The following is a 257,391-nucleotide window of genomic DNA, read 5'->3' as shown; positions in this document are numbered from 1 at the left end:
AATAAAAACCCAGATTTTATGCAAAGCATGAGATATTTGGGCTCAAAAAAACCATCATATTTCCAGATGTATCACTAAAAGTAATTTTCATTTATTGGACACTGATGGTTGACATTAAGCTCTTGAAATATCATTAAAATATTTCTGCTCTAACCAGTTTGCACAGTCAAGTGACTTTTAAAAAATCATTTACAGCTAAGCTGCTGTTACGGAATTTATTATAAAGAACTCAGTTTTCTCTAGCAGTTTTTCTACTAGGAAACAGTAATCCTGGCTGCTAGCAGAGACCCCTCAGTTGCTTTAAGACATCAATCAGTTTTATACCTTGTTTCTATCAGGGAGCACTTTTTGCATAAACACGAAAAGATCCTACGAGGAATTGATGCTGTAATTTTTCACATAAATAAAGTTGTCTCCTAATGACCATCTGACAATGGGAGAGGAAGTTGGGGGAGATGGACAGATATACATAAACTAAACAAGATATTGTAAAAAATGAATCCAGAAATGTCTAAAAGTTTCATTACCTTCCTTCCCAGTTTCTGTCACTGTATCTGAGATAATCAAGTGTTGGTTCAATTTTTGCCTCTGATCTTAATTCTGTATTTGGGGCCAAGAAAAAATGAGAGCTTCTTCTCTCATCCCCATTGCTGATGCCTATAATTCCATGATCAGAGCAAATTTCCTTAGCCAGATGGCAAAGGGGGTTTATCCTGAATTGAGTGCTAATCTTGAAGTCTGGTAATAGCTACAGGAAACACTCTTGACAAGGATCATGAGGGCAATCTGATGGGTCCATTAGCAAACCTTTGGTGAAGGAGAGCAATTATAATTTCAGGTTTAGCCATGCGCAGATTGAGGGGCTACAAACATCCAGATAAGGTTAGCCTGAAGGTAGTTGGATATGCAGGCCCCAAACTCAATAGAGATATACATTTTTAAGATTTGTGTATAAAACTTAAACTCTCACCTCTGTCTACTTGTGTCCATAGCAGACATTGTGAACCAGTCATGTGCTTGCTCCTTCCGAGCCCACACATGGCCTTGGCACCCTTCTGAGTTCACCACTCCTCGTAGCTACCACCAATAGCTAGCTGTTGGAACAAGATATGAAAAAGTAATAGGATTAATCCAAGGTCAGCACTCAGTGGGCTAGTACGACAGGACAATAGCTCAGGAAGCTGTTTATGCTCACAAGTGCATTATTCAAGTGACTGGCCATGTTGTCTACGTTGGATAAAGAAAGAAAAAGTCATGGATGGACTTAAAAAAACTTCTTTTTTTCCCTTGTCAATCCCAAGAATTGAGGCCAACACAATGTCCTGTGTTTAACCAATTCTTACATCAGGCATACTTTTCTACCCCTAGGTTAAACACTGCTGAGACCAAACAAAAATAGCCTAACTTTTTGCTCTAGGGACCTCCTGCTCCTGGAAAATAAGATGGTGAGCCTATTAAACTGCTTGCATTTCAAGGCTAACTTCTCATCAAGTGAGTACTTCAAGACTCTCGCCTCACTGTGCCTTCCAAATGTAGTATGTCATAACCTCTGCCCATTCCAGCCAGTCCCTGCTTTTCAAGACTTGCCTTGAAATCCCAGCCAAGATTCTAAAAAATTCATAAATACCTTTGGAAGTAAATGAAGGTTACCCAGATGAGAACCGTGGCTGTTTATTCACAGCATGCTATAGCAAGATAGCTAAGCACTGATAGAAGGGCGGTAAAGCTTTATAGTTTAAAAAAATGGTCGGGGTGCAGGGGAGGCTTTGGGTATGCTCTGATGGGAAGCTGTTGTCATGGAGAAGCTGGGGGTGGGCCAACAAGAAGCAGGGCATCCTATGTGACTAGTTTGAAGAGCACATGTAGCTTTCCATGCTTGGTCCTGAGCCGGGGAGGTGGGGGGAGAGTTAGGGGAGCTGTCAGTCATTGACCAGTCCTGATCATTTGGGGCTGATTGCTGCAGAGGTTATGGTTTGGCTTCCTGGACTAGCTGCTGCAGAAGTGGTGAGTCAGAGTTCTATGGGTATATATGATCTAGCCATTGGCCATTCTTATGTTCAGTCTCTTCTACCAGACCCTGATTTTCCAAATTTGAGTCTCTATTAAGACTGCCCAGGAAGTGTCCATATTGCAGTAGAGCTAATAAATTTATCTTTTCTTGATCTACAGGTTTTCCTGGCAGTCTTCTGAAGAGTCAACAGGAACAGTTCATATACGTAATACTGTATGTTGGATGTCGTCATATCTATCTCCTGCTTTTTTCCCAATCTGAGATTCCTCCCAACAAGGAAGCGGGATTTTCCAATAAGATTGTAGCAACACATCTATGTCCAGTGTCCTCTGGAGAGGATCTGACTGTCCCACCTTGGGAGATTCTTGAATACCACAGGCTCCTAAGGCCTAACTTCCAGGATCCCAGCAGTCAGTCCTTCCTTTTTGGTGGAAAGGCATAAGGCACAGTCTTGCACGTCTAACACAAAAGTGATCCTTTGCTAGCAGTCTCCATGACAGGTAGATTGGGCTAAGGGAGAGGTGTCATAGGGGTGACCCTGTGAAAGTACTTAGAATAATCAAATCTGTAAATGCTAAAATTCCCTGGAATTCTTTGTTAGAAGAATAGCAGTGGGTTTTGCTGACAGAGCAAATTCACTCATTTTACTAAATATTGAACAAAAAGTGCATCCTAGAAGATGGAAAGACAATGATGAGCAAAACAAAACATAGCTGATGCCACGTTTCATTGAGCTTTCAGTCTAGTGAGAGACAAAGTCTTGATCAAATAATCTAGCACACAAATAGGCAATATGAGCGTGTTAACAGGAGAATCGAGGAGGTCTTAAATCCTGAGGTCTCAGGAATCTCAAGGGATTAAATATCAAAATGAGTTGGTCATATAATGTGCCCGAGCAGAAGGTATTCATAAGTAGACATTTAAAAACTCATCAAAAAAGCCTTCGTGGATCTCTGCTTCCAGCTAAGATGGAACCACGGGGATTGAATTTTCCATCCCACTGGAAACAACCCACAAATTGACAATATCTATATGAAACAATGATTTGCAAGATACTGAACACCTAACAACAAAGCACAGCAATCCCTGAGGGACAGGAAACATTAACCACAACATATTTACTTATTTGCCAGATTTCTCTCTATAGAGGATGGGGGTTATACATGTGGAAAGAAGGAAGAACAGAATGGACTCTGAGGCAACTGATTAGAATTTGAGGTGTTGGTAGAAACCCATTTTATTTTTTTTTATTATATAAACTCATTTTATAATTCAGATAGATATAGAGAAGGTACACATACATATGGTTGTATGTTTGTTTTTATATACAGACATAGATACAGATAAACATATCAATAGAGATGTAGACCTTGCCCCCTCCTTCTATTTGAGGGCCTAGAAGCAATCACTTGGATCACACGCAGCACACGTGTAGGGTGAGAACACTTAGCATCAGAGGTTGATTTCTAAATTCCATTCTGCACCAAAGCACCTGCGGCTCCTTAGTAAAATGACTGGTTCTCAGGCTACGGCACGGAAAGTACATGATGAACCTGGAACATCCTGCTGTGACAGAAAGTACACAGAGGCTCCAAGAATAATAGGGACATGTCAAAAGGACACAGGAGCCAGATTAAAGGGGCTGCCCCTGGCCTAATCTGCGACAATTTGAACTTTCAAATAAATAATTACAGTAAAACATTATAACCATAAAATCAAAATAAATAAGTAATAATATATAATTTATAATATTGTATATAAATAATATAATGATAAATAAAAATACGACAGTCTCAGTTCAAGCCCCAACTTTCCCACCTTGAACTTCAGCCAGCAGTTTAACTCCTCTGAGTTTTAATTCCTTCCTTAATAAAATGGTGCTGATAGCAATGCGTGCACTGCAGGATCACTGTAAGGATTAAATGAGGTAAGAGATCTGAAAAAAAAAAAAAAAGATCTGAGAAGCGCTCGAGGCCCAAAGCACCTAAGCAGGTGTTTACCCCTTCTGCCCGGGACTCCCGTCCAAGAAGGGTTCATAGTAGTGTGCAGAGAGCACCCAGCCGAGAGTGCATCGCTGCTGGAGGACCTGGCTAGCCAGCGCGTGTGCGCATGTGTGCACGTGTGGATGGTGGGACTGGGGTTGCTGTGCTCCAGGGGCAACCATAATAATGAAGAGCCCTGAAAGCTAAGAGTTATGAGTCGGTTAAGAATACACTCATTCAATAAATAAATAAATAAATAAATAAATAAATAAATAAATAAATAAATAAAAATAAAAATAAAAATAAAAATAAAAGAATATGCTCATTCAGTAAGTAACATGCAAGAGGTGCAACATGTGGCCAAGTCTATGAGCACGCCCGCGGCCGGCCGGCCAGGGGGCCAGCCTGGCCAACACATGCGGCCTCAGGCCTTCTCCTGCCGAGGCCAACACCTGCAGAGGTGACGAGTGTGCCCCTCCAGCGAATGACTTCTGTCACCGTCCTCTGTCCAATCAGTTCAGAAGGACGGCTCCTGTCCTGCAGCTGGCATCGCTTCCTTTCGCTCTAAGACACAGGACGAGTATGTACAAGCGAGAGCCTTTTCACTTATTATACTACTTGCTGGATGCTGACATTTATTTTAAAATTTAAGAAAGCAGAGACTGGACTAGGGGGAAGCTCCGTAAATGCTCCACGCAGCTTCCCTACTGGAGACCCCTGTCCGTGTTTCCCTGGAAGAGACGGTAAGGGCCCCGGCTGCGTGGGGAGGGCTGGACCCGCAGCCTGGGCGCCCCGCAGCCTGGGCGCCCGGGGTGCAGGGCTGGGAAACCTCATCGAGTGCCCCAAGCTCCACCGTGGCGGGCAGGGCACCTTCTCTCCCAGCTCCTCTCACTCTTCTCAACAATCTCCTCGCTGTCTCACGGGCCGAGCTCACTCCTTTCTCACCTTGTTCTTGCCCTTCCATCTCAAATGCCTTTTACTGCTTTTGCAATAAAACCCCTACCTCAATTTCATGGAGCTTCATAAGTTTTGATGAGATGAAGAAAAAGTGATTTGCCAGATTTCCAGGGGGACCTGCCAAGGGTTATTGCTGCTCTGTGGAAGAGTCTGTGGAAGAGAAGGACGATACCCCGTTTTCCAGAAAGTAGGCACCAGGAAGGGAGATGTGTGGGGCTTTTGCAAGTGGGACAGAGTGACAGTCAGGCACTATGACACCATCAAAGACTGGACTGTGCATCATGTCATCTCTCCCCGTGCACTTCCAAATCCCCAAGAATCCAGGTGCGACAGGCTACCTTGGCCTTGCTAACTTTGATGGCACTTGGCTTAAAGATCTTGGGTACTTGGGGCGGGGTGGGTCTTCTCTGCTACCGCCAGTTCCTGGGTTCCTACACTGCTTAATGATAGGCAGACATAACTCCAGCTATAAACATGGGGTGAATGTGGGGCTGTCCCTCTGGCCTTGTCTCACCTAGAGCCCCCACAATGTGTGATGGGGAGGGGGTGTGGAGAATGAAGAGGACCACCACATAATTAATAACTCCCAGAAAAAAATCCTAGGGCTTAGATGGTTGTATATGAAATTCCCTATTAAAGGATCAGGTAATTCTCAAGTAAGCTGGGAAAATGGGAAGTTGAAATTTCACATAATCAACTCCTCATCCTACCATATGGAAGTATTTTAAGACTTAGCCTTTTATTTTTAAAGATTTTATTTATTTATTCATGAGGGACGCAGAGAGAGAGGCAGAGACACAGGCAGAGGGAGAAGCAGGCTCCATACAGGGAGCCCGATGTGGGACTCAACCTGGATCCCAGGATCACACCCTGGGCCAAAGGCAGGCGCTCAACCCCTGAGCCACCCAGGTGTCCCAGGATTTAGCCTTTTAAATAACAGTGACCTCTGTGAATCTCTTCTTTACCTCCCTCTTTAGTACAACTCTTCCCCTGAAACTCCTGAGGAGGCGGAGGTTCAGTTCATAAAATCTTTGTTGTACCCAGCAAACACGGAGGCTTTGGCTTTCTGAGGGCAGTTTATTAAGTCTTTGGTTCAGCCACTGCAGGTTCTGCTAAAGCATAACTGTCAAATGGTTAAAAAAACAAAAACAAAACAAAACAAAAAAACCCACGAACTCTGATGCAAACATAAAATGAGTATGTGTCAAAGACCTTCTTCAACTCATTAGTTAATGAAAGTAACCAAAAGAGCACTTGAGAAGTGGGAATGTGTGTGTGTATGCGTGTGTGTACATGCACAATTTAAATATAGAAATATTAGGATAAGGAGCGCCTGGGTGGCTCAGTCAGTTAAATGTCTGCCTTTCACTCAGGTCATGATCCCAGGGTCCTGGGATGGAGCCCTGCTCTGGGCTCCCTGCTCAGCGGGGAGCCCGCTTCTCTCTTTCCTCCCACTTGTGCTATGTCAGGCACGATCTCTGTCTCTGTCTCTCAAATAAATAAATAAATAAATAAATAAATAAATAAAATCTTTTAGAAAACAAGAAATATTAGGATAAGATGGCTGGGCTCATAAAACACAAATTCAAGGGTTATTTTTTTCCACTGGACAGAAAATCATTCCTATTTCTACCAGACAAAAATCTATAAGGTAACATGGGACCTTAACCAGTAATAAATACTGAGTGTAAGTAAGTATATTTCCCAAGGTAATCTTTGGGTGGCTTTGCCCTTGTGTGGCACTGAAAGGATATGCTTGTCACACTTTGCTCTTACTCCTAAGTTTCAGCTAATTTTTGCACTATTTCTTGGGGCAAGATGTGCAGCAGTCCTGTGAGCCATAGCAATATGGGTGTTTGCATGCATTCTAGTCCTTTCACCAGAGAGAGTCGCAGCTGGCATCCTCAGCTTCTACCCAAGAAGTTATTACAACTCACCACGATGAGGCTACCTTTTCTCAGAAATAGTACATTTTTAGAACTAGGATTACATTCCGTTTGCATAAATCAGGGGGAGATAGGCCTCAAGAAATTTATGGTTGAACATGTTTTAAAAATTGTGATTCGGGAGGGACATAGGGGAAAACTGGTTACTTCACCAATTTACCTAGGTCATCCAAAGGATTAAGCAAATAAGCAAAGGCTTATTTTTATAAACCCAAATGAAAACCCTAATGATCTTAAAATGAAGCAACGTAAAGGAGAAAAAAAATAATTCACATTCTAAGGAGATACTGAAAAATATTGAAGTGCCAGATGGGTGCACAAAACATAATGAGGCCTAGATAAACCCAGAAATTAAAACATCAATTCCTGGAAAAATGGCAAGTTGACTAAACGATCTAAAAAGCTCTTCAAATAGATCATTGTACAGGGACCCAAGACTAGCTCAGACGCCAATGGAGTCACGTATCAGCTATTCCAGGTCTTTCTACAAGATCATCCATTCTATTTTTCTGAATAGATGAAATCCCTTTCTACAGGGCCTCCTGTTCCTCTCTTTTCCTTGCAAATTATGCAAAAACAAATTGAAAATAGAGCAGGGCAAAGCAGTGACAGCTTGTCCCTGGTCCTCTTGGCATCATCGGGGGCAGCTGGAAGGAGGGCTGGCAGCTGGAAACATCTGCTCGCTCACATGTCCACTGAGCGGCTGCTGGCTTCCTCACAGCGTGGTGGCTGGCTACCAAGGGGGCTGTCCCAAGGCAGAGCCAGATGGACGCCCTTGGCAACACCTTCCTTTTGGTAACTCAGCTTCAGGAGTCGTACAACATCACTTCGGCCGAAACCGTCCGGCTCAATGCGAACCACTGGATTCCACTATTTGATGGGAAGTATGTCAAAGAATTTGGGAATATGTTTTAAAACCACCACAGCAAACGATGCCTTGTTATGACCCTTTTTTCATTTAGTATACTATGGTGTGCAACAATGGTGGGACAGTGAGGGCTTAATCTGGAAACTCACGTTTTCCAGTTCGGGGAAATTTTATTGATTTGAAATTTTCTTACCCTCCTTTTCCTATCTTTTGTATGTTCTTTCTTTCCGGTATGCCTATTAGATTTGGGACCTCCTAAATCTATCGCGTAATTTTCATATCTCCTCTATCCAATTCTCCATCGTCTATGTCTCTCTTTGTTCCAGTTTCAGGGAAATTCCTTCAACGCATCTTCCAATCCTTTTTGCATATTTTAAAACTTCTGTTAACCTAGTTTTCATTTCTAAAACTCTTTACTGATTTTATGGTAGCCTGTTTTTGTTACCCAGACACAAGATCTCTCTAAGGATATTTATGAATTTAGCTTCTGATTATAAAAAATTCATGTATACACGAACTTAGAAGACTATGATGAATGCGCCCCCCCCCACACACCATGTACTCATCACCTCACTTCTCTGAAGAGCTGAAAGGTAAGCAGAAGCAACGGCTGTGGTGCTGAAGACAAGGACATGAACGTCTACACCCTGACGCTGGAGCTCACCTTTCTCCCAGCTCAGTTATCAGAAGCCTGGTAGACAGGCTACCCCCCTATTGGCTTCCTCGGGTTTCCAGAGCAGAGTAGCACAAATTGGGTGGCTTCAAACAACAGAAACATTTCTTCTCACAGCGCTACACAGTACAAGTCCAAAGTCAAGGTGGCCTTCTAGAGGGTCCCAAAGGAGAATCTGCTCTGTGCCTCTCTCCTGGCTTCTGGTCGCCTGCCCGCAATATTTTCCACTCCTTGGCTTATTGTGTCCCTCTAATCTCTGCCTACACCTGGCAACCCGCCCCTCTACCCCCCACCCCGTGTGCCTTCCATCTCCTCTGTCTTCCATAGAAGGACAGGACACCAGTCATTGGATTAAAGCCCACCCTAATCCAGTATGACTGGATTTATAAATAACTGCAAAAACCCTATTTCCAAATAAGGTCATATTCTGGGGCTCTATGGGCCAGGACTTTGACACATCTTTTTTTTTTTTTCCAGACAAAATCCAACCCATAACATTCCTTGTTGCGGGAGATCAGCTAATGGGCTTCACTGAACTCTTCCAGACCCCGTGTTTTTCCCAAGTCAAGCAGAACTGGCCCCATTCTTTTCAGCACCTCTCCCCTTAAAATCTAAGTCTTCTGGCAAACATGTTCAGCAGTACTCTATGACTACACGCACACATGTCAATACATTTCACCTGTGAGTACTCACTTAACAAAAAACACAAAACTTTAAGCATTTCCCAGTGTTCCTAATGCACACATGTCTTTAAAATCTGCCAATCAGGTTTAAGTCCATCTTACAGTGATTTAGGAAGGTAGTGACCTTCTGCTTTGTCTTTATAAATCAAAGCTGAAACCTGAAGGAAAACCTAGGGTATAGGATAACCTTTAAGTTATTTGGCAAATTATGTTTTTTGTTAAGTATTCCTCATTTTCTCACACAGGCCTATGGGCACACGTCTTCTTGTGGATCTCTTTAATTGTAGCCCTTTGTGCTCTAAGCCGGGAATCGCACATGTGTGCCTGAGCGCGTAGTGGCCTCACACAGATCCCACATCCCTTTTCCCATTTTATAATTAAATGCAGAACCACTGGGTGGGCAGGATCCTGAGCAAATAGCCTTTTGAACACGAGCCAAATTTCTACAACTATATTGTGAGCAGCCCTGTGTCTATTGGTAAGTACTGAGTGGCTAAGCTGCTTGACTATATTTCTTCTACAGATGTCACACCTTGTCACCAGCCACCCCCACCTCAGTAAGAACACCCTGCAGGCATTTGTTCCCCTTGAGTAAATGCCACTCTCCACAGAGCCCTTCTACAGGATAAAACATGCTTCTCACAAAGTCCATTCCTGAATCAATGAGGGGAGCATAAAAAGCATTCTTCTCAGAGGTAAATAGATGATCTAAAGTGTAGAGGATACAAAGTTCTGCATTTTTCCCCACTGGCTGCATCTTATCAAAGTGAAGATTCTTATTGCCAAATCATTAGCAACTGATCGTGCATTAGTTAATTTACTGGAGTGAAAAGAAAAAAAAAAGGAAGAACTAATAAGTGTTTTGGTCAAAAGACACAGGAGTCTTTCCATGCAGTGAATGTAGTAAAAAATAATAATAATAATAAATAAAGCCTAGAAAGACGTGTAATTTTCTGTATTTCTTCGTGCTTTGCCTGGGGCAACACAGCCCCTGTCTTTGAACAAGGTCGGGTGCATTGTGCATGCCCAGGGTTTGAAAAGCATTGAAAGATTCCTGGAGGGGGTGTATCCCCAGTAACAAATGGTTCTGTGGGGGAGGAAAAGGGACCCCACACAGGCTGCCCCTGCACTCCCCAAAGGGAGAGGCCTTGCAGGCTCTTAACTAGCTGGGGTGGGTTAACACCTGCTCCAAGAAAGAATGTACCCTCTCTCTGGTCACAGGTAGCTGACTTCCTGATGGGCAGGGCCGGAGGCTCTCCTCAAGGGGAGTTCTTCTCTTCACATATCACTGGAAAATGGATAGTAGACAACTGTACAATGTTTTCCATGTTGAAATGTCAGTAGGCACTAACTCTCAAAAAAAAAAAAACCCTAAAAATGTCAAATATATATGTATTTGTATATGGAATATAGCTATCCATTTTTGTATTTCAACACTACATCTGAGTATCTAAATATTTTTATTAAGCATCATAGTGTACTTGATGGAGTAATTAAGGAAATTTGAGATGGGTGGAGTAAATCAATCTGATACTGAGGCTCTGTGTGTGTGTGGCTACCAAAGAATGTATCATTTGGGGGATACTTTAATGATAAGTCATTGTCCCCGTCTTTAAGCAATTAGCCTATTATCTTGGAAAACAGGACATGCACACACAAAACGTTCCTAATAAATTAGTAAGTACCGACTTACATAACGTACCACAAGCATTAATAGAAGATGCAAATCCTCAGGCTCTGTCAAGGGGAGAAATAAATAAGAGTCAATCATGGTAGAGGATGTGGATCTTACTCCAGAGACTTGGGGTTGAAAGAAATGTCATTTATTTGCCATTTTGAAATGAATTAATTCAGACTTCTATAATGATCAAAAGGCAGGGAATTCACCTTTCTGCTCTGAACACACAGCAATGACAGATGAAATATTTAAAAGACAGGAAGAAAGAGACCCAGACAAAGAGAAAGGAAGGAATGAAACCAGGAAGACCCAATCAAGCTTTGGTACGAGACAGACTCTCCGGGCACCAGACACAAAAGGAAAATATAAGCTGTGTGTTATCTGGGCTCTGGAAGTAGGTCCGGGTGACTGGGAACTTGGTTCCTGTGGGACAAGGAGTCCTAAACGTGAATGAGACTTGGAGCAGAGCCAGGCTTCCTGTTTGATGCCAGAGGCAGACGGGCTCCTGCTCGACGGGGCCTGTGGCTTCAGATGAAGCCGTGCAGCGGGGAGACAAAGGGCAAGGCTAAGCGTTGCTGCCAGGGACCCAGCCGACCGCCTGTCACCCTCTGTAAACAGATCTGCCCCGAGGGACAGTACGTCCCAAGCTCAATGGTAAAGGCTGCCTCTGGTTTACGAGCAGGAGAGCTGGGCTGGGTAGAAACAGCCACCAAACTGTCAAGGAGGGAAAAGTTCGGAGGGGATACTTGAAATGAGCTTTCAAACCAAAATTCCAAAACACAGGAAAAAGCACTAATTGCTCAAAGGACAGCCAATAAACAAAAGACACGGAAGGAGCGATTCACTCCAACTGAAATTCATTTCAGAGAACAGTCTGAAAGGATGCCAACATCAATTTGTTGAGGTTGTTCAAAGAGGCATTTATGATCAAAGAAATACATATGGAACAGAAATAGGCAGAAACGAAACAAAAATGAAACAAATCACATCCTGAGTTCCTACTTTGGTAGAAGGGCTGGAAATCCAACCTCTGTCATAATTAGACTTCATCACCAACCTATGAAGCGGCGATACATCTTTAAGGCTTCTACAACATTACAAGACAGATGGAAGGTCTCCATCATCATTAGTCATCCTGGTCGCTGATAATACCCTCACTGTCCAGCCCCCGAGAGTTCCCCACGATACCCACCTACTTAAGTACAAGGGGAAAGAGACTGGAGCTGAGAGCCTTCTGTCTCCGGCGACCCTTCTAGCTTGCGTGCCCTCAGAAGTCATGCCACTGACTTGATTCGAACGCTGCCACAGATGAGGATACGGGACCTACCCCCTAGAACACTCCTATCACTTCAGTGTTTAAAATGTATAGGTTCTCTCAGGCTCTACCCAGAAATTTTGATTCCTTAGATTTGGCTCAGGGCTTAGAAATTACTGTTTCTAACAGCCTCCCTTGTGATTCAAATGCTCTCGGCCCAGAATCTGGTAAACCCTGATATTGTTTACAATTTTCATTTTTTCAAGAGACAAAACCAGGCAGGACCAGGGGGAATGATGCTTGCCCTGGTCATACAGGGCTGTTTTGTTAACAGAAAAAAAAACCCAGCTCTTTCTTCTGCTTAATTTGGGTTTAGTGCTCTCCTCCTTTTCTAGTTTCTTAGAAACTAAAGTCATTGATTTGAGATCTTTCTTCTTTTCTACTGTAGAGGGGTTACTGCTACAAATTTCTTCTCAAGTCCTACTTTGGTAATAATCTCACAAATTTTAATATGTTTTGTTTTCATTTTAATTCCAGATAAAATACTTTCTAATTTCCCTTTGGAATTCTTCTTTGACCCATGGGTAATGTAGAAATGTGTTATTATTTTCCAAATATTTGGAAATTGTCCAGCTATCATCCTGTTATTGATTTCTACTCTAATTCCTTTGTGGTCAGAGAACACACTGTATATGACTTGAATCCTTTTTAATTTATTGAGACTTGTTTTATAGCCCAGAATATGGTCTCTGTGCCCTTGAGAAGACTGTGTATTCTGTTGTAGATGAATGGAATGTTCTAATAAATGCCAGTCAAGTCAAGTGGATTGGGAGTGGTGTTCAAGTGTGCTTGCTGATTTTCTGCCCACTTGATCTATCAATTATTGAGAAAACGGTGGTAAAATCTGCAACCATAATTGTGGGTTTGTTTATTTCATCTTGCAGATCTGTCAGCTTTGGCTTCCTATATTTTGCAGCTCTGTTATTAGATGTATAAATGTCTACAATTGATATATTCTCTTGTTGAATTGACCCTTTTATCATTTTGAAATGGACTTTTTTTTAATCCTTGGTAATATTCTGTATTGTGATATCAACTTTGTCTAATATTAACACAGCCAATCCAGCTTTATTTTACTTCATATTAACATGCTGTATCTTTTTTCAACCTTTTACTTGTAACCTATTGTCTTTATACTTAAAATCATTTTCTTACAAATAGCATATAGTTGGGCCTTGCTTGTTTTATCCAATGTGATCATCTCTGCATTTAAAAAAAAGTGTTTAGCTTATTTTTATTCAAGGTGATGATTGATAATGCTACGTTTAAAATCTATCTTATTGTTTGTTTTCTATTGTCCTTTTTTCCTCTTTTTCTGCCTTCTTTTGGATTACTCTTTATGATCCCACTTTATTTCCCATGTTCATTTATTTATATATATGTTACATTTTTTAGGAAGTTTTTTTAGGGTTTACAGTATATGTCTTTAACTTTCAAATTCTACCTTGAATTGCTAGATTACCATTTCACATATGAGAAGCTTAAAAACAGCATAGTTTCAAATCTTCCTCTTCCAGGTTCTGTGCTCTTGCAGTTGCACATTGTGCTTCTGTATGCCTTTAAACCCCCACATTATATTATTAATACTCTGTTTAAACAATCAATTATTTAATAAAGGTATGTAAATAATTTTTTAAATGTTATATTCTTACTTATGTAGTACTCATTTCTGGTGCTCATCATTTCTTTGTGTAGATGCATATTTCTGCCCATCCTTTTCCTTCTATCAAAAAGACTTCCTATAATATTTTCTGTAGTACACAACTACTGCTGGTCTACTGTTGAGTTCTTTATACCTGCATATATCTGCCTTTATTTTTGGAAGACATTTTTGTTGTGTGCAGAATTCTAGGTGGGCAGTATTTTCTGTTAGTACTTTAAGGATATTTCTCCACTGTCTTCTCACTTGCATTGTTTCCTTTGAGAAATCTGTAGTCATCCTTATCCTTCTTCCTCTGTGTGTAATGTGTCTTTATTCCTGACTATTCTAATATTTTTACCACTGATTTTAAGCATCTTGACTATTATATGCTTTAGTTCTATTTGTTTCTTGTGATTTTGATTCTTTGAGCTCCTTGCATCTGTGGCTTTATAAGTTTTTGTGAAATTTGTAAAATTTTCAGCTATTATTCCTTCAAATATTTTTTGTCTCCTCTGTCCCTTCAGGAACTGTAATTCCACACACATTAGACTACTTAAAGTTTTCCCATAACACTCTTCATTAATTACCGAAGTTCTGTTGATTAGTTTAATTTCTTTTCTCCCTCCCCACCCCCCATATTTTATTTAGGATTGATTCTACTTCTGTCTTCAGGCTTCATTGTCCTTTTTTCTGTAATGTCTAATGTGCCATTAATCCTACCCCCATGTATTTTTTTACCTTGAACATTGTAGTTCTTCTCTAAGAGTTCAAATTGCATCCTTTTCATATCTTTCACTTCTCTACCAACAATCTTCAGTCTTTTCTCTGGCACTTGGAACATATGGAATATATTTATAATAATGTTCTTGTCTGCAAATTCTATAACGTGTGAGTCCTGGATTGGTTTTCATTATTTTTTTTTCTCATTATTCTTCTTTGCATGCCTGGTAATTTTTGATTAAGTACCAGAAGTTACAATTTTACTTTGTCTGGTGCTTGATATACATACACATGTGTGTACACACACACACATACATATATATATCATATATATGAGAATATACATATTTAAAATAAATATTCTTGGATTTTGTTCTGGGATTTTAGAAACAGTCTAATCCTATAAGGTATTGCTTTTAAGCTTTGTGAAGTAAGACCAGAGAAGTTAGCTTTACTAGTCTAGGGCTAGCTTTTCCCACTACTTAAGCAATACCTACTTGACTACCTGATGTTCAGTGAATCATGAGGTCATAGTGGTGAGAAGCACTATTCCCTGCCCTTTATGTTGCCTCTGACACTTTCAGATGGCTTTTTCCCAAGCCTCACATGTATGCACTGATCAGTATTCAGTTGAATATTGGAAGCAAATCTTCAAATCTCTTACAATTTTCTTTCTATAGCTATTTCCTGGCTTCCCTGACTCCCAGCTCTATTTTCTCAACTTAAGGAGATTTCCAGGTTCTATTGGGGCTCCCCCTCGCTGTACCACATCTGAAAACAAAGAAAGCAAACCCTACAATTTCCCTAGCTTATTGCCTAGAAAGAGTTTCCAGATCTTTTGAAGCAAGAATTTGGGGAAACTGTAGGATTCTCTTCATTTTGTTCCTCTTTCTCAGATATCACTGATCTTTGTTGCCTGATGTCCAACGTCTTGAAACAGCTTGCCTTGTATATTTTGTTCATGTATTTTGTTGTTTCAGATGAAATAAGTGCCCCCCTTTTATCCCATTTTGACCAGAAGCAGAAGTCTCCACAAAGACATTTCTAATATAAAGAATGGAATTTATGGGGTGCCTGGGTGGCTTAGTCCGTTAAGCATCTGACTCTTGGCTTTGGCTCAGATCATGATTTCAGGGTCGTGAGATGGAGCCCTGAATTGGGCTCTACACTCAGCATGGAATATGCTTGTCCCTCCTCTCCCTCTGCTCCTTCCCACACTATATATCTCTGTCTGTCTGTCTCTGTCACACACATAAATTTTTAAAATCTTTTTAAAATTTTAAAAATAAAGAATGGAATTTATATACATCAAAATATTACAAAATTATTAACCATTAAAGTAAGTAAGTAAACTGAAGTTTACAAAATACTTGTGTATGCCAAACCTTTTACTACACAAGGGAAATAATTGAGGCAAGAAGTGTAGTGAAGGTCATATACTTCCTTAGTGTGAGAAGTAAAACCAAATTCACTTTTCCTCAAGTATGTGCAGTGTTCTTGCAATATTCTGCTGGTTTGTTTGTTTGTTTGTTTGTTTGTTTGTTTTTTAAGGATTTGATTTATCTGAGCAAGAGAGAGAGAGCGTGTGTGTGCACAAGCAGGAGAAGGGGCAGAGGGACAAGCAGACTCCCTGCTGAGCACGCAGCCACTCATGGGACTCGATCCTGGGGCCCAGAGATCATGACTTAAGCTGAAGTCAGATGCTAAACTGACTGATGCATCCGGGTGCTTCTATATTTTGCTATTTCAAACTGCTCCAAACTGTCTATTAAAAAGGAGAAATACCATATTCTTATAAGATACACCTGATCAATTCATAATGCCTTTGAATTCAGAAGCCATAGAAAACAAACCACTGGTTCAATGTATTTGTATCATAAAAATTTTTTTAACCGCCTTATAGACCCTTCAGGGACAAAATTGTTCACATTCTTTCCACTGAGATAAAAATACTTTCGCAGTCCATCTGGAAAGGCAAAGGACTGTATCATGTTAAGTGATCAACTCTAACACTGGCCTAGGTCATCTCCTATTGTAAACTGTCTCTGTGAGGAGCAGGAGGACAAGTCGGTTCCCGCAGAAAGCATATATCTGACCACCAGCTGGCCATCTGGGCAGGTCCTTTAATCCATAAGCATCATAGGCACTATCTCTTGAAACCTTCAAGATTTCCAAGGGCTTGTGGAAATATTTGAGATGTGGAAAAAGAAATTGCTTTCAAATATAAAAAAAAAATCACAAAATTAAAACTAATGCTTTTATTTCTAAAAATGTAACATTGGAACCTGTGACTACAACTCAACTCTGTATTTCTGTCTGCATTTAATTAAATGTAGGGGGTCAGTTCATTTTAATATGTCTGATACAAGGTGAGTGGGAAATCCACAAGAGTGCTTGGGCCCAAAAGGGCTAAAAGTCTTTAAAATGCCCCAAATTCAGCTACTGAAATTCCAGAGAAGTATTCAGTGTTGCTAGTTACCTGTGCTTAGACATAGTGATAAATTCTACTACTACAAGTTTAGTTGGGGGTTTTCATTTTTCATTTCACCAAATGGGAATGTGGCTTAGTTAATTCCTAATTGGTTTGCATTTCTGTTAACGTTGTCTGTTAAGCTAGTTCTCAAACAGGATCAGAGAAATCCACATCCCAGCAGAAGTAGGTCTTTTTAAAATGATTTGCTGTTGAAGACTTGTAACAGATCTGAATTGCCCCCATGGCTTCTGATATGCAATAGCATTTATATTTCCTAATTTTTCTAGATAAAATTAAATTTTCCTTCACTACAGTTCATGAGAAGTTTGGTCACCAAGGCTTCAACACCACTCTTAGATCTGAGAAGTATTCTGGGCTTAAGTCATGCACAAATATGGAAGACAACCCAGTTGGGATGAAGGCATTCCCTTATTTCACAGGCCTTTACAGATACACAAAAAAACCAACAAACAAAAACTAGTACTGCTTATGGTCTCTCACACAAGCCTTCACGCCTTCACCAGGCTCAGCTAAGGGAACCTATGTTGGGCTCTCCCCTGCCCCACATCTATCCTGCTTGCCTCCTAGTTCCATAGGTACTGAGCCTTTCCCCTCTGAGTCTCTGCCATTTCCAGAACATTGCATTGCAGACACCTCATCCCTTCACCCAGTTTCAGGGAAGCCAACCACACCCAGGGTCAGGCTTCTTTCTTCTTCTACACACAGAGCACCAAGTCCCCATCTTGTTCTCTTTTATACAATACTGCCCATTCTATCAATGGACGCAGAGCAGTTTCTTGTAATGGGATCCAAAGAACACTGGTCGTGCCAGATAGCCCATCAAATAATCTGCATGTGCTTTAATAGTTTCAGATGAAAAAAGCATGTTCCCTTCCAGTTCACAAATTGGAAATGTGAGATCAATTATGATTTCTCCAGAAATACCATTAGGCCCTTTATAATAAACCCAAGTCTACCAAGAAGCTCCCAATAGCACTAGTACCAAAGAGGATACAAAGGGACATAAACTAAGAAAAGACTAGTATAAAAAGTAAGTCCTTGGTGGTCTGGTTGGTAGCGTTGAACATTAACTAATGAGCACTCTTCCAAAAAGCTAGAACGGCCTCCTAAAGTCACGTCACTCAGACTGCCATCTTTGTTTTCTTCGGTTTCCCCACTAACTAGAGTGAAAAACAGCTGAAGGTGACTCCTTGTTACTCACGTGGAAATGTTAACACACCTCAGGGCTTTGAGCCTGTGAGATAAAGAGCCCAGCTTTATGCAACTTAACATAGTCACACCGTTGATGGTAAATAACATCAAGTAATGGAGTCTACTCTTTAAAAAAGCCCCCTGTCATGAGTCATCGTGAATATAGTTAGACATCTTGGGAAAAGCTAGGAAAACTTCTAAGAGAAAGAAATGAGTTTACTAAGTGGGACAAAAGCTTAAAATCTGGTAGATGCTTGAATTAGCACCTTTTTTCCCACGGTAAACCTTCCCAGGAACACTCAAACTCAGCCTAACGCATTACAGATATATCGGTACATTCTTTATCGTCCAGATTTTAGAGTAACTAATAGGATATGACATCAAGAACCATGAACTCTCTCCAAGCAAAGCAGTACAACCAAGAACAGGATTGTTTAGGTGCTGCCAAAGAGCTGCGTCTTCAGTAGCTCTTAACAAAGTGGGTGCATGGTTGTCTCTGTGTTTTGCCCTTTTATTCTATACTATGCAATTAACACCTCATTCTACCCAACTCTGTTCTCTAGACTTGATTCTTTTACACTTTATTTTGTCAGCATAAAATACAGTTAATTATCACACTGTCTTCTCACTAATTACTATTTGAGATTATTTTGCTTCCACAACTAAATGTTAAACTTCTTGCAAACAAAAACTATTGAAACTTTTTGGCATCCCATCATAAGTAAAATAAACCGAACTACCTAACAGTTACACAATTACACAATCAATCATTAGTTGACTCTTAGTTTTAAAGCACGCATAAAAAAAAAAAAAAAAACTAACGACAGAACCAAAACTGGCTTATTTCCCACCTCACCCCCAAATTAGATATAGCCTCACAGGTACTGCAAGATAACAGATTATTTCTTATAAAATCTTTTTCTTTTTTCTTTTAAAAGTTCCTTTTGGAAAACACTGGTCAGGAAGTACAATAACCCAGACAGATGGTGACTTCATAGGAGACTGAAGCTAAAATGGACTTTCTCACAGGAATGAAATTGTCTTCATGCTAATCTGAGTTCTTCAGTTGGACTGATGAGGTTCAGAAGAACAGAACCATTTCTCAGGCCTGTTTGGGAGAGTTAAATTTGGGGCAGGTGGGAGACTACAGATACAAATGACATGACCCTGGTCACAGGTCCTCCTAAGACAGAAGCTTCATCACTCAGCCTGATGGAACCCTTCGTGTCTGTCACTACCTTCAAAGTCCCTGGTCCTATCTGCTCTGTTTCAGAGACAAGATCGCTGAATTGCAGATGACCCCAGTCGCCGAGTGAGTCTGTCGGGCTTGCTTCTCTTTGTCTTAGTGTCCTTTTGTGAACAACCTGTTTCCTTCCCTTCCCGTCCTGTCTGGCTTGCATCACTGACAAATTCCACTTTTCCTCTTTTGAGAAAGACATTCTTCCTCAGCCCTACCCATGTGCAAGAGCACATTCCACTTCAAGATGAGCTGGAATGCAGCCTTCATCATAAAACAATTGTAAGTGGTTGAGATAAAGCACCCAATAAAGCAGCTGGAAGTAGAAAAAGGCAGAAAGAATGTGTGCCTTCTTACGGAGCAATACTCCCCATCCATCAGCTGAAAAGGAAAATCTGGGACATGGCTTAAAGTTTTCATTAAAATGCAGTAGGGCGTCAGGAAGTCGGATTTGGACCAACAACAATGAGATATTTTTCTTACAGTTCCTTTCCTCTGAACAGCCTTCCTGTGGGCTTCAAAGTTCTCTCTCTGACCAAATTCAGTGAGGTTGCTTTTTCCTCTTCTCTTTGATTGAACCTGAGCTTTGGGAAGGGCAGTGAAGTAAGCCAAAATGAAATTGCCAAACTTATGGTTCTCCAGTAAATGAGATTTTCTCTAATGCTTACCAACTGTCACCAGGTCAGATGGATTTTTCCACTTGAGGTCCCTTGATGCATTAATTTCTCTGCTGTCTTACAGTATCCCTCTGAAAGCAACCCAGCAGCCATAAAAGCATAAAAAGAAAATGCATAGCATAACTGGTAGACAAAAGGACTGTAAGAAAGAAAAAGTGAGGAGAGGGAGCTAAGAAAGATCTTTAGAGAAGCCTGTCATTTGCTTGGTTTCCAATTCAGGGGGCAATTCACGCATCACTCCACTCACACCTACCACAAATGGCATCGCGTGCTAGGTCTCAGCCGGTAGAACTAGAAATCCTAAATGGTAGCTGCATATTCTCTTTTCTCGATTCATCTAATGTGGTGATTTAAAACATAAACAGACAAATAAACAAAACCTTTGTAAGGTAGTGAAACCACAATACGTAAAGCAGCTGACAGTGAAGTTGCACTGGCTGAGTTAGGGGTCTCGTCCATAGGGCTTCCTCTCTCCACCAGTAGCAGCTAGGACAAGTAAGTGTCCAAGCAGGTACAGGGCTGGACACATAGAAGTCACCACGCTAAAGGGTCTTAGTGGTCTGGCAAGTGGCAACACGGGATTTAATTTCTCTGGATACAGATGGCTAGCATCTGAGTCAGAGGCCAGGAAGACACTCTCTCTAATGTATTTATGTATGGCTTCTTACTCATTCTGGTTTCTTGGGCTAAAAAATTAGTGTCATTTTTAATAGATACCACGAGTCACCTACCATCTCACTGCCTTCATCGTCCTTCCTTCAGAAAACACGTCAACCGATGTGTATTGCATGCCCCTCACGTCCAAGACACAGTCCGATCATTAAAAATATATAAATAAGGGACACCTGGGTGGCTCAGTTGTTGAGTGTCTGCCTTCAGCCCAGGGTGTGATCCTGGAGTCCTGGAATCAAGTCCCGCATCAACCTTCCTGTATGGAGCCTGCTTCTCCCTCTGCCTATGTTTCTGCCTCTTTTTCTGTGTGTGTGTGTGTGTTTCTCATGAATAAACAAATAAAATCTTAAAATATATATATATATACAGATAGATATAAATAAGAAATAAGGAGGTAGTAGTAGCAGTAATAGCAAACACTTATATCTGGTTTACTAAGTGCCAGGCACTGCCCTAAGCTCTTTATATGTAGTAATATGTCATTCATTCATCTACACAACATCCTAGGAAAGATATGATCATTATTTTCATTATATATGAAGAAACTGAGGCACACAGAGGTTGAGTGATTCTCCCAAAGTCACATTATCCAGCAAATGGAAGAGCTGGGACTTGAACCCAGGCAGTCAGGCTCCTGCATTGGTGCTTTGGGCACGTTTGCTTTATGTGCAGTGTCTTTATAGATAATTAGGTGAACAGAAGTATACACATTCATCTTAATATCTGTGTTGAGAAAGAGATGTTTCTGCTCCCAGAGCTTCAAAGGTCTCCTTCTTTTTGGGACTTGATAAAGGAGTGTGGACAGTGTGAGAAGACTGTATCTTTCCCTCCCAAATCACTCACTGCGTACCTTTTCTTTGTTAGGTATTTTACATCATCCATGTCATTAATACAACTTTCTGAGTAGATTTTCTTTTCTTGAAGACAATTCCTTTAGATCAGTTTCAGGTTCACAGGAAACCTGAGGGGAAAGCACAGACATTTCCTATATACCCCCTACCTCACACAAGCAAAGCCTCTGGAGTACGCATTTTCAATTCAATGAAAGAACAGAGGGTTAGAGTAATTAATTAGTTGCTCACTGCTCTATAACTAGTAGGATCAGTTGTGACTCACACCCATCTCACTACCAAGACCATGTTCTAACACTTCCCCTGTGCCGCCAGTCTTGCTTGGGGGGTGGGCAAAGCAGCTCATTAATACCTCTGATTAGCGTTATTAATGCCATGAATCCCTTTATCCAACTTCCTTGTCTTGTACTGTTTATGTCCCCAGGTAATCCTTTTACACCCATGTGTGTATTTTGCAAAGCACGTCTATGGCCTTTCACTTAGGGACCATCGGTCATCGAAAGCCTGAAATGTAAAAGAAGGGCAGATGCTTCTCTCCCTGCATCACACGTCATGAGAAAGGTACGTGCAAGGTTGGAGACTGCGCACTCCAAGTCCCGCTGCTTGGTCCTAACCCCTGAGGCCTGGCCTGCGTGGAAGCATCCAAACATCTGAATATTTATGATCTCCTTCACTCCACAAAATGCACCACAGAGCTTTGGGGACTTGACTGAAGCCAACAGGAAATGACAAAGCCAGGTCACACCAGAAGGGCCGAGCCGGTTTTGAAACTGGGCAAGAATAATGAAGCTGCCTCAGTTTAAGCTGGTTTTCACTTCTTTCCCCTCAAAACAGCAAGCAAGAAGTGTAAATAACATACATGTGATTAAAAAACGAAGTGGGTGGTTCTTTCCATGATAGTCAGCAGTCGGGCTGGAATTGGCCACGCTCCAGGACCTGGCCCCACAGGCTGCGGTAACACAGCAGCTCCCTGTGCAGGGCTAATCCACGTGTACCTGCCATCCTGCTGCCATCTAAGAAACCTCTTGCAGCCCCAGTCCTACCTCTGAGTTCTCTCTCGCTGTGTCACTGGGCCCGTAGCAGGCCTGGGCATGGCTTACTGTGCCAACAAATAAAATCACCAAGTTACCTGTGTAGGCTTAAAAAGTCCCTTCCAGATGTCACTGGGTGTCTTTTCTGGGTTGGATGTGAGACCGTGGATAGACCATCAGGCTAAACAGCACTTCTCCCTAAAACTCTGGGTTCTAACTAACTGACTTTTCTGGACATAAAGCCACCTATTGGTTGATGTTGAATATGTTCAGTGACTTTCTTAATTACCTGAGAACTTGAAGATGTTTAAAACAGGTGCCCACTAATTTCCCTTGACTTTCAGGGGACCCTGGAGACTCATGTCAAAGAACTCGAATCCTATGTGCAATAGGCCTGAGACATCACAGACCCGTTGGGTGGGCTAAGCATCTTCAAAAAGGAAGAAAGCAACAGTAAATGAAAATCAAACCTTTGGGGAAAAATCCCCTTGAGGCAAGAAGTCGAGTGTGGCCAACTGAGCGAGAAGGGCTGACCCTTTGGTTCTGAGTGGGGGTTAACATCCTCATGGGCCCATCCAGCTAGAAGCCATCATGACCCCAGAAGGTCTGAGATCTTTGTGAAAGAGAGCGATGTAGAATGGAGAACTTGTCCCCAGGAGCCCCACAGCCCCGCCGTAGGGAGCCCTACTGGGAGATCCAGTCAGGCAAGGTCTTCCCTGGGGAGTGGCAGGGAAGAGAAGCCATGGTGTGGGTGAGTTAGACGGGTCCAGGCCGTGTGAACATGACCTGTGGGCAGCGGGAAAGCCAGCGGTGTCTGGAGCAGATGCGGCCTGGTCAGCAGGCAGGCCCGGCTCCTGTGGCTCATCCATGCGGTCAGCCCAGAGGGGAACTGGCAGCAGTGCCTGCGATGTCCAGGGGGCCAAGTGACTGCAGAAAGCTGGTGGGGTCCAAGCGGAAGTCGAGGGACTACAAGGCTGCAAGCGGTGGCCCTGGTGGCCTGTGGGACAAATCGCAGCCTCGACTCCTGCAGGAGGAGTGACTGTGTTCTGTGCCCTTAAACCGTAAGGAAGGAGTAAAGACCCAGCCAGGGACACTCAGGCGACACCTGTAGCATACTTAGAGGCCCCTACCCGGGGGCCCAGCAGGTCAAGGAGAAGGTCAGATGTCCTGCAGTGTGAGGCCAGGGACCTCGGGCACAGAGCTTCCAGCTAGTCCTGCAAATGAAACACACGCATCGTCATCGCTGAGCGAAGCCTGGACCCGGGGCTCAGGAGGCGGCCCTGGAAGGTGGGTCTGAGGGTTCCCGGCCTCTGTGTGTCTGTACGGCCGCCCGGGGCCTGGGCCTTGGCGCTCTGCCCGGTTCAGGACACAGAGCCGCGGTGCCCGGCGGCCTCAACCCCCCTCCCCTCCTCCTCACCCCCCCATTAGCGGGCAGCCCGCAGTGAGCTGGAGCGGGGCGTTGGGGGCCCGCGGCCCAGCAGGTGGCCGCCAGGGGCTGCCCGGGGCTTCAGGGCCTTCCCCTGCCCGCGGCCGTGCAAGCGCACAGATGGGGGTGCGCTCCGGGTGGGCGGGCTGGGCCGGGGCTGGGCCGCGCTGCGAGGTCCCTGGGCGGCGGCGCTTAGTCCCTGAGCCAAGGTGCGAGGTCCCTGGGCCAAGGTGCAAGGTCCCTGGGCCAAGGTGCGAGGTCCCTGAGCCGCGGCGCTTAGTCCCTGGGCCACAGCGCGACGCCCGGCTGGTTCCAGGCCCAGAAGCGACGGCACCGGCCCCAGGGCCGCAGCTGCCCCTCCCCTTCCCACCCAGACACCTGCCACGCCCGCCCCAATGCACCTTGTCACCTTTTTGGGCACCCGTGGGTCCCTCGGCCTCAAGAGCAACAGCCCCAGCGCGGAGTGTGAGGAGAGGAGAGCACCAGGGCCCAGCGCGTCCCAGATCCCCCCCCCCCCAGGCTCCCGGGCCATGGTGGGCCCTGCCCATGGGGAGCACGGTCACCCACCCGCTGATGGCGCTGCGGCCCCTGACTTTGGCTTCCCGGCCACCTCCTCAGGATCCCTGCGAATCTCACACAATTCATGGCTTTAGATTTCAGGCCCTGCTTCTCATGGAAATACAGAATAAAGCTTTCAGGTGACTTGCTTGAGAGGCAGCAGAATTACTGAGAGGCCCCGGAGTCACTCTCAGCTGGGAAGGCCCAGGAGGAAGCAGTATCCCCTCTCAGTGTAGGGTTGCACATGAGTCATGGGCGGTGGCTGACCCACAGCTACAAATGCTCATGGGCAGCCGGGTGGCTCAGAGGTTCAGCGCCTGCCTTGGGCCCAGGGCATGATCCTGGAGTCCAGGGATCGAGTCCCGCGTCGGGCTCCCTGCATGGAGCCTGCTTCTCCCTCTGCCTGTGTCTCCGCCTCTCTCTCTTTCTGTGTCTCTCATGAATAAATAAAATCTTAAAAAAAAAATACTCGTGATTCCTCACTTCATCTTTCCTATAAACAAGCACTGACTGAACCTGGGATCATGAGCCAGGTGAGAGGGACCGCAAGCCCAGGGAATAGCAGGTGTCCAGGCATTGCGCATTCCTTCTCCGACTCTGGCCTCCGTGCTCTCCGACACCAGGAGGATCAAATGGAAGAGAAGACAGTTCTTTGCTGTGGAGCATAGGGCCTTTAGCATGATAGGATGCTGTTGCTGGTGGACAAAAAGGATACAAAGAGACTAAAACTGAAATGAGCAGTTTAAAGAATAACCATGATTCTAACTCTAGGTTTCTTCTTATATTAAATACTGTTGAGGCTACCATTTGTTGAGTGATCTGTTCTCACAGCTAAATCCATCCCTGACAAACGCACAGGAGTCACAGAAAGCCCACACCTCTCATTTCTCAATTAGAGTCAGTGCGTTTTTTAAAAGATAATAGCATAGGCTCATATAATGGGCCAGTCCTTCTTTTTCCCAGAATGATCTTGACATGTTTCTTCATAGAAACTAATGTTGTTGCCTCAACGACACACGTTTGGCAGGAACAGTAAGTCCACTTCCAGCTTGGAGCCCAGGGTCATCATTAGAATCAGCTTTGAGAAGACCTTCTCCCTCCTAATCCCTACTCCCACTCTCAGACTCAACTGGCAAAACCCCAACACTCTAGAAACCCAACTATCCCCCTCTCGCTGGGGGCCACCCAGCTGCCCAATCCCGTAGAGTTGCCTTACATTAAGTTCATGGTTGGAAACCTCAAATGGGCCCTCAGCTCTGCCCAAAACCCTAACATTTCTTTAGGGCTTACTTTTCTACTCTCCGAGATGGTTTTCATGCCCTCTGCTCTCATCTCAAATGTCCTTTTCAACCTCTCCCTCCCTCTCATAATTTCCTCAGAAACTAGGACCTGTCACAGAGCAGTCCAGGTAGGCCTCCCTCCTGCCACACCTGAAGAAATAGCTTTTTTGTTTTTGGGGCTTTGGAGATTTTTTTTTTTGCCTTTTTTTTTTTTTTTCAGTTAAATGCAGATCCCCTTTTGCTCCACCCTTGCTACTCACAGTGGTATTTGGGCCAGCGGCAGCAGCAGCACCTGGGAAACTGTTAGAAATGCAGAGTCTCAGGCCCAGGCCTGCTGAACCAGACTCTCCCATTTGACAAACACCGCCCTCCCCCGCCCCCCAGGAGGTTTACGTGAATAAGGACACTAATATTTGAAAAGCACCACTCTCGACTTCTTAAGAACTCTGTTCCCTTTGTCGTTCTCATTCTCCCGGGTCTGCATTTGTTTTTCCCTACTGTACCCTACTGTACGAGAATAAGGACGACTGCCTATCAGAACAAACACGGCCTAGGACTTCCTATCTGAGAAAACCAAAACACCCTAAGGCCGGCATTCCTTCGCGATGACGGCTCCCTTTCCCTGCCCCCTTTACTGTGTTCCCAGGTTAGTACCCCCACCCCCCCCAGTGCTGTCTCCACTCCCATTCACTCACTGATCCACTCTGATCGGTCTCCTCTATTCCACCGAAATGGCTGTGGCTGAGGTCATCCATCACCTCCATGAGGCAAAACCCAGTGCCCACTTTTCTGACTGCTTTTCCCAGATCTCCCACAGCTGAGCACTCCTGCAGGGATTCTCACACTGGCCTTTTCCATCCTGCATTCTTCAGCTTTTCCTCCTTTCCTCTTCAGTGGCTTCTCCATAGTTGTGTTTTGGCCAACTCCTCTTCCTTCACCTCACCACTAAATATTGGGATTCCTAAGGCTTCATCCTGGGCCCCTTCTTGGCCATGTCCTCTGCTGATCTCATCCCATTGCATGGCTTTGAATGTCACCAAAATGCTGACGTTTCCCAAGTGTATATCTGTATACCTGGATTGCCGTGTGGCTCGTTCACCTGCTTATGTGATATCTATGTGGGGCTATCTTATGAGTATCTCAGAGCTGTCACATTTAAAACTGACCCCCTCCTCTCATCTTCTCCACCTCCTTCTTCTCCATCCAGTGGTGTAAGTCAGAGTCTTAGGAGTCATTCTCGATGCCTCTTTCCCTCATTCCCTATAATCAATAAAACTTACTCCTTTGGCTCCAAAATATATCTCAAATCAGTCTCCATCTCTACCTGTCTTAGCCCAAGCCACCATCATCGTCCACTTGAACCACCACAAAATCCTCTCAACTAATTTCCATTTGGCAGAAACCACACTCGTCTTCTAAAAGTATGAATCTGATGAAGTACCTGACCTGTGTAGAACTCTCAGATGGCTTCTCATAGCATTTAGGATAAAACTCAAGTATCTATAAAATGTCCACATGATGTGATTCCTGCCTACCTTTCTGCCGTTCTTCCTTTCTCCCTCTACACTCAGCTTCCCTTCACTTCCTTGAAAATGTTGTCTTTTGCACATCAGGGAACATACTGTTTTCTCTTCCTGGCTGCTTCTCATCCTTCAACGACCAGCTCCCACGTCTCTTCTTCAGAAGCCCTTCCTTGACCATCATATTTAAATACTCCCCTGCACACAGGCCCTTTACTGTCTCTTCATTGCACCCTGTTTATTTCATAGCACCCATGTGTGCATGTTGACTTACCTGCCTACCGACTATAAGCTCGACTATGAGCACAGAGATGGTACTAGCTTTATTTCCCAACATGAATCTGATACCTCACATGGTACCAGGTACAGAGCAGGTGCATAATAAACAAGCTCACCTGTCAAACTCTCTCTATCCTTCCAACAAAAAGGGACTTCTTAACATGTGTTTTCCCACCACTAACAATTTAAGCATAGCAAAATACAGTGACCTAGCAAAGACTTCTGAAATTGGAATAGACAGAAGTTTTAAAAGTTGCAAGAAATGTGCTGTTTCTCAAGGCGTAGAAGAGTGTTTTAATCTTTAGGGAAAGCAGTTTCCTTGATTTGAGAGAACTGTTAGAAGTGAGCCCTCTGCTTTAAAAAAACAAAACAAAACAAGTGCCAACCAAGTTTTCTTTGAGTAAACTTTGAAGTGATCATTTAGCTAAAGGCAGATGTTTTAGTCTGCATACCAAGCACTCCATGTGATCTGAACAATTGACTATAATCACAGGAGAACGTGTATTTATATTTTGCTCCCCCCTCTTGGGAAGGGTCGGAACCTGTGTTACCATGTAGACCCTATTTTGCACTTTCCCTTCTATTACCTCTTGTTCTTTGGAAGGCATGGTATATTTTTATATGTAAAAGCTCACTGGGACGTGAAGACTGTAGGAGTTAAAACAGCAGCAGCTGCTATTATCAAGAACTTACTACAAGTGAGTCAGGCACTGGGCTAAGAGCCTGATGTATACGGTCTCGGTTTATCTTTCTTTGTCTCCATTTTACATTTGAAGAAAATGACGCTCAGAGTGATTAAGTCATTTTTGAAATGTGATACAGCTACTAAGCAGCAGGGTTAGAATTTGAACTTAATTGTAGGCAGGGTTAAGGGGATGTGTCTTAACTAGGCTGCATTAAGGCTATGGCACATGTGAAGCAGTGATCTTCACCTCTTGCTGGGAGGAAAGCACTAGGGGAAGCAATTCCCAGGACTGGACTGGTGCCCTCCCACGTAAGGGGTCACTGTAGGCTGAAAGCACTGGGGTTGGTTAATGTGCTGAGTCATTAACCTGCTGGAGCCAGTGGGTAACGCCACACTCTTGTGGGTGAGGCAGGCTTTCCCTACATGGAGAGGGCATTTTCACTGTCAAGTATCTAGAAAATAGGTTGCTTCTGGAACAGGAACCAAGATTTGAGAGGTTTCTTAGATTAAAGAAACTAGAAAGTGCAATGCTCCCCTGGGCCTTGGCTCTGCGGGCTGGAGATGCGTGGAGAACTTGGAGTGGCCTGGCCTCTCCACATCGGGGCCGGTGAGCTGTAGGGACACCCACTCTAAATACAGCTGTTGAGTTATGCTCTGCTCACAGTTGTGGTGTCCAAATCATGAGAAGAAATTTCTCTCAGTTTGAGAAGAAATTTGTTAAAAAAAAAAAAAAAAAGAGTCAACAGGCCCCAAGTGAAGCGCTAAGCCATACATCAATAAAGCAAGACTTACTATCCAACCTAACTGCAGTCTCAGCCTCTCCCAGAAACGTAGCCTGGTCTCGAATTGCCTGGTCAGCACCCACCCAAGAGACGCCTTGTGTCCCCCAGAGGAAGGAGACTTGCCCTGAAACAGTCTGCTCTTTCCTTGCCCCTCCTCTGTTTCTACCTATGAAAGTTTTCCATGGCCCAGCTCCTTGAGGCTCCTCTCTATCTGCTAGGTGGGACGCTGCCAAATTCATGAATCATTGAATAAAGTAATTAGATCTTCAAATGTATTCAGTTGAATTTTTTTTTTTTAACACATGATAAAGAGAAGAGCAACTACCCGCCCCACCTCATAAGGCCAGATGGATGTTTCATTCAGTGACCCGAGGGAGACAGAGCCCTGGTGCTTTTAAAAAAAAAAGTGTCCAAAGCAGTGGTGTGACAGCAGGAGAAAGAACAGAGAATGCTAGGGGCCTCTTTGAGGGACCCATTTCTGAGCACTGGTAAGAGAACACCGCAGGACCCAATATAACAGCACATTGCGTCTTCACCTCCTGGATGACAAGAAGCCAGCCCCTCTCATCCATAATTTATTATTTAATATATGTGAAATTATATTTCTAGTCATAGGCTGGTCAGACCTTTTCTTGTTTAAGGTGGCATTCCTTGACTTATGACTGGCATTTTGTGTTTATATTTCAGCCAGAAATCATTCAGGTGTTGTGACAGGAGCTGTACTCCAACTACCTTAAGCAGAAAGGGAACTTACTGGCCCCTGTATCTGCAAAGAGGTGCCTAGGAGCCTGGAGCTCAGACATGTCTTAAGGACTCCATACAATCCTCTCCTGGCTTTGCTTTCCTCTCTGCTGGCTTCATTCTTAGGTAACCCTCCCCCCCTACCCCCCAGGTTGTAGCAAAGACAGTCCTTGCCAGTCCTACGTTTTACTCTCCTTACAGCTAGCAATCTCAAAGGGAGTATAAGAAAGGGCTGCTTTTCCAAAAGTTCTCAAAAAAATCCTAGAGAGGACTAATATTGGCTTGGCTTGGGTCACATGCCCACACCTGAATCAGTCAGGATTCAGGCTAAAGGGCTGGGATATTTGGGGCAGCTAGAGCTGGGTACCAGAGGAGATGAGGCCTTGGGGTTGAACAGCCCCAACACATAAGAGGAGGGCAGCTAGCTCCTGAGGAAAAGATACTAAACCGAAAAAAGTAATTTGTGTCCCTTTCAGTGAAAAACACACAATCACCTAATAATGTAACCAAAGGCCTTCACCAGTGGGAAATGGAGATGATACATAGATGGGCAGGCACAGGGAATATAACCAAATGACCAGGAACAAAGGAAAAATCCTAGGGGTAAAAAGAAGGAAAGGGATGACCAAAAAAAAAAAAAAAGGTGAAAATGTGTTGATTTCAAGGAGCCAAGCATGCAGTTGAAAATACACCATAAACAATATAGGTACCCGTGGTTTCCTGAAGGTACAGAAATGATTCCCAGAGGTGAGGCCCTGGAATATACAAACCAAGACAATCTCATCCCCTTCAGTCCTAAGGGAGAAATTAAGGCCATTCACAGACTGGAATTTGAGATACAAGAGGGAAGGTGGCCCTAAGAAATTCACAGGTTTTAGATTTGTCCTCTGTTATTTCCTGTAAATTAAATTTCTCTGCAGGGGACCCATATTTTAAAATAATCACAGAGTTCTGGCAAAGGGAAATAGGCCAACAGTGGCCCCTTTCTCTGAAGTAGGCCAACAATAGGATCCATATACGATCAAACTGATACGGTGTTTTGCATGAAATACCCAGCATGGCTAAGGACAAGACAAGTCAATCTGTATGTCGGACATGATCTTGAAACAGTCTGGAGAAAGCTACCAAAAGTTTTTGATCAGGTCCAACTGCTCCCTCTGCAAGTCTCTGGAATGACAGCCTGGCTATGAAATCCTGTTACACAGAAAAATATCTGGAATCAAGGCGGATTTCATAAACTGTAAACCATCTAGTGGCAAGTATATAAGTGTCTTTACTTCTGAATCCCTTTAAAATAGGAACAGGCACACAATACAGATAGTCAGGGGCCGTACAGAGAACAAGAGAAAGATTTCAGAATATATTATAACTGGGGGCACTGGGGTGGCTCAGTCGGTTAAGCGTCTGCCTTCAGCTCAGGTCATGATCTCAGGGTTCTGGGGTCCAGCCCCAAGTGGGGCTCCCTGCTCAGCGGGGAGTCTGCTTCTCCCTCTCTCTTTGCCCCTCCCCCTGTCCCTGCTCTCTCTCTCTCTAATAAATTAAAACCTTCAAAAAGAAGAATATGGTACAACGGACATCTTATTTTCACAAAGAAACGTGCACAACATCACATGGCAACATGTGCTGAATTCCCTAAGGCACGTGGTAGCCATGAGATTGTGTTGCACATGATCACTTGACAAAAGGCGGATCACATGGCTTTAGCTGAAGGAGCAACAGAAAGATGTATCTTATTTTCAAAATTTCCACTCGCCTCTTTTCCCTCACAATCCCCAGTACCTCGTCTACAGCCATCTTCATCTACACCATCCACAGCGCTGGGATGTTTCCCCGGCTGGCAGGTCTTCCAGCTGACGTGACATCTAGCCATGTGAAAAAGAGCAAAAGTCTAGAACAGGTGAGGAGCATCCATGGAGCTATGTGGGTGATGGAACAGAGAACATCAGTTGTTCTCCTGAGGGACAGGTGTCTTCCTGTCAATTGGCCTCTCAAGGAACTGATCAGTTCTATTACAAATCAGCAAAACAATTATTTCACTGAAACTTAAACACCAGCCATCATCCCTGTTACTTCCTTTTCTAGGCGCCACTCATCTTTCAACTTCCAGAGCTAGGATGCTATATCCCTTGGTTCTGAAAATAAAATACTAATAAATACCACACCTTGTAGATTCATTTTAATCAGCCCTGTCTTAAAATAGCTGTTTACTAATTTTGCATAATATAATTATATGCCCAAGCACTATATTTAAGAAACATTAAAGGTATTACTTATCTTGATGGGAGTTGGGAAATTCCAAATTTAGAAGGTCTACAACCCCTAGTGTTGTGAAAATAAGATTCTCCATGAGGACAGCAAATTGGACTGGGAATTAGATAACACAGCCCCCCTTCTAGTAAATACTATGATACATGAAGAACACAAAAGGCAGGCGCTCAGGAAGGCTTAGAATCTGGTTCCACGTTTCCTCTCTTGGTGAATCCAGCCCACAGAGACTGAATTTAGTATTAGGTTTCCGAAGCTCCTAGCTACGGGGGTTTGCAGAAAAAGCTTGCATGGGAAAGCAGGTTAATTACTTATCCACTTTCCAGTCTACTCCTTCTCCATCCTTCATTGTCTCCCACTCCTCCTGACTCCAGGTAGGAAATCTTGAGGTCACACTTGATTTTTCCCTCTCGTCTAGTGCACAGACTTGACAGGCTTGTGTCCGACCACTCGTATCCATTCCACGCAGCGTTTGCCCTAGTGAGATTCCATGTCCTGTCATACCTTTTCTGGCATATTACAAGGATCCTTTGTTTGGCCTTCCTCCCTCCAGTATGATTTTACTCCAGTCTTTGCTACTCATTGCTATCTAAATGGCTCCTAAAATGATGTGTGCTGTATTCCCACTACTCAAATCCCACCAATATACCTCATGCTCTTGTTACACGAATTCACATTTCCAGGCCATGTTCCTACTATGTCTTGAATGCCTCTTGAATCAAATACTCTATTTCAATGAAACCAATCTACTTCTCCCTTAATAGAGTAGATAAAGAACCTAACACAGAACTTGGCACATATGAGGGAGGATAGGAAATATTAGTTTAACCTATTTAGAATAAAATAAAGCTACTCTATTCCTTTAGACTTTTGCCCATGTCATCCCCCTATTTAATGATTTCCCTTTTCTTTGCCGTTTGTCAAAATCTGATCTTTCCTTTAGGAGGTCAAGTTCCAATCTCTTCCTTGAAGCCTTTTCTGTCCATCCCACTTTGGTCATTCCCTCCCTAAACTTCTACAGTAGTTGCCTGTCGGAAGCAATACTTGTCTTCTGTGGGAGAGAAAGCTGGAGTATTTATCCATCAACTCCCATCCATCATGGCTTGAGATCTGTCTCTAGGAGCATTGACTCTAGCATTTTGGCTTGCCCCATGCATGGACCAAGAATGTTTTCACCAAGGAAAACTCTCAGTAAAAACTAGCAGGTCTTGCAGTAGAAAGCTGCAGGATTGTAAGGGAATGTTGAATGCCTGGGGTTATGACAAGGAACGTCCTTTCATTGAGTCACAGTGCAGGACAGCAAGTAAGGGCTTCCCCAGTGAATCTCTTGTATTTCAGATACACTTCTCCCTGCCTTCTTGTTATAGCAGTAAACCCATCCTCTCAAGATGTGAGCATCAATAACTCTACTAACTCCTTTCTCTAAGGTTGGACTATTGGCGTGACTGGTATCATACCAGAATTGACCATTAATTCATGCAAATGATAGATACCATTACTAGAAATAAGGGTTTTGAGAGTCTCTGACTATATGTTGCTAAACGATGGAAGAGTTACCTATGTTGGAACCAGAGAACACTGAAAAGATATGGGGCTGAGAGCTCAAAATGTGAAACGAGGATGGTGCAAGCCTAGATCCTCACTTGGCAGGAGTAATGGTGGTCACCTCTTGACCAGGCTGGATAAAGCTTACTGACTGTGGATGTCCTGTACATGGTTAAGACTGAATACCTCAGACTCTGGAGAAAATACTATGGGTTCTGATATTTTTTTGGGTGAAGATAAAAAGCCAGGATCAGGGTTTTCCCTTGGGAAGAATAGACCATTTCTACTCTCAGTGGTTCTGGGAAGAGTCAGCTTTAGGACAAGATAAAGACTAAAGAGACAGGTTTTCAAGGAGCTAAAACTTTGAAAAGGAGATAAGAATATAAATAAACAATTATTAAAATAAACAATTATAAGTAAGAACAAGAGAACTGGGTTATCGTTATTTTCATTACAAGTTTAGTTGCCCAAACAGGTTTAGCCTGAAATCCTATGAATCAGTTTCACAAATGGGAAACAACCCATATCAAGGATCCACACAACAAGGAAGCAACCACTTTGTCCTGCAAAATAATTTCCAAAGTGATGGAAACCATGCCAGGAAGAAATGGACTAAGGCCTAGGAAACAAGAATGAGTAAAAGAACTCAAAACAGAAGCAGTGGTTGTATTGGGTTTATTCTTCTCAAAATCTTTGATAAGATCAACTCTAATCTACTGTCACATATTTATACTGATGCTGCTGGAGGCTTCCTAAAGTACTAAACAGTAAGTTACTACCTGACTAGCCTGGGCACTTTGGAGGGACATGTCTATGACTGGTGTCCCCTCAGTCATAACCTTCTTCTGCTTATGAGATCCAGTGGGAACCTCTATAGTCCCATCCCCAGAATGGTAAGTTTTCTCTCCACACCTCTTGAGGAACTTTATTTTGCAACATATTTTGATTTGCTGTATCCCAGGCCCATTGGTTTCCAAGGCAAATACATCTATGAAAGCTAGTTAGAAAACCCAACACTTCACCCCTAACCTACAGAGCATATGCTCTTAGGCCCAAAAGACACTCTTATTATTTTACTCCCACTAGACAGATCCTAACTATTGTCAAATCTGTTATTATAAAAAAAAAAGTATGTATATTGGTCTAATCCTTGTACCACATAAAAAGATACTAAACATCACACCTGAGAATTTGGTACCTTCTTTTTGCAAATGTGTCTCTTTTTCCCTTTGCTCACAATGCTGCTAAATGTTATCCTTTAGTCTGAAGTTAATGGATAAAGCCTCTACTTCATCTGCTCTCAGCAGCTGTGGCCATCATCTAAATGAATATATGAATTAAATTAATGTGCAATGAGTGCCTATGGTGTCCCAAACTATATTAAAAATGAGGAGTGATGGCCCCAAGGAATAAGGTCCTATTTTCTTTGAAGCTCAGAATCTGTGTAAGGAATAGATTAAAACCACCAAGTACATAGTTCACATATCAACTGTGAACCAGAAAGATGGATAACTCATAAGGGTACTTTACTTTAGTTCTGGGATTTATTTCTGTACGAACCTGCACAGGTGTGTATGAAATTCTGAGAATTTGTAAAACTTCAATCAAACTAACAAAACCACAAAACCGGGGGGGAAGCTCTGACTCTGCCAAGAAGGTGTTCAATTTCCTCTTGGCAGTCCATTCAAGACTCAAGACCACTGTAGCAGTCGGGGGCTCATGGAAAAGAGAAGGCACGCTCTGGGCAGATCCTGGAGAGTCTATAGTGAAAGGACTCTTTACAGATGCTTGGGTGTGATTAAGGAAACCTACAGGCAAAGTTGCGGATCCAAGGACAGCACCAGGGGAGGTCACTACCATCCTGAGACCTGATAGGAGGAGGGAGGGAACATGGTATTGGAGCCTGGGTTAGCTGAAAGAATGGAAGTGGGTCCACAGGGGAGAAGCAATCATCAGGGAGGGATGTAGCCCCAACAGAACCGCAGTGCAAAGTAGAGGGAGTGAGGAAGAAACACTCTAACCTCCCCCTCCTCCTGCCTTTTGATCTCTTGCATTGCTTCACGTTGGCCAAATCCAACCAGAAACCAGAGGTCAATGGAGCCCAGATGGTGTCACCTATAGGGGGTTAGGATAGAGGAGGATGGGAAATGGATTTAGGGAAGGACAAAAAGTGAATGATCAGCATAGTCACCATCTAGCTCCAGACCAAAAACTCTTCCTGGTCTAAGACAGTATGTCCCCAAATGTAGTCCAGATGGGGGCCGTATGTTGGGGGAGGGGTAGTCTGTGCGTAAATTCATTTGGGAAACACTGAATTAACACATTTAAAGAGGCTTCATTACTCCAGGAATTTTCAGAGCTGCAATATACTAAGGTCCATCATGTTTTTCAATAAATAATTATTGAGAGCTATGATGGGCCATGTACCAGGCTGGGTTTGGGGATACAGTGATGAACAGGACAGACATCTACCCTTGGGTTGCCTACAATCAAGTGGAGAGCAGACAATAAACAACAAATGAAAAGCTAACTAAGTGCAAAGTGTTTATAATGAAGTTCCCAAATGAGGATAAAATGTGCTACGTGTCACAAACAAAAGTATTTAGCTTCAGGAATCTTTGTTTCTAGAAATTTTTTAGGGAGTGAAAAGGCTTTCTTAGAGTCCACTCTAAATTCTTCTTGAATGTCACGTATTTTGATCTGAAATTTACATAATTAAATGCCTAATACCTAGTTTTTGATGACAGCTTTCACCCTGCTGGCCCTGGACAGTCAATCAGAGAATAAATCTGATATTTATGGAAAATGGGTAATGGGAAGATAACATGAAAAAGGAGAAGCAATATTTTAGTTGTCAAAACCATTGAACTCAACTTAGTATTTTTCTTGCAGGGTAGACTTTTCTTGGAATCTACCCTATAAGGTGAGATGGAACTAAAATGGCCATGGGTAGATGTTTTTGAGAGAGAAAAAAAACATACCAGGTTTTAAGGCGAAGTCTATAGTGGTTTGACAAACATGAGACAAAAAGCAGAAAGTCACTTTCAGGAAGAATTTATTCAAGAGACATTTACTTGACTTTCTGTTAGAGAAAAGAAGCTTTTCATTAAGAAAATGTGTGGCCCATTGTCATAGACACTGTTTGGTGCCCCCCTCGAAGGCTTCACTGAGTTGATACACGCCACCACAGCTGCCTTATGTGTTTGTTGCCTACTAAGGGCTTCTGGGTGTCCCTTTTCACAACTTCGCAAGCTCCTCCACCATGGGGTAATGGTTTACACCAGAGACATGAGGCCAAGGCTCAACTCTACCAGAGACCATATTCTGCCTGACTTTCCTCTCTTCACTTTCTTCCCAGTAAATTTATTTGAAGAGTACCTCCCTAGCTCTGACCCCCGGCCTCACTGTGACCCCCTGTCTTCATCAACCTTCAAAGGCGACTGAGAATCAGAAGGAATTTAGAAGAAATCACACAGCAAGAAAGACATCAGAAGTCTCTCTGCTATTCTCAAGTCACAATCTGAACGAAACGCAGCCACGTGATATTAACTACTGAACATTTGCGTTGCACAGAATGGTTTATAGTACACTATCATAAAATATTGTACTCATCTTCACAGTAACCCTGTGACCTGAGGAAAATATTGTGATCCCTGTTTTATAAATGAAGATACTGAAGTTCGGGGATATTTAGGGACTTGCTCAATGTCTAATAGTTATTAAGTTGCATGGTGAAGATTTGACAGAGTTGGGTTTTATTATTATTATTAATATTATTAGCACATTTGGAGCTCTTCTAGTTTATTGCCTGTTTTATCCACTTTATCATGTTTTGTCATTTCCTGAATTATTAGAGTTAATACCATGAGTTTATGGTTTAGTCATCATAAAATTATGTGATAAAATTTGTGTTTTAGAACACAGGACCTTCTAGGATCTCTACAAGGTACCAAACAAAACAGCCTGCATAATTAAACATTATCCAATTTCTATGAAGTTGATACATCAAGATTTTTATGTCTCTCCGCTTGTTCTAAATTTAACTTGTGGTTCTGCAAAATTAATGTCCATTGATTTCTCAGAAAACTGTGTATTTGCTACACAAAGGGTTTGGTTTTTGGAAAAACCCAACAGTACATCATTATTGATTATGTATTGTCTTTCCTTAAGAGCTGTTGAGAATGTGAATACTCTTCTAAATGGGTACTCAGACATAACACTTTATTTAACTCATTTCCCAAACCTAGCCTGTCTCCCAGCCAACTACAGAATAGTTTACTTTAGAAATATCAATATGTTTTTCTCAGCCAAAAAAAAAAAAATGTCAAACAAGAAAACATTGCCCTGAGGCTTAGCTTTTCTACTTGGAGCAAATATATGGTTTCAGCTTAGTGGGAGAGAATAGAAAGCATCTCTTCTCTGTGGCTTAAAAGAATATACCTTTCATTTGCCTTATCTCCTTGAGTTTGTGCAGTTAGAAGTGACAATAGGAATATTGATGAGCCAGAGAGGGAACACAGAGCTATTGACGGGCTCAGGCATATCTTGGAAATTATCATTCCAAATGCCTTATGCATTTATTTCTAACTCTTGTCATGCATGAAAGAGTCAAGCAAATTTCATGTAATTGCCATACTCTAAGGGTTCCGGGGGGAAATTACTGGTCCCGATTATTTACTTAAACACAAATAGGAAACTCAAGCAATCTCAGGGTCACTCTGAAGCAGCTCCAGACTTGGGTTACAACTTTTAAATTAATGAGAAAGAGCGAGCAGTAAGACCATCAGGGTGCACTGAGCAGTCTCCCCACAATTAAAGGTCCACTTGCAGCCAAATGACATTACCCCCTGCTCTGGGAAGGGAGACGGGTTAGCCATTCCAGCAAAACTCTAAACATCAAGGGGTTGCATGTTCTCCCCACACAGTTCCACGCCTACAAGAAGGCAGGGTTCCTTCAGTGTTGTCAATGAACTGGTTGTCACGGGCTGTCGTTTTAATTACTTTTTAATCCTCAATAATCATGTTATCAAAGGATTTAAATAATATCCCATGTCTGGCATGGGGCTGCAGGCACCACACACACGAGGTATCGATGCACAATTAGCTCTAATGAGCATAGAGAGCTTAACTCTGCAAGCTTCAAACAAACATAATTTGCAAGTCAATCAAAAGTCACTCAGAGTTGAAGATCTAACTGTTAGATTGTTGAAAGGTACAATCTCTTTGGAAGGTTATTACAATAACAAGATGAAGAAAGATTTGGAACAGAACAAGAAACACACATGGAGCCCCAGACGATGAAGCTTTACTACTGCCAATTGGACACAGGCAGCCAAGCAATGACTTAGCCTGCGGATGGACTGAGACCAGAGTCATTGTGCAGGCATTTCATGATGGCTGGGTTTGGGTCACTGTGTTGGCCACGTCTCTCCCCAGAGATGGGTCTTCAACACAGGAAACAGCTCTGCTTGGCAGCCTCCATAAAACTACTCTAGCTACTGACCCTTGCAAGATAGACACTCCGTGGAGCTGGTTTTTGTGAAAATCATACAAAAGTAAATAAAGAAGAGAATGGACTCAATATAGCAATAGTGGAGAAATAGTGGAGGAAAGTGAAAGAAAACAACAAAACCTTTTTGATATTTCCTTTCACGATATCTGATGAAATTAACTGGCCAAAATGAGGAGTGGGATTTTTTGCTTGTGTTACTTGTTTTGATTTTTTTTTAGCCTATCTGCATAATTGCTTCTGATTCCATCTGCCAGGTCTTGGTGGTGACAGACCAGACATCTGGGTCCCTTCTCAGGGTCCAGAGGGATCTCATTACAACCCAAGGCTGACATAGCAGCAGTTAGCTTGACCATAACCAAAGCCACACATCCCTCAGCTACTCTGGCTTACAGGGAGGGACAGCACCCTAGAAAGCCATACTAACAGGACATCTCCCACATGACATTTGAAAAGTGTAACTGCTCTGAGAAGTTGGACGATGTGGAAACTGAGGCAGAGCTGAAGAATTACTTGCCCCAAATCAGAGAACTGGATGGCACATCTTTGTCAGCAGAAGTGTTGGGATCAGCTACTCACAAAGATGCTCACTGTGTAAGCAAAGGGATTCTCACCGAACACCTGAAAAGGGCACCCGACGTGTGCGAGTCTCTCTCGAACTTACCAGCGCCTTCCTTTGTCATGGATTTCTATTTCAGACTTTGTATGAATACATTATCACACTGATTTAAAATGCTTAGAGAATTCTGGATAGGATACCGGGAAGATTTGCATTTTTAAAGTTTATCATTCTCAAGCATGAATGTTAAATCTATCTTCCCAGTACAACTCAGTCAGACTAACAGATAACACTAGGAGCCAAATACCCATATTGTTGGCAGACAACAGAAACATTTGTTTTTTCCGATATAACAAAATATTTTACATTCTCGCTCTCCAGTTATCCGGCATCATATTAGTTTTTTTTAATTTAAGAAATATTTAAAGTCTGTTCAAGTAAACTGTTAACTATGCAACGCTTGCCTACTTGCTGTAGGAGCACGCTCTTACGGCATCACCTCGGTCGGTTAAGCCATGTGTACTCGAGACCGTGCATGACATCCGTTCACGGTAAATTGCCTCAAGCTTGGTGTCTGTAACCACCTCCCTAGACAATAGGATCAGATGCCTCTAATTCCTTTCAAAATCTGAGGCTCTTTAAATCAAAGCTTTAAAGACTATACGAATTAAGCTACATGCAGAGAGAGGCATTTAAAGAAGTTGAAGATCTACCCTAATATTAGTTCACCTTTCCCGTTCTAAAGAAATCCATCATTTCCTTTTGTAGTTAAAAAAGAAAGAAAGAAAGAAAGAAAGAAAGAAAGAAAGAAAGAAAGAAAGAAAGAAATTACTCATTTCAGAAAAGTAAAGTTAGATGGTTTGTATTTGTCTTCGTGTTCTCAATGACTGATCGGCAGGTTGGTCGGTTTGTCCTCCTGAATGCCCCCTTTTGTTTTTTGAAATCAATTCATCTGTTCGAAATGCAATGCTTTATTTTCAATTATTCCAAGACCCAAGAGCATTAATTATCCCAGCAGCAAGTCAAACTAAAACACTGGTTACAGACATTTAAACTCTGACCCTAAGTAGTGGTTGCCCTTCAAGATGATTCATTTTATTTTTTCCCTCTAGAGGTCTAATCTTTCAACCCTTCCCAGACAACCTATAATTCTGCTCCTTTGCCCTCTCTACAATTACCCAAGTGCTGTCTGCCTTCAAGGGAGATTTACTGCTCCAATGGCAGAAGCAGTGAAGGTCAGCTGAAAACTTCGGGTCTATCTGCCCGGGGGACAGGGGATTCCTCAATAATTTCAGCCATCCCCGAAAATAATGACTGGTTTCGGGAACCTGATGACAGGCGAAACTACCACCGCATGGTAGCAGGGAAGTTTGTTTCTTCAATGAGAAGAAGGCGTCTGCGGGGTTCCTGTCCATCATGATAAGGAACCGGAGGCGGTGTAGACATGGCTGTGTAAGGGCATAAACCAGCCATTAGGAGCAATGACAACTGTGGGGTTTGCGGGGGCAGCGACATGTCATTGGGACCCCTGAGGGGGGCACAGCATTCGATTCTCACTCCCCATCTTTCGGGGGCTTTTCTCAGGGGCAGCAGTGCAGGCACCTGTGTTTTATCGCTCATGAAACCTCTTCAGACCTGGCTTCCTAACGTAGCTTAAAAGATTTATGAGATGATTTCAGTTAAGTTCTTTGGAGCTTTGGGCTCAAGCTAAGTTAATATCCATAAACTTTGTGAACCGAAATTGCCTCTGATTGTGAAAGTCGATCCTCCGTTGGCTGAGAGGGGCTTCCCTGGGCCTGCCCCCTACTTCCCACCTGCCTGTGGGTCAGCCGGGCAAAGGCCAGGAGACCAGAGCAGTCGGTGCGTGTGCCTGGGCCAAGGCAGCCACTGACAGCCATTCAGTCAATAGTCACTAGGTCCATTTACGATGAACTCCTTAGTATTTTCCAGATCTCTTCCCCTACTGAGCACACATTTAAATTCTCAAAATAAAACCTGCTGCAGATAGGACAGTGTACCTGTGGACAAATCCGCAGGCATTTCACTGCACAGTGCTCCTCTTAATCAATTTTCAGTCTCAAGTGGACAAAAAGTAGAAAGCAAAAACAAATCAATAGCATGGGGCAAGGTTCTGGAATATGAGAGTTGGGTTCCTCAGACTTGGCTTGATTTTTGCAGCCGGCATCATAAAAAGCATTATTTTAAACAGAGAACTGGAACTGCTTCAAATCCATACCATCTCCTTTCAGGTTTCAATTTCTGTAATTAGGATCTTTCAAAAAGCACCAAATGAGTACCCCAAACGCAGCACTGATGCATATTAAAGAGACATGGTTTCTACTCTCAAGGAACACGTAATTGGCCAATTTTCTATAAAGCAGTCTTCAGAAATCATTCTCCTCCATTCCTCAGCCCTCATTTGCCATTCTCAAAGGGTGATCTTGGCTTCCTCCCTCAATCTGTATGAAGTCAGAGATTCTCATCTCAGTCTTAAAATGTCTTCAAAGAATTGCTCCCTCTAAAATCTCTACAGTCTGCAGTGTTCCCTTTTATGGGTTTGTTCTTTAGTTTTCCACAAACTTCCATAGTCTTTTAATATTGTTCCTTTCTTCTTTTCTCTCAAACTGGATTCATGAGCAAATTAAATGATACAAACTATATATATATATAAGCTATATATATATATTCATAAGCTATATATATATTATAAGCTATATATATATTCTAAGCTATATATATATTCATAAGCTATATATATATTATAAGCTATATATATATTATAAGCTATATATATATATATGTGTGTGTGTATATATATATATATATTCATAAGCTATTTGGCCCTTGTCCTCATTTAAAGGTAAAATTCATTCAGTTTTAACAGCTAACTATTTTGTATCGTAGTGCTGGTATGTCTACACCCAGAAAACACCCAGGAAAAAAAGTTATTGGTTTTCTAAATACTAGGCCATTACCTCACTAATTGCTATTCTTGTTTGGAGCTACTTATGCAGGCTTGAAGGACATAATTTAGTCTAGCTTCCTTAAATACATTTCTGCCTCATTTTTCTTCCTTTATTCAAACTTGCTTTGTCCCTTTTCATCCTTCAGTTTGATTATTAATCACTTGTCCTTGTTTTCTACCAAACTTAGATTAAATTTCTTAATAAAAATCTCCCAAATACTAAATCAGCATTTCCTCTGCTGCAAAAGACACAATTATTCACATTGTGCTGAGGACTTGCCATCTATCCACAATAACATCTGTCTCCAAAAACAAAGGCGGACATATTACTTTGGTTGATTTTGATATTTTAGTTTTTGGCTTCCTCAGAGGCTCTGGATTTATTGCTCCATTACTGTGATTTGGTTCCTTCCTCATCTTTGTGTTGTTGACCCTTCCATGGACTCCGTGATACAATTACTTTCCTTCAGAAATGGAAATAAATCTGCTCAAACTTGGGATGGAATTATAATTTATTCCTTTGGCTGACTTCCTTGATTAGTTTCTCACTCTTCTTTAAGAGAAGAGGATGACTTTACACACTATCACTTTGTCCTTGCTTGTCTGCTAGAGTCAACACCCTAGGGCAATTGGGTAAGGGTCAAGAAGCACTGGTTACATATTTTTCCAACTCCCAATAAATTCTGCACCACTTCTCTGAGGTTGAATCAGTCTAGTCCTTGGCTAAGCAAATGGGCCTACCCTGAAGTATTTCAAGGAAGGAAACTAACATTTCCTGAGTGCCTTTCACGCAGCTGTCGTTATTACCACATTAACTTTGAGTGTTGCAAACAGTCTCATGAATTATGTACTATTATCCCTATTTTGCAATTAAGAAATCAATCATCTCACAGGTGAAGTGACTTTGCCCAAACTACATAGCTGCTAAACAGCAGAAGTGAAACTAATGCCCAAGCCAGCCTGACTTCAAAATAGCTCTTTTGTCTACAACACACCATCTCATTCTGTCTCTGAACAAATTCTACCTTTTCAAGAAAGAGAACATGACCTACCAACTCACTTTCTCTGCCAGTCAGAATAATAAAATAAAATTCACATTTTTTGTTAATGTCCTACCATATTTTATTCCCAGGCAAGTGGGGGCAAGCAAATCAATCCATGAGGGTTCGTGATAGACTTCATAAAATCATTTTCTTCATAAAAATCATTTTATATCTTTAATTCCTGAAGTTTATTTATGCCTCTATCCAAACCACCCCCTTATAATCTAGTATCACTCCTAACTAGCTCCCAAATCTAGTCAAAACAGATTTGACCACTTCTTGACCGCTGTTGACTTTGAGCGTACATTGCATGTTTCTGTCTACAAAATAGTCAGTAACCATAAGAATACAAAAAAAAAAAAAAACTTTTTACAATTTAAATGTATGGCTCTTCTAACATTAAATAATTGAACATGTATTTGAGAACATCTGGATTTTCAACTCCATGTCTCCATTTTTCTCCCAGCTGTTTAACATTGTGACCATGAATGCTGTCTGTCATCGTCTCTCATTTGTTCTTCCTTCAAAGAGTTCCTTGGTTTTGCCTCTGTCTATTCTCATAAACCTAGTCCACGGCTTTTCATTTTTTTGTTGCTCTAAAACCTTTCTAAATGCACCTTCTCTGTCTCCAATTCATCCGACACACCCTAACAGCCAGACTAATCTTTTTTAAAGCTTTGCTTTCATCCTTTAACCCCCTTGCACAAGCATTGCTGATAGTTCTATTCCATCAGATGTAAAATTCCTCAGTCTAACTGCCAGTTGTTCTGAAACTGAGCCCGGCTTCCATCAAAGACCTTTCTCACTATTCTCTAGCAAAAACCACCAAAGAAGGTCACTTCTTTCTTTGGTCTCTGCTGGAGCCTGTGCTGCCGAGCTGTGCCCACCTCTGGGTCCCACCTCCATGCTATGGTTATGGGGCTGCTGGGGCCTAGAGCCTTCTCCTGTCCCACTCACTTTTCATAACTGAATGTGTGGGTGATGGGATAGCCTGTTGATGGACACCCTGAACCTCAGGGCCAGATACCCAGTGACCTGAAGAAGGCCCAAGAAAAACCACGGGATAGGTGATGCCATAGGAACGGACAAGCCCAGGAGGGATGAGGAGTGGAAAGGGGGTGCGGGGGAGGAAGAGAAGGAACTGATGCAAAAGAGGTAAACCAATATTAGAATTGTTGGGACAAGGGTGAGAGAGAGAGAGACTAGAGCCTGGGGGAAATAAAGCATAAGCCTATTTCTGGGACTTTGAGAAGTAACTGGAGGTCATCAGAAGTCACTGAACCAACTGGAGAGATTTCTGTTCTCCTCACGTGAAAGTAGACTTCCAGTTGCTGAAGAGTGGCCTACCGATACCTGTGGGTGAAGTAACTCAGGCTGCAAAATTCAGAAAATGATACTATCACGACACTAAATAGAGCATCACAGCACCAAAGCTCCCAGGGTGGTTCGGCAGCTTTCAAGAAGACCAGACCATGAAACTAGCTCCTCTTGTCACAGTGGGCACATCTGCTCAATCTCACCATGCCCAGCATCTTTTTGTAACTTCAGGAGCTGTTTCTAGGCTTACATGCAACTCACCTCTACTTATGTGTATGTGTGCCAGGGGTAGTAATGGTGGGATCTTACCTAAAGGTAGCACAGCCAGGCTGGAACCATGTGTTGGGAATTTTTTACTCCTTTTTTCTTGAAACTCATGCATCTTTTCATTCAACTTGATGTGAGTCTAGAGATCTATGGGTGGAGATTAATCTTCCTATGGGCTGCAAAGTGCCAAGAGGATTTTCCTTTAGGAGTAGTTGGATGGTAGCAAGGCAATCCTAAAGTTGCTATTCATGTGATTATACAACATACCCTATGGTAGGGGAAGTTGGGGGTCAGAAGTTTGTCAGCAAATGCTAAATCTCAAGCAATAACTTTAACCTCTCTAGGTCTGGCCACATTCTTTTTTTTTTTTTTTTAATAAATCTATTTTTTATTGGTGTTCAATTTGCCAACATACAGAGTAACACCCAGTGCTCATCCCATCAAGTGCCCACCTCAGTGGCCGTCACCCAGTCACCCCCCGCCTCCCCCGGTCTGGCCACATTCCGGGGGCCAGGAGGTTTGAAGAGCCTCTTGACTTTGTGATCAGCATTGGGAATTCAGCACAAGTTTATTTTCAATGTGATGCTCCTGAGGAAACATATGGGCATAGCCAAATTATTTAAGCTTTAAGTTGCTCAATTCTAAAATGCATGTACTTACAGTCACGGTCTGCCTTATAATATTCTTGTGAGGATTAAATAAGATAATTCATGCAAAGTCCTAAGCATATTGCTTGGCATCCAGTGACTGCTTTAATATTAGCAGCTATATATGGTTAACATATATAATAACTCCCTTTTTGGCAGCATTGTTTGGAAATGACAGTGTATTTTGCAAGTAACTGAAGCCTAATTCTGTATTAAAACTTTAAATTTTTTATTGTTTTTTTTTTATATTTTTTTAATTTTTTATTTATTTATGATAGTCACAGAGAGAGTGAGAGAGGCAGAGACACAGGCGGAGGAAGAAGCAGCCTCCATGCACCGGGAGCCCGATGTGGGATTCGATCCCGGGTCTCCAGGATCGCGCCCTGGGCCAAAGGCAGGCGCCAAACCTCTGCGCCACCCAGGGATCCCTTTTTTATTGTTTTTATTATAAATATTTTAAAAATGTACTCCATACATGTCTGTCTTCTTAATTCCCTAAAATGAGTTAAGTTTTGATCTAGGATAGAAGGGATGGACATTGTACTTGCACTTGAAGCTCTGGAATTTCAGTTGCTGTATGTTTTAGAAATTAGATCCCAAAAGGACTCTGATAAGAACTAAGCATCTAAAAATTAATATGATGTTTGTTTCAGTCTGAATCTTTGTTTTCATAGTCCTAAAATACCTTGCAAGCCCTGGAGGGAAGGAATTAATTTGTCCATTTAACAAATATCTACTGGGTGTCTACTATGGTCCAGAATTTCTTTAGATGCTGAATAAATAGCAGGACACAAAACAGACAAAATTCCTGTTCTTATAAAGTTCACATTCTGGTTTGAGCTAAATTCAGGCAATAAACAAACAAAATGACCTGTACATAAGATATTAAAAGGTGATTAGTGCTCGGGGAGATTATACTTTCAAGTATATAGTCAGGTGAGCTCTCACTGGTAAGGTGCCTTTGGATCAAAGACATGAAGGCACTGGTAGAAACCATGTAGAATTATTGGGAAAGAGCATTTGGGGCAGATGGAATAGCAGGTAGGCTGTGAGGTAGGGCGTTGGCGCCTCACCTGCCAACAAGGAAAAGCAGTAGGACCGGGACGATGTTGATGAGTAAGAGCAGAAGGGAGTGGTAGGAAATGAGACCACAAAGGGTTTGGAGGACAGGAAGGTTATTTTTAGGAAGGTACCTTATCTTCTGCACAAAGGGAAAGCCCTTAGGGTGTTTTGAGCAGATGAGTGATTTGACCTAAGTCTTCAAAATTTCTTAAAACTCCAACTCTTTGAACATAGACTCTAGGGGCCAAGGGTGGAAGCAGAGATCAGTATTGTCATGATGGTAGACACAGAAGTGGTCAGATTCTGGATGTATTTTGGAAGTAGACTTGCACACTTTGGAAGTGTTAAGTTGTGAGACAGAGTATCCATAATGACTCCAAGGTTTTTGGCCTACACGATTAAAAGAATGAAGTTATAATAAACTGAAATGGGGAAAGCTTATGTAGAACAGGTTTGAAGGGAATTCAATTTGGGGATATGTTGAGCTTGACATGTCTATTAGACAACAGATGGCAGTGTCAAGTAAGGCATTTGAATATCTGAGTTTAGAGTTCTGGAGAAAGATCTCAGAAACAGCTCCTCACATTAACAGTCAATTCTTACAAAGGCACCAAGATAACTCAATAGAGAAATTAAAATCTTTTCAATAAATGCTCCTGGAAGTAGCTTTCCATGTGGAAAAAAGTAAACCTGTATATCCCTATTACCATTCCTATACATTAATCTGAGATGCATCACACAACTAATTGTAAAAATTAAAACTAAAACCTTTCAGAAGAAACACAGCAGAATATCTACACCACCTTGAAGTAGGTAAAGATTTAGACTAGACATACATACAAAACAAAACAAAACAAGTTTGTTTTTACAAACAAAACACCTACGGCGGTGAAAAGAGACTGATCATTTAATCTTCATCAAAGTTTTAAAGTTCTGCTCCTAAAATAACCATTAAGAAAATTTAAAACAAGTCTCAGAATGGAAGAAAATACTTGTAATTGATAGTAGAGTGATAACCAATTGTTAAAAAGATTTTATTTATTTGAGAGAGAGAGAGAGATAGTGAGAGATAGTTGAGAGAGATAGAGAGAGAACACAAGTGGGGGCACAGGGAGAGGGAAAAGCAGATTCCCCACTGAGCAGGGAGCCTGATGCAGGGCAAACCTGATACAGGGTTCGATCCCAGGACCCCCAGATCATGACCTGAGCCAAAGGCAGGCACTTAACTGACTGAGCCAGCCAGGCACTGCCTCCTACCCCACACTGCCAATTTTTAAAATAGACCAAAGTCTTGAAGGATCACTTCATTAAAGACATGGAAATAACCAGTAAGCTCCTGAAAATGTCGTTAACATTATTAATCATCAGGAAAGTGCAATAAGACCCATGAGACACTACGTAGAATCCATTGGAATGGTTAAAATTAAATTAAATTTGATGATACCAAATACTGGGGAGGATGTGCAATAACATGAACTCGCACACATTCCCACCGAGAAATGAAGATGGTTCAACCACTATGAGAAATCATGATGGCAGTTTATTAATAATACATCTTCCTTCTGACCTAGAAATTCCATTCTCAGATATTTGCTCAAAAGAAATTAAAAATATATGTCCACAAAAAGACACGTGTAAAGATACCCATAGCAACCTGATTAACAATAGCCAAAATTTAGGAGCAACTCAAAATTGCACTAATGTGTGAATGGCTAAAATAATGGTGGTATATCCATACACCAAAATACTACTCAGTGATATAGAGGAACAAGTTGAACCTACAACCACCCAGATGCATATCAGAAACATTTTGCGAACTGAGAGAAGCTAGACTGCCCTCCCAAAAAGTACATACTATGACTACCCTTAAATGAATTATAAAAATTGCCAAAATTACTCTATGATGTTAGAGAATCAAAAGAATAGTTGCCTCTCTAGTGAGGTGGAGTTCACTGTGTATGATGAGGAAATTCTCTGAGGTGACAGAAATGTTCTATATCCTTTGGGGGTTGGTACGTGGCTACACCTGTTTGTCAAAACCCATCAAATTCTTCGCTTAAGATCTGTATGTTTCCCGGAACGAAAAATACCTTTTTATTTTAAAATAGAACTATAAAATTAGCCAGGGTGAGCCTCTTCCTCTTCCACAGGAGAAGAAAGTTCCCTATTCTCTCAGCACTGTCACAAGATTATCCTCAGAGCAATCAAAAAGTACGAAAGCTGAGTGTGAACTCCCCAAGCCCTTAATTGGGTGCTGCTACTTGTTCTTAGACTTTGCACCAGTCGGGGGAGAGGAGGGAAGAATTTTTAGAAACAGTAGAATGAGTTGTTATGGACACGGCATGGCTGAGTTATTTCTTCTAGGACTCCAGCTGTACTGATTGTACCCAAGGCTAAAATCACCTGGTTTAGGTAATTATAATTAATTATAATCTGTACAAAATTTGAATGTTCACACAAATAGTTTCCAAAGGGAAAAACACAGACTTGCCAAATCATTGATTCAAGCAATTTGTGAACTGATTTAAATATCAATTCCAGTTTATTTCTTTATATTTTGCACAGATCGTAAGTAGGGACTGAGCTCCATTACATAACATGCAGCTAGCAGAGCAGGATCTGAGTTTTCTCCATACTTCACCATGACCCAGTTCAGTCCAAGAGCCTGGCTCTGAGTCTATGAATATGTGAATATTTATTTCTTATAACTTGAGTTCTTTATGATTATCAATCACTTAGTGAAAGTCTCATAGGTTATTGAGATCTTGAAAGAATTTTGACTTAAGTCAAATAACTTTGAGTAGGTTTTCAAGCCAACTTTGCAGTGTTTTCTACCTCCCACCTCTGGTCAGGCTGATCACAGTCATTTCTTACCGTGCCTGTGCTTCCTTTGAGAGCTTTGAGGTTGCGCCTTATAATTTGCTAAGGGCCAGGAAACTAGAAACCGAGTCCAGTATTGCATGATTAATTAAAGTTCATACCCAATAATAATCAAAACTAATAGAATACTGATACAAAAATGTAGCAATGAAACATCACAGAAATCACTGAAGAAATGTGTAAGTATCAGAAATTAGGCTATTTCAAGTAAAAGAAAAGGGGTGAATTTTCACCAGATGGGTAGGTTAAAAGACTAAAAATTTGGGGAAAATGAGGAAGTCTCCCTATTCCACACCAAACACCAAAAGTAATTCCATTCAATTAAAGTTTTAAAAGTACAAAAAAGACACTATAAAAATAAGAGAAGAAATAGATGTAGGTATCAATATATTCTTGGAATGGGGGGGTACTTGCCTCATACTCAAGGCAGAAATCATAAAGAAAGAGAGTGATTTTACTACATAAAATGATGACAATTTTATATGTAAAGAACAAATAAAATTATAAAGCAATCAACAGAAAAATAGCTCTATATTTATGACAGCCAAAGGATTGATAGGCTTAGTATGTAAAGAGATCCTGCAAGGCAATTTAAAAATCACAAAAATGAAAAATGGACAAAGAACCTGCAAAAAAATTCATAAAGGGAATGTGTCTGCCAAGAGTAAAGTATTAGAGGGACTCTCCTAAAGGAGACATCCTGGACATAGACTTTCTGACTGCTACTTGAGTCATTTTATGGTCTTCCCAGCTTCCCTTCTTGCTTCTTGAATGGCTGACTTTGCCAGCTATATGCTCATGAATATAGAAGGATTTTCACTGATGGAGCCACATTTTCAGTGGGCTTCCATTAAGCCAAGACTACATTTACAAAACAAATAGCTTGGGCTAAGAATGCAGACTTATGCACATAGGATGGATCAAAGCTTCTTGGCTTTGGCCACCTGGAAACTGGTTTGGTATTCATTTACATAAATGTTCTAAGTTCCTGAGGTAAGCAGCCTCAGATATCAGGCACTGGCTCCCATCTCTCTGGTACAGGGATCACGTGTGGGTGCAGAGGTGGTTCATTGAAGTGGTCAAGAGGAGGACCTAGCCTATTCTGGAGTTACGGCTACCTCATTGGAAATCCTGGCTCCCAATTTACAATCTGAGTTCATAATTTCTCTGAGCCTTACTCTCCCAACTGTAAGACAGGGATAACAATAGTACCTGCCTTATAAAGCTGCTATGAATATTTAATGAGAGTATACCCATAAGAGCACTTAGTATGCGACTGATACTTAGGAACCGCTCAGTAATTGTTGGCTATTATCTCCATTATGGGCAAAAGACCCTAATTCCCTTCCCTCTAGATAAAAATGTGCAATGGCATTGAAGGATGACTTAGGTTTCCTTTATGTGGACATTCGTGTGGTACATTGGGAAAAGTATAGCGCTTGGCACTAGAGGATCTGGTCTGAGTCCCAACTCCACCCCTAACTAACATTAGAAACCACATGCACCCTCTGGGCCTATTTGTCCATCTGTTAAATAAAGTAGGTGAACTACTTATTGCTATAGCCCCTTCTGTCCAACACTCTGCCCTAGAGAAATGCAAAACAACAGATAATCAAGGTCTTTAAATATAGCTATAATCTACAGTAGGTAAACATGAAGGTCTTTGAGCTAGTAAGTCTTAGTTTATAAAGCCCAAAAGAAAGTATAGATTAATCTGCTAAGCAGCTGGACTCATATCAGTCTACTATAGCACTGATTATGTCAACATTAATCAGAAGCCCCAATTGGCAGTTAAGCATGTTTAATTTTTTTTAAAACTACTGAGTAAAAGGAGTTCATTTAGTGTACGACAAAGCATGGAGAGCTCCTTAATGATGAAGAGTTTGTGAACCACTAGCCTGGGTGCTTACTATCAATGAAGATATCCCAACTATTTACGGTTTCCTAGGAAAGCCAAAGTCAATGTTAATTTACTCTCCAGAGCAGACAGTGGTAATAATAACCAAGATATCCAATAGTGTTGGGCATTGGTAGTGAGCCACGAACTGTCCAAATCTTCTTATGTGGATTATCTCCTTTAGTCCTCACAACGATCCATTTACTTTGATTTTACAAGTAAGAGAACTGAAGCTTAAGAATGAGACCTATTGTCATCTGGAAGGATCAATCTGCAGAACCATGGCGTTCCAAGAACAAAGGAGTCTACAGAGATTAGTTTGAGAACGTTTGAAATTAAGCTTCTCCTTTTTTTCAGGCAAAGCACTGACAATGTGCAAGCCGTACGTATGAAGCATTTCCTTCCACTGAAGTTTCACCAAACATTTTGGAGGGGCAGCACTTGGTAAAACACATAGGTAACATAAGCTGGCATTTAGAAAAATTCACTGGATTACCCACTTAAGAATTACCACTGGAACATTTTTAGTTTACACTTGATGCCTCTTGCTATTTAGCACCCTCTAGGCTTGTAAATTCACATAATTAGTGTGAAAGCACACACACACACACACACACACACACACACACATACACACAAAACCATGAATTTTAGTATTAACTCAAGCAAAAGGTAATTATGGAAGTAAATCTACAACAGAAAAAAAATCATATAATGCTTTGCAATGTCCAAGAAAATGGCTTTTAGATTATCTGCTATTAGGAATTGGACCCTCAGCTGAGGCAAAGCATGAAAAACTGTGAGGCTGAATTGTTATTGAGCAATTATTTTCATCATTGACTTCAGGGTCTCCTTCCAGAGCCGTCCTTTGATCCTCATGTACAGCTGCAGAAAGTGAAAAAAAAGGACAAAAGTTAACATCGGCCACACTTAGGGCTTTGTCTTCTGGTCAGAGAGCCCAAGGTGGATTTCACAACCAGATGCCAGTTGTCCATCAGAGTCTCACCCCCATGGGTGTTGTCCTACTAATCTCCCCCCAAACACAGGGGTCACTTTGAAAGTACCTCAGACAAACTCCAAATTGCCCGAAATACTTGCTGTTTCTATGAAAATGACTTTCGAGTGAAAATGCTTCAGAAACATAAAAGTGAATCACCCCCTATCATGGCTTGCATCTAGCAGCAGGGCGAAGAGGAAATGAAATTCTTCTTCATTCTTTCTTACGAAATGAATTAGGACCTCACTCAATCTTCTCCACATTTTATGTAGAAATAGAGCACAACCCACTGCTTCTCTCCCTCTCTCAAAAAGGAAAAGGTAAAACACGAACTGGTCTAAAACTCAAAAGCTGGAGAGCAATTCAGAGACAGCTACATCCTGCCACAGGTATATTGTGAAGGTCTAGAAATTCAAGTTCCTAAGAGATCGGGTCTCTAGCAAATAAGATGTAACTTACTGCATATCCCACACGAACCATTGAGGCCTTCATAGTAACTGATGTTACCCTCCCTATGTCATTATCAATGTTCATCCAATCTTTTATGTTCATTTTTAATGAGGATGCCCAACCCCAAATGTCCCTCCTATTTCAAACTTTTTCACAGGCTGGCCTGAGAGTAACATGGAAGCCTCGTGTTTGACTAACTCCCGGGTGCTCAGCTTGAGCTCTATGAATAAATTATGACTCTGATCATTAAAATGTAATAAATGCTAGTACTTTGAAACCTTAACCTAAACAAGCCTGCTCTCTGATCTCGGGGGCAGACTTCAGCTGTTCTCCCAGCAGGGCCCCCTCTGCCAAAAGCCCAGGCCTCATAGAAACCCCGGGAACCTGCTAATGTGAAACATGCATAGCTAAACACACAGCCAGAGCCATTCCCCAGTGGGGAGCTCCAGGGGGCTCTCCATGCTGTCATCTGCAGGCTGCCAGAGCCATCCTACTCCCTCTCCTCCCCCCACGGAAAACAGTGTGAGAGGCAGGAGTCAGGCTTAGGTTGTAAAGAGGTTAAGTTTGCAGATGACTTTCCCTCAATTAAGTTTGACTCTTCAAAAACCTCCTTGCAGGAGAACAGAACAAGGTGGGTGCTCACACAGAGCATTCTTTAAGGGAAGGCTGTGCACCCAGAGCCCTGTCTGAAGCAGACAAGTAGAGGAGAAATAGTCCAAAGCAGAAGAAAACGAGAAGAAACCCATTGGCTTTCCTCTTCCCCAGCCAGTGTCTCCTATGAGCGAAACCTAGACAGAAGCCAACTGATTTGGGAACCTGGAAAGGTGCAGAGGGAAGGGAGGGGGAACCAGAGCCAAGCAGACCCAGGAGGGCAAGGTCTATCTGGGGAAGATGATACCTCTTCTCTGTTTCCTAGTGTTGCTGTGAAGCTCAAAAAAAAAAATTAAGACTAAAAAAATATATAGGCAAATACATGTCATAAGCTGTAAGATGTGGTTTAAAAAAAAAAAAAAAGGTATTTAGTGTAATTCCCACTTACATTCTTCGGTTTGTGTTGCCCTCGATTGTTTTTACATCACTTCTCCAAGTCAACCTGTCGTTTAGTAGTTCTATTAACTTAAGCGGCTTAGCACACAGCAAAGAATATAATAAACAACACCAATCCCATGCGAGTCATCTCCCAGCCTTTATTAATGTGCGCACAACCCTGTCCTGGAATCGGCTCTTGCGTACCACCTTATGTTCTGCTTTTTTCCTTAACATCAGACCCCATTCTCAGGCACTGACATGCCGTGTAAAATAGCTCGGCGACTGCGAACCACTAACACACTGTCGTTTGCAGCATCATTCCTAAACAGGCCCTGGCCTCACGATACTGACCGAGAAACAGAAGCCTCTAATGAACGGATGTGCCGGATGGGGCCTTATACAGGAGGGGCAGTTGACTCCGACGGACCCGGGAACAGAGGCCGGGTGGACACACTCGGGGGAGAGAATTCTGAGGCCAGACCCCGAGGAAGACAGGAATGCTGACTGTGGGCAATGGCAGTCCCGCAGAGAGAGACCTAAATGGTGCCCAGTTACTAACAGAGGAGCAAGGCTAAATTTATCACAGGAGAAAAGCTGAAAGAGTCGAGTAGGGAACTCAGAGTAGGAGACGGCACACAGAGTGGCTCACAATCTCAGCAGCGGTCTCTGAAACGTGGATCCGAGTTCTGATCCTGCCACCAGCTAGCGCCATTCACTTATCCTTGGGAAGGATGCTTAGCCGCCACAGGCCTCCCTTGTCCCATCCATAAGAGGAGATGACAGTAGGGTCTAACTCATAAGGTTGCTTGAGAAATCAAATGAGATAATACACATAGAGCACCTAGCAAGTGCTCGAAAATCACACCTCCAGCGTTAAATTCAAGAGTATGCTTCTGTACTTTAAACACACACCATGGTAAAGCTAAATGATGTCTCGGTGGGGGGCTCAAGGCACAGCAGCCGTGTGAGAGGCGGGCATCAGGGACTGGGGAGTGGGCACGTCAATTTTTTTGAAGGACATTGACTGTTTCTAAGGAGTCACATGTCGGTGGCCTTCAGTCAGTAGCAAGACGGCACCCGCACCTCCTACTCCAAACCCTGACTGACTCCTGGGTGCAAGGGAAAGTCGGTACTCCATCCAAAAGCCGACCTTCTAGCATTAGTAAAGCAGTAGAGTGGCCGTCCCTATTTCAAGTCTCAGGTGCTTGAAATTCATGTCTAATTAAATAGCAGGATCTGTTAGCGGTGGAAAATACTGAAGTCGACTTCCAGACATTACAAATTCTAGACAAATGGAAAATATTTCTGAAGCTGCTAATGAGCCGTAGGTTTATTCAAGTGTGAAAGCAAATCTTGTGGTCTGAGGAAGGCCAGTGGCATGAAAACAGCAGGAGCCCCACTGTCGCTAAATTCTAAGAGTGTGAAACTCCTCAACAGGCCTCACACCCGGCCGCTTCAAACTACGGGTTCCTCTTCTTGGCATTGACCCAAGAGCCACAGGTGGCTCCTTGTTTTATTGGGCAGAAAACTTACTTTCCAACAGAGAAACATCGAGGAGTCAATGGCAGGAAGGAAGCTTATGCAATTTTTCTGTTTCTCCAAAATTTGAATTTTACAGGCATAATTTGTGCCCCAGCAATTTAAACCCTAGGCGTATACTCAATGCAGTTATCCAGGTGTGCACCCAAAGCACGTACAAGATAGTAAGAGTAGTTTCATTTGTAAGAGCCTTTATGGAAACCTAAAAGTCCATAATTGAAATGGAAAAGTAATTTGTGGTATATTCATATAAAGGAATAATCATCAGCAATGAAAATGATTGAACTACCTCTGCACACAATATGAATGACTCTCACAAACAGAGTAAGTCAAGAAGCCAGATACCAAGGAATATATACATTATGATTGCTCTCATCACAAGCTCAAAAACTGACAAGCCTAATCCGTGATGATATTGGATATTATGAGAGTGATCACCTTGGTAGGGGACGGAGGGGGCAGTAATTGGAAAAGTGCCCAGTTGGGAAGGTTCTGTTTCTTGACCTGGGAGGTAGTTATATGAATGGGTTAACTTTGTGCGAATACATCAAACTGTCACTTTGATGTGTGCATTTTTCTATGTGCATATTGTACTTCAATTAAAAGATGTATTAAAAGTAGATTTTTACCAAATTGACGAATATGAAAAATGGAGAAAGACTGGATCAGGTTAATGGACAATTCAACCTATATTTCTTATAACAAAGTTAGGAGATAAGGGTTTGACTCACTAACTATGGTGTCATCAGTAAGTTATTAAACTTCCTCCTATTGTCCCAATAACCTGTTCTGAAGCTCTAATATAATGACCTTGTATTACGTCTTAAAGTTACATTATTTTTGTATGTCTGATTTAATAAGCTTCATTATTACTATGGACGACATTTCCTTCTATGTATTAAATGATGTCTTTTAAGCTTCAAATGGTATCCCATATATCCCTGTAAACTAAAATTTGGTCAATTATGTTCATTTTCATATTTCATAGCTCCATCAGTGTGTTTGGTATAGTCTCTCCACATTCATATTTTCAGAGTCAACAGTTCTAAGGTTTTCGTCTCTGTTGGTAGAAACTCGTATTTGGAGTGGCTTTTTACATGTGTCCTTCTGGCTTCCTGAGCATTTTAGTTGCACTCTTTGGCCCCGTTCAGCATTTATCATGTCTTCCCTAAGCTTTCAGTGCATAGTGGTTCAACAGGAGGTGGGTGCGTGAGCATCCTCTGCTCTATTATGCCCAGATTCCTGGGCCTTTTTAGCAGCTTTAAGGAATAAAACAACTGCCAACCTGACCGGCCTGTTAGCTCACCTTCCATAGGTGTTGTTGAGAAATGTATTATTTGTGTTTGCCACATTGAAGCTCGTCTACCTCATTTTGGAACACTTACAGAGCCTTCCATTAGCTTTCTAAAATAAATATGACTAGAGATTCTTGGAGTTTCTTGACTTTCCTTGCAAAGTTGACAACATCAGTGTGTATCCCTGCCTTCCAAATCATTACAAAATTCTTAAAAATGCTCAGGCCTGGCATTGACTTCTCCATGACCCCACATTTGGCCCTGCTGATCCGGCGATGTACTTCTATAATTCTTAGTTTACATTTCCTGGCATTAGTCTGGTTTCTTCTCCTTGATAACATAATTTCCAAAGTCCATAATAATGTATTTCTTAAAGATTTTGACGTGAAACTTAGTCTACGACCTTTGAAAATCCAATACACATATCCGATAGTTGACATTTATCCAAATGACAACAATGATAACCAACATTGGGAGCTTACTACATACCAAGGACCCTGTTAGGTGATCACATGCTTAGGTCTCATTCAATCCTTTGAAATATCCCAGAGGTACTAACACCATTCCAAGTTACACAACTTGGCTGAGGTCACCTGCCTCTCCCATGGCAGGAATTCGATATGCATTCCATTCAGGTGTGCTTGAGACTGTCCACACTCTGAACATATTACTACCCAACGTTAGCTTATTTAATTTCCTTAAATAATTAATCTAGATTCACCATGTTGTGTGAAATATGTATCTTAATTATCTTAAATTAAAATTAAAGCACCAAAGTGCATGTCAAAGCTAAATTTAACTTATTTTTCAATTGGGGGCCACCTTTACATTAATCTTCCACCATTATTATTGGTAATCAAGGTCTGAATGTAACAGTAGAAATTTAAAGAGAAGTTGGAAAATACACTTGGTTCAAAGTTTTGGTGCAAAGAAAAGAACAGAAAAGAATTCCCTTTTGTTTGACTTCACTGTTGCAAGGTAGCGTGATCCTGTTGCTCCGATGTTACTGCTTGTAAACAAATATGCAGGCAGACATATTAGGTATCATCAATTATGTTTTTATTTTTTCCTATTATCCTCTATTCTCAAGTAAGAGGGTAACAGGATTAGTGCGCCAGCCACATTTTTTTAATGTTAATAGTATCAACTATGCTTTAATTTTAAAGGACTATGATAAATACCCAGATAGATAGGACTCTGCAGCAATCTCAAGAAAGCAGTACTTAGAAAAAGTTAAGGGCCAAGGAGTCACTGAGAACATCATTCTAATGTATATGAGTACATATAAACAGAGTCTTCTGAATGGGAAACTTTGAACTTAACAGGTAGGGTAAGTCCAGGTCACGACGAAAGTGGCTTTGAAACAGGCTCAAATGAGGACAAGGAGATTCTAAAGGGCTTCATTTGAAGCGAGCTGCAAGAAGTCTGAAAGTGAAGAACTACTGTACAGAAGTGAACTGGCATGAATTTCATTTTAGAAGAAATATTTTGATCCTCAACATATTAGCTCTGTGACTGAATCGAGGAGAACCACTTGAAAATTAGTTACACATATATTCAAAAATGGAGATGAGCCAATACACACAGGCCAGGAAAAGGCTTGTTAGTGGAGTATGTTAATGCAAAAGCACTGAGGTCATGTAATACTCTGAAAACTTCACTCACCTTTGGGAATTGGGCAATGAAGAAAGAGGGCTGAAGGGACCTGAAAGACGTTCATTCATTTGGGGTATATGCCAATTTCCACCAAGGATGAACTATCCCATTGGAAGTGATAATAAAATATTCAGTAGAAATGAGCTTTTCCATGGAAGAAAAGAAAAAAATAATCCTAGATCTCCTTACTCAGTCTGCCTTGTTTGTCCTAACTGCAAAGGAAGAGGGAAGGTGGGGAGAGAGGGAGGGTGACAGCTCTTCCTTCTTTGCCCAAAAGACATTGTGATGTCTAGGATGAGGCCAAGAGTATGGTGTCTAACATACACCCACCACCGTCACAATTTGTCCTTTTACCCCACTATATTTTTCTTCACAGTGCCATCACTAGTAGAAACTGGCATATATCATATCTATTTGCTGGTTGTCATGTATCTTCTCCACTGTGACGTAAGCTCCACGCAGGCAGGGCTGTCGTCTTACTGCAGCTATACCTCCAGCTCCTAAAATGGTGCCTAGAACACTAGGCACTCAGTGTACATTTGTGGAATGACAAATGGGTAAATTGGTTGGTTCAATAATTAATTAGCTAGCTGGGGTATCGAGATATCTTGCTTTTTCAAAATGCTAATATCTGGGTTTTCTTTGCCACATCAGACATATCGCCATGGAGGTGGGGTGATGCTGACATTACTTCCCCGTGCCTACGCCCAATTTAGGACCACTGTCTTACACACACATACACACACACACACACATACACACACACACAATTTTGCTTATGCAAAGAAATTCAAGCTAAAAAGGGAAAATATATTCTGATAGCAAGTGAGAAGATCGGAACAGGCAATCAGAAGGAAAGATAACAAATAGCAAACATATACTCTCTGTGGTGATTAAAGAGATAAACCTAAAATAGTTCTGGGATAGCATTTTTTTTAAATCTTTGCCACTTGGATGTGAAGAGGCGATCCCCATCTTGGGGAGCACGCGGTGAAGTGAGCAGCTTACGTGCTGCTAGTGCGAGTCTCAAGTGCTCCCCGTTCCCTTCACTCCGTCTCCAGGCGGGAGCGGACAGCCCCTCTGCCACAGAGGCAGGGCCAAGGTGACCACAGCCCCCAGCAAAAGGTCGGAGATGGATTTGTTACCTGCTGCCCATCACTACAGATATTTAAGACGCTGAACTCATTCTGAGCAATCAGAGCCCTAGGAGCGACCCATCACAGCACTCTCCGGCCAACTGCAAGTGCAGCATCCTCTGTGGACTTCTGGAGAAGGAGAAACAAGGAGAACAGGGTCCTCCTTAAGAAGCAATCTAAGAAGGACGCAAAATAGAGTGGCCTGCAAGGAACCCAGGCTCACCAGCCAAAACTCCACGGAATCGCACCACCATCCAATGCAACGGAAGGGAGAGAGGTAGATGGGCATGGCCTGCACAACTACTGCCGGCCACAGCGCCAGAGACACTCCTCCGAGGGCCTCCTCCCCACATTTCTCCCTGGAAATCAGTAGCTTTGCTTTAAGGGTTATAATAGATGTTTACCTACACATATATTGGAGAAGAGCTGAACAGCTTGGTGTTTGGTATCAACACTAACACAATTTTTATACAGGTTTTTTTTTTTTACATTTTTAAATGGGCTGTGTGGGCACAGGTTAGTTAGACAATGAGTCAGTTTTCAACCCAAGCCGTATGGAATTGTGACTCAGTCGTTGTTTTCCTAAAGTGATTTTAAGTAAGTGAATGGAGATCTATTCTCTTTTCTTATGGTTTACAATGAATCAAGAGTAGTTTTCAGAGTTTCTCAACAAATATCTTCCTCTGAAATAGTGCACAAGGAATGTCATGTCAGTAAAGCAAATGATAAATTCTGTATATAGCTGTTTTGGTGATGCCAAAGTCAAATTACTGAGTCCCCAGATCGCATTTGGGGCATTTGGGGCAGGGGTGATGGTGGCTCAGTCATGTGAGAACCTTTGTCCTAGACATACTTCTCCTAATCTCCAGTGATCCCAAGAGGGGCCCACCAAAGGAGGGCGAGAGAAACAGTTCCTCCTTTTCAATTTCCATGGGACTGTTCTCTACCATTCTGTTCAATCGAACATAATTTCCAAAATTTCTGAGTGAGAATGGAGAAAATAATACTATATGTAACTCAGAAATCTTGTTCAAAATGATTCAAAATCTTTTTCGTGGAAAGGCTTCATCCTGTTCCTCCTTTCCTCCATATTCTCCTCTGCAAGTAACAGAATGTTTTTCTAATTGTCTTAAGTGAGAAAAACAAGCCTTCACTTCTACTGTCAAATCCAGAGGCACTGGAGTTCCGGCACAAGCTGTGGTTCTGGATCTGATTCTCTGAATCTGTCTTGGCTCTCATCCTCACAGTCATAAAATGCCTGCCTCACCTCCAAGCTTCACATCCTCACTCTATATCGCCGGAGGCAAGAGGAAAGTATAGCAGTGATTTCTCTCAGATTCAAAGATAGGCCATATAATTTATCACTTGAATTAGAATTTTTTTAAGTGAAAAAGGACCTATTAACAATTTTTCTAGGACCATATACACACTCCAGAAAAACTGAGATGTATGCTGGTCCTACTTAGTTAGAAACCAAAGCATTTCCTAGAAGTCCCAGCAGTTTGGAAGGGGCTCCCCTTTCCTGAGCACATTGCCACCACATAGACTTTCATTGTGTGAGCAAGGAAGAAGGCGGGTTAGCTGTTTTGTTTTTGTTTTTGTTTTATTATTTATTTATGATAGTCACACAGAGAGAGGCAGAGACATAGGCAGAGGGAGAAGCAGGCCCCATGTACCGGGAGCCTGATGTGGGACCCGATCCCGGGTCTCCAGGATTGCGCCCTGGGCCAAAGGCAGGCGCCAAACCGCTGCGCCACCCAGGGATCCCGGGTGACCTGTTGAGTAAGCAACAAAGTATACCTGCCATCAATGCGGGTATACGCCAATAAAACTGAATTTCTTCTTCATGTCTTGGAAATGAAGACGGTGGCCTGCTTTTCTGAGAACGCAGCTACAGGAGAAGGCAGAGCTGTGTTGGTGGTTACCATTCATCCTCCAGACTCACATCTTCACAAATCCCATTATGAGACACAAAACTCTCTGCTGTCCCACTAGAGTTAGTATTCCCAACTGGCACGGAGCAGTGACCCATACTTGGCACAAGGACTGAATTAGTTTTCAGTGAGTGGGCATTTCTTAGTCCAAAGCATAGGGACCCACATGCAGGTGAGGATCCTCACACCAAGACACATATTTCAGCCTAGTGTCAGGTTGACTGGCATTTATATTCTGAATATTGAGAATTCCAGAATAAATACCTTGACACTTTATTCCAGTTTCATCCTCCAAGTCATAACAATGAGATATTGCCTCTTATATAATCTCTAACCATTCCATTTTTTAAAAATCAGTTGATGTGCCTTTTACCAAAATGCCTCAAAGTCCTGAAAGGTTATTCAGAAGTTTGGCAAGCAGTCAAATAAATGCGCAATTAAAATCTTTGTCATCTTTTTTGATGGCGCCTGAAACATCTAAAAACAAAGTCAACATTCTGTTCCAAGACTTTTGTTTTTCATGGTGGGAACACATATGAAACCTGCCCTAAAAATTCTAAATGCTAGGGGCACTGACCTAGTTCAAGTTCAATATGTTCACAACTGAAAGAGAAATACTCACTGTCAGATTTTGACAATGATGGCTAAGGTCCAAAAACCAAAGCTTTGACATTCAGAATGAAAAAATTCTTTAAACTCTTATTACATTCCTTTATTAAATCTTCATTTCTATCTGAAATAATTGACAATGAGAAGTATGGATGAAGAGATATATTTTAGAGTTGCCTAAGTCTGATGGCTAGCTGAAGTCAGGAAGTTGAGCCCACAAAGACCAGTTGCTGGGGCAAATGGTCTGGTGGAGAATGGAGTAGGATGTGTGGGCTGCACATGCATGTGTCGGTGGGGGGAGGATGGTGGTCACTCAGGGAGAATTAGACCCAATCTCCATACCTCTGGGAGCATCCTTTCCCAAATCCCCCAGGATAGGAAATTAATCTATATGTCAACTGCTGAGCCCCTCTCCTTGCGAAATATTGAAAACCTCTAATTAAGTAGGAGGCAATGGAAATGAGACAAGAGTCTTGGGTTTTGGCATTATCCCGTTATTCTAAAGTGATGAGTTAGAGAGGTAACTCCCTTTCCATGGGTGTATAACATGCCCAGGAAAAGAGGGACCTAGCTGGTTTTAGACTTTGACTCCTGTGACCATTTATCCAGGGGGATTAGTCCTCTCATAAATCTGCTTCCCAAATGATAGTGTATATACTCTAATTAATCTAGTCTATTTAACCAAAGCTTTACTATTTCATTATTATTTTGGTCCATATTGCATTGCTCAGAAACAACAAAAAATCAACTCAACAGTTAAAAGCCATCCTATTCCTCATGATATGAAGAAAAAGGCAGCTGTACTTTTATAGTGATCCTCCTCATGGCTGATTGTTTTCCATGAGACCAAAAAAAAAAATTATCATAGGAAAAGATAGTAATTTGGAAAGTGCTTTCCAGGAAAAGTGATTTCTGGACTTAAATCATCGCCGACAAGGGGAAAAAAAAAAAAAAAAAAAACTGTGTACCTGCCAGACAAAGGGAGCTTCATTCTGTACATTACTGAGTAAACTCCTTACAGTCTCTTGCTAAGGCCTCAGAGAGAACCCTGTTATCACCTTCACCTGGGAAACCCTCACCAATTTCTGCTCTTTGCAGTTCCTCATGCTAAGATTGCACATCAAATGTGTCATCGCCGGAAAGGCACAGAAGTAAAAAGCCATCTCAGGATCCTGTCCAAACTTACTAAGGCGTTGACAGTCAAACAGATTTGCAGGTGAAATCTTTCCTCTTCTTCAGTAAAGGTCTCAAAAAGCCACAGGAACATGCCCCGTTTATCCAGCCTAATATTCTGCATTGCTTGGCAAACAGGCACATTACTTTAGCCCGAGGACAAATTTCATCAGACGATGGATGATTTGCTCAAGCTTCCCAGGCTGCAGTTAGCTCTACAGGGTTCTCGGTAAAGGCATGCCTGACTCAGGAAGGCAAAGGAGGAGGAAAGGATTAGAAGACAAAGCAATTCCAAGAAAGAGCTTTTTGTTCCCAAGCTGCCTCCACACCCTCATATCAAAAACTAAAATCCCTAAATAAGTTGTTCTCAGTACTCTGGTTCACTCTGCCCTCTCCTTAATCAAGTCTCTCCTACAAGATTAAAGACCAGACATTGATTGGGGTGTCTTGAGGGAACAATGCCACAATTTAAGAGCTTCATAGCTGAGGTGCCCTTCAAATGCAGAGTTCCTCTACTGCTGTGTGACTCTTCAATTCTAGAACTTGAGTTCTTCTTTTGCCTGTCCATTACATAGTGACATTAAAAAAAAAAAAAGTAGGGTTTTTAAAAATTAAATGAAAAATATGATACATACAAATAACATCATAAGACAAGAATAGCTATTCTTGGCTGTAGAACTCTAGGTAGCATTTACACTTTCTCTTATTTTTCAAATATTCTTAGAGTTCTTCAATAAGCATATTATTTGCATTAAAATGCACAGAAAACTAGGACACCTGGGTAGCTCAGTCGGTTGAGTGTCCAACTCTTGATTTTGGCTGAGGTCATGATCTCAGGGTCATGAGATTGAGTCCCACCATGGGCTCTGTGCTCAGTGGGGAGTCTGTTTGGGATTCTCTCCCTCTCTTTCAAATATATAAATAAATCTTTAAAAAAAATACACAGAAAACTAATAGTCACAATAATTATATTGTTGATATATTGCCTAAAATAAAGCTTCTAGAGTTTTCTTAATGCAAATTTTATGTAGTTCCCTTCAGGAGGTTAATTTTCTACTCAACTTCTTACTTCATTTTATTTCTTTAGATTTTCCAAATTAATTTTAAGTTGGGAAGAGTCATCTCCTTGGACCTCTTTAACAGAACTCTTAGACATTAGTTGAATACAGATCAATTATATATACAGTGTTGTGACATAAAGACATCTTCCAAGTATCTGTGTATTACTCCTTTACAGAGAAATGTCTTGAGAGTAAGAGAATTATTTGTCTACGCATTGTGTGCAGCTATAACCATGAGGGTTTAGGTGGAAAAATAATACAGGACCTATTCTCTTACCCGAAAGTTTTATTTATTCATTGTCTGTTCAAATGTTCCAAAACCTAATCATCTAAAGCCCCACAGTCCTGAATGATACAGCTTGGAAGAGATGTTCTAGATCTGCGAGATTCTGAGGGCAGAGTTTATCAACATTCTGCCTCTTCCAAAATATAACTTTAATAGTGTTCCCATAGAATTCTTGATTTCTGAGGAAGGCTGCATACCAATGAGCCTGCCAGGTCAGTTAGCTACAAAATGTACTTCCAGGTAAATCATTTAACCATGCCTCTCAGTGCATTCCAAGAGCCTCCTTTAAATACAATTTCCACACTGAATTGAGATTATTTACATATGTCTATCCCTTGGGACATGAGGGCTCCATGAGGGCAGAGCACTTGCTTCTTCCCATCCAGTCCTTATCAGAGTGCTTAGCACACAGTTGATATTTCTTAAATATTTGCTCAATGAGTCACTTCACAGTGTATTGATTATTTGAATTTCGAGATGAACAAAGCTATAACAAGAAAAGCCTTTTTTAAAAAGAACTGTTTGGCTCAGCGGTTTAGCACCTGCCTTTGGCCCAGGGCATGACCCCAGGATCCTGGGATCGAGTCCCACGTCAGGCTCCCTGCATACAGCCTGCTTCTCCCTCTGCCTGTGTCTCTGCCTCTCTCTCTCTCTCATGCATAAATAAATTTTAAAAATCTAAAAATAATAATAAATAAATAAATAAATAAATAAATAAATAAATAATAAAAAGAACTGTTTGATAGATACAGGTTAGCTATGGCATGACACTTCAATATCTCCCTCTACTCCAATCCTGCTCCCCAGCCTTCCTTTCACAGGTGTTGAACCCAAATTAATATCATGTACCCCAAAGCCTGTTTCAACATCTGCTCCTAGAAAATTCAACGCATGACTGCCTGGAACTAAAATATAAGACAAAGCAGACTTCAAGGCCAAACACTTTAATGGTTTCTGCAGACATGTCACATCTCCAAAAGGCCTTTTGTTGTCAGCCTCCTCCCTAAAGTAGGTTCCCTCAATCACTCACACCTACTCCACCCCTCTTCCTTCCCCTTAGGTGGCTTTAGTTTTCTTCCTCACAATTTCTCTTCCTGGATTGTTCACTTGCTTATTGTCTCTCCACACTAGAAGATAAATTCCATAAAGCAAAGACTATGACTTGTTCATTGCAGTACGCCCAGCACCTGAGAACATGCCTGGAATATAGTAGGCATTCAATAAATATTTATTGAATGAATAAACCATTGCTAGATTTATTATCTTAGAAACATAAAGGGAAAACCTAAAAGCCAGTTTCCATATATTGAAATTTTAATAAGAATTTCTTTCTATGGTTAAATTAAAAAAAAAATCATTGAATGTTCCAAATAGTCTCAGCAGTTAATTGGATTTAACAGTTATGACTATAAGCTTTTGTGCAATCATGGAAATAATTACTAATTCATAAATCCTGAACAAATAAAAATCTGAGGCAGACCTGAGAGGATCATCATCCACCTTCCCTTCTGTATTTTGGTTTAGTTTCTATGTAAACCCTATTGTGCTTTGTTTTGTTTTTAGAGAAAACTCCAAGAGTTTTTGTTTCAGGAAGGTCTCATTCTATTATAGGCTGGAAAGAGAGATCACGATAAAGAAGCAAAGCAATGGCCAAGAAGAGAAGGGTCGAACATTATTCATTGTAGACTCAGCCTCTTCATTAACTCACTTAAAAAGTATGTATTTAAAAGAATATGTTGGGGGGGTTCCTATGATCTGAGCATAATGCTGGACTCCTTACCTCATATGGAGTATATGCTAGTCAGGGAGACAGATAACAGACTGGCTAACAGGCCAGCAAGGCAAATTGTTAGCGATTGTGAAAAACCCTTTGAAGAAAAGAATTAGGGTACTACCTTTGATAAAGAATAAATGGGGGCAAGGTGGACCTAGTGTTAAAACAGGATGACCACTTTCCCTAAGGAAGTGTCATTTTAGACCAAGACCCAGAGAACAGAAAGGAACCATACATGCAATGGGTTGGTAGAGCAGATTCCATCTAGAAGGGAAAGAATAAGCAAAGATCATGAAGCCAGAATGAACCTGGTGGTTTGAGCAGAGCAGGGACCATTGTGAGACACTCACTTAGGTTACAGAATTAAAGGGGGATACCAAAAACCTCAGTAACCAAAATAAATAATATTTTAATGCAGTATTTTCAAAATCAAAATTAATGCAAAAAAAAAAACACCCCATGATGAACAAAATATCAGTATGTGAAATAAAGACAGGTTCAGTATTACTGACTTCTCCCTTTGCCTCAAGCTCCAATAGAGCTTGGCATAACACTGGTACTTACCCTATCTTTAAATTTTTGATATTCTGAAGAGTCATTCACCTCACACTAGTCCCAGGCCTGAGCGTGAGAAATGAAAGCAAGGCAGTGTGGCTAGAGTTTAGTGAGTGAGAAGGGAGGGAAGCAGGGGCCACAAGCTCCAGGCCCTTGCAGATGTATGGACTTTACTCTTGGAGGCAGGGGAAGTCAATGAAGTGGTTGAAGCAAAGGCACGTCGAGCTTCTGTTGGCATTTTAAAAGATCAGCTGCACTGTGGGTATAAGCGCAGCAGTGGAGTGACTCAGGAGGGGCTTCTAGCTAGGTGTGGTGGGAGTATATATTTAGAGACAGATACAAGGCTTCTTGGCAGAGCAGATTGGGGAGAACGAGGAACAAGACAGAGTCCATAATAATTCCCTCTCTCTGGCTCAAGCTGCGGAGATGGTGGCGGCACCATATACTGAGGTAGATAAGACTGAGGAAAGAGCAAAAGGAAGTGAATCAAGAATTCCAATTGGGTTCGTTCACATTTGAGGTGACACTGAGCCAAATACCTTGTCAGGTACACAACTGGAAGTGCAAGTTTAGATTTCAGAGGACAGAGCCACGCAGAGTTAGAAGTCTGAGACTTACACAACATGGCAATGACTGTTAGAGCTTTGGAAACAGACCAAACCATGGCGGAGAGTGTTTAGAAAAGCACTTTCAGTCTCAACCGCCCATTGGAGTTAATATCGTACCATTCCATGTCTCAGCTGTGATACTTCCCGCCTGACACTTCCCATCTCCCTCTCACGTGTGTAGAACTTTCTATCAGTATGATCCTGCTTGCCTGGCCCCACATCTAGTCATTGTGCATCCATCTTTCACTTCTTCATTCTTCATAAACTCTACCTTAAAATGCTATTATCTTTGCTTTGAAGAGTCAAATGTCCTTTAAGAAAATTAGAGGAGAAAATCGTATTCTTTTATATGTACACATTTATCATTTTGCATGCTTCTCATCTCTTTCCATACACCTGTTTCCAAATGGTTCCATTTCTCTTCAACCAGAAGCATTTAGTTGTACAATTGTACAGTTTACTGGCTACATATTCTCTCAGCTTTCATTTACCTGAGAATGTCTTCATTCCAGCCACATTTTTTTAAAGAAATATATTCACTAGATATAAGATACGGGATAAAAAAGTTTGGGTTGTGGGATGCTTGGATGGCTCAGTCAGTTGAGCATCCAACTCTTGGTTTCAGTTCAAGTCAGAATCTCAGAGTTCTGGGATTGAGTCCCATGTCAGACTCCACACTCAGTGGGGAGTCTGCTTCTTGCTCCCTCTTCCTCTGCCTCTCCCCCTGCTCACTCTCTCTCTCTCTCTCTCTCTCTCTCTCTGTATCTAAAATATATAAACAAATCCCTAAAAAAAAGAGAGAGAGAGAAGTTTGAGTTCTTCCTTTCCCCTCACCTTCAGAACTTTCAAGATGGCATTTCATAGTGTGTTGGTCTGCATTGTTTTTGATAGAGACCAAATGTCATTTATCTCATTTTCCTCTGGAATGTGACAGTTCTCACTGGCTGCTTTCAAGATTATCTCTTAATCTTTGGGTTTCAGCAGTTTGATCATGATATGGCTAAGTGTGGTTTTCTTTTATTTATCTGCTTAGAGATCATGGAGTTTCTTGAATATCTAAGTTGACGTTTTTCATCAAATTTGAGAGATTTAGACCATCATTTAAAAAATTCTTTCTGGGGATCTCTGGGTGGTTCAGTGGTTTAGTGCCCACCTTTGGCCCAGGATGCGATCCTGGAGTCCCGGGATCGAGTCCCACATCGGGCTCCCAGCATGGAGCCTGCTTCTCCCTCCTCCTGTGTCTCTGCCTCTCTCTCTCTTTCTCTCTCTCTATGTCTATCATAAATAAATAAATAAATCTTTAAAAAAAATTTTAAAAAATTCTTTCCTACCACATACTCTTCTCATTTTTGGACTCCAATTACACATATATTAGACCATTTGCTGTGCTCTATGGAGCCCCAAGGCTGTGTTCATTTGCTTCCATCTTTTTTCTGTGTTCTCCAGATTACCTGTCTTTAATCTCACTCTCTATTCTGCTATCTTCAATCTGATATTAATTCTACCCAATGATTTTTATTTAAGTTATTGTAATTCTTTAGTTCTAGATTTTCAGAAATTATATGATATAGAAGGAGAGATGGAAGGTGCAGAAGAGAAGGGAAATGGGATCTAGTAAAAAAGAGGTAAGATTTACTTTAGTATTTCCATAATGAAATAGAGTAAGAAGACAAGACAGGTGCAGATGAAGATTGACTTAGATTCAGAACTCCGTTCAATAGCTTCTGATTTCTCAGTGAAATACGAAGCATGTTGTCAATTGGAAAGGAAGGCAGAAGCTTGAGATAGAAGATAGTAATGAATTCCTATCTTCAAAAGTAAAAAGTTTTCTTTATTAGGCACATGAGCACAGCTTGCTATATGAAGATCATTTTCATGATTTTTTCACAATATTGAGCTACACAAATGGAGAGAATTGAAAGTTTTGCAGTCAGGTGTGATGGAGCTAGAGTGTGGCAACAAGCTTAAGTGCACTGGATACCCACATTAGGGATAAATTAATAAATGGATAGAAAGCAAAGTGAAGACACAAAAGAACTGATCGCTTGTGAGAAAGTGTTAGGATCACTGAAGTGAAAATCATGATGGGTTTAAAAACCAGTGGCAGTGAGGGTAGAGGTGCCAGGAAGGCATGGGAGCCATCAAAGGATGGGGTGTTTAAAACTGAGAATTTTAATTTGGTAGTTTCTAAGTGAATAGACATTTACGTTATGAACATGAGAGGAGTTTGTGATGGAATAAGTCAGGGAACTGAGATGTTAGGGTGTCAAGTGAATAACAGGGCTCGGGGAGGTGAGAAATTCTATGAGGCAAAAGGTAAATCAGGTATATGGAAAGGACGCTAGAGGGAGGAGAGAACCTGGATATACCAAGCAGTATGTAGAAGAGTCCAGGTGATGATGGATACTTGGAAAAGAAAAATGGGACTTCTGGAAAAATCTAATATAAATAGAGACAAAACATGATGGGACAGGTTTTGAAGGTCCCTGAGAAGCTGAGAACCCACTTCTAGAATTATGGACCTAAATATTTAGTTCCTTTCAGATAGAAAGCATTCTGGCAGCAAAATGATCTGTGAAAACTATGAGCAATTCTTCCCAAGGTCTCTGACACAGACCTGGGTAAGCCGATGATAAACTCTACTTCAATAGTGACATCTAATCTACCAATCTACTTTTTAAATTCATATCACCTATCTAACTTTGAGGTTCCCCAACTATCCCTAAACCAGGTCAACATAATAAATTTAAAAATGTATAGATGGAGATTTGTTTTTCAATTTAAAGGAGAACTTAGTCTTAGAACTATTTTTTATCAATTAACACGCACCTGGGTTTGTTCAGGAACAAAGCAGCAGCATGGACACAGAAGCCCTATCACTCAAGTATAGTCTGGAGAAACTTACTGTACTCTTCATATTTTGGATCAGTGAAGTGATATTGAAGAGGAATGTATATGTTAGAACTTGAATTCATATGTACTATGCAGCTCCTTAAGAAAGCAGCCCAGCCTCCTTCACACTTGCATGCTAAACAAGCAAACTACAATATGGATTTTTTAAAATCTCTTTATGATACAAAGGAAGAGCAATAAACTGATCATCTCATATACCTCTACCCAGAAGGATGCTTTAAAAGTGAAGCCAGTCACATTTATGATAAAACAGTTACTCATTCCATGTACTCCAAGTTTTTGACAATTTGTATTTTGATATCTTTATTTACCTATTTATTTTTTTGGTCTCCCCTGCCACTCTTTGAGCAGAATCTGTTGTTATAAAGACCAATAAAACCTTGTTTATGTCTTCAGTGCCTGACATATAGCATGTATTTAAAAAAGATTTATTGAGTGAATGGATGTAGGCAAGCAAAGAAGACAACTAATATCTGGTAAGGAAATTAAAGCTGTAACCTCTTAAATCCAAGATCTCTGATAGAATAATAGCTCGTCTCCTCCATCTGTTTGTCACAAAAAGTAAGAGTTAAAATAATGCCATGAGTAAGAAAAATGGTCAGATCCACTCTTAACACTAAGTTTTGAAGAGCACTGCCCTGAAAAAGAGTCTTAATGCTTCCAGGACAAAGAAAGTAAAGAGAATTTACTGACTCCTAAAAATATGCCAAGGAGTTGACTAGATCCAAATGTTATAAGAGTTTTTCCAGGACTTGTAGAAATATGGAGGCATTTGATAGTTGGTCTCTGTCTTGGCTTGGGCTGCTAGAACAAAATGCCACAGACTAGGTGGCTTATAAACCACAGACATTTATTTCTCACAGTTCTGGAGGTCACATTCTGGTAATGGCCCTCCAGACTGAAGCCTACCATTGTATCTTCATTGTACCCTCACATGGCAGAAAGAGTGTGAGAGAGTTTTCTGGGGCCCCTTTATAACTAATAACTAACATATCACCAATCCTCTTAGTTTATAACTAATTCTAACTAGTTAATTATAACTAGTCCCATTCATGAGGATTCCACCCTCATGACCAATCACCTCCCAAAGGCTCCACCTCCAAATACCATCACATCGGCCATTATGATTTCAACATATGAATCTGTGGGGGGGGGGTACGAGGTGGGGACATGTTCAGTCCATAACCGTCTCTAGTGACATTACACGGAGCATAGCATGACTTGGCGTATCAGAGATTCACTCTAGGGTGACAAAACAGAGTGTCGCAGTTGACACTAGCCGCACGATTGGGAGTTTCTGGTCCAGTCCTCTCCTCAGGGCTGCTAATTCATACGGGTGTGTGTACAAATGGCTTTTCCAGTTACTTTGATGGAAATCAGAAAGGAACAAATTGTATTTCAGTTCAAGGGGAAGGAGGAAGTTGGTATATGAACATTCACTGTTAAAGGAAAAAATGTTGTGAGTTGGCAATATATTCAACATACAGGAATCATTGTATCAGAGACAGTAAAGGACAAAATCCAGATTTTGCCTCCACGAGTGATCCAGCTAGGCTGCCCAAACGGTAGCAGTGGCAACATAACTCTTGTGCTCCCCCCCCCACACACACACACATACACGTCTGCGATCACCAAGTTCTTCCCTGCACAGGCCTCTGCAGCCCCAGCACTTTGCACTGATTTGTCTATTCCCTTTGTGGCCATAACAGTGTTTTCATACACATGAGTCCTGTTTTTCTCATTATCATAAAGATTTACAAAAGGAGGAGATGTACTTCCTCCTTTTCTTCTCTTTCCTCTGTGCCTCTGCCGTTCCTTTGACTTTCCAGGCTTCTTTCCAACTTTCTATGTAGTTTCCAAAGGGCTGGTCTTAATTCCTCAGTCTCTATTTACTACCATATCCTCCTCCTCACCCTGAACTTCCTGCTCCTCTCAGAATCAGAAGACTTTATTGGGTAAAGGGAAAAGCATTCCGCACAGAAGGAACAGCAAGAATGATCTTGGAGGAGGGTACGAGTTTACTTAACCCTATCTCTTCTTCAGTGTCTCCCTGTGAGAAAATGGTGGTTTTGTTTTAAAATGCTCTTCACCCTGGGGCAGAAAAAGTGCCAGGCCTTGGACTGAAAAGCAAAGCATCACACCTGATCTCAAGGAGGTGGGAAAAGAAGGGCTCATTCTAGATGTTACATGAAGCCAAGACTAGAAATCCCTTGAACCCATCTACCTGCCATGGCACCGTAGCAATGCCTGGGGAAACATGTCCTTAGAACCCCAAAGGGCTGGCAACTTTTGGAGCCCTGTTCTGGAGAGGCTTGGAACGACTTTAAATGAGCAAAACAATTGAAAGTAAAGACTTCAGATAGAGACGCAATAGAAGATGAAGATGAATAGATGATTGGTGGCCCCGGGTCACCAAAACTCTCTTCTTTAGCGGACAATTATCACCCCAGGGTGCCAGGTGCTGTGCATGTCTCCACATCACCGCAGTTTCGAGCAATGGCTGGCATGGCCCCAGGAGGCCTGATCATCCGTGGCCAACAGGGTAAAGGCAGCAACAACTGCCCCCAGACAGAAAGGGCTCTTAGCGTACTGAGCGGCCTTCCTGGACGTCTGTCAAAGAGAAGATTATATATGTAAGATGATCAAATCAGGCCTCAACCTGGGGCAGAGTGAATACTGCTGGCGTTCTTGGAGAGATCCCGGGAAGGAGAACCCGTGAGAGAGAAGAATGATGGTATTTGTGATAGACGGAATGAGACTCCACGGCATTTCGTATGGACTTTGAAAGTGATCAGCTGCCATTCCATGCCCTGAGCCGAAGCTGTGGCTGCCCTGTCCATAGCCTCTGGCCGGACCTAGATGTCACCTGCAGACAGTTCCTGCACCCAGCAGAGCTCTGGGCAGCTCTCTCTGGAAGGAGAAGGAGCATGTTCAGTCGGTGTGCAGGGCAGCCCAGAAGGCCTGGAGTTCACACCCACGAGTGACCTCAGCCAACAGTGTGAGAATTGCTGGAAAAATGCCTCCAGGTCGTCACTCCTCAAGGAGACCATCCCGAGGTGTGACCCACACCGCTTGTCATAAGTCCCAGGGACATTGCCTCCCAATTGCCCAAAAGGTCACCTGCTTATTCATGTTCTCCTGGATAGATCTGCCCTCTTCCCTGTCCTGCTTCCCCACTCCTTTCAGTGCTTCCTGAGACTAGTTCTTCTCTGGCAAGGGAAGGGCACCCACGCAAGTTCCTTTTTCAGGGTTTGCTTTTGGGAAAACAATTAAAACTTGGGGAAACAAAATTTGAAACAGTGTAAACTGTGAAGAGGGATCTATCTGTTTAATCTCTGTGTAGACCTGGCTCTCCACTAGACTCTGCTCTTTGGGGAAAGGAACTGTGTATTTCTGGCACCTTCCACATCCTCATACTTGTCAGGATCTTAAACATTTGCTGAATAAATGAATGAGATACTGGAAAATACCCATTTAAACTTGCACAAATTCAGGTTCTGATTCAAGAAGGTGATGTTGGGGGATCCCTGGGTGGCTCAGCGGATTAGTGCCGCCTTCAGCCCAGGGCCTGATCCTGGAGACCCGGGATCGAGTCCCACATCAGGCTCCCTGCATGGAGCCTGCTTCTCCCTCTGCCTGGGTCTCTGACTCTCTCTCTGTCTCTCTCTGTGTGTCTCATGAATAAATGAATAAAAAATCTTAAAAAAAAAAAACAAAAAAACAAGAAGGTGATGTTGGAAGCCTGACTCCATTCCTCCCACAGACACACACTGTGAGTCGATACCTACAGACGGAGGTTTCCTCTGGGAAAACAAAAAAACAAACAAAAAAAAAAACAACCAACCACTGAGAAGGGAGAAGAGGCTGGGATGCAATCCTGGTATGAACCCCGCTCCTGGCCCAGCACCTTGCAGTTGGAAGGGAACCCAAAACCGAGAGGTTCTCTTTGAGGAGCCAAGGGTTGCAGCCCCGGATGGGGCACCCCGGCCTTTAAGACTTGCATCAGAGCCACGAACCCGCGAGCCGTCCAGCTCTGAGGACCAGCAGGGCTCTCATCCGCAAAATCCACCCACCCGCAAGGCCCAGGAGGCCGCAGCCATCCGGGCAGCAGCTCCTACAGGGCCTGTGCGGGACGCGGCTGCCCCGGCCCGGCTCCGACCGGCCAGGCAGCCTGACTTAGGCCGGCAGAGGCTCCCCGGCTTATCCTAACGCGAGGCCCGAAAGGCAGACAGCTAGTCTCACTCACATACAGCAGCTGCCGGAACCCTCTGGAATCAGACACGGGCCGGCACCATCTTTCTCTCTTTATTCTTCTTTTTCTTTTTTTGTTTCTCTCCTTTTCTTTCCTCTCCTTTGAGTAGGTGCCACCTTCACCTTGTCCCTCTGCCAAGCTCCGGGACACCAGTATCTCCCAGGGAAGGAGCTTGCACACACCCGCGCCCCACGGGTGCAGCTGCGGCCGGGGGCAGCCCTAGGTCATCGGCTGTGGAGGCTGTGGAGGGGGCCTTCCCGGGTCCTGTGGGACGGTACCGACTGGCATCACCCACCAGGAAGCCTCACCCTTGTCTGGCACCGGGACCCTCGCACCTCGGCCTGGCTTGGCTCCCGAGGCCCGGGGCTCCCTTCCGGCTCCCACGGGACTCTCAGCGGTGGGGGCGGCAGGCGGCCAGGGCCGTGGCCTTCCCGGGAGCTGGTGCTCAGGGCTCGGGCCTGCACCCGTGGGCCGGGCCTCTCGCTGACCCGTGTCTAAGGGCCGACGGCCGTCCTTCCCGGAGATCTCGGGGTGGGGGGGGCTAGCTGCAGGCCCTCGGGCACGGCCCCCTCGTCGCCCTCCAGAGTGCCCGGATCTCATGGAGCGGAGCTCTTATATGCATCTGGTGCCCTGTTTTCTGCAGCAGCCACCTGGGGACAACCCTTTCTGGCCACTCTCCGGGGGCCAGCAGGTGACTTGGCTTCTGGGTCCCGAGAGGCTGCACCAGTCACCGCCTGTTCCTGGCAGCCTATCACCCCCAAGGCCCTGGGCGAAGACAGGAGAGTGAAACGCGCCTCCTGACTCTCTGTGAAAGAGGCCCACCTGCTTGTCCAGGGCCTTGGGCCTCGAGCGTGGCTCACATCTAAGGGCCTAATTCGCTGCTCTTTGGGAACTGAGGCCAGTGGACGTCACCTTTGCACGATCCTCTGCCTTGCTGCAGCTCACCACTATCTCCAAAAGAGAAGTTTACGCTCTCCTCCACGGCCCCGATTTCTGTGACCGCCACGCAAGGGGACACCTCCAGATCACCTGGCTCTGGCAGCCAAAGGGACGGATGCCTGCAGGCCCACAGGATTGTATACGTTTGCCTACTTTAAAAGCTGCTTCCTGAGGATCCGGCTTCTAACTAGCCTGAGTCTAGATGTTGAGATCCTCCCCTCCGGGACTGACGGGTCTCAGCAGGTCCTCAACGACTGGGAATGTGCTATTAAAAACAAAGTGGGCTGCCTGGACAATCACAAAAATCCAAGAGACAACCGAGAGCTGTGACAGGTACAACAGGAGACCATCCCTTCAAGACTTCAAGACTGGGAGACGTGGTTGTTCTCATCTACTGTGTGGAAACCAATGAAGAGCCAAGCAAAATGGAAAAAAAAAAAAAAAGGTTCCAAATGAAAAAACAAGATAAAACCTCAGGAAGAAAACTCAGTGAAACAAAGATAAGTAGTTTACCCGATAAAGAGTTCAAAGTAACGGTCCTAAAGATTCAGAACTTGGGAGAAGAAAGGGTAACCTATCATGCTTTCCTTCTGATACGCCCAATGCTCAGTTTATTGGGTAAAAAAGCAAACTGGTGGGATCCCTGGGTGGTGCAGCGGTTTGGCACCTGCCTTTGGCCCAGGGCGCGATCCTGGAGACCCGGGATCAAATCCCACATCGGGCTCCCGGTGCCTGGAGCTGCTTCTCCCTCTGCCTGTGTCTCTGCCTCTCTCTCTCTCTCTCTCTCTCTCTGTGTGACTATCATAAATCAAAAAAAAAAAAAAATTAAAAAAAAAAGTAAACTGGTGATAATTATTGTAGCCAATGAAAAGTGGTAGCTACTTTGACAAAAAGACATCCACGTAGTTTTTTGAGAAGCAAAGATGACCTCCGAGCCTAAGCCTACTGGGGTTCACCGAGGGGTTGTTCAACACACACGCGACCTCCTGGTGTCATACAAGGCAACACCAAAACCATGCATGCAGTGAAGGCATACACCATGGCTTAGGCAAACCGCCTTTTCATTTCAGACAAAAACATTCAGCAAAGCCCATGCTGGCTGGTGGAAGACACTCAGAGAGCACGCACTAGCTGGTAATACCTGGCAGCCGTCAGAGCGGAGACATGTCTCAGACCCCATGCTGAAAGCATAAATAGCTCCGAAGATAATTTCTATTGCTTCCTGCTCTCATAATATTTGCATCTTTCTCTTTGTACCACCCCTCCCCCCGCCATGAACATTTGTAATAGGTCAAAGAATGTACTGACATCAGTACACTCTTGGTTTTTCAGTCTTTACTATGTCTTATATAATTATTTTTAAATTATTTTTGAGGTCAATGGACCATAATCTGCCACAGGAGGTGGGGAGTCTCTTGAATGCAGTAGGCATGGAGGCCTGGGAAACAGACTATAAACCAAAGAGAAGAAAAGGAAGACTCCTTCTTTTCTCTGTGCCAGGTTCAAAGGGGTCCTCAAATAATTAAAGCATGAATACGCCCAGGGGAGTTCTGGAGGTTGAGATGTTGTGGGCCAGGTAGAGAATGGGAACTGGTCCATGAGCTGGCTGCTGGCACGGTGAAGCAAGCCAGGCGCGTGTCAGGACCCTGTGGTGTGACCCTGTGCAGCCACTTTGAGTATCAGTGGTCAGTTATCCTGTGTTGTACCTCTTCCCCGAGAACATCTTTCAATGAAGTTTTGCTCAAACCTGCCAGTATGGTCGTCACTCTGGAGGATGAAAGGAGAGGACTCATATAGGGGGGCCACGCCCTGCTCTCCAAGTCCTGAGGGGTATTGAGGGGATTGGTCAGTAGAGCAGGCTGCCTTGGGGGTGTGAGGGACAAAGGGGAGATAGAGAAGAACTTAGGGAACCAGTTCCTACAGAAAAGCACTTTGGGAGAATTTTTGGAAATAGCTAAAATCACTTTCATTGTTGGTCCCCAAGTCCCTCCAAGTGGGTGTGCTGGGCCTTTCACGGGTGTCTTTGGTTATATGCAGTCGCAGCTATTTGCTTTGATTGGTGATGTGCACACGCTACTCCTCAAGAGAAACCTCCAGTAGCAGGCCAGCTAGAGGTGACTGCTCCCTCTCTTGAGTGTCCATTGCAAATGTTGTCTAGACACTTCTCCTCTCCTATTTGGTGGGAAAGAACAAATATCATGTATTGATTATGGTGCTGGTTCATTACAATCACCAAGGTTAATGATTTGTCGATTTAAACTAGTATGTTGTGTTTGTGTTAATCATTATGGTCTAGGAGCAAATATTAAGGAATTTGAACTTTCAAACATCTACTTGAATTTCTCCTTGACCTTGGCATTTGAAAATGTAATTCATCAATCTATAAATTCTTTACTGCCATTTGGACCTCAACTAATGGGACTTTTGCCTTTTATTTAAATCTGTTAGGGTTAATCAGTGGGTGATAAATCCTAATTTTCTTGATCAATCTCTAGAGCCTCTTTTCTCTACCCCAACCAAAACAAAACCTACACATAGATTTTTGAAATGCATTGAAATTTGAATACTGAATGAGACAGCTTTTCTGAAATTTTGATCTTGGAATGCTTTTCTGAGAAAGCTCTTACACACTGATAGTCCAAATCTCTTAACCTTCAGAGAGCAAGAGAGACAACCCCTTAGCCAGCCATTGGCCTAATTCAGTTGAGTCCCAGGGCTGACATTATTTATTGAAACATAAGCAGTTGGTTGGATGAATGCCCAGGGGCCTTGGCGTGTAGGTACTTAAATAAATCAAATGATCCAGAAAACTGGTATTATATGAGACCTCCACTTGAACTGCCACTCCCCCCATACCCACTGGTAAATCCAAAAGACAGGGAGGACCCTCATCCATTATAAGGGACAGCAAGGCCAAGCAGAATGAGGGGAGAGGGCCAGCCAGGCATGTCCAGTGGTAAGTGACATGGAGACCTTGTAATAACATCATGGTAGGAGGAGAAGGAGGCCCTCCCACTGAAATGAGAAATGCTACTTAGGTTATTTCTGGTGCAAACTGAACTTCTAGAATGCAGGCTGCTCCTCAGCACCTTGCCCTGAAGCTTTACCGAAGCACACACCACAGGGTCAGGCCAAGGCAAGAACTTATGTTTCTAATCAGGTTTTGGTTTTCATGATTTCTATCATTTTTCTAAACACCCTTATCCCCTGTGGTTTGGTTTTCAAAAATCTGGTTATCTTGCAGCCAGATATTTCTCAGAAATTTTCTCCTAGGAGAACTAAATCCTACTTGAGTATAATAAAGAAATGCAACCCCACCATCTAAAAATTCAGGATACAGACAAAAAAGGCCTAGCTGAATATTGACCAAACAAAGCTGTCTTGTGTATTCCTTGCTTTAATATTCTTTCTTAAAGCAAACCTTATCAGTTTCGTTTTTGTTCTCTGTTAGTAAGACGCACCAGCAAGATCAACAGGAGATTGGAAATGCTGCATTACGATATTTGGATCATAAGTCTCCAAAAGTGGAACCACATCTCTCTCCCAATTTAGCATGGATACTTGGGGAGACCAATGGATTTTATAATCAATTATCACAATAGCAACGCCAGCAAACAGGCAGTGAGTTACAGCTTGAATACACTCAAGGTGGACTTTACCTCCATGAGATTTAATTAAATGCTTTACGTATAAATAAACTCACACGTTCTAATTCCCTATGGCAGTCAGAGTAACCCTGGGCTTGCAGCCTCCTGCTCTGCTGCATGACTAGGTGTTGATTTGAAAACTGAGAGCAACTAATAGAAGCATCTTTTAAAAAGGCCCAAAGGAAAAGCAAGCATTCTGGGCTGTCCCCTCCATCGTCTCCTTGTGTCTCTGTGGATTTTATCCTCCTATAAACACAGCCCCCACGGTGCAGAACTTCAGGACACAGACCGTTTCCCACACCACGTCAAAAATTTTAAGCCACTGAAAATTTGATAGCTGGCACGTCCTGGTCCTCTTCATTGAAATTCAATTATTGGTGGAATAAATTGGATGGTGGGAAATGTTGGGAGGTAAGAAGAGAGACCAAGAGAGAAAGAGGTCTCTGTATTGTCATGTTTAGCTTTAAAAAGAGCCTCCAAGGTGTGTCCTGGCATGTTATTGAGGGTCCTGACCAATCAGAGTACCTGGCCTACCCATCACCATGTACAAGGGCAACTGCCCTGCCTCGCCGCCTCACAGAGAGAGAGCACCAGGGAGCCGGCTCTCGCCCCTGTGAGCCACACTCCCCCAGCCTACCCTTGGGCCGCAGTTCCCTGGACTGGGGTAGCAAACCTCCAAAGGCCGAGGGCCTGTGTGGGAGCCTGGTGCAGAAATGACTTCCAAAGCACAGAAGTGCTAAGCAACTCAGATTGTGCAGCAGGTGTAAACGCGGAAAGGTCGTAAGGTTGAAAAGCGTTAACTCCAGAGAGCCAGAGTCATGAAGGATTCAAATGTCTGCGTAAGCAGAAGCTACACAACAGACAGGGTCAGAGAGCCAGTCCTTAGGAGGAGGGACAGAATGAGAAGACACGAGAAAGTGGCATAATTGCAAAGTCACATTGAAGGCAGCACAGAGGATCCACAGTCTCCTGCTTTCCAAGGGTCTTGAATCCTAGTGGGCCTCTAGTTCCTCAAAGAGACCTGGTCCAATCAGGTCTGTTAGGCCGGGAGGATTGTTCCCAACACCTTAGAGCTTTCATGTGAGCCCTTTCCCCACATAAAAGCTAAGATGCAGGTAAGTTAAGCTAATGCCCTTCTGGTGGGCATAGTAAGTCTCCTTATGTGACAGGCAGCAAGGGCAGCATAGGAACCCTTGAGATGAATTTACTTTTAACTGTCAAGTGCAATAGAACTGTTACCCATCAGCATCGTGAGATGGGGGGTGGGGATAATTAAAACCAGCTTTTCAAGTAAGCATCATTGCAAAGGTTACAAAACACTGCAGTACTGCCAAACTTGGTGAAATCAATTTCCATTTTGTTGCAGCCTGTGTCACGCAGAGATTGCTGAAACCAGCAAAATGAGGAGCATTAATAATTGGTATTAATAGTATAAATTAATTTGCTTATTTGCCCAAAAGAAAATTAGCCAAACAATTAATTATACGGAAGCCCCACACATTGCATAATATACAGCATACACTTCTATCGTTTTCGAAAATGAAAACAAGCACTTGAGGTTTGAGGAAATCCAACCAGTCAAGGAAAACTGAGAATCTCTTTGTCAATAAAATGGAACCAGTTTGATGGGGGCACAGAAAGCACATCTTAGAGACTTCACAACCACAGAGGATATAAAGAGATTATATAATTATATTATATATAGAATATAATTGAATGGCTTAAAATACAATGGAGATAACTCAGTCCATATTTGTTTGCAGCCCCTGCTGACTGCCAACACTTAAGAGCCGTAACTCAATCCCTCTGCAATGCCGAGGAGGAGGAGGAGGAGGAGGAGGAGGAGGAGGAAGTAATAAGCAAAATTGGAAAGCAAATGCCGGTAACTTGGAGTACTTTGTGAAAATTATCTCATGGATTCATTTCAATAGGTATTTATTGTTGGGCCAAGCCATGGTTTGCCTGCCACTGGCCCTATTACAGGAGTCAACGCTGGGTATGGTGGGAGGGGCAGGGAGTTGAGGACCTTCTCTGCTCATTTTTTGGGTCCTATCTCTTGCCACATGCCAGGCCACTCTGTTCCTGAAGGGCTAGTTAAAGCTCTGAGGACGGTTGGGCTCTAGGCTCCTTTCCCTATTCCTCCTCCCTTCTTGCCTGTTCATTTTTATTAAGGATTCTACGAGAGGTTGGTTTCTACCTGCTTCCAACAGAGGACAAATATATCGCAAGCTGGATACGATATCAGAGTCTTAGAAATTTATCATAAAAATCGAGCAGGACTTCAGTCTCTCCTGGAGCAATACCGGGGTGAGAGGAAGCGGATTCTCCAGCGGGGGCCGCAACAGCAGGGCCACTACCTACTCCTGCCTCATAAAGAGTTCACCTTCGTGCCTACTGACCGACCACCCAGCATCATCCACTCATCCTCAGTCACAGGGAAGCACAGGGGACTCATTCAACCGTCTGGTCCCCAGTGTGTGTAGGATGTTAGGGCCCCAGGGATCCAGGCCCTGACCGCTCCTCGAGCTAGATTCTGCAGACAGCTGCATGGCCACAGCTCCTCAGGTGTACGTCACCCATCAGGTGGGCCGTGACCGCCGCACGCAAGGTCCCCCCGAAGCCCAGTACACATTCCCAGAGCAAGTACGGAGAAGCTCCTCTGCACGTGGGGTTTTCTGTGCAAGACTCAGGTTGCGTTTCCCTTAGGGGCCGCAGGCTGCTCTCAGTGAAAGAGGTAGATGCTTATCGGGATTCTGCACGTGCGCCCCGAGAGCTGCACCCCACATTCCTCAGTGCCGTCCTTGCATCATTAGCATATGCGGGCCTCCACGCCTGACAAGGGACCCTAAACCACTTCAGGTAATTGCAGTTCTGGACCAATTGATGCTGAAATGGAGAAGGCGTGGCCTTGCCCCTTGCCTGCTCCAAAAGTAGATAAAATCTAGCGTTCTTGCTTTAAAAAAAAAAAAAAAAAATCAGTCAAGAAAGATCTGCCTCAAACTATTTGACTGTTTTCTCCCTAACCATGAACTCTTAGGTTTTTCCCAGGTTCTTTTGTTTGCAATGCGAGCTTCATTATCTTATTTAATCATGGATTATCTTTCCACTTAATTAAACCCACTTTTCACTTTGAAACTTTGTATTAAAAAGAAAAATACAGATGTCATGTAGAATTATTTTACTAATCTATTATATCAATCAAATAATTGCTCCCTGCCCCCAGGTAGTTAAAGAGGAGACTTTGTTGATCAAAACTTCTCGTGTCTTCCTCCAAATTCCAGGATTTTGAGAGCCAAGTAGGTATAAAAGACCCAGATCGTGAACGCTGCTGAAAAATCCCTTTCCAAAATCAGTGTCAGGCATTCGGATTTTTGATTAATTATGAGAAGACCCAGCAAAAGAAATGCGGGCTTACGTAAGGGAGGCGGGATGCTGCGCTCTCCCTTCACCTTTCCACTCAGGTGGAGCTCCCCGGCCCTGCTTGGGTCCCGCGTGGAAAGGCTTTCCTTGAGGTCCGATCACACCCCTGACAAAAAGGCCTCTTTGGTCCACCGGTTCCAGTTTAATTAGTTAAAATGGAGATAATTAATATTCAAGAGCATCTCTAACTCAAGATTGATGTCATCATGGCTCTTAAAATATTTATTTATTTATTTTGACTCTTAAAATATTTAGAAGTAACAAACGACTGCAGATCATTCTTCAGAGGGGACGTGACTCCCAGGAAACACCGTCTCCGTGATTGATTTCCACTTGGGTCCCAAGGGGTGGGGGCCCCCAGACCTGGCGAGGGTGCCCGAGTGGGACTGAGTCCGCCCGGCACCGACTGCCTCAAGCAACCTAAGAGCAGCATCAAAGAAAAACACACTCGAAGCTTCCCCCGCTGGGGGGTTCTCACCTCGGGCCTCCGCTCACCCCAGGAGCCGCGAGTCCCATCTGCTCAGGGCCGAGCCCCAGGCTTGGAGAACCGCGTGTTTCTGGAGGGTTCGGGGCTCCGGTGCTGGGAGCACAGTCCTCAGGTCCCGGGTGGTCCACGCACCTCAGGAGTCGGCGGCGGGCCCACTCCCCCACCATGTCCCTCCCTCCCCCGGGTGGGCAGAGCCTGTTCCGCGCCCCGACGCGGGGGAGGGAAGCGGGTCTCCTGGAAAGCGCAGCAGGTGTGCAAGCCCCCGCCCCCCCCCCGCGGATGCGCAGTGCACAGCAAGCGGCCTGGGGGGCAGGGGGGCAGGGGGCGCCCGGCTAGGTCCTGCAAGCCCTGGGGGGGTGTCCTGAGCCCCCCGGCGGCTCCAGACACAGGCGGCCCCGGAAGCCTCCCCCAACCTGTGGGCGGCCCCCCCCACGGCCCAACGGGGAGGGGCTGGGGGGAGGGGGGGACAGCAGGGGGGGCCGCTTCTCTGCGGGGGGCCTAGGGGGGCCGCCTTCTTTGCTGGGGAGTAGGGGGGCTAGCGGGGGGCCTTCTCTGCAGGGGGCTAGTGGGGGCCGCGCCTGCGCCCACAGCTGTGGGGGGTCCTCGAGGTGATGGTAAATGGGGCAGCCGCGGCCCAGCCAGCCCCTCGCCCCCCCCCCGGCCCCTCGGCCCCCCAGCACCCCCTTGCACCCTGGCCCCCCGCCCCCCCCTGCTCCGGCCCCCTTGGCCCCCTCGGCTCCTCCGGCCCCTTTAGCCCCTTTGGCCCTCTTGGCCCGTCCCCCCCCCCCCCCCCCCCCGGCCCTCTCGGGCCCCCCCCCCCCCCCCCCCCCGCCCTCCGTAGGAAGCCGCTGTCCCTCTGGGTGGATTAATCCCCCTTTCTCTTTTATAACAAACCTACATCCTCTTTCCTGCCGCTACTACTCCAGTTCCCATTGGAGATACATATATATCTTAGATTTTATTTATTCATGAGACACACAGAGGCAGAGGCAGAGGGAGAAGCAGGCTCCATGCAGGGAGCCTAATGTGGGACTCGATCCCAGGACCCCAGGGTCACGCCCTGACCTAAAGGCAGATGCTCAACCACTGAGCCACCAAGGTGCCCCTCACTGGATATTTTCTGTTTTAAAGATTTTTTTTTTCTTTCTTTCTTTTTTTTTATGAGAGAGAGAGAGAAATGAACAGCAGGAGGGGCAAAGATCTCAAGCAAACTCCTCACTGAGCAGGGAGCCCTACTCAGGGAGCCCTACTCAGGCTCTCATGACCCTGACAACAGGACCTGAGCTGAAATCAGGAGTTGGTGCTTAACCAACTGAGCCACCCAGGTGCCCCCTCATTGGATATTTTGATACCAAAGTATTTTTCATCTTCTTGCTCACTAGCAGCAAATCAGTCTGAGGTCTGGGACACTTGGCCACCATTCCAGAGCCCTGCAATGGACTAAAACATTCGTGTAATGGACTAATGCTGGGACTGATTTCTAGGATTCTAGTTTTTAAATTACATTGGAGACACCAGAGTCAATTTATAATGCATAGGGCTTTCATGTTAGAACTCAAAAGTGAGGTGTTAGCATCTGGGCTTTCTGATCACCAGTGTCACTCCCATCTCTGTTCTCTAGTTTAGTAATTCCCAAAGTGGCTGTGTATCAGAATCACACCGGAGTTTGTTAAAAAAAATAGATTTTCTCGGGGATCCCTTGGTGGCTCAGTGGTTTAGTGCCACCTTCAGCCCAGGGCGTGATCCTGGAGACCTGGGATCAAGTCCCTCGTTGGGCTTCCTGCATGGAGCCTGCTTCTCCCTCTGCCTGTGTCTCTGCCTCTCTGTCTCGCATGATTTTAAAAAAAAAAAAAAAAAAAAATTTCTCACTCAACTCTAACATAAAGAAAGTGACTTTCTTTCTTTCTTTCTTTCTTTCTTTCTTTCTTTCTTTCTTTCTTTCTTTCTTTCTTTCTTCTTTCTTTCTTTCTTTCTTTCTTTCTTTCTTTCTTTCTTTCTTTCTTTCTTTCTTCTTTCTCTTTCTTTTCTTTCTTTCTTTCTTTTTGGCAGGCTCCCTGAGTAAATCTCATGCAGCGACCAAGGACCCATTTACTGAAGACATTTGGGAAGCACTTCTATGGCCCCAGTGGTTCTTGAACCTGTATGTGCATCAGAAACACCTGGAGGTCTTATTAAACTACAGACTGAGGAGGAGGGGCAAGATGGCAGAAGAGTAGGGTCCCCAAGTCACCTGTCCCCACCAAATTACCTAGATAATTTTCAAATTATCCTGAAAACCTACAAATTCGGCCTGAGATTTAAAAAGGGAACAGCTGGAATGCTACAGTGAGAAGAGTTCGCACTTCTATCAAGGTAGGAAGATGGAAAAAAATAAACTACAGACTGAACCCTCAGAGTTTCTGATTCAGTGGGTCTGGGATGGAGTCTGAGAATGTGCATTTCTAACATGTTGCCAGGTGATGCTGATGCAGGCCTGGGGACCACACTTTAAGAAGCACGGTTCTAATCCAGGTTACTTGTGCATGTGTTTATTATTCATTAGCTTTTTTATTATGTAGCCAAAGACCAGGCTTCAGAGGAAGGAATTATCCTTGCAGATCAAGGGTAACACACCCGACTGAACATCATAATCACCCAGGAGCTTTTATTTTCTTTAACATTCAATTATTGGCATTAGGCTTATGCTTTACCCCAGATCTACTGAATCAACATCTCTAGGATGCCCTGGTCATTTGTGCTGTTTTGAAGTTACCCCGAAGGTTCTGAATACAAGAATTTGAAGACATTGCCTTAGATAAGCCAGACTTCTGAGTTATGAATAACTTATACTAAAACTTATCTGAAATTCAATTTTAATGGGGCATCCCACATTTTCAGCTGTACATCTGGCACCCCTACTCACTCAGCTGTATTTGTGAGTAGTTTATTTCCTATGTGTGCTCTGTCTTTTGCTCAGCACAGCCCTATTTCAAATGCTCAAGGGGGTGGTGGTGAGGAGTGAAATCTATGCAAACACCATGTGCAGGGTGAAGAGAAAATTAAGATGTTACCTCAGGGAAGACACACACACACACACACACACACACACACAACTTCATTCATCTAGATAGCAGAAACAAAATCAGAAAGGAAAAAAACTACTGTCTGCTAATGGTTTTTTACCAGACGATTCGTCAATTAAACAGTCAAAAGAAACCCTGGGGAATAAAAAGACACCAAAGATGCTATTAAAATGTTCCAAGTGAAGCCATATATAATTAATTTCAAACAAGCATAAGCTATGAAAACTCAAATACTTCAAGGTGCTGAGTGAAAGGAGGGATAAATCTACATCAAGCTTCAAAACTGTTGCTTCCAGGTGAGTCTAAGATTAAGCCAGAGACAGGGAGATAATGATGTCTGCTCCCTCCCTGTTTTATTGGAAGCTAAAGAACCTTAAGAAGAGATGCTTCCAGTGCAAGGACGAGAAGAAACAGACAGCCCAGCACCTGACATCAGCACATAACATCTAAGAAACTGAATCGAAAGAGTGAAACAAAATCAAAACAGAGAGGAAAAATTCACTGATGCAGAAGACAAAGAATATAAGTGAAGTTATTTGGCAAACTACCGCACGGCCTGTGTAACCACCATAAGCACCATGGTCCCTCCAAAACAAAGTTTCTCTTGTTGCTGTTTTATCATTTCATAGGTTAGGCATCAGCAAACTCTTACTGTAAAGAACAAGCAAACAAAATGTTTTAAACTTTGTAGGTCATACACTCTTGCATTTACTCATCTTGGCTGTTATGGCATGAAAGTGGCCATAGACACTTTGTAAATGAAGACATGACTGTGTTCCAATAAAACTTTATTCACAAAAATAGGTGGTTTGAATGCTTGTGTCCCTTCAAAATTCATATGTTGGAGCTTCAATTCCCAGTGTGATGGCATTTGGATGTGAGGTCTTTGGTAGTTCATTAGGTCATGAACGTGGAGTCCTCATGAATGGGGTTAGAGCCTGATAAGGGGGCTAAGAGAACAGTGTCTCTCTGCCCTATGTGAATACAAGTAGGTGGTGGTCTGCAAACCAGGAAAAGGGCCCTCACCGATCTCAGCCCCGAGAACTGTAAGGATTAAATGTTTTTAAGCCACACAATCAGTAGTGTATTTGTTACAGAAAACCAGCAGACTAAAAGTGGTAGGATATGTTTGGTTCATGGACCATAGTTTGCTGACCAGAGACAAGACCATGTGACAAGGACAGCATCATTAACAGATTCTACAGAGCACTCAGTGTTCTGATGGTGGATGCTCAGCTCAAAAAAACAAAAACAAAAACAAAAACAAAAACAAAAAAACAAAAAATCCATTAGCTCATCACCATATATACAAGGGCAGAGTGTTTAAGGTCACTGCAACTATAAAGGCAGGAAATCAGGATTCGAGAAACAGAAAGAAATTGCTGAGACTGTTACAAAAGGGAAAGACAAAGGGACCAAACACTTTAGCACATTTTTAGAGAAGTTCTCTTGGTGCCCTGACATCTAGAGAAAAGTTGACCCCAGAGGGAAGAGGCCCTGTTGCCAGTTTCTTTGAAGTTAAGCTGCTACTGAGGAGGGTGCATCATATGATGAGGTGTCCTCCTCCTGCATCAGGAAGGCTTCCTGACCTGCTCAGTTCACTAATTGACATTGAGCATCCTCAGACGCCTCCTTCCCCAAAAAGAAAAAAGCAAGGTCACTCTAGCATGGGATTTTATCATTTCAGCCAGAATGTATCACCCACGGTGCGTGGAAACATAACTTCAGTGACCTCCTTTATGACACTTTTATGAATAAATGTTTTATTCAAGGTTGCTAGGTCAGTCAAGAAACACACAAGCATTGCCTTCTACGTTGTATAATTTAAAAGCTTTATTTCCCCCCACATGAGCAGGTAAGTTTCCTATTCATTAAGCTGGAAGTTTCCTTCCCATAGTTAGTTCCCTTTAACTCGGACTAGGTCGTTGGTGGGGAGCTTGCTCTGTCCCAGGGGACCGGGGAGATTTCAGACACACACACTGAGCTGATCACACGCAGAGGCGAGGGTCTGACCCCGCAGCTGCTGAAAGAGTCCCGAGGTCAAGGTGTGCGTTCAGCTAGGGGCTTGGGCAGGCCGGGGCGCAGGGCCCCCCTCACCCCCGCACCTGCTGCAGGTGCCACCAGGTTCCTCCTCACAGAGGCGACACCACGCAGGCCCTCGGGCCTGGAAGCCACACGAGCCCCGCGCTTCCTTCCTTCCCACGTCCCCTCCTCAACCCTGTGGCTGGAGCAGGAGCGCCTCGGCCCAGCGAACGGCTGCTCCTGCCCCGGGGTCCGAACTCCAGGCTCCGGGCTCCGCTCCTCCGCCGAGGGCCAGGCGGGTCTCCGCACCCAGGGGCGGCGTCCATGCGGTCTGCGGAGGGGCCCTGGGGGACTCCGGGCGGCTCCGGGCGGCTCTGGGGGGCTCTGGGTAGCTCCGGGGGGTTCCGGGGTGCCCCAAGGGGCTCCAGGCAGCTCTGGGGGGCTCCGGGATGCTCCGGGGGGTCTCTGGGGGGCTCCGGGAGGCTCCGGGGGGTTCCGGGGTGCTCCAAGGGGCTCCGGGATGCTCCGGGGGGTCTCTGGGGGGCTCCGGGAGGCTCCGGGGGGTCTCTGGGGGGCTCCGGGAGGCTCCGGGGGGTTCCGGGGTGCTCCAAGGGGCTCCGGGATGCTCCGAGGGGTCTCCGGGGGGCTCCAGGCAGCTCCGGGGGGTTCCGGGGGGCTCTGGGGGCTCCAGGCGGCTCCGGGGGCCTCACAGGAGCAGCAGCACCGAGGCCCAGACGAGCGCGGGCAGGCCGGGCACCTGCAGGCGGGGCGCGGGGCCCCCCGACGTCCCCGGGGCGCGCGTCACGGCCAGGACGGCGTTGGAGTGGTTGGTGGGCAGCTCCACGTTACAGATCATCCCTTCGCAGCAAGACCTGCACTCCTGACACAGAGGGCGGGACGGGGTGAGTGATGGGGCCGGGTCCCCCGACGCCCGCTGCTCCGCGGGACTGCGGACCGGCCTGCCCCCCTCCCGACCCCCCAGCCCCTGGCCTCCTGGTACCCCGGACCCCGGACCCCCAACCCCACGTCCCTCCCGGCCCCCCGATCTTCCAACCCCCAAGCCTCCAGGCCTCCCGACCCCATCACCCAAACTCCCCTCCAGCCCCCCGGACCCCCGACTCCCCGAGCCCCCTGACCCCCCAGCCCAACCCCCAGACCCCCAGACCCCCGACTCCCCGAACCCCCTGACCCCCCAGCCCAAACCCCCAACCCCTGGCCCCGCGGGCAGGGGCGACTTGGCAACAGGCGGGAGGGAGGGGCCAAGGGGCAGAGGAAGGCCTCGGGATGCAGCCAAGGACCCCCAGCCATAAGGACACACACGGAACCGTGGGTCTGGGAAGCCTGGGGATGCCCCACTGGCTCCCGGGCCACTGCCGGGTCAGTGCCAGCCTGCAGGGCCTCGCTCCGGCCGCAGCCTCCATCCGCATCCCTGGAAGGTGGAGACCGGTGACCTCGCTGGCCACCCCTGGGGCCTCCCGGGTGGCTCTCCCCCGGCTGCTCAGGGTCTCGAAGGGGGAAAGACGATGGGCAGGACCCCACCCTGCAGCCCCGCTCCCACTGATGGGGCCCCACCCCCAGGCCAGGAGCTCCCAGCCACCCTCCCACAGGCCCCGGCTGAAGACCACTGCTGTGACAACCATGTTTTCTTGCAAATAAACGAAATCAACCCCTAAAAACCTCATGAAAGCAACACACTCCTCAAGCTTTTTTCAAACATTTCAGTATTCCAGGTATATGAAAGAGGAAAATTGCTCATTTAGAATGAGAAAATTAAGATCAGTTGAACTAAGAATCTGTCTACAGCTCATCAGACTAAACAGATTAATTCTTTCAGATTCTCACTTCCTCATGGAAGCAGCGGTGGGGGGCAAGACCAGGACTCCTCAGTAAAAAGGGTCCCCGGTGCCCTCTTCCCACCTCCCGGCTTCCCTGGGCTGTGTGCCCGCTGATGCCTGGCCTTAACCGAAATACTGAGCCCGGCTTTATAGTGCTTGTCATTGTCATAGGGATCGTTTGCTCTTGGGCTTCCAGACCAGGCTCCACGTGATCCCAAGCCCGAGGTCTAGGGTGGAGCTGTGTGGTCTGGGAGTTACCATTCGTCTTTAGTAGTAGTATTTTTTGTTGAAGCACAGAAAGTCTTCAACTTCTCTGTGGTCTCCATGGCATCACTGGCACAGAGTCTTTCCCCAAAGGGCAAATAAACATGTACACGACCCTGCTCATCCTTCCTGCCTTTCCATAGTGTGTAACTAACCTTAGGACAGTAACTTTATGCACACACACACACACACACACACACACTCCTTACTGTATGTTCAGAGTCTCGGCTGTGGTGGCAGCCAACAGAATGACATTCACTTCTGGAGGCACATTTTTTGGTGATAGATGTACTTCTTCCGTGACTGGTAAAGTGGTGAACTGTCAGGCAGTACTGTGTATCTAGGCAGGGGAAAAAGGCAGCTTCACATTTCACATCGCAAGAGAGACACCCAACAATCACTTCAGAGAGGACTCAGCCTCGGGACCATCCTTGGGTTTCTAAGCACGAAGTCTGGTGGCAGGCGTGGATACCGCCCTCGGGTGCCCTCTAAAGCTGACCTTAGGTCACATGAAAGTACCCGTATCTCTGTCTCTCTCCCTACGAGGCACAGGGTCTATGACTCCATGAAATTAAAGGTGTAAATGTGAAGTGCGGTGGGTTAGAACATCTCATGGTGTGTTATTTGGCATTTGGTTCGTATGGACGCAGAGGCAGGTGGTGGAATGGAATGCAAAGAGGTGCTCCAACGTATAGCATCACTTTCCCGACTTGCCCGGTTCTTACCCACGCTCTAATCCTCCCGGCCTGTGGGGCTTTTCCTGAGTATTCCTATTTTCCTCCTCTTTCTCGACTCTTCCCCTCTCCGACCCCTCCCTGCCATGCGGCGAGCTCATTTCTACAGTTCTCCTTACGGCTGTGAGCACTCATGGTTTACTACTTTTAAAGAACGACTTTTTTCAATATCCAAGGCCCTTCTGCTTCAGTTTTGCATCTTTTCGCTCGTCTCAGGCCAGTGCAATGCTCCTCAGTTCACAGGGAATGGACTATAGCTGCAATGTCATAAAATTTGGGGGGGGGGGCTTGACTAATACGGAGAACGCTTGGCTTCCCAGAACTGCCTCGTCCCCAGTGAGCCCATTAGAGCCTTCAAGCTCACTTCCTTCCAACTAAAATGATGTTAACATGTGTCTCGACATTTTGATAGGATTGTTGGAAGCTTCATATAATATTAACACGTCATACGGAGCGGGTGCCACCAGCCGGGCCCTCCAGCCTCTCTTCGCTCCCCGGTCCTCACAAGAAGCCTTAAGACAAGGCCTATCAGTATCATTTCACAGAGAGAAAGGCCAAGCACGGTTTCTTGGCCACAGCTACGTTGGGTAGAAGGTGGTGGAAGGCCGGGTTCTAACCTGGGCAGTTTTCTGGGGGTTGTGCTCTTCCCCAGAGCACTACCCTGCCTCTCAGTGCTTAGCATTGAACCCCGCGACGCTGTGGCACACCCCACAAGGGTAGCTGACTTCTGCCTTTGGAAGGAAAGGGAACCGCAACAATGTTTTGGGGAAAGCTCTTCACCTTCTACCTCAAACAAAGAGCTGAAAAATGGTAGCCGGGTGTGTTCATAGAAAATGTCACCGGTACTAAAGCAGCCCTAGAAAGTCAGAACAGAAGCCGGGGTAAATAAAACAAGAAATGTCATTCTTGTCATATCCTGTTACACAGGGAACTGCTCTCAACAACTCTGACAGACCATGGAGGGAAAGCCCGAAGGTGTCAATGAAACCTGAGGTGACAAGGAGCAATAGCTGTGGGCCTGTTCGCTCCAAGAGATGGTTGGCTCTCCCTCCTCTACATAATGGCCAATGGTTCGAAATTACACCCTCAGTCAGAACTCCAGATGGTTAGGATCTTTGGGGCTCGACTGGAGCAGTCCAGAATGTGCCACCATGCACCCTGGAATGTGGGTTATTCCATGGCAATCTTTTTAAGAGCCAGGTTTCCAGGGTGGATTGGAAGGACCCACCTGCCTCGCCCTTTCCATCTCTGACACTTCCTCGGTGGTAGAAAGCTACAGCCTTTCTCTTTTGTTCACATGTTTCGGCAGAGGTGAAATCCTAAAGCCCAGAAATATCCATATGTGTTCCCATTAAAAACGCCTTTGATTAATAATAAATGACAGTTTGGAGCATTATGCACAGACCCAGCAGCAACAGTGCTTTGGTTTGATTCAAAATAAGAGTCCGCGGAGATGAAGCACCGGAAATTGGACATGAGCGCCCCCAGTTAACTACTGTTTGAACCCTTACCACCCAGTTCTTCAGGGGTTTAAAGCAAATAGCTGAAGAGTGATACCCACCCTCTGAAATGGTAGAAAGTGCTGGTCAACCTTGACAACTCTGACATAACTAAGATACGCTCCTGTGCAGAATGTAGAAACCAATCTCCAAAGGCATAACACACACACGTGTACTCACAAGCACGTACATGACTTGAGGTCACTCTACAGAAATGTAGAGGAACGGCAGGAAAATATTATGATAATTAATGTTTTAAAAGAAACCATGACAAATACCGTTCAAGTAGATGTCACAACCATTTGTGCTCATTTACAGCCTAAGACCCTCAGGCCCCACAGAGGTCTGCAGTGTGTACTCTTCCTATTTATTGGTGCCACATACTGGCTTTATCTGGAAGAGGTAAGGCTATCTCATCACTTTGTATTATAGGATGCATAAATTTCCAAAAGAGTCAAAAGGTAATAGTAGACCAAAGCTGGTAATCCTGAACTCAGGAAGAGATGGTTGGTTTACTTTTAATTGGCCTTTTAGGTCTGAAAAACCTTAAAAACAAAACAAAACAAAAACAAAAAAGAGTACTTCCTAACAATCTGAAACAGCCTAATCTTCTTAAAGCAGTTTTAAGTCTTAAGTAGTTTTCTCCAATTCCAAATCCCCCATCAGCACCTCCTGTCTACTTTACCATCAAGTTTGTATATATTAAATCATTCAACTTCTTGTCCCTCTAGTCCCACCATCCTAGTCCCAGTTGCCATCTTCTGCCTGAAGATAATGAAAGACCCCACCTGGTGCCCCCTTCTACTCCTGTCCCCAACCACCCACTCTCCACGTAGCAGCAGAGCAGTATTTCAGAACACAGTGAGCATCCTATACTCCCCTAGTGCCCAACCCTCTACTGCCTTCCCATCACATTTATAATGAAATTTAAATTCTAACAGAGAAAGAAGATCCTGTGTGTCCTGGTCCTTAGTTCCATGAGATCCTTTCTCTATCTTCCACTAAGCCTCACTGGCCAGTCCTCTTCCTATTGAGTGAGAGGCCAAATCTTGCCACTTACACTTTGTATTCATGCTTCCCTCTTCCTGGCATGTTCTTTCTACAGATTTCCACGTGGCTGGCTTGTCTTGGTCAGTCAATCTTAGTTCCTCAGAGATTTCCCTGGCTACCTAATCAAAGGGATACATTCATTCCATCAGTAAATATTTACTGGGTGCTTAATATGGGTCAGGCACTGGATTAGGCACTAGGAATGTGTCAGCGAACTAAGCAAACTAAAAAGACACTCAAATGTTTGCCAGATGAATGAATGAGTTACCAAAGCATCAATGTATCTCAAGGATACAAAAGCCTTTCTTCCCTTTAGCTGGTATGACTTTTCTAGAGGTATCATCAAGCATTTCTGAAATTCTTAGAATGCCTTAGACAATACTGTGGTCTATTTGTTCTGTATTTATAGATAAGTACTATTTAAGGCATCTTCCCTGGAGGCACACATATCGACAAACTGGGGCTATGCCATCAGTTTCCAAACACTCAGAATAGTCTAATATCTGCACAGTCTCCTAAAAGAAATCTCTGATTTATGCAGACCCTCATCAGCCTGTGGATATGCTAATCCCATTATAGAAGACAGGTTATGCTCAGGGCCAGTTAATGAGATATGATCACAAGAGCCTCTTCCAAACTCAGCACACTTACTTTGTGGACACCATTTGTCTTCTGCCCATCGATTGCAGTTATAATTATCTCCCGCATTTTCACAGGTAAAACACTTGAAGCTGTTTGGAAATGGTGTAGCTTTAAAGAAAAATGCATAGGGAAACAGAAAGGTGAAAAAGGACAGAAATTTCAGACATCAAAGATGGCACAAAATTAGCAACTTGTGTTAGATCAAACAAAATTTACAAGCCACCCTCCTTAGAATTTCTGTTGCTAGGGAGCTGGACTGAACTGCCCGACTTCAGGGCGTATTCTTTATTCCCTTTCCTTTAAATACTTTGTCTGGGCTTACGTACCGTAGAGTAATGAAAATGATTCCACGAGCCACTTTGAAATACTGTTCCCTTATAATTGATAACTTGGGAATAAGTGGGAGTTGCAAGAACGGGCAAGGGTGGTGGCAGTATTGGAACCAATAACTTGGTATAGCAAGGCCCCTGAGAAGAACTAGAGTCATATTAACGTGAGCTTGGATTCTGCTCTCCTTGCTAAGTAGTTGTAGGATTTTTCACTTCTGAGAAATAACAATATTTAAGACAATGAAGATCCCCATGATGTGCAGAAGAACCGTGAAGGTTAGACAAGGTTGTTGGGGTGCCTGGGTGGCTCAGTTGGTTTAGGATCTGCGTTTGACTCAGGTCATGATCCCAGGGTCCTGGGATAGAGTCCATGTCAAGCTCCCTGTTCAGCGGGGAGCCTATTTCTCCCTCCACCCCTCCCCCTGCTCATGTTTTCTCTCTCTCTCTCATAAATAAATGAAAGTATTTTTAAAAATTAAAAATAAAAAGGATTACAATAAAAATATCTTATAGAGTCCTTGGCCCATTAAATCACACTAATTCCCATCCACATGCACTTCCATTACAGCCACATCTAACCTCAATCAAGCAGCCTCACTTGGTATATGTCAATTAGACCTCATTCAGGAATGTAACGTTTAATATAAGGATGATAGTAATCTCAGGCTCTTATGACTCAGCTAGAGTGTTACAAAAAGTAGGAATTATGACTGCTGGCAATCTGGATTGAAAGCAACTAGAACGGCCTTTTTGTCTTTATGCTTCTTTCCCCCTACCTTGTATCTTGTTATTTTAATGGGCAAGAAGTCAAAAGTATAATAAATGTGACATTTCTTTATAAGCCATGATATAAAGCCTTGTGTAAAACTTTTAATTCTTCCATTTTGGAGGGTAAAACGGATAAAGACCAAACCATCCTAGTAACCTGACCACACAGTGGTCATATATTCTTTTTTTTTTTCCATTGGTTAAAATGATGTATTTTTCTCATCATAAAATTGTATTAGGCTTAAAAAGTTGAAAATCTATAATTAGATTTACACTTTATGAAAACTGTGCCATGTCATTGGGCTATTAGTAAATAATCACCGATTTGGAAATGTACAATAAATGATAGTTCAAGGTGTGTGTGGTACACCTGTGTATATATACGTATGTGTGATATACATGTGTATTGACACGCACACACAATGTCCTAAATAATACTAAAAAAAAAGCACAATGTGAAGAACAGTAATAATACACGCTTCATTTAGAAGTAGTGTAGGGGCACCTGAGTGGGTCAGTCGGTTAAGCATCCGACTCTTGTTTTCAACTCAGGTCCTGATCTCAGGGTCATGGGATCAAGTCCTGCTTTGGGCTCCACACTGAGTGGAGTCAGCTTGAGATTCTCTCCTTCTCCCTCTCTCTCTGCCCCTCCCCCTGCCTGCACAAGGTCTCTCTCTAAAATAAATAAATAAATGTTAAAAAAAAAAAAAAAGAAAAGGTAGTATAGGGATCCCTGGGTGGCGCAGCGGTTTGGCGCCTGCCTTTGGCCCAGGGCGCGATCCTGGAGACCCGGGATCGAATCCCACATCGGGCTCCTGGTGCATGGAGCCTGCTTCTCCCTCTGCCTGTGTCTCTGCCTCTCTCTCTCTCTCTGTATGACTACATAAATAAATAATAAATAAATAAAAATTAAAAAAAAAAAAAGAAAAGGTAGTATAAACATAAACACAGTGGTTCCTAAACCCAGCTATGCGTCATCAATAGTATCAGGAAAGCTTTTTTTTTTTTTTTCTTTAAAGAAGAGGGGGTTGGGGAGAGAAAGAAAAAAAACTCATCTGCATCCCACACTTCTGACTACTGAATCTCTGCAGAAGGGACTGAGGAATATGTAGTCTTAAAGGCTTCCAGGTGTGGGAACCACAGGCATTCCTATTTCTAACAATTGCTAGCTATAACAACCTTTCTCTAATAAAGTACATCAGAGAAGTTGTACTTGTCCGAAGAGAAGGGAGATGATGCATGTATACAAGCACATATTTACATATGTATGTTTATAAGCACAGAGCCTACTTGAGATCCTCTTCTCCCTCTGCCCCTATTCCTGCTCGTGTGCTCTTGCTCTCTCTTAAATAAAATCTTTTTTTAAAAAAATACATTTATGTTATCCTATTAATAATATTAACTGATTTGCTTTTTTTATTCTATTTTTTATTTTCTATTCATGAGAGAGGCAGAGACATAGGCAGAGGGAGAAGCAGGCTCCCTGGGGGGAGCCTGATATGGGACTCGATCCTAGGACCCCGAGATCACGCCCTCAGCTGAGGACAGATGCTCAACCACTGAGCCCCCCAGGTGTTTTGCTTATTTTTAAATAATTAGTAGGAAAGTTTAGTGTTCTAACTGTGACTGTGTGTAATATTAGTGAAAATCCAAGTAGTATTTCCTTCCAAATTTCAAACAAACTAATCTGTTCCTAAGTTGTTAAGGACTATGTGAAAGAATTTATCATCTATGGAGAAACTTCCTACAGCTAATATCCTCTCCAACAAAGAGATCAACAAAGAACACTGAATTTTCTCTGCTATGCCATTCATAGGAACAGCGTTCAAGAGATTATTTTAAATAAGAACCCCTTTGAGACTTTGGCAGAAAGCCAAACCATTTTAAAGAAATGGAGAAAACTTCTGTCACCACGAATTACCCCTCCCCCCTCATGGAAGCAGTGAAGACTTTCTGGTTTATTCTAGGTATAAACCGAAGGTTCCAGAACATGCCAAGTTACCACCATAGGTGTTAAGAGGGACTCTGCATGGTCACCCTGACCCCACAGTCATAAGCTATGATGCAAACAGTACTTACGGTCAAGAGGCGGCCTCACGTTGTAGAAGTTGATGTTCTTGGCTAAAGCCCAGCTTTCTGACAAGATAAAGATGTGGACAACAGCTACAGCCAGAGCATGACGGAGGGGCAGCATTGTGACCTTGGCTGGCGGACAGCCCGAGATTCACATCTCTACAATGGACAGAGAGACGGGTCGCATTTATTTGCATTTTGCACGTCAGGAGGAGTAGGTTTTGCTTCCCTGTGGAAAGCCCGATTATTCAAATACATTCCCCCAGCTACTTGTTCCGAGCGCACCTGCACCTGCGAGCGAGCTGCCTTCTTCCCCCGCAGGTGAGAGTCGAGCCATGGCTGCCCTCTACTGTGCAGGCCCCTGCAGCTCCCGCAGCACGGAGCCAGCACCTGGAGGCCTTGCAGGCCCGGGGGGACAAGTGGCAGCATGGGCAGCGCTGCGCCCCGTCCCCTCACTGCCAGAGGCCGGCTGGGGAATCAGTGCTGAGTCACCCACTCTCTAAACCACCAGGCTTCATGGGCATGTCCACCTCTTTGTCGTTCCACTCCCTGAGTAAACACTTGCTTTTGAGAAACTCAACGTTCGCAACATTTTCAACACCTGGAAGCAACCTCAAGAGGCGGAGCGGTGGGAAGGACAGTGTGTGGAAGATCAATGAACTTGGGAAATCGAGTCTCTGCTGGATCCCAGAGCTCCAGAGACCTGGGGAAGAGAACTGAGTCACGGGCCGAATGCCAGGCCCACCTGTGTCTGTCACATGCGGTATAAGAATCTACCAGGAGGGTCTTGAGGAAACAGAATAACAGTTGCCTGAAAAGCTCAAAGCCAATGTCAGTCCTGGCCCACGGACACTACTCGCCGCTTTCAAAGACAAAGCGGGCGGTCTGATGCCCAACGAAACAACAGCCGTCCACAGAGCCCAGAGTAAGACGGCACATCCCAAGTCCCAGGGGCCCTACCCTCGAGAAGCAACCTGGTGGTAAGAAAATCAGAGATGCTAAGAACCTACAGTGTCAGCACAAACAGGCTCTCTCGGGTGAGGGAGAGGTGTAGGCAGCAGCAAAGGATGTAACTTGGAGTCCAAAGACTTTGGTTCAGATGTTGGCTCTGCTGTTTATTAGCTTCCTGACCTTGGGCAAGCTCTTTAAGCTCTATTAACCTCAATTTCCTCATCTGTAAAGTGGCTTAATAACACCCGTTCCGCCCACACGTTTGGGTCATTGTGAGCATCAAATACAGGCTCAGCTAGACTCCGAGGACTGTGCAGGTAACAGCACTTGTAGTACAAGTCTGTGAAAATGCTAGAATCTCAGAGTTCAATAATACTGCCTGAACTCATTTTCTTCCTGCTGAATCAGCTAGTCTCAGGAGGTTTAGAGAATTTTTCAGAGAAGAAAAGTTTGATCTCTGCACATATGAGCATAATCCTTCACATGGATATTTTGTTTGAAGCCAGGGTAATAATGCGTGGAATCTAGGGATTTTACCTCCTCCCCCTCTTGTGTTGTGCGTAGATGGGCATTATTAGCCAGACATGCAAAACCAACCTACGGAGAAGGAATGGGACACCAGACGAAGTATGGCCACGGCACCCCCATCCCTACAGGTGGCCCCTGCCACTGACAGAACTGAGTCTTTAAGGAGGTTCTTGGTATAAAGGGAAACCCGATAAGTTTCAAAAATCAATAGTGCTAAGCTTTATACACCGCATCTCAGCTCAGGACAGAACGAGACCTATTGTTTGTATATATTTTACATGAGACTTTATACACACACACACATACACACACACATATGTATACAAAATTTTGCCCTGGTTCATTTTAGAAACCAAAATTGACCTTTCAGAGTTATCAGATTTCTAAATCCTATTCTTATGCTCTTTCTGAAGAAACGGACATTTCTTACGGCTGTGTTATTCCTTCCAGACAAGTCATTATACTGGTGCAAATTCTGCTTCTCCCAGTCATTTCTCTGAATCGTACTGTTCCATGTTCACGGTGAATCTGGAGCCAAGGAATGAAGACCCCCGACTACACCAGGAGAGAATCTTTGAGCAGGGGAGACTAATTCCTCTTTCAAGAACCTCAGATTCACTGTGTTTCAATAGCAATCCACATTCCAGTATAATGGAGATGATGCCAAGGATTATAGGCCTCAGAATCATATTGTCTACATGGAGTCCCTTTTCTATCACTAAGCAAATATGGGACCTCAGGCAAGTTGCTTAAGCCTTCTAAGCCTCAGCTTGCCCATCTGTAGAAGAGGCATAACAACAGTCCCTACCTCAGGGTGCAGAAACATGGACTAAATGACGTCATGTGTATGACGCACTCAACCGAATGCTGGGCACATGGGCACTTTCTGTCTGGTAGTAAAGAGCACTGGCTCAGTATTTGAGCATATACCTGGAATACCGGCTGCAAGTTCCTTAACCTCCCAATACCACATCGATGAAACGGAAGTAATAATAATCACACTTACCTCATAAGTGGATTAAATTAGTTAATACATGTGAAGCACTATCTAATTAGCTATGTTTGCCTTTTTCTGCTCCTCACTAGATAAGTATTCACTGTGATGAACAAATTCCCAAACAGGGATCACAAGCCAGAACCCCTGGTTTTCCTCATGTAATCTCTATGAGACACAAGCCCATCCCTTCAGTATGTCGTTATTGACGTGCAACGCATAGAAAGACATTGTTATTACTGGATCTCCAACAAGGTCTTTGCTCTCATGAAGTGTGAATTTTGGAAGAAGATAGGCAGTATGGGAAAAATGTAATTTCAGATAGTCCTGATCCTCAGGTAAGAACATTTAAGAGATGTGCTTGAATTGGAGGAGCTACTTCACATACGTGGTGAACCCAGGATGAGAAGCAAGCATCTAAGCAAATAATCAAGAGAAAAGACACCCCAGGCCCAAGATGGGAAGAAGTGTGCCTTGCTGGGGAGCTCAGAAGGTGGCCAGCATGACTGGCGTGTTCTGGGGGCAGGGGAGGGAGGCGAGTAGACAGTCAGAGGTGGTAGGCCCAGGTTATAAAGGCGCTTAGGCTTTTTGATTTTGGATCTGACAAAATCAGGGAACTGTTTGGTTTCAGATGATCTAATTTTGAAAGAAATGCTTTGTCTCTGCAGAGGGTCACAAATCCCTAGCCTGATTTCTAACTCCCAGAATAAAAGGATGCCCATAATAGAGACTACAGAGGAATTGAGAATTCCCTTATCTGTGAATCACAAAGGTTTCTCTGAGTAAAAGAGCAAGCGGACAACAGACAACTTAAAAACAACTGAATGAATAGCAAACCCGAGGATGGGGTTTGTATTTTTGGTTTCCCCATTCTTCAAAACAGCACCATAGGGAATGTGACCTCATTGCCATCCTACAAATGAGGCTCAGAGACCATGTGTAAGGATCCTCCTCGCACACTGCCTGGCACACAGCGTCCCTAGGATGTTCCCACATGGCTTATCCTAGCCTGCTACACCTGAATAGTAGTGGGAAAGAAGCCGTAAGAATATTGTTTCCATATGGATTTGTGACTTTTCATTTCCACTTTTAACTAAAACAGCACAGCCTGATTCCATCAAAATTCTCCAGGGCTGCTGGGGTCTTACTCGTCGAATGAGGAAAACACTAAATAAAAATGCCTCCTATGTCCCAGAGCTCGCTTTATAATCTATTCGCCTACCCTGTTTTGCTCTAAGTACCCAGATCGGTCTCTATCTATCCTGCAGCGGACAGGTTTGTGTTAACACGACTGTTTTATCTTTCACAACCAAAAGACATTAGGATAATGAGAAAGCAAATGACTAACTACGGTATCTGAAAGTTGTTTTACATTCAGAATCATTTCGCGGAGACTCTGAACTGAAAATCATCGGCTGAGACTCTGCTGAGTAGGCTTTCGCTGCCGTCTTGGTTGCAGAACAAGGTTACTGCAGAGCTTGTATTTTGCTCTAGAAGGGGAAAATAGTATGAATCAGACTCCCCCATTCTGGTACTTTCTCCAGCACCATCGCATAGAGCAGAGCTCTTCGTGGGGGGAGGGGTGACCTGTAAGCTTCTTAGGGTTATTTGCAAAATTTTGTGTCTGTATGTATTTTACCCCTTTGCTGAGGATCTCAAAGGAATCTGAGCCCCACGTGCCTGCTGCATTCAGGATACAGCTGTTAGGGTTTGCTTTCCTTCGACTTGGATGTTTTATACTTGACACTAAGAAAATTCCATACATACATTAGGTATCTGGTACACACTCCTCAAATTCAAGGGTAGCTCAAAAACATTCCTCTCCAGACAGAGCACATTATCTTTATCCTTTTTTTTTCCCCAGATGGTAGGCCTGGTCAGAAATCCCTCACCTGTGGTGCTGGCCTTCCACTTGTTTTATGATCTCTTTGGAAAGTATGATAATTCTTGCTGCAGAAGGCAGCGTGCTTCTTTGCCAAAAGATAGCGGCACTTTCTACAGGGCACACCTGCAGGGATACCGCAGGGATGGGCAACTCTCAAGTCTTCCAGGGAATGGCAGGCTGCCAGGTTTACCAATTTTTTTTTCCAGAGTAGGTGCATTTATTTTTTAGATGCAAGTATACCAGCCCTCAAGACATATAAAATAGTCATAATTTCTGAAAATTACATCTGCCACAGAGGCACAATCTCCTTGATTCATATGCCTTCATCTTTGCATGCAGAGGCTCAGCATTTCACATGTTAAACGTACCAGGGAAGGGCTCTGGAAAGAGGAACCACTATCAATTCAAAAAAAGTTGTGTTTACTGAAATGAAACAAGGTGACGTCTCTTGTTTTACATCTTACAAAACCCACCGGAGACTTTGGGCTACTACTGCCCAGAATAAAGGACCGACAGGGCACTAGGTCCAGAAGCCTGACTGTGAGCAGGTCTGAGTAAGAACCATCACCCTGGCCCATGTGGCATTTCATGCTTCCACAGAAAACGTGCAAAGCTGACGGGGGCTTCAAGCCACAGCACATCCTTGACGTCATGAATGTCTTGGGGATAGGAAAACGACCTACTCTATTTTTAAATTCCCTAGGTCTGGGTTCAGTGCATGGTAAATGCCCAATAAATACCTTTTGGAATAGAACCGACATCTTAGCTCTGATCTATAAGGAACACCTTGCTTAGCAAGCAAGACGGAGACTGTGAGCGGTCAGGAGTTGGCTGCGTGTCCAAAGATACAGAAAGGGACTCATAAGGAGATTTGAAAAAGAAGAGACCAAACAGATGTGGCACACGCTGGTACTTCCTGCGCAGTTGATAGCAAGGAGTGAGCAAGCCAAGGCTAACTCTGACTGCCAATAAAACAAATGAAAAGGATAATTTAAAGGAGGCAGCTCGGCTGAGTCCAGCACGCCCATCAACACTCACATTCGCACCTTCCTGAAAGCATCACTTATCCCACCGTAAGACATTTTAATGACAAACTTTAATAGGCCTGGCTTCCCTTGTAAAAAGAGTAGAAGGCAAAGTGGAAATTCAAAATGAGTGCTGAGATTTTACTCAGGAGGAACAGACACAGTGAAAATGTTCCTCTCAAGAGGAGAAATTTGCCAGAAAACCTTACCACCTGCAACAAGGTTTACCTTACCTCCTTTTGGCCACGATGACCAATGGAGATACTCTGGATCCCATTACATTCAAGAACAGTGTCAGTGGGACTTACGCCCAGACACTGTGCTAGCTCCCTTCCTTGCAGGGGGACCGAAGACTCAACTGCTAACCTTGCCTGGCTATCGAGAGCCTGCTCCCCAGACTACAGCCCCTCCCTTCTCTAACAGGTATTCCATTTCTGGTACATGAAAAGTATTTTCCTCCTAAGTTCAACTATGAATTTCTTGGGGCCTCTGGGTGGCTCAGTTGGTTTAGTGTCTAACCTTCAGCTCAGATCATGATCTCAGGGTCCCGGGTTCGAGCCGTGCATCGGGCACCCTGCTTCTCCCTCTGCCCCTTGCTCGTGCTTGCTGGCTCAAAATCTTTTTAAAAATATTAATTTCTTTAAAGATATCTAGGGGCAGCCCGGGTGGCTCAGCAGTTTAGCGCCACCGTCAGCTCAAAGCGTGATCCTGGAGATCCGCGATCGAGTCCCATGTCAGTCTCCCTGCATGGAGCCTGCTTCTACCTCTGCCTGTGTCTGTCTCTCTCTCCTGTCTGTTCTCATGACTTAAAAAAAAAAAAAAAAAAATCTTAAAAAAAATAAATTAAATTTAAAAAAAAGATATCTAATCTACCTTCTCTATGTGCCTGGAGCAAATCACAGAGGGAATTTTACCTTATTCCCCATGTATTATCTTCATCTGAAAATACAAAATCTCCATGGACTTTATTCTTGAATAACAACATTCACCAGGGAAAAAATCGGGTCATTATTCAATCTCTCAGTATCAGCTTGTCCAAATCTTGAAAGTAGTAGGACTATAAGTCATGCATGTACACCAGGTACTCTGCTAAGCACTTAGAAAACAATACAGAAGAGACACAATCCCTATACGCACATATATTATTGGGGCCAAAAACTCAACATGAGAAGCGTCTGACAAGGGTTAAAACAATCATCTTAGAGAGGAGGAACAACAACAGACTTGAGATTCAGAAAGGGCACCCAGAATATAATTTTGGTTCTACGTTTTTTTCTGGGTCAGCATTTTTTAAAATTTAAATTCCAGTTAGTTAACCTACGGTGCAATATTAGTTTCAGGTGTACAGTGAATCGACACTTCCATACCACACCCGGCGCTCTTCACACCAAGCGTACGTCTTAATCCCCATCACCAATTCAATCCATCCGCCCAGCCATCTCCCTTCTTGCCGCCATCAGTATGTTCTCTATAGTTAAGAGTCTCTTTCTTTGTTTGCATCGTTTTCCCTCCTTTGTTCATTTGTCTCTTAAATGCCACATATGAGTGAAATCATGTGGTATTTGTCTTTCTCTGACTTATTTCACTTAGCATAGTACTCTCTAGCTCCATCCATATCATTGCAAAGGGCAAGATTGAGTTCTTTATGGCTGAGTAACATTCCATTGTATTTTTTTTTCCAGTGTTTATCTTTATCTGTTCATCAGCTGGATACTGGAGTTGTTTTCATAATTTTGCTATTGCAGATAATGACGTTATAAACATCAGTGTGCATGTATCCCTTCAAATGAGTAATTTTGTATCCTTTGGGCTAATGTCTAGTACTAGGATTGCTAGATCACAAGGTAGTGCTATTTTTAACTTTTTGAGGACCTTCATACTGTTTTCCAGGGTGGCTGCGCTAGTTTGCATTCCCACCAAGAGTACAAGAGGGCTCCCCTTTCTCCACATCCTGGCCAACACTTGTGTCTTGTGTTAACGGATTTTACCCATACTAACAGGTGTGAGGTGCTATCTCATTATAGTTTGGATTTGTATTTCCCTGATGAGTGATGTTGAGCATCTCTTCACGTGTCTGTTGGGCATCTCTATCTCTTCTTTGGAGAAAGGTCTATTCATGTCTTTGGACCATTTTTTAACTGGAGTATTCTTTTTTGTGGGTGTTGAGTCTTTTAAGTTTCTTATATTTTTGATACTACATATACTATATTTGGTATATTTATTTAGTATCCAAAATAAATATAGTATATTTTTGGATATACATGTCAGATATCTGACATGTCATTTGCAAATATCTTCTCCGATTCTGTAGGTTCCATTGTAATTTTATTGATTGTCTCCTTCGCTGTGCAGAAGCTTTCTATCTTGATGAAGTCCCAGTGGTTCATTTTTGCTTTTGTTTCCTTGCCTCCAGAAACATATCTAGAAAGAAGTTACTGCCTCTACTCTCTTCTAGGACTTTTATGGTTTCAGGTCTCACATTTAGATTTTTGCATCCAGTTTGAATTTATTTTTGTGTATGGTGTAAGAAAGTGGTCCAGTTTCATTCTTCTGCATGTAGCTGTCCAGTTTTCCCAACACCATTTGTTGAAGAGACTTTTTCCCATTGGATGTTCTTTCCTGCTTTGTTGAGTAATTGGCCATATAGTTGTGGGTTCAATTTCTGGGTTTTCTATTCTGTTCCATTGATCTAGGTGTCTGTTTTTGCACCAATACCATACTGTTTTGATTACTACAGTTTTGTAATAAAACTTAACATCCAGAATTATGATGCCTCCACAGTTTTGCTTTCCTTTTTCAAGGTTGCTTTGGCTGTTTGAGGTCTTTTGTGGTTCCACAGAAACTTTAAGATTGTTTCTTCTGTTTCTGAAAAATGGACTAGTATTCTGATAGGGATTGCACTAAGTGTGTTAGGTAGTGTAGACAATTTAACAATTTTTGCTCTTCCAATCCTTGAGCATGGAATGTCTTCATTTCTTTGTGCCATGTTCAATTTCTTATGAAAACTATAAATTCTGGTTCTACATTTACTAACCAGGTAACCACAAAGTTAAGAAATACTGTCCTATTTGTCAATAAGATAAGTAAGGCTCAGAGCCATGTAGGTAAATTTATTAAGCTGCTGTGTGAATTGGGTATAATTACATAGGTAAATCACCTTTTACTTAGATGGTGTTGAAGAAATGTTAGATACCTACCTTCCCTCCTCATTTCTTCAGATATCATTAGCAGGAGAACAGAAATCAGATCAAGGGATATAACTGTCCAACTCCATGCCATACTAGCTGGACCAAATCTGGTAAACAGTACTGAGTTCTATGCACTAATTTCTAAAGGGTATTCAGGAATTATCTTTCTTGCAACCAAATGAAAAGTTGGAATGCATGACTGCCAAGGTTCCTTCCACCTCTAATATTTTATTATTTTTATGGAAGGGTATTAATGAAGAATTCCAGTTATGCCATAAAAAGCTATAAATGTAACGCAGTATTCCCATATTTCAGATTCCTGCTATAATGTTTAAAAGGGTAAGAACAAAAAAAAAAAAAAGGGTAAGAACTTTTTAAAAATCTCCTCAACATGGGATCAAAGATTCACAGAAATGATTATCTCATTTCTAAGCAGAAGGCTGCACATTTTGCAGTGCTAAGATAGTTTTTTCTTCTCTGTGCCACCTGATAAAAATAATTCTAAAACAGTGCTAATATTAAAGTAATGTTGTTATGCAAATGACAAATCTAAATCTAATCATTAGTTAATACAGGGCAATAAGTGTGCAATTTGGGTGGAAAACTACTCTAATCAATTTTTTTAAAGATTTTATTTATTTATTCATAAGAGACACAGAGAGAGAGAGAAAGGCAGAGACACAGGCAGAGGGAGAAGTAGGTTCCATGCAGGAAGCCTAATGTGGGACTGGATCCTGGGTCTCCAAGATCATGCCCTGGCCTGAAGGTGGTGCTAAACCACTGAGCCATCCAGAGATCCCCCCTCTAATTTATTTATTTTATTTTATTTTATTTTATTTTATTTTATTTTATTTTATTTTATTTATTTTATTTATTTTATTTTATTTTATTTTATTATTTTATTTTTTAAGATTTTATTTATTTATTCATGACAGAGAGAGAGGCAGGGAGAGAGAAGCAGGCTCCATGCAGGGAGCCTGACATGGGACTCCATCCCCGGTCTCCAGGATCACACACTGGGCTGAAGGCAGCGCCAAACCGCTGGGCCACTGGGGCTGCCCTCTAATCAATTTTAAAGACAACTTTCTAAATGTGATTCAAATTTTATGAAAAAAAAATTAACAACTCTTTCCAAGTAATAGCTTTTCTACTTCATCTTTGTCAAAAACATGAGTTTACATCTTTTTTGAAAAGGCTTTGATGATACTGGAGGAGATGGTTAAGAACTCCATATGAACAAGATTAAAAAGCTTAGATGATTAGAAATTGGAAACTGTGCTCCTTCTAAAAAGAATCAACATTGGTTTGCCATGTGTTATTGAACTATTTGGACAAATGGTGGGAACCTAATAAATAAATATATGTCGACTGATTAAATTTGAGAGTGTCCTTCACATAAGTGAAGTAATTTTTGCCCAGTTTTTATCCTAAATGATTTTTAGGAGGCTTATGCCAAGTTACTTATGCATTAAGGCTCTCAAAATAGAGTAAGAACCTTATTAGATGAGAGGAAAGATCTTAACCACTACACTTTCATGCATGGTGTTCCTCTACTGCGTGTCACCTTTCACTTGTACTTCTTAGGAGCGAAGGGACACACATGGGACACATATTCTCATTACATGATAAAAGGAAACTCTGATACTTAATTCTCAAATTAATGGGCCCTATGTCTTGTCATACAGAGAGCACCAAACAACTTATGGATAATGCCTGAAATTTGTTTCAAAGAGCTCCAGATGCGTCCTTCAATAGGCCATTTCTTAAAAAAAAAAGCAAAGGGCATAATATTAAAAGGTAATTCTATAGAGATATTTCTGCTGTCGGGGAGGCAAATGAGAGAGATTATTTTCTTCTCCATGGGCGAAGGGAGTCTTTAAATTTGAGAGAAAGATACAAGTGGACGGAAGTTCTGCAAAGAGAGCTGCAGGCACACAGGTGTTTGGTACTGCTAACGAGCAATTCCATTGGCAGAACTGCAGAGACATAAACCAAGCAGCCACATAGGCTGGGCGCGGAAGGCTTTGTTTTTATGTTCCATAGTCTTGCTTGCTTTAGTGAACCCATTTCTTTTAATAACCAATCAAAGCTTTCATAATAGAAATCTAGGCTGAAATGTCCAACAGCTGGCTAAGAATCCATTATTCTACATTTGGAGGAATGTTTCATGCCAAGCATGCATTCTCATATGGCATATACAACTCAACCGAGAAAACTTAGCTTTCAGGGTCAGTGTATAGATGATGGCCAGGACCTCTGACTTCATTTGGTCTCAAGTGACATAGGAAAAGGACCATAAAAATAAAGTGTTCACAGAGATGTGTTTTCTCGTTTGACTCTCTCTGCATGTATTCTAACATGAGAGAATGTCTACACTAAAGCAGAAATCTCAGGCAATAAATTTGGATATCTATGCATGAATATATGCACACCCACATACATGTACATAGGCGCATATACACATACGTGGATATATTTAATTGAATGACTTCTTTAAGTGCTAACTACATGCCAGGTTGTAAAAGTGTCCCTAGAACTCTATATGAGAGACTGTATTACCAATCATGTCAGCTGTTTTCAGCACCCACAGGGTGATCTTTCAATTGAGAGAGCTTTAGGATGCAGAACTGTTGCTATGTATTTGGCCCATCATCTTTCTTCTGTGCTAGGGTCTTATGACACTGACCACTGTTTATAGGGCCCCCACTAGCTCAATTTCGTTCTTGATTCTACAGCTAAAAACGTATCGCACAAGTAAATAACATGTTCGTGGATATCATTCTGAAAACAGGAAGAGATTTTAGAAAACAACAATAAACTGCATGCTATGGCAAAAGAATATGGTGCTGACTTTTGCATAGTCACAAAATCCGGGACAGATTATTCAACGAACTCTCTGGAAGCTGACAAGCTTATAAAAGCAATCCTAATAAAATATTTCTGCATTCTGCATATATAACAAAGTTATAGCATGTCACTTGCTCTATAAATTGTCACTATTACCGCTTGGAGCAGAAGGAAATGTACATATATAAAGATATATATGTGCATGATTTCATATTCCCAGAGGAAACTGAAAAATTATGTGCATTAAATAGTGTTTTAATTGCAACATGAAAAACTGCATTTAAGCAATAGTTCATGATCCCACAAGGGTAAAGTCACATGTAAATGCTGTCTAGTATAACGGGGAAAGAATGGCCTTTGTAGACACTCCGGCCTGGGTGCAAATTCTGACCCCATCACTGGCTGGATCTACTATCTTGAAGCCAATCCCTCTAATCGTCTGAGACTCAGTTTCCCTATCAGTAAAACAGAGATATTAAATATCTGTTTTGCATAAAAGTAGAGAATAAATAAGTCCCTTACCCATTGCTATTGTTGTCAAATTATTAAATCAATTAGGAAGCTAAATGTAGAGATCTAGGGTTGGTTCCTCTATGGATTAGCTGCTGGCAAATATCATTAAGAGTATGTAACACTTATTCGATTTAAGACTGAAATCCAATAAACATTTTTTCAGCTCTCAAATTCCGTGATTGTCTGAGCATATATGAGCGAAGGATGTGAAATTCCTCTGAAGACCAATTTTAGGAAAAGTATTCTAGAATATATGTGGAAACAATTGGCCTAAGCTTAGCATTTTCATTAATCTGTTTTCTGATAAATCTATATTCTTTGCCTGTACTTACATAGTAGGCAGTTGTTCTTACCATGTTTGCTGTCAAAAGCATGAAGCTCTGTGCTCTCATGTGTCCTTACCTGTACTTGCCACTCCTCTTTAAAGGCCTACTTCCAATATTGCTCATCTTTCAACCTTACTGTGTCTGCTCCAGCCCATGGGTTAGCTCTACTCTGAAAAAAGCTTGGGGTTCTTTTGGGGACATAAGACTGTATCCTTCTTTGCTTAGCACTGAGCTGGGCACAGCAAGTTCTCGTCCTTGCTTGTAGAAGAGCTGAAAGTTTCTGAAGGTCTCACACAATTGCAGGCATTATCAGTAAAAATAAATTGGAAAAAAACACAACTTTTTCATCTTCTCTACCAGTAGCATTCCCATTTCAATTGTTTGTGTAGATTTTAGGTAAACCCTGTGGAAATTATGAGAACTCTCTTTTCAGCAACTGAAGGTCTACCCAACTATGAACTAGTGTATTCACGTGTTGTTCGACACATACGATGTCAAGCTTAAAAAAAGGCTACGATCACATCTTCCCGAGCTATCCTCGCAGGACAGAAGGGAAATGAACCCTGCCAGGCTTTCATCTTTTGCCCCTCCAGACCCACCCGCCATCCCCCTCCACCCTGTTCTGTGTCCTGCAAAGCCAAGCTACAAAGACCACTCTCACAGCTCTTTTTTTCTGCAGGCTTCCAATTGGGTTTGGCTAATAGCAGAAACTGGCAGGTTAGAGGATGGGAAGAAATTGAGACTAGGATACCTGTTCCCTTGATTCACATCCTGCCTGGCTGTTATCACACCTCTCAGCTCCTGTCTAGTACCTGATTCCACAGCTACCTTCTCCTGGGTTCTGATAGCCATTCTCTCTCCTTGCCCTTGTCCTGTAAGCCTGCAGAATAGAATTAACTCTTCTCTGTTACTACCTCTGCGGTCTGGTACTATCTCTTGCTGGTTTTCCTAAATCTAGCCATACCACTATGAACAGTGCTCTATTAATTCTCTCAAATCACACCAGTCTGAATATGCCCTTGAATATGCCATCTTCCTACCAGGTGCCTGCCAGGACCCTGGCTGAGCCTTGAATCTAGTCTTAAAATACCAGGAATCACTTTGGACCAAAGCATCAAGGCTTATTGTTATAGCAGACTTATCATAGAAACAGCTATAGTGAATAAACAGTCCCCCTTTACTAGCAAATATTACTATTGCCTTATGGTAAAGCAACAGTTGAATTTATGCTACAAACCATCTCAAGGTGAGAATGAAGACTATAGAAAGAAAATGAGATTACACAGAAGCTAAATCTAGAAGGTTATAATCTCGTACAAATATCACAAGCCCACCAAAACTCAGCTTTATCTGTTCCCACTGTCATTGAAGAGTATCATTAAGTAAGTAGAGAGATGGACAAATTCTTGAACTTCAATAAAAGAGCTGAGAAAACAGAACACATACTGTTATGGACATAGTACTAAAGCCCACTGAAGCTTTCGTATATTCGGGTTGCACCCTCTTACTGCAATAGAGTACCTATAAATATAAATATCTGCACAGAGATGTAAGTTTTCAAAAATATAATAAATCCACTGTAAACTGGAATCCCATATTAATGCAATGGTGCTTTGCCCTGTAGTCTGCTCTTCCTAAGATCTTATATTTTTAGAACCAACACTAGTTTGTATAGGGCAATAGGCTTCTCACTGAAGAAATGTTCTCGACCTGCCCCCTTTGGTTAGGTTTCTGGTTACTCATCTGCAATCCCAAACCTTCCTACTGGGATAATGTTTTTGGTAGCCTCATTTGCCCCAAATGCCCCGTACTTCACCTTCCAAGATTACTCATACCCACCTTTCTTAATTTTCTTTCCTCCTCCTCTTCCATTCCCTGCTACCCTCACTCAAGGACAACTGAAAGAGGGTGGAAAAAAAAAGTTCAGCTCAAAATGTACATTGAGATCTCATCCATATTCTGTACCAATTTCCAGACCATAAAACTCCTTACTGGCAGAGAAAGTGTTCTGTGATAATGCCTAAATAGTCCCTTTTACCTTGTACTTAAAATAAAGCACACCTGAGTGCAGGTTTTAAAACAGTGGCTTACAACGACAGAAGTCAAAAGAGGCCAAAAAAGGGAGTCTTCCTTTTAGCAGTTCCATCTTGTTAGTGGACCCAAAGGCCCCCTTCACTGAAAGCACCTAAGTGAGAAGACGTGCTTAAGGATGTGGTAAGAGTGGCATCTGTAAGATGAGGGAGTAAGGAAGCACTGATGACCCTATTTCATCCCTTCCAGTATGCCAGAAGGTGCAGCCCCCTGGAACTGACGCCCAGTCACACTACTGATGGCAAAGATGACAGACTTCTAGCCCAGAGTTGCGGTTCTGGGCTATCGTATCCACCGTAGGTAATAACCACTCACAGCAAGTACAGTGCCTGCCCTTCAGGCTTATCACTCCTGCGTAGCCCAATCCCCACCCCCTCCCAGCCCCCACCATGATTGCCCAGTATTTAAGCAGTTAATAAACTGCTTGAATAAATGCTTGAATCAGGTTGACTTTAACCCATTAATTCAGTTTGCAAGGTCCACTTCCTTAACTCTGAGACAGACTGATTTCTACTTCCCCTCAGCTGTCAGTGTTTGGGCAGCAGGTGGTTACCCTAGCTCATGGCTGTGTAGCCTCAAATTAGCAACTATACCCTATGACTCATCTTCAAAGAACTTTCCTGTCTGAAACTAGTTCATCTTCCCCACATGTCCTTGTGAGGTAAGTGCCCTGTGCTCATCTGCAGGTTATAAATGAGGAAATCGGAGATGAGAAGGTTACGGGCTGTGCCAAAGGTTATTAAGGGTGTCTGCTGGGGAATGAAGTCATAATGCAGTGATCCAGGCCTTTCCCCCATGCTTTGACCACCTTATTCTCTGGGCTTCTATGAAGGTATAAACAGAGTCTAGTAGATATGTGCTTTGACCACCTTAGCATTCTTTGGGCTTCTATGAAGGTGTAGACAGAGTCTAGTAGATATGTGCATTTCAAAGGGGGGAAATAATTATGATTTGGTCCTGCTAAATAAATACTTTGGATATCTTTCTGAGGAGAACTCATATTAGAAGTTATCTCACTCATATCATTTCCAGCAAAGATATCTTGTTAGATAGATTCAGTACTGTCTTCTAGAAAGAAAGCTTAGAAGATACATCTTCACTGCTCTTCCTGGGAAATGTATGAAGAGGCTCATCCTTGGACCCTCAGGGACACAAATCAGCACCCAGGCCACTTTGGTGTTCAGGTCACTGCCAGTCCAGGCCTGTGAAGTGTCCATAGCAGAATTACAGCATGGCACGGTCTCCTTTACACACTTCACCCAGGCTGTTGACGCTTCGCAACACATTTCTGGTCTCTGATCAGCTCCCCGGAGCGCGCATACAGCAGTATTTCAACCTTCTCTATTATTAGCCTTCCTGACTTTGCCAAAGAAAACCAGGATTGGCTAGTTACCAGGGCAAAGCTTCAACCATCAAAACCATGTCCTTTTTCCCTTCTGGGTTCCTCTTCCTCCTCCCACCTTTTAGATGAGGACCTGCCCTGAGTTTCATGCCCTTACGTAATTACTATTTACCTTGCTATAGTATGTAATTACCATTACTCTTCTTAGGGACTACATTCACTCTCACACATTCAACTCCCATGCCTTGTCAATTCCTAAATCAGGCCCATCCCTGACCTGAGGAGGCTGGACTACCAACTATAATTTTCTGCCATTTTTATATAGCATGAGTTGGAGTAGATGACTATTTCTCTTAGAGAATGACTCCTCCCAACAGACATTAAAAGATTGCTGCAATAATTAAAACATAGTTGCGGGGATCCCTGGGTGGCTCAGCGGTTTGGCGCCTGCCTTTGGCCCAGGGTGTGATCCTGGAGTCCTGGGTTCGAGTCCCATGTCGGGCTTCCTGGATGGAGCCTGCTTCTCCTGTGTCTGTGTCTCTGCCTGCCTCTCTCTCTCTCTCTTTCTCTCTCTCTGTCTCTTATGAATTAGTAAATAAAATCTTAAAAAAAAACAAAAAAACAAAACATAGTTGCACATGAGTAGACAAATGAAACAGAACAGAAAGTCCAGAAATAGACTCAAATACACATGGGAATTTGTTATATGGTAAAGGTGGCTCCTCAAACCAGTAAGATCAGATTTTACTCTAAGAAGTTGAATTGGGACAACTGGATAACCAGGGGGGAAAAAAGACTGGATACATACCTTATGCCACACACATAAAGCCATAAAAGTTCCACAAGAGAAAATTCTGAACACAGAACAGCATTAGATAATCATAAGGAATTACCGGGGTCATAGCATTTAGAGGTTACATTCTAAAAAGTCCTTATGTGTTATTGATATATACTGACATACTTAAAAAAATATTCCTAATTGATGAAGCTGGAGGATGGGTAGTTGAGGCTTATCATACTATTTTCTCTAATTTGTGTATGCTTAAAATTTCCCATAATAAAATGTTTTTTTTTAATACCAGAAGAAAATATGAGTGACTTCCTTGGATCAGGGGAAGGCCTTTCCAATTATTATTCAAAACCCAGAAGGCATATAATTAAAATGATAAATTCAATTACATTAAGCAATAAGTTCTACATGACCAAAAAATACCCTAAGAAACAGAAAACCTGGAAAAAATATCTTCAACTTATGTCATAGACAAAATAATGAAAATCTCACTAATATGGAAAGAGCTACTAGAAATCAATAAGAAAAGTAACCTAACATAAAAATAAGCAAAGAAAACTAGTAGATATTTCATAGGAAAACAAACAAAATAGTCTTGAAACACCAGGGGGAAAAAATAAGCATCTTTTCAAATACAAGCAGTGCAAACTAAAACTATACTTTATAACTTCAGATTTTGACTAGCCTGATAGGTAAAAATGTTTTCTAATGCTGTCTTTTAAGGAGACCATGGGAAATCAGTTGCTTTCATATACTGCTGGGAGAAAGGTGACTGCTTAGGAGCAACTTGGTAGCTATTAAAATATCAAGTGCATTTACCCTTAACCCAAAATCTCACTTCTTGGAATTTTTTCAATATACAGCCTGTACACATGAACAATGGCATACTGCCATGATGGTCATTGCAGCATTATAATAGCAAATGATTGGAAACAACCCATGTCCATCGGAAGTTGTGTGTATATATGCACACACACAAATATAATGCACATACACAATTAAATATAATATAGTCATTAAAAAAATGAGGATGTTCCCTATATATAGCCACCATGAAAAAAAGCTCTCGGGTACAAATACATATATGAATGGAGAAAGATACAGAGCTATGGATATAATTTAATTTTTTGTGAAGAGAAAATAGAATAAAAATTACTCTATATATTTACTTATATATGCATAAATACACTCAGCAACAATACACAGGAAATGAACAGAAGTGATGACCTATGGGTGAAGGAACAGGGTAAAAAAAATCACATAAAAGGACAGAAGAAGGAGGAAGATTTCTCAGAATGTATCTCATTTTACTGATTTATTGGCTTTTGACCCACATAAATAAAAATTTATTAAAACATACTTTTTAGAGAGGGAGGTGGGGGAGGGGCAGAGGGAGTGCAAGAGAGAGAGAATCTTAAGCAGCCTCCATGCCCAGCACAAAGGCCAACTCAGGGCTCTATTCACAACCCTGAGATCAGGACCAAATAGTAGATAATTACAAAATAGCATTTTTTATTTGGCTTTGAAATGAATCGTGTGGTGGTAGGCAACACAGTCATAGTGGTCTGCAAGACGAGCAGAGAACATAGATAAGGAAGAAAAGCCGAAGAGAAGCATTCTATCCATTTGAGTATCTTGTGATTGTTGACTATAAGCAAGATATCTTTTGCACTACAGGCCAATAGCGGCTAATGTTTTCATCTCCAAAGTCCATTTCTATTTTGCCTCGACCCTAGACCCCCAGATTCCACATTTAGAAGGAGTTATCTAAACTGTATGTAGAAGATAGTTATCCATTTTTAAGATTAAAAAAGTACAATTGCCATGAAAAGTGTCTGCCCCCCACAAGATAAATTACATTAACATGCTATACAATTTTGACAAATGTCAAAAAGAGTTTTTATACACTCATTAGCCCATGTTGTTTTGCTGCCCCTAAATGAACAATTTCTGTTAGGCTCTCTGAATCATTAGAAAGAGCTCATCTCCTGTGACTTCATTAGAGGTTCTAAGATTCTAGATTTTAGGCTTTCAAGTTGAAAAGAGGCAACAACCTGGGAAGCCCTCGCATCAAGGATTCATGGTAAGAGGGGTCTAGGACTCACTCCTGTAGGAAAGGAAGCGATGGCTCCTTGTGCCCTTCTAGCGAGGGGGAATTTCCTGCTATTTGGCTGAGTGACCAGCTATATATTTTGCCATACCTGGGCTATTTCTCAGGATTTTGGTGATTTTACATGTAATCAAGCGTCAAAAGTTAGTGCTAACATTGGGCAAGGCACTTCACATCCCGGTGCCTCAGTTTCCTCCTTGTAAAAAGGAGAGAACAATAATGACCTCAAGCGAGTAAATTAATACATCTCAAGCATTTAGAAGAGTGTCTGGAAGATAGTCTGAACTCAGTAAATATTAGCTACTTACATGTGGCATCTTAGAGATATCTTTAAAACTCGCTCTTCCTGGGATCCCTGGGTGGCGCAGCGGTTTGGCGCCTGCCTTTGGCCCAGGGCGCGATCCTGGAGACCCAGGATCGAATCCCACATCGGGCTCCCGGTGCATAGAGCCTGCTTCTCCCTCTGCCTGTGTCTCTGCCTCTCTCTCTCTCTGTGACTATCATAAATAAAAAATTTAAAAAAAAAATTAAAAAAAAATAAAAATAAAAATAAAACTCGCTCTTCCAAGCCAGGCTTCCAGGGCTACCTCCTGAGAAGTTCCAGAACACATCCTCTGTCACCGTTTTCCTTAGACTAATTAGCTATGGTACAAATGGAAATTACTCTCATAACTTCAACTTCACCAGTGTTGAATGATTTACATAATCCTGTAGCTAGGAGGTCCCACAACTGCATTCCTTTCTTTGGCAAATGTGTACACTTTCCTCCTAAGGCGGTATTTGCTCACGTCTTGTCTGAGAAATGACTCCAGGCTAGGGTTAGGTGGAGAAGGCCAACGCTTTCCCCACCCTCTGTGCAAGGGCCTAAAACACGAGGTGCAGAGGAAGACACTGCCCACAGACTAGGGCAGGACCAACGGGTCATGGCCCTGGGTGGGGCCTATTTACAAATGAGAGAGCTGTGATGCAGTTAGGACTTTCCCGTAACATCTAGCCCCGCTAAGCCTCTGTTCTCCATCACACACTCTCATCACAAGGGGATATTAAATTGCCGCGCTCTGGAGGTATTGGAGAAAAGTGTGTTTATAATCAGTAGTGACTCTCTCTCTCCTACAGGGTCTCCTGTTGACACAATCCAAACAGGAGAGCAAAGGAACTGGTAATCTGCTCCTTATACTTTATTCATTTAAAATGCACAGTAATTTAATATAATAAAATAATCCAATTTATGGACTCTAAATGAGCTAACTACTTTTATTCAGTTATTCAATCAATATTTATGGAGCACCTACCATGTGCCAGGCACCACTTGGTTCACAGCCATAGCTTCGGTCCCTAAAACAAAGCTCCTGCTCTCAGACATAGGACTTTCCAGTGACTTGCCGATGCTTTTCTCCATGTGTCCTGATGCAGGATAATTTCCTTTCCTAAGCTAACATTTACTGGACGCTTATGGGTGTCAGGCACCTAACATCATTAGTTCATGTAATTCTTACAACAACCCTGTGAGGAAGGTACAGTTATCAGCCCCACTTTATAGACAAGGAATGTGAAGTTTAATAAGAGGATAAGTAACTTGCCCAAGACTACAAAGTTAGCAAATCATGGATAGACTATAAATTAGGTTCCAATTTCAAACTTCTCCATTTTAATCCCTACACGATGGTGCCTTCAAAACTTCTTAAACAAAGCTTGCTATGATGGATTTCTAAAATAGTCTCTTCTGTGTTTTTCTTGTTTGGTTTGCTAAGTTGTTTTTTTGTTTTGTTTTGTCTTGTTTTGTTTTGCTTCTTCTGTACAATGCCTTTCTAACATCTAGAAAATGATCATTTAAAAGCAACTGTATCAAGTCATAGGACCATGGCAGAGGAGGCTAAGAAATAACAGCCAGTTGTACATAAATATTTAAATATATGCACTCCACTCCACTTAGTGCATTATTCAGATTCTGGGCTTACACGAAAAGGTTTCCAGAACTTACCAGCTGCTTCCTTTTGTGATCTCAATGATTCCCGCCCAGACAAGACTCAAAGGACCCATTTTCCAAATCAGCCTCCTCGTATTGACACCTGGTCATTGATGTCATTCTCCTCTCCTGCCAATCCTAAACTGATGAGGGAGGAGAATTTGAATTGTCTCTCCCTAATTGCTTCCTTTCCTTTTCCCCAAACCTTGCATTTTTTTTTCTTCCCGTAGAACTCCCTAAACCAAAAGCATAGTCTGGTGAAGTGAGTGTGATTAAGCAAATTAAGAACCGGCTCAGGGAGTCACTGTAATTGCTCTAATCAGGGATACTTTCCCTGGCCCTGCTGGAGGGAAGCCCGGCCAGCCTAGAACATTCACTCCTTGTCAGTCGGTGGTGTGTCAGCAGATGGGAATCACTGCTTCTATTTTTCCAGGTTAATGTGAGATTAAGTATGGGGCTTTGAACCCTAATTATTCTCCTCAATGATTTCTTTTAATTGGTCTACCAAAAAATGTTTGGCTAATCCCTGAATGCTCCCGAAGCCCATGCATCACATTCTTTGATGGGAAGAAGAATGTGTGTGCAAAGGGTGGGGAAGGGGGGGCAGTTCCTATCTCCCTCTCTCACCAAATTCAAGCTCCTTGAAGGCAGGAGTCATCTTTCATCTCCAGCAATGGCTCGGCATGGAGCAGGCGTCCAAATGTTTGCTGAATATTACGGAACGCAGATAGGAGATGTGAAAGCCACATTTTCTCTCAAGGAGCATTTTATGAGACGATGAATTCAATAAGAGAAAAACACTGCATAGGGTATGCACGTATTACAGGCTACACTGAAGCGAGAATGTAGAAAAGACAGGACCGGGGCTCAGTACATACTTTACAGCAAACATCATCTGATTTCTCACTGTTAACTCAAAATAGCTACAGGTTTAAGGCTATATGATAAAGAGGCGGACATACAAACTGACACCAAATCAGGAGCTTCCTTCAGGAAAAAGGCAATGGCAGGAATAATCAACATTCTCACAAGCTTGATTTGGCTATGAAATGCTTCGGAGAAAAATCCAGAACCTCAGAAATCTGATAGCTACATAAGGGCTACAAGACGGTTGTATATTTAAATCTTGCCACCCGCTTAGGCTGTTGCTTGACTTTCTGCAGTTTTTGGCAACGGCAGCTCACAAAGCAGAGTTGAGAGAGCTGTCACAAGAATTCCTTTGGGTCTGGGTTCACTGGGCCCTGCAGACAAATCTAAGAAAATCTGGCAACGTTCTGCTGCAGCACGGCCACCCAATGTCATCCTCATTTACTCGGCTTCCTTTCGCATGGGTCATTACATGGAGCACTGGATTAGAAGATGTTATGTTTTGACATCATCAACCCATATTGATTTTAGGAGTGTTTTCTTAGCTGAGAAAGTATTAAACTTTTATTTTTTTTTAAAGACTTTATTTTTTTATTCGTGAGAGACACACACAGAGAGAGACACACACACACAGAGAGAGAGAGAGAGAGAGAGGCAGAGACACAGGCAGAGGGAGAAGCAGGCTCCATGCAGGGAGCCTGATGTGGGACTCGATCCCCGGTCCCCAGGATCACACCCTGGGCTGCAGGCGGCACTAAACCGCTGCACCACCGGGGCTGCCCGGTATTAAACTTTTAAAATGGAAAATGTGTGTATACACACACACACACACACACACACACACACACACACACACACACACACCTCTTTTATTCATTTAAGAAGCATTCTTGAACACCTACTGTGCACCACATACGGGACCAGAAACAAAAGTTTAAGACATGGTCCATGCCCTAAAGCATTTTGGATACCGTGATGGAAGCAGCCCATGTACAAACAGCAAACGTGGGCTTGTTGCTATGGAAACAATGGATTACAGCGTGTTACTAATTCCTCCACCCTTACTTAAAAAAAGATTTGAAAGAGAGAGTGAGCATGTCTGAGTGGGGGAGGGGGGTGCAGAGGGCGAGGAAGAAACTCAAGCAGACGCCCCACTGAGTGTAGAGCCCAACTCAGGGCTCCACCTCACAATCCTGAGCTCACAACCTGGGCTGAAATCAAGAGTAGGGCCCTCAACCTACTGCACCAACTGGGGGCCCCCACCTTTACTTTTCTAAAATGCTAGTGATTCCTGTAGCTTGCCGTAGGTAGAGAAACATACTAATTGCACTGAGACCACGCAGGGAGGACCCCAGAAATAAGCAAATCTGGAACGAACAGATCTACACACATTTAGTTTGGCCAAGTAGAGGAAATGCCTCAGGAAACACTTTTTTTTTCTCAAAAAAAAGAAGAAAAAAAAAAAACCCCAGCACTTTGGCTGAGACTTTCCACAGATCTCCCCAGAATAAGTGGATGGGCGCAGATGAGCGCTTGGGCTCGTAGCACTGAGCGGGTATCGTGTTGAGGCTCTGTCTCCAGATCCAAAACTAGGAACTGGGCAGCCTGGTGCTTTGGGGATTTCCAACAAATTCATAGCTCCCACGTCCCCATTCTTGGTTCAGCAATTTCACCCACCAACAAGTTCGGTTCTCCCAGAAGCATACAGTCCACTAGATAAGTCAAGCTTGGAGGGGGAAAATCACGTTTTACTGATCACCAGCTTACCCCAAATTAAATCTCCAGTATAGTAAGATGATGTGCCTGGCCTGCCCCTGCTCCCCTCAGGGTTTATCACAGCACGCTCACCTTACCTTCCTGAAGGCATTCCACTTATCCAAGAAAGAAAAAAAAAGGTATCTTTCCCTATGACTCCGATAATCTTGACTTACATGAAGAAGTATCTGCCACCCACTCACCGAGACACGATGAGCACTCACGCTGACAATGAACATAACACAACAATTTATTTTCTGGGAATATATTGGACTAGGAAAACGTTGGATGCGACATGCTGTGAGCTGCTAAAAAACAGCACGTGAAGCCTGCCAAGGGCTCTTTGGCTATTTGGGACAGATGCAGCCTCCTTGGCGGATCCCGGTGTTCTGATAGCCCAGGTGGCAATCCTCACTCACTGGAACTTTCTTTCTATGCACTGTGAGCATCTGGAGTTTTTCAAAGGCTGTGCTGACCAAGGACTAATGGCCAGACTCATTACAACTGGTCCCAGAGATGCCTGGGGGGCTCAGCGGTTGAGCACCTGCCTTTGGCCCAGGGAGTGACCCTGGGTCCCAGGACCCAGTCCCACATCAGCCTCCCTGCATGGAGCCTGTTTCTCCCTCTGCCTGTGTCTCTCTGCCTCTCTTCTCTCTCTCTCTCTCTCTCTCTCTCTCTCTCTCTCTCTCTGTCTCTCATGAATAAATAAATTAAAAAAAAAAAAAAACTGGTCCCAGAAGAGACTTCTGCCTTGAGTCAATCTTCTAAGAGAGCATCCCACATGGAGAACATATTGACCTGCTGCTAAGGCCTTCCATATCCAAGCTAAATCCTTAGACTTTCCATCTTGTCTTGGGACAATGCCAGGATCCCAATGTCCTTCTGATAATTAAGTGACCTCTCCTGCCCACACACCAAAAATGGCTAGTTCTTGGAAAATATCAGAGATCAAAATTCCTTTAAGCAAATCCACGTGAACTACCTAATATGTGATAACTGCTGTAAAGCTGTATCGACGTCAAATTTTAAATTTAAGAAAGTTCTTTGACCCAAAGAACTGGCCAGAAGGGCCATCACGCATGAAAGGACTGCAGTGAGCACAGGGCCGAGTTGGATCAATAATTAAAACAAGTGCTAAAGGAATGCCACATACGCACTATTATGTAGAAACAAAACGTGAAAGATGAGTCTTTGATTAGATAAAGTGCATTCACATATAATTCCTTTTTTGATTCTGACAACTGCATGGTGAGATAGGCAAGGGAGATGTTACTTTACTAATGCCATTTTACAGATGTGGAAACTGGGACCCAAAGAGGCTTAGCCAAGGGCATCTTGCAAATAAGTTGGAAAATTCCAGGGAGTGGTCCTAGCACGGTCTCCGTGTTGTGTAATTTTGTTGCCACACCTGCCATGCCGCCTCCTTGCCAAGCACCAGGGGAGGGAGAAGAGGGAGCGTGGAAGGATGTGAAGGGTGAGCTATAGGGGTTACAGGTAGGCAACCAGAAGGATGATGGGTCTTTACAGGGAAAGGAAGAGAGACAGAGCAGGACCACAGCCTTGAAGGCAGAGCCTGGGGAGAGAATGAGTTACTGAAATGGAATATATACTAGAAGCAGTGGGGAATAGGGTTTGAGAGGAAAATAAATAATCATGGAACTTTCAGAAGATCGGTATCAGCAGCTGAGTTTTGGTCTTTCAGACAATGGGGCTATTTTTTGAAGGAGACAGACATGATAAATACAGAGGTAAGAGAGCTGATATGGTGTTTGTACAGTAGAGGGTTAGAGGGGTAGAAGGTGGGGGGCAAAGAATCTGGGTTTCTGGAATCCAGGAGAGGGAGGATAGCAAAGGGCTGGCACAGTTCTGAAATGTGGGGATGGGTGTGCTTTACAGAATTCATCACCCACATTCGTTTGCACATCATTGACCAACAGCAAAGCTAAAAATACTCTGGTCATAAGGAGCAAGGCATATAAAAGAGGAGGATGATTGGTGCTTTCAATTTTATAATGGATTAAGTCATTTTAGGTTGGTTGACTCAAAATTTGTAAAATTCGCTGTCTTCAGGATTGACGGAGGTAAAATTACCCGTGTTTCTAGGCCTTATATTAGCGCAACTTTCTGCATTCTGTTGATCAAGTGAGCTGGAGGCGGCCCACAGGCCTGTTGCAGTTCCAACACACGAAGGGGATTTGAGGAGGGTAGGGGCAACTCTGGGCCCCTCACCCACACTTAAATGAGAATAGGTCAGATTGTGTAAAATTGCTTTTATTAGGATAGATCACAACATTTCATGTGGGTAAAGGGTTCCATAGTTTAAAACATCTGAAAAGCCCCTGATCTAGTTAAATCTCAGCCCAAACAGAGGAAAAAGCAGAAACAGGCCCCAGCAGTGCCTTTTCCAAGGTCACAGGGCAAGGAAGACCACCTGATTGGGCATTTTTGCACAGCAATGGAAACAATCAATCAAATGAAAAGGCAACCTACCCACGGAATGGGAGAAAACATTTGCAAACCAATGTCTGCTAAGAGATTAATATCCAAAATATATAAGCAACTCATACAACTCAATAGCAAAACACCAAATACTCCAATTAAAAAATTGCATCATTGGGGGAATACCAATCAAAACTGTAATGAGGTATCACCTCACCCCTGTAAGAATAGGTTTCCTCAGAAAGCAAGAGATAACCATCATAGGATCGGATGTGGAGAAAAGGGAACCCCGTTCACTGTTGGTGGAATGTAAATTGGCTCAGCCACTACAGAACAGTATGGAGGTTCCTCAAAAATTAAAAATAGAACTCCCATATGATCCAGTAATCCTACTTCTGGGAATATATTCAAAAGAAATGAAATCATTATCTTGAAGAGATATTTGTACTCCCACATTTATTGCAGCATTGTTCACCACAGCCAAGATACAGAAACAACCAAAGTGCCCATCAATGGATGAATGAATTTTAAAAATGTGGTTTCCTGGAATATTTTTCACCCGTATTATTGCATGCTATAATTGCATGTTATTCAGCCATAAAAATAGAAATCCTGTTATTTGTGACATGAGTCCAAGTGGGGGTACTATGCTAAGTGAAATAAGCCAGAAACGGACAAGTCCTGTATGCAATCACTTAGATATGGAACCTAAAAAAGTCAAAATAATAGAATAAGAGAGTAGAATGGTGGTTGCCAGGGGTTGGGTCAAGTAGAGGAAATGGGGAGATGCTGGCCCAAGGGCACAGTCTTCCAGTTATAAGATTAATAACTTCTGGCACCGTAATGTAGAGCCTGGTGACCAGAGTTGATAATACTGAACTGCATATGTAAAATTTGCGAAGAGTAAATTTTGACTGTTTTTTGCAAAATAAATAAATAATAATAATAACAACAACCATGTGAGGTTACAATGGAGATGTTAACGGACAGGATGGTGGTCATCACCGCACAGCCAAACATCACACCCACATTGGGCACCTGAACACGAGTCTGTCAATTTCATACACAATTTGTCGATTTGACCTCAGTAGGGCTGGGGGTGTGGGGGGAGAACTGGGGCAACTGAAACCTCAGAAAACAAAATTTATTTCATGGCCTTTGACATCCAGGCTTCGCCCCGGCCCTCTACGGAGCCTGTGGCAGATCCAGTCCCCGATGCCCCCACGCGGGCCAGCACAGGTGGCAAAGGCGGCGATGGGGACACGCTGGGCCAGAGCGCTGGGAGGTGCACGCCAGGACCCTGCTGAGCCTCCCACCCACAAATGAAAATTAAGGCGCTTCTAATACGAAAAGGATCCAGTTGACACTTCCGGTCTGACTCATTCATATTTCAATGTGCACTTATTTCTCCTTTCCCTTTCTTTTAGTTGCCTTTGGAAGACTATCTAAAGCCAACCCCCACACCCCCCACCACCACCACCCAAAAAATCCACCTTAAGAAAAGAGATGCGTGTGCCCTAAGGAGATAAAGAAGTACTGCCGTTTGGAATTTCCACTGTTACGGAAGAATTATGACCCAGGAGCAGAGAATCGTTAAATCCGCTGGTTTCACTTGTACAACAGCACATAACATCGTACCCGCCACGGCACCGGCCGCTGAATCAGGAAGTTTAGAGGGAGAAGGCCCAGCAGAGCCCCTAGTAAATCTGTCTTTTTGTATTCTAATCATAAAAAGTATTCCCCTCACTTTCTCACACAGGGCCTAACGTCGCCTTCACTGTGTTTATCAAGACAGACAAAGTGTCTTCACCGAAGCTTGAGCATTTCTCTTCTTTGACAGCAAACGCTGATTAAATCTTCCCAGAGAAGGCGTAGGCAGACCAGAATCCACCTTCTCGCCAGGCACAGAGGGACAGACTTTACAATTATGGTATGTCCTCTCCTTATTCTCAAGAAAAACACACAAAAGGGATAGAATTTGGGGTGCCTGGGTGGCTCAGCTCGTTAAGCGTCCGACTCTTGATTTCGACTCAGGTCTTGATCTCAGGAGTGGGAGTTCAAGCCCTGCTTTGGGCTCCATGCTGGTGGAGCGCTGCCTACTTTAAAGAAAAAAATAAATAAATAAAGTGATAGGATTTTGTGCAAAATGTCTACTGAAGACATAGCTGTCTCCATTTTAACTTAGGGTTCAACTATTTCTTACCAGTTTTGTGAATTAACTGACCTAACTAAAAAAAACCCTAAAGTAACTAGACTATTGACTGTAAATTTAGGAAAACTGGAGTGAATGCAGACGGTATACAAACCAACAGGGCTAATCTGAGCTGCCCTCACAGGCCTGCTTCAGCGGGGAGGATCCCCGGGGGGCCGTGGCTTTGCTTGCTGTGACATCAGTGGTTAGAGACATTTCCAAAGGGGCCTGTAAGTCTTGAAGTAACAACAGCCCTCTGTGAGCTGATGAACTCCCCCATATTGAGAATGCCCACTTTAAAGAAAATAACAAATCAGAATGACCTTTCCAGGGCTCCACAACACTGCAAGCAGAAACACATCCCAGTTGGAAATCTGGGGGAGAAAACGATGCGTGTGGCATACATGCTGCTCTGGGCAATAGAGCCCGGTTGGTGTGGTTTTGTTTTGTTTTTTTGTTTTTTTAAATCACTACTGTCAGAAATGTGAAATCTCCTTAAAATATGGGATGCAGCTCTCTGTGCTTCATGAGCAATGCAACGTGGAAGCTCCAGGTCTTACGCTGCAACACGGTTACCAGCACTGTGGGCTTGCCAACAGGCCCTGAGGTGGCTGGACTTGTAAAATACCTCCCGGTGCCTTCGAAGGTCATCTGTGTAACTACAGAGCTTTCCAGTCCCCACTGAAGCCACATAATTATGCCAGGATAAGGTGATAGGCTCTCCAAACCCTGGTCTGGTGACTGGATGCACAAACCTCCCTTCCATATTCCTGAACAATGGCACTTCAGGGGCACCCGGGGGGCTCAGGGCGTGACCCAGGGGTCCTGGGATGGAGTCCCGCATTGGGCTCCCCGCAGGGAGCCTGCTTCTCCCTCTGCCCCCCCCTCATGAATAAATAAATAAAATCTAAAAACAAAACAAAACACAACAGCACTCGAGCATCGAGCATCGTTGTGGGAAGGGGAAGCGGGTCCCCTGCATGCGCTTCTCTGTCTTACCTGCCACCAGTCAGTGATTCTGGAATCGCTGAGCACAGCCAGATGCCCTTTCCTGGCCTCCCAACTTGGGTATTTACAAATCAGCTAATTGGGAAACCCCAATCTCCCGACCAGTGTATGGCCAGACAAGAACGAAAACGGACAGATGTACGCTTTTATTCTAGAGCTGGATAGGAAAAGTAATTTCCGTCCCACTGAGCTCCAAAGGGCTCCTTTCATCCCATCGGGGAAGGTGTGAAGCGCGCCTGGTGCAGACGGGCCTGGCCTCTGACAGGTTTATTGACCAGACCTTTCGGCCAGAGGAAGTGCGGGGAGGTACCTTTTGTTGAGAAAGAAGAATGTGCACCACCGACGGGCTTCCAGGACCTCATAAAAGAGTCATTTGGCTTAGAAGATCTTGTCTGCACCATAGTAGTATCAGGAGGGAAGCATTAAAGGCATCTCTCAAGTTTAAAGGAAAACAACATTTCAGAAGCAAGGGGAGTGGGCCTCCCATGTGAAGTGAGGGGAGATGCAGGGTCTGTAACTTTGACAGACTCCGTTCCACGGAGAGGGGTTGGCACCTGCACAGCTTCCGGACTTCCGCTGTTTGTCGTGGGCTGAAGAACGGGGCAATGTTTAGAGAGCAATGTTCGGTCTCATCTGAGCAGGGCAGGAGAGGGTAAAATGATAGGAAACGGAGTTAATTTTGCACGGACCTCTGGCTGACGGCGCTGGCAAGCTGCTGTCTTTATGCTGCTCTACAATTTCAATAAAGCTCCGACATTACCACGTGGCAATAAAGGGAGGAGCGCAAGCCCCTGTCTACGTGCTGCATCCTACGTTAAGAGGCTGTGCCGGAAGCCTCATTGCTTCCATTTAAATCTCTAGCCCCCCAGAAGAACACCAGTTATTCTCAAGGTGTAGTTGGTTCTGGATTTAACTGGAGTCTGGAAACCCTTTAACTGGATCTGGAGCTTAGGCTTCTTTATTTTATTTTATTTTTTAAGATTTTATTTGAGAGAGAGAAAGAGCACATGCGTGCACATGCACACAAGCAGGGGGAGCTGCAGAGGGAGAGGCAGTCTCCCTGCTGACCCTGGGATTGTGACCTGGGCTGAAGGCAGACGCCCAACCAACTGAGCCCCCCAACACCACCACCTGAGCTTAGGTTCTGGTCACCACTGGTAGAAACTGGTTAACTTGAGCAAGTTGCTGGACTTCTTAGAGTCTCAGTTTCCTCATGTGTACATCACGACAGCATCATCTAAATTTCACAGCTGCAGTGAGAAGGAAACGCCGAGAATTAAGGGAATGTTCCACAATGCCTGGCCTGTAGTAGGTGCTCGGTAAATGTCAGCTCCCTTACAGTTTTTTTCACTTTTGACTGTGGCAAAGAAGCTCTTGGAGGAAGGAGAGCGCTCCAGGCAGGGTCAGGAGTTGAGACCTTGGGAGCTTTCTCCCAGCCGCGGTGGCACACTGAGCTGAACCTCTCTATGCGTGTCCTCTAAACAGGCTCCGTGTTCCACCTGCTGGAGGCTCTCATTGCAGGGAAGGCACAACGAAGGGCCCGATGAGTGAGAGTCAGCGGGAGCATCAGTCACCTATCCCAGCCCCTCACGGGTCCCGCGGCAAGGCTTCCTGCTACTGACGACTCCCAAAACGTCCACCCTCTAAGCCAAGAAGCAGGGCATGAGCTGATCTATTGCCCTTGGTCATTCACATCCATTTATCATATAAAAAGCAACATGACAAAAAAAAAAGAGAGAGAGAGAGAGATGGGAAGAGGAGTAAGAGAAAGGAGGAAATGGCCAGATGGAACAACAGTTAAGGTACCCGATTACAACAAACATCTCTTTCCTGCCAGGACACCAAACACAGGAGCCCAGCCAGCTCTGCAAGTTGCTACCTTAGCCAGTTGGCTGCATGTTTGATGGAAACCGAGGTCCAACAACAGACAAACAAAATCTCTCTCCCACCAAATGGGGAGTGGCTGGAAATGCATGTGAAGAAAATCGCTGTCGTGGGGCCCCAGGTTTATTCTCTCCACGTGGCCTGGAATGCATTTATGCAGCTCACGTGCTTGGGGGCTGGGTCCCTCACTACCAATGCTGCCACTTCCACCTGCGATCTAAAAAATCAGGCCGTGGGATCCCTGGGTGGTTCAGCGGTTTGGCGCCTTCCTTTGGCCCAGGGCACGATCCTGGAGTCCCGGGTTCGAGTCCCACGTCGGGCTCCCGGTGCATGGAGCCTGCTTCTCCCTCCTCCTGTGCCTCTGCCTCTTTCTCTCTCTCTATCACAAATAAAAATAAATAAATAAATCTTTAAAAAAATAAAAAAATAAAAATCAGGCCGTGCTTTTGCTTCCTCGTCTCTCCACATGTAATCACTGAGACACCATTTCTCACGCTTCCAGAAAAATGCAAACACGGCTCAACGGATCCACTTCCAATCTTCCCATACAATTCAACTGAGGATGGAAGCAGCAAAGACACCTCAAAGCAGAGATGGCTGGATGTCGGAAGGCATGGGGGTAATGGCTGTGTGTACAGAGGAAAGTCTCTTTGTAGTAGAGGTACTGTTGGCTTAAAGCACAGGCTACCTTAAAGGTAGCACTTACAGCTACCCTAGTTGTAAAGTCTGTCACATATGCATCCTATATGACTGCATGTGACCTCCTTTAGGGTCATAATAGTATTCCTTTCCTCTTTAGAAGCCATGGGTTGGCCGTCATGCCACGATGTAGGTAACTATCAGACAGGTCCTGCCAACTGTCTCCGGTCATCTAATGAGCCCGAATGTCCCTTCAAAGCCAAAAATTGACATAGTTTGGAAGCCTGTAAGTCAAACAGTTAAGGTAAGGGCAAAAAAAATCAGTAGTTAATATGACCCAGTGCAAGCCACAGGTCTGGGAGTCAGAAGGTTATGGCAGGCAGAGGGACCTAGGTGCAGCAGGGGCTGGAATTGAAGCATCGGTCACTTCCCAATGGAGGCTTTATTCCTTTCTTTGAACGCTTTTCCATTCTTTGTAAAACTAATCATCAACTCCTTGAAGGATCCTCGAGGTAAAGACCTGAAGTCCCCTTCAATTCGCTGGTCCTTACTGGGGTTAATGGAGGAGGGATGAGAGGGGCAGGAGACGCATCCTGGACCAGTTGGTTGCACCGCTGAACTCAAGACCCTTATGTGCTGGGACCCCTGGGGGGCTCAGCAGGTGAGCATCTGCCTTTGGCTCACGGGGTCCTGAGATGGAGTCCCGCATCGGGCTCCCCACAGGGAGCCTGCTTCTCCCTCTGCCTGTGTCTCTGCCTCTCTCTCTGGGTCTCTCAGGAATAAATAAAAATCTTAAAAAAAAAAAAAAAAGACCCTTGTGTGCTGCATTAACTCAGACTAGAAACTGCTTCCCGGAGAAGAGCTCTGCCCTTTATGAATCCACACGCGGTCCGGGAGCTTTTGCGGCGCACGATGACTGGTCAGAGGGAGTACCTTGCTGCTGACACCTTAGTATCAGGAGCCATATGGAAAATGAGGCAGAAATGAGCAAAAGGGGAAAGAGTAGAGAAACTGAGCCCGCCAGCTATGCAGCAGGGAGCTGGGGTGCAGACCTGCGATTCAGAGTGGAGAGGGGCGATCCCAGGGCTGGGCTCTTATACAGATCATTGGGTTTTATTGTAGATCTGGGAAAGAAACCAACAGAGCAAATTTCAGTGGTAGGGAATTTTCTTCTTAAACCAGCACAGCCACTACTTCACCACCAATGGCTCTAATGTTCACATACTGCTCAATAGTGGAGAACAGCTCCGAAAAAAAATATTTTTGTTTTCAAAGCCTTTGCCTGCAATTCCTCTGTTACTGCAAACATGTGGCCTTTCTTGAGGCTTATTTCCCATCCCCTGGCCTCCACCCCCACCACCACGCACAACAAGAGGCTTGAGGATACAGACTCTCCGGGAAGAAAAGAAAAAAAAAAATCCAAGTTGGGGGAGAAGGAGGGGCAGCAGGGTAGTGGGGGGGGAAGCCTTCACATAAGAAATGAGAAAAACAGAATTCCTATCCTTGAGTTATAAAAACTGAAAGGTACAGGGAATTTTATGGACCCAGAAAGTGATGAAATGAAGAGAAAGACATCAAGTCTACCCAAAAGGTGATAAAATATTTTATTTGTTTTTTGGTTGTGAAAAAGAAAATAAATCATTAGGATGACTGTCAGAATGCCTCCAGGAGAAGGGAATTGAATAGGACTTGCCTATAAATGGTGTAGAGACTAATAAAGGAGTTGGGTTTTGTTTCCTTAGCATTGGTCTGGCGGAGCTTTCTGTTGCAACCCAGGAATCCGGGGCAGACGGTCCAAGCCCACTGGCCGCAGGGCACGCAGATGCATTATTGCCTCTCCGGGCTGGCCCTGTCCGAGATCCCCCAAGCAGCTGCTCCCCGCCTCTACCCGGATTCCCCCTGAACACGGGTGCTGTGGGACATGTTGTCAGATGTCAGGGCTTCAGGATCACGGTTTGCTTTATTTTCATGATTACTGACTACACTTCATATATACCTGCTGATAAAACAGGGTTGAGGCCGGCCAGAGGGGTTGGCCCTATTCCTCTTGGTCCTACAAATTCCAGACAAAGAAGGCAAGGTTCCTGTCCCAAACAGCTCAGTCTAAGGGGCCTTGGAATAATTCTGATATTGCTTAATGAGGCATTTCCAGAGCCCAAAAGACAGAGAACGGTGACAGAGTACCTGTTTTATAAAAGCGACTGTTGATTTTATTTAAACCCGGGCAGGACTAGTCAAGAATCTGTAAAAGAGGCAGGATTTTCAGCTACCTCACAAACTTGCATTCCGCATTTTGCCTTGAATATTTTCTCCCCCTTTTCTACATGTCAAGCGCTCCTATAAACATGTGATGGCTCAACTAAGTCTTAAACGTTAAGACTCAGAACTAAGTTTCTCTAAATTTGTACTGAATATCAGGAACTCAGAAATCAACTGAACCTTGGAATGAACTGGAACTAAACATACATGCCGGTCAATAGTCCTCTCCACAACTACCCATATATCCAAATTCGATGTGGGACAATTAAGGCTCATGATTGTCATCCGAATCGTATACAACAGGACCCAAGAACAGGACCGAGAACAGTAGGGCGGCACGGTAGGGGACTGCTAGTATCCGTAAAATGGAAAGGACTCCAGCAGCCTTGCATCTACGATGGCACACACCTTCTTAACCGTCAAGGAGCCCTCCCGACCATCACAAGGACAAGGCCCTAAAGTGGCTTTACTGAGATCGCCACTGACCACTCCGTGATCACTCCACAGCACCACTTAGAAGGAACAGGCAAAGGGTGCTCCCAAGTCACTACTCATTTGCTTGCTTATCTTTACGCTTTAGATCCACATGGGCAGGCTGGAGGTCTGCTAACTCACATGATCCTTCTACACTGACCATTATTATGATGGCCACTTTTGACCACATCAGACCATTCAAGGTCTCAAATAGACACACGGCTGAAAAGCTGGACCGATGGAGGATTTTTCCAGAATGCGACATGACTCCATGTCCAAGGTACGTTTATATAAACGGCTACCTTGGCCCTAGACTCACTGCCTGAAGATTCTTACTCATTTGGAACCAACATGAGCCAGCCTGGATGACTCAGGGGAATGGTAATGATGGGATGAGTAATCGTTCTCTTGAAGTCACTAGTTAGGATAAAAGCAGTTGTTCATTACCTGACGGGACAGGTTTCTCAGGCTGGCCAAAAACCCAACAAATAAATCAATGTCACTTTCCTCCCTAACATCTTAAAACTCTCTATTTAAAGTGTGCATCTCAGCTTCACAGTTCAAGGAAAGCTAACCACAGCATTATCCATTCGGCCTCTCCCTTCCTGAGGAGACAGGGGAGACGTGGCGGAGAGGACATCGGCCAAGAAAAATCCTATAGGAACACCACCTGGCTCTCTGCTCTGGGTCACTGTCTCGGTTGTTTTAGGAATATTTTATATAAAACTAATGCGACGCTTTATTCTAACAGAGGAAATACACACGCTGACACGCAAAAGCTTCGAACGTGGCAGTTGATTTTAAAGACTTGAAAATTGAAAATCTGTCCCTCTCAGAGTATAACCAACCCCAGGAGTAAGCCCATAAATGCATTAGGGATCCTCATTGCCTAATTAATCCGCATCTCTCCACTCTTTTCCAAGTTGCATTACCCTAATTTACTCTTTGGGGAGTGATATGTTAAAATACGGTTTACTTGTGACTCAGAGAGAAATAAGTCCTGGGGAGCGAATGCACGGAATAGTGAACATAGATGATAATATAGTATTATAATCAAACTTGCTAAAAGACTAAATCTTAATTTAATCCAACCACTGAAAGGAGACAGTAATTCTGCAACATCATAGAGATGCTAACTATGGCTACAACGGTCATCATATCACAATATATAAATACGTCAACATGTTGTATAGCTTCAATTTATACAACGTCATATGTCAAACATATTTCAACTAAAGATTTAAAGATATGATTTACTTCCAAATGAAATGCTACTAAAGAGATAAATCTCCCTCTGTGTCTCTGCCTCTCTCTCTCTTTCATGAATAAATAAAATCTTTAAAAAACAAAAAATGGGGCTCCTGGGTGGCTCAGTGGTTGAGTGTCTGCCTTTGGCTCAGGGTGTGACCCCGAGGTCTCGGGATCGAGTCCTGCATCGGGCTTCCTGCATGGAGCCTGCTTCTCCCTCTGCCTGTGTCTCTGCCTCTCTCTCTGTCTTTCATGAATAGATAAAATCTTTAAAAAAAAAAAAGATAAAAAATAAACTGATTTAACAGATGGCAAGTAACTATCTACATTATTCTCTCCTATTAGAGTTCCTTCGGATAGTAGCTGAATAGGCTTACACTAGGTGTGATTTTGGTGATAATCTGATCGGATGTATTGCTGAGGCTACAAAGCAGAGTTCTGGAACAAGGCTTGACCACACACCCGATCAAGGTACGCCTGAAGAGAACAGCAGAACACAAGCAAGGTACCTGTGATGACGTTCACGCTGTAGGTCACATCACTGTCCACGCACATCGACTCATCCTCCATCTGGTGGCACCACGCCGGGGGCTCATCAGATCTGCCACACTGAAGGTGGTTACACCTTTTTTTGCCCTTTTATTCCCCAGCAGGGACCCACATTTGGAGAAAGTGAGGAAACCTGGCTAATAAGTAGACAGGACTCGACATTCACAGGGTAAGTATGGAATGTGATCATGGTGAAAACAGGAGAATCGTGCATGGGCTTGCCATGTTTAGACATAGAGGAAGTTTTCGTGTCTATTCTAGAAAGACTTCTTGAAGGTGAAATTTCGAGAGCTGCTTAGGTTAAATTTGAAAAGCTGTGCTTTAGTTGGTTGGACAGCTAATAGCAGCCTTCCACCAAAGAGCCACAGAAGATGATAAGGAAGTTGCCAAAGCGCCTGGTGCTATGTGGGTTAGAAGCTGAGAAATGCATGTGCAGACTGGTAAACATGCATCCTAACCATTTAAAATGCCTTCTTCAGCTCAGGCTACCTTGCCAAGAGCCAGCCTAGAGCAAAGTCCTTCCTCTTCTTTTTTTTTTTTTTTAAACTCCCTTTCGGTGTTTATTATTAAACAATCATCTTCACTGGTAGGGAAAAAAAAAAGGAGGGGCTCACACAAACTTTCAGGCATTGTCTTCCTACAACATTGGTAGTAAAACCCATGAGAAAGGGGAACAATGACACCCAGCCACCCTAGGCTGAGTCAACATGCAGGTAACCAGCATGTCTGAAATGTCCTCTGCATGGGTAAGGTGACTCAACCTCCCCTTCAGGAAAAATAAGGACTTCTAAAAAAAAAAAAAAAAAAAAAAAAAAAAAAGGACTTCTGCCGGCGCTCAAGGCCCCCGTGGTAAACCAGTTTTCAACGTGCACTCTTATCCCGTACACCACTGGCGCAGAAGGCCCAGCTGCCTCTCGCCACCTCCTCCATCCCCCACACTCACCTCCTACGCCTGGGGCCCACCATGTCCCCCCAAATAGGCCATGTTAGCCAGAGTCAAAGGAAAACTAATGTCCATCGACCAAGCCTACAGAAAAACAAAGGTGCAGGGCTAGGGAGTCCCGGTTGGCCAAACAGGTGGGAGCTAAAGGGGCACTGGACAGATCCATCCCAGGAAGCAATTAAGTTTATAGCCAGGAAAGAGCAGCCCCAAAGGCCTTGGAAACAAAAGCAGCTTCCTCCCTGTGTCCGTTCTCTCATTCTGTCATAAAGGCTGGCTGGACTATTCAGTTGCAACCGCAGACAGTAAGGCACTGTTCAGAGAATGCCTGCTGCAGAGGCCTGCTGGTCCGGTTTTCATTTCTGTGCTAGGGGGTAAATGGTCCCAGCCCCGTTCAAATCAGAGAAAAAGCAAGCAAGTATCCAAAAAGGAAGAAGTACTCAATGCAGGACATGATTATAAACTCTTTGGGATCAGCTGAAGGAAAAGATTATAAAGGTAACAGTTTCCATTGATATGGGGAAAGCATCGCTAGGATTTCTTGACAATCTTGATGTGGCCTTTAGGGAAGTTCCTGGTATGGGAAGGTATGATGGAAGGGGAGGGCCGCCAGCAGCCTCCTCCCTGCCCCCATGTTCTGCTTTACCTAGGGGTGGGTGGGGGTGCCTGTGCCTGCTTAGAATGCCTATCCTCCAGCTCACATTCTTGCCAGAGACCGTATTAGGGTGAACATGCAGTTTCTCACCCGTGCAGAAGTTGTGGCAAACACCACTGAGTCAAGGGAATAGTCAGCGATGCTAACCCGAGTCAGAAGAGGAGGACGAGTACATCAGAAGGAGGTGGCTACTTGTGGAGCCAAGAGGCAACAATGAGATTGGATGCAGAGAAGATGCTAGATGGAAAGAAGGTGCTAGACGGAGGGAAGGTGCTAGACGGAGCGAAGATGCTAGATGGAGAGAGGATGCTAGATGGAGGGAAGGTGCTAGATGGAGAGAAGATGCTAGATGGAGGGAAGGTGCTAGAAGGAGAGAAGGTGCTAGATGGAGGGAAGGTGCTAGACGGAGAGAAGGTGCTAGATGGAGCGAAGATGCTAGACGGAGAGAGGATGTGAGATGGAGGGAAGGTGCTAGACGGAGAGAAGATGCTAGATGGAGGGAAGGTGCTAGACGGAGAGAAGGTGCTAGACAGAGAGAAGGTGCTAGACGGAGAGAGGGTGCGAGACGGAGGGAAGGTGCTAGACGGAGAGAAGGTGCTAGACGGAGGGAAGATTCTAGATGGAGAGAAGATGCTAGACAGAGAGAAGATTCTAGACAGAGGGAAGATTCTAGACAGAGGGAAGATGCTAGACGGAGAGAAGATGCTAGACAGAGAGAAGATTCTAGACAGAGAGAAGATTCTAGACAGAGGGAAGATGCTAGACAGAGGGAAGATGCTAGACGGAGGGAAGGTGCTAGACAGAGGGAAGGTGCTAGACGGAGGGAAGGTGCTAGACGGAGGGAAGGTGCTAGACGGAGGGAAGATGCTAGATGGAGAGAAGATGCTAGACAGAAGATTCTAGACAGAGGGAAGATTCTAGACAGAGGGAAGATGCTAGACGGAGAGAAGATGCTAGACGGAGAGAAGATGCTAGACGGAGAGAAGATGCTAGACAGAGGGAAGGTGCTAGACGGAGAGAAAATGCTAGATGGCTAGAATAACTGCTCCCAAGTCTTGGCCTGGGAGTCTCTCCCCAGTTCTAGTGGTAACTGGAAAGTCCTGGTCATACTAAGGAAGGGGCCATGGGCCACTTCATCTGTGGTGACAAGGGTAACCTTATAAATATTAGTGAAATGTGTCACTTTCCTTATGCCACCTAGGACCACCTGGAGATTGGACTGAATGTAGTTCCACAAACACTGGATAAAAGCATCTGTGAGCCTATCCTTTCCCTGGGGTCATCTTTAAATAATAAGCTAAAGAGATACATTCTTTCCTTTTGAGGTTAGGCCCTCTAATTGCTGAGAGCCAAGAACGAGAGACTATCTGAGGGGCTAGGGAAGACACTATTAAATATTCCCATTCTTCAAATGTCTCCCGAGAAGGTGACACCACGACCATAACCATTAGCAGACACCCACACGCACACATACACGCTCAGAGTTACTCTCTGCTCCATGGGATCGCGAGCGTCCTTACTCCCTCCAATTAGGGTCTCCTACAACATAACTGGACCCATTTTTGGCCACGTGGGTATACCCAGGAAGGCTGGGTCCCTCTCCAAATAGCCAACTCCCCTGCCTCTAGGAAAACTACGTGCTCCAAGAGAGAACTCTGCTAAGAGTCAGGAAGATTTCATTTCCATGAACCTGGGAAGCACTTGGGGTTAATGCAGACTCTGGAGCCAGCCTGCCCAGATGGAACCCCAGTTCTGCCCCTTGGTAGCTTTATGGCATTGGGGGGGGGATTATTTAACCTCTCTGTGCCTTGGTTTTCTGACCCATAAAATGGGGATAAAAACAGTACATATTCTATAAGACCATATGATGACCAAATGTGTTATGACATATAAAGGACTTACAATGAAAAAAAAAAAAAAAAAAAAAGGACTTACAATGGCGTTTGGCATTAGTAAGAATGATGTTAACATTTGCCGCTATCGTTGCTGTCGTTATTATTATATCACTGAGCACGTTACTCTCATACGGGCTGACGACACCATCCCTACTCCAAGAGGGTATAAGACAAAAATAACTGTCAGATAAACTAGTTTCTAATTGCTTTCATATCCAACTTAAGACCCTAGGATAAATTTTACATGGCCATGAATTCTTGATTTTCTCTACTATTCTATTTTTCAACTCCCTTGTAGGCACCAGCTGAGTATGGCGGCATGAGGGATCCCAGCAGGCAAGACTAGCAGACTCCCAAATTGCTGACCTGCAGAATCACGAGCAAATAAAATGGTTATTGTTTTAAGCCACTGAGCTTCTGGTGGTTTCTTATTATGCAATAGATAACTGATACAGAGCCCTGAACACATGAGGCTTTATTATCAACAGCATTTCCAACACAAACATTCGCAAGAAACCAGGCCACTTATCTGTCTGTCAACAGGCTTACCAACTACCACATGGTGCTGCCAAGCTCTCAATCCCACCCACCTAGGGCCACCAAGGCCACCACAGTCAGCATAATACCTTGGGAAAAGCGAAGGCTGATTAATGATCAAATCTGGGGAGACAGAGGCAAGCTTTCTGTGCCAAGTAAGTACCAAACTATGTCTCTGTGGAGAGGGATGGAATGGAAACACAGGATTTGGTTATTTTTTGTCCATAATACAATCCAGGGTGCAAAATGGAAGATCTGGCTTCCTTGTAAGTAGCTTTATACCATGCATCTTCAGTATTGCACAGTGAAGTAGGTAGACACCTTCAAGGTAGGAGCAAACCAACTCAAGGACCACATGAGTTGTTTTTTTTTTTTTAATCCTTTTACTGAGGAGGAAAAAAATATTTAATATTTTTGTTGTATAAGAAATAGCGCCTAAGGCAGGTACTTATACTCCTGACCTCAGTCCCACACACTCCCGTTTTAATAAAGCTATAGGACAGAGCAGAGTTGGAACTGAAAAGAAAGGCAGGGTAGAAGACACAACAGATAAACCAAAGGGAGCAGGGGGATGCAGAATGACAGCCACACATGTGCCACACACATTCTAGCCCCTGCAGCAAATCAGAATGATGCCAACCGAATCTGCACCGGCTGGTGACCCTGCCATGGACACAGGAGGAACGATGGATACTAACAGAGTGACAACAAAGACTGGGCCATGGCCACAGTTGGGCGATCCAGAGGGAAGAGGGGGAGTACCGGATTTTACTCCTTGTGTCACACGAGCTAGAAGAACCCTACCTCCCATTGTGGAGGCACACCTACGTCCCACCCATTTCCTTACCTTACCATACGGTAAGGGAGAGCTGGTCAGACCCAACCATGTAATCCCCATGGTCCAAGAAAGAAGGGAGCCCAGAACATCTTCATTTTTTCTGCTGGTCACACAAGAGAATGACATCCCAAGCTTTGATTTTGCTGTGACCTAAGCAAAAAAACTCTCTCTCGACCCACAACACAAAGGGGAAAAGTACCAAGTTCCATAGATCAGTGTTCTATCATGTGTAACATGTGGGAAGAACTGATAATTGACTCTGTAGGAAAATCACTCTGAACACATTAGGAGAAATTTCAGAAGCTGCTTAAGTTCCTGTCTATTAAAAGCAAAGCCACATTTTAATGGCTAAGTAATATTCCATTATATTTGTACACACACACAAAAACACACACACACCTTCTATATCCATTCATCTGCCGATGGACATCTGGGCTCTTTCCATAGTTCGGCTATTGTGGATATTGCTGCTATGAACATTGGGGTGCAGATGCCCCTTTGGGTCACTACCTTTGTATCTTTGGGGTAAATACCTAGTTGTGCAATTGCTGGAACTGGAGGGTATTATGCTGAGTGAAATAAGTCAATGAGAGAAAGACAATTATCATGTGGTTTCTCTCATATGTGGAATATAAGGAACAGTGCAGAGGATCATTGGGGAAGGGAGGGAAACCTGAATGGGAGGAAATCAGAGAGGGAGACAAACCATGAGAGATTCTTAACTCTAGGGAACTGAGGCCTGCTGGAGGGGAGGGGGGTGGAGGATGGGGTAACTGGGTGATGGGCATTAAGGAGGGCACGTGATGTGATGAGCACTGTGTGTTATATACAGCTGATGAATTACTGACCACAACATCTGAAACTAATGATGTTCTATATGTTGGCTAGTTGAATTTAAATTAAAAAAAAAAAGCAAAGCCACCACATCTAAATGAAAACAATCTTATTACTCTGATAAGTTGGATGACCCATAGTGCTAGGGGTGAAGACCAGTAGCATTCATCTGTATTTGTTTATTCCCTCCGTATTTGTTGAGCACATACTCTGTAGCATGTAGTTTTGTGGGGGTCTAGGTATGAGAGAGTTGGGGCAGGGGGAAAGCACAGAAATGAAGACAGCAAAAATGATATGAAAGTAGTTAAGGATAGCTCATGTTCCAAGGGCTTATAGGCCTGGTCATCTTGAAAAACAAAATTCCCTGCCTGAAGCAATTCAGAGTAACCCAGCTGAGGCCAACCCAAATTGCTGCATCAATTGAAACTCATCAGGATATAAGTCAAGAGAGTTCAGAAAACTCCTGATTTCATGGAACCATAGATCTCACTAGATGTAACTGGTCCACAGATAAAGATGCTAAAATGAGGTAATTTACTCAAGGACTCACAACTGGTTTTGGTGCAGAGCCAGATCTGGGTCGTCTGGGCTCCAGGCCAGCAGGACCTAGAGAGACCACCAACCTAGAGAGACCCCTCTCAAGATACAAGGTGTTTACAGTGTGAGGAGGCATAGCCACTCCACTGTTCCAACCACCTGGCAGTAGACCAATACCAGCTCCCCAAAGCAGCGGGCACAAACCCTGCACTTGGGGTGCCTGGGAGGCTCAGTCAGTTGGGCCTCCGACTCTTGATTTCAGCTCAGGTCATGATCTCAGGGTCATGGGATCGAGCCCTACATCAGGCTCCATGCTCAGGGGGAAGTCTGCTGGAGATTCTCACTCTCACTCTGTCCCCTCAACCCTCATACATGTTCTCTCTCACTCACTCTGAAATAAATAAACCTTTAAAAAAGAAAGAAAGAAAGAAAGAAATTGCACTTGTCACGTGGGAGCAACTCAATGATACAACTTCTTGTGGAATAAACTTAAGAGCCCTCTAATGAGTGCTCAAGCGGTCATTAACATAGGCTTATAAGACAGAGGCACAAGAAAATACTTGTTAGATTTAAATTTCATAACTTAAATATGTAGAAATTATGTGAACAAACTACACAAAGGTTAAAAATAGTAGCAAAACACACCAACATGGTCATGACTATAAAGATGGCTTTTAAAGAAAAAAAAAAAAAAAACACTGGTGAGTTTTATTCTTCATTCCTTCTGCTGTTCCTTATAGGCCAAATATTCTTTAACATTCTTGAACTCTTTATATATTGTTTACTGTTCTGGCTACCTCGATGCAGAAGAGACACAATGTCAATGGTGGCCAGAGGGCAAAGGGCATGTGAGCAGGGGCAAGGGGGACAGTCAAGTGGGGGTTCAGCCCTGAATAGCTGCACGTGGGTCAAAGCCTCAACGTGCTTGGCTCCTCCTCTGTGCTGCTCAGTCATATTCCTGATCTATGGAATCATAGATTGGGCTTCGCTATCCAACTTTGGGCAACTTACCGATTTTCTTTGAACTTCAGACTCCTCGGAGAGTGCCTAGGTGGCTTAGTCAGTTAAGCGTCAGACTCTTGATTTTGGTTCAGGTCCTGAACTCAGGGTCATGAGATTGGGCTCCACGCTCACTGGGGAGCCTGCTTGAGATTCTTTTCCTCTGCCCCCCTTTTGCACAAGTGTGCGCAAATATGTATACTCTCCTTCTCAAACAAGTAAGTCAATCCTTCAGCCTCAGTTTCCTCAACACTAAAAGGCAGATATTAATAGGACCTTTTTCACAGGAAGGCCACGCAGGTTGGAAATAATGCAAACAGAACGTTTAGTTTAGCGCCTGGCAGAAAGCAGAAGCCACCAAATGACAGCTGTCATGATGACAGTGATAGAGATGGCTAATATCACAGTTATTATATTTTATTGCCATTGTTATCATTATTATTATTATTATCAGCATTATGATGTTCCTAACACTGTGTTTAACACCGTAACTAAAAAGGCATGAAGTTTCCTTGCTTTGGAAGACGGCCCAGTGCTCTCCATGCGTCTCATTACTGGACCATCCCTTCTCTAATCTCCACACTCTCCGGGTTTATTAATATCTAGTAGACTTTTCAGATGAAGTAACAGCTTGCACACCACCCAATATGCCCAGAGGGAAATAGTGATAACATACAGATTCCTACTTGTTTTCTTGGGCCTAATTAAGAGAATACAATGTCATCCTTTTAAAAAGGGGCAAGCAGTAAACCACCTGAGTAGATACTCTACAGAATTCTGTTTTGTGCTTGAAACTTGTAATTATCTCCTACAAACATGGGTGCTAATAATTCTATCCGCTCTTTAGACAAGAAACAAGAAGATTTTTGGCTCCAAATCAGCTCACGATCTCAGACTACTTCCTGTGGAGGCTGCCTCCCTCAGCCCCGAGACGCAAGGTGGGAGGTCTGTTTGGGGGGGGGGGCTCCGAGCTGGTTGCTGATAGCCCCCACCAGGAGGAAGGCTCCTCAGCAGACCAGTCTCAGGTCCCTGGAGCCTCAAGAAGACATTCCCTGGCCTTGACTGCCTGACCAGAGAAAATCAGATCGCAGATTCAGTTTTTTCACTGAGAAAATAGAGACGGGTCCAACAACCGAACCTGGTCAACTTGCGTATTAAACGTCACACCTAAAACCGAAAAGGCAAGTGAATGAAGTAAAAAGCGGTCATGGGTAAAACATACAACTTTAAACATGCCCAAATAGATGCTACCGCCTCTTCTCTGTGGGGGTAACACTTTCATCTTATTTTGGATCAGGAAAAATGTTCTAATCCTCAACATTTAAATGTCCTATAATTACAAATGCTCGATAATTAGTGAATGCACTTCCTAAGTAAGAGTTAGCAATGGTTTTCATTTGATCTAGACACTTCTGAGCATCATTTCCTACCCCCCACTAATTCCTGCCCCCATTGCTGGGATAGTAACTCTGGAACATTCTCTTATAACTGACTAAAGTCATGCATTATGTGGGAAACAGAGGAGTCTTTCATCTACTAACCATTCCCTGGACATGGGCACCCCCTCTTTGGGTTCACCAGAAATATGACTTGAGCCAAAATCTGTCTACTAAATCCCAGGACTACAGGGAGCAGCACAGAGTTCAGGATGGGCTAGGACACCTGGCAAATGACTCAGGAAACTGGCAAAAGACAGTCCCAAGATGTTCCAGAGTCCACCTGGATCCCCCATCGCCTGACCTGCAGCTCCCAAACGAAAAGCCAAAGATTGTCCGTAATCGCTTCCATTCTTACCTCATGAGAGAGAGCGTGGCCTTCAGGCTCCTCTCTCCAACTGACCGTGAAGAGGTCTGCGCCCAAGCAAAGTAGCCAGCCTACCAAAGATAAAAAGATAAAGTAAGAACGGCTGCAGGGGATGAGTTACATTCTTCAACAACTGGAATGTTCTCTAGCAAACAGCAGGCCTCTGGATGTTTGGAGACCTTTCAGCCTACAACAGCAGCAATATAAAATCCCTGGAATCAAGTCAGGTGGGGCTGTTAAAGCTGCAGAGAGTGAGCTACCAGTTTATGAACACACACCTGGGGCCCATCTAATTGGGAATGGTAATCACTGGTGAAATCAGGGACCTCATCACACCCCCTGCAAGGTGCTGGCGGACCTCCGTATAACACTTACCTGTACCAGGGTGTGTTGGCGGGTCAGAGCATTCACACACTGAACGCGTCCGCACACAATGAAGACTCTATGCCGTGGAAATAAGCCCGCTCTGGAAGACAGCCCTACCAGCTGATGAAAGGATGACAACATGGAATTTGAACCGAGATGAGGCGGCGGGAGGGAAATGTAATCATCTTCTACACGCATTCAAAGCAGCAAATGTAGAAGACCACAATTATGGCCCATTTTAAGTAAATTCTATTGTGTATTTATGGCCCTAATCTGTGATGGTTAACTTTGGGCTTAATCAATTGACTGGGCTATGGCCCCCAGTTCTTTGGTCAAACACAAGTCTAGATGTTGTTGTAGAGGCATTTTTAGATGTGATTAACATTTAAATCAGGAGACTTTGAGTGGAGCAGATTACCCCCCAAAGCATGCATGTATGGGCCTCATCCGACCAGTTGAGGCCTCAAGAGAAAAGGTGAGGTTCCCTTAGGAAGAGGGATTTCTGCCTCAGTGCAGCCTTTGGACTCACGACTGTGACATCAACTCTTCCTGGATCTCCAGCCTGCTGGCCGGCCCTGTAAATCCTAGACTTGCCTGCTTCCATATCATGGGTGGTAATTCTTTATTTTTATTTTTATTTTTTATATTTTTTGGGGGGGTGGCAATTCTTTAAAATCAATTTTTATCTATTGATCAAAATCACTAGACACACACACACACTCCCTATTGGCCAGGATTCTCTGGAGAACCTTAATTCACCACCTAATGCCAAGAAAGAACGCATCAACTTACAAGGTGAGTATACAATGTGAAGAAGACAACACAGAAGAGAGGCTAGAGCACGAGGAAAAGTTAATCCACAGAACTGTATTTTGTAAGGTATTAAGCTATAGCCCGACATGACTCATAAATTAGGTTCTGAGCATCTTAGTGGCCAAAGCAATGAAGAGACACAATCACACTGACTCTAAGATAAAGTACAATGTACACGCTTCATGAGTGTTAGCCTTTTTCTTGTTATTAAGAAATTTCTCCCAAGGTATTAACCTTTCCTTCCTGGGGTAAATTCCCAAAGTGTTTCTTATCATTCACACTGAAGGGAGGGAGGGAAAGTAATTAATTAGAAGTACCTCTAAGTATAAGACTTAGTAGGGAGTCTCCTATCATGATTCTTACCACATCCCTCAAGGAGACATATGATACGAAAGCACAATTCAATAGAGTGATTTACCAAGGCCCAAAAGAAGCCCAATATATATTATTTCTCCCAATGAAAAGCTAGGTGGGAAGTGGGCTACACTGTCTAAGGCTGTAGTCCCTGGCAATGCCTGGAGTAAAGGTTTTTAATACTGCTGATTGGGGGCCGATCCACAGAAAAACTGCCCTTAAACAGGCTTATAAGTTCACGTAATACATTAAAAAAAAAAAAAAAAAGTTCACGTAATACATATCTAAGAACGGTAAGGTTTAATTTTCATATATTTGCATATGAAGAAGTCCTACATGCCCTTCCTGCATTGGAATCAATTTATTTATTTATTTTTTAAGATTTTATTTATTTATTCATGAGAGACGGAGAGAGAGAGAGAGAGGCAGAGACACAGGCAGAGGGAGAACCAGGCTCCATGCAGGAAGCCCGATGCGGGATTCGATCCCAGGTCTCCAGGATCAAGCCCTGGGCTGAAGGCCAGCGCTAAACCACTGAGCCACCCAGGGATCCCTGGAATCAATTTAAAAAACAATTTTTATTATGGTGAAATAGACATAAAATTTACTATTTTAACTTTTTTTGAAGTGTGCAGCTCAGTGACATTAAGTATATTCACAATGTCATGCAACCATTACCACCACCACCCATTTCCAGAACTTTCTCATCATCTCTAACACAATCTCAGTACCATTAAACGAGTCCCCACCGCGGCCAACGCCACAGCCTCTGATAACCACTATTCTACTTCCTGTCTCTATGAGTTTGCCTACTCGAGGTACCTCACAGAAGTGGAATTGTGTAATATTTGCTCATCTGGGCCTGCATCTAACTTATCATAACGTTTTCAAGGTCGTGCATGTTGTACCATGTCCCAGAACTCCACTTCTCTTTATGGCCAAATAATATTCCGGTGCTAGTCTATACCACACTAGGTTTGTCCTGGCACGACTTATTGTGTAATTAACTCAACAGCTACTGAATGTTTGCCATGTGTCGAGTCTGATTTTTTTAGATGTTGACTTTATTCTAAGGACAGTATGTAAGAGTCAGAAGCTCGATTCCACAAGCAGCCAATTAATTGTATAAATCCCCGTTTCAGAATCAGTAGCAGCAGCAAGCAAACAAAAGTCTGGCTTGTTCTTCCCTAAGGGTTAGGGAAATCTCCCCCCACGATCTTAATTAATGTTCTTCATGTTTCAAGCTGAAGTGGGGTTAGAACATCCCGGCTCTGGGGCCGGTGTGCTCCGTAAGGCTCCATATCACGGTGCCTACAGCTTACCAAGTGTCATTCTTGACCTCCAACCCAGCGATAATGAGCTTCTATCTAAACAGCTGATGTCAAGAAGCCAGAGGAACTGCAGTACTGTGAGGCTGCCTTCTATCCCTACAGATAAGATACTCGGTCAGAATCAGCTGGAAAAGCACATCTTTCCCCCTAACTAGCTTGCCGTCCATCAGCTTTTTATTTCTAGACACCTACACAAGGGAATAAGTCTTCTGTGCAGGCACACGGGTGCTAAGAAGCACACAGCGCCTTCCCAGCAACACAGTTTAATAGTTGAAAGAGAAAGCGAGAACCTGCACTCCACTCTGGTGTTCACCTTAGAGTGTATAAAAGGGCAGATGGCACGAGGTGGGGATGCCACCACACACCTGAGTTCACAAAAGTGGCCCAGTGTGAGTCATCAAAAGATGTCCGCAGGAAGTTGATGAAAAACCACCACTTCTGCACACTGACAAGGGAATTGCAAGCAAAAAATCAAGAGCCATAGAGGATTTGGGCCACTTTATTCAGCATAAACTTCTCAGCTGGGAGGATTTGCTGTCATCCCGGGTTGTTAACAATTGGCTGAGCTGAACTTCATTACCACTTTTGCGTCCAGTTAACTGGGAATATGTCATTCAACCAACAGAAATGGTTTTAGAAAAATATAGAGAATTTACCCTGGAGTTCCTCCTGTATGTTTTTTAATACTGACTTTAAAAGCAAGAGTTTTTTGTAGATAAAAACAAAATGAACACGGTTAAGATTGTTCCTATTAGTATATAGGTAAACAGTCCGTTGCCTCTAGAGACAGGAGACATTTCCATGGGTTGTAGGAGCTGGCCCCAAACAGGCTGGAAGTAGGATGAACACAAAGGATCTCAAATTAGCCTAATAAGGAAACCTCAGAATGAGGAGATGCTCAGTTCTCTTTCCCAAGCCATGACTCTCCCCCTCTTCTCAGGGCATCGGGAATAGGCATTTTGGGGGTGGATGAGGGGCATAGCTGGAATATGAAAGCTTCATCTGTGATAATCACTCTGATCCTCCAACTTGTGTTAAATTCATTCAAATCTTTCTCATGCGAGTGTGCACATACACACACACACACACATTCAGAAATGTCTTCCCATGGCATGGATCCATTTGTAAAGATAAGAACGCTGATAAAGTGGGGCGCCTGGGTGGTACAGTCACTGCAGTTTTCTTGGTTTCAGCTCAGGTCGTGATCTCAGGGTCCTGAGATCAAGCTCCGCGTCAGCCTTTGCGCTCAGCAGAGTCTGCTTGGGTTTCTTTCTCCCTCTCCTTATGCCCCTCCACACCCCTTCAAATCAATCAATCAATCTTCAGTAAAATAAAGAACCCTGATAAAGCTATCAGTGTTCATCAGAAGTTATAAAATTAAGCTTGAACCTGGTAGAGAATGCCAATTCCTTTCTATTCTGGGCTGAATAGATTGTATCCTCTTCCCTCCCCCACCCCAATTCATATGTTGAAGTTCTAACACCTCAAGAACCTCAGAATGTGACTATGTTTAGAGACGAGGCCTTTGAATGGGGTGATTAAATTAAAATGAGGTTTGTTTTGTTTTTGTTTTTAGGGTGGGCGCTAACCCGATATGAGTACCGTCCTTAGAAGAGGTAATTAGGACACAGACGTGTACAGTGGGAGGACCAGGTGAGGACACAGGGAGAAGACGGCCATCTGCAAGTCAAGGAGAGAGACCTCAGAAGAAACCAAACCTGTCCACACCTTGACCTCAGACTTCCAGGCTCCAGAACCGTGAAATGAGAGATTTCTGCTGCTGTGATACTTGTCATGGCACCCCTTCCCTTTTTCCTCCCTTGAATGCCTACACTTCCAGGGAGGAGACTGTACAGGCAAGGACCCCCTGTCTCCTACCTCTCAAGGGGCTCCCTGTCATTCATTTCCTTATCCCCAACCAGGATAATCAATAAACCCAAAGACAGTGACAAGTAGGAACACCTTCCAGACACCCTGAAGGCCCCTACTCTAAAACAGGGCACCAGGGCCTGTCTCAAGACTTTGGACCTCCAAGACTCAAAGAGCTTTCTCTGCCCCCTTCCCAAATGCTCTCTGCCAACCAGAAGTCACCCTACAAACAATCTTGGGGATACTGTTCCCAGACACGGAGTCTTCATTTCTCTTGCCTCAATACCCAAGGCTGGTTCAGATGCCTTAACCAACTTTAATCCCCTCTCTTCTTGAAAAGAAAAGGACAGGTTGGGGGCCAAAGAGCCTTGCACATTACAGAAACAAGCCCAGAGCAAGAGATTATGAAGGATAAGAGGACTCCCAGTTGCTTCAAGACTTGATTCACATGTAATTACTTTCTCCTTCACTGGAGAAATCCATACAGGAGAGCTGCCTGATGTTTTTGTTAGTGCTGGGAGCCACGAACACCGTAGTTTAATTCCTACTCTCCATAGATAATGTTTGGCCTATGGCATAGGTAGGCATTGGGTCTGGCTCCAGGTGCTATGGCTTGAAAGGGACTATACTGCACTGGGGTGGGGCGGCAGTCATACCAGATGGACTAGGTTAATGGTGATAAGTCACCAGTGACAGAGGAACCAAAAGGGATCACCTTGCCTGTCCTCAGGTCCCAGCCCCATTAGCCTTCTCAAGCTCTTCGGTCTTGCTCTGGCCACCTCCCCAATCCAATACAAGCTTGACATGACTTTGTCTGGAATGTCCAGAGACAAATGTGAGATCTCCTAGTAGAAGTAATGCCCCCGCACCAGCATTCCTGGGGTCAGCAGACAAGGCTCGTGGGTCCTCCCCAGACTACAGTGATGGGGTGGGGGATCCCATCCAGGGTGCATTCCAGCAGCAGGGCCACCAACACTCAGGCTAACACTCACATCTGCCAAATCCCAGCCCCGTGGAAGAAAAAGGAGAGCAGACTGATGCAATTAGCCAGGTGAATGGGAACTTGTCAAACCATTTAGATAAGACAGTACTTGAATTTATTCAGTTCCCGTTACCGGAGGGTGATTGTGCTTCCACCCCCTGCTGATTCTGTGGGCTGCATAGCACTTTGCTAGCAAGGAAATGAAAAAAGAAAGGATGATTTTTTCAGCCTACAAACTCCAAGGCTCTGCATGTTAAATCAGCAGGCACCATGCCTTCAACCAAGGGGTAACTTGACCTTAATGGAATCAAGGGACACATCCTGTTGAGTGACTTTGTCACAGAATCTCAAACTCAGTGATGAATTTTTTAAATTTAAGTATCCAATTAATAAAAAATAAATAAAGATTCCTCATCCAGTTCAATCTTCCTTATACCTCTTAACAATTGATTACACATTCACCTTGCTAATGGCTCTGTTTCAATTATTGAGCTGTGAGCACCTCAAGAGTCCATATGGAATCTTACTCATATTCTTTTCAGAGCCCAGCATAGCGTTGGACACAAAATAGAAACTTGGTTAAGGCTCAATTACTGATTGCTTCTTGCTTTTGAAATAGTTTTCCCTGTAAGGTAGCAAATCCACTCTCTCCCTGCCTCATGTAATCAAAAACACACCTCGCTCCTCTCCGTGACCCTTACCCCCCTCACCAAACTCACAACAGCAACAGGATCTTCACAATGAATATCCACAGTGGATTCAGTGGATCATACAAAACAACAAAGTTACAGAGAGGGGTTCAAGGTTGGTCCATTCTTGTCCTGTTTTAAAATCTGAGCATCTCTGTATGTTTCCCAGGGCTGTCAAAACACTACCACAAATTTAGTGACTAGCAACAGATGTTTATTCTCTGATAGTTCAGAAGGTCAGAAATCCAAAATCAAGGTGTCAGCAGGGTCGGTGTCTTCTGGAAGCTCAGAGAGAGCCTGTGTGTCCTCTTCCACATTCTAGTGGCTGCTGACACTCCTCGGTGTGGAGCTACATAACTGCTCGGTCTGCTCATGCCCTTTCCCCGGGTTTTTGGTCAAATCTCCCTCTCTCTTCTAAGGACACTTGGCTCTGGGGCCCACCCTGAAATCCAGCATGAGCTCATCCTAAGATCCTTCATTACATCTGCAAAGACCCTATTTCCAAGTAAGGGCACATTCACAGGCACTGGGGGTTAGGATTTAGATATATCTAGTTTGGGAGAGAGGATATTATTAAACTCACTAAATATCCAAAGTCAGAATACATCATCTGTACCAGAAAACCCCATCTTCTTCCCAGTGCTCTTCTTCATATTAACAGGCTCGTTTCCTACTCAGGACCCAGGATGAACTCTGAGTCATGTTCAAGGGCCTTCACCCACTTGCTCCAGAGCTTCAAGTTACAGCTCTGTAACTTGCAGTGAAGAAGTCCAATTCAATCAGTTCTATCCTACAAAAGTGCTTAATGCCTGTCTCCTCTTTCCCATGCCTGCTGCCTGACTACCTTGGCCCCAGCTTGAATCCCCAGTCTCCTTCCCAGCCTGCCAGCTTCCTTCCCTGACCATGCCACACGCTGCTGCTTTAAATAGAGCCCTATCATGCCACAACCTTGTCCCCAGGCTTTCAAATGAAGCCCAATCTCCATACAGCCTAGCATCCAGATCCACTAGAATGAGCCCCAAACCCTCGCCCAGTCTTATTTTCCACTGTTCCCTTGCACTTGGTCCAAGGTCTGGTCAAATTGTTGAGGGTTCTTAAGTAGATTCTCAAAGGCCTCCAAGACTTTCAAGTCCCTCTGCCTAGAAGTATTCATTAATTCAACAAGCTTCTATCTTGACCTATGATCCCCTTGACAATGGTCTTACACAGAACAGCCCAACACAAAAAACAACTCATCCATTAGTCTTTGACAAGTTTCATCAACCACACTGGATTCCTCTTTCTTTTAAAACTTAGAAGCCTGCCAGACAGATAAGGCATTCTCGTGCTCTCCACCCCTTAGTGACTTGAACACTTGTCACAAACCTCATGACCGAGTCTGCATGGAACTCTGTTCTACTCACGTACATCTTCCCCATAATCTAGCACAGAGTCTTGCATTATAACATGCACTCAGGAATATCTGATCAATAAAAGGTATATTGAGTAAATAAATAATACAGTCTCCACCTTCAAGCACTTATGTTTGGGGACAGGGGAGGATGTGATAAGCACAAAAGTGAGTAACAATAACTAATACAATACTGTAAGTATCACAGAAGTATAGGTGAAATTCTAGGGGAAATCCATAAATGGAAGTTTTGAAAAGGGTGAGTATTTCCTAGAAGAAGCAGAACTTAGGAGAGATCTTGAAGGAAACACAATATTTTGATGAGCAAAAGCAGTAAGCTAGGGAAGAGAATTAAGTACAGAAGAAGCAAAAATCTCAAAAAGAGCCAAGTGAAAGCAAATGGCATTTTCCAGCTTCCATGAAGAAAGAGTAGAGCTTTCTGGCCTACTGACTTGAGTGAATGGTGAGTAATGGAAAGCAAGCTAAAAATCTAGGCCAGCATCTCGAATGCTATGCTGAGGAATTTGAAATGGACTCTGTAGGAGATGGAAATCATGGAAGGCTTTCAAATAGGCGTGATGTGGTCACATCTGTACTTTCAGGTGGTACCCCAGAGCCGACACCTGGGTACATATCAGGATCATCTGCAGAGTTTCAAAATTGCTTAATACAGAAGGACAAGTACAAACAACAATATAACCCTTCCCATTCATAATAAAATCATGTTGATGTTTTGCCACGGTGGCTTTAGGATTTTTAAGAGAAATAAACCATCCCTACCCTTGAGCTCCACCTTGTTCCCTTCCCCAGAAGGGAACCTTCAGTGGATATCCTTCTAGTCTGTGTTTATACAAAGAAACATAGAGATATATGCATACATCTGTTTAAAAAAATCACATAGCATTGCTCTTTGTGCTAGAATCATAAATAATACATTCAGCAAATATTGCTCTAAATTTGCTTTACTCACTGAACTCATCCTGAAAAATTCAGATTCCGGCGTCTCAACCCAGAGCCAATGAATCACAATCACTGAGTAGAGGTATACAGAAATACGCCATTTTTAAAAACTCTCGGTTCATTTTGATGCCACTGGACCTGGACTAGGGCATTACAGGTGTAGAAGACCAAGTAGAGAGAAGATAAAGCAGAGGCAGGAAGAGCTGTAAGAATGATCCTTCAAGCAGGGGTGCTGCAGTCCTAAAGACAGGCAATGCAAATGGGAGCAAAAGACAGGGGACAGATTCTGAGGCCATGGAGACTTGCGATGACTTTGCAGCCAATTAGAATCTGAGGCCCTAAGGACTTTAAGTTGAATGAACACCCTTAACAAACATGGAAAGCACGGACAGGAGGGCTGGTTGTGGGAGAGAAGATGGATTTGGTTTTCAACGTGTGAATCTAGGTTTCTGCAGGATCTTCACGTAAGCATCTGCAACAGGCATTTATAGGAACTAGATTAAATCCCAGGGGAGGGCTGGGGATCACAACGCAGATCCAGGATGGCCTAGTGACAGGTCACAGCTGTGCACATGGACCTGGCTATGTTTATTTCGGAAGAGAGCTGTGGGCGAGTCCCTCGGGGATGCATATATATATATAGAATCTAGGAGAGATCACATAAGAGGAGCAAACTGATGAGATAAAGGAGTGGCCGGGATCAAGATAAAGGAGAAAGGCCACTGGGATCAAGAAGCCACAGAAAAGGTCAAGGGTCAAGAATCCACCGTGACCTGTGTGTGATAAAGAGAAGAACCGAGAGACACCCGAGACTGAGGAAGCAGGACCGGTCAAGGAGCAGCAGTGATTGTGGCAGGACAAGTCACCGGGTGACAGGGCTTGAAAAATACCAGAGCAGCAACATTAAGCTACTCTGTGTTGAAACTTGAAGCCAAAAAAGAAGAGCTGAGGGATAACTTATAGGGTTCAGAACAGGAGGTGTGTACAGAATGTGAGAAAGAAAACAGTGGTGAAGAAACTGGAAAGATAACAGTCTGTGGAATCCCTGAGAGGTTCGACACCTGAAGGCACCAGGTGACAAGAAGGCAGAGGTAGATCTTAGGTTCAAAGCAGAGATTATCTAAAAAGCACCTCCAGCGCCTCTCCTCATCCCTGTTCAGGCCAGGCATCTAACCCCACAGAGGACTAGGGCTCTGTGCTTTGGAAAAGTTTAACAAGAGGACTCTCTGGACCTCAAGGCAGTGGGATGAAGCGTAAAACTGAATGCAGGAGAATTAGCAACAGTCCACCCACTAAACGAGCTGCTCCTCTGACAGTAGCATCCAACTTTAGAAAGACCTACATTCTCCCTCCCTGTGTCCCTTCATACTCTACCCCCTCCTCCTCCCTTGGGAGACCAGACTCCTCTTCTCTGGGAAAGAGAAATACCCGTGTATACTCCCCATCCATCACCCACAGCAAACCTCCACCCACTGAATTTTCAGCCAAGATCACCAGGCCTTTAAGGAAAGCCTCCCAGGAAAAAGCGAAGCCAAACCAAACAGATAAGTAAATCACATGGAACTGAGAGACCCTACGTAAGATGAAGATTTTGTGACTATCTAGAACGGCCTGGAGAGGTATTAATTTGGCTGCATGGCTTTTTAAAATAATGACAGAAAAAAAAAGATCGCACAAAAATCTATATTTCTAACTTGTCTTGAAAAATCAAAAGGTCTGGCAATTCCAGACTCACGTAGAGCCTGGAGGTAAGAGCAAGAAAAAGACAGTGTGGGAAAGTGTGAGCCCAGACATTCTTTTGAAGAGACGGTTCAGAGGTCTTCCCAGATTCACTGGGGTCCATGACCCACAAAGAAGGTAAGAGCCTTGAAACAGCCCAGCCCCTCTTCCTTTCTCGTCACCTTCCTGGGAAGATGTAACAGTTTGGGGTGCACCTGAAAGCTTTCAGAAGGAACATCCACGATTCGCTGTGTCAAATCAACTCCTCACATGCAGCTGTCCAGTTCAAAGAGGAAAACTCAGAGCCCTCCAGGGGACGTGAGGATGGGGACCTCGCACACAGACGTCACCCCGTTGCTGCTGGTGCACCGACACTGCAGAGACTAATGGGTCACGAGGGGGTCTGCTCTTGAAGCCATCTGCAAATAACCTGAAGGAAAAACAGGAAGGATCAAAACGACTCCCAGCTCAAACCACAAGACTACTAGAATCGCGGACTTGATTAGAAAACACCCGCGTACACACGCATGTTGGCTCACACATATACAGCTGTGATCGGCCACGCTGCCGTACCCAGTCCCAAGGCTTGCTGCAGTCACCAGACCCTTTGTTCTGACTGGAGGTAATCACAATGCAGAAGGAAGCTCCTGCCAAATAAGAATTAATTTAAATTCCTCCCAAAGCTTTTCAAGAGACAGAAAGGCTGCCCTGTAGAGATACCTTCTCCTGGGAGAATGAGCTGGATTATTCTGTTTATGACGAGCCAGAGGTGACTGAGTCGTTGGACGCATAAAAGGCCTTTCTCCAATCGCTTCACCATGGGGTTTCTGCTCTATTTTGTTTTGAACGCGTGGAGTTTTTAGCCACACAATGTTCCCCAAAGCTCCTGGAAGCAGAATAGGTGTTGGGGGCCGGGGCACAAGCTTACAGTAAGGCTCAGATGGAATTTGGGTCCCTGCTCTGAAGAACCACTAAGAGCTGGGACTGGACATGCTCCTGTGTACAGTCCTGGCCCCAGACAGTGAGGGAGGAGCCCCTCACCTGACGGTCACCCAGGGTTGCCACTGCAGGGACGAGGCCCTGGGAAGACACCTGTACTCCAGATTCAGTTCTAGAACATTCCACGTGGTTACCCCTAGGTTTTTGCCCTACCTGATGATGCTGCTAGGAAATCTAAGATAACAATACTCTAGAAGAAAAGTTCTGCATCACTTTGAAAAATGTTCCTAGGGCCAGCAAGTAAGTAGGTATGAGGGTCTCCCAGAGCCACAGGCCCCCAAGCCTTGACTGCCTCTTCTCTGTTACTTGAGGGATTTTCCTGGAGTGGCTTTCCCTTCACATGTCCTTGGGGTGGTTAATATTTGGGATTTCTCAGGAACAGCTCCAAAAGCTGTAGTTCTTGGGGCCCCTGGGTGGCTCAGTCAGCTAAGCATCCGACTCTTGATTTCCGCTCAGGTCAGGATCTCAGGGTCGTGAGATCAAGTCCCATGTTGGGCTCTGCGCCAGGCTTGGAGCCTGCGTAGGATCCTCTCTCCCTCTGCCTCTCTCCCTCTCTAAAAACAAAAACCAAAGAGCAAAATCCACAGTTCTCATATGACAGTGTAAAGCTCAGAGGCTCTGCAGTATCCTAGGGTCCTCTTTCTGGGTCTTCCAAATTACCGCTAACATGACCGTAACGGTTCACTTCAATTCCTCCAACAAGTCTCCACTTGCTCTTCAGAGAAACGTGAAAACCCTGTCCCCCAGCCTGACCTGGCCTGGCCCCTTGATCTGATGTGATTTGCAAATCTCTTCTCCCATCTGTAGGTTGTCTTTTAGTTTTGTTGATTGTTTCTTTTGCTGTGCAGAAGCTTATCTTTTTTTTTTTTTTTTTTTGAAGATTGTGGATGACTTTTATCTTCTTTACATTTACCTGTATTTTCTAATTGTTCTACAGGCATTATCCATATAATCTTTTTTTAATAAATTAATTTTTTATTGGTGTTCAATTTACCAACATACAGAATAACACCCAGTCCTCATCCCGTCAAGTGCCCCCCTCAGTGCCCATCACCCATTCACCCCCACCCCCCGCCCTCCTCCCCTTCCACCACCCCTAGTTCGTTTCCCAGATTTAGGAGTCTTTTTCTTCTCCCTTCCCTTATATTCCCTTTCACTGTTATTTATATTCCCCAAATGAATGAGAACATACACTGTTTGTCCTTCTCCAATTGACTTACTTCACTCAGCATAATACCTTTCCAGTTCCATCCACGTTGAAGCAAATGGTGGGTATTTGTCGTTTCTAATGGCTGAGTAATATTCCATCGTATACATAGACCACACCTTCTTTATCCATTCATCTTTCTATGGACACCAAGGCTCCTTCCACAGTTTGGCTATTGTGGACATTGCTGCTAGAAACATCGGGGTGCAGGTGTCCCGGCGATTCACTGCATCTGTATCTTTGGGGTAAATCCCCAACAGTGCAATTGCTGGGTCGTAGGGCAGGTCTATTTTTAACTCTTTGAGGAACCTCCACACAGTTTTCCAGAGTGGCTGCACCAGTTCACATTCCCACCAGCAGTGTAAGAGGGTTCCCTTTTCTCCTCATCCTCTCCAACATTTGTTGTTTCCTGCCTTGTTAATTTTCCCCATTCTCACTGGTGTGAGGTGGGATCTCATTGTGGTTTTGATTTGTATTTCCCTGATGGCAAGTGATGCAGAGCATTTTCTCATGTGCATGTTGGCCATGTCCATGTCTTCCTCTGTGAGATTTCTCTTCATGTCTTTTGCCCATTTCATGATTGGATTGTTTGTTTCTTTGGTGTTGAGTTTAATAAGTTCTTTATAGATTTTGGAAACTAGCCCTTTATCTGATACGTCATTTGCAAATATCTTCTCCCATTCTGTAGGTTGTCTTTTAGTTTTGTTGACTGTATCCTTTGCTGTGCAAAAGCTTATCTTGATGAAGTCCCAATAGTTCATTTTTGCTTTGTTTCTTTTGCCTTCGTGGATGTATCTTGCAAGAAGTTACTGTGGCCAAGTTCAAAAAGGGTGTTGCCTGTGTTCTCCTCTAGGATTTTTTTTTTTTCCTCTAGGATTTTGATGGAATCTTGTCTCACATTGAGATCTTTCATCCATTTTGAGTTTATCTTTGTGTATGGTGAAAGAGAGTGGTCTAGTTTCATTCTTCTGCATGTGGATGTCCAATTTTCCCAGCACCATTTATTGAAGAGACTGTCTTTCTTCCAATGGATAGTCTTTCCTCCTTTATCGAATATTAGTTGACCATAAAGTTCAGGGTCCACTTCTGGGTTCTCTATTCTGTTCCATTGATCTATGTGTCTGTTTTTGTGCCAGGACCACACTGTCTCGATGACCACAGCTTTGTAGTTCAACCTGAAATCTGGCATTGTGATGCCCCCAGCTCTGGTTTTCTTTTTTAATATTCCCTGGCTATTCGGGGTCTTTTCTGATTCCACACAAATATTAAGATAATTTGTTCTAACTCTCTGAAGAAAGTCCATGGTTTTTGATAGGGATTGCATTGAATGTGTCAATTGCTCTGGGTAGCATGGACATTTTCACAATATTAATTCTGCCAATCCACGAGCATGGAATATTTTTCCATCTCTTTGTGTCTTCCTCAATTTCTTTCAGAGTGTTCTGTAGTCTTTAGGGTATAGATCCTTTACCTCTTTGGTTAGGTTTATTCCTAGGTATCTGATGCTTTTGGGTGCGATTGTAAATGGGATTAACTCCTTCATTTCTCTTCCTTCAGTCTCATTGTTAGTGTGTAGAAATGCCACTGACTTCTGGGCATTGATTTTGTCTCCTGCCACACTGCCGAATTGCTGTATGAGTTCTAGCAATCTTGGGGTGGAGGCTTTTGGGTTTTCTATGTACAGTATCACATCATCTATGAAGAGGGAGAGTTTGACTTCTTCTTTGCCAATTTGAATGCCTTTTATTTCTTTTCATTGCCTGATTGCTGAGGCTAGGACTTCTAGTACCTCTAGCCCCTCCTCCCCAACCACCCTCCTTGGTGCTCAGTGCTCTGCTCACTCTGGCCTTCTTCTTGACCATCCATTTCCCACATGCCATCCTGTCATGGGGCCTCTGGGCGTGGTGTCCCCCAGCCTACAGGGCTCGCCCAGCTCTCCTCTGGCCCTAAACTCTTACCCAGCATTTCTATTTCAGTTCACACGCCACTTGGCCTGGAAAGCCTTCTGGGGCCTCTCCCGTCATGTTGCCCTCCGTCTCGTGGAGGCTCTCGGAGCAGGCCACTCATCATTCGCAGTTCTACACTCGTGAGTGTGATCAAGTGATTGGTATCTGTCTCGGGCACTGGATGAAAGAGGAGACCGTGTCTGCTTGTTTTCAACCCTTGCACCCCTGGGCACAGGCTGGAGGTTTCAACATCAGCTGGGTGCGGAGAAGTGTGAACCTCGGCAGGACGGTCTTCTCGCCTCTCCACTCGCTTATTTTTACCTTCGGTCACAAGTTGCCTCTGTCCCTCATTCTACCTGCTGTTTACTCAGAGGCCTGCCTCCCCCACCGCTAGAAACAGCCTATGCACCTTTGCTGATGCCCTCAGTACCCCCAACATCTCTGTTTCGAGTGTCATCCTCCCTTTCACTGGGCACCCCTCTGCTTTCGGCCTAGACCAGCACACTGAGGAGAGCAGTACCCAGCTTCCTGAGGTCCCTGAGGGGTGGACAATGCCAACATCATGGCAAGCAGGGTTGGCGCCTCGTGGGACAGTCACAATGTGAAAAGGACATGGGGGTGAGGCCAGCAAGTAGATCCACCCTCCCTTCTCCCTGCCAGAGGCGGTTTGGAGGTGTCGCCCCTCCCGGCCACCCTCCTGGAGAGGTGCTGAGCTGAGTCCAGAGGCTACGGAGACACAGATACGGTTCTTCACACCTTGTGGAGAGGTGCACCCAAGCAGCACCTCTCCCCGTCTCCCTGGAACCCCTTGCACTCATACCCGGGGTTTGCATCTTCCAGAACAATTGTTTGTACCTTAGTTCTCTACATTGCTTTAGCAGCTGGGCTGAGATCCTCTGATCTCCCCTGTATCCCCTAAAACAGCAACTACACCCACAGCCCGGCCACATGGTACTCTGAGAGGAGCTGCTCACTCAGCATCAAGTGAGCCAACAAAGCTACTGGAACCTCGGCCTGAACACACAACAGACGGAGCTCACCATCCCTCTGCTTCATCCTGCGCTGGCCAGACCCACCAGCAGCGGCACTGATTTTCATTTTGACAAAGCCACTCTAAAACCGCCTGTCAAAATTGCTTGAAGGAGGGATCCCTTAAGAACCTGAGGACAGATTCGTGAGCCCTCTGCCCAGGTAAACGCACACGCATCAGTTTGTTTTCAGGCTAGGGGTTCAAAGAACCTCTGAAGCCCCATCCACAGGTTTCATGTTAAGAAACTCTGCTTCAGAGAAATGAAGAGAAACACAATCAACAGCGACAAGAGCAACTGAAGCCACATTTGATAAGCAGCAGATGAAAGAACAACTAAATCTTAAAAAAAAAAAAAATCAAGGAAGGATGATAGGGAAGCTGGTATATTTAAAGTAGAAGAGGTGTCAGATGTTTGTTCTTGCAGTTCCTCGTCTGGGGGAGCCTTCTCTGACTCCCCCAGTCGGATTTAGCTGTGTCTCTATAGCCTGTGGGGGTGCCGGGGGTGCTGCAATTCTAACCCATAAACACTGGGCTGTCATCTAAAGGGCCAGATGGGGATCGGCTTGGCCAGAAACACATACACACACACCGAGGCAGTGGCAGGAGACCCCATACCCATCCCTGTTTTTTCTTCACTTTATATAAATCATTTTCAGCTTGGGGCACCCAGGTGGCTCAGTCAATGAAGCATCAGACTCTTGGTTTCTGCTCAGGTCATGATCTCAGGGTCATGAGATCAAGTTCCGCATTGGGCTCTGCACTCAGCTTACAGTGTGCTGCTTGAGTTTCTCCCCTTTTGCCCCTCCCCTGACTCATGAGCCCACGCATGCGTGCACTCTCTAAAATAAATGGAGGGAAAGAGGGAAGGAGGGACAGAGGGATGGATGGATGGATGAGGGAGGGGGAAGAGAAGTAGGAAAGAAAGACTGATGGGTACCACAGGCCATAGTTGGCCATCCCCATCCCCTGCACCTGACTGCAGCCACTGATGAATCAGCCCCCCTCCCAAGGATTATGAGCTCCCCCATGGTGAAAGTCATGACTTAGTCCACCCAGAGGTCCCAGGTCTAATGGTGATGGGCACACAGTCCAAGTTTAATCCATGCGTATCAAATGAAAAGCAAAATCTGCTCATCTTTCAAGACTGAGCTCAGTCCTTACCCTCCAGGTGGAATGGATCTTGCCTCAGCTGGCCATGCCTGCTGACCACTCTTAGGCGCTCCTCATGTTGGTATTGTGGTTGCCCACCAGCCAAAGAGACCCAGAGAATTCACCTCTTGCCAATTCTCAGGTTGATTCCTCACTTCATGTGAGAAATAAAATAACCACTCGCTACGTGTTTCCATTAAGTAGCCTTTTTAAAAGTCCTATCTGAAGTGGGGATAGCTCCAAGAAAGCCGTTAAATATTTTCATGCAGCTGTTCACATCTAAGCATTTAATTAGTTATAATTGCAATTTTAAAAACAATTAAGCTCCATGGGTGTTATTTACTGCATCTCATGATGATTCTGTTTTTTAAGCTCCTCAAAAGAGAGTGGGATGGAGAGATATCTGGGTCTAGAAAGTACCAAGACTGAAAGGACAAGTTTTTGTCATGCACAGTTAATTTCCTTTGCCATTCTTTTGGGGTGAGAGTGGGGTGGTTTAAGAAAAATCATTTTGCAATTTCCGAAGACACATTTCTAAAATCATCAAATGTGACAACCAAAACTTGGTGCTGCAGACCTGTGGTTTTCACTGATGTCCTCAGCACAGGAAGACCAACAACAGCCATTTCCCATGCAACATCCTTGCCCCATGAAAAACTCATTGGCATTGATATTCCTAAAGGCAAACTGGAGCCAGAATTTACGTAACACTAGCCACGAAGTTGGGATGGAGAAACAAAGGGGAATTAAGGTATGTTCATGTTCTTGCTTTACCAGAAAGAAAGCTACCAATTAACTTAAACTAAATGGAAAATAAGTATAAGTGATTTTATGAATATTAAAAAAAAAAGATAGTCCATAAATGTAACATGGTGTATCCTAGATGGGATCCCGAGGCAGATAGAAGACATTAGGTAAAAACTAAGGAAACGTGAACAAATATGGACTTTAATTATCATGCATCATCACTGGTTCATTAATCTTGATAATGTACCACATTAATGTAGGATGGTAATACAGGCAGGAAGTGGGTATAGGGTGTGTGGGAGCGCTACTAGTTTTTTAATTTTTGTATAAATCTAGAATTATTCTGAAATAAAAAGTTTAGTAATTTTGAAAAACAGAGGTAGTCCCTAAAGAATACAATTAAGATACGTAGCTTATAATCCATCAAGTAGAGAGGGAAAGGGTAAACTTTGAGAATTTTAGTCCAAGAGAATGCAGGGAATTAGAATACCAATATGGGGTACCGACAGGCAGCACAGCACACAGCAAGTACAGAAGTGGCAAAAATAAGGATTGATGGAGAGAGACAAGTATCATGTGGTTTCTCTCATACGTTGAATATAAAAAATAGTGAAAGGGACCAGAAGGGAAGGGGGGGAAACTGAGTCAGGAAAAATTAGAGAGGAAGACAAACCATCAGAGACTTCTAACTCTGGAGAACAAACAAAGGGCTGCAGAAGGGGAGGTAGGCGGGGGAATGGGGTGACTGGGTGACCGGCACTGAGGGGGGCACTTGACGGGATGAGCACTGGGTGTTACACTAGATGTTGGCAGATTGAATTTAAATAAAAATTTTTAAAATGATCAAAAATAAAATAAAATAAAAAATAAGGACTGAATGCAAAGGATGCAGTATTTCTTATTTCCTTGATTAAATACTAGGCTGCTATGCTCCAACTCCCCTCGCACTCCTAACATTTTTCACTCCTATCCCAGGCAGCTTATTAGTGGTCTGTGATTAGGTCAGCCAATTAAGAAATATGAACTGGGTCTCAGGTAAAAGACCTGCAGAAAATGGCACGGGACCACATCTCCTAAAAAGCAAGGACGTTCTTCCGCTGGGCCTCTGCAGACCTAGCACAGGACCTGCAGACCCAAGGTGCTCCACAAACATTTGGAGAGATTAGCTAGGCCACGCCCTGGCTGGCAGTGCGCCCCCTGGGGGGCTCTTGTGAAGGCCAGTGCCCAGAGGGACACCAACAGATTCTAGTTTAACTGATCCTGAGTGGGGGCCAAAACATCAGGATTTTTTAAAAAGCTCCCAGGAGGCTGTAACGTGCAGCAGGGTTGAGCATACAGGATAAGCCTATAAGATGAACTAGAGCACAGCAAGCCCGGGTATTAAGAAATCAGTTAACTTTTTAGTACAATAGTACAGACGGGGGAATTTCAAATCATTACTATTTCTGCTTCCTCCAGCAGCTGTGATTCACCGTGCTCACCTCCAGCGACTGAGATGTACTGTCTGCCTTTAAGTGTGAAGCGCATAAGAAGGAGACACTGGTGTCACAGAACGTCCAAGGTCTGTTGGATGGTCAGGTAAGAAATGCTCCTTACAAATTCAGATAACATTTTTTTTGAAGATTTTATTTATTCATGAGTGACATATACAGAGAGAGGGAGAGAGAGAGAGAGGCAGAGACACAGACAGAAGGAAAAGCAGGCTCCCTGTAGGGAGCCTGATGTGGGACTCAATCCCAGGACCCTGGGATCATGCCCTGAGCCGAAGGCAGACACTCCACTGCTGAGCCACCCAGGCGTCCCAAATTCAGATAATATTTTAGTCCTCAAAGAGGAAAGATATATTCTTGGGGGGGGGAAAAAAAGCTTCCTAAAATGCAGTGACCCTCTCTCAAGAACTGTTAGTACAACTAGACAGTATTAGGAAGAACATAGAGGAACATAAGAGAACAACATCAACTAATAGAATCTGACATTTCTAGAACAGTCCATCCCAAAACACAACATCCATTCTTTTTCAATGCTCATGAAGCACAGACCGTGAGAGAACACGTCATGGACTATAAAACAAGCCTCTGCAAATGTATAAGACTTTCTATCAGCCAGAGCGTATTCTCCAACCACAATGGATCAAACCAGAAATCAGTAACAGAGAGATAACAGGCAAATCTCCAAATACTTGGAAACGAAGTAATACACTGTTAAGTGATCCACTGGTCAAAGGCAAGTCAAAGGAAATTTAAACTATAAACTATAGTTTATAATAGTTTATAAATATAGTTAAACTATATTTAACTGAAAGAAAATGAAAATACAATATATCAAAATATGTAGAACAGTTAAAGCAGTGCAGAGAGGACAATTTGTAGCACTAAATACAACAATTAGAAAAGAAATGTCTCCAATCACCCCAATCTCCCACATCAAGAACCTAGAAAAAGAGCAACATAAACCCAAAGCAAGCAGAAGGCAGGGAATAATAAACTAAAAGTAGAAATCACTCAGAGGGGATGCCCGGGTGGCTCAGTGCTTGAGCGTCTGCTCAGGGCGTGATCCCGGGTCCTGGGATCGAGTCCTGCATCTGGCTCACCGGAGGGAGCCTGCTTCTCCCTCTGCCTCTCCATCTCTGTGTCTCTCATGAATAAATAAATAAAATCTTAAAAAAAAAAAAAAGGAAGAAATCACTCAGAGATTCATTTCATGGGGGAGCATGAAGTGACCAGGAATCCAGGGATTGGAGCAACTGCAAACCAAGGAATGCCAACAAATGCCAGAAAACCATAAGATGCTATCGCCCAGGGAAGGATTCCTTCCACCCCATGGGCTCCGGAGGGAGCGTGGTTCTGCTGACTCCCTGATTTCAGACTTCTAGCCTCAGAACTGCAAGAGAATAAATTTCTAGGGTTTTGAGCCACCCAGTTGGTGGCACTTTGCTATAATAGTTCTAGAAAATAAAATGATCTTCTAATTAGGTAGACGGAGGGGGAAAAAATAAGAGAAAATCTGAGTAATCCAACAAAAGGCAGGAACTATTTTTTAAGTAGCAAAGGGGGAAAACGGTTTTACATGACAAACACAAAACAGCAAAAAAAAAAAAAAAAACTCAAATACATCAGGAATTCAAAAATTACGGACATCTGAAACATTAGAATACAAAGTGCTGAATGGCTTTACAAATCTGATTCAATTATAGTCTTCCAATAACACATCTAGAATAACAGAACAAAGTCACAGAAAATATATAAAAATGAAGAACATGAAAAAGATATACCAAAAACCACCTGAAAGGAGAAAAAGCTGGTGTAGCAATATTTTTTTTAAAAAAGATTTGTTTTTTGAGAGAGTGTGTGCAGACAGAGGGGCAGAGGGAGAGAAGCCGAGATGGAGCCAGAGGTGGGGCCTGCCCCAGGACCCTGGGGATCATGACCTGAGCCAAAATCGGGGGGGTCAGATGCTGTAGCAATATTAGTATCAGAGACGAAAAGGAACAAATGCATGCTTATAAGGCATCAAGAAGAAATAACTACAGTCTTCCTGAACAGCACAGCCTACAACAATATCCGGTGAAAGCTGACACGTGCGAGGACAAACGGAAAAATGCACAGAGCGGGAGACGTTCTCTTGTGAAAGTCGTAATCTGATGGCGTATGCAGAAAAAAACTACTAGGGTTACACATAATGGGAACTTAACTAGCAAGATTAATCTAAAAATGGGTTCAAAACCTTATTCCCAACAAATAGAATTCACTCTCCCTCCCCCCCCCCCCCACCCCAAGCACTTGGGAGCGTGTATAAAATTATCCATGTACTGGGTCTCCAAGAAGTCTCAACAGGTTTCAAAGAATCATGGTCAAACGACACCTGGCAAAAACGCAGGATTGTTTACCTCTGATTGAGATTTCACTCTAAGACACGCGCAAATAAAACTATCAGAGAATAGCATTCTTCACTTATATTGCAAACACCAAAGAAGGGGTAATACGAGGTGTCGCTTAGGATGCGAGAAAACACGTATTCTCAGCTGGAGGGGGGGGGGGCGCTGTAAATGGATTCAGTTTGGCAGTTTGTGTCCAAGTGGAAGAGCTCCGTCCCCCTCTGCCCACCAACTCACTCCTAGGAATCCTTCCCATAGATACACTTACAAACGTGCAAAGAGAAGACCCTGCGAGGATTTTCATCACAGTAGTGACCGTGACGCAAAAGATACAAAAACCATAATGGCCATCAACGTGGGAAGGATTCAACTGTGGTCTTGTCCGGTAATGAGCGTTGACAAGAGTGAGGCAAGGCTACACTTAGGCCGCGGAAGAGCTCCAGAATCTGCAAGCGTGCGACAGCCTATCTGGTCACGTGGTGGTGGTGCTGGTGGTTGTCTAAGAGAGGGGAAAGGAATTTGCTAGAAATGCCTTTGGAGGCATGGAGGAGGGTCAGCAGTGTATCCTCCAGACTGAGAAGGCCCTTTAAAACTGAAAAATCAGGGCGCCCGGGGGGCTCAGTGGTTGAGATCGGCCCAGGTTGGGATCCCAGGGTCTCGGGATCAAGTCCCGCATCGGGGTCCCTGCAGGGAGCCTGCTTCTTCCTTGGCCTGTGTCTCTGCCTCTCTCTCCCTCTGTGTCTCTCATGAATAAATAAATAAAATCTTTTAAAAAAAGAAAAAAGAAAAGAAAAAGAAAGAAAGAAAGAAGAAAAATGAGGCAGGCGTGTGCGTACCGTTTACGTGGAGTTGTATTCTGGGTTCCTCACGGACGGAGCAGGAGGGCAGGCAGGCAGGCGATGGAAGCAGTACTGTGCAGCTCTTCTCCTCACCGCAGCCCCCAAGGCTCATGGAGCGAGGGCAGGGTGCTGAGGACTCCCAGGGTAGCTCTCTGCAGTGGCACCATGGGCACCTCGGGGGAGAACAAGGTGAGCGTCAACGACGGAGTCCGTGGTGCCAGCCAGCACTCCTACCGTCTCCACATTCTAGAAACACCCCGTAGCACAATGCACAGCAGACCACGCAGCTGCTTCCTTCAGGCTTCTTCCCACTAGAGCATAGCAGCCGCATGTTTACCCTGTTCGCATCGTGCCATTTAACTAAACAGAAAGCCTTTAGTCACATTATTCATTTAAAACACAGAATCTAAATAAAATGCAGTCTCTAGTGATAAGCCTAATGAACTGCAGAAATTCCAGATTCCTTTGTGTGTTCCCTTCAAATTCCTTTTCTGATGAACTGTCAGGGCTGACATGTCTGTGCAGTTAAACCAGCAAACACGTTCGGCAAGGTTTCTAAGAGGTTCATTATCTGACCAGTATACGTAACGGTGCTCAAACACTGGCAGCAGAACCAGTAGAGACAGATGGAAGCTGCTTCCGTTCATGCAAACCAACTGGACGGATCCCAGCCACCTCTCTGATCCCCCTCTACCTACCTACTCCCAAAGGCCACATCGACGGCCTTCTGGCCCTGCCTCAGGACCTTTGCATGTGCTATCCTGCTCCCTGGAACGATCCCATCCCCTCCTACTCCCACCAGACGGTCACACGGCTTACTCCCTGGATGCACCCAGGTCTCTGCTCCAATGTCACCTATTCAGAAAGGCCTCTGCTGACCAGCTGAGCTACGACAGGGGGCCTTCCCAGACCTTCCCCATCTCCTGACCAGCTTTACTTCTTTTTTCCTTCACTTATGACGACCTGACACAATTTCACTACTCGTCTATTTGCTTCCCACGCTACAAGATAAGCCCCCATGAAAGCAGGGCTGACTAGTATCCAGCAATCCCTTGCAGAGCACACTAGGCACTAAATAAGCGTCGCAATTTAAATAAAATTTGCATATGGTAAGTCTACAGCATAGTTTCATATTTTGGCTGAACCCTATCTCGCGTAAATTTATTTTTTCCAACTGCAGCTTTCCCTCCTTTTCCACTTAGGCAACAACGATCAGAAACAGGGCAGACAGAGAAGACTTCTCTCTGGAGAAAGAGCAGTCTCCAGAACGGAGGACCAACTTGTGCCACGACGCTGGGTTCCGCTGAAGCTCCCCCGGTAACATGTTTGAAGCTCAGAATCGGCATTTGTTTCCTCGGCCGTCTAACCGTACAAGTTAGCGGAAACCTTCTCACGCGGTATGGGGAATAAAACCCCCAGTGCTAGGGAAGTAGTCTGAAAGCAGGAGGAGTTTAAAGAAGTTATTTGAGGGACACCCTGGTGGCTCAGGGGTTGGGCGTCTGCCTTGGGCTCAGGATGTGACCCTGGGATCCTGGGATCGAGTCCCGCACTGGGCTCCCTGCAGGGAGCCTGCTTCTCCCTCTGCCTGGGTCTCTGCCTCTCTCTCTCTCTCTCTCTGTGTCTCTCACAAATAAATACATACAATCTAATAAAAATCAAAAAAATAAAAGGGCTATCTTGAAGATCATTATTTAGTCTTTAGGAGAACCGAGGTGATTGGCAATGGAAGGACTCACATGTGAAATTCCTTAAATAAAAATTTATTCACTTAAAAAAAAACAACATACATTCGAATGAAAAGCCCGACAGCTCCTAACGTCAGGCAGACTGAAGTGAGACAGATCATCTTACCTGCTGTAAGAAAGAGGCAGCGTCATTGATACGGCGTGTGAACTGCACCCAAAAGGGTCGTATCAGGATCTAAAATATGTATTCCTCTGACCCAGCGATTCCACTCCCAGGAATCTATTATAGTGAAAAGTATTTGCTTGTAAAGTGCAAAGATGTATAGATAAAGAACGTAATGCAGCATGTACCGGCGTAGTGTGTGCAAGAAAAAAAAATGGAAAAAATCTGAATGTCTATTAATACAAAGTTGAGGGGCCCCTGGGTGGCTCAGCGGTTGGGCGTCTGCCTTCGGCCCAGGACATGACCCTGGGGTCCCGGGATCAAGTCCTGCGTTGGGCTCCCTGCAGGGACCCTGCTTCTCCCTCTATCTGGGTCTCTGCTTCTCTCTCTGGGTCTCTCACGAATAAATAAAATCTTTTTAACAATAAAGAAGTTATTTGAAACGAAGCGTATGGAAGGGACCTCGGCCCTCAGGGCGCAGCAGCGCGCCCAGTGCAGCCAGGCCTGGAGAGCCCGGACAGGCGACCTGCCCCCCGGAGGGCCGCTCCATCCCCCCAGGGCCTGCTCTCCCTTGGCCTGTGCACCTTTACCTCCTCTGGCCTTCAGCCCTCCGGGAAGGTGCAGCTCTCTAGGTCAGCACCCGAGGGACGACGGAAAGAAGCCTCTCCGCCCTCCCTGCAGCTTTGGGGGCGCTGCTCCCCTTTGCTTCTCTTCGGAGCCCCCCGGAAGCACCGGGCGGCCAGCTCACCCCGCACACCGCTCCCCAAGCTCTGACGCCAAGAGAAGATGCTGAGCCCCGCGGCAGGGAGCCAGGGGTTCAGCGTCCCCAGCACCCCCCCACCAAAGCCATGTAACCCGCAGGAGGACGAACACCCCAGAGCCCCCACAGCCCACGGTTCCCTGGGGCAGGTGATGTCATTGCACGAACGAGCACACGGTCTGGCACCAACTCCAGAACAGCTTCTGGGGCCCAGTTCCCGTCACAAAAGTAGCTGCCTACGATTAAAAGACTAAGATAAGAACTAGGGGAGCCCCCCACCCCCAGGCCTCTCCGTGGAGTCCGGGAACTCTGGGCCTAAGCTACTCCCCCGTCGAACCAGCACAAGACCTCTGTTTCTCTGCTTTCCACTGGGAAAGGAGAGGAGCCCCGAGCTGTCGCCCGGCTCCCGGCTCTGCGCACACTTGGGGCTCCCGTGGGCACCCTTTCCCTGGCACCGCGAGCCCTGTGAGCCCGGCCGTCAGCAGCTTCCCCCACAACGTCCCTTGGATCTTGAGAAGGTGCACGCGTGAGTCGGCGACAAGGACAGTTGTGCTGCGGCAAGTTGGGGGGCAAGTTGGGCTCCCCACCTAGTCCCAGCCGCCCCATTACGCTGCTTCACCTGTTACACTTTCAACTGAGCAGAAAATGAGAAAACGATTGCTGTTCAGGCTCGGGTGAGCCGGGCCTGCACGCTCACAGTGCACACCTAAGATCATCAGGCGCTCGGTGACGTCATTACAAGAGGGGGCAGGCACCGTGTCCCCCACCGAGGTGCCAGCTTGCGGCCGATGGTCCCCGTGGGACAGGTGGTGCAGGCAGGCTGGGTGCTGATCAAGCCACCAGGGCCTTCCCTCTGGGACCACGCAGCCTTTGTCTGCTCCTGGCAGGAACGTGGGCCGCCTTCGTCCCAGGGCTGCTCAGCGCCGAGGTAAGGGCTCAGGCTCCGCAGGACGAGCTGGGATCCCGCCCAGGGCAGGATCCGAGGCAGGGCCCCGGGGAGACCGAGCCGCATGGATGGGGGCTCCGTCGGGACCTGCTGAAGAAGAGGAGCGAGTGGCCGGGAGCGACGTGTGGCCCTGCCCTTGCTGGCCCCTGCCCTTGCTGGCCCCTGCCCTTGCTGGCCACCCAAGCAGAGCGAGCCGCCGGCTTAGTGTTTGCCTGTGGCTCGGAGGCAAGTTCTGGCATCGAGCCTCGAGGAACCTCCCCCACGAGCTCTGTGAGCCCCGGAGTCGCGGCTGCAAACCGGGCGAGGCCAGCGGGAGGCTGTTTGCATGGAGCAAAGACCCCGGACAGCGCCACCTCCCGGCCCACGGACCCCCTCCCTCCGGGCCAGGATGGAAGGATCGAGGCGGGCTGGCCAACAGCCCAGGCACGTCCCACGGCCCCCCGGCCCCCAGGCCCAACCCTCACTCCCGGGGCTCAGTCCCCCAGGCTCAGCAGCGTGTCCTCAGGGTCTGGTCCAGGGGGTGGGCCCCACCTGCTAAGCCCGCACGGGGACCCCACAGAGGGACAGCGGCCGGTAGGCCACAGGCGCGGGCCAGCCAACGGTGCGTGTGGCGGCCCAGGAGCCACTAGCTCCACAGAGTGAGGTCATCACAGCGCAGGGGGGCGCGGCGCCCACCGTCCTAGCTCCCAGCGGGACAACCAGAGCCTCAGATGCAGCACGACGCCTTCCGGTCCCTGGAACTTAATGCCACCATGAAAGAACAGAAAGCGAACGAACTGAATGCAAACCGCCCTTCTGAGCACCCTCCCACAGGGGATCGGGGCCATGTTTTCAGATGTGAAAGCTCCACAGTAAAAGTCATTTGAAACATGGGTCTGTGCCTTTGGAGAAAATGATCAGAGAGGCTTCGTGTAAGGTCGGGTGGGGCTCTGAAGCACGTCCACGCTCAAGAGCAGATCCAAGAAGCCCAACCGAAAGGGCTGTGGACGGACTGACGAGGACAACTGTGGTTTGAGCAAAAGTTCTTCTAAAAGGGCTCTCTTGGGGCAGCCGCGTGGCTCAGCAGTGGAGCATCTGCCTTCGGCCCAGGGCATGACCCCGGGGTCCTGGGATCGAGTCCCGCACTGGGCTCCCTGCAGGGAGCCTGCTTCTCCCTCTGCCTGGGTCTCTGCCTCTCTCTCTCTCTGTCTCTCATGAATAAATACATACAATCTAACAAAAATAAAAAAAATAAAAGGGGTGTCTTGAAGATCATTACTTAGTCTTTGGGAATACCAAGGTGATTGGCAATGGAAGGACTCACATGTGAAATTCCTTAAATAAAAATGTATTCACTTAAAAAAAATTACATACATTCGAATGAAAAGCCCGACAGCCCCTAATGTCAGGCAGACTGAAGTGAGACAGATCATCTTACCTGCTGTAAGAAAGAGGCAGCGTCATTGATACGGCGTGTGAACTGCACCCAAAAAGGTTGTATCAGGATCTAAAATATGTATTCCTCTGACCCAGTGATTCCACTCCCAGGAATCTATTATAGTGAAAAATATTTGCTTATAAAGTGCAAAGTTGTATAGATAAAGAACATAATGCAGCATGTACTGGCGTAGTGTGTGCAAGAAAAAAAATGGAAAAAATCTGAATGTCTATTAATACAAAGTTGAGGGGCCCCTGGGTGGGTCAGTGGTTGGGCGTCTGCCTTCGGCCCAGGGCGTGACCCCCAGGGTCCCGGGATCGAGTCCCGCATCGGGCTCCCTGCAGGGACCCTGCGTCTCCCTCTGCCTGGGCCTCTGCTTCTCTCTCTGGGTCTCTCATGAATAAATAAAATCTTTAAAAAAAAAAAAAAGCCAAGGTGACTAAATAAAGCATGGCACCAAGAACTCTAATGATTCTCACACTCCTTCATGCACAAGCATTTGTCAGGCGACTGTGATGGGAGATGTTACACAAAGTACAACAACATCCCAGGTCCTTTGAGTTTAGCTTCTACACATAATGTTTTTAAACATTAGCTTAAGGGGAAATTCCAAAACGGCTACATATTTTTGAAATACATATGTACATGTATGTGTAAGACACGTAGTTTTGTGTGCAGAGAATGCTAGATGGGCCCTTAACTGTCGCCCCCGTGCCATAGCTCTGAAGCTCCTACGGACTCAGAACAAATGGGAAGCCACTGGAGCACTTTTAAAATTAAAAAATCAATTTAAAAAATAAATAAAATTAAATTAAATTAAATTAAATTAAATTAAAAAATGACACCAGCCTGAGCTTTGGAACACACCAAGTGGATCTGATCCTGGCTTTGACAAAGTCCATGCTAACTCAATGGTCTTCAGAGTTGACGTAACCTGGTTAACGCAGTTTCCCCTTCTTGGACTTACAGAATCACCGTAAGGGTTCAGAGGAAAAGAAAGATGTCTCAGGCTCTTCTCAAGATGCCTGGGAAATAGTAGATGCTCAGTAGGCATCTTTCCCAGCCTTTCTCCTTGGAACACCTTGGGAGTCACAACACTTAACCACCCAACGTCTTTTCTACTAATTGGTTACCCAACTTAAAAGAAAATACCTCCTTTAAAAACATTTCAGTAAAAAAAAAATAAATTAAATAAATAAATAAAAAAAATTTCAGTAGATACTGTTGCTGGATCAAAGAAAGTTTCAGGTGTCTGTCCACTCTCTCACATCCAGACTAAAAGCAATCAGTCTTCTTTCCTCTGCAACAACACCTCCCTTCTTAGCATGAGCCCCTCTTCCCAGAAGCAACCGGCTAAAAAAATGAGTTGTTGTTGTTTAACTGAGCAGGTATCTATCAGCTCGTTCTCCCCTGTGCTCTGCCGGCCCCACTGGTGTCCAGGAAACAGGACTTTCCTCCCCAGGCCTGACCGCTCAGCCAGGCCACACGCGGGAGGCAAGGGGAGGCCCAAGGCCTGCGGCCAAGTTCTTCTAAAAGGGCTCTCTTGGGGCACCCGGGTGGCTCAGCAGTGGAGCACGTGGGAACGCGCTCCCAGGCGAGCCGCGTGGACTGTGGCAGCCTCCCAGCTGGCCTCTCCTGCACCTGTCCCCCTAACTCACACTCTGCTTGAGGCCCCAGCCTGCCAGCACCTTCGAATCTCCAGCAGTATCTGTTAGAGAGCTGCCATCGCGGAAACAAAACCCACCGGCACAGGGACGCTCTCACGTGGGCCCCCTGCACTGGGAACGTGGGGTTCTAGCAGGGACGCTGCTGAAACGCCCACGAAGACCCAGAGCCTGCAGGTGCCAGTCAGCCACCAGCCGACTTCCAGAAGCTTCCATCTAGTGCTTCCATCTAGTCCGGGGCCACAGTGACCCCGGAGTCCCAGGATCGAGTCCCACATTGGGCTTGGAGAACAGAAGGTAACGGAAGATGACATTTCTAGCGACTCACGGCCTTTCCAGCACGTTGCATCAGATAAATGCTTTCAGGAACTTAGCACCAAGCAAAGAATTGTACCTCCTGAGGTGATGCTGTCTGTAACCTTCCCTCCTATGAGAACCGTATAGTCTGCTTGTTTTTCTTTTTGCTTCGGTTGCCAGGAAGCTCAGAACCAGCTATGGGTCTTACTTCATTCACTCGTCTTTTCAATAAACATCTACAGAACCCATTGCATGTTAAGGATCACACAAAGGCCTGGGAATTCTGAGCTCGAGGACACAGGCCATTTTCCAGAATGCCTTGGACAGAGACTGAAGTTAACAAGTGGCCCTGAGTGCGGCAGAGACCCACGGGCAGACCCGCGGCGTAGCGAGAGCTCGGGGCAGCCAGGCGGCGGCGGGGGGCACGGCCAGGAGAAGGAAGCAAGAAAGGTGCCCCTTAGAAATGATGCATCAGCTCTGCTTCTTGGCAAGTTAGCTCTCATTTGATTTCTGATGTCTCTAAGTCTTTAAAATGCATTAAGCTTTCATAGAAATAGGTTGGAAAAATACATCTTTGTTCATTCATAAGCATGTTCAAATATGCACATGAAACAATATCCTTTTAACCTAGAGGAACCCTCATTATTTACACAACACAGCTTATATTGGCGTATTACAAGGGACGGCGGGGGCGGCGGGCGGGCGGGGGGTAGGATCAGGTGTAATGAGGAGTAATGGGCTTTGAAGAGTTGATTCTTGACTATTCCGTGAATATTTTCCAGGACTCCAAAATAACTTTGGTTTAAAAATAGGAAGGCATCCTCTTATTAATTTATCGTATTCTTGACACTGTCTGCCTCGCTACCGTTAACTCCGGGAGGCCAACCTCGAAGATCTTGATTCGATAGCTCTGGGCCGGTCGACAGTGATTGACGACAAGGATTAACTATATGGTTTCTAGATGAATCCTGGCTTACTTCCAGACTTGGCTAATGCTAACCCACTGCATTCCTTGCCTCCCCCTCTAGCAACATCTCCCTCTGCTGCAGCATACGCCGGGAGACGATGGGGTTGCTGGCACAAGTTCAAGTTATATCATTGATTCAAATCTATCCCCAAGCAAACCTGCTTTTATTCAGATGAACACTCTCCAGCGATCTGAATTGCAGGGGCAGTAAAACAATTGTACATTTATGTAGCATTCTCATCCCCAAAGGAATAGTTTTCCATGCCTACAAATACCTTAGAAGCAATAAAGAGTTTGGTGGGTTGGCGTCTCGTTTTTGTCTGTGGCTTTTTTAAAAAATCAGAATTCCATGTAATAGGAAGGTGATGAATTTGGTGCTTACCAACAACTGCTCTAATAAAGTATATTATATGCATAATTCTCACTTAATAGTAACTACTGCATAAACCTATGGTAAAAGTGATAATATTCAGCTTATAAATCAGAAGCAGCAAGGAAAAGAAGGTGTGCCTTCAGGCCAAGAGCTGCAGGGAGTTACTGACTATTTCCTTGGGTTTCCTCTGCCCAGAACATTCTCCAGCTAATATCCACAGGGCTTTCTCCCTCCCTTCCTTCGGCTCTTGCTCAAAAGTCCCCTTATCAGAAAGGCCTTTCTTGACCACATTTCTTTAAAATAGCAATCCCTGCATTCCTTAGTCCCCTTTTCTCTGCTTGCTTATTGCTTTTCATTTTTCCCCATTTATTTGTTTGTGCATAGCACTTACTACCACTGGAAACATGTCTGTTTTCCCTCTTCCCTGAATCTAACACATGCTCAGAGAGCAGGGGTTGGGTTTTATTCAATACTGTATCTCCAACACACCTGGCACCAAGTAGACATTCAATACATATTTGATGAGCGAATGATTTTTTTTTTTTGACACTTTCCACTCACTCACATTCCATCCAAGTATCTCAATAGTGAAACCAAGGCACAGAGAAGGTAGGGATTTTTCCAACGCCCTCTTCTCCATTATTCTAGCAAAGAACAGCGCTCTATGATAAAGTCAAAGCTGACCGAAACAAAGGCCCCAACAATTTGTTAATCCTGTAGCAGTACATCTAGAACTGTACCTTAAACAATTCAAAGTATTTTGACTTAGTGGCTCTGACGCTCTTGAAACATGACCACTCTGCATGGGTCCCAAAAATGTTCTCCAAGAGTTTCTCCAAAACAGGAGAAATCAACCACTATTAGCTAGTCACTGCCCTAAAATGAGACTGATTTATACAAACCATATTGACTCCCTGTCCAGCATCTAAGTTAAGGGGGGAGGGGGACACAAGACCAGTGATTATCCATGTACATGCATGAACCTCATTAAATGGACCACACAGCTCCAGTTTACTAAGGCTACTTAACACTTCAGAATGTCTCCAGCCAGAAAACATTCACCTTCCTGAATATGAGTCTATAAGCCCCCTTAAGTCTTAAGCATAGCTAAGAGCAAGCAAACCAGAGATGCCAAGAAATGAGAGGCTGTGAATCATTTAAATCACAGGAGATGGAGAACCTATTAAAAACAGAACCAGCAAATATGCAGTCAAGTGTCTGATCCATAATTGCTCTTAGTTCTGTTGCTACAAGGGCACATGTCATAGAAAAAATTTTAAGAATGAGTAAATAAATAAAAACTTCAATCCACCAAAGCTAAGGGGCTTTGGGCAGGCCATAATTCTAAGTCTCGGTATTGTGGCTTGACGTTTGCTACCAAAGTGTTCTACTCAACTGCCTGCCAAGGAGCAATGAAGCAGAGCCCCAGTAATTCTTTCAACAAGCGATGAGATGGGAAGGCTAATTTAATGGGGCAGGGCCAAGTGCACTTAACAAACTGCACATCTGTAAGATGGAAATACACCGTCCTCATCTTTAGCAGTAACTCTCCTCACTAAGTAGCTCTCAAAGACTTTTGAAGTCTTTCTCCTTCTTGGTGTGTAGCTGCCAATGAGTTTACTTCCTTCTGCAGGAGAGAGGCTGTCGAAACGTGGGGCTTTGCCCCAGACCCACTGGAGTGGCGGTGAAGTGAGAAATTCCACCTGCATCTGATCCCATCCCTGAAGAACATGTGGATTCTTGTTATCCATGTTAGTAACCTATATATGTTTTCTAAGTCCCTTTCTCCATGCCCAAATGGAAATCAAATCATGGAGTCACATGGAAGGGGAGTGCATTTCCACGTCACGGTTTTGGGTGGACGTCTGCACCAGGCCACCTGGGTTGCACAGAGAATGCTGCTTCTATTTGCCGTGCATGGGGAGAATCCAGCTCAGCCCTGGAAAGAGGAGTTTCCAAGACCTCAAAAAGATCAACTCCACTCTGCATGGCTAGCCTTTTGATATAATGAATCAAATGTGGGCGGCCCGGGGGGCTCAGTGGATTAGTGCTGCCTTCAGCCCAAGGCGTGATCCTGGTGACCCGGGATCGAGTTCCACGTTAGGCTCCCTGCGTGGAGCCTGCTTCTCCCTCTGCCTGTGTCTCTGCCTCTCTCTGTGTGTGTCTCTCATTAATAAATAAATACAAATCTTTAAAAAAATAATAATGAACCAAACTTTTGTCTGCCCAGTTTTAGGTGATTCTATGCAACACAGCGCTGACTTGCCTGCAATTACATTTCTAGAAAAGGCAGCCTAGCTGTATGGAAAGCACCCATGATGCACAGCTTTGTTCAGCCACTCACTGTGCAGCTCTGGCCACATCACTTCTTTCTTGGTCTCAGTTTTCCCAGCTCTAAAGAAAAAAAAAAAAGATATCTGAGACTGCTGTCTACCTTGAGATCCTCTGGTTCTGTGGGCTTTTCTGGGATGTCTCCCTCTTTGAAAGTAGTATTTTCATCATGCATTCATTTTGGCCTGTTTAGCCCTTATTCATCCCCAGAGACTTTACTAGTCAGATGTCCTTTGCCTCATGCTGGAGAATATTCTATGTGACTCTTCAGGTCACTTAAGAGACTGACTTAAGACACACACATACTTTCTTTGGGGAGCCTGCAGATAAGGGCCCTTTCTAGCCCTTGGCTTCTAAACTCATACAGAAGACTTGAAGCCTTGAAGTAATTAACAACCCTCCCCAAATGCTTTTCTCCCCCTTCTCTTTATTTTTCTCATATTTTCTCTCTTTTTCTTTTTTTCCTCCTTTCTCATCTTCTCTCACTTGGTCCTGCCAGCACAACCAAGGGGGTTATTTAGACCTACTGGTTACCCGTAGAAAAATAGGAAATTGCTGCTTATCTTCAATGAACAGAACCACAAGATTAGGACTGAAAAGCTATTTGAAGCACATTCATGTTGACAACATTAAGAAAGCTATACAACATAAAAGCATAGGAGATGAAATGAATTCAGGATTGCAAATTGAGATCAACAACTACCTTCATGTTAAAACATTCTAAGACGCTGCTTTGTGTCCAAAGTTCTTTGATTAAAAAGTCGACGATGAGAGTAAGATACAGACACCACAGTACCTAACCAATGTGCAGGCGGCATAATCCCAGGAATTAATGAAACTCCAGATCACAACTATTTAATATATTTTTGCTAAGCAGGAGTAGCTCGCGTGATGAGGATTTGTAGTTCAATCAAATTATCTTCTCTACATCCACTTGTGAGCATAATACTCACAACATCCATGTGATTAACCAAAGCAACCTAGTCCAGGAGGGATGCCAACGGCAGGCAGAAATGCGGCATATCTAAACAAATGAACGTGGAAAGGTGTCATTATAACTGAAGTTGTAGACATTTGGAATGCAAGTTTTTTAAAGTAAGTAGGAAACTTTAGGCAGGGAATGAGTCTTAAGGAGGTCCTTAGGCTCAGTAACCTTTCCCAGCCACACACCAGGTGCAAGAATGACTCAAACTTCGCACAGCATCCTCTTGTCCCCAAGTAGAAAGACTTGGTGGGATGAAGTTGATGCAAATTTTAAGTGGTAGTAGAAACAGGGAGAATGAACACAGTGGATGCTCCTTCTTTGCAGTCATGGAGAATCACTTAATCTGGCCCTGCTGTAACTCAGTGGGACCAGGACCACTTCCTCTTTCAGAGGCACAAACTTTTGGTTTCCCAGCATGCACCTTCAACTGTATCTCCAGGTGTAAAAGAGAATTTGCCAGGTACCTAAGATGGATGACTAACTTCTGTCCCTTCTTGATCAATCACTTTGTGGATGTCTGCCTAAATTAACACATATAGAATGGCTACGGGACACAAGCCAAACCACTCTGATGTTCAAATTAAAACACTTGACTTTTCCCCCTTCCCCTCCCCTTCAAAAGAGCATTTAATTTTTTTCCCCCTAGAACAATAGGATCATAATACATCTGGAAATTTGCCCTTTTGGCAGCAGGGGCTGGAGGACAGATCAACAGAGCGGCACAAATTCCGCCCTGAGCAAAAGCCTAAAGCTCCTAGCTGTGTCTGGGGTAAATCCAAAGCAGAGAAAGGCAAGGCTTAAGGTGTGGAAGGAGAACAGTTGCTGTTGGAACAGACCTCTCAAAAGCATTCAGAGAATAGGGGAATGTATTCACTATATTTGAGCACAAGGCCAAAGGCACCCAGGTTCCTGGACCAAAGGGGAGGGTGTGGGATGGAGCAGAAGTATAAATCTGGGGGAGTACGAAGAAATAAAAACAAAGACCCACTTTTTTGCACAAAAGAAGAGTACCAAGAAGGACTGGAACCATGGCAAAGGAAAGGGTGACACAATGTTTATGTTAAGCATGCCAACTCACCCTGTCAGGTACTTGTCTCCCTCCCTCCCTGGTACCACAACCCTGCTGGCAAGTCCTGAGCTGACATCCACTCAACAGTCAGAACACACAGAGCTCCTACCTAGTACCAGGCATAGAGTTAGCAATGAAGGACGCACGGAACCGCAAAAGACCCTGAATAGCCAAAGCAATCCTGAAAAAAAAAAAGCAAAACTGGAGGCATCACAATTCTGGACTTCAAGCCCTATTACAGAGCTGTAGTCATCAAGATAGCATGGTACTGGGACAAAAACAGACACACTGATCAACAGAACAGAATGGAGAACCCAGAAATGGACCCACAACTATATCATCAACTAATCTTCATCAAAGCAGGAAAGACTATCCAATAGGAGAAAGACAATCTTCAACAAATGGTGTTGGGAAGCCTGGACAGCTACATGCAGAAGAATGAAACTGGACCACTTTGTTACACCATACACAAAAACATATTGAAAATGGATGAGACACCTAAATGTGAGACAGGAATCCATTATAATCCTAGAGGAGAACACAGGCAGCAAGTTCTTTGACCTCGGCCACAGTAACTTCTTACTAGACACATCTCTAGAAACAAGGGAGACAAAAGCAAAAATGAACGATTGGGACCTCATTAAGATAAAAAGCTTCTGCACAGTGAAGGAAACAACAAAACTAAAAGACAACCTACAGAATGGGAGAAGATACTTGCAAATGACACATCTGATAAAGGGTTAGTATCCAAAATCTATAAAGAACTTAACAAACGTGATATCCAAAAAAAAACAAATAATCCAGTTAAGAAATGGGCGGAAGACATGAATAGACAATTTTCCAAAGACGACATCCAGATGGGCAAGAGGCACATGAAAGGATGCTCAACATCACTCATCATCAGGGAAATACAAATCAAACCATGATGAGCTATCGCCTCACACCTGTCAGAAATGCTGAAATTAACATCACAGGAAACAACAGATGTTGGTGAGGATGTAGAGAAAGGGGCGCCCTCTTGCACTGTTGCTGGGAACACAAACTGGTACAGCTACTCTGGGAAAACAGTATGGCGGTTCCTCAAAAAGTTAAAAATAGAGCTACCCTACGACCTGGCAATTGCCCTAGCAGGTATTTATCCAAAGGATACAAAAATACAGATTCAAAGGGGTACATGCACCCCGAGGTTTCAGCACCATTATCAGCAAGAGCCAAACTATGGAAAGAGCCCAAGTATCCACAGTATCCATCAACTGATGAATGGATCAAAAAGATGTGGATAAACACACATACACTGGAATAGTATTTAGCCATCAAAAAGAATGAACTTTTGCCATTTGCAATGTAGAGCTAGAGTGTATTATGCTCAGTGAAACCAGTCAGAAAAAGACAAATACCATATGATTTCACTCATACATGGAATTGAGGAAACAAAACAGGTGAACATATAAAAAGGGAAAAGGGGAAAAAAGAGAGAGGGAAGCAAACCATATGTTTTTTTTTTATGTTCAAGAAACATTTTTAAATTTAAATTCAATTAGCCAACATATAGCCATCATTAGTTACAGATGTAGAATTCAGTAATTCATCAGTTGCATGTAACACTCAGTGCTCATCACAGCACGTGCCCTCCTTAATACCCCTCACCCAGTTACCCCATTCCCCCATCCCCACAAGACACTTAATGATAGAGAAAAACTCAGGGTTGCTAGAGGGGAGGTGGTGAGGGAATGGGCTAAATGGGGGTAGGTATTAAGGAGGGAGGGCACTTGCTGGGACGAGCACTGGATGTTATGTTGTAAGTGATGAACCAATGAATTCTACTCCTGAAACCAATATTACATTATATCGTAACTAAAATTTAAATCAAAATTTAAAAGGAAAAATAAGATATGAAGTACACAAAAGAATCCTATGTGTTCTCTATTCTCCAACAAAAAGCTAGATAAGGTCCACTGGGGTCTCCTCTATTTCAGTACGAGCACCACCAGCTGTGGATGCTAACAGCATCATAGGAAAGGCCTGCGACTCTGTAAAGCCCTCAGCACTCCTCGCTCCTCCTTCCAAGGATAAGTTCCCCTCCTCAGTGGACAGCCTTGCTATTATACAACTAGAGTTGCATTCCCTTGACTGAAACGTAATCTCCAGTTGAAAACCAGGAAGAGGACACTCATGAAACTTCTTGGTGATTTATGCCTCTGTATGAAGGAGTTCACTGCATCCAGCCCAAAGGGAAGATTTTGAGATGGAGAATTTGAGAGTATGCAGAGGGCAGCCCAGGCCAGGCATTTGTCCTAATTCCCTCAGGCCACGCTCCTAAGAAATATCCAGCTGGCTGTATATTATTTGTTCTCAAGTTTGGTAAATCATTAATGCTCACAGCAATTCCATATGCAATAACTCTTAGATTGGTTTTCTTATGAGGGTCTTAGAAGTCTAGAGGAGATGGGGTTTTTTAGAACCTTCCTAAACGTACAGATTTGGGTCACTCTTGCTCTGCATGTCCCTGGTAGATAACCAGAAGAGGAGGACCTCCTTGTGTTTGAAGAACATCCCCCAAATGTGGAGTTCTAGGAAGCACGCAATGGACCCAGAGATCACGTATGCCCTTTGGTAGTCACCCAGTCGCATGACATTTCAATCGATCAGGAATTCTCTCTCACCAGAGAAGAGATTGTCCTGGCGAGTTCTCCCTTCCTCTCATTGGTGAGGTTAAGGTAGGCGGCCTATGTAGTTCTCCTCTGATTTTCTTCCAGTATACAACCAAAAGGATCAGAGCACCAGGCAAGATTAAAAATAAAGCAGTCTCTCAAGAGAAAATGAAAGGCCGGTGTTATGTTCTTCCTTGGCATGTCCTCAAGCCTCTGAGCAATGAACAGACACATAACCTTCTACAACCCATCTTGTGGCTATTTTGTCAATACAAATGGCTCTGTAATTGCCCTAAAAAATTAGGACTGGTTCTGAAATGTTACTTTTGAAGAGAGAAAATTCAGGACATGTTTCACATTCAAAGACCCTCTTACCACTATTCACTGAGAACAGAGAGTACCTTTCACATACATCCCTTTCAAAGGTCTCTATCCAGAGAAGGCAAAATGTTATTACCTGAACACCAAATAAAACCCAGTTCTATCTCCACTTTCCATCCTTGTGAGACTCTCCCATGTAATCACAGCAGCTGCTCATCAACAGTATGAAGGGAGATGCAGTACCAATGATTAGAACCAGGACAAGGAATCGGTTTCCAGAAAATATCCCTAAAGTCCATGATTGGAATCTGCACCTTAAACCAAACAACTCATTCTATTTAGACTGGCCTATCAGGGGATTTCAAATGCTATCTGAAGGCATAATTTTTGTGTCTGCAAAAACATCTTGCAAGAAAAAAAGAAAACCCTACATGCCACATCCAGAGCTCTGAAAAGCCAGAAAAACTTATCAAATGGTAGGTATAGTCAGGTATAAGAAGAAAAATGAGACACAAACCTAATTTTCAAGGAGCAAATGATGCCAGTGCCATACCCAAGTGGAAAGAGCAACTTGATAATGGGTAATGCTTTTTTTTTTCCTAAATAAAGAAATCAGTTGCATGACTGTTAGCTGAAAATATATCTTTTAAAGAAATTCAATACCTAAATAGGGGGTCCGATTTTTTTTTCTTAAAAAAAAGAAAAAGTCACTGACTTATGTAGTACTGTATTTTGAAGACACACGTCTGACCAGTGACCTCAGGGTTATCAGTAAAGACCACAAGGTAGTATGTGAAATGCCAGGTGAGGAGTGCACCATCATACCCATAAGCCAGAAGAGTGCCGGACTCAGTCTATAATCAGGCATGAGTCAGCTGCTACTGAGAGGAGACAAGGAACTGGGGCATCCTCTGACGAGATGGGTCCATTCTCGGAGAGGCCCTTTTGCTACACCAAGATCCTAGATAAACAGAACCAACCTGATAACCTATTTCTAACTACCAAAATGGTACAAAAAATATGTACTATATATGAAATATTTCATGGAATAAAATACGGAATTAAAAAGGAAGAAAAAGACTTTAGAAAAATGATTAGCAATAGCCACAAATTAGCCAAAGAGAATTTTTAGGAATAACATAAAATCATTTAAATTAAAAATTCAGGGACGCCTGGGTGGCTCAGTGGTTGAGGCTTGCCTTCTGTTCAGGGTGTGACCCCAGGGTCCTGGGATCGAGTCCCCATCGGGCTCCCTGCTGAGATCTTGCTTCTCTCTCTGCCTGTCTCTGCCTCTCTCTGTGTCTTTCATGAACAAATAAAATCTTTAAAAATAAATAAAAATAAAAATTCAATGGAGAGGTTAAACCTCATATTTACCACAGCTGAAGACAGAATCACTTGGAGTGATAAGAGTTCTGGAAAAAAGTGATTAGAGTGCAATAAAAAGAGACAGAAAGTATTAAAAGGATGTAAGAGGCGTGGAGCACATGGAATAAGAAAGTTGAAAACGGAAGTCCCGGGAGAGAACGGAGATTGGAGAACAGGCAGTTTTGAGACATAACGACCAAGGTCAATGAAAGACACCGATACAAAGAAAGAAAACGCTACAGGCCAAGCAAAACAAGAATTCCACATCTAGGTGCCCTGACGCCACAGCACGGGTACCAGAGACAGGGATAGAAGGGCCCCCACGAGGCAGATGGACAATCAGACCGATGGCTTTCACAAAGGCAACTGAAGTCAGAAAACAGAAGTGATCCGACCTTCCAAGTGTAAGGAGGAGGACTATTAACTAGGTCACAAAGAAGCCACAGGCCCAAAACGGTGTCACAGCAGCGGGTGCCCACACTGGGGCTCACACCTAACCTGACCGCAGTTTCAACCTCCCCCAGAGATGTAAGTCTTAACGGGTCGGCCAGGGATTTTCTGATCAGCACCGACGAGGAGATCCGTCAATGGACCCAGAAGAAGGGGAGGCCAGTCATTGTCCTCAGACCCCTGCAGCCCCCAGGCGCGGTGACCTCACCTGAACAATCCGGTCTGTCCTTTTGCTAACGGCTTGCTTGCCCCATCCTCCTTCCGCTTCGTACGATCCCTCAAGGGCACCCCTTTCCCTGCCAGATGGGATGCTGCCTGAATCATGAACCTATTAATAAAGCCAATTAGATCTCCCAAATTTACTCAGTTGAATTTTTCTTAACTAGAACACCCAGTGAAGCCATTATTTAAGGACGTATTTATTTCATTGTCCTTGTAAACAAAGACGGAGAGTTTATTACCATCACATTTCCCTAAAGAAATGCCTTAAAAGGATGTGCTTTAAAGATTTATTTATTTTAGGGGATCCCTGGGTGGCTCAGTGGTTAAGCACCTGCCTTTGGCCCAGGGCACGGTCCTGGAATCCCGGGATCAAGTCCCACGTCGGGCTCCCTGCATGGAGCCTGCTTCTCCCACTGGCTGTGTCTCTGCCTCTCTCTCTCTCTCTATGTCTATCATAAATAAATACAAATAAATCTTTTTAAAAAATAAAAATAAAGATTTATTTATTTTAAAGAAAGAGTGTGTGTGCAGGGCAGGGGGAGAGAGAAAGAGAGAGAGAGACTCCAGCAGACTCCCTGCTGAGTGCAGATTCCACAACCCTGAGGTCATGACCTCAGCCAAAACCAAGAGTCCACGCCCCAAGGATGTACTTTGGGAAGGAAGACAGTGAACCCAGAGGAATATCTGATATGCAAGAACTGACCAGCAGAAAAGACAGTAAACACATAGGTAATTTTATACAGATATTTTTACCAGTATCTGTAAAACAGTGCTAAAACTAAAGTGTATCTTATGGCGGTAAAAAATCATCAGAACTCATACATTAGGGATGCCTGGGTGGCTCAGTAGGTTAAGCGTCTGCCTTCAGTTCAGTCCTGGGATCCAGCCCCACAATAGGCTCCCTGCTCAGTGGGGAGCCTGCTTCTGCCCCTCCCTCTGCTGTGCTTGCTCTCTCTCAAATAAATAAATAAAGTCTTTAAAAAAAAATAAAACCCTAGAATATGAGATAACATTAATATAATTCATGAGAGTCGTTAAAGTGCTCCCATGTTGCTTAGAAAGGGGTTATGACCCTACTGAACCTCATTCACAAAGGGGGAAACTGGCAGCAGGGCCCTAACTGGCCCGGAGCACACCAGGCCTCCCCTTTCTCCGTCTCCCCTTACACCTGCCCCTCCCCAGTTTGTGATCCAGGTGGGAAGAGTTGGGGGGTGGGGAAGAACCAGCAGCTCTGACATGTTTCCTGACCGAAGGGGCTTCCAGGTCGGTCCCTAAGACACGAGAAACGGCTTTGAGCCAAGAAAAGGCCCAGAGGCAGATGAAAGGCGGTGTTTTTTGCAGCCAAATTTTCAGCTGTGTCTAGAAAGTAATCCACTTACTCCACTTGCAGACCAGACTAGGTGTGGCTTTGTTTGTGAAGGGCTTTGTTGGGGCTACACATTGTTTGACTTGGGCAAACAGGCGTGGGGATTAGGGATTTGTGAAGTCACTGCACCGACTGGTACGTGAGGATGTGTTTGAGCTCCTGGGTCTCACCAACAGAGAGAGTTTTGGGGTGGCAGGGAAGAGAGGACGCCACAGGTCTATGTTCACCTGGGAAAGTCCAATTTCCTCCTGGAATTTTTCTGCAAAGTGCAATCTGACCTCATCATCCCATATTAACTTACTTCTTGAGTAAATAAAAATCACAACCAAGGACCTCCTTCTTCAAAGGCTCCCCTTGTGACTTGGTTACTGAGTTTGGGTCTTAAGCGTTAGGGTTGGCCTCCAGGAAAATTATCCAAAGGAGCTTCTGGTGGCCAGTCCATCCCTTCTCATCATTCGGGTAGTGGGGTTGGTCAGGGGAGACGCCGGCGAGGAGCTGCACTGTCAGCTCTGAATCCTAACTTGTGGAACGCAGGCTCCTTTTTACATAACCCTAAAGCAAACAGTAAAAGGTCAACTGGCAAGGGGGAAACAGAGCCGCACATTTCAATGCCAGCTCCAAGTTATTTAAGACCTGTCATCGCTGAAGACCTCCATCAGAAGAATCCGTGAGCGGGGACAACAGCGAATGACCCCTCCGTTACTACAGCTTCGGAAGCGTTAGAAGTGATTCTGGTCTTGAGAGCTGCTAAGAAAAGAAAAGATGCTGTCTGGTTAGGAATCCCCGGCTACTCCCGCGGGCACAGCTGTCCACGGTACCCTCTGATGCCTCAGTTACATACCGTGTTTTATAGCTTCTGCCTAGAAAACAGACCCGTGCATTTAATACCAAACATGCCACTACCTGTTGTTTCTCCCCACATGCATGTAGCTGCCTTGAGTGTTAACATAAGTTACCTGCCTATGTGCATAGAGAAGACAATGCCCAGGAGAAAAATTGTCACTGATAATTATAAGGCAATTTCTCCCAGCCCCAGAGACGACTATGTATTGCTCTCCACCCCCCCACCCCCACCCCCAGAAGTATTGCATTCAAAATCCACAGAACACGGCGGGATGGGGTGGGGAGGCAATACGGTGAGAAATGAAGAGACCTCCTTCCATTTTTTTTTAAGATTTATTTTTTTGAGACAGAGGGAGGGGGCCACGAGGAGGAGCAGAGGGCGAGAAAGCTCTAGCGGACTCTCGGCTGAGCGTGAAGCCTATGTGGGGCTGGAGCTCACAACCCTGAGGTCATGACCTGTGCCGAAACCAGGAACCAGATGCTTAACCGACTGAGCCACCTGGGCGCCCCAGAGACATTCTTTAATATTTTCAAACGATGAAATTAATACTTCAGAAAATCAGTCCCCAAACATTTACCCGATTTCACCATGCTACTTGGTTATGGCAGAAATAGGAAGAATCAGCCTTGGATTCTGCAGAGAAGAGTCCCGAACAAGAAAATTATGGAGCAGATGAGCCACGGGGATCCTGTTGGCTGATTCCTAGGTCATATTTCCTAAATATGTGCTACTAAATCACCCAAAACCTCATGAATTCTTGATATGAAGATTCATAAAGTCGTTTTAGCACTAAAAGAGAGGTTTTAAAAAGATTCCTTCCTTCCTCCCTCCTTTAATCAGCTCACAGAGGGAGAAATTACCAGTCCGGTGTTGACTCCACTGTAATTGTCCAACTTGAATCATATGTAGACTTTTTTTTTAAAAGAAAAGTGAGTGGGGTGCCTGGGTGGCTCAGTCAGTCGACCGTCTGCTTCTCGGTTTTGGCTCAGGTTGTGATCTCATGGGATGGGGCCCCACATGGGGCTGCGAGCTCAGCAAGGAGTCTGCTTGGAAATTCTCCCCCCTCCCCCTCTCTAAAAATAAGTGAATAAGTCTTTTTTTTTAAAAAAAAAAAAGGGGGGGGAAAAGAAAGAAATGTTCCCTCAAATGACCAAATGTTAATTTTGCTTTTAGTGTGTTCCTTAGAAAACAAGAATATAAAACCAGGTACAAAATCTTTAGACGTATTACCCTGTATCTACGAACCAAGGCACATATATAAGCAAATACAACCAAACTGCAGAACCAACAGCATTGAATTATAACCACAATTGCCACGCTAGGTCACGTTCTGCTGCAGGCACGTGCTGCCCAGGGCCGACACGAACGCCACTGGTCACGGACGGTGGTGCCATGGGCCCTCCGAAGCTTGGCAAGCATGTGCTCCCGTGGTCTATGTGAAGACTGCATTCCCACCACCTCCCCTTCCAGAAGTGCTGCGAAAGCTTTCCTCCCCAACCTGCCCAGGGGGCACTTGGTCTTTAAATGTAAATGGCGCTTCACATCAGGTTAATCCCATGCTGGTTTTTCTTAGGCGCTCTCCACATTTAAACAAGATTCTACTTGACACTAATTTGAACACAGATCTCAATGTACATTGGAAATCACATCCCAGTTATTTAAAAAAAAAAAAAAAAAAGATGTATTTACTCATGAGAGACACAGAGAGGCTGAGACGCAGACAGACGGAGAAGCAGGCTCCCTACAGGGAGCCCTATGGGGGACTCCATCCCGGGACCCCGGGGTCACGCCCTGGGCTGAAGGCAGGTGCTCACCTGCTGGGCCCCCCAGGCGCCCCCCAGTGCTTAGTTATAAGACAGCTATCCAGTGATCCAGGATAGGCCTAGATAAAGTTTTTATTGCCAACCAAATGAAAGCAACGTCTTCAAATTCTTCCACAAGACTCACAAACCCCCGAGGTCACAAAAGCTGGGGGGTCCTCAGCTCCCCCTGGGGAACGCTGTCCGGGAGCAGGTGCCTACAGACCACCCTGTGCCCTTGGTGTGTCCTAAACCAGAGACACACTTGGGTCAACACCTGGAGGGGGGGGGGTTGGTGGTTGGAGGAGGGCTGGGAGGCCTGGTGGGAACAGCGTCAGCTGCAACCCGGGAGCCACCATGTAGGATTCACTGTCATCCCCGGGCTGAGCGCTCCCTCTGAGCCCCCGGCTCCCTCACAGTGGCCTAGTTTTCGTAATAAAGGAAATGCAGTACTGAGCGCATCTCCGAGACTCAAGTCCGGACAGATGTTAACTATCACCCCAAGCGGAGAGGCTACAAACGCCGCCCTGTAGCAGCCACTGAAACAAACTCCCATCACCACTGGGCTGGGTGGCTTGGGTGCGTGTGCATGTGCAAGTGTGTGCGTGTGCAAGCGCGACCTCGGGCTCCACCACTTGAGGTCCACTGTCTGCGCTGCGCTCACGGTCCCCAGGGGGGCCTCCGCAGACCGCTCCCCCAGGTGTCTGTGCTGGCCGGCCTGGGGTGGCTCTGGCAGCCCGGGGTGGGGCAGGCGAGGAAGGGGGGCCGGGAGGACACGCCGTGGGTGGAACCCACTGAGCCCCCTTCATCGGGGCCAACCAGGTGAGTCTGCGTCCCGTGGGGCCCTCACGGATACAATCACCAAATCCACCGGGCAGCTCAGTACCCCGCAAACCCCAGGTACAGAAGAAATGCTCAAAATCAACAACAAGGGGAAAAAAAAAATCATCTATCAGGGAGGCAAACCTGTGAAGATAATCACAGAAACAAAAGTGGCCTTGACCCTCTAGGACCAGTCATGGAGATTCAGCTAAAAAAATAATACCTCAGGAAACTAAAAAAGCAAGCCTTGTGAAAGAGTTTATTACATTAGCTCTAGCAGGGGAAATTCTGGAAACAACCTAGATGTCCTAAAGTAAGAAAATATTATGACATTATCTGCCTGAGGGACTAGGATGCCGCCATGAAATACTATTAAGACTTCACAGCAACAGCAAAGGAAAGAAAAAAAAAAAAGCTTAAATGAGAGGAGGATCAGAAGAGACTCTATACATACATTTGAACGTAAGTCTTTTAACTGAGCAACAGTAGGCTTGCACCCACACAGCAAGGACAACTCCACAAAACTAAATTCCAACTGGAGGACTCAAACTCTAAGGACTGTGCGTCTTTCTAAAACCTCCTTAGAAATAAAACACAGCGCGTATGATCCCGAGTCCTCGGGGCTACCGCCGGTGAAGCCCCCCGGACCAAGTGCCCCCCTCCCCTCCAACCCATAAGCCGCCTCCTGCCGGCGTGAGGCCTACCGAGCGGGAGACCTACCAACCCGCCTCCGCGAAACCCAAGCCAACTGCAGGGGTAGGTTCCTGGCTCTCTCCCGTCCACCCCACTGTCTACACGGACCACGTGCTGACTCTAGCTGGGGCAACTGAAAACGGAACCCTTTTCTTAGACAAATTTTGGGGGTGCCGTGCGGAGAGCGCTGTGTCAGAGACCGGGCACCTTGATTAGAAAGCGGTAAGACGAACGCTGTCACGTGGGGGCCTTCACTGGAGGTTTTAAAATACGTTTCATGCTCCTCCTCAAGGAGATCCTATCTAGCAGAGTGTTGACAGGTTGACAGCTATGACCTTCTTCCCATTCCTCCAACTCCTTCTAAATGAAATCAAGCCTCTGCTGCTGCTGCCGCTGTCTGCAGGCCCGCTGCCCAGGCCCGGTAGTGAGGGCCACAGACCACCCCACCCCCAACCCGCCCCCCAGGTCACTGCTAATGTGCTAGTGCCACCAACAAACACGTCAGGAGAGGGGCAACCCAAGAGAAGCACGCTGTCCCCGCGCCCGAGGCTGGTTTCCCTTAAACGGCATTGTCAGAAAGACCAGGTCTCGGTACTAAAGACAAACTCGACACCCGTCAGCATTGCAGCGGAGGGCTTAATACCGACAGAAAGCTCTTCACGCTTTAATCTTAAACCGATGATTTGATATCTCCCTAAATTATACATTTCAGCAGAGTTTCCTAATCTAGAACATTTATTTGTCTAGGATATATATTAACTTGAAATATTGCCATTCCTATTTCATAGCTGAGCGGACGATAATTTTCTTTAATTACGCATTAATTCCAATGTACTACCTGGCTAGGCAGTTCTTGTTTTAACGGGGTGAGGATTAATGGGCAGGTGTTCTGCTATACTCTGACTGAAGAAGAAATAGAGGAATTACACATGATTCATTTTCTCACTTCTCTGAGCTGAATACTATGAACAACACTGCCACCCTACATTCATAAAGCACTCTTCATCTTCAGAGGGCCTTCGTGTCCAGGATTACGTTTTCCTGAGCCTTTTACCTTTGACAGATTGTCCTGGAAAATGCACAGCGCTACAGTTTTTCGACTTTCATGCTCAAACATTTTATGTACCTATGTTTATATCAACAGGAGGCAGTAAGAGGTAGTAGAATAACCACGGCCTTTGGAGACCGACAAACTCGGCTTCAGATAGCAGCTCAACCACCTACTCCATGCCGTTGGGTGAATTACTATGATCACCAGTGTTGCCATACTTACTAAAAGGATAATATCCACTTCCAAGGCACCTGGGTGGCTCAGTCGGTTAAGCATCCAAGTCTTGATCTCGGCTCAGGGCATGATCTCAGGGTTGTGGGATCAAGCCTCCCATCAGGCTCCGCACTCAGTGTGTAGTCTGCTCGTCCCTCTCTCTCTGCTCCTCCTGGCCCCTTCAAATAAATGGAATCTTAAAAAAAAACCAAACCTACCTCCATCAACAACTGGTGGAAGGACTTAATACGATGTAACTTATAAAAAGGTCTGTTCTGTGTCTAGCACATAGCAAGTGATTTATAAAAGTTACTGCTATTATTAGCAGCTATTTTCCTCTTAGACATTGTCTGGCCCCTATGTGACTTATTTTCTTCAAAATATTTGAATTCAGAGAGGTATAGAGGAAGTAGAAAGTCAAGAACGACATTAGTCCCAGAAAGTATACTGGGAGACGTACATCGGTGTAATCTCGGACATCTTCTGCCCTGAGGGGCCTACTCCAGCAGTCTGCAAATACTCATCCATCTCTTTGCTACTTTAATAGCATGTAAAGTTAACAGTGCTTTGGATAAAACCCAATACTCATCAGTTGGCATTCCCGTATTTTAAGTTTAGAAGCTGTATCAAACCCAAGAAAACCTCTCAAATAAGGAATACCGTGTGGTTACTGTGGTAGCCAAGCTCCACAGTGGTCCCCCAAGGATCTCACATCCTGGTGGCCATGCCTTTAGTAGTATCCTTCCCTACCCCACAACACTCTGAAGTAGGACTGGTCTATGATGCCACCTATGAAATTAGGTGAATGTGATAATGTTTGACCTCTGAGGCTGGATCCTAGAAGACACCAGAGTTTCTGCCTTGGTCTCTTGGATCAATTGCTCTGGGGAAAATCAATAACCAGGTCATAAGGATACTCAAGCAGTCCCATAAAAAGGCCCATATAAAGAGGGACCAACTTGCCAGGTACGTGAGTTCCCTTGGACATAAATAATTCAGCCCCAGCCAAGTCTTCAAATGATGGCAGCTTTGGCCAACATGTGCATATCTCACGAGAAACACTGATCCAGAATTGCCCAGCCAAGCCACTTCTGATTTCCAGATCCACAGACACCATGAAAGATAATAAATGATTATGGGTGTTTCAATCAACTAAAATTTGAAGTTGCTATATAGCAATAAATTATTGTTATAGTAACAAGTGTAATTTATCAAGAATATGGATTGGAATGACACGATCCTTCACCATGTAACCACCAACCCAGAGAACAACTCCAGACCAATGATTTGGTCTTTAATATAGGAGCAATTTCATATTTTAAGTATCATCATATCACACATTAACTAATCCCTCAAATCCCACAATTCCAAAAACCATTTTAAAAATGGCGTATTTGATTATGTAGAAATGACAAATGTCTACATGGAAAAACTATAAAGTAAAAATCTAATGATGAGCGAGGAAAATTCTTAGCAATATATGATAGAGGGTTAATATCCTATATAAAAGAGACTGTATAAATCAATAAAAATAAGTCATCAATAATAAAACAAAAAGCAGATATGATGGAGAGATTCAAATAAAAGAGAAGAGCTCCAAAGACTGCACTCCAGGGCACTTCAGTATTTAGATATCAGGCACGAGAGGATTGAGCAAAGAATACCAAGGAGTGGTTGCTAGGACAGGAGGAAAACTAGAAGACGCTAGTGTCTAGGAAGCCAAGGATCAAAAAGAGTTTCAAGAAAGAGTGACGAACTGTGCCAAACCCTGCTTCTGAGGCAAGTGCGAGGAGAACTGAGTGTTGGCTTCTCCATTTTGCCACATGGAATCACTGGTAACGATCATATCATCCAATTGCTCTTCCTACTGCCCAGAAAGGTTTGTTGACTACCCATCAAATGCCAGGTGCATTGCTTCCTGGGCTTACCACCTCTCCCTTTATGTTGTAACTGCCACTAGGTACGACTGCCAATACAGTGCATCCTTTCAGGTTATATCCAAAAGGACAGTGGAGAGTCTTAGGGGTGGAAGGTTGGGCCGAGAGTCACGATAATCAGATTCAAGTCCATTAGGTGTCAGAATATGAAACACCAGTAAATCATGGGTAAATATTAGAAGGAGTCTAGAAGACTTCTGACCAATGATCCCTTGATACAGAGAGCTGCCTGGATTGGCTGGTTATGCTGCATGACAAGCAATCCCTCAGCATCCGTGATCTGACACCCTAGGTCTGTCTCTTGCTGCATTGAAGCCTGTGGTGGGTCCAGGCACCTCTCTGAAGTAATCGTCTTCCACGTATTGTCTTAGCATTCCAGGCAGCTCCAAAGGTGGAAACATAATCCCACAATCACCACAACAGGGAAAGAGCACGCCAAAGGGTCTTACACCAACTAATCAGTCTGGCCCGGAAGTGACTCGTGTCCAACCACAACCCACTGGCCACGAAGAGTCACAGGACCTGCCCAGCTGCAAGAGGGGCCAGGAAGAGAAACCCTCCTGTGAAGATGAACGAGGTGCAGGTGAGCATGTGAGTCTACCAGAGGCAAGATTCTACTTTTCAAAGGATCTGACATCTAATCATCCATTTGACCACAAAACTATTCCAATAAGGTAGACTGTTAGAATCTGGTTACAGATGTGAAACTGGGGTAACAAAGGTTTAAACAAGCTTATTGGTAGTAAAATCTGAATTGTCGTGGTCAGGATTGCCTCCCAGCTCCATGAGCTTTCTTTGCACAAGTCAGTGCTGCCATCAACTTGGAGGGAAAAAAAAATCATTAGGATCACTGTTATTTGTGGTCAAGTTATATGTAAAATACGCCACAGAACAGAATACTACATGATTCTCTAAGCACCTTATACAAAAAGAAAGCCCTTTCAAATAGCTGGGATCAGTCCCTTCAGACGTATTCTTGGCAATGGCTGGCTGATGTCTAGAAAGTCAAAAGTGCTTAGGATAGAAGACTTGGATTTTCCTGACAACACTTGAGGCTCCTTTCTCTTCATCTGTCACTAAAGATTAGCTCTCAGAGTCGCACTGTGTGAACCCCCTTTATGTTAAAGACGAACTTTAAGTTTTGACACTCCCTAGAGTTGTAATTTGCAGGCTGCTGACAGCCCAGCTCTTACAGAGACCCCACCTTTATGACTTCTGTGCTAAACCTTAAGGTACAATTTCCTTCTCTCAAATATGTGGGGTCTTGATAGGATTTCAGGATAGTAAGAAAGAGCTGCATTGAAGTTTTCCTTTGTCATTATTTAATTTAGCAGGACAATATGCTAACATTTTGCAAAAAAAATACATATCCAAACCCTGGATTCCTAGATCAAAATGAAATATCACTTGGCATTGAGATAAAAGCATTACTTATAATAAGACTTCTCCAAAGATTGTGCATTCAGAAAAAGAAAAAAATAGTTGAAAGAGTAATTAGCTATAAGCTCCAATTTTTTTTCTTTCAATCCGTAAATTCCATACTGTAATACCTAATTTAGAAGTTGGTATGTGAAGTTAGGTACTAAGCAGGAGACTCATATGATATCAATTCAATCCCTCGAAGCTCTTTTAACTGTTCTGTCCATGATTCTCCTCCTGCCCTTTGCTTTACTGGACTTTCAGAGGGGAAAAGGAAGCAATGGAATTCCCAAGGTTAAGGTTAATAGCATGTACCCAAATCCGATAGTAGTCAACCAACTGCTTTTCTGTTTGTTGGAAATTGAAGCACCTGGGTAGCTTGGTCGGTTGAGTAGCTGACCCTTGATTTCAGCTGGGATCATGGTCTCAGGATCATGAGATTGAGTACCGCCATCGGGCTCCATTCTCTCCCCCTGACCCTCCCCCTGCTTGTATGCTGTAAAATAAATAAATCAAAAATAAATCTTTAAAGAAAAATTTAAAAAATAATACTAATAACATTGGAGATAGGCAAGGATTCCAGTCTAACACCTTATGTACCAAAGCCACTGCCGAGAGTAAAGGTAACTTGGTCTTTTGAATAGGTAACCATATGGTTCACTCCAGGAAGCCGCCTCAATGCACTTTCTGTCCTAGTCAGAAAAAGCCTTCCCTGGAGATTATGGCAAAGGCTTTCCAATGCTTGTGTTATAATGGAAAGAGCATGAGGAGATTCGAATTTTATTTCCAGATCAATAACCAGCTATTCCCACAACTATTTAAAAAAAAAAAATCAAACCAGATATTATGGTGAGACTCAAATGGAATAGTACATATGAAAGCACTTTTCATTTAAATAAAGCCTTAGTAATTGCAATGTGTCATACTTAACATGGCTCCCTCTGGCCTATATTAAGAACCCACATTTACGCTGCCCATCTAGCCAGGACAGAAAATGCCACTGTCCCATCCCAAATGCTTTCTTTCTCCACTTTATCACAGAATTTCAATTTGGAAACTGACCTGGACGTCCTTTTAATCTTACTGTATTCCCCATATTAATATACAAATCTTCGAGCAAAACCATCCAAGAGCATCACTGTGAAAACTTTTGCAGGTTCCACATCCCTTAAGTAGGGGAACCTTATAATTTGTCTTCTGCACTGGGGCATTTCTGGAAGCAAGAGGAGACGTTATAAGTAATGACACCAGGACAACAGTTAATCCAGAGCTGTCCTTACAAGCAGTGCTCTTCACAAGCCATACAGAAGACCTCAACCCAGGCAGCAGATACAGGCCTTGGAGGTATCGATAAAGGAAATCACATTTTCATTAACCTATTTTTTGATGCATTCATTGGATTTTCTCCAGCTAACTTTTCAGATGGTCAGTACCAACTGAGCTTTCAGTCCTCCCCACCCCATATACCTTCTGCTTTTGTTCAACAACAGTGAGTCACCTGGGCAAGGGAAAAAAAAAATCACCTGATGTTTCTACTTAAACTACTTATTGACTTGTTGGTTGTTAAAAGCACAGAAACTATACTGAATAGGAGATAACCAAGAACCAAATGCTACTAACTGCTATCCCAATCTATTTTCACTACACTAGTGAAACTTTTAACTATACTAGAAATTCATGAATATTTTGTCCCTTTTAAAACATGAGACAATATGGAAACCTCAAAGGAATAACAGGCACATAACATACATTATTCCAGTTTCATATTAACCCTTGATGCTAGTATTTTTATTTATTACTTACAAATAAAGAAGCCAAGGCTAAGAGACATGAAGTGATTTGTATGGAAGCTCTTAGTACTTTGATTCCAAAGTTCATTCCATTTATACATTATTTTGAATATTTTATGCATTTTCTTCCTTTTCTCTGCATAGTTCTTTCCTGATTTAACATAACACCATGTATATCATATTCTATCTTTATATGTATATTCATGTATTGATATAAACCCTGTGAGGATTGCTTCTCAATAAGAGCACTACAAGCATAATGAAGAAGAAAAAACAATACACAATGTTTCCTCCATCTCCTCTATACCCAAGTCCACACAGTCTCTCTCAGAGGTAACCACAGGGAGCCCTTCTCTTGAGTCTCCTTTAAGACATCTAAGTATGGTGGGCATTTCCATCTGCTCTCACTCCCTTCCTGTGTTCCCCTTCACAACACGATTCCAAAGACCACCCATGCTCACTATGGCCAGCTCCTCTCCCCAGGCTCTCTGGAACTCACCCCAATCAGATTTTCATTCCTGCCACTTCCATAAGCCGGCACTTGTCAAGGTCACCAATGCCCTTCACCTTGCCAAGTCCCAAAGTCAATTCTAAGACCTTATTTTCTTAAATTCTGAATAGTGGCTGACATAGTACACTACATCCTCTACTCTTGAAACACTTCCTTCTCTTAGCTCCTAGGATGTCCCTCTCCAAGCTCTCATTCTGCCTCTTTACCTATTCCTTCTTGATCTCCTTTGATGGCTCTTCCTCATCTTCCCAACCTCTAAATGTAGAATAATCCAATCCTCAGCCTTCTTCCATTCTCCATCTATACTCATTCCCTAGGTGATCTCATTTAGGCCCATGCTTCACATGTCTTGTACATGTTAATGGCTCTCCAGCCCAGACTTCTCCCTTAAACTCTAGCCTTGTAATGTTTTACTGGACATTGTATAGGGAATCTTAAACTCAACATGTCAAACCTGAACTCGATTCTTTTCCCCAAGTCTTCTCCGTTCTACTAATGGCAACTTCTTTTCTTGTTGTGTATCCGGCGTGCAAGGAGAAGGGGCAAAAACTAAACAAAAGCACTGAGGAGCCATTCTTAATTTCATTCTTTCTCTTATCCTACATCTAAGCCCATCAACAAATCCTGCAGCTTCTAACTTCTAAAGGTATCCTGAGCCTATTTCCCCATTGCCTTCACCACTACCAACTGCTTTGGTCTGAATGATTATAACAGCTTTTAATCTGATCTTGTTACTGCCCTTCACCTACAGTCAATTCTCCACATGGCTACATAGCATACCTTCAAAAAGGTAAGGCAGGTCATACCATTACCTTTCTCAAAACCCCTAAATGATTCCTATCACCCTCAGAGCAAAACCCAAAGTTCTTATCACATGCAGCAAAGCCTTATATGATCTCCCACTGTCCTAGTGCTCTCTCTGCCCTCACCCCCCCCCCCCCGTTCCTTCCTTTACTTTCTACCAGCACCCCAACCATACCAACCTCTTTGATCTTCCTCAAAACAAGCCAAACCCATTCTCCTTGCTATTCATTCCATCTTAGCACTTATTCAAATATCTAGAATGTCTTTCCCCCAGAGAGCCACCTGGCACGATCCTTTACTTCATATGCTAATTTCTACTCAAATGTCATCTTTCCAAGGAATTACTCCCACGCATATTTCTGTACCCTATCCCACTCACTATCATGTTCACTCCCCTTACTCTGATTTTCTTCAAAGCACATATTGCTACCTGACATCTTATATAACTACTGCCCTGTAAGTCTCCAGCCACAGAATGCAGACTTGTTGAGAGCAAGGTTTTTTTTTTGCTATTCTATGTCTGATGTCTATCACATTATATGTATTCATAAAACAATAACTAAATAAATAAGGGAAACATCCATAATAAATGTATATTTTACATTAAAATGGAATATAATATGTAATATTCTACAGTTGCCATTTCCATTAGCCAGATTGTAAAACTTCATAATTCATGGGCATAGAATATAGTCCTCAGAAGGGCCCTCACTCAGTAGTGGAGAATACTTAACTCTAAACTAAATGCTACTATGGTCTGCCTAGCAAATATAAAAATTATAAAAAATGGTCAAACTTTCCAAAAAACCTAACTGCATCTTAGAACAAAGCTCAAGAATGTTTATAGGAATATTATAGGAATACAAAAATATCCAGCACCCAAGGCGGTAAAATTCACAATGTCCAGCAAATAAAGATTACCAGCCTAAGAAGCAGGAGGAAACAAAATCATTCAAAATCACCCAGAACAGACACAGATGTTAGAATTGACAGACAAGGACATTAAAGCTATCATAGCTGTAATCTATCTCTACTTAAGTTTTTTAAAAGAAAAAAATGTTTAAACCCCCAATCAAACTTCTACAAAAGAAATTGCAACCTCTGAGATGAAAAACACATTGAAGACAATTAATGGCTAAACATTCCAGAATAAAAGATCGGGAAACTTGACAACATAGCAATAAAAACTCCCCAAAATGAAACAAATTTAAAAAAATAGAGCATCAGTGAACTATAAAACAACTTTGTTACCTAAGATACATATAATTGGAGTTCCCTTAAAGATAAGAGCAGGAGAAATAAATGAGCTAAATGTTTTCCAAATTTGATTAAAACAATCATCTTACAGGTCTAAAACACTTAATGAACCCAGAGCATGAGAAACATAAATAAAACTATAGCAAGACACTAACTATCAAACTCCTCAAAAACAGTAGTAAAAAAGAAAATGCTAAAAACTGATCAGAGAAAAAAGACACATTATGTCCAGAGGAACAAAGATCAGGAGCACAGCAGATTTCTCACCAGGAACAATGTGAGTGAGAAGATGGCTCAACATCTTTAAAAATACTGAAAGGGGAAAAAAAAACCCCATCAGTCTAGAACTTTATACCTAGTAAAAAATATATTTCAAAAACAAAGGTGAAATAACTTTAGGACCTGCACTACAAAAACTTTCAAGTCTTTCAAACAAAAGAAAAAAAAGATACAAAGTGGAAAATGGATCTACAGAAAGGAATGAGAAATACCAAAAATCCTAAGTATACGGATAAACACAAGACTGTCTCTTATTATTTAAGTCTCCTTAATAAATCAAGGTCTGTTTAAACAAAAATCTTTTCTGTGTATTGTGGAATTTCCTACATATATAGAACTAAAATGTTATATAGATAGCTAAACTATAATATATAATATATATATAATATAGAATATATATAGTATATATAATATATATAATATATAACTAAAATGTTATATAGATTTCCTACATATATAGAACTAAAATGAAAAAATAGCATTAGAGGCTGGGGAGAGGAGTAGAAATAAAAGTATACTATTATAAAATTCTTATATTATGAGTGAAGTGAAATAATATCACTTTGATATCACTTTCAGGCAGACTAGGATAAGTTAAAGACATCAAATATAAGCTATAGCAATAATTACAAAAAATAAAGCTAATAAGCTTTAATAAGGTTTAAATTAGCTAATAAGATCAAATAAAAATCTTAAAAAAAAAAAAAAAAACTCAATTTAAAAGAAGCCTGAGAAACAGGAAAAGGGAACAAAGAACCCAGAGGACCAATTAGAAAACAAGCAGCAAGATGAAAGGCTTAAATTAAACTTCGCCATATCAGTAATCACATTCAGGGGCACCTGAATGGTTCAGTCGGTTAAGCATGTCTGACTCTTAAGCTCATCTCAGGTCCTGATCTCGGGGTCGTGAGTTTATGCCCTATGTTGGGTTCCATGCTGGGCATGAAGCCTATGTAATAAGTAATAATCACATTCACTACAAGCATTCTAATACCCCAAAAATGAAAGTCAAATGTTGTCAGTTGGATGAAAAAGATATACCCCAACCATATGCTACTTACAAGAAACATACTTTAGATATAAATAGATTAAAATTAAATTGATAGAAGATATACCATGCTAGTCAAAAAAAAAAAAAAAAAAAAAAACCTGGAGTGACAACACCAGACAGGGTACATTTCAGAGCAATATATTTTATATAGTTATGTTTCTAGGACTAAAAATAGCTATTTCATAAAGTGGTCATTAATCAAGAGGACAGAATAATCCCAAACATTTATGAATCTATTAACAGAGCTTCAAAATATATGAGAGAGAGAGAGAGAAAAAAACCTCCTTGAACTGCAAGGAGAATTAGACAAATCCATAATTATAACTGGAGATTTCAATACCCCTCTCTCAATAATTGATCAAACAAGTAGACAGAAAATAATTAAGAATTTACTATCAATTTGACTTAGTTAGCAATTATAGAATACCAATCAAAAGTAGAATAAACTGTCTTCACGTGCACATGGAACATTTAACAAGACAGAACATATTCTGGTCTATAAATCAAATCTGAGTAGATTAAAAATATTTCAAGTCATAGTTCTCTGACTACATAAAATTAAATTAGCAATAAAGATCTCTGGAAAATCCCCAGATTTTGGGTTTAGTTTGGGTTTAGTTTTGTAAACTAAAACATAAACCTAAACCATGAGTCAAAGAAAAGGTTAAAATAAGATTAGAGAGTATTCTGAATTCAATGAAAACAGAGTATGTGGTACTCTTAGAAAAAATTTATAGCACTAAATGCCTAAATGCTAAATGCTTCAGGAAAGCCTCAAATCAATGAACGTGGTTTCTATCTTAAACTAGAAACGAGAGAAAATAAGTTCCCAAAATAAGCATAAGAAAGGAAAAATGAGAGTAGTAATTAAGTAGAAGGCCAAAAAAGAAAATAAAACTAAAAGCTTAGTCTTTGAGAGCGATAATTTTATAACACTGTATGTAGATTAGGAAAACAAAAGAAAAAACACAAATTATAAACATCAAAAAGAGTTAACATCACAACATATTCAACAGATGTTAAAAGAATGAAAGAATACTATGAACTTTATAGTAATAACTTCAAAATCACAGATTAAATGAAAAAATCCTTGAAAGACACAACTACCAAAGCTTTCTCAAGAAATTGATAACCTTAATACCTCTGTATCTACTCAAGAACTTGGATTCATAGTTAAATCATTCCCACAAACAAAATACCCAGATACATTCACTGGTGAATCTACCAGACGTTAATGAAGAAAGAATACAAATTCCACACATGCCCTTCTAGAAAAATTAAAAAGAATAATGTAATAATAATACTTTCAACTCACTCTGTGAAACATCATTCTGATACCAAAAGCAGAAAGGACGTTACAAGAAAACTGCAAACCACTATCTCTTATGAATAGATGCAAAAATTCTAAACAAAATTTTTGCAAACTGAATTTAATATAGAAGATAACATATAATCCCATAGGTTTTATTGCAGGAATGCAAGCTTGGTATAAAATCATCAGAAAAATAAAAATGATATAATTTACTATATTAGAAGACTTTTTTAAGATTCTATTTATTTATTCATGAGAGACACACACAGAGAGAGAGAGAGAGGCAGAGACATAGAGGGAGAAGCAGGCTCCCTGCAGGGAGCCCAATGTGGGACTCAATCCGGGGACCCCGGGGTCACGCCCTGAGCCAATGGCAGACGCCCAACCACTGAGCCACCCAGGTGCCCCTATTAGGTGACTTTAAAAGTAAAACCATATGATTATCTCAAGAGACAGAAAAATCACTTGACAAAATACAACATCTCTTCCTAATAAAAGAAAGTAAAAAAGCACCCAGCATACTAGTAACAGAAGGAACTTCTTGAATCTGATAGGATATCCATAAGACACCTACAGTTAAAATCACACTCAACAGTAGAAGACTGCATACCTTCCTCTGTCATCAAGTACCAGGATGTCTCCTCTCACCTCTTCTATTCCACTCTACAGAAGCATCTAGCCAGTAGAGTAAGTCAATCTATGGAATAAAAGGCATCCAGACAGAAGTAAAAATATCTTAATGGAGGATATCATCACCATACATGTAGAAAATTTTTAAAAAATGCTCAATAAAACTACTAATAATTGACCTTAGTAAGGTTGCAGGATACCAGCTCAATATAAAAAAAGAATGTATTTTTACATATCAGCAGCAAATAGTGATTTAAAAAATATCTTAAATCATTTATATTATCATTAAAAACAATAACCACTGAAGAATAAACCTGACAAAAATGGGAAGTAACTCTTTACTGAAAATATTACTGAAACAGAGAAAAGAAAACCTGAATAGAGAGTTACAGCCTTATTCACAGATTGGAAGGGAGATATTGTTAAGATGGCAGTTCTCCCCTAATCAGTCTAAAGATTTAACACTATCCAACCAAAATCGCAAGGGGCTTTTTACAGAAGGTGATAGGCCAATTCTAAAATTCATTTGAAAAAAGCAAAAAACCCAGAGAAACAGAAACTACTACTTAATTTCAAGATTTATTACACAGTTGAAGTAATCAAGTCAGGATAGGCACACAGGTCAACGAGACAGAACAGAGCTCAAGAATAGACATGTTAATAAACATATAAACAACTCATTTTTAACAGGTATGTAATGGCCATTCAATGGAGGAAAAAAATACCTTTTAGCAAACAGTGCTGGACAATTGGATGTATATTTGCAAAAAGTTTAAATTTGATCCATACTTGGCTCCAACTGAAAAAAAATTAAATCCACGCAGATCACAGACCCAAATGTACAATTTGAAATTTTTAAACTGCTAGAAGAAAATGGAGGAGAAAATATTTGTGGCTTCAGGTTGGATGAAGATTTCTTAGATGTGACACCCAAAGCAAGGTCTGTAAAAGAAAAACAACAACAACAACAACAAAAATATATATATATATATATATATATATATATATATATATATATATATTTGATTTCATCAAAATTTAAAATCTCAGTTCTTTGAAAGACACTGTTAGAACAAAAAGACAAGCCACAGACTAGGAGAAAATATTTGCAAAGCATATACCTGATAAAAGATTTGCATTCAGAATATATAAGGATAGACGGGATGAGCACTGGGTGGTATTCTGTAAGTTGGTAGATTGAACACCAATAAAAAATAAATTTATTAAAAAGAAATTAAAAAAAGAATATAAAAGGATAAACAAATGAATAATGAGAAAACCACCCCATTTTGTAAATGGACACATCCAAGATATACAAATGGTAAATAGCATGTAAAGGATGCTTAACACCATTACTCAAGAAATATTAACACCACAAAGAAGTAAAAGAGGATATTAACACCACAAAGAAGTAAAAGAGGAAGTTGTCAAGTGCTGGCAAGGATTCAGTGGAACTGGAACTCACACCAGAAATGGAACTCTCATTTCAATGGCGGCATAAAATGGTATGACTCTTCCAAAAACAGTGTGGTAGGTGATGAAACCTACAACTCCTATGACCCACTCCTGAGAGAAGAGAACATACACACCCATACAAAGACTTCTACGTAAATGCTCGTAGTAGCTTGTACTAGCCCAATGCTGCCAACAGTCCAAGTGTCTGTCCATCGACAGGTGAATGGATGAACAGACTGTGGCATGACCACACAATGGGATGCCACTCACCAGTAAAATAAATGGACTAACGATGCACACGATGTGTATGAATCTCAAAATAATTATGCTGAAGGCAGCCAGACAAAAATGAATATACACTGTACCCTTAAAACTCTAGAAAACGCAAGCCAACTTAGAGTGACGGAAGGCATTTCCCCACCAGGAGAAGGGGGTCAGGAGGTTGGGATTACCAAAAAAAAAAGAAAAGAAAAGAAAAGAAACATACACAAGAAAGCATTTAGGCGTGATGAATGTGTTCACTGTCTTGATTACGGTAATATTCTCAGATATATACATGTCAAAATTTAGCAAATTACACTTTAAATACGTGCAGTTTATTGTAGGTCAGTTTTATCTCAAAAAAGCTGTTTTTTAAAAAAAAAGATGAGATTGCCTATTTGAGGTTGCCCTTTTGCCAACCTAAGTTTTGGCCTCCTTGCAGAAACTTTCCTGAAGAGCATTTAGGAACAGACTGACATTGTTAAGCTTAATGCCCTGTGAAATAGTCTCAACTAATTGTCTCAAAGGCCTGTGGCAGCAGTTTTCTGAGCTCATATCAGATGACACTTTTTTCCTTTCTGTAAACATCAGCTCACGTCGCCACTGGATACCCACCGACCATGCCTTTACCGCAGGAACCGGCCGGACTCGCAGCGCTGCAGAGCCCTTCACCCAGGAGGCTGCGACAACAACGGCCCGATTCTGGGGGTCACTCCTGTTCCTGTGCACGGTCACTTGTGTGGGGACTTCTGCAGGGAGGTGGCAGGTGGGGGCATCGGTGGCTTGGGGGTCCACACGCTCGTGCATGAGAAAGAGAAAGCAGAGGAGCAGAGGGACGTGTGAAGACGACCTCGGGCAAGTGCCACCAGCCATGCTCCTCTTCAGGAACTTTCTGGCCTTAATCCAGCCCTTTCCTCCCTACAGATAACTTGGGGCACCCGTTGCTTGGCGTCCCCGTCACCGCGATCTCGCCTAGTCTCCCAGGCCCGGCCGCAGGAACACGAGCAGCCCAGACTCTCAGGTTTCCTTTGCAGGCCGGGCACACGCGTGCACACACACGCAGAAGCACACGTGCACACGGCACATCCGAAGCCCAGGTCCCTCCCACAGTAGTGCTAATGCTTCAGCCTCCTCTTAGCACAAGTCGCCAGAAACCCGCCTCACTGCGAGGCCCTGTATTTCTCATGCTCGGATAATCCCTCCTGCATTTGCCCGTTTCCCACTGACGTCCTGCTGCCCAGGTGCAGTCCTTCCCGCTGCCAAGGTGGCTTGGACTACACGGAGATGAGCTTCCCCGCAGAGAAGGTCACTCTGAACACAGGCTCCGGCCCACGCACAGAGGGGCCTGTGGGGGCCTGCTCCGGCCAACGGTGGCCGCCCCGACTATCGAGGAGGGCCGGGGGTGCTGCAGGTGCGCCCTGGGACCCCCTCGAGCCACGGGGCCACCCGCCCGGCTCCTGAGCTCCCGAGGCCACGGCGGATCCAGAGGGGCCACAGTAGTCCGGCTGGTCCCAGGCCCCGGGAGCAGGTGTTCGGGCCCCGGGCCCCATCGTACAGATATATCAGGAACAGGTGCCAACGTGGGAGAGGTGCACCGGGAGCGCACCCGGTGTGGGGGTCCCCACCCGGGGTCCACGCGAGCCGTGAGCCAGGCCTCTCTGTCCAGGCCAGCGTCACCGCCTGGCACCACAGCGAGGGCTGGAGGGCGGCCCACTGAGCCTCGTGGCCCGGTGCCCTCGTGCGATGAACAACGGGCACAACTACACCCGGTGGCCCGCCAGGTATTCCCTGAGCCTCGGCATCTGCAGCAGTTGCTGGCTCAGCCCTGCTCGCCCTGTCCCCGTCACCCGCCACATCCAGGCTGCCTGGGGCCGGAGCGCAGCCCCCAAGGGGTGGCCCGCTCCCTCGTGCTGCTGCAGGAAGCCGGGCTGTCGGCCGGGTGTGGAGGCGCGCCGCTGGGGCGCACGCAGCACCGGCCAACAGCGGGCCCAGAGCAATTACTGAAGCTGCAGAACAGACTACAGGAGGGTCCCTTGTTTAAAGTAGACGTGCTCCGTCTGAGGACACCGCTCTGCCCTGCCAGATGAGCGCCCCAACAAGGGTTGGTTCGCGCAACAGGAGTGTGGGTGAAAACTGTCACAAGGAGGGGGCAGCAGGAGGGATCCGGGTTAGTGTGAGCCCAGATGGAAAGCATATTTTTATTTGTTTTGCTTTTTATGCTCCACATTCTGGGGAACTCACAGCCTAGCCCGCATAGTCATCTTGAAAGGAGGATTGTTATTAGGCTCAACGATGGATTCATTTAGCCTTAAAACAAGCTTACGTGAAGCTCCCATTTTAAAGAGCCAGCTAATAAAACAGATTACATTCATACAGCCCCGTGGGAGAGGGTATGAGGAGCAACTAAACTCACCGAGAAGAGGATAAATGAGCTGGTTAGCTCTAATGGAAGCTAAGGGTCCCTTCTAAGGGTCCTCTAGTCCCATCCAGGGCCCTGCTGTCCACTGGTGACAGGGCAAGGGGGCCTGGGGTAGAAAGCAAGGGTTCCTTATGCCCAATCCCTTGCAGACCACCCTTCTGTCTCAAGACCTGCCCTCTTTCCACTAAGGCCAAAGGACTTCAACCTGAACCCTGCTTTTAAAAAGACTCCCAGAGCTAATTTTCAAGGCAAATTTCTAGAGAAATCAGCAGAGAAAATAACCCTTAAAAAAAAAAAAAGATTTTGTTTATTTATTCATGAGAGACACAAAGAGAGAGGCAGAGACATAAGAAGAGGAAGGAGAAGCAGGCTCCATGCAGGGAGCCTGATGCGGGGCTTGATCCCAGGACTCTGGGATCATGCCCTGAGCCAAAGGCAGACACTCAACTGCTGAGCCACCCAGGGATCCCCAAAAATAATCCTTCTAAACTGGAAGTGGCCCCTGTCATCAGCTCATGTGTCAACAACAACTAATTAGCAGGACTGTGTGGAATGCGGAGTTGAGAAGCATTCTGGGGACTCGCCTGGGCCCAAAGGAAAGGACCACAACTCTAATGAAATATGGTGTGATCCGGTTTAGACTATCACATACTCTGCCCCATACCCCAACCCTTCCAAGCAACCCCTAACAATCTTTCCCTAACAGGAAATAAGCTGGTGTAAATGGTTCTCTTTACAAAACACTGTGAAATTCCTCATACTGAACATGATGAGGACAGACCACGCATTCTGAACAACAGCCCTGGGACAACGGAGGGACCACTCCCATTGAGAACAGCTCTATGTGGCCCGCGTGAATCGAGGAAGCCACTTCTGACCAAAGGCCCTGGCCGCTTAGTAAATATCACACTACTGTGCCAACAAGCTTGCAAGTGCTCTGACTTCGACTGGGTCGTCAGGTGGGCCCTACCCTGAGGGCTAGCCCTCTTTCCCATCTTTTGGAAAACAAGGTTTTAAAAGTCCCTGGGTTGAACACTGTATTCCTGAAGGTGAGCCACTCCAAAGAGAGGAATTCAATCCTAGGTTAGACATGGCTCCTGGGGCCACACACAAAGCTTTGGGGATCTCTGGGAAGCTTCAGATGGGCATGGTTGCATCCTGGTTACCAGGACTCACTTCATCATTCAGAGTCATTGGTATTCAACAGTCTTGGAGTTCCAGACTCAGGGTGGGGTGTGGTGAAGGACGAGGACCTTGGGACATGCATTACCTCTTCCTGGCACTGGCGCGATCCTCCCGAGAGTCTCCAGGCAGTTCAGAGACCCACTCTGATCTCTAAAGAACTAGATGTTAACGAAGGGCTTCTGTACGCTCTGAAGGGCCTTTGCTTGCCTCCCCTCGTCCAATGGAGACCAAGAATGAAGCTTTTTTTATAGATTTCACTAAAGTACAGACAGCATGCCTTCAGAATCTCAGCTCCGGACCAGTTGTATGTAGAGGATATTAACAGTCATTGGACATCAGGAAACCTTACTTAGGCAGTTGTTCTGGCAGCTGGGCAGGAATTCAGGAGGCATCCTTAACCACTGATCATCGCTGTGACAGTTCAATATGCGGGAAAGGCACGAGAGCCTTGTAAAAGTGCAGGATGTAGCAGTGCGTCAAAGTCCCGTCATCTCACATTTGTCTTAAACTATCCATTGTTGAAGCAGTGGGACTTTAAAAAATCTATAGACCTATACCTATCCATATTTATCTACATATATCTCTACATCTACGTCTCTAGAATAGATATGTCAAAGTTCCAATGTACTCACGAAGCAAATAAGCTTAACTTACAGAATCCACGCAAGAAGAAATCCAACCCCTTTTTCACCGCCCTTAGGCATGTCCTACACAACTCACGCAGGGAAAATGGGTTTTGACAACACGGATCCAAGTCAGTTGGGGAACATAAAAGTTAGGGTAAGCTCCAAAGATGTAAGTCTCAGTAATTCACAATAAAATTCAGAAGAGCTATCAATGTTGATAACAGTCACAATGGAAATAATTCAGAAAGAGCGCTGGGGCCAGGTCTCGTCACTCCTAGGATTCGCTGCCACTCTACGTTCACGCCCTCAAAAAAGCCAACAAAGGGCAAAGTTATAACAAGGAAGCAATTACTCACAATTTTTATTTGCAAGTTCTGTAAAAGATACTGCCTCGAAGTAATAAAAAGAAAAAAAGTATTCGACTCGACAATTTTTAAAAATTATACTCCCTTCTATTTCCTCATTAAATAACTCTTGTGTCTGTGCGCTGAAAATCATGTAGGATACGTGACGGAATGACCAAATAGCCCAGGAAAGTGCTGATGCTTAGATATAAGCAGACTTGTATTTCTCACTGATGAATCAACAGCCACAGATTTCCCCTCAAGTCCGTAAAGCAACCTAATTTAGGAGGCTTGTTTTATTGCCTGCTCTAACTTGTATAAATCTCTGATGAGATCTAGTCCAAAACCCTGGCCTTCTTCCTTTGACAATTACTCCCGGTTCTCTCTGTGCCCTTCTGGAAGAAGATACAAGGATTCTCGAACAGATCAACACATAACAAGCCTACCGGCTGCCCAGCCAAGACTGTCAGGGGCCTGGCACTGCCCAGGGGAGGTGCTGCAAGCTGGCTGGCCAGTTCAGCAAATTAACAGCCTGTGCAAATCCAATGGCCATTGCCTTTTTTTTTTTTTTTTTTTTTTGGCCATTGGCTTTTATGGGGAAAGGAAAAACCACTGAGTTCCTTTTCCCAGTTACTGGGAGTTTCACATCAACAATGAATAATGTTTCACTCATTGTTTCTCTGAAATTCAGGTGTAACTGGGTGTCCTATATTTTATCTGGCAACGCTTTTCCCCCACCCTGTGGGTGTCTAGGTCTGGTGTGCAGAAAAGGAGATTTCTAATACCCGGCTGATGCTGCAACTTTTGCAAATGTAAGGTTGAAGAGTGCCTGGATCTAGACCACGTCCTCGAAGGCTTCACCCTTGAAAGAGTCTCGAAGAGGATTCGGTCTGCCCTTCTAGCGGGAGAGGTTCTCTCTTGGGGGCAGGTGGTCGGGGAGTAGGAAGACAAAGGTGCACGGTGCCTGCCACCAGAGCAGCATGCCTCCAAGCCTGTCAGGCTGTGCTTCTGAGGTAATGCTCAGCTCCCATGGCCCTCCAGAGACCGCGATAACAACAATTACGTGTTGCTATTTTTGAGCACCTGTTTACTAATTGCCAGATACTGAAATTGGCAAGCATGTTTGGTTGGCTCCCTCTGAGGACAGAGATGTAGCTCCATTTTTGAGAACTGGCTCAAAAACAAAAAACAAAAAACAGAAAACAAAACAAAACAAAAAAACTATGAAAACTGGAGTTTTAAAGGTTCTATTCAAACTTAAAAAAAAAATTATTTTCTTTGGGTCAGAAGAAAGCAGCTGATCTTTTAATCTTTGGTCCTGAAACATTCCATTCATTCCCTTTTCCCCTTGAAGGAAACTTTACCTACCTCCACTAATGAATAACTCGGCAGCAACTCACTGTCTTTTCCCACCTGCATAAAGTTTAGAAAAAAACAAAAACAAAAACAAAAAAAAATCAACCACCCAGAGATGGCTGAGAGGTTTAATTATTGCCTGGAAAGCAACACCTTTTCACAGCATTTTTAAGACTAATTTTCATAATTACTTACTGATTGAAACTGGGACTTGCAACAGTGTAAACTCATTTCCATATTAATATTCAGTAATGATTAACGTAGCTCAGGACCCAAGTTCAAGATCTGAAAGCATAGACTAAGTGGAAATAAAGAAATTTAACCCATAGGGTAAATCTGTCACTTGCTCCTCAAATGGTTTTCCGTTCATTAACTGGCTTCCAATAAACTTGCATTTGCTCTGTGATGACTCACCACGAGGGAATTCAGGCAGGAACACAAGACCTGGGCAAACTTGTTGACTCACTACTCCCCATTTTTCTCTCTCCACCATCCCTTCCCTGCTTATGTGTGTTTCTGCATATTCCTTCCTCCCTGCACATCTCCCCATCCCCATTCATCTGTCTGTCCCTCTGGTGTCCTTTTTACTGATCTATCCATCACTTTCTCACCCTCTCGCTGTCACACTGGCCCTTCCTCCCTCCTAGTTCCTTGACACCTCTTACTTGGTCTTGTGCCTTCTTGCAGGGCTCATTCATGATTTTGCTCTCAGTCCAAGTCCAAGATCTTCAACATCAAACAGGGAACAATAATTACCCTGATTAGCTAAGAGTAAATAAGTTTTACTGTTTAGACCAAGTACATACAAATCACTTCTGTGCTTAACCAAACTCCTATTTGGGGAGGAAAAAAAAAAGCCCAGCTAGACACACACATACTAATTTTCACTTGAGAATGAAAGGTCTTTAACTGTTTATCTGGGAGCATGCTATCACATGGGACTGCACACCATCCTCTTGAGAAAGGTCCTTTCAACTTTTGACTTTGTCTTAGTCCATCAGCTATGGCGTCCATGCTGCCCTCTTCTAAACCAGAATTTCTTGAACACTGAAAGCCCCACAAGCCAAAACAAGGACATATTCATTAATGACTTTTCTTTTGATAGCTATTTTTGGAGTTGCTATTTGATACACGCGCATCCTCCTTAAATGTCCTTTGGTAAGTGGCTAAGCAATGCCAAGCAAAGGAAGCAACGACACAGTGGTGGCTTCCCCCTCATTACAATGAACAAGTTAGACCCACCTACTGACAAGGATCAGACATGAAAATCTAGGGATTGCAAATGGTGCTCATGTTCTTGTTGTCCATAAATGTCGCTTCGTTTAAACTAAGCTCAGAGTAAAATCTAATTTTATTCATTCTTCTTTCCAAAGAAGAATCCATCTGAGAGTTAATGAATGCTTTCAAGAATTCCAGTCTTACAGGAAATGCATAATTACTCTCTTGCTCCAATAGCTACCACATCCAGAACTTAATGCCCAAGTGGTTAACCCCAGAGTAGCAGTCTCCTCTAACTATTCATTTCCATCTGTCTGAGGTTCAGGAGGTATTTTTCAAACAATCCTTTGGATATTTGGTTCAGCAAATCTAATTATGACCTTTACATGTAAAGCCTGTCCTCAAGATTATATCATGTCCCTGGCATCCTAGAAGTTACAAAGCTTTATTCTATTTGTGCTTAAGGGAGCCCGAGTCCAATCATTCCTATGTCCGAAGGTCATTCACATTTAGTGAAATTACATTCTGGCATTAAAATCCTCACAGTGAACATTTAAAAAGGAAGGGAAAAAATAGAGTCTTACTCTACATACTATTTATGTGTATTCATTCACACACAGGGACCAAAAATAATTAGAACAGGACCAAAAATTAAGTAGGTAGTTATTTTCTTATTTGCTGGGAGAAGTCTCCTCATTCATTATACATGTCCTTCTTACCCATTTATTGCTTCACCACGTTATATCAACTCCACAATACCCAAGTCATATTCCATTGGAATAGATCAGGTTCAAAAAAAAAAAAGTCAAGAAAATTCTTGGTCCATTATAATTAGAAGGACAAAGTTGATGCAAAGGAGTCTCAAAGTGATTGATAAGAATCACAGATGAAGCAGAAAATGTATCCCCAAACCAGTGGCACTGGGAGTAAGTGGGGAAAAAAATAATTTAAAGCGACCATCATAAATCAGGGAAAATCAGATTACTTCTTTAGCTCTTGTGGGTGAATAAAGTGCAGATTCTCAATATACGCAAGGAATGTTAAAAATCACCAACTGTGAGGGCCGTAGGTAACAAAGAAAGTGTGACGTTAGGATACCCACGTGGAGAGAATAAAGACATCTAGTTCATGTCTAGGTAATGAACAGTGAGCCATGTGCAGCTCAAAATGTCAAATCCAGGGAAAATACTTAACCTTGATCTTTAAAGAGGTGGCCTGTAAGCACTCGGAGAAAAAGTAGAGATCATCAGAAATCACCAGAGATTTTCCCAGAACAATAGGCAGTATATTACCTCTATTTCCTTTTCGAACAGTTTCCAGCCTCACTCACAGAAAGCTGAGAGGGTATCTTGACAGTCTATCGTAAGATCCCATTAGACCAGGCTTATTCCTGTCCCAGGCCTCAGCACCAACAGACCTCACTTCCAGTTTGTTCCAGTCATTGGGCCTCCTCCCTGTTTCAGGTTAGTTGCATCTGGACCAATACGACCACATCAAACACCTGCTGCTGGAGTCTGAGGTCAGCTCCTGTGACCTCCTTGCATCCTGGACTACTTTGATCTCTGCCAGAATGTAAATTCCCATCTCTGCATTTCCAAACTGTTCTCCACCCTTGCTTTCTTTGGCAACTATCGTCCTCAAAGCTTTCCACTGTACATTTTGGCAGCCCTGGCCCCGCGTAGAATAGCCCTTCCGCATCCATAAACGCTTTTCAAAACACTGTTTCCACCTTCTGACTTAAATTGAAATCTGGCTCCCTCCGAGCTGTTGCCTCTTCCCTTTCTGATGCCTGTTCTGCTCTACCCCCCTGCCCCCAGTCCTGTGCTATGTGAAGGATTCATTTGACTGTGAGGGATAGAACCCCAGAACCCCAAGATAGCAATGGCTTTAGGAGATAAGAAATTGTCTTTCTTGATCACGTAGAAACTAACTAGGGGTGGGCCTCATGAGGGCAGGAGGAGCCAAGGTTATTTCTTAGCTCATTACTCTACCGCCCTCAGCACGATCTTCTACCTCATGGTACAGGAGGGCTGTCATTTCGTAAGAGCACAAGCACACCAAAGTTAGCCAGAAGGGAGGGGACTTCTTTCCTCTCTAAGGAAGCTCTGGGTCCAGTGTAAGCCCACGGCCACTTATACGCTACTGGTCAGAACTCATCACATGGCCTTACCTACGTACCAGGTAGGCTGGGAAATGCAGTCTTACCCTGGGCAGCCGTGTACTAGCTAAAAATTATGATCATATGGCCAAGGAAGAACAGATATTGGGCATCAACTCACAGTATCTGCTTCACATGAATCCCACATTCTAAGGCTGCTTCCAGAACTGCACACCTGTCTTGGTTTGTAAAGATTGCCTAGTCACTTCCGCATTTTCAGGGACACCTGGTTCATGGTCTTCATGACATCCCGAGTCCTGCCGTCATCTGAGAGGACTTTCATGCATGCAGACAGCCTAACAACACCTCAGCATCACAATTATTTGACTTCAGTACCAACATTTTCACCTTCCCCTCAGTTCTGCTATCCCTTCTCCTATCCATCTCCTTTGACATCTTAAACTCAAACCCCCACACCAATCCCACCCTCCAGTCCTTCCAGCTTTCTTACTTTCCTACACTATCATAAATTAAAACGGCTAGTCCCCGAAAGCTGCATTTTTTTTTCTAGTCTGTCGGGCTTTCTATCAATCTCTCTCTCTCCTTCTGGTTCTTCTTCCCTCTCAACCTTGGCTCTCTTAACCAATCTGGATACTGCTATTGCTCCCATCAACTATCACCCTACCTTCCCAGCAAATCGTCATCCTGGATCAATTGTTGCTAAACCAATGGTCCTCAAAATTGGATTAAAGTTGTCACATAATCTTAAAACTGTCCTTTTATGCTACTTTTTCCTGTATTAGTTTACAACCCACATCTCCTCTAGGTTTTTATTGCAGAAGTGGCATAATAGGGGATTCACAGGAGTCACTAGTAAGTGTTGATTGGTTTACGGGTAGACTGATAGAAAGATGACTTGATGACAAGAAGAATATAAACTGGACTATAGTATACTTAGGTAGGTTCGTCCCTATGTGAAACAAAGAATGCCAATTATAATGAATACAAGCCCAAGGGAAGCTCATGAAAAGTGTAGCTCAAGACTTTATCTTTGGACTTGGCCTGCTAACAATATTGATGAGGATGTAGTTGCTATGATTATTAAAAATACCAAAAACTTGAAACCAAAAGACTGAGGAAATGTAATATGCCTGAAACAAGATCCAAAGACTTTCCATAGGCTAGAATGATGGTCAAAATCTATCATAGATGGACAGATGTATATGCAGTCTTTTCAATCATTTATTCATTTACTCATTTATTCATAGGACAAAGCACTTCATTTCATTTAGGTCCTTCACTTAGATCTGAAACCCCAACTTCACCAGATGTGGAGGTATAATGGAATAAACAAGATTTGTATAAATGAAAAAATATGTATAAGACTTTATGTTATTGCAAACCTCAGTTTGAATGAAGTTTTCCCAAAATTACTTCATTCTACTTTTTAGACATAAGGCATCAAGAACAGAGTCCCAGTTTACTCTGTGTGCCATCACACTTCAAGCACTGTGTTTAATGCACAACTTCCAGATGTTTTCAGGATAATTTTGACCAATCAGAATAAATCCAAAGAAAGTGACCTCACAAAACTAATGGGAAAGGCACACATTACCACTTATCTGTCCCCATGCTTAGCACACTGATGTTGCTGAATGCTATGGTCTTATAGCCTGTGGGTTTCAAAAAGATCAATGCCTGCCATATAACAGGCACTTAGTAGAAATTAGTTAACTAATTACATGAATAAAAAAATTCTTAGAGTTTTTGTATTAAGTTTTAAATATTTAACATGCCTTCACTTGCCTTATATATAACCAATATCATTGGGTCTCCTGAGTTGTCTCCCCTAACAGTCCAAGATAACCTTTTTAAGAAAAAAGGTATGCCTGCAAAATAAAGGATTTTTATAGCAGGACCGTGTATTTAAGTCTTATATGCGGACTTTTGTTATGTCTGATTTAATAAGAACAATCTTGCACAAAGAAGCTGAGACTGGTAGCAATATTGATAAAGATCATTTCCATTCCTAACATTCTGGGAATACCTCTGATCTCCAGCTTGAGCCAAAACAAAACAACCCTAAAATGGAAAGAAGTGATCCAGAAAGAGGATTTAGTCATATTAAGCACACAATTTCATTTTACCATGTAGGTCATTAGGACCCAGTGGTCAGTTGGAAATCGAACCACTGTCAGGAGGTCAGTCCATTTGCTAAAAAGCCTATATAATTGCATGTGAGTCTGTTATAGTAATGCCTCAGGTTAAGCTTAAATCCTTCATAGGGTAGATTCACATATCTCTGAAATAGAAAGTCTTTTTTCAGGATACATCTGTTATCATTAATTCAACATCCTGTGAGGACTCAAAATCCTCACCACAGAGACAATGGGAATATATGCAAAGAGTACCAAAAATTCCCTGACCCCTCCAATATACAAATCAAGGCAGAGGATGCCTGGGTTGCTCACTTGGTTAAGCATCTGCCTTTGGCTCAGGTCATGATCCCAGGATCCTGGGATCAAGTCCCCACATCGGGCTCCTTGCTCAACAGCGAGCCTGCTTCTCCCTCTCCCTGCCACTCCCCGCTGCTTGTGTGCTTGGTCTCTGACAGGCAAATAAATAAAACCTTAAAAAAAAAAAGGCAGAGTCACAGATTTTAGGTTCCCAGAGTATGTTGTCTCCATCCCCATCACACACCATTGGGCACAGTTTGTAGAGGAAGAAAGCATAGAATGGGAGCACAAAGGGCCAAGATCTCTACCACAGCTATGGAAAGTAAATGAGTTGGCTGCAGCGGCTGTGTTCCAAACACCCTCCTCCAGCTTCTGCACAATTAAGCCATTTTGATTTTTTTTTAAACAGATCTTTTATTGCTTTTTTATTGAACCACTTAAATATTTTGAAGTGCATATTAAAAGTCCTCCTACAAGCTACAGGATGGGCAAGACTGCACAGCAATAATTAAAACTAACCAACAAAAAACAGGGGTTAATAGACAAAAGGTGTTAAAACTCACTTCCCCTACTTGTCCACAATGATGCTTTCCTTACATTTTCAAGCATATCCACTGATATATAATATACCCAAACCATAAATACATGTCGTGTGGGTGATCAAATCAGGAAAAATTTTATCAGATTTAAGTATTTTAATTATCTTACAGAATTGTTTGTTCCTATCAAGTGTAAAAATGTATGAAGAAAACATTGCTGGATCAAAGACTTAGAAGACTGGGAAATGCATGTAGGCATGCCACCAATCTTCCCTCTGGAACCAGAATGGACACAGCCAATCCCAGCAGTTCCCATGGCACCCAGAAACCACCTCACCATCTCAAGCCAGCATGATAATCAGCTCCTTTCAATCTGAAGTAAAATATATTAAGCAACTCTGAGTCGAATTTATAATAGATTTATATGCAACTCAAGGTGAATTAATTGCCTAAAATGTTCTCTATCCATGTTTGTTATAGTACAGGCCAAGTAACCATCTCAATATTAAAAAAAATAACATTCACAAAATCTTGGACGTGCACACAAATGCACTTACGACATGCAAAGCAAAGCGTGTGTTGTGTCTTTTGCTGCTCACTACGTCAGGTACTATTATTATCACCGTTTGGGGGGTGGGGCACAGGAAGCAGCCTTTGCGAGACTAAATACCTCCTCTAAAGACACCCAGGAAGCTTGTGGCAGTTCTGTTCAGTTCCCGGTCCTAAAAAACTCTTCTCTTAGTGACCACACTGTATCATCTCCACTTTTCTTCTCAAAAGGAGCAAATCGTCTATTTGATGCAACTATTTACCTTCAAGAGAACTTCACACCCTTTGTCCTAGTGTCTTGGCCCTGATAAAGTGAAGAAGTACTATGAAAATCTCAACTATCATGTCAGCTCCACAGCACTTTAAGCCTCACACATGGTCGTACCCCTAAACAGTGTTCAATTTGAGTCTTATTATTGTATGTACTATCCAAAATGGAACACTGTTTAGAAGAATTCCCCTACTTAGAAGATATTCTTTTGGGAGGGATGTCTGAGGTAGAGTTGCACATAAGGATCATGTTCTTAGACTGTTAATAACATGGGTACCATCCACGAAGAAGCAGGACACAAGGCAATGTGGCTGGCATTTCCTCTTGGACATTAAGGATTTTTCTAAGCAACCAATGGACCAAAGAAGAAATTATCAAACCAAAATAACAATGCACTCAGGGCACCTGGGTGGCTCAGTCAATTGAGTATCCAACTCTTGATTTCGGCTCAGGTCATGATTTCAGGGTTGTGGGATCAGGACCCAAGTTAGGCTCCATATTCAGTGCAGAGTCTGCTTCAGATCCTCCCACTTCTTCTCCCTCTGCCCCTGCCCCTGTTCATGCTATAAATAACAAATAAAACTTTTAAAAAATATATAAACAAATTTTTAGAAAGACAATATGCTCACATAATTAAATGTTAAAACTAAAAGATCAACTTTAGACAAAAGAACATTTATTATACTAACGTATCTATTCATATTTTACTCCCTCTGCCAGAGTAACCATATTGTGGGATAATATAATCTAGCCAACAGTGAACACAGACCACTAGTAATTTGAAAAAATGTCTCCAAATAACCTCGGTCCTAAGCACTTCAAAGAAAAACCTCCAAAAGAGTTACATGCTTAGTCTGGTTTCTAGAGGTCTTGGAAGGTTGGAGAAGCTATGCACCATCACAGAGAAGCATGAATCCACAGAAACATAACAATTTCAAAGGGTAGAGAGTAGGGGTGTGGAGGCAAGGAGTCATCCACCCTGTGTTCCAATGAAGGCCAAACAGGTAAGAGGAGGGGGCCGGGGACCAAAGCATTGAGTAACTTACCTACACACAGCGACTTAGGATACGTGAGAGGACGGTCGCCACCTCAAGATGATACAGAACTGCAAGTCCTGTCAATAGTACAGGTCTCAAATTCTATTTGCTTGAGACATTCCTGATGCACGGGTTTAAAATGTGGATTCCTGGGTCCTACTTCCACAGACACTCATTCAGTACATACGGGGTGTAGCAGCCACCAATGCAAATTTTCAAAAAACACCCCATATGATTCTGACACAGGTGATACCAGATTGAGAGGCTACAGAATCTTCTTTGAGCACTAGGTCCCAATTCTGACAGCTGCTACCAAGTAACTATAAATATCGGTCGCTGGGTGAGCAAGACCCCAAGCCAGGCTCTCCACAGGCCTGAGGGACTTAGACAATGCACGCTCACATGCACATATGGTCCACTTGTCAAGAACACTGTGTATCTTAGCAACTGTTGTCTCCTTTCCTTATACACCTAAAATTGAATATAGAGTCACAGAGAAGAAAAGGAAAGCATCAGCTAGGTAGTCTTTCTCACTAAACTCGATTATTTTAGATGATGCCTTAACTGTCCTTTTGCTCTTATTTCTGGTAATTTTTGTTGTTACTGAAGGGAGAGAAAAAGGTAAGTTGCACACCAGAATAGCATTCGGGAAGTTTGCTCTCAAGAGTCTAAGCTGTCAACATATTTATCATTTTTGATATTCAAGTCCAACACTAAGATATGTTTCTAGATCTCCTATGTGATATAAAAGTCATGTGCATATTCATATATCGAAGTCTGAACCTCAGGATGGGATTATATCCAGAAATAGGACCTTTAAAAAGATAATGAAGTCAAAACAGGTCTTTATCCCACATAATTGGTGTCCTTCTAAGAGGAGGAGATTTGGACAGAGCCCAAGGGAAGAGGATGTGAAGACCAAAGGCGGCCATCTATACACCAAGGACAGAGGCCCCAGAGGAAGCCAAGCCCGTTGACACCTTCATCTCAGACTTGGTCTCCAGAACTGTGAGGAAAATAATTTGTTCACCCAGTACCAGTCTAGGGCACTTTGTTTCGGCAGCCTTAGAAAACTACTGCATTACCCCATATAAAAAGCAAGGCAATCCTTTTTTTACTTACTACCTTAAGACAATGTACCATGTCCTAGTTCTGAAAGGAGGCCAGTCTTTAAGTAGGCTCCACGCTCAGCATGGAGCCCAATGCGGGGCTTGACCTCACACCCTCAAGATCAAGACCTGAGCTGAGATCAAAAGGCAGAGGGTGAACTGATTGAGCCACCCAGGCGCCCCAGGAGGCCACTCTTATTCAGAACAGACACTCTGGAGTAAGACCGAAAAAAGGAAGGAGAGAATGAAGCCCCAGATTTTAAACTTACCAATCTGTGATACCTTGAAGCCCATGACACCTCTACCACTCATCTCCTGAGGCCCTTTTCCCCTCCCGGGCCTGGAGGAACAGAGTGCTGATGAGCAGAGGAGAGGCTGCCAAGAAAGCCCACTATTCACAATCCCCAAAGCAACTGGTTTCTCCCTGCTTTTATCAGGCAGGGAGGGAGGAGGCTCCTTTCCATTTTGTAGATGTAGCTGCCTTTGGCTTTATTGTTATTAAATGTATGAGAATATGGGTAGGTGGTTTTACATGGGGTAGTGTTTATGTATATGGGGGGTGGGGAAGTAGATTTTGGAAACATTTCATTTTGGAAGGGAAAAAAATGGGCTGCATTCCACTCTGGTTGAAACACTTCAGCTAAGGTGCATCCATGCATTGAAAAAGCCCAGAGACCGCACCTGAAAAGAGCTTCCTGGCAATGTCCTCGATTTTGACGGAGTTGTCTTTAATGGACCTTTTTCCGGCTGCCTGCGCTAACCAAGAGGCACAGAGAGCCTAATTTCCTCCTACGGGGAATCCCAGTCACACTGATGATAAGCCTTCTGAACAGAGCTACCTTCCTGTCCTCTCCCACGGGCCTCTCATCATTCTTCTTCCATATCCGTGACCAGAAAAAAATTGGAGAAAGGATCACGCTTCAAATCATAAAAAAGACTTACATCACCTTCCCATAGAAGTTACCAGATGTAACCCTCACTCACCTCTTTGATTTGGCAATTCTCAGCTTCAAAGCTCTTAGGTTCTACAATACCGCCCTGAACAAAGCTGCTCCTTAAAGAGAACTAACGCCCTCCCCCAACACATACACCCCATTGCTGGAACATTCAGAATACTTTTGAACATACCAATTTTTAAGCCAGTTGCATATAGTTAACAGACGACTTTAAAGTTTGTTTCAACATGACGGACATCAGGAGCATCAGAAAGAACAATGGCCATAATTGCTTAGAACATATTAAATATATAAAAATCACACATCTATAGTGAAACTCACAAAAAAAGGGTGAGAAAGGAAAATTCTTTAAAGAATGCCAACAGCTCAAGGGAGAAGCACTGAAAGGATTACAAAATCTCCATTTTGCAACTCCAACATAATAGCTTGAGGCAGGGATCAAAGGAAGCTCAAAACTTGGTTGAAAAGTTGTTAGGAAACAAGACATTTGCACTTTGCCAAAAACCACCCCGCAAATTCTTACTAATTGCAAAGGAAAAATGTATTTTTACAGTAGAAAAATCTGGCAGTTCCACATCAGTAATATTGAGAGAGCAGGACATCCTGCAGTAGGAAATTCACAGCATCAGCCCTGACATGGTTTGGGCAAAAATGTTTGCTATGGCCTAAATGTCCATGTCCCCTAAAATGCATATGTTGGAATCCTTACTCTGAAGGTGTTAGTTATTAGGACGCGGAGACTTTGGGATGTGATTGGGTCACAAGGGTGGAGCTAATCCCATGAATGAATCAGTGCCTTGTCCTACAAGGAGAAGTCTTCAAGCCAGAAGAGGACCTTCGCCCAAGCATGTTGGCACCCTGACCCTGGACTTCCAGCCTCCAGACCCATGAGAAAAAATTATTGTTTATAAGCCACCCAGGCTATGGAATTTTTGTTTCAACAGGCTGAATGGACCAATATTTAACCTGAATGCATTCCCATTTCTAGACCTAACTTCCAGTTTAAAGGAAATAGGGAAGATAGAATATGTATATAACACATGAGGAAACTGTCAAGAAACCCATCATTTATGTAGGGCATACTCCAAGACAACTAGCCTAGACTCCCCCAAAAAGTTATAGAAGGTTGTGTACAGGATGTTCTAAGAGAGACTAAGGAGAGACATAAATGCAATGAGTGAAGCCTGATTCAATCCTAATGTCAAAAACAAAACAAAAAAACCTTTAAGACATTTTTGAATAAGCGGGGAAATTTGAAATACATAATAAAACAAACACTATTAATCAGCTTAGGTACAATATTATATTCTGGTAATGAAGGGAAAAGATCCTTATTCTTAGAAGATGCTTAGAAATATTTAGGGGTGAAGTGCTCAGCTGTCTGAAATTTGAGAGACACAAGAGCAGATACAGCAAAATGCTGCTGCTGGTGTGGCGGAGTGGCATGGTATGCAGGAAGCTATCTCCTTTTGTCCTGACTGCTCTGCCCTGATGTCCCACTGTGCCACTTTATTCCCATTCAAGGATATTCCATCCAGGATCTCCAGACTCCAGCCTGGAGATAGATAATGAAGCCAGCACAGACACCCCTGACAGCAGGAGCATCTCCTCCATGTGCTGGCATCAGGTTTCCTTTATGGAGGCACACCCAGGTGCACCCAGGCAAGCAGCAAGAAAGCTGTTCCACACCCTGGATTCCTTATTTCCTACAGGCAATGAGGTAGAAAGGGAGGCCTGAATTATGGCTTACCCAGCCGGGTTCGGCTGACCAGCTTTTCCAGATGCCTAACCACATGGTAATTATTAACCACACAATGGAGTCCAGCCCGCCCAGGTATTCTGCTGGCACATGGAAAATCCCAAATTTTTATTTCCAATAAGACCATAACCGCAGGTCTTGAGTCCTTACTATGTGCCAGACCCCACTCTGGGGGCCTTACGTGTACGAGGAGGTATGGATTTCCAGCTGCGGTCAATCACTAAGTACTATAATCACCTAGTGACTGAAACACTCGTTGTAATCAAAGGCTAAAAAGTAATTTGTGATATTATTCACATTCAGAAGGCCGAGTCAGTCATCTTTCCTTGGAAAACTGGTGATTGGCAGTAGGGGCAGAAGGAGGTTCACCATTTCTCACCCAGACACCATTACTGCAATTCACCCCTCAAATTCTTGCAGGTCTAGGAATCCATAGTCACTTATCAGAAAGCATGGACCACAATTAAAATCCCAGCTTGCTTCCTGAGGTCTACCACGGCAGAGAGCTAGGACCTCAGACCCAGCTGTTCCTCCTGGCCATCGCTAATTGGCCACTTGCCTCTGCTCACAGCTCTTCACACACTAGCAGTAGGAAATTCCAAAGACTAGAACAGAGGTTTCCCTCCTCAAAGCTCCTGCAGATAGTTAATAAGAGGGTAAAATTAAGCTTCAAATATGCCACGGGGCTAGAATAAAGAGGAAAAAAAGACCCTCAAACACCAAGGGAGCAAGGCAGGTGTTCAAATCTTGGAGGGCAGCTGCCGAACTACATGAACGTGTACCAAGGAAGGGTGACCGCAGCACTTTCAGCGGTGACCGCAGCACTCACGTACATGGTAACTACAGAGAAGACAGTGGCTTTCTACTAATAGGAAGGCTACCCTGGAATAAATATCACAGCGATCAGAGTAGAAGAGTAGAATGTGCCACCCCAAAATAGGACCACAAAAAGTTGTTTTTGGAAAGAGGAGTGGTGATAGGAAGGGGCACGATGGGCAGGGGGTGCCTCTGGGTGACAGTTACACAAGTATGCTCAGTGTGTGAAAATTCATTGAACCCCATTCTTCTTCATACACTTTCCCTTTTGCAGGTTGTACCCCAAAAAAAGTTGAATTAAAAATATGAAGACATAACTGGGTGACAGGCATTAAGGGAGGCACATGATGTGATGAGCACTGCATGTTATACTATATGTTGGCAAACTGAATTTAAATTAAAAAAATATGAAGATGAAACCACAAGGCAGGATCACCTCACACTTGTTAAAAAAGGCTATTATAAAAAAGACAAGGAATAACAAGTGCTGGCAAGGATGTGGAGACAAGGGAACCCTTGTGCAGTCTTGGGAGTATAAACTGAGGTGGCCACTATGGAAAACAGTAGAGAGGTTCCTAAAAATATTAAAAGTGGAACTACTCTACAACCCCATGCTTCCACTGCTGAGTATTTGTCCAAAGAAGATGAAAACGCAAACTCAAAAAGGTACGTACCTCCCATGCTCTTGCAGGATTATTTACAATGGTCAAGGCAGGAAAACGACCTACGTGTCTATCAATGGATAAATGGATGGAGAAAATGTGGTATATATTTTTGTATATGACAACATTATTTAGCCACCAAAAAAAAAAAATGAAATCGTGCCATTTGCAACAACATGGATTGACCTTGAGGGCATTATGCTAAGTGAAATAAGTCAAACAGAGAAAGGCAAATATCATAGGGTTTCATTTATGTGTGGAATTTAAAAACAAACAGACAAGCCCATGGATCCAGAGAACAGATTCGTAGTGCTCAGAAGCAGGGGTAAGTGGTGGGGGAAATGAGTGAAGAAAGCCAAAAGGTACCAACATCTGATTATAATACACACGAGTCATGGGGACATACTACGCAGTGTGATGACTATTAACTTAAAAAGTTTCGATCACCACAAAATTCCATAACTATGCAGAGTAAATATCGGCTGGGCTTGTGATCCTTTCACAACATGTACAAATATCAAATTATGTTGTACAGCTAAAACCAATGTAATATTGTAGGTCAAGGAGATCTCTAAAAAATGCAAAAACAAAATAAAGACAACTGAATGCCCCTTCCACCATGCGATGGGACTTCCACAACACGCCCGGAGACGGTGGGGACGTCAGGCCGTCTGCTTCATGCAAGTGAGAGCTGGAGGCAGCCAAGAGCCAACATCCAAGTCCGTGTAAGTGAGGTCAGCCGTGTCCCCGCAGCGGCTGCACCAATGACTGCGGGCACCCACAAGACAGCTGGGGGAAGGGCCGGAATTGCGAAGGCCTTTGCTCCCCTGTTCCACCTTCCCTCTGGGATCTCTAAGACGACAGCTAACAAACAAGGCCCAGCGGCTCCTGCAGAGGAGGGGTCCTCACCTGCTTACCGGGGGGCCAGGACCCCCCTCGGCACGGCAGCAGCTGACCTCGGGGAGGGACCAGAGGTTCCTGACGTCCTGACATGAAAACATCCCGACTCGGTCAAGACCCTTCCGATGCAAACTTCAGTCCAGTCTCTCTAAACGGGGTCCCAGCCAGACAGCAAATGCACGTGTCCCAGGTTGGCACTGCTCCAACCAGAGAAGGACACGGACTCTTAAAAAGCAAGGAAGCCAGAGGACTCGCGGGAAGTCACACAGCCTGTCCCTCAGGCCTCCCAAGCCCAGCTGACCCTCCTGCCTCCTGATCGGGGCTGAACGGATTCTGCACCCCTCCCCTCCCCAAAACTCATGTGCTGCGGTCCTAGCACCTAGGATGTGACCCTATTGGGAAATGGAGGCATGCAGGGATGACTAGTTAAGATGAAGCCCTTCTGGAGGACGGGGGGGCCCTAAGCCAACACGACTGGCGTCCTTATGGAAAAGGAGAGTCTGGGGCCGGGCACACGTGTGCATACACACACACAGAGAAGACAGCGTGAAGCCTGGAATTACACTGCCCAGGAAGGACCAGGAGCTGGGAAGGGACCCGGACCTGGCCTTCCTCGGGGCCTTCCATGGCGCAGCGGCCTGCTGCCACCTCCATCTCCCACCTGCAGCCTCTCCACTGGGGGTGGACGCATCTCCGCGGTTTAAGCCACTCAGTTGTGTCAGCCTGGTAGGATGGTCCTCGCCAATGAATCCGTCTCCACAGCCCGGGCCCGGCGACGTGGTCCACAGGGCAGCGCTAGCTTGATCTTGCAGATAAAGAAACAAGTACAGAGACGTAAAGCAGATGACATTAGGACACAAAGCCCTCACTAACCAAGGTAAGAATTCAGAAATCAAGAAAGAAAGAAAGAAAAAAAAAAAAAAAACGTCGGCTGTGAAAAGTCATGAGAAGTAAAAGCATGAAAGAAATGACTGACTCTCCTTCCCTGGAAGCCTGTTAACTCCTCCGAGAAGGCTCAGGATGGTTCCGTCGAAGGAGAAAGGTGGCTGCACCGCATCCCCAAAATGCGTCCTTCTCCTACAAATCTCAGCCCGCTCCGGCACACCCGGCCCCCAGAGTCGTAATTCCCACCGTAGAAATGAATTACTCTTCAAAGACCTAAGTCCGCTAAAAAGAACGTAGCTACTGCAAATGAGGCAAGAACAAGAGAATATGAATAGAAATGGCATTTTAATAAGTCATAAGACTTTAGGGGAGGCTAAGAGTTAAGGCTCACTTCTGATCTTTAATATGGAATTAATCTAGGGGGTCTTCCAAAAACATCCGTCTAGCAAAGGCCTCACACGATGTCGTCCCTTTCAAGTGCAGCCATAGAGAATAAAAATGAACCCCTAAAAGCAGTCAGGGTTCAGGTGGGTTTTATGAATTGATCTCTGGTGTGTGCCAGCTATGGCTGAAGTCCAAATTACAGCAAACAATATGTATCTTAAATTTCATATGAGCTAGAATATGGTTAGAGTTAAATTTCATATCAATCAAAAAAAATTTAAAAAAAAAAGAGTTAAATTTCACGAAATGGAAATCTACTCATGGAAGAAATATTGAGCAGTAAGTGTTGGACACCAGGGACGCCTGGGGGGCTCAGGCGTTGAGCATCTGCCTTTGGCTCAGGTCGTGACCCCGGGGTCCTGGGATCGAGTCCCGCATCAGGCTCCCTGCAGGGAGCCTGCCTCTCCCTCTGCCTCTCTCTCTCTGTGTCTCATGAATAAATTAATAAAATCTTTTTTTTTTTTAAAGAAAAAAGTGCTGGACACCAGCTCACATGCTGAAAATCAGACCCAGGGGTGAATAAAGTAGAGCCCAGCCTTGCCCTCACAGGGCTTAGAACAGAGCTCACAGAGTGGAGTTCACAGGCATCCCACACGCTGGCAGTATTTCCCGATCTTTAAAAGGCGAGAATTTAGTGACAACTATCTTAGAAATTTCTATTTGTTCTTCTGAATGTTAATGCTAGTCAACTCCCTGGACTATCCTTGAAATGAGTACCAAAGGCTGGGCTCCAGGCTCCAGTCGGGTATAACCTATAGAAGCGTGGTCCTTAGGGTGTGCGTGTGCGCCAACCTTGGAAGCAGGCCAATCTGTGCTGGAGAAGATCGGGGTCACGGATTTAATCCCCCCAAAGGACCACGGTAACCTCCACATTTCAAATGATTCGTTTACAGAAAGGACCATGGTCTCCAACACACGTGGAGGGGATACGGGCAACGCACGTCGTGGGCAGAGAGGATGGCAAAGGTCGATGCAAATGAAGATCTAGTCACAGCGGGAAACAGGCCGCACGGCGCCTGGGGAGGGGGTGAGGGGCCGGGTCCAAGGAAAGGGCAGCGTGCCCCCCACGTACGAGCTTCCCTCCGTCCTTCAAGGACCCTATCCGGCCCGACGTCGTGGCACCAGGACATCGTCCCGTCAGCCTACCACGCGGGCCAGCAGCGTTCACGGTCACACTCGTGCCGACCCTAGGGTCGGGGAGGACGGGGCAGTCGAGCAATGGCCCCTGCCCCGAGGAGCCGTCGCCCGGGGCCAGCCCAGGCCCATGGGCACTCGATGCCGAGCCCACGCACCTTGTCCCTCCAGGACACCAGATGGCTTCCGGCAAACGACAAGGGCGCCTGGAAGGGCAGGAGCTCCCAGGCCGTGCCATCATGTGGATGGAAGCTCCTCCCCGGCGCGATCCAACTCGCCTGCGTCCGTGCGGGTACACTCAGCTCACCCACTTTAAAGCAAATGAAAAAGAAAGGGAGGGTAGAAAAAAAAAAAAGACCTTAAAAGCCACTCCCTTCAAATCACTTGAAAAACAGCCCTTTGAAGAGCTACTCCAGCAGAGGCCCGGGGAAATTTTTAAAAATCATAGTTCTTACTAGGATTGACACGGTCTTCAAAAAATAAAATAAAATAAAATAAAAATCAAAGCGCTACAGAAACACGATGGCTTCCTAACACAAAGGGAAGGGCACTGTTCAAAGTGACTCTGTCGCGTGCTGATGGCTACTTACGCGGCGTGGAAACCGAGGCCCTCACCTTCCTGCAGACGCCCAGGGACCCCCACCCCACCCACCCCACCCCAGTCTTTCTTTGCTCAATCATTTCAGGGTTGCAAGGGCGTCCAGGGAATTAGAACTGAGCTGTCAAGGCTCCCCGTGGCGTTCAACGGGGAGGTCACGAGGTCGTCCACCGACAGCCCGCGGCACAGACGGGCCTCCCCACGAGTAGAGGGGGACGGAGGACCCCGCGGGCCACCGCGGCCTGGGCAGGAGGGTTCCCACTGCCCCCGTCACCAGGTTCTTGCTCCCCCTACACCACTGACTGTAACCCCAGCCTATTTTGATCTCAGGCCACCGTCTAGCAAATTCACAAAAATGCCTCGAGCACCTCAGGTTTTACAGTCATGATAACATCTTCCATGGAATAATGACACACGGGTTTTTCTATCCATTTCCAAATCTTTGTCCTTTTTTTTTTTTTTTAATTAAAGTGAGGGGGCGCCTGGGTGGCTCAGTCAGTGAAGTGGCCAACTCCTGATTTCAGCTCAGGTCATGACCTCAGGGTCCCGAATGACCCCCATAAGGCTGCACTCTCCGTAGGGAGTCCGCTTGAGGCTTCCCTCCCTCTCCCTCCTTCCCTGCCCCTCCTCCGCACGCCCACATATGCTCTCTCTAAATAAATCTTTTTTGGAAAATGAAATAAAAACCGTAAATTTAGAGTAAGGATTTTTTTACTCTACTCTTCGGGTAGTAGACCCTCACTACGTAGCACACTTATTAGGACCAGAATGGTCTTCAAAAAAATTCCCATCACACAACCACCATCCACACTGCTGTTTTTCCCATCAACCTTCATCCCGCTTCATACCTAATTTAGGACATACCCTAAATATTACAGCAGCTCTAGAGCATCCCATCCTATGGATGTACGAGTCACCCATCCATCTCCTTTCCGCTGGGTAATTAAGTCACTTTCCATTTTTATTATAAATCACACTTTAAAGAATATCTTTATGCCAAAGATTTTTAATTCCAGACATTCCTTGAAAATATGGTTCTAGTTAGAGTTAGTCCAGGTGTCAGGAACTAGCCAAACAAGCAAATGATTTTAAAGTTGCCGGTAACAGGTTGCCAGCAGGGTTCTCGTGCATTTCAGGGTGAATCGGACAGTTTGCTTTCCCGTGTTCAAATCCCACTCTTCTTGGGCAGCTCGGGTGGCCCAGCGGTTTAGCATCTGCCTTCAGCCCAGGGCGTGATCTGGAGACCCAGGATCGAGTCCTGCGTCCAGCTCCCTGCAGGGAGTCTGCTTCTCCCTCTGCCTGTGTCTCTGCCTCTCTCTCTCTTTCTCTCTGTGTCTCATGAATAAATATATAAAATCTTAAAAATAAATAAATAAATAAAACCCACTCTTCTCTAGACTCCCTTCCTCTCCTGGACTTGTTCTCCCTTCAGCCTCTTGCCTCCATCTGCAAAACTGGCCCCAACCCCTAGGCTGAGCCGTCCTCCCCCCGCAGGAGGGCAGGGCTTTGCTACCCTTTGCTTTTGTTTCTGCCTATTTTCACTCTTCCTCTGACTCTGTCACCACACTTCCCCAAAAGCATCCCATTCCCCTTATTTAAATGGATATGGGTTACACAGGTGTCTTGCCTGCTTTTTAGAACATAGATCCTCTACAGATTAGGAGTCTTATTATAAAAATATAGTCTTATGACCTACTTTCTAATTCCCTGCTGTAAAAATTTTCTCAAGTTCTTAGTCAAAACTCAGTTATAGTCAAATTGCTTGCACTAGTTTACAGGTTCATCCATCATAGGGCTTTCAGTCATTTCTGCCCTCTATTTCTCCATTCACATAAAACACACAAGTTTCCTTCTTCCTTTCCTCTGCCAGAAGTTTCACAACTGTCTTTTTCCAGAATCCATGAACTATCTAATTCCATCACGCTGAGATTAGCACAAACCCACACTGATGGATAAACTGCTCAGAACGTGATAGTTGATCAAATGTGTGGACGCGGTGCAGAACACAACATAAAACCACAGCCGTAAACACACGGATGCATCAGACTAGAAGCTGTCAATCCAGACCCGACTGGCTGTTTCTAGGTTTTTCTATCACCGGTTTACTACTTATTTACTTCGGGCCGGCACAGTCCCATAAGAAAGTTACAGCAAATGCCAAACATTTGAGGACAATTCAGGAGAAACAAAGGAAAGGGAAAGGAAGATTTTCATTTTCAGAATCAAAACCACAAAGTTTCTAGACCATCTAGATCTGTGGCCACAAACTAAGGCAAGATCACCATCACGTAACTGGAGCATCGACGGTGAAGAGTAGCGTGGGGAGACCTACTTCTATTGACCGCTCCCCTCTCTCCGTTCCACATGGGACCTCACTCGGCCACCAGAGCTCAATGCTGTGGAAGTCATACACGGCAGGGGCTTCTCAAACGTCCATGGGCTCTGAGTCACCTGTGATCTGAGAGGCTGGGGGGCTGGGGCTGATCTGAGTCACCTGTGATCTGGGGCGGGGGGGAGGGCAGCACCTGGGATTCCACGCTCTGGTGAGCAACCAGGGGCTAGTTCCTACAGCTAGTCTGAGGACCAGACTGAGTAGCAAATATACGGAGTTCAGCACCCAGGAATTTTTTTTTTTTTAAGATTTTATTTATTTATTCATGAGAGACAGAGAGAGAGAGAGGCCGAGACACAGGCAGAGGGAGAAGCAGGCTCCGTGCAGGGAGCCCGACGTGGGACTCGATCCCAGGACCCCGGGGTCACGCCCTGAGCTGAAGGCAGGTGCTAAACCGCTGGGCCACCCAGGCATCCCCAGCATCCAGGAATTTTGTAATCAGCAGATTTATAACAAAAGTTTCCAAAATGCAGCTATGGATGATTAGCTCCCTTTCTTTTATTAAAAGCAAGGTTCTTAGAGAAGAGACACCTTTTTCCTTAAGGGCATTAACACTGATAGATTCCGAAATACATCAGAAACTAAGAACTTGGGCGCCTGGGTGGCTCCGCGGTTGGATGTCTGCCTGCGGCCCAGGGCGTGACCCCGGGGTCCTGGGATCGAGTCCCACGTCAGGCTGCCTGCAGGGAGCCTGCTTCTCCCTCTGCCTGTGTCTCTGCCTCTCTCTCTGTGTCTCTCAGGAATAAATAAATAAAATCTTTTTAAAAAAAAAAAAAAGAAAGAAAGAGAAAGAAAAGGAAACTGGGAACTTGGGTTGCCCCGAGGAAGAAACTGGCTAACTGCAGGAGATGAGTGGGAGAAGGTCACTGAATATTCTTTTGCAGCTTTTAAATGTTGGACCACGTGAGCAAATTACCTACTCAAAATACAAACTGTATTTCAAAATCTTTTTGTTTTTAATTAATTTATTTATTTACGAGAGCGAGAGAGAGGCAGAGACACAGGAGGAGGGAGAAGCAGGCTCCATGCCAGGAGCTCAGGGTCACGCCCTGGGCCAAAGGCAGGCGCTAAACCGCTGAGCAACCCAGGGATCCCCTGTATTTCAAAATCTTAAAGCATTTCATAGGATACTCAATAAACATTAACTCAAATTAATCCCTTCCCAGGAAAGTAAGTGGTAGGCCCAGGAGACCACTTACCTTAAATAACTTAGCATTTTTCTTCAAAGAGGGAACATCCCACAGTTCCACCACCTTCTAGGGCGAGGCCACTGTTACATTTTTATTCTAATAACATTTTCCAACCCAACTGCTCTTCTCCGGCCCTGGAAGGGCCCCACAGGATACCCGGATTCATAGCAGATTCAAAAACAGCTACGTCCACCCTAGTAACTCTGGTCCCGCTGCCGGGAACAAGGAGCAAATGCGGAGAATTTCTATCGCCTCCACCTCCAGTCTGTGCATTTGAGAGTCGGGCCTATTTGCACGGGCATCGCTCCTGCCAATGCCATTCAAGCCCGTGTTTCCGACTCCGGAGAAGCAACGGCGCCTGAAATCAGATGCCAAAGGCAGGCACGGCTGAGGACGTGTGTGTGCACACTCCTGGGGGTGTCCTCGCAGGCGCGACCCCGCCACTGACCCCAAGGCTGAACACTAACCCAACTTGTCACCTATGCGACCCACCGCACCTGCACTCTCACAGTGGGGGCTCCACGGCCAACGCACCCTGTGATGCTCAGGACGGGGCGCTGGGGCCCCGGGAACTCCTGCGGGGACGTCGAGCCATAACCTTCCCTGCAGCCGGCTCTCTGCTCCCCTGGGCCCCACAAAGCCCGCCTTACACCCGGCTGCTGGGGCTTCCTCCCCCAGAGGTCGCCGCTCACCTGCTGTCCCCCCCACTCCGGGTGACCCCTCCCCGGGGCCCCAGTCTCCTGCTCCTGGGGGACAGCCTGGGCTCCGGGGGAGAGGCTCCGGGAAGACAGGAGAAGGGTGGGGAGACAGGAGAAGGGTGAACAGCAGACGCCCGGCCCTGCCCGGCCCCCAGGAACTGCGCCACCAGCCCAGCCCAGGCCCCAGGACACAGACCACAGGCCCAGCCCGGTCCCCAGGACACGGGCCGCCAACCCAGTGCTGTCCCCTCCCCTGGTGAGGAAGGGCACAGGCCAGGACTGGGCGAGTAACCATACGCTGAGGCGTGGGCAAGTGGCCTGCAGCGGCCCAGGGCCACCTCGCCGCCGCAGACACAGCCCAGGACCAGCCAGGAGGGCCACGGTTCCAGCAGGACACACGTGAACCCGGCATCACAGGCCCAGAATACGTCCCAGGGGCTGTGACGAGGGGCCCTGCAGTCCGAGGGCGCCCCCTCTGCCCCCCACAGCTTGAGCTGCTGTGGCCCAGGTCTCACCTGCCCGGTGGCGGGTGGGAGCCTCTGCCCACGGCAGCAGCGGACCAGGAGCCGAGAGTCGCCCAGCTGGGCTGCAGTTCCAAGCAAGAGGAGCGAGAGAGGCCGGGGCTGCAGAACGTGGTTCCGCCTGCCAGGAAGCCCTTCCCCTCACCAGAAACTCCCGCAAGCTCGTCCTGCTTCACGCAGCAGCCACAGCAACGGTCACTAGCAGCCACTGCCTCCAGACACATCACTGGGCCCTCCCTTCCCTGCTCACTATTCTGTAGGCACTCTCAGGTCCCCTGAGCAGACCAGGCCATCGCCACCCAGGGCCTCCATTACCTCGGCCTACGAGGCTCCTCCCATGGAGCCTTTACAGCTCTTTTCGTTCCCCTCCACTTTTTTTTTTTTTTTAGATTTTATTTATTTATTCGTGAGAGACACAAAGAGAGAGGCCGAGACCCAGGCCAAGGGAGAAGCAGGCTCCATGCAGAGAGCCCGACACGGGACGCGATCCTGGGACCCCGGGTCACGCCTTGACCACCCTATTTAAAACTACAAACCCCTTCCTCCAGCACCTCAGCACTCTTGCTTTTTCTCATCTTTAATTTTTTCAGGGGGTGGCACGCACAGAGACGGCGAGAAAGAACGTTGAGCAGGCCCCACGCCCAGCACAGAGCCCGACGCCGGCCTGCATCCCACAACCCTGAGATCCTGACCTGAGCCAAAATCGAGTCAGCCGCCCAACCAAGGAGTCACCCAGGAGCCCCCCTTTATTTTTCTCCAAAACACTTATCCCACTGACGTCCTGTATATGTTCCCTACATATTCGTTTATTGTCTCCTCCACCAGAAGCACATGTGCTGAGAGTCCAGGAGGGAGTAAAAGAGCTTCCAAGAGAAAAAAATTAGAAACAAGACCCACGAAGGCCCATTAGGCCCATTAGGCCCTCCTCCTCCTCCTCCTCCTCCTCCTCCTCCTCCTCCTCATTACGCGGCCATTCCCGATGGTAGGATGCAGACTGAGAGCCCTCTTCCTTCAAGTTTCCCTTCACCTGTTTCTGCTTCCCTGGCCTCCCCCATTCCCAAACTCCCACAGCGCTGTCTGTTTATGCAAAGCTTCAGTCTAAACCACCAGCACCTGCCTCGGTGGGCGGCTGGGAGGACGAGATGGGCGCATTCGTGGTTGGAAAAGCTCCAGGACGGGGCAGCCCGGGTGGCTCAGGGGTTTAGTGCCTGTCTTTGGCCCAGGATGTGACCCTGGGGTCCCGGGTTCGAGTCCTGCATCGGGCTCCTTGCATGGGCCTGCTTCTCCCTCTCCTGTGTCTCTGCCTCTCTCTCTGGATCTCATAAAAAAAATTTAAAAAAAAAAAAGCTCTAGGACGGTGCTCAGTGCTGCTCACTATCCAGCAAGTCGTGCCCGTTATTACCACCCGCCGTGCGTCGTGTCGCACATGCAATAAAGCCTCGTGTCCACGGCTAGACAATAAGCAAACCGAGTGCGAAGATCTTACTCTGCATTTTGAAATCCCCCAGGGTCTTTAACCCAGTTTTTAAAGATTATTTGTTCACTGGTTGAAACGAAGGACTTCCACCCTGAAAGATTGGTTAGAAACCCCTCGGAACCTCTCTTTAAACAGCGATTCTAATCCTCCTCCTCCAGGACTGACCTGCTGTGTAAACACGCAAACCTAGGAAACCGGCACTGAGCGTGGGAAGCTCACTAGCGCAGGACGGCGGGACGGGCCTCTATGAAGCAGCAAACTCATACGGACTCCAGAGAATTTTCCCCAAGGCAGCTGTTCCGTCTGATCTTGACTAGAATGTTTGCAGCTAATGAAGTGTTGCTCTGCTCTCAGCAGGACCCTGCAGGCCTCAGCCCCGCAGCCCCCCCTCCCCAGTAGTGCCCTGCAGTCGCCCAGACCACAAAGGCGGTGGAGCCTGGGGCAGGGGAGGGGGGGAGGCCCCCCGCTCACCAGCCCCTCCGCCACTGCGGCCGCCTCCAGGAAGCCCTCAGGCCGCACCACTGACGCCTCCGAGGCACCCGGGGCCTCAAACTCCCCCAAATCGGACTGCTCCGTGCCCGGGGAGGGCAGCCCTGAAGGAGGGCAGCTCTGAAGGGCATAGGCCTGCAAGGCGTTCACCGCCCCCCTTCCTTCCCTCCAGCCCTCCTCCTCATCCAGTGCTCTCTGTGCCGACATCATAGTTACTCCGAGGGCTGGGCACCGCAAACACAGAGGAAATGAGCCCTGGCCCGCCCTCAGGACGGTGCCTTCCAGGGAGAGAGAGTAACCATGGCCCGATGTATACAGTTGGCCCTTGAACTGCAACTGGTTTGACCTTCTAGGTCCACTTGCATGTGGATTTTCTTCAGTGCAACAGCCTAAATATCTTTTCTCCTCCTTGGGACTTTCTGGGCCTTTCTCTAGCTTAGGGCCTTGTAAGAATACAGCGTACGATGCACAGAGCATACGAAACCTGTGTGCGTCGACTGCCCACGCGGTCACTCAAGCTTCTGATCAGCAATAGCCTGGGGTAGTTAAGTTCTGGGGGAGTCGGAAGTTCCACGTGGGTTTTCAGCACAGGGGTGGGAACTCCTGACCCCAACAATGTTCAAGAGTCAGCTGCACTGTGCTAAACAGATACCGACGTGTGCCGAGGAGAAGAGAACAAAACAATAGGGAAGAGCAGGATATAACATGTTATGGGGCCAAAAGGAAGGGTGGGATTATAGACGGGTAGCTAAGAACTCCCTCAGGGAGAAGCTCCTGTTTGAGTCTGAAGGGTGTCAGGGAGCCAGCCTTGCAGATGCATGGGGAAAGGCACTCAAGGCAGCATTAAATGCAAAGGTCCTGTGGCAGATCAGGGCTGGCATGTTGGGAAACATCAAGGAAGCCTAACATTCACGGGAATAGATGCAAGAAACAAAAGCCAAGAGGAGCAGGGAGCGAGATGTATGCTTCTGACACATACACCTCTTGATCAATCACAGAGAAAAGTGCCCCATCCACCAAATTTTCATTCACTCAAAACTCTGCAGTATTTTTCAAACTATTGAAAATATTCAAATTTTCAATATTTCAAAAAATGCATGTCTCTATATTTCAAGAGAACAACAAAAAGGACAAAAAGCTAACATGCAAAAGAAAAGAAAAAAAAAAAGCCGACGTATTTGCCTGGGGAAAAAATCCTTAGGTTCCATTAATAAAAATGAAAACTGTTTGTGGCTTTGAGTGTAAGTTTTTTTTGAACTGGGACCAAGCATCACAATAAAGAACACAGCTTAGCACCGCAGGCAACTGGATGTGCAACAATGCTATAAAAAGACGTCACGCTGGCGTAAAAGAATAACACGTAGGATTACAGGAGACAAGAGCATCGGGATTTACCGCAGGGACATTTCTTTAAATGTTGCAATGCCCCAAAGGTCTTTGGCAAATTTAAATGCCAAGTTGGCTAATGCAACATCCAGACCACACGTCCTTCCCACCCAACCAGCTTCTCAACATGAATAAGACGCTATCAACCAAGATGGGTGACACAGCAGGGTTTGGGGGTGGTACCTGGGGCTCTGCTGTCTTCCAGTTGCATTCAGTCCTAATCAGCCAGTTTCATGCATCATGACAAGAGTTTTCCAATGAAAAAAAACCATAAATTCTAAGCAGTTCAGTGCAGGGACTCAGCGCGCTTAGGGACACATAGTCTGTATCACCCAGGCAGTTCGGCATGGGCTACGGGGCATCGCCTGAGGCCTGGCTAACGGAGTACAGCTGTCATCAATGCCAGCCCACAGTCCTTCCCCCGCAGGTCCCGCGAGGCCACACCCACCCCCCACCCACAAAACGGACAAACTCCTGTTGGTGGGTCATTCCAAGACTACCTGGTTGGGAATTACCAGGAGGAAAACTATAAGAAGTCAGTGGGGCTAAAGTGATCGACCTGATAAAGAATAGCAAGGAAAGAAGTGACCCGAACTTCAGAAAGGGAAGGAACCAGAGGAGCAAAAAGGATTTTTGAGGAGAGGTGATCCAGAACTGCATGAGTTAGGAGAGAAGCAAGAGAACTTTTAGAGACATTACTTAGCATTTCTAGAAATATACATTAAATCCCTATTAATGTTCTTTGAAAAGGGCAAATACAAAAAAATAAAAATAAAATAAATAAATACATAAATACATAAATTAGAAAAGGGCAAATACAGGTTGAAATTTGGAAATACTTCTTACATTAGCTTCTGAACTGTGTTCCTCTGAATAGTAAATGGCATGAAGTACTCTTAGAACTAGACGCGGGGAAAGAGCTTAATCTATGGACAGAAAAAAAAATGCAGTGAATTCTTCACTTGACATGATACATTCTGCGTTATCAAGGGCCGTGATGTATTCCAAAACAAAGCACGGCGAAGATTACAGGGGAAATCCCGACCAGCGTCCCCTGCCCTGCCTCAAACACTGACGCCGGTTATTCAGCAGATGTTAATAATCACATGCCAAATTTGCTCCCACACTACCTAAAAAAGCAGAAATATGGGCAAAGATTCATTCTGTCCTGCATTTTTCCAGTCTCACCAAAGAGCCCAAGTAACAAAAACTTGCTCCCCTGCTGAGGTATTCCCCAGTGATCCAGAAGTTTCTACTCAGTTGACCTAAGGATAAAAAAGGATTTTCTCTCAAGGATCATGAATCTAACCAGTCCCTCCTTCTCCCCTCCAAAAGACAACCTATCAGGCAGGTTCAGAGGAGGGTAGTCAGACATCCTTCAAAAGCAAAAGCTTTTCTACTCACCAAGAAGTTTCTGATCAAAGAGGATTCCTAAATAATATAAAATATGCCCCACTGGTGAGTTAGTCAACTAAAAGATTTGGTTGCGCAAGGAAGTGAATAAATTCTCCATTCTAACCATAAAATAACTATTTGAGACTCTATTAATGATTATACCAGAATTCCATTTAAGTTATATAAAATTTTAAGAATTAAGTGGAGAAACAGACCTATAAGTAGCATAAGAACTAAAGACAGATGATCTGAGAAGATCCTCTAAAACCAAAGGAAAGAAGCAAAGACTGAAACGCTGCTTTATAACACTATGTCATATCCAAACATCTGCTTATGTAGAATGGTTTCTGTTCTCTGTCTTGTGTTTTTTTCCTACTTTCTTGATTTTTCCAAAAGGGTAACATATAATGTCCACAATCAAGAAGGAAAAAAAAAACCGAGGTTTTAAAAAATGCACAGAAAAGATAAAATGTACCTTTAGAATGTTATCAATGAGTGTGCCTGAGGGATAAATTGCTCTTCACATGTCATTTTTCTGTATTTTCTGAAGCTTCTAGAATGAGAGTGTAGTGATTTATAATGAAAAACAAATTTTAGAAAGACAAATTATTAAAATGTCAAAGGACTAAAATGTTTATTAAGGGCCAAAATATACAAATAGCTAATATGATCCGGAAAGAGCATGAACCATCGAGTAGGTACCTTTCACAGTTGAACAATCTACATGGTCTATACCGGCACGTCTCATCTTTGAGCATGTCTTCTGTTCAAGTTCTTACACCACCTTGAGGGGGTGTTGAAAACACAGGGATGCAGCCCAAGAAGGTGCACTTTGAACAAGCTCTTGGGCGATCCTGATGCTGCCAATCTGCAGCCCAGGTTTGAAGCAACGGGATGTCAGTAGAGCTGGGCCTGTGTTCTCCCCTGAAGCATGCCCAGCTCATTCTAGACTGAGCAAAAGAGCAAATGAACTCAGAATTCCACCTTCTTTCAAAGTTCTATATATATTTTTTAAAGATTTTATTTATTTATTCATGAGAGACACAGAGAGAGAGGCAGAGACGCAGGCAAAGGGAGAAGCAGGCTCCCTGCGAGGAAGCCCGACGGGGCTCACGCCCTGGGCCGAAGGCGGACGCTCACCCGGTGAGCCACCCAGGTGCCCTTCTTTCAAAGTTCGAAAGCAAGAGCACAGAGTCCTCTCTCTAGTCAACCCTTGGAGATTAAATCCTTAGTTACGTCCTATAAAAGGGGGGGGGTGTCAATGAAATTAAGATAATCATGATTGCAGGAGCTAACGGGTTTGTTGCCAACAGCCTCCGAACACCCTAGAACTCACAAGCATGCCAAACGCCTTGGTGGTGGTTTTCAACGACAGCATGTCCTTCAGTGATTCTGTTAGCCGCCTAGGAATAGGAGGCCGTCCACGGATTCAGAATCCATCACTCTAAAGGTCACAAAACAAGGCGAACGTGCCCTCCATGAGCTCACCTGGCGCTGACAGGTGCCTCTGAGACCCCGGAGCCCCGGGCAAGGGGTGGACAGGGAAGGAATCAGGACGGTGCCTGCCGGTGGATGCCCAGCCTCATACGGGTGGCCTCCCTGGGGGTCCCTCAGGAGCTACCAGCATAAGCCACAGGAGGAGCCTGAAAGCCCCAAGGAATGACTTGGGCCCATAGCCGGCGTCCCCCCATCCGGCAGCAGAGGGTGGCCGCGGGGACTCCTGCCACCCGAAGCAAGGAGGAGGGTACGTGCCCGAGACCTCCGAGTTCTGCGCGGTGGATCAGAACCTCAGCAGGAAAGCAGCCTCGGGAGCTCTAGAGAAGGCCACGGAGGACTCACCGCTGCCAAACACGGCTTGCCACTGTCCCCATGGCCGTCATTTCCCGCCTGCAGCGCACCAGGCACGCCCGGGGGCAGCGCTGGGGCCACCGGCTCCAGGCCTTCCCTGCTGGTCACCTGCTGTGTGGCCTCCAAGCTCTGCCTCCAACGCCTTTACTTCCTCTGCTATGGAACAAGATGAGGGGACGACGCGCTTGACAAGTGCCCTCCTGGCAGCCCCATAGTCACAGCCGCCCTGGAGATGCTCACGGGGACGGTGGTCAACGGGCCTCTTACTAAGGCCTCAGCAGACGGGGTGACGCGCCGTGCAAAGCTGTGCAAAGCACGGGATCTTTAGCAATAGCTCCCCTTCCGCTGAACCCGGGTTCGGTGGCAGATGCTACCCATAAAGTCACTGATAAACCAGTATTGAATGCGCTCCTTTGTGAGTCACTGCTTCATTCACTGAGATGTATTTTTGCACAACCACAGCCCCAACGACAGACGGTGGCTTCACAAGGAGAAGAGATACCAGGAAACGCCCCTCGCTGTATTTCCATAACCTCAACATCCAGCACTGAAAGCTCAGGTAAGTAAAATCGGGCTGAACGTCCTTACCAATGAGGTAGTTCGCTGCTGCTGAAAACCATGTTTTAGAAGGTTAATTAGTAACATAATCTGGGCATGTGAGGAAAGCTGGTTGCAGAACATTCTGTAGGTAAAACAGTATAATCTGATTTTGCAAATCTATGTGGGCATAAAAAATACTCATTAAATGGTAGCTATTATATTTTACATCTATTAGGGCCCCAGCCCTTTTCTTACATGTTTGAGTAAGCTATATATTCAAGTTATAACACATATCGATCATTTATGTGTCACAAATTTAAATTTTTTTTTTTTTTTTTTTTTTATGATAGTCACAGAGAGAGAGAGAGAGAGAGGCAGAGACACAGGCGGAGGGAGAAGCAGGCTCCATGCACCGGAAGCCTGATGTGGGATTCGATCCCGGGTCTCCAGGATCGCGCCCTGGGCCAAAGGCAGGCGCCAAACCGCTGCGCCACCCAGGGATCCTTATGTGTCACAAATTTAATGCGAATTTTCACAGTCTGTTGTCTCTTCATTTATATAGTTTTCAATTTTATTTATTTATTTTTTTAAAGGCCAGAGCTCTATTTTTATTTTTTTAAAGATTTTATTTATTTATTCATGAGAGACACAGAGAAAGAGGCAGAGGGAGAAGCAGGCTCCATGCAGGGAGCTCGATGTGGGACTCGATCCCGGGTCTCCAGGGTCACGCCCTGGGCCGAAGGCGGTGCTAAACCTAAACCGCTGAGCCACCCAGGCTGCCCCGAAGTTTTCGATTTTAATCTATTCAAGTCTACTTGTTTTTTGTTTCACTGGTTATTTCTTTTGCATTCAAGCCACGAAAACTGTCGTTCCTATGCAGACCTAATAAACATTTTCTGCCAGTTTTTCTATAATTTGATATGCAATATTCAACTCTCTGTGTAGTTTATTTATAAGATATGGTAATACTTGGTGGGGTCCAAAGTGACATCTTCTTATGTGCAAAGCATTTATTAAATAATTAAATAATTCTTCCTCATTGACTTTTTTTTTTTTTTTACTTATTTTGAAAACTTTAGCACACTGCTGTTACATGCAGTCAGGAAGTTATTCCAGTCCCCTTTTTAAATGAAAAGTACAAAAACCTCAAAGTAAAAACCCAAATATACACAGTAGTTTCATAAGAAATCTCAGTAAGAGATTATAAACAAATCAAATGACCATCAGGGCATTTTGCCTTCATTTCAGGCATCAGTCCACTAAGCAATAATTCCTATTTGAAATCAGTTCTTCCCATTCAGTGGAAGGCTCTGAGAATGCATTTGTAGGGCCTATGAGCACACGGTAGCTGAGTCTCCAACTGCTGTCTGAATTCTCTGCTCATTATTGTGGAGGGGCTACTTCTTGGGTGACAGGCAATATTATTCTAACCCTAATATACCTGAATATAATGCCCCTTGGCCTGAAAACACCGAAAGTTGAAGAATTCATGACTTGATTTAGTCAAGATTTAGAACTATCATTTTCACTTTATTGATTTTTCCTCCAAATATATTAGAAACCTACCATATGTAATATATACTATGTAAACTTGGACTTGTTTTTTTCCCTTAATGTCTGCATCTTGCCATTCCCTTTAAGATATAAGCTGCTAGAAAGTAAAGGCTGCGTTTGTTGGAGAAGGAAGGAAAGAAGGAAGGAAGGAAGGAAGGGCGGGCTCATTTGCTGAGCCTTGCCCACAACAGACACCCAGGAAAGCCTGCCAAGATCAACAATTATTTTAGTGTTTCATCCATAAACGATGCTTAAGGAAAAAAATTATATATATATAATACATAAATATAAAATATTTTATAATTATATTAAATAAAAATATTTATATATAAAAACATATATAAATATATATATAGGGGATCCCTGGGTGGCTCAGCAGTTTCGCGCCTGCCCTTGGCCAGGGCACAATCCTGGAGTTCCGGGATTGAGTCCCACATCGGGCTCCCTGCATGGAGCCTTCTTCTCCCTCTGCCTGTGTCTCTGCCTCTCTCTCTCTCTCTATGTCTATCATAAATAAATAAAAAATTTTTTAAAAAAATTATATATATATATATATATATATATATATATATAAAACTAAATGTTTTCATCTGAATTCATCTCTCCTACCAAGTAACATGGACAGATTTTTGCCATCAACTCACACCCTGAAGCATAAGACATGATGATCTTTCATTTGCATAGCTACGACTCGTCATTACCAGCCCTATTTTTTTGACTCAACAAAATAGAATTGCACCATTAGGATTGCAGCATGTCTGTTCTTGCAGTGACTATTTTGAATTGTGCTTTTTAGTAGCAACCACTTTAAGGGGGAAAAAAATTGTACCTTCTAAAGTGTACACTTGGCTTGGTTTTAGAGACTGAGCTTGCCTGGGTTCGTTTGCCTGTTGCTTTTCCACGTAGGGAAGGAATGTCTGAGAGAGGTTCCCCTGGAGAGAGGCAGCTGATGAGAGTCCTCAGCCTTGTGATCTCTTTCTAATCCTCTCCAACCATCAACGGACTAGTTCTCTAGACACTGTCACCACCACCATCATCGTTATCATCAGTGCTACAATTTACTGAGCACTTTATATGTCAGTCACACTGCTGAATGTTTATTTCCAGCGTTATTTTCATTACCAGAAAATTCTAGAACATAATTCCAACCGGTATCTTTAAAAATTGCCCGATTTGATATCATACTTAAGTGTGATTTTAGAGATCTTGCTTAATTGTTTAATCCAAGGAATGACTAGCATATTAAGAAGTTCGTTATTTCGTGTCATAGTACGCTTATATTCTCATACATAAAGCAGAGAAGTCTAACCTGTAAGAACATTTCTCTGCCCTGCTTCTCTCGTTTCTGTTGGAGAAGAATGGATGCGTTTGTCACGCGGCAAAAGGAGGCCCAGGAAGAGCAAGAGAGATTATCTTACATGTTGGCAAAGCAACCGTATCCGACTCCTCCCTCGGTCCCCATCCTGCTCCGGAGCTGTCTGGAAGAACGAGGTATGTTGCTTACTCCTAACTGCCAACCAGGCCGCCTCTCCCGTGCCCCCTGCCCAGCGTTTGCTGGGGGCATCCCCTGGAGAGGCACGCTCACCTCACCCGAGGGTCCCAGGGAGTAGGAAGCAAATGCCAAGGAGCCCAGGAAAAAATAGAACTCCTTCCACTGCATCCAGAGACAGAGAGAGACAGAGAGACAGATCTAAAAACACATAGAAACACACGGTTCATTCTTGAGCTTAAACAGCGAAGTCGTATCGTAGCTGTTGACGTCTGCTATGAACAGGTCCGAGCGAATCATCGGGAAGGCTGAGAGGCTGCAGAGCCTTCCTCTGCCCGTCTTCACCCTTTCGGAGGTATTACGGGAGAGTATGTCCAAGCCCATTTCATCCCGCGGAGTCTAAAGTCAAACCCACATCAATACATTTTCCCCTAAAACGTGTGGTCTCCTCCAAAGACTCGAACAAGAGCAAGCATTCGCAAGGCCTGGGGAGGGCGCAGGGACACCAGATCACTGCAGCCCCCGTGGTTCAGGTTCGCCCACGTTGGGCGCTGACTGCCCCGCAGGTGCTCCCTCTTGGAAGTTGCAGCTGCAGGAGGCACCAGAGCAGTCTATGGTCCCTCACACTGCTGGCCCCAAGCTGCAACCCTCCCTGTGTTGATCGCCCTGCACCAAGGGGACTCTGTGGCTCCTCCCGCTGATGGGGATCAAAATAATCCCCTGTCTGTGATTTTGGGCCTGGCCTGTGAATGGCTTCGGCTGGAAGGAATCCAGGCAGTAGGACGCCCCTGCAGGCTTCTTCTTACCCCTTCTAGCTCCACAGACGCCCCAGGGAAGAGCTGCCCCACATAGCTGCTGTCCTCGGAGTGGATCCCACCTGAGGCAGGTGAAAGCCCAGTGTGCGTTCCCAGGTGGTGGGAGCCTGAAGCACAGCCGCTCAGTGGAACCCGGTTGGGCCCAGCCCAGCCCGGAGGCTGGGGGGGGGGGGGGGGGGCGCGTGCGACTGCAGGAGCCTCAGCAAATAACTGCTGTTCTAAGCCCCCGTGTCCCCGGGTATTTTTTACACGGCATTTTTACGGCCAGAGCCAAGTGATACACAGTCTAAAGAGGCCACTCATGAGAAACACACTGTGGCCCCACCCCCCAAACAATAAATTTTAATAGGTGCTTACTCTGCACCCATTTGTGTAAGCCCTTGAGCGAGTCCACTTATTCATTCCTCACAAGAACCCTGTAAGGCAGGGAGGATTTTTATCCCTGTTTGAAAGACGAGGCAAGAGAGGCACAGTGAAGTCCCCTACCTGCAGCCCGAAGGTGGCAAAGGCGGGGCTGCCCCCCCCCCCCACCAGCCGCCACCAGCCTCCCCTGATCCTGCCGGGTGGAATCCACACTGACGAGCAGTCGGGAAACTAGCCCAGGTCCCTCCCAGCCTAGGCCCAGCTCATCCTGCCAGGCTCTGCTCCGTCCCCGTCCCTCACCGGCCTCTGTGCGGGCCCCAAGCTCCCCAACTCCCCGGCACCCACCACCCAGACGGCCCTGCGCTCCTTTGTGCGCCCTCGGGGTCATCCTGCAGGCCGCAGGTCCTGGGCTCGCCTGCAGCACCTGCCTCCTGCCTGTCCGGCTGCTCACCCTGGGCCCCCGCCCACCTGCAGGAGCTCCCCCCGCAAAGCCCGGAGCACCACGCACCAGCACCAGCGCAGGAGGCCCGTTACAAAGCCGGTGAGGGGCAGGGACGTGAGGTACCCGTGGGTGCAGACACGGGCCCGAGTCCCCTCCGACACAGCAAGCCCTGGCTCCCGACAAACCCCCATCGCATCCTCCGCATCCCTGGCTCCCGCCATACGTCCTTCCCCCGGCACCCCACCCCTGTGGCCATTGGAAACCGGGGACCAAGGCTCCAGGCCCGACGCTCAGTGGCCGCGAGGGGTGCCCGGGCTCAGGTCGTGGAGGAGGCTGGTGGGCATGCAGGTAGGTCCCCAGGTGGAAGGAGCAGATGCCCGGCCAGGCGAGGACGTGGCGTGGGGCCAAGGCCCCAGAACCCAGACCCGCCGGCACCCGGGCCAGGCCGCCTCTCCCAGCCGCGGGGTCCAGTTCGGGCTGTGCAGCCCGACAGCACCTGCCACCTGCGGGCAGCTGGCAGGTCCCGGGCGGAGGCCACCTGCACCAGCCGGGCTGGTCTCGGAGCCTTGGGGAAGCTACGGGGACAGGAGGGCAGCAGTCGGCCCCTGGGGTCCAAGGCCAGCACCCCACACCCAGCCCCGTCCTCCACCGCAGCGCCACTGCCCCTGCTCCCAGTGTCGCCTGAGAAAGGTGGGAGACGCCAGGGTGATGGGTGTTCCTCTATCCCTGCACAAGCACCCAGGAGGTCGGTGTTACAGACGCCCGGGATGCAAGAGCCACAGGATCTTCGAGATCAGGCCCCCGAGGAGTTTTTAGACATCTAGTGACCACTTGGTTCAGACGATCACTTGTAGAAGCATAAATAGGAAAGGGGAAACTGAGGCTGCTCCCTTTGGGAGGCAGGGGCCAGGGACCCCAACTGTTGGCGTGGGCACAGCCTCCGAGATGGCTCAGAGGAGGCTGGGGAACTTGGGTGGGACAACAAAGGTGGAGGCCAGAGCCACCCCCTGCACCTGGTCCAGAGGGGTGAGGGGACCCCATCCGAGGCCACATGGTCTGAAGGCAGCAGGACCAAGAGCAGGACTCAGGTCCTGGCTGCCAGCCCAAACACTCTTTCCCCCAACAGAGCCACCCCCCTTTCTGGAAAGGGCCCTCTACACGCCAGCCTCCCCGCGCCCCCACCAGCAAGTCCAGGGCCACCGTAGGGCTGAGACCCAGGTCGAGTGACTTCAAGATGGTGCATCTTACTGTGCAGGGAAGGCTCTGCCGCTGTAAACACCAATCCACCCGGCCCTCCCCTCCCCACCCCACTGACCCCCTGTTCCATGGCCTACGAGCTGCTCCAGATCTGCTCCCATCTCCTTTGGTTTTCCGTTGCAATCTCCCAGCACCAAATCAAGTGCTGCGATTCTCCAATTTGCCCGGTTTGTCCCCACACAGTATTTGTGTCTGGTCTTAAAACGCTAATTTCATTTTAGAAGCCTGCGAGGAGAGAAGCCAACATTTAATCGTAGGGACTGGAGGGGACTGTGCAAACCGCTTACGAGGCACAAATAGAGTAGTTATTTTCCTATTTCCCTTCTGATTGAATTGGCTGCTGTATCATATGCAGTAAACAGTATGAACCAGAAAGCAGCCCTGCATCCTTATCTCACCCCCTCACATAATCTAAAGGAAAAAATGCATTGCAATAAAAAAGGGAAAAAGGCAAGGAAAACTTCATATTTGTTTAAAAGTTAATTAAACTTGAAAGGTTTGTGGGGACAATTCATTTTCTTCTGTAGCCTGAGACCATAAGGTTTGCATTCGTTTTACCACTGGAATGATAAAAAGTAACCTGATGTTATTTTAATTGTAATAATAAATAATAAAACTGGAATAAAAGGTCTCTTTTTAAATAGCAAAATAAAAATGGAAGCTTACGTACCATACAATGCTGACTTAACTTATAAAATAAAAACTAAACTTTGTTAAGGTGTACGCCTATTTCATTGCTTTTGTTTTTTTGTTTGTTTTCATTGCTTTTGTTAATGACACTTTCATTCTTTTCTGGAAAGATGACTTTGCAGCAAGCATGCAGGTGGGACTTTATATGCATCCTAGTGAATCTTCCTTATTGACGAGATTAAACTGGAATGCGCTCTTTACAAAGAAAATTCAAACTACAATGAAACAGCACAGGAGGCCTCCAGCAAGCTTTCTGGGTAACCCAGCTGTGGAGATGGACAATGTCCCCATCCTTATCATTTCCACGTCAGAAGTGCCCACCAAAAGGACAATGCCGGGTGGTCTTCACAGTCAAGAGGAAGCAGGAATCCTAGATGAACCCTACTGAAGATGAGCACCGAGGCTGGCGTTGTATTACCAGATGCAACAAATGGAGCCAAGAAGCGGGCTAGACAAGGATTGTCTCCCCAGAAAATGGTGTGTGTGTGTGTGTGTGTGTGTGTGTGTGTGTGTGTGTGAAAGAGAGAGAGAGAGAGAGAGAACATTTCAGAAAAAGAAGAGCTGCTGATAAGAGAAAAGAGTAACTGTTGAACAAGATAAGAGGTGACTCCTAGTGAAAAAGATGGAATTGGATGAAAGGATTTCCAGGCCTCCAGTTCTAAAATTCCTTGATTCTATGGAGTAAAAAGTGAAAGCTCCATCAGCAAATTGAAACCCAGAAACCCCCAGGGGGAAGCCCACACCTCTTACTTGTTTCCTCTGACAGATTACCCTGGATGGGAACCACTTGCCGGAATATTAAACTTCCTGTTTCCTATCTGTCTCCCCCAAGATTTCCCCATGAGCACCCTGAAGATAAGGTGTGTGTTTAACTCATCTTTCTGATCCCAGCATGGTACCCGAAAGCACATAATGGGCAGCCAAACATATGGAAAGGTAGGATGGAAAAACTAGCAGGGAAAAATTAAGTTTTATTTTTAAGTAATGATCGCTTATATCCTAGGAAGCATTTTTTTTTTTTTTATATCCTAGGAAGCATTAATCAAACTCCTTGGCACCTAGATGTTACATAAATAGATTCTTCAATTAAAATACATTTTTTTTTTCCCTATTAACTACCAGGCCAAGCCTCCAAATGCACAGAAAAAAAGGAATTTTTGTTTGTTTCTTCCCTAGGAGAAAACAATCAGCAACTCCTGCTCCTTCATTCAGATTCTTATAGTATAAAAACAGGCATCAAAAACTAGCACAGGGATGCCTGGGGGGCCTAGTGGTTGAGCATCTGCCTTCGGCTCAGGGTGTGACCTCAGGGTCCTGGGATCGAGTCCCACGTGGGGCTCCCTGCATGGAGCCTGCTTCTCCCTCTGCCTGTGTTGTCTCTGCCTCTCTCAGTGAGTCTCTCATGAATAAATAAAATAATAAAATCTTTAAAAAAAAAACTAGCATAAACAATATTGGCCACTTTGTTAAATGGGAACTGACATAGGAACAAGACCAGGATGTCTGCTCTCATGACTTCTATTCAACATCGTATTGTTGCTTCTAGCCACGGCAAGTAGGCAAGAAAAAGAAATAAAAGCATCCATATTGGAAAGAAGTAAAACTATCTCTCTTTGCAGATGACATTATCTTCTCTATAGAAAATCCTAGTTAATTCCCTAAAACACTATAGATCTAGTCACCAAGTTCAGCAAGGTTTCAAGATACGTGATCAAAACATAAGACAACTGCATTTTTATGCACTACCAACAAATAGTTTAAAAATGAAGTTAAGACAATTTCATTTACACTGCACCAGAAAAAATTAAATGCAAATGCTCAGTAATGAATTTAACAAAGGAAGTACAAGACTTAAACACTGAAAGTTACCAAACATCACTAAAAGAAATTAGAGAAGACCTAAACAACTGGAAAATAACCTGTGTTCATTACCAAAAAACTTAACATTGTTAAAATGGCAATAATCCTCAAACTGATCTGTAGATTTAATGTGATCCCTATCAAATCCCAGTGGCTTTTTGCAGAAATTAACAAACTAATCTTAAAATTCTTATGAAAATATAAGAGACCCAGGATAGGCAAAACAATCCTGAACAAGAACAAAGTTGGAAAACTTACATTTCCCACTAACAACACTGCTACAAAGCGACAATAATCAAGACTGTGTGATACGGGCATAAGGATAGGGCTACAGATCAACAGAACAGAATTGAGAGCACAGAAGTAAATTATATATTTATGGTCAAACTGATTTTTGACAGGCTATGACAATCAATGGGGGAAAGAATACTCTTTTTTGGTACATGGTGCTGGGACAACGGGATAATTACACGCAAAAGAATACATTTGGATCCCTAACTCACACCATATATAAAAATTAACTCAAAACAGACCAAATATCTAAATGGAAGAGCTAAAACTATAGAACTCTTAGAAGAAAATATAGGTGTAAACCTTGTAATTTTGGATGAGACAATGGTTTCTTAGATATGACACCAAAAGCACAAGTGAAAAAAAGAAAAAAGCCAATAGAATGTTATCAAGATTCAAACTTCTGTATTCCAAAGGATACTATCAAGGGAATGAAAAGACAACCTATGGAACGAGAGATTATATCTGCAAATCATATATCTGATAAGAGTCTAGTACCCAGAATATTAGTTATATATTCTACAATAAAAAGACAATTCTACAATTGAATTCTACAATGTAGAATTCTACAATAAAAAGACAAACATCCTGATTAAAAACTGGCAAAGGGTCTGAGAAGACATTTCTCCAAAGATCTACAAATGGCCAATAAGCATATGAAAGAGTCTCAACATCATAGGTTATTAGGAAAATGCAAACTGGAACCACAAAGAGATACCATTTCATACCCACTAAGATGGCCATAAGCATGAGGACAGACAATAAAAGTTTTGGTGAGGACGGGGAGAAACTGGGATCCTCACCACATTGCTGGTAAGAATGTAAAATGGTACAGCAGCTTTGGAAACAGTTTGGTAGTTCCTCAAAAAGTTAAACAGGATAAGCATATGATCCAGCAATTCCACGCCTAGGTGTATAAACCTAAGACATCCGGAAGACACGTGTCCACACAAAAACTGGTACATGAATGTACATAGAAACATTACTTATAATAGTCCCAAAATTGGAAGCTTCCCAAATCTCCATCAAGATGAATAAACAGAAAGTGTTATATCCGTACTATAGAATATTTTTCAGCCATAAAAAAGGATGAAGGACTGATTTATGCTATAACCTTGAAAACATTATTAACCTTAAAATCTTGAAAACATTATGTGAAATAAAAGAAGCTAAACACAAAAAGTCACATACTGAATGATTCCATGCATAGGAAATGTCCAGAACAGGCAAATCCATAGAAATAGAAAGTAAATTAATGGCTACCGGGGGTTGAGAGAAGGAGGCAATGGGGAATGATTACTAATGAGTATAAGACTTCTTCGCGAAATTGTGAAAACATTTCGGAATTAGATAATGACGATAATTCACAACTTAGTGAACATACTAAAACCGCTGAATTGCATACCTTAAAAGTATATAATTTTATGAAATGGGTGTTTCTCTCAATTTAAAAATTTAAAATACACAATTTTATGGAATGTGTGTTTCTCTCAATTTAAAAATTTAAAATATACAATTTTATGGAATGTGTGTTTCTCTCAATTTAAAAATTTAAAATACACAATTTTATGGAATGTGTGTTTCTCTCAATTTAAAAATTTAAAATATACAATTTTATGGAATGTGTGTTTCTCTCAATTCAAATATTTTAATGGTGAGATCCCTGCATACACTGCTAGTGAAGATGCTCACTGGTAAAACGTCCTGAAAGACAGTTTTGAAAACAGGTATCAAATTTGATCCCAAATTCTAAGAACATATCCTCTGTGAATAATTATTAACATCACCACTTAAGTTATAAGGATGAGCTGCAACGTAGCATATAAAATGAGAATATTGGAAATGCCCTGCGGGGGAAGAGCGGGCCCCCTGCCAGCTGAGCGAGCCCCGACCCTGGCCTCCCTGGCTGAGCTGGGGCTGCGGCCGTGGCAAGGTGCCCCAGGCAGGAACGCCACTCGGCCTGCTGCTCGGCCTGAAGGTCAGCACGTTGTCAAGAGCAAACGCTTTTCACATTGTTTCATGCTTTTGACAGATTACCAGAGCGACAAGGAGGCTGTTTCCGGGGCGCCTGGTGGCTCAGTTGGTCAAGCGTCTGCTCCAGCTCAGGTCATGACCCCGGGGGCCCGGGATCAAGTCCTGTGGCACCGGCTCCCTGCTGGGCGGGCACCTGCTACGCCCTCTGCTCCTGCCCCTCCCCCGACTCACGCTCACTCGCTCTCTCAAATGAATAAAATCTTTTTTTTTTCTTTAAAAAGGCTGTCTCTGTTCATTTTGTCCAGATCCATAGTTGCTTCATGGGGTCCTCATAAATCCTCCACACCTGGCCCAAAGCCAGTCATGCTGCTGCCTAATACAGATTTTAACAAATCATGATCCTGGTCCTGGAGGTGGCTGGGGGAAGAGGCACTCAAGAGTTTAGGTGATAAAATAGATTATGAACTAATCTATGATTATGAAAACATGATTATGAAACATTATGAAACATTATGAAAGATTATGAAAACATGAACTGTTTTCTGGAGGCAAGACGGGAATATAAAGCTAGAGCCTTAAAAACATTATTTCATTATTTTAGGTATTTAATTGTGTCACTTCTAGAATTTCTATTCTAAGGAAATCATTGCAGACCTGCACAGAGATTTAGCTACAAGAATGCACATGACAAGAGTTGTCTATAATACTAAAAAGCTGAGTTCAAGCTAAACGTGCAAGGTACAGCCTCATGAGGAAATACGCTGGCCATTAAAAATAATGTTGTGGGGACGGCTGGGGGGCTCAGCGGTTGAGCGTCTGCCTTCAGCTCAGAGCATGACCCAGGGGTCCCAGGATCGAGTCCTGCATCGTGCTCCCTGCGTGGATCCTGCTTCTCCCTCTGCCTATGTCTCTGCCTGTCTCTCTCTCTCTCTGTCTCTCATGAATAAATTTTTTAAAAAATTAAAAATGCATAAAAAATAAAAATAATGTTGTACAGGAATATATGATGGCATGGAAAATGATTTTAAAGGTCAAGCTTTAAAAAAAGAGTTTTAATACAGTTGAAAGGGATCATTTCATTTTTGTAAACATATATAGATACGCACATATATAGACAAACATGCTCAGAAGAAACGAGAATGGTTCAACAGTGACTCTCTGTGTGGTGGGAAAACAGCTGATGGGGGGGACAATCTGTCCTTTTCCACATTTTCTACAATGAACATGTATCACCCTGGTAGTAAAAAAAAACCAAAAAGATACTCTTTTGAAAAAGGTGAAATCATCTAATTTCAGATGGGAAATCTTTTTACTTAGGACTTGAAATAAAGTCCTCACGTGGTTGAGTGTGTTTACACTTAGCTCTGAGCTTCCTGGCTGCCGAGGCAAAAAGGGAACTATACGGAGTCATCTAGATGGACCTGTTTTAGATCGCCTCTGCCCCCGGGAACTGCAAGACGGGAGCCCGCCTCTCCGCAATCTGGATCCCTCCCGTGCAGGCCAGGCGGTGGGGCCCCAGGCCTCACTGCTGTCCTCCGGCTGCGATCAGAGGAGCTGCCCCCCCCACAGGACACGGAACACCCCCCTCCCCCCGTGTCTTCTCCATAACGTTCTTCCATCCCTGTTCTTCACCACAGAACACGTTCCCCGAATGTCCCCAGTGTGACACCAGTGAGGCAGCCTCTGACCTTTATGCAGTATTTGATGGTGTCACTGTTTCTTCACTGTATGAAGAAGGACACTCAGAAGGGCCTCAGGATGGAGTCGGTCTCGGAGAGTGGTAGATGCAGCACGCTTTGAGAATGCACGTTTCTTTTTTAAAGATTTTATTTATTTATTCATGAGAGACACAGAGAGAGGCCGAGACCCAGGCAGAGGGAGCAGCAGGGTCCCTGCGGGGAGCCTGGTGCAGGACTCAATCCCAGGACCCCGGGGTCACGCCCTGAGCCCAAGGCAGGGGCTCCACCGCTGAGCCCCCCGGGTGCCTCCCAAGAAAGTACATTTCTTAATAATAGGTCTGCTCACGAGACCTCAGAGAAGAGACAGTAGGAAAAGTTGGGTCAGTGGCTATGGATCGCTGCTTGGAGACTTCCATCGGGTTTTAGAGCAAGACCCCAGTGTTGCTAAAGCTAACGCTGCCAGCCCTGAACTTGCCTCCAGAAAGCTGAGCCTCGCTAGGAGGAGAGGGAGCTTCCAGAACATACACGACCTCCTGGTCAGAGGCAGAGCCCCGGAGGCGGAGGCATGGGATGGGGCTGGGGGCTGCGCCTATTACCCCCTGTGCATGGCCAACCTCGCTATAGAAATCATGTAAGTTAGATCCTCCTCTACATCCCACCTACAGTTCTCCCAAGCCCCATGGATCCAAGTCACTCCCAGAGGCAGCAGAGATTTTGCAGGGCGTGGGAGGCTACTAAAATAGCACACTCCTCCCTCCAAATGCCCCCCCAACACCTTCTGCTCCATGTGTCTGATGCTTATCTCCAAGGCCCAAATCAAGTCTTTCCTGCCCCCCGTGTGGCCTTCCTTTCCCCTGCGGCCTCCAGGAGCACCTACCCACCGCATACCCACGGACACCCACTTTGCGGGTCACGTGTCCCTGGTCAGGCTGCAGGCTGTAAAACACGAGGCATCTCGCTGGCGCCTGACACCGTGTGCGTCTTACGCATGGGCACTTGTCTAAGGGGACAAGTTCATCTAACCCGCCCAGCTTATCTACTTCCCAAAGCAAACACATGGCTGTCAAGCCCTGTGCTCCTAAGCAGATAAGTTGATAGCACGACTGTCAGCAGAGCAATAGTGCTAAAAGTCCAGCGTTTCTTGACTGGGAATACAGCTTTCTAGAGCTATTGCAACAAATTAATTTTGTTGTGCTGACCACCAGGGACAGAAAGAAGGAAATATTCTTCTTGGGGATCTCTGGGTGGCTCAGCAGTTTAGCGCCTGCCTCCAGCCCAGGGTGTGACCCCGGGGTCCCAGGATCTAGTCCCACGTCAGGCTCCCTGCAGGGAGCCTGCTTCTCCCTCTTCCTGAGTCTCTGCCTTTCTTGCTCTCTGTGTCTCTCATGAATAAATAAAATCTTAAAAAAAAATTTTTTTTAATTTCTTCTTGACGTCTACGGCATTCACCATCTTTCAGAAAATAAACATACACACATAGCTAATTAGGATAATGCATTATCAATAGGGCAAAAGTGGGAGGACACATAACAATCACAAAGCCCTCAACAGTGTTCCTCAAGAGATGGCTGCAATTCCCATCCCACTGAGGTTGGGCCACACAGCTGGATACAGTGTCTACCAAAAGACAAGGCTCCCTTCCTCTGCTCTGCACAGATCTGCCCACCTGAAGAGCCCCAATCTCTGCACGCAGCCACTGATTTGCAGAACATGCCACACAGTGCAGCCCAACTAGTGTGTGACACTGGCCAGAGCCGTGGGGAAGCTGAAACATGGCCAAAGGAAGCAGCGTGACACCAGGCCAAGCTGAGGTACCAGGACAGCTGTCCTGAAACCTTTGCAATGGGAGCTTGTCTAGTGAAAGACAGGCTGGAAAAACATCTTCCACACTGCAAAAAAACAACCCGTTGGTGGGTCGTAAAATCAATTCAGAGGTACAAGACTTACAGTAAATTTTGTTTCATAAAATGTCTGTCGTGAGTATGAGCGTGTATACGTGCACGCGTGTATGCACGTGTGAACACGTCCTGCGTCATGCACACAGATACTTGTCAAAACAGTCTGTGAGGCTGAAAATCAAATTATTTGAGATATTATAGAAGGAGTCATTTCAATTCAATAGAAGGAAAACATCTCTAACAAATAAAACTATCTCATGCTGAGGTTTATCATTTTGAACGGCAGAGAGTTTGCAGCCCCTGAGAGACTTCAAGCAGTGCCAAAGCCATAGATTGACATGGAGGATATTCATTTTAGTAGAAAGTTAAATGAGATGAACTCTGTTTTCTCCCCATTCTATGACACTATCAGTCTAGATCAAAGGCAATCAAGTATTCCTGAAGGCACAATTTGGAGAAAATAACCCCATGGAGTCACAAGGGTGAATGTATACAGCCTCAAATTTTATTTGATGGTTTATGCTGGAACAGCATCTCTGTGATGGGGAAAACTGGTAGGGAGACTTAGACCAGGGTTCTCAGCCTAGATAGACATCAGAATTACCTGTGGAGCATTTAAAAGATACCCATGCTTGGATCCCCAAATATATCAATTAAAACACTGGGGCCCCAAATTTGTATTTTGTTTAATGTTCTTTAGGCCAGAGTTGAAAACCACTGATTTAAAGGTACAAAATGTATAAATGGCATTTTATAAAGCACAGAGGGAAGGGAAACAGCCTCAGGATTTACATGAAGAGCCTCACTCCCATGCTCACAACAAATAAAAAACAAGATAAATGGCAAGTCCAGAACTTTCTTGAATCCACTGAAAGTTGAGGTCACAGGGAAACAAACTAGCCCTAAATCTAAGGAGAACCAGACACCTATAGGAAGAGGGGAGACAAGCACGTATTTACCTGAGGCAGATGCACCTGGACACTGGCTAACAGGCATCAAGTAGCAAATAACAACAGAATACTGCTGGAAAGGTGGAAGAGCATGGAGCCAGACCACTGTGAGGCTAAAGGAAGACCTAAGACTGACACTGAGATAGACATTAGACAAAATTCTCTAGCACACCAGCCCCAACTCTAAACTCAAAGTATCACAAGAGGAACTAGAAGTGGGTGGTGCACGGAGAAGAACCATACCAACAACAAACTTCTAATTCAGTTCAAATCCTGATTAGAGTGATCAAGCCCCCACACTCATGGTCTAGCAGAAATAGAAAGGCACTCCCATTTCCAGACATAAGAACTATTTATTTTAGACTCCCATGTCCTACACAGGGTGCCCAGTTCCCAACAAAACATAGAGAGCATACAAGAAGCAAGAAAAGGGGCACCTGGGTGGCTCAGTGGTTCAGCATCTGCCTTTAGCTCAGGTCATGATCCTGGGGTCCTGGGATCAACTCCCACATCGGGCTCCCCGCAGGAAGCCTGCTTCTCCCTCTGCTTATGCTTCTGCCTCTCTCTCTGTGTCTCTCATGAAAAAATAAATAATTTTTTTTTTTAAGAAAAGTCAAGAAAAAGACATCCCTGCCACATGGTGGCAATGAATTAAACCAAACTCAGATATAACACAGATGTTGAAGGTATCAGACACTAAATTTTAAATAACTTTAATTGTAAAATACCCTAATAGAAAGAGTGGGCAACATGAAAGATTAACTGTTGAATTTTAACAGAAAGATAGGAACTTTAAGGGAGAATAAAATGGAAAAAGAGAGAATAAAATGGAAAAACGTGAAAAGCTGAACAGAGTAACAGAAATGCAGACGGCTTTCAACATTCCTAGATTAGCAGATTTGACACAGTTGAGGAAAGAGTCAGTGATCTTGAGAACAGGTCAACAGGACTATCCACACTAAAACAAGAAGAAACAAAAGGAAGAATGAAACAAAAATTAAGAGTGTTCAACAGCTGTGGAACAAATTAAAATTTCCAATCTAGGTGTAATCAAGTTTTAGAAGGAGAAAAGAGAACAGAGCAAAAGAAATATTTTATGAAATAACCGTTGAGAATTTTCTAAAATTAATGACAGGCACCAAATCACAGGTCCAAGAAGCTCAAGAACATCAAGCAGGATGAGTACCAAGAATGTGCATACATGTGCACGTTAAGACAGCTTAAACCAAAGACAAAAAGAATATTGAATGCAGTGGTATAAAAATAAAACATTAAGTATAAAAGAACAGAGATAAGGATTATAGAAGTCATCTTGTCAGTAGCATGCAATGTTAGAAGCCAATGAAGCAATATCTTTAAGGTGCTTAAAGAAAAAATAAACTGTCACTCAAAATTCCATACCCAGTAAAAATATCTTTCAAAAATAAAGGAGAAAAAGAACTGGCATAGACAAACAAAAACTAAGAGAATTCATGGCCAGGACACCTACACTATGAGAAATGCTAAATGAAGCTTTTCAGGCAGAAGTAATACAATGTCAGAAAGCTGGATCTACACAAAGACATGAAAAGTGCTGGAAATGGAATAAATGAAAGTCAAAAGCAATTCATCTTTTTTTCTTATTTTTAATTGCTATAAAATATAACTGAATGTTTAAAGCAGGAGTCAGCAAAGTATGATTTACAAACCAAATCCAGCCCATAGTCTCCTTTAGTATGACCTATAAGCTAAGAATAATTTTTATATTCTTTAAGTGTTGTTTATAAAAAAAAAAAAAAAAGAAAGAAAGAAATTATCCAACAGAGACCAAATATTGCCTCAAAGCCAAAAATATTTACTTTCTGGGCTTTTAGACAAAAAATTTGCTAACCCCTGGTCTAAAAAATAACAGCAATGTTTTATTTACAATATACGTAAAAGGGAGATGATAGTAACAATAAACATGAAAGATAGAAAGATTGGAAACATACAGCTGTTAAGATCCTTATACTACATGGGAAATAGTATAAAGACCGGATGACTGACAGCCTTGAACGGGCGCCCAGGTTGTCTACACCGTCCTGTGGACTTGGTTTAGGTGGCAGTGAGCAAGGGCAGAGAGGGTGCAGGGGACGGGTCCTATTTTTATCTGCTGAGAACACACTTTTCAGGGGGAAGTGGCCCTCCCCAGTCTCCATCACCTGAACTTGAGCTGAACCAATCGCCTGGGCCCTGGTGGCTCCTGGGTAGTCACTCCTCCTCAGGACACCCACTCCCTGTATCCTGAGGTGGCTTGGCCCCGCTTTGGTCTAGTACATCAGTAAGATACGCTATGAGGACGATACAGCTGGAAGAGGAGCGAGCCCCCACCCCTGCCCTCTCTGAAGGAGCAGACAACCTCGAGGGTCCCGGTACTATTTACCCTCCACACTAAAAATCAGTCAACACAGCAGGTGAAAAGCCCCAAAATACGTATGAGCGAGAATGAGCCTCCCGACCTCATCCTATGAGCCCCTGGATGCAGCTATTCCTGAGGCCAAAACCGTCAGCCTTTTTCATTTCGGCGACCGCATTTCTAATACTGCATTCAGGTGATTCTCAAGGGACCAACACCCAACTCAAAAGAACTCTGACAAACACAGTGGAGAATGATGCCAGCCGGCCGGTGACACCCCTGGGTGTGGGGCCTATGTCCTGGCACCTGTCCATCGTCTGTCCCTAGGATGGCAGCAGGAGCTAAAGCAGCCTGCACGCAGCCTAGCAGTGAACCAGTCAGTGATTTAAAAACAAATGCCAGGGATGCCCGGGGGCTCCGGGGTTGAGCACGTGCCTTGGCCCAGGGCGTGACCCAGGGTCACGGGATCGGGTCCCCTGTCCAGCTCCTTGCGTGGGGCCTGCTGCTTCCTCTGCCTGTCTCTGCCTCTCTCTCTCTCTGTGTCTCTCGTGAGGAAATAAATAAAATCTTAAAAAAAAAAAAAAAAAAACACGAGTGCCAGCCCTGAACCCCCATGCACACTCCTCACCCCCACCCCCGGGCTTCCCCCCAAGGAGGGTCATCTGAGCCTCTGAGGATCCCCCTCCTGTTGGGAGGCGCGGAGACCCTGGGAGGAGACCAGGGCTGCGTGACCACGCAGGGAAAGTGCACAGGACCTTCCGCAGCTCTGGGCCGTGTGCTTTAGGGACATCAGGTAACTTAAAGCCATTTTAACGCTCAAAATGCCCATTTTGGGGCAGCCCGAGGGGTCTCAGGGGTTTAGCTCCACCTTCAGCCCAGGGAGTGACCCCGGGTCACGGAATCGAGTCCCGCGTCGGGCTCCCTGCATGGAGCCTGCTTCTCCCTCTGCCTGGGTCTCAGCCTCTCTCTGTGTCTCATGAATAAGTAAATAAAATCTTTTTTTTAAAAAAATGCCCATTTTGCTTTCGGGGAAACTGAGCATCCGCGAGGTCACGCTGCGCAAGGCCAAGTGGCTGGGAACTAGAATTTGGGCGGCGCTCGAGGGCTTTCCCCGCTCCCCCTCGGGCCGCTGGCTGCTGGCGGGTGCAGGCGCCCCAAGCCCCAAGCCCCGGGGCACAGGCCGCCGCCCTCCAGCCTCCGAGCGACCCCGCCCCCAGCCCGGGACCCCGCCGCCAGCGCCGGTCTCCTCCTCCGCAGCAGCGCGCGGGGGCGGGGCCCGGAGGGGGCGGGGCCCGGAGGGGGCGGGGCCCGGAGGGGCGGGGCCCGGAGGGGCGGGGCCCGGGGGCGGGGCCCGGAGGGGCGGGGCCCGGAGGGGCGGGGCCGGTATGGGCGGGGCCGGTATGGGCGGGGCCTGGATGGGGCGGGACCGGGAGGACCCGGCGCCAACCCCGGTGCAGAGCCGCGGGCGCACAGGGAGTTGCCCTCCGCTCCCGCCGCCCGGACACACAGCCCCAGCCCAGAGCCCCCCCTGCAGTCCCGCCGCCCGGACATCCCCCTACCCGGACACACACACAGCCCCGCCCGGACCCCTCGCAGCCCCGGACCCCCTCCCCCGCCGCCCCGCGCTCTCCGCAGCGCCCCCGCCCCGCCAGCACCACGCCAGCCGTGCTCGGCGGCGCCCTGGCCACGCAGGAGCCCCGCCCGGTGCAGATGTTCCCAGGTGTTGGGCCCGCGGACCCCGCTCACCTGCGCCGCCCGGCCTGTGGGCGCCCCCGCCCGGCTCCGGCTCCGGCTCCGGCTCCCGCTCCGGCTCCCGCTCCGGCTCCGGCTCCCGCTCCCGCTCCGGCTCCCCGCCTGGGTCCGAGCTGCGGCCGCGCGGGGCGGGGCCCACGGGGGCGGCTCCTCCCCGCCGAGCACCTGGGGCGTGCGCACCGACCGGCCGGGACAGGTGGGGCCCCTGGGAACCTGGGGGTCCTCCGCCGGGTCGCGGGGGCGCGGGCGAGCTGCCGTCGGCCCAGCCAGCGACCCGGCGGCGGACCGCGGGGAGGCCAGCCCCCCGCTGGGGGGGGGGTGCAACCCGAGAGGCGGCGCCGAGCCCGGTGACAGCGCTGGGGCCGCGCGCACAGGTGCGGCCGCCCGGCCCTGGGGAGGCGGCCCCTCCCGACGTCCCCGCCGAGCCTCCGCGCCTCGGCCGACCCCAACCCTGCGGTGAAAGGAGCTGGAGGTCCGTA

General features: G+C 44.5%; 1 protein-coding gene across 10 annotated transcripts; it reads right to left on the bottom strand.

The window, feature by feature from the left end:
- Positions 1-89,280: 89,280 nt before the first annotated feature.
- Positions 89,281-256,978, bottom strand: LYPD6B (LY6/PLAUR domain containing 6B). Of its 10 annotated transcripts, none has more exons than XM_041739273.1 (8): positions 256,907-256,978; positions 165,062-165,237; positions 153,489-153,703; positions 142,792-142,871; positions 97,900-98,052; positions 94,733-94,831; positions 91,008-91,138; positions 89,281-89,579 (listed from the first exon to the last, which is right to left on the bottom strand). In XM_041739273.1, the coding sequence occupies exons 5-8, from the start codon at positions 98,012-98,014 to the stop codon at positions 89,406-89,408; spliced, it is 519 nt and encodes a 172-aa protein (XP_041595207.1). In that variant the 5' UTR covers positions 98,015-98,052; positions 142,792-142,871; positions 153,489-153,703; positions 165,062-165,237; positions 256,907-256,978; the 3' UTR covers positions 89,281-89,405. The 10 variants fall into 10 exon arrangements, with proteins under 10 accessions (XP_041595207.1, XP_041595206.1, XP_041595205.1 ...); XM_041739272.1 differs by lacking the exon at positions 153,489-153,703 and adding an exon at positions 111,990-112,048; XM_041739271.1 differs by lacking the exon at positions 153,489-153,703.
- Positions 256,979-257,391: the final 413 nt, after the last annotated feature.

Source organism: Vulpes lagopus, chromosome 24 (assembly GCF_018345385.1).
Source record: "Vulpes lagopus strain Blue_001 chromosome 24, ASM1834538v1, whole genome shotgun sequence".
NCBI classification, from domain to species: Eukaryota; Metazoa; Chordata; class Mammalia; order Carnivora; family Canidae; genus Vulpes; species Vulpes lagopus.
The sequence above is the reverse complement of the archived record's forward strand: the minus strand, read 5'-3'. Positions and strand labels throughout refer to the sequence as shown.

Coding starts and splice junctions, on each gene's coding strand:
- LYPD6B (XM_041739273.1), bottom strand. CDS start 98,014: ATGCTGCCCCTCCGTCATGCTCTGGCTGTAGCTGTTGTCCACATCTTT. Junction 94,832..97,899: donor CGTGAGGCCGCCTCTTGACC/GTAAGTACTGTT, acceptor TTTTCTTTAAAG/CTACACCATTTCCAAACAGC. Junction 91,139..94,732: donor AGACAAATGGTGTCCACAAA/GTAAGTGTGCTG, acceptor TCCCCTGCCTAG/ATACACAGTACTGCCTGACA.